The sequence below is a fragment of the Plectrocnemia conspersa genome, unplaced genomic scaffold, assembly GCF_051122295.1.
Source record: "Plectrocnemia conspersa isolate PC_06_02 unplaced genomic scaffold, ASM5112229v1 ptg000007l, whole genome shotgun sequence".
NCBI lineage: Eukaryota > Metazoa > Arthropoda > Insecta > Trichoptera > Polycentropodidae > Plectrocnemia > Plectrocnemia conspersa.
The window spans coordinates 7,959,094-8,213,382 of record NW_028277171.1 but is presented as its reverse complement, the minus strand read 5'-3'; the positions used below and the strand labels follow the sequence as shown (position 1 = coordinate 8,213,382).

Below are 254,289 nucleotides of genomic sequence, written 5' to 3'. Positions count from 1 at the left end.
TAAAAGCTTTTAAAAGTTATATAAAAAACATTTCGTGAACGGTCAATGAAAAACTATGAACATGAAAATCTAGTTAGTTTAACATATTTAGTTTGCAAGCAAAAAGTTTTAATATGTTTAATCTATTCTACATGCATATGAATATAAGATTTTAGTGTAGAAATATTTATTGTTGTATATAAGGCGTTATAAATGAGAGTGGTTTAAGTCTCATTCGTAAATAAAATATTGGTAAAATTTATTTTTAGCTATGTATTTATTTATTTCAGTTAAGATATTTCAATTTACATATGATTTATTGCGTAGCAATCTAGCTGTTAATACTGAAGTTATGTGACTGGTTAGTGGTCAACTAATTGTAATGATGTAATATACAGAACCAAAGATATTAATTTTTGCGTAAACCATAATTTACTTAATAATATTGAGACAGAAAATAAAAAATAAATATATAAGAAGAATTAAAAATACGTATTACAAATATTTTTTTATGATTTTCTGGAATTTAATGAATCATGTTATTTAGATTTATATTTGATGTTAAATAGCAGAACAAGTTTTTACATTTTTTCAATATTATTTTTACCTGGAAATGTATACTGTATGGTCGATTTTATGACTTAGAAGATGAGTTAACGGCAAGATGTTAAGGCCAGACGTATACGTGATCCGTTAGTCAATTCGCAACAGATGCCCCCCGTATTCCATTAATCAAATATCCAAATAAATATTATATAAATAACATTTTACATATACGCATAGATCCAAAAGTATCTGGCCCAAATAGTATATATTGCAGCCCCGACGACTATTAACTGATTAAAAAAATCTGATAGGACGTATACTTTTATATCTACCTAGTGTGTTTGCATATTGAAAAATGCAAATGTGGAGCGAAGCAGGTAATCACATAAAGGCAATGTTGAACATGTGTTGAAGTTGTACGGCCATTAAAATTTTAACGTCGCTTACATTTGGCAAACATTACTTCAATCGTGAAAGCTCACTCCAGAGCTTTTGTACATAGCGAAGTTGAGGAGAGATTTTCGCTAGACAGTCAGTGCTACGGATGCTGTCGAGCGATTCGGACGCGTTGCCTCGTTTCGAGATAAGCTCTCGATAGTGACGTTTTAGGTTTACTTGATAAGATAAATAATTATTGTGAAAGCATATTTAATAAAAATAATCGTTTCGTAATAATAAATAAAATATGTGATTTTTAAAACAGTTTCTGCATCAATAAGGTAATAATTTATTATTATTAATATGTAAAGTACGGGTGTTATATTTACTTATTTAAGATGCTAACAAATTGCTTATATTCTGACTTTGAAGTGTAATTTTTATCCTGTGAGAAAAATGTGAAATTGTGTTTAAATTTAATATAAAAGCAGTGTTTCATATAATAAAATTTTGGTTAAATTAAACTCTGAATTTAAACGCGTTCGTTTCAATTAATTTTGGTGTTAATAAACAGTGTTGGGATATTTTGAATTCATCATAAATTTACATCTTACTTTATTGAAAATTATCTGTAATTAATTTGGTTCATTTTTTTTAAACGTTAGATGTTAGGTATAAAAATAATTATCTTGTAAGAATTTATAAAACATAGGTATCTATTTTTGTATAAATTTACGAATAAATTATATTAAAATATTTTTAGAAATAAATTTAATTTCAATTATATACTAAATCAATAAATATTCTTATGGAATATGATTTTATTTATTATATATAAATTATAGGTGTAAAGTAATTAAATTTTCCGTCATATAGTTGTGTTTCATATTTCGCTCTTATATGGATTATCCCATAATTGTATTTATTATTTTATAAATCCTTACATCTATACGATAAAAACTGTATCTAGCTATTCTTAAATTATCTTTATTTCTCCGCAAATATTTAATTTTTTGACAAGTTTGAGATTCTAAGCTTTACTATAGATCATGAAATATGGTAACACTAAACGGGATTTATTTCACTGCTTTTAAATCGGCTTGTTATTGATTTTATGTGCTAACAAAATTATTTGCATAGCCCAATAATCAAATGTCATTCGGTATCATTTCTTATTTTATCATGCATTTAAATTAATTTATAAATTATGGTTTATATTAAATAAGTTTTAAGGAAAAAAACTATTATATTTATTATTACAAATGTGTTAAAGGTTATCATTAACGACAATAAATGTATCATAATATTAAAAATCTTATTCTATTTAATATAGTTATTTTAACTATTCAAATATCTAATAGTAAAACTAAGAATATCTAAATATTTATTAAACATTAAATAAAACACATAAGCAAATACATTATTTTTTTAGGTAAATAAGCAAAGTTATAATAAACTTTATATATATTTAAATTTTTAGATTACACATTTTATAAATATATAAATAAAAATATCAACGCACTGAATGTTTCGTATTTTAAATTAGTGGTAAACTTTGTCTAGATTGTTCCGACTGTTGAAAACACCAGCTCTGTAGCGGTTAATCTTGATTAATGTTTTAAAGCTGTTTTTTGGAAATTATTTAAATTTATAAAATATTTTTTTTATTATTTATACAAACGAAAGTAATAAAAAATGATAAAATCTTACTTTGTTTGCATATAATTATCAGTTATGTTTTATTTCGCTATTATAAATATTTATCTACCAGTGAAAATGCATTCGGATGTGATTTCACTGAAACGCCAGTCAAAATATAATTTTATTGAAAATACACATAAATTATAATTTATATCTTTGATCACGTTTATCTAAAATACATCATGTTCTTCGATGGTGTGATTGTAATATAATTAAAAAAATAAAAAATAAACCTAGTTCTATTATTTATTCTTCTATCAGTAATTTTCTCGTATAAAGCAACACAATCAAAAACAATTTATCAATTTTAATAATATTATTTTAATGTCTATGTGAGAGCAACAATTTGCCATTTTTCTTAAAATTTTATTAAATTTGCGTACAAGTAACTTTAATTAAGCAAGTTAGTTGTATATGTACATAAAAAATATAAATTGGTATAGATTATCATATATTCTCTAAAATAAGCCATTTTTAATGTGAAAATTATCGCCCACATGTTGTTTTGGGTGTACTTTTATACATTTTTTATTGCTCGACACCATTTGTAATTATTAATAACGCTTTATGTACGTCTATTATCATAATTTAAAATTAATTAGCACGCTAGTATATATTAGTACGTCAATTTAGGAAGAACTGGATTATATTCAGTATACGTATATACTATAGTTTGCATAGAATATAGAATTACCTTCCTTAATGATATGTACTCAATACAATAACTCATAATAGCTTAGTTTTAAAAACATATTTTAAATTCATGCAAATATAATAGAATTAATTATAAATGAATATAAGACATTAAAAAAAAAAATAAACTGATTATTCGCAAGAATGGAAACAATAGAGGTACAACTACAAAGTTGAATTGTTGAAATGTGCATTAGTGTTCAAGTATTCATATTTGATAACAATGCGAATCTCAACTGTGGCTTTCATTGCTATGTTATTTTAAAGCATAGCATCGCTGTAATATCTAATAAGTTGATCCAATTTCCATTTATTTTTTACAGACGTGTGCATCAACTTCATTTATATATTACTTTTTACTAGATGCACTTTTAAAGTTTGAATTTAAGTGTTTTAAGATTCGGATTTAGAACTTCCATTCTTAAGAAAGTATGATACCTAGTTGTTTCATGAGCTTCGACAAAAGTTTGAAAACTTCTGTCGTAGAAAAGTTTCATTGGACTTATAAACAATATTCAACTCATTGTCGCGGATATATTGGGTTAATCTTGGGTATAAATGCAATAATGATGTGGCATTAGAAACTTTTAAGTAAGAGAGTAGTTCGAAAGTATTTGGAATCGGGCTTAGAAAAGGACTGCTGTAATAAATTATATTATCTATTTAAGCACTAATTATTTTAAATTAAGTGCTTATTTTATATATGCTATCTTAATATTTAAAAAAAAAATGATTGTAAAATCAATACATACAATACTTCATATGATCTAATAATAATTACTCTTTAAAGTTATGATTGATGACAATGACTCCTTTATCGTACACAAATGCTATCCTGATATAATGTTTCATAACCCTTATATTTGTAGGATCTATGTCTCTTTTGTAGCTACAAATCAATGCAATAGTTCACATTGAAGTGTTTTAAACATTATATTTTAGATATTTTTTCAAATCATATAATATGGCTCTTTTTTATTAATAAATCATATATTATACCACCTATACAAATAGGGCAGATGTTTGCCTATTTGCCAAGGGCGTTAAAATTTTTAGTACAGCTCTGATCGTAACTCTTTTCAGTTGGCAAGGCATACAAGATTGCGCCAACAATAACGTCTAAAATTTTAAAAGCGCTATATGTATTTTCGAGGATGTTGCTACAATCAATCAGTATATATTATCTCTGATTTTCATGTAATGAAAAAGGCGTGAAAGTGTCAAAGCGTTTGGTGATCTATCAAAATGAATTTTATCATGGAAAGTTGGAACGATTGTTGTTAAAAAATATATTTGTCACCAAAGGAAAACATTTTGATGAACCTTTGAAACCCTCTTCAAGTAGACACTTGACGCTTTGAACAAAAAGGATAATAAAAAATATCGTCTTTAATAACGAACCGGATGAAGTTGTTTGCATACAGAATGTTGACAAATTATACTTTTATATAGCGAAGCGTAGCAATCTTCTTTCTTAAGAATAAATCATACTAAATATTAAACAATATTATACAAAACAACGTCACTATACGTCATAACAGTGTTTGTTAAAAATCACGTAGGGTCGTTTGAAAAGCAATGGCTTATTGTTAAACTTGAACACTATTACAATACAACTAAGTTATTCTTAGCATATTAATTTTCAATCGCAATAAAAATGCGCAAATCAATACATTCGTACTGATAAGATACAAGTTTATTTTTGGGCATTAAGCTCAATATAATGAATTACGTGGAATAAATATATTTATATTAATTTTGACGCATATTTAGTAATTAATATAATTGCAATTAATTAATGAAAAAAGTGATTAATCGTATCTTTGAAACATATGGGTTTAAATGATACGCTTATTACGTATTTTTATATTATTATTACTGTATATTACTTATGTTTTAATAATGAAAAATATATAGAATAATATAAAACGTAAATTAAAAAAAAATATTTGTAAAACTTGTAATTATCGATTTTTTAATGTATATAAAAGCTTTTCATCTCCAAGTTTGTTCTATATACAAATATTCCTTTAATATATATTTTTTAAATTGCGCGTATATTTTACATTATACTTTGATTAACCTATATTAATGCTGTTTTGTGTAATAGAAAGCAATAAATATGATGATCAAAAATAGTAATATATATAATAATATGCTTTTATTGTATTAAATGTAATGAATTGTTTCACATTTATCATTAAATAAATAATGCAATGCTTAAAGCATTTCTGGTCGTCAATTTTAGACTTACATTAATATTATGATATATTTAGGGTCTTTTATGGTTCATGTTGATTAATTTATGATAAAATAAATAATATTTAAGTATTTAATAACATTTACTTTAAAAGTAAATAAAAATATTTATAAATTTAAATGTCTGTATATTATGTTCATATGGGAAAGGGCAATTACTTTAATTTAAATGATTGTCTTGCTTATTACGACGTTTATTTTTTTTAAACAAATAATTAATTATTACGGAAGAGTTATTTCGTAAATTAACAGTTAAATACAAAGGATACAAATGATGACACATTTTTCTATTTAACTAAAACGAAAAACAGCGTGATAAATAAATGGGTCAACGTGTAATAACATATGCAGCAGAATTAAAACCATATCATTAACTCCGATGTACAATAAATCAAGTTACACATTTAATTTTAATATTCTGATCAATTACGGATATATAAACAAATATATAGATCAACATTTACTACTATTAATCTACATTTTTTTATTTAAATAATTCATATTTTATATTTATAAGAAAAACTGTCGTAGACAGCTAGATTTTGCTATAAAAAAGTTTTCACAATCGATTAATTGAAAGCCTTATAGCTTCACGTGATAGATTAAAAAATCTTTGCGATGGTATAAAAAAGTTTTATAGTTAAAAATATATTATAAATTTCTAATACATTTCCATATTTTAAATTAAAATAATATGTTTATTTTTATTTTTGCTGTTTGATGAACTCAAAATGTTAAATGATAATATAAAAAAATAATTAATAATATTATTTTATTATATTTACAGATCTGTGTTTACATATAAATAGTCAATATTGATTTATAAAGCTTTGTCTAGACTTATTTCAAAGATAAGGCAAAGTAAAACAAACAGTATACTATTTTTATTTATTCGTTGATTTCACTGAAAATATTTTGAATTAGAAAAGGATCAAGTACGATTTAATTTTATCAAAGAGCTTTGAATAAGAGACGTGACAAAATTTATATACAGATATAAATATATTATTATTTTTATTTAAACATAAAATTAAAATAAGATTAAAAATATCTGCTGTTATTTATAATACTAATTAATTCGAAGCATAAATAGTTAAAATATTAAACCAATGAAAATGTTTTTTATGTATAATTTGCTATTAAACGGTCTATAGCGACACAAGCTTTAAGGCAGAAGAAGTGTGACTTTGTAGCCAAATAGAAGCCGGAAAAGCTGGTTACAGTTAATTAATATAATATATACAAATTACCACATATATAGAGAAACGTAGATGCCACCTATCAAAGTAAGTCTTGGAACTCATTTTTTTCTACATGGAATGTAATAAATTATTTAATTTAAAATACCAAATATTTTAATTATAATATGTATAAAATATTATCGTTAATAGGTAACAAAAAATATATTTTCATAATGAAAAATTTATTATATTGGATTTTTTTAATGAATAATATCAATTGGTCGTTATAAATATAAATATTTTAATATAAAATTATTTGCTATATATATGTTGGTGTGATTGCTAAGCATTATTAATAATGCAAAATTTCAATTGATGTTTATTTAATTAAATTCTTTATATTTCTATAAAATACATATGCTTTAAATTTTATATACAAAAACTTGACGTTTTTTTCATTTCCTATTTTATCCAACCATTATTTAAATTTAGCTTCGGGTTAAAACGTAATTTTGCATATATCAAGAATTTTTCTTTGTTATTCGTATATATTTAAAAAATAAAATATATCATTCTTATCCGGAATTTAAAAATATATATTAACTTTTGTTATATTGCTTATATATTTTATCCTAACAAGTGAAACTATTTTTTTAATTATTTTTGATTATATATTTACAGTTTTCTAAATATTACAAATTCATTACTATTTAATATTTTGTACCATAAACTAATGTCTAGTTTTATTTGCATTATTTAAAAATTTAATCTTGATACGATATTAATACGATACATTAACGAATTATTTGCGCACACATAGATATATTTAACATAGAGACAGAAAAGTCTAGGAACTGCTAAATATTAATAGATACTATATATAACATTTTTCCTCTTCCTTTATATATTGCTTATATATATGTATACACTAATTATTAATAACAGTGCTCACAAATAGGATCATTGTAGTACTATTTTTACCAAAAGTATTAGCACGTATGTGTATATTATTGGAATATCATGATTATTCATTTTTATTTAAAACTCTTTTTCCATAGAAACAAAAGCAAAAAATATACAAAAGCGCTTATTTAATTCTCTCAATGTTTTTTTTACGTTTTTTATTACAACGTACCTACTTTCAGGTATAGCTGATGAATTGTCTACAGGGATCGGAAAGGGACATCAAAGGCTTTACGGATCTGAAACTGATTAACTCTGGAAGTTGCACGCCCGTTTTGGCTTTATAACAGAGATTCTCAATTTGTTAAATTTGTGTATTACATGGTAAAAATCATGATTTTTATATTCAATATGTATTATTAAATTATCTAACTTTTTAGAAAAAAATATTGTGCGATATATAAGCTTTTTTTTTGTTAAGTTCTACCTATTTTTAATGTCACATGGCATAAGATTAAGAGCACCACTGCCAACTAAGCAAAGAATACTTTGTATTTTTGTTTAGTTCACTCATTGGCTTTTATTACTGAAATATTTACCGAAAATATGCTAAGCATAATATTTTTTTTTTCAACCAATTGGAACTGATGTTGTGTAAATTTTTTACAATCAAATTCTATTCATAAAAAAAGTGTTTACTATTGGCTAAATGAACTATGTAAATTTCACGCTTTATAGTAGCTACTATAACGTATTTATTATTTTTACAATCAGTGTGTTTTTGCTACACTAGAGGAAGCTATCTGTGCAACAAAATATCCAAAATTGTAGAACAGATCTTTCGGAACTGTATTCGTGTATGAGCAGATTTTTTATGACGTATGCTTAATTCAATGTGTAGGTGGTTGTATTTTTGCCGAAAATAACGTTATATTTTGGCGTGTATAGGGATTGAAATAATACTGAAATTTTCAATACCGGTATTATCGAGATACAAAACAGTCAAAACCCAAACATTCGAATACCCCAGCAATTATTGTTTTGATTTGAATTTTCAGAATACGGGTATTTGGAGGACAATCTGACCTGAATCTCAATATGCCAATAATTAATAATTCTAGAAAAAAAATATTTATTTTTGAGGCAAATGACTACAGGATAACACCGCAATAATATAATGTCTTGCATTTAGTAGGATATGAAGAGCATAATTTAATATCAGTTATTGGATTAGAGGCAGACAATTACCACATACACATTATATGCTCAGCTAATTCGTTTGAAGATAGCAGATCGTGAAAAGACTTTACCTTATGAATTAAAGAAGGGTAAGGTTACACAGCGCTTGCCCTAATATTCAAGAAGATGATAAAAAAACAATGGATATTCTAGGGGAAAAATATTTTACAAAAAGAATATAAAAAACGACATTAAAGAAATGTCTAAGAAGTGATCCGATTACCTCGCAAATATTCTTATCTGTGATTCGCAAACTAGCATTATAAAATACACTTGATCACAAAGAGATGCCACGGAGTCACAGCAAGAGAGACTGCACTGATATGAGAGACATCACAGCCGATAAAAATACAACTCGATACACCAGTAAAGACTTCGACTTACAAAAGCCGCATTCGTGATATGTGGTAATTGAAATTTGTCTAAAAAATGCGCCTTTTTAGCTACAAAGTCACACCTCTTTGGCTTCAAACCTGAAATATGTAAAACTACTATATTTAAATGTAATTTATATTATGCCAAGTGGGTAAATGTTACCAGATGTAATAATTTATTGTTTTTAATAATTAAATAATAGTGATATCCTTTAAAAGGATGTTACATTAAGACATTTGTCTTATACATACGTATGACTAATTAAATTTTATTACTATTCTTATGTTGTACGCATACAGACTCATTATACCTACTTAGTTGTTGTGTTATCTACAAGCATTATCATTCAGTTCACGTATCTAGTTGTGTGATTGATTTGGATTGGATCACTAAAATACTCCACTAGCATTTCAATTAAAATGAAAATTTATTCTAGCTTACTGATTTAGATAATATAAAACATTATATTATTTGAGTAACAGAGAAAGATCCCACTTATATAAAACAGTAAAAATACTTTTAAATAAATGTATTTAAAAGCATCAGCGATGTTTTGCGGTTATAAAAAAATACAGTTTTTGTAGATTAAGAAGCATTTTGTAAATCGTGATGAATTCTGAGATTCCAATAATCTTACTTTCTTACATTACAACATCAGGATATGTAATATGTCTGCTTGTAATGTTGTAATGTACGATTTGATTAATTCAATTATCTGATTTCACGTATCGGATTAGTTTGTCACGTATTAATTAATAAACATGTTTACACATGCTCTATATTCTAAGCGAATTTGATCATTCATACTAATATTGTATTGTGGAATGTTATTACTAAAATTCGGACAATTTATTATTAAAACTAATGTGTAATAATATTTTTACCACATAGATAAACCGTAGAATTATACGCAAATTTTAAATTTTCAAACGTTTTTAAATACTATTGTAAAAAATCAATTGTATCACAAATGTGTAAGATGATCTTTTACAGATCAGTTTTATTAATTATCCAAACATATTAAAAATTAAAACATGATATGTTATTTGATTTATTCAAAATGGAGATAATTAAAAAGCTTTTTATTCATGACTTATATACTTCATTTTTCAATTAATGACATAACTTTATTTTTAAACATTATTTCCATAATTTTAAATATTGTAGATAGTCGTATAAAATTATATTGAATGTATCATTTACGTGCCAGGAAAATCATATTGCGTTTTAGGTTTTCTATCTCCGAGCCAAGGAATTTTAAGTGCGGATTGATCTAAACAAATTTTACTTTGCTTTAATTACCAACGGTTGTATTTCGTCACGATCAGGATAAACCACATAAGACTAATGTGTGCGGGAAATTTGTTCTTAATGAGAATGATCCATTGAGGTTTTGTTCATTAATCCATGGTAGGAAAAGCTAGAGACAAGACCCCGGATCTAGTTTTTACTAAAACAACTAAGCAAATCTGTTTCAAATAAACTTACATAAATTTACATATTATACAATGTTGGATATGAAACGATAAAGTTTTGCGTTGTTCAAAGCGGCAAGCAGTTTACTGTTCAATTACTTTCGCAAACTAATTACATGTTCAAGCAAATAAGCAATTAAATTACAATTTGGTTTATTACCCTCAACACTATAGTGGTAGACCATAAACTTTTAAGCTTCCAATTTAATTTTTTGGGTCAATTTATCGAATAAAGAAGAGCAATCTCTTATGTTTGGGCTTTGTTATGGATATTGTGAAGAAAACGAGCTTTGAACCGGATTACATCCTTGTACATGGTAACATGCAAGTTTATGAAAGAAAACATAGCATAACAACGTTCTTTATGAAAAAATTCTCTGACACACTTTACCATTTATGGATGTTTTAAAATCTGCAATATGTGAGGTATAAATAGAACTATATAAGCGTTTATTCAACCTTCGGGATTATTATGGTTTATTACAAATTCCGTTATGTCTTCTTTAATCTGTATACATTGGGATAGAACACGTAATGTTTATTAACTCAAAGTAAATAAGCCTCTTGTTTACTGGTGATACAATTATTTATGAGATCAAACAATTGAGAGAGGCTATCTTTGTGATCTCATAAATTTTTGCTGATAATTAATAATTAAAATGACAGTGCGAAAATTTCAAAATAAAATGGCATAACTTCTAGAGCATTCACTAAATAGATAATATACATACATACTATCATATAATATAAATTACCTCAAAATGTTACAGTTTAAGGTAAGATTGCTTAAGTAGTTTTCCCTAATGGAAATTTGCTATAGCAATATAATTATTATAAAGAAATTTAGTAGGTAAAATAAATTATTATTTTATGTTTGTATGTATAATTTTTTTTAAATACTAAATATTTATTTATATCGATTTTAGTTTATATTTTTATTGAGACGATGAATAATGTCAATTTTTTGGCTTAATGTCACATTTTGGTTACCCTTTTGCAGCTTTATTATTGTAGTACGGAAATATTGTACTATTGCGATTTCACAACCTCCTTTTGAGTCAGCGTATTAAAAATTATGTTACTTAAAACCTTGAGTATTGTTTAGGGTTCTGCAAAAAATATTAATTAATAGGGTGCTTTATTCAAGGCATATGGCATCATGCAAAATAGGGCTTATGATATATGAAATTTAGGGAGTTTTTACCAATACTTTGACGAGTTATATTAGAAAATTAAATTATATAACTTTATATTATAATAGTCGGAATAGCGTATTCCGTAAGGTATTGACTGATAACTTAAGTGAAACGGGTTCGAGCCCCAGCAGCTGACTTAAATTTTTATTTATAAAAATGCGCTATTATTAAAAACTGACCCCAGCTGCAAAGTGACCTTTATTGGTTGTTCACTATACACATATCAATTTTTAAATAATTATACAGATATCACTGATTCCCAGACCTGGGTTATAATTACTTGTATAAATTTAAAAAAGGATACGATCTGTTTTGATTTTAATTAATCGATCCGATTACATAAAAAAATAGTGGTTTTATGTGAGATTAGAACCCACGACTTTTAATTGATAATAAGCAACGGTTTTCACCAATGCTCATATTATAAAAATGTTTTTCAGTCAATCTCATAAAATGCATTTTTGAGCCATGGTGAGGAGAAGAGATGTTTATATTTGTATGCTATGCTATGCTATGCTTTATCAGTTTTTATTTATCAGAAAACAGTAAAACATATATTTATGATAAGAATATCTAATTTTTATTTACATTACAAATTACACAAATTATTTTTGTTTGGCTCAACATCCAAAAAATATTTAGTAAAATTATAAAATAAAGCACATTGTAACGCATTGGGCCAACATCTGTCATGCAGCAATGGAAAATTTAAAAAGTCTCATTTAAATAGATACACAAATAATTAAACACATATATTGTTATTTCAATTAAGCATAACATATTTTGTAAAATAAAATAGACGTACACATAAATTGTTTTAGCTCCTTGTAGCTTTCCTCGAAAACATCAGTTTCTGGGAAGCTCGTAGAGAAGTTGGATGGCCCATGTAAAGGACGTCCTGGTTGTAACAGTGAGGAATAAAGAACGCAATCGAGACTTATGCCTGAACTATAAAATAATTTATCTGGGAGATGGGAGCTAGAAAAAATGTAGTAAAGTGACGCTCGAAAATGACGAAGAGTAACCGATTTTTGATAGATACTTCCATAGTCATTAAAGAGAACGAATCCGCACTTGTGCAAATACTTTTAGATCATCAGTATATAATAAATATTCCAAGTTCTTATTTGGCTGTAAATCATTATTAAAAGAAGAAAAAACAAAGTATGGATTTTATCATATAATTTAAATTTTGAGAAATTTGTTATTACTTAAGTTATTGCTGACCGTAAAACGATGCAAAAACATGTTACTGGTCCACTGAATCCTGTCGACATATTACGTATTAAAATTTATGTGAGAACAGTAAGTTTAGTAGTAGATACAACAACAAAAATTGACTGTAGCGCCATTTTTATGTTCCTTAATTCTGTATAAAATACATGTAAAATGGTTTTGTATATTAATTAAATTGGAAAACGTCAGTTTGTCACAAAATTTAACAATTAAAACAATTTATATAACGCATTGTAGACAGATAACTAACGATACGAACTTTTATAAATTTTCCACCTAACATAATTCGAATATTTTTTACAGGAAAACTTTTTATTAGCAGGTTAATTTATTTTTATTATAATATAACGTTTTTATTAATAAGATATAGCAATAATAATCAAATTATTTCTTCACAATAATATATTACCGCAATAAAGGTAAGAAATGACAATAAATCTAATTATACGTGACACACTCTTATGTCATAATTTAATGTAAATCTGGGCCTTTGTCAATTACAGATGGAAATTAATTGTATTGTTGGGATTTCAATTAAAGCATCAGAGAATTTAATCCAAACCAAGAAGCAGAAAATGGCTTTAAATATTAAGTTAGCAAATATTATAAAGGAATATGTCTTATATATCTAAATATATTAAATATTTTATTACATTTTGCTTAAAAGCTAAAAGTCAAATAAAATATTCGAGAACTATGTAAATTATATCATTCTTTTTGTTTTAATGCAAACTTAATTATTATTCTTAAAACTATATAAAAACATACTTTACATATAAATTCTAACATCAAAGTTTGATTTTATATGTGCAAATGTGTTTATAAAATAATTTACAAATTTTATAAACATCATCCTATTTTTATTATTGAACGAAAGAGATGCAATCATTTTCTGATAGCATATATAATATATACATGACACATAAGCAAATAATACTTTTATACTCGTAAAGCTTGCTAAGAATTGCTGCTATTTTATTATTCGAAATAGAATTTTTATATATATTATATAAGGACGGAATAGCGTAGTCCGTAACATCTCAGACTAATTACTCTGAGGTTGCGGGTTCGAGCCCCGGCAGCGGCACTCGAATTTTTATTTTATAAAAATGCGCTATTATTAAATAAATCGGCCCCAGCTGCAGTGACATCAATTACTTATAAATCGTATAGCACATATTTTATAATTAATAATATAGATGTCACCAATTCCCGGACTGTCATAAATAAAAAAATTACCAGACCTAATTTGTTGGTATAAATGATGAAGTAAATGAAGGTAATGGATCAAGTTTGATAATAATCTAATTTGTGTCGTACATTAATCCCTACATTATGATTAATATTTGAGAATACAATTAACTTAATTTGGCTTTATCAGCTTTGTGTACATTAATTATTATTTATATCAACATTTAAATTTACAAGTTGAATTTAAATCTATTTTTGTCTTTCAAACTCTTAATTTGCACTTTTATAATTTATTATAATAAAATATAAAGTAGTAAATATTTACTAATGCCATCGATTAACAAAAAATCTACACGAGCTGTAAAAAAATAATGTAAAAAAATGTAATATTAAGTAAAAAAATAATAATAAATTTTAAATAAGCATAATATAAACATAACTATTATTAAATATTAGTTAAAAAAATACGAAACATTGTTTTAAATCTAGACGTAAAATATGATAAAACCTACAGCAAAAACTGTATGATAACGGAAATTATATAATCCTTATGTTGTTACAATTAGTATTTTTTCACAAATATCATACCAATTGATTTCTGAAATGTTTTTTTCCGTATTAACCAAAATTCACCAAAAATTCTTTGTTTTTATATAAAAAAATCGTGCATCTCATGTAGATATATACTCGTATGTATATTTATCCTCAGGCAAGTATGAAAGCTTGCTCTATTGATTAGGTATTTTATATCTACATGTTTTGAAAAAATAAGGTATGCAGGATAGCTTACAAAAGCGAATGGTTAATAATGAACCATTCAAGTATCGTTGTAACATGGTATTGCAGAAGTATGAAAATAATATGCATACATTTATTGCGTTTATTAAAGTATAAAACATTAAAGCGAAATTAATTTATTGAAATATATGCAATAAACTAATTCATACAGAAATATCGTGAACTATTATTGGTGTAAAATAAAGTTAATGCTAGGCACAGCTGTAATCTGTATTAAAAATATTATAATATTAGACCTAGACTAAATTTTGTTTTCATTTTCGACTGTGAAATGCAAATATTGATCAATTTTGATGTGCATATTAATACGTATTGTTTGTTATTTGTTTACCTAAATCATAAAATAGCGAAAGGTTCAACGAAAACATTACATAATGCAAGCTTTTATCAAAAACACTTTATTTATACCATGTATTTGTTTGCATTGCAAAGTTTACAACACCCCGACAACCTACATTTATACGAAGCTTGTAAACTTCGCACCGATTGTATGTCACGAGTTCAACAAGGCGAAAGCTAGTAGGTATTAACATTTTAGTAAATTAAACGTAGCAGTTTGGATTAAACAGTAAATAATCAAATAATAAGTGAAGCGAAAAAATATTGCGGTGAAAACAATAAGTTTCGAAGGGTTTCTCCTGGAAGTTGCGATGCTTCAAACTACTTGAAAACGCTTCAATAGAATGCGAGAAGAGAGATAAATAAATATAATATCACTTGTGACATTGCGGGAGATTGCCTTTATTGTATTTTATTGAAGATACATTTTGGTTGCACGAAAAATTCAGAGGTGCTGTAGATTTTAATGTTTCATGACAAAAATAAAAAAAATATTTAAATCGTAAGTAAAATATTTGGAAGATTTATGTTGTTAAAATTTATTATTTAAAAAACATTTTTTTTCATGGAATTGCCTTTATCTGGTCTAAGCCAAAACCGAACTATATATATTGTGGTTCTGAGTTAAATATATCCTAGAATATGAACCTAGCAATAAACAGGCTAGAAATATTTTTGTAATTTAAATTTTAATATACGTATATACATACGAATATATTATACAGTGAAAATATTTTTTTCCACATTTTTCACAATAAATTTGATCGCTTCTCTACATAGATTGAAAAAAAAAGTTGCTGGTGTTGACAAACACTTAAATGCAGCTGGTAGAAAGTATGTCACTAAGACTGGAATAGCAATAAGCATATAGTACGTCAGCAGCACGTTGCAATCTAGAAATAAGCTCCTGTTCATAAAGAAATATTCTTCATGTAAGGCCTTTGCAACGATAGTTGCAGAGCAGGCATGTCAATCTCAGTGGGGTCACATTAAAAAAAAAATATTGACTAAGTGCAAAATATATGTGTATAAGGATAAAAAACAATTTGAAATAACATTGATATATTTTATATTAAAATTAATAACTGATAAAAAACAATTATTATATATAAAATTGTCAAGTTTGATTTTTCGGAAACTATACTTATTTTTTAACAGCTTAATTTACGTATATCTGTTTACGTTTTATTTGATGATGATAGGTGAACATCTATAAAAATATCTGTTGTCTTAAGCGTTAATGAGCCAATTACATCGCCTCTTATACATACGTACGAAATATATTTAAGCCCTGAAGGGGGAAATTTAAGCTGGCCACTTTCGGCGATTGATAACAAGGGGTAAAAAGCACGATAATATTTTTTGCGTATGTATATCTATAAAATATTTTATAATGAATAATAAATTCGGTTGTAAGATAATATTCAATTAATATTCAATCATAACGAATAAATATTTCAAATATTGATATACATTATATCAACAGTTTCTAATTAACATAAAATGGTTTTATTTAATCGATGGTCACCGATTTTGGATTAGTCACATTTTGAATGCCAATTTATTTTCAATAAAACATTTTTTTTATATAATAATATTTTTGCTTATATAAGATACAAAATTGAATATGAAAATATTTTATACGTATCATATATATTACTATAATAGAATAGGACACATGCTTGTACACATTTTCATCTTTTACATTACCAAATTGAAACTCACGTCTGCGTGCTTGGAGACATAAACGAAATATATCTCATAAAAACTATGTGACGTGCAATTTTTTCAATGTTTTTTTTCCTCTTTGCAGGAAGAGGGAGTGCGATATTAACGTGTAAAATATTAAATAAACATCGACTGAACATTTAGTTTCGGCCGAAATAAAATATAGAATCAAAGGCATAAATCTCATATTAACAACATTTTTTATATAATATATGGGGGTTTTTATATTTGTATTTATAATAAAATAGACAAAAATTACGTATCTGCTATACAAACACTATACAGTAATTATATTACTTATAATATATATTATTAGTAGCACTACAACAAGATTATTGCGACAAATGTATTATAGATCGATTTATATTATATGTAAAGTAAACGCTTTGTTTTTTATAATAAAATTGATTATAATAAAAAACCGAAACGTAAATTTCACGTTTAAATTTCATTCAAATGGTTTATTTTTACTGTGTTGTAATGCATTGGGCTATCGCTAAGTAAGTTGGAAAGTGAGATTTACAATAAATAACAAAATACAAATAAAGCGATCTTTAACCAAACATATTCAATAATCATGATATATGTAGCTTCTATACTTTTTTTACCATATTAACATTTCTCGTATATTTCAATCGTAAATTAGATGTGAATAAAATGATGAACGATACACTTTTATATGAAATGTAATTTTATTAATATAATTCTGAATATAAAAGTTAATTTAGTGTATACGAAACGGTATAGATTATTTTATTATACGAGTTCAATGTAAAGGGCGTCTCTTGGGTTATTTTCAGACAGTCATTTATTTTTCCTTTTAGAATAAAGGTTTTCCCACTTAGTCATCGATACATTTCCTACACTACGTTAAAAGCACATAAATATAAATATATCTATGGACAAACAAAAACATATATATTATATATATATAATTAAAAATATCAAATAAATAAATATTTTTACTAAAAAAAAGTATGATTGTCAACTTTATATACCATCGATTCATTATGTTGATTACTTTAGGAATATACGTTGCATAAATGCAAAAACTTTCAAAATAACTTTTTTGGTCCTTTCGATTTTTTTTCGTTCAATCTTCGTAAACTTATTTCATAATCTCACGTATCTTAGTAATCGTTCTGCCAAGTTTGACGTAAATTGACTACATATTCTTCTATGAGTTTTTAATAAAATACAGCCCGAAAATTAATCATAATAAAATGACCCAGTAAACGGAAATTTATTTCGAGAGATTGCGTCTTATCAAAACATCGAGTTGTTGACACGTGCGTAAATGGATGCATTGTTCATATATCACATTTCATTGATTACTTATATTTATTATACATTTAAAAAAAATTAAAAATATATTTTTAATGACTATTTCACTGAATCAGATGAACCCCAAAAGGGCTGGGTCATTGACCGTTATAGGCCGAATTGCATTCGTAATTATTAAATTAGTCATTATATAAGACGTGTATTTTCCTATATTTTCCTAACCTTACGGATGAATGTAATTATAAATAATAATGAACCTGCTTAGCTAATCAAATCATACTGCTTTCATTATTTTAATGAAATAGTAGCTAGTGATTAATACATTTTTTACTGAGCATATAGGAAATATAGAAAATAAAAATCAATGTATTTGTTGTAACGAATATATTATTATTAATAAATTACCTTAATTTTAAGCTACGTAGTTATCATAATAATTATGTTTTTTGAAGAAAGGCTAAAAAATTCAATAACCTGAACACTAAGTGCTGATTACTCGCTTGGAAGAGATAAGACACAAATAGAACCTTAATGGAGCTAAGTAATTAAATGACCACTACATAATAAGGGTGACTTAAATGTGTTTGAAATATAAATATATATATGAATAAATAAGGAAAATAAAATACAAAAATGTATGAAAATACCAAATTAAAAAACCACATAACATAAGGCATATTTTAAAGCTGCATTAATTCCATGCATATAAATAAATTAAATGCAATGACAAAATTCAAGAAAGTCGAATCCAAAGTTGAAGATACAGTAAATTTAGATTCAAGTTTAATCCCAAGTTTGGAGCAAAATAATGCAGACACATTAATAATGTTCTTAGACTTAGAGTGATGTTTTAGCATGCTTTACATAACTGACAGGTAAAACAAATCTTTGTCTATGCAAATGACATAGATATAGTAGAAAAACTAAGCTAGGTACCGAAAAAATTCCTCAATGCTCTTTAGTTATCAATCTATCAAAAAAAAATAATAAAAAAAGTACATTTTAAAGGTGTCAATATTATTAATCTAAACACCAATGATATCATATAAATGGACGAAGGGTGTTAGTGACTAAAAATATTATAAATATGTAAAAAACATTCAGACCATTTTCGGCTAGAAGAGTTGGACGAGCACTTGCTGAACTAATTCCAATAAAATTTTAGTACGTGGCCCGTAAAAGAATAGTAGTGACATGTGTTATATTATATAAATCTATAAATTAGTCAATGGAAAACTATTTAAAAAGAGCAAAATTAATATTTATATTGTATTTGCATTTAACAAATAATACATAATATTTTAAGAAGTCCAGGTGTAAGCCCAGGTATTTAACGCTTGTTCTTTATATTACATTAATATGTAAATACCATATAAGGAGAATTGCTAAAATGTAATTACTGTAAGTGTCAATTATTAAATCGTATCAATGTAAATGTACCTAATAAATTTTAAGAATTATCACAAAGTCATTAAGGAATATAAAATATGCATAAGTTTTTAATTTTCTTTTTGAGCCTCACAAAGTCGGACTCATCAAAAATATTTTTTATGCCGTTTGTAATTGTATTGGCTTTAGTGCTTATATTTCAGTATTAACACAAGTTAAATTAAAAAAGGGGATGAATTTTTACAACCCCTCCGTAACTTTGCGGACCTTTGCTTAAATGTAAATAGCCGGGTATTATTTGTTGCTGACACATTTTCAGGTTAAACTCGGTTTTGAATTGTTGAAAAGCGATATTTAATTATATTCTAAATTAAGTTCCAATGTTGTCTTTCAAGTCAAAAATGTTTTCGGGCTCAGAAAATACTTGAAAATATGTCATAGAAAGTTAGAAAGCTAAAACTAACTATAAGTTCTAGCTGATAGGAATCGCGTGACTTAGTGTGAGGGTAAAACACAGTACACGTGAAGATAGTAAAGTAAAATCTGGGTGATTATTACTATAAAACCTTAAGAGTGATGTATAAAGTAAAAGTTATTGTCGAGAGAATCCATCACTAGATACATACAAAGATACACATGAATTTATATTTAAATAAATAGGTATGCCATGCAAAACGCCAATAATCTAATAGTGTATTGTATTTTATTGCCAGATTACGGTTGAGACGGTTTTATTGATTTCTGAAATCATTTCAAATAAGTCAAAGCAAGTTGAAAATAAAACAAAATAAAGGCCTGACATTTCCAGAGCGAGCTGTGTTAGTATATAATACTTCTAGGTGAAGGTTCTTGTGCCAAAATATTAAATTTTACTATAGTTTAAATCTCATAATATATTAAAAAATCAAAATAACTACGGGGTAATCGTAGTTATCGAAAAAACATCTCTAGAAGTAAAGCTATTTATGTCACTGTTACTATTCAGTATATCAGCTAGAAAACTCTCTAGTCCACTTGTACACTTTCTGCAAAAAAAGACATGCATCACCATACTAAACGCTCAACCACTGATGACTGCTCGAATAAACAGCGATGTATATTTTTAAATTATTTGTTTCATTACTTTCAATTCAAAAGACAATGGAGCAGTGTATTGATTTTGTATTGCATTTTTAGGATTTAATTTTAATTAGCATCAGAGTAATGATCAGTTTATGTTTTCTGTATTAGTACAAAATTAAAATAATCGGCAGACAATTATTGTCTATACTAGTAAATACAAGAGATGCATCACACATAGATATTGTGGAATCGAAATAAATTTGTGAAAGTGTGTTTGAGTCTCACGTTGCTTTAAAAATATAAATAATCTCCTTAGAATTCTATGAAAATAATAAATACATTCTGAAATTTTTATTAAACTTTTCAGCGCTTTTCACAAACTTTGATTATTATATTTTGTATTATTATATAAAGCTGTGAAAAATGTGACGAATACTTTTTAAAAACGTAAAGTAAACTTTTAAAAAGTTTCGCTTTGAAGTTGCAAAGTTTTCTTTTTGTGATTTTATGTATTAAACTAGCTATCTGCGTTTATATTTGCTTGTGCAGCAATAGGTTTGCTTGTGGTTTTATTGCGTTACACACTCATTATCATAAATTGTGCACTCTAAATTTTAGGCTACGCTCTAACAATTGCAATCTGATGGAAAAACAATTTATTCAGATAGTTTTTTGCACTTTTATAATAAATATAATTTTTTTCACTTTTAAGCTGTTATTTCAAGCGAAAATTGTAAAGAAAATAACGTAGAACATAATATCTCACTTGTAGAACAAAAAAAAGAATCTATAACAAAAAGTCTCAAAAGATAACAAAAAATATTTATTGTTTTTGATTTTGAAAAGGCCTTCGACAAGGTTTGTCGTGGGTTATTATTAAAAATACTGCTGATGGTTGCTCAGATATTTTAAATAGGTTATTCTCGAGTTATTTGAGCGAGCGTAAAAAATAATTTACTTTTATAATACATGTTTTAATCCATTTAGCATATAAAAATTTTGTCTTAAATTGTAGATATTGTAATTTTTATAGAATTTGTTTTACTGATTAATATGTGGCATAGTTTACAATTTCCCAAATTTTTCTAATTATTATTGTTAACAGCGAAATGATTAGGAAAGTATTTTAGGTGTTTTACTACTTCGATACTAATGTATGGTCAGATAAACGATTTAGCATGAGTGACTTGCATCATAAATTACATTTCTTGAAATAGAAAATGATTTGATAAAGTGCAGGTATATATACTGTTGGATCGTTATTTATTAGCTTTATCGTTGCTTTTAAATGATCTACAATTTTATTCATGTCATTTTCGTAAGGCAGTTGCCCCCTTTGAATTTAGCTAGTAATTGCATTTAATGAAATGCTATGAATTTAATTAAATCAAAATATTAAAATAATCGACAAAAAACTATTTAACTTTTTCCCTTTGTAAAAAGTTAAAATTACTTTTTTAAACAAAAATTGGGTATGTGCCACAAAACACATAGCAGTGAAGTATGCAGTTTTATAATTTATGCATTATCGCACCATTTTTTTTATAGAAAATAAGCTTTATGGTTATCTTATTTAAGATTTGGAAGTGACAATCGGTTTGAGACTGACCAGCAGTGTCATTCACAGGGCGCAGGAGGGGTAAGTGGCATCGCATGGGGCTGGAGAAAAATCTTATTATGGGAAAAGGTCTCGCATTATCAGATCGGAAATTGGCTAAATTGTATAGCTATATATTTATGCAAGACCACCCGCGCGCAAACATATTAAAAAAGCAGTAAAAATATTTATTTTTTACAAATAAATATAATTAAAATATATACATATTTATATTTTTTTTTAAAAATTGGCTTTTTAAAATGCGAAACGCTACATACTTATGTAGATAAAAATTAATAGCAAAAATGAACACAGTGAGCAAATATATATTTCGATTGAAAACAGAAAAAAAGAAACAACAAATAACGCGATTATCTCTGAAAGGCGTTGTTGGAAAATGGCATTTCTGAATCATTTTCGCCAATATCTAATAAGGAAATTGTTTTTATGTCCCGTGTCTTTTTAAAACCTGTTCAAATGTTATGTAAGAATACTTGGTAGTCGCAAAAATTGAGAAATAAAAGTTATCCAATTTTAGAACAAGCAGTAATGAAAACTATAAGTACTTAAAGGAATGAAAGGAACTCAATGAAAAAATAATGTATATAAGTAATTTATTATTTAATTCAATAATATATCTGTCTTACTCGATATAAATAAGTTTTAGCTACAATAATTTATTTGATTATGTTATTTTCTTTGTACTTGCAAAGTTACAAAACATTTCAAAAGAAAACATTACAACGAATTTTCGGTGTATGTTAGTATTCGGATAAAACTGATTGATCAATATTAACAATTGATCTTACCAGCAATAGATCAAATTGTGACAAATCAGCATTTGTTGAAGAAAACACAACCAATAAGCAATAAATAATGAAATAACCGTACGAAAAACTCCCAAGCGAGAAGTCATTCATAGAATATTATTGTAATAATTAATTTATTTAATCTAAAGAAAGCATTAAGAAATGTTACGCTTAAATAATTTAACCCCTAAGGTTTGTAATATATAAATTAAAAATAGTAAAGTAATAGAATCATAAGCACGGGCAACTTTCATGCGTGTAAGCTCTAAAGATTAAAAGCTATATTTAGAATCTATGTATTATACATTTTTTGTAAAATATAAAATTTGTAAATTAAGGTACCAAACTAGTAAATATGTTCGTTTATCGTCTACTTATGCGTTAATCTTATAAAAAACCTGGCATATTCGATATTTGCGATTCAATTATATGAAAAGCGTTTGCTTTTTGAAATTTTACGCTGGAATCATTTTTGCGAAAATGCGTTGTATCTTTCTTATATATTTTTTATATTAAACCTATTCATACTTTTCACCCACACTTATATTAGAGGTGACAGTGACAGCAATTTTACTGTCACCTCTGTCGCCAGAAACCTTAAATAAACCGATTTATCCTTTAAATATTTTTTATATTATGTTTATTTTTATAATACTTTCTATGGGTATTGTGAGAAAAGCTTTTTTATAGTTCTAAGAAAATTTACTGAGCTGCTTGTTTATCTCAAATTATGAATCGCTTTTATCAGGGGTGTGTAAACCTTTTCGAAAAGCAGGCCCAATTCAAGGCCGGAAGAAAAAGTGAAATAAAATAATTGTATCGAACAAATTGTTGACAAGTCATAATATCATATGGATTTTTTGTTCCTTTGCGTTCAGAAAAACGTTAAGAACATTCGTCCAGTGATGTTTTTCCTTTCCGTTGTAATTAACACTCAGAATTATACAGATAACGAGAGAATGTGTCACTTTTAAGATGACGACCATTTCGGAAATTGCTAAAAAAAAGGCAAGCGAAAAACTGATTCTAATAGCAGATATTGAAACTTAATAAATACCACCATTGCTAGAATAGTACAACACCAGACAAAACATACCTGTCAAGTGTTAGCTCCTATTTTTTCGATCATTTATAAGTCGGACCACTGTCATAAGAGAGTCACGACTGCAGGACATCCACTGTACAAACCCATCGAAGTCCAGAAATAAGCAGTCCCTTCCAATTTGATCCTCACGACTGGTCCAGCCAAGCAGCCACCTTTAATCGTCAAGAGTTAAATTTAATCTTCAAAGTGACTTTAACATTTGACGACGCAAAAACGCGGCATGTACAAATACAAATATTTGTACGGGCGGAATTTTTGCTGACGTAATTACAAAGTAATTTTAAAAGTTTTGTAATTTAATTTAAAAATAAACTTACGTACCGAGCATTGTGAAATATATAAAGATATAATACCCGCGCGTTGTGAAAATTGGGATGTTTTAACCATAAATCGTTATTATATCCCTAGAAATAAAAGAACAATTTTTAATGTACTACGTGAAAATAATAAACTGATATTTTTCTTAAAGGAAATTTGTTACAAAGGCTAACTAACTTTGTTATTATATGCTATTATTTAAAGATCTGCCAAAAATAGATTAAAACTTTACTAATAAATTACAATTTAATATAAATAAAAGTTTGAGATTTTACATTTTTTCTTTTACTATAGGAAAATTTAAAGCTAGTTGACAAACGTAGATTACCTCATTAGATACAAACGTGAATCGCTTTATTACGAGCTCACAACTATAATAACCGTACTATTTAAAATCGTAAAAATTTCCAAGAATAATTCTATTGATTAATCATCATGGCAATATAATAACAGTGTAAATTGTAAAGCAATTAATTGAAATTTTGTTTTTAACTATATATTGTATATATACATAGTATATAATATACATATATGTATGTATATATGGTAATATTTTAAGTAAAATTGTAAGTATCATTAGGGATTGCAATACCGGTATTGGAAAAAAATCGACATTTGATACTATCGGTATTACAAAATGAAATACTGTTAGTGTCGAAATATTTTTTTACTGATTCCATTTTTATAAATCTGTACATTTTATTTTCTAAAACGAGATGTCCGAGGCTTAGAACTGCGAAAATGACAATGCCTATATTGATTGGAAGCAGAAACAGGGAGTAAAATAATGCTCATTGTAGTAAAAAACTATATAAATCTCAAGTGAACGATAAAAAACGATAAATTAAAACGTTAAAAGTACCTGGTAAAATATTTCGGTCAGTCTATGCACTTGTAAAGAGTTGCACGCCATTTTAAGGAGTGGTGTATTTTTAATAAATAAATGAATATAAATAAATGAATAATATCGGTCGGGTGAATGCGATTTAAACTGGTCGGTATTGCGCACGCGCGGCTCCGTCGGCGGCCATGACAGTCGGCACGGTGACAGCGGCCAGCGGCCAGCGGTGTCAAACCGCGGGCATGGATGAGGTCGAAGCTTCGGCCGGTTCGGCGCTCGCGGCCACCTTCCGAGACCTCGGAGCGCTATGCGAGGGCGTAGACTCGGACGGCGACTCGGGCTTGGCTCTCGCGGGCTTCGCCGCTATGCCGAGAACGCCTTCGGCTAGCGGCGGACTCCTTCGGCCGCCGGTCGAGGAGGTTGAGGAGGCCTCGCCGGCGACTGTCAAACTAGAACCGGAGTGCGACTTTAACGTGTGTCGCGTGTGCGGTAACGCCGGCGCTCAGATCGGCATATTCGACGACGAGCGCACCGGCGAGAAGCTCATGACTTGCGCGGCCGTCCAGGTGTCGAGGGGCGACGGCCTACCGGAGCGCATCTGCGCCTCTTGCTCGAGCGAATTGGAAGCGGCTATCGGATTCAAACTGCGCTGCGAGCGTTCGGACGCTCTCTTCAGAGAGAAGCTCGGCATCAGACCCAAGACGGTGGTCAAGACCGAGTTCGTGCTCATCGACTGCGACGAAGAAGACTCCTACGACCGAGCAGGTAGAAAGATCAGACAGCGCAAACCGCTAGACGACGACTTCGTGCACGACGGAGACTTCTCCGACCGCGACTCGGACGCGCACGTCTACGACGAAGGACGCAAACGCAAAACGAAGCGGAGAAAGAAACACGATCACAACGACCGCCTAAAAAGCGAGTCGGACGACGACAAACGCCCGTTACTCAAAAAGAGAAAAGCTAACGATCCCACCGGCCGATACCCTTGCCCCGACTGCGACAAGAGCTTTCCGTACCCAAGCGTCCTCAAACTCCACCTCGTCACGCACACTAAAGAAAAAATACACAAATGCATCATGTGCGCCGAGTCGTTCACGCAATCCAAAAATCTATACGCTCACTACAAAGAATCTCACCCCTTCGAGTCGACCAAGCGCGTCGAAGATCAACCCAAATCGTATCCGTGCGGCACGTGCGACAAAGTCTTCACGCACGGCAAGAGTTTGAAAGTGCACGAAGCTATGCACACGCGCGAGAAGAAGTACAAGTGCGACGGATGCGGCGCCGGATTCACCAATCAGACCATACTGAACATCCATCGGAAGCGAGAGCATCCGCAGTTGATCCCCACCCTGTCCTGCACGTACTGCAACAGAAACTTCAAGCATCAGAGCTCGCTGGAGCGGCACATAGACAATCATAAACACGTCATCGAGAGCAGTTCATCCGAGACTAAGAAACCGCAGTTGATCGTCGATCTGTTCAAAAGCATAGCGCCAGTCACTACCACCTATTGGTCGGACTCTTTCTCCGATTGAACTTTGTTATTTTTTTTGTTGTTACTTTTTAATATAATATAACATGTACGACCTTAAAGAGATTTATTTGCAACGTGCAATACGTTTTTTAGTTTCGTTTATATAACTTTTAAAGTTTTATTTTTTGGTTTGTGTGTTAGTTATCGAACCAAACGAGGGTATTTTGCATTTGTTGACCGAGTCTATGTACAAATGTGTACATATAAAACGATTGTTTTATATAAAGTCATTTAGGTGTATATTTTGGAATTATATATAGTAATATATACATATTGTTTTACAATTTATTTATGAAATAAATTGTTTACCACGCGGATTATAATAATCTGATAATTATGTAATTTTATTTAACATTTCACCCAAAAACATTTTAAGCTTATATGTTGTTGAAAGATAATAATTTATATATTAATATTATAAATAATTTTATAAACATACTAATTATATATAATATATAGTTACAATTTGAAAAAAAATTTAATAACCTTTTACAATTAAAGCGAAATTAAAAGAAAAATATAGGAAACAATAAATTAAATTATAATTTGAGTACATTTTATTGGAGAACTGGAACTACTGATATGTTGTAAGCAATACGTGCTTTGGCATTTTGTGCTTGTTTTTAAATTTAAGATATTTTTTATCATAGTCACCGATACACAAGATTAGTGGGTGAGTGTGGTTTCGCTAGATATTTTCATAATATTTTCTGGTATAAAAATTATTGATTAGTATAAAAATGTGTATTATATGTTATTTTTATAGCTTTATTTTGAATGAATTGTAATTTAGAAAAATTAGTATTACTGGTGTTACCCACACCGGGCAGGCATAAGTTAAAATGAGTAATTAATTGTTTATAAATTAAAAGCTCGCCTTCGCTCTAAAGGTAAGCCCTTTAGAGTGAAGTCCAGGTGTAAGCCCAGGTATTTAACGCTTGTTTTCCCTTTTGCGTTACTGCCCTCTTTATTTAGGAAAGGTGGTGGCAGAGTTTGTCTACGTTTTGTGAAAATAATTACTTCTGTTTTAATTCGGTTGATTTTAATTTTCCACCTCTCAAAATATTTATTTAAGACTTTGGTAATTTATTCGCGATTGGTTTAAGACCGTAAACACTTGTTGAAATAACTGTATCGTCAGCGTATATTTTTTAATAAACGCGTATTTTTTATTTTTGTGATATCGTTCGTATATAAGATAGACGAATTCGAGTGTTCATTATTTAGTGAAACAACATAGCTCTTACTTCTCAGGTATGAGCGTATTAAGCGTAGCAAGGAGTCAGGGGTTTTGTTTTTGTATAGTTTATGAATCAAACCGTCATGCTGTGTCGAAAGCTTTTTCTATATCTAACATTAAAAGACCACTACACTGTTCAATATTTAAATTGACGCGTATGTGGTCCGTCAAACTATTAAGTTGATGTGTTGAGTAATTTTTGCCGATCGTTAATAATTTTATTCCTCAAAGATTCTAGTAATTAAGGATTATTTTTTAAATATTTTAGTGAATGACGGTAATAACTGATTGGGTGATAATTAATCGGGATTGTAGGATATTTATCAGATTTTCCAAACGGTTGAAAAATACCCAAAATATAGGTAGGCGTTAAAGATGTTTGTTAAGTAATGAATGCAAATTCCAGGAAGGCGTTATTTAATCTGTCAATTGCAGGACATTTTTACTTTTCAAGTTTTTAAAGACACTTAAAGTTTTCTGTGAGCTTATTTAGCCAATTAAATTCTTATCTACCGCGGGTACTTCTAGTTTTCTAATCGATCTATTTACTTCGTTTTCAGTTTTTGAGTGTTTAATTTTTTTTGCTAGTTTGTACGATACAGAAAAAGCACCGTTGACATCTCTACTTTACCCCGATTCGTGTCAGCTATGTTATTTCTAGTTTGTAACCGTGGAATTTTTGTTTGTTTTTTTAAAGCGATTTAGTTACTTTCCATAATGAATTGCCTGCCTGCTGGTTTTAACTTTTTAAGTTTAGTTGTTAATTAATTAATATCATCGTAGATAGTTTTAGTGTCCGTTAAGGCACAGTTTTGATGCATAACCACTATACGGGATTCGACAATACTCTTGAAACCTCTCCAATCAGCAATGTTATAATCAAATACAATTTTATGGATAACCTCAACCTCACCCTCCTGGAAAAAATATACAGGAAGATGCTCCGAGAATAGAGCCTGGATGCATTGCATATCTGAGAATTACCCTTATCTAACGCAATATCTAAAATTGACGGCGTCATACGATGGTGGGGTAATACGTTGGTGATTTTGGAAAGTTTAAAATGGTATCAATGTCGTGCAAGTAATAAAAAATAAGGAACAATTAAGCAGTTGAATTCCAAAAATCGAATGACGCGTCTATGCGGGCCCCAAATCTAAAAAGTTAATAATTCATTGTCAAATAAATTTAAAATATTTAGCATTCTTGTAATATATTTTAAATATCGTTATTCAATAGAGTAGGAAGCTTCAAATTAGTTGAAACTAATTATCAGTGAAGCATAGCAGAAACGTATTTCATAACAAGCGCCTTCGAGAAAATATCGGACAAATACAACATTGATAATATCAAAGAGAATACCTTATTTGTTCTGTGCTATAAGATCGATCGACTTATTATAAACAGTGTAATGAACGGAAAAATACATTATTGCTATATTAGTAATAAGAACTCACAAATATGCAATATATATTTATGAGATATAATTATCGAAAGATCATTGCCCTATGGCTTTTGTGCTCCACATATTGTTTTAAATAATAAAAAAATATTGCAAAAAGAAATTGATACACGATTGGATATAAGGATCCTGGTTCTGGTACTAAAAGTTAAATTTGCCACGGTCAATAAAACCAGATAAACTTCGTCTTTATTTATTAAATTGCGAGTGTGCATATGTAAAAAATACACAGAAACGATCATTACCATAGATTTCAACATTGAGAATTCAACAATAAGCAGAATGTACGAGTAAGTATTTATATTAATAAGTGTTGAAAATCAGGTTTGTCGTTGCAGAAAAATATAGATCGTTTTCCGTCAAATTGCCAAAACCGAGTGCAGTTCTTCTCGTCGCCGCTTCGTCAGTCTGTGTTGTCAGTGTAACGCATAGCTCCAGATTTGCCAACTAAATCGTCCTCCACAAATCTTATAATCAGTCTTTTCTTAAGCTAAGGCTAAGATTTTTTCTATAGATTTGGTTTATTATAACGGTAGTTGATCGTCTGTTGTGAGATCTTACATATCACCATATGAAAAATATTAATTTTCACGTATAGAATGAATACGTGTTAAATATCCAAACATACTATATATACAAATTGTTATAATGCATTTTTTGCAATTTCGGCTAGATGATCACAATATGAATATCACATTATCATTAAATATGAGTGTTATGCTATATTCCATTAATTTGATTAAAGTAGCTTTTTAGAATATATAGGAGGTCCGAAAATTCAAGTCTTTTTATATAATATATACCGCTTTTTACGTATTTATATTTCATTGAATTGTTAGGTAAAACTTTAAATATTTTTTTATCCTTAGTGGTAAATCTATATGAAATAATAAGTTCTAACATATATATGAGTTTTTTATGGTTATTCAATTATTTATATTAAATAATAATTGAAGAAAAAGAATATGCGAAGCAGCGTTTCCACAGCATCTCATATTGAAGACATTGCTGCAAAACAAGCTGTATATGTGATACGTAACGTTTTATTAAAACTATATTATTAAGTAAGTGTATTTATTTTTGCTTGGTTTATTATATACATATATGGTTAGGTTTCGCATCTACGCATTTTTGAATCAAATTCGGGTTTTAAAAAATGTAATGAATTAGCCGTTTTTATCGTTTTTCCCATTGAATATTGATTTTATGCAGTAATTAATTTCCACCCATTTACCAATATAAAGATCCACCCATAGATTATGGTCAATTTTTTTTGTTGAATACTCCTGAAGCATTCTATTATGAAAGTTTAGCAAATAATTGTGTGTGAAAGCCTATAAAATATACGAGTTTTTGAGTAGTTAAGTATTATATAATATAATAGGAAGAGCTTTCGTCATTGATCGCCCGAGTTATTTAATTTATAGATTTTTTACATTCATTATTCTTAAATAAAAATAATATGAAATTGCAAATATTGACGGTCAAAAGATTGTAAATTTTCTTAATAAAAATAATTTTCACACAATTATTATTATAAAAGGTTATTTTATTTTATTTATTAAATTAATTATTTTTAATGAATTCATTTCGCTCAAAGACATCATTGACATTATATACGACTATGATTACGAGATGAAAGATTAAGTTTAATTTATAGAATTACATTACGTTGCTATAAACCTATGTATAATTTTCTTACATAATTTAATTATTAGATAAACCATAATATAATATATACCAGAGCCTTAATATTATTTTAATAGAGGTAGAGTAGTTTAAGAATATTTTTTGAAATAAGAGACAGATATTACAATTTAGTAGAGAAGATAACAATAGCCATATTCTTTCTATTTTTATATATTATAGAGCGCCATAAGAAAAAATCTTGAGAAAAAATCTAATTGATTCGGCTTTCCATATTTTTTTTATTTCTCATGCATCTTCTAGAGATTTTTATCAAAGCTTACATAATTTTCCAAAGTTTACATAATTTTCAATACGATAATTTAATATGCTAATTTTATTTTTATGTGGTTAAAATTAGCAAAAGTAAGATCTCTTGAAAATTAAAAGCACATTTTCTATACAAGGGTGTGGTTATTGACAAAACCCTTCTGATTAACTTACCCTTATTTTCCCCTTTATATATTCAAAAATCGATTCATGAGTATTTTATATAATCATCTTTTCACCACAATCGCTTTTGGTTTTTAACCATTAGCCTTCCTTTATGATCAAGCTTTTCATAATAACCCAACTCTTGAAGTAATACAAATAGATTATTGTTTATCCAAAAAGAGTTGAATATTTTTATGTTTAATTTATAATGTATAGAATATATAGCTAGCTATAGATTATATCATATTAATGCAATATGTACATTCCTATATTTAAATAATTATTTAATTGATTGTAAATTTAGGTGTCAAAAGATTGAAGTATGTATAAAAATATTTGTTTTCAGTTATAAGATGTTTGATTTTAAATAAACTTGGAATTGTATTTTAATGCAAATTTAATTACATTTTGATTGTATGCAAATTAAACTTTCATCGCAAAGGTTTTTTTTAATGAAAATCAATTAAGTAATATTGAAAAGATATTTTTTCTATAACATACAGTATCTGCTACTGTGTGGTTAAAATATGTGTTAAAATTACCAATTAACCATTGCTTTACAGACAAGTTATTCTTTCTGAAATATAAAATATTAATTTCATAATAAGTCTTTGCTTAAATATTTTTATCATTATTTTAAAAATATTTTTTTTTCGAAAAATATTAGCGTGTTCAACGTTTAGTCTACTTTTCTTTACTGATTTTTTAAGTATTTTTTAGTAATTTTCAAACAATTACTAATAATTGTATCTAAGTTAATAAAATCATTTTCATATGTTTCTTTATTGTTTTCTAATGTTCATGTAGTATCATAATTATATTTGATTCAAAGGTCGAATTAAAAGAGATATATAGTATATATAACGTAACATTAAATTCATATTTTTTCTAGGACTATTCTGCGATAGCAATACCTCTTTGTTTTTTACTTGCAAATAAATATCAGTCACATTGCCTTATTCAAACGAGCTATTTGTCCAATGAGAAAGCTTGAATAAATTTTAGCATAATTACTTGGAAACAACTCCTATATAATGCTTTTGAAAGATAAAATATAATTTCTGCCCGTCACGAATAAAAGGGATTTTATCAATAGACAAATCGGGTGTTACCATTGTTCAAAATCTGGAAGATCTCTTATCCTACATAAATCTTTTAGATGAGTTACGAACAGTATACACGTGAAAATTCATACATAAGTAGCTTGTGACACCATCAGGTAATTTCACACAAAGTAAAACTAAATAACAAACTAGCGTACATTAAACTGTGACAAGCCTGTCCAAATCTGAACGTATGGTACACCTAGTTAGTTAAGCTTGTTGCATCTGATCAAAGGATTGTTGTTAGCGTTAGTGCCGTATTGTACCAACGTATGAGTACATCACATCTCAGCAACAGAACTGGCTTTTGTGAATTTGCCAAGCAAATAATACAATGAACAATATTATTTAAATACCAGAAAAAGAGAGATTTATGCTTATTGTTATATCTAAGATTGTTTATAGATAGTAACTTTACATTTTATATGAAAAAGCATACTAAGCCATGTGAATGTACACATATTCATTGTTATTAATAATATAAACCTTACATGTGATAACTCTATTGTCAGTTAACTTGGTCCAATTTATTATTAATTCAGTCGGATTAGATACGGCTCAAGTGCGGCATGTTCGAGCGAAGTTAACTATAATAAATAATTGATTAATGTACGTACACAACTAATAAATGTTTTGGTGAGTTATCGCAATAAAATTGTATTTAGAGTTATCGACATAATAATAATATTTTATGGAATGTTAACCCAAAATATTTTATGCACATTTTACTTCACTAATAAAAAGGCGTTGATATAATCTCGGAGCACTTTGTTTTATCGTTTAGATACACAAAGGGTCCTCAGATTGCTTTCGAATCCCTCTGGAGCAGTTCGATCTGCGTGCACTTAGCATGCTCTCTCCTTTCACTTCATTCCCCCAAGGCTTTTGAAGCCGATTCGTTCCGTTTTCCAAATCCACTGTATGCCTCAAATCCACTAAAACTTTTCCAAATCCAAGTTCAAATGTCGACCGTTATTTCGGAGCGTTTACTATCTAAGCCTTTAGAGCCTAGCCAAATCTCTTATTGTTACGATACGAAATTCTATTAAATGTAACTAAATTTTTGAGAGATATTGTGATTTTATAGAATAGCAATATCTTTAATAGGTTAAGAAATTAAAAAAGATAATTTGATACTATTTTCCCTTGAAACAATCTACGCCCTTAAATAAATAATAAAAAGTTATACAAATTATCTTAGACAGGGGCGAATCGGCAACTCATAGCACGGGCGAAAAAATATTTGAGAAATGAAATTAATTAAGAGTAAGATCCAATTATATAATAAAGCATGATTTGTGTTTTAATAAAAATAGTATTTATAAGCAATTTAAAAAAGCTTATTTTTGTTGATGAAGATATTTATTAAATAATAATGAAACATATTTTAGGGGCTGGAAGAGCGATTCTTGGTCACTAAAATATCCATTTAACGTCCCTTCCACAGCATCCTTTGAGATTTGGTAGCATTAGGGATATTAATAAAATTTACAAGACTAGTAAGCAAGAAAATTGTACCACAATTCAGCGAATTTTGACATTGGAAGGGCATTTGAAAAATATTTTTCTTTGTAAAACTTTTTTCAAGCATCTTTTGGTTCAGTTGGCTCAAAAAGTTGGCCTCACTCTCCAATTATAATATTTTAGACTTTTTGGAAAATAACACAAGCTGACATAATTAAACTTTTTTTGTGAGATTTGAATCAAATTAACATATTATATTTCTTAAGCATATTATGTTTTTAAAAGTTTGTTTTTCTCTATCAAGAGTTATTACAGATCGAAAACATAATTTTTTCGAATATATTTTTCCTTGGAAAAATAAAACTATTTTTACAAGTATATAAAAACGAAAATTGAAATACGACTTTATTCTCGTGACTCGGCTCTATCACATGCAATTGTACATGTGTGTTAAAATTGGAAGATGTGACGTTCACTGTAATAGAGCATTAACTCATCGTAAGTTTCGCTATTTATTAAGTGAGGAAAATGCTTCCATATCGGGATTTGATTTTGCGTTTTGATATTTGCTAGCTGAAAAATGTCTGGAACGCTTTTTTGCCACTCAAAAAGAAATACCCATATTTCCTTGAAACAATGTCATGTCTGACACAAGAGAACTTGAAAATCAAATACATGATCTCATTATTTTATCAGATCTTTTATTACTGATATTAGTAATCATTCGAAGGAGTTGAATTTAAAATTTTAAGGCAAGCGACAGAATGTTGTCAATTATTTTGGCCATTTGAATATAATTAAAAATAATTTTAAGCTTCTTAAAATAATGTTGGCTAATGATGTTTTTGCAAAGAACATTTCGGGAAAATGTCCAATCTGATCTTTAGCTGGAATTGTGTAATTTGGAAGTTAATCCCTTTTACTCCGAAAGGAGTAAAAAGGAAGAAGATTTTTAAAGTTATTATCAGCAGAATTTTTTAAAGATTAAGAAACTTTGGATTAAAAATTTTTGCGATAGTACATTTACAAAAATTAATTTGATAAATTCTAGATATAGAGGTTCATTGACGTATATAAACCGAAAATATTGGCAACCGAAAATTTAGAAATAGATAGTCGAACTACCAAAAAAGGTCTCATTAAAACTTTTTTTTTTTATTTTGACGGATGGGTAGTGACGGGTGGCAGATACACACAAACTGAGCCGCTGCAGTAGAATTTGTTTAAATGTTTACAATTTAGTTGCATGTTATATAATTATGTATGTAATTGGCAACCGAGGTGCCGCCGACCGTCAAAATCCCGTCGAAGTCCGCCAAAGAATATGAGTGCCGCCTAGTTTTAGTTATTATAAAATAAATAAATAGGCTCCTTACAGTATATTTTCTCTAATTTTAAAATGTATTTTCAATATGTTTTGAAAGGATTTGCCGACTCTACTAACATTAATATTTGCAAATAAACTTTAAATAGTCACTTATTGTATTACAAATTTCCAATCCAAGGCCCTCGAATTGCTTAAGGCTAGACAGCCTGGTTTATAATAAACTTACCGACGAGGTAAAGAGGTGAAGATCATGGCTTTTCTGATTAAATATACTAGTTATACCAGCGTGCTTTGTTTGTGTGTATGTCATTGATATAATCATACAATAGATTCATATTTTTATATTATAACAGATAAAACTTGGATGTTCACTTCATAGTCCTAATAAAATCAATATATTTTATACAATTGCGGACATAAATTTATGACATACGGACTAAAGTATATCGAAACATTATACGTGACAGGATCTCAAGAGTAAAAGATATGTATGTATGTACAAAAATATCGAATGTATGAACATCGATTTTTAGTTCAGTGTCCACCTAGGTTGTATTATTAACTACTATCCAGAGCACTGGCACCATGTGACGTTTTCATATTCGCGTTAGAAAATATCAAATCATAGTGCTGTTCAGAATTAAGGACGACGTGGAGAATCTTTTTAACGACCATATAACGAAGAACGCGTAAATGTCTAGACAGTGTAAATTTAACATACGCATTTACTTCAGACGCAATAAACATAAACATAACACGTTTTAATTAAATTTTATGTTTATTTTCACTCAATCGCACACCGTTACAATTCATTGATTGCCATCGAATTGTTGGCCCGCATCACCGTTCAATTTGCACGATGTCATCCGTGAACCGTAAACGGCCGCGAAAAATATAAACGTTAAAATTTACCGTTGACCGGTTAAATTTGAACCATTTGGTTTGTCTAACTGCGAGTTTATTCAGCCGATTTATTTTTCGCCCAGTGAGCAGTTTCGCACCGCAACTCATGAAAGTCACAAAGTAATCCCTCAGATAAGGAATAAGGTCGCTTAATGCGTTTCGAGGGCATTCTGCTATAAACCTAATATCGTAATAAAGTGGATGAGCGCAAACTAATATTGTATTTTAACAATATTGTATTTTAACAATGTATTTTCACTAAGGTCTAGTTTATATTTAGATGTTTTAAAATTATATTTTAAATATATCAAGTTGTTCCATAAGTTTTTGCATTTCATTTCTTTTGCAGTGTAACCTATTTATATTATAAGTGTACAGTTAAAAATATTAATATTGTATAAAATATATAAATCTAATTATTTATATTGTATAAAATATATAAATATTGGATCAAGGAGAAGTATCACGAGTTATTAAGTTTTTAATAATTACCGCTATTAAAATACAACAAAAATATGTTACTCAAGATGAGTACTCCACATAATTATATTCTACACCCTTTTGGTAAAACGATTTTCCTCAAAGGATCTCGTCTTTTAAGGTCTGTGAATGTCATAGCTATATCCTTCAATTGATTTGATTTAGTCGTAGCACATTATGTATTACGTTTTAATAAATAGGTGATTTTATATGATAAAATAAAAATTTCTTTAATAGATAATATTTTGTTTAACTAGTATATTCTTGCTGTAAGGACGCACAGCATATTTTTTTTATATAAATAAAAAAATTGTAAGACATTTTAGAAAATTACGAACATTCGCTTATTTTCCCAAAATGTGGACATCAGTTATTTTCGTATTACACACGCGTACGAGCGTAAATCAAAAATATAAAGCATGTGTCGAAGCTGAACATTTTGGAGTGTGTATAAAAATCCCTATATCTGAATATTATATATACAGCGTTAAATATTTATGCGTTAGTAGTAAATAATAGATAATATAACAGTTTACGTTAAACGATGTATATTTAACACATTTTGTTGTATAATTTAAGCTCAAAAAATAAAAGTAAAAAATTCATGGTGAGAAAAAAAAGCTGTGATACATTATTCTCATTACATTTAACAAGTAATATGTCACGAGTAATGGCCCTTAATGCGTTTATTAAGGCCATAATAAATTTAATAATAATATGGAAAAAAAGAAGGTATATATATATATATATAAGAACATATTTTAGTTATACACATACAGGGTAGCTAAAAAAATTAACAAGGAATATTTAGATTTTAAAAATAGAAATTTAGAATTTTTTATATAAATATTTCGGGAACGAATATGTTTCTTTTATAGTATACCGAATATTAATGTAATTGTAAAATATAATATTTGGGTCTTAAATAAAACTAATAATCGAAGCTGCAAACAAGTAATATAACCAACAACTTTAAATTTATGCAAATATGCTAAGCTACATGTGCAAGAAGAGCCTTAACCCTTTGCGGTTAATTTTTTTTACTTTATCGTTCTCAATTTATCGACTGGCTTTGGTACCTACATATATACGCGTGTAAGCGAATGATAAAAACGAAGACGTTTGTCGGATGTAGCATATCATCTAAAAACTTTTACTTTTCAAGTCTAGCATTATTAAAATTGTAATGGATCAAAAAGTCAGAATTTGATAATATTCAGTAAGCAAAAAAAGTATACTTTTAATAAAGTATATATAATACCAATATACTTTAAAGTTTATTAAAGCTCTCTGATAATTTAATATACCGCGTATAATGTATATAAAGTGAGAATGTATAATAGAAAATAAAGTTGCGTGTATAACTGAAAGGATTCTTTCAAAGTAAAGTGTTATTTGAAAAAATGCTGGCAACCATATATCCGAGGATCAAAAGATCATCAGAAATATCAAAGTATCTTCATACTAAAACATTTTTATGTACGCAGTGGTTTATTTATATTGATTAGTATTTTAGCAAAAGTCGCAATATAATGAACTATAATAGTAGTTATAGCCATGAAAAAGAATTACCGAATAAAATTACGTATAGAAATGAAATTTTTGAAAATAAAATATTGAATTATTGGAAATATCTACAATACTTTTTTAAGTATTATGTTAAAATTTGAATTTTTTTATTGAAGTTAAATGTTACAATCTTTATATTAAAGTTATAGCATACAGAAAATTTATTATAATAATAATCGTAATAAATTGTATGTATTTGCATATTTAACTTTTTCACTGGGTTGCGCTTTAGTAGAATCGATTCACTGAAGGGCACAGGCGCGGTGGCGCAGCCCCTCTGGGGGCCTAGCCTTTATGGCGCAACTCTAGTGGTGACAATGAGTGCTCTTCTGCGTAAAGCAAGTTTTTCAATGGCGCTCTAGGTCTCCGGACTTTGGATGAGTTTTTGGAGGCCCGACCAACAAAGACCAGGACTCGTTAGAGATCCGAAGTTGATCTTAAAAGCGACTGTTGTATTGTTATTACTTTTTATTCTAGCAGTACTTTTTTAAAATGTAATTCAGATATTTGAATGAATCGCAATTCCCTTTGATGAGTCATCCCTTATCTTGTGCGCTGGCCATGATATTGATATTCCCTTATATTTTATACATATTACATATTTCGGCCTAAAATTATTCACGAATACACTATTTTGGTAAACATGCATTTTGTAATAGTTCGTAAATAAAATTCACGGTAAATATAATTTTATTGTAATTTGCTATGTAATCATAATTTAAAATAAAAATATGTTCAATAGCACATTGGAATGCTTAAATATTTTATTAATCTAATTTAGTGCTGATTACGGTGGTATTTAATGTATTTATGACAAAAACAAAGAATATGAGCTTTAAAGTAATTTAATATAAAATATATAAAACCTTCGGATTTATAAAACGTCAGATCTATTTTGCATTGTTCTTCAATTATTATTTTAACAGGTTTTATTAAATTGACATTATAAAACCAAATTCTTGTTTATTAATACTAATTAATCTATAGTTGTCTTTAAAATACACATTTTCAACATCTATTTTTAGCAATAATAAAAATTGCGCAAATGAAAATTCCACACAGAAAAAATTTCATTGTCAAATATATTTTACTTTTAATTACAACTGCCTAATATTTTTCTCTATTTTTTAGTAAAAGTTTGTGTATCATACCAATATAAATTACCAATATAACTGTAACATATTTTTAAATTAAAATTATATTCACATATGTTATATAATATAGAGACATAATTTTTTATTTATATTCACGTATTCTTAAATATACATTTTCATTTATTATCAAATTTTTTGTTTGAAATTTTCTCTGTGCGTAAAAATTACCGAACTGAAATCCACCTAGCTTTTGTGTCAACAAAAAGTTCTAACCTTTGGCATATGTAGTTCTTATTGTCGTTCTCTAAATATTTTTACCACATTTCGTATTTTGTTAGTAATTAATATCAGGTAATTTTAGAATTAAATAATGGTATTGGAGTTTTCTATGTGGTATTAATTACTACGTGAGAAATTTAAAAATATTCCAGGATGAATTACTCATCAATAAAAATTCTTGAATAATGTTGTTATCTTAAAATTTACTTATTTTGTGTAAAGGACATTTTTAGTGTTAAACTCCGCGTATCTTAACAAATTGTAGCCCTTGATTCAGGCGTAAATTAAATCATCTTAGCTTGCCTTTTATACAAAATTTTCAGCAGCAGCAAAAATATCTAATATTCTTCTTGTGCAAATGTCAGAACCTTTCAAATAAAAGTATTTTATATTTAAAAATGTATATATATATACATTTTTAAATATCAGAACCTTTCAAATAAAAGTATTTTATATTTAAAAATGTATATATATATATATATATATATATATATATATATATATATATATATAAATATATATATATATATATATATATATATATATATATATTGTATATATATATATATATATATATATATATATATATATATATATATATATATATACACATATATACAATATATATATATATACAATCTTTCTCGCCGAGAAACGGATGGAAGCACTCACATTTAAAAATATCGATTAGATTCTCACGGATGTACAAATAATGAAACGGGTTTTTGCTTATCCTTAACATTATTATATATGTAAATCTGTATTTAAGCCAAAATAGTACATAATATTAATACTCATCTCATATTCACGATTAGGGGTTCTCTTCCGGACCTCGACTTCAGATAAGTCATGGATTCCCAATTTCAAAGCAATCTCAGGAAATTTAATAAATCATTTATTTTTATTAAAGATTTTATTTGTGTGATGCTATTGTGCACATAAATATTTATTGTGATGCTTCTACGAGATTATTGCATCAAATGAGTAAAGACAATATGAATCATTGTTAGTTGACAACTGTCGACGATATATTATTTTATTGTATTTTCCATGATGAAATTTATTAAACTGTGGAATACCAACTAATATTTCAGCTGTAAGTTGTGTCTAATAATTCATTATAGTAAGTTATTAGCTTTGTATATAGTATGTATAATATATTGCAAACTAGAGTCTGAATAAAATTGATATCAGACCCTCGCCATCAATCACATTAAATGTACTGCGGAATATGTTATTTAAGTAATAATACAATCATGTTCGTTAAGAATAACTACTATCAAACAACGGATTTAAATTAGATCGGCCCTCAATAGTAATATAACACCTTCCTTGTTAAGAATAAACATATAACGTTGTGCATCAATTGATTTTTACAAAAAGTAAGTCATATATATCTATAAAATTACACCGCACCAAAATTTATTAGAAGCTTACCGAAAAATGTAGTTAATGAGGTACTTATCGAATAAGAACAAAAACATATTTCTTACACAAGTAGTTTAAATATGAATAGCTAACTATGAGAGATAATTTTAGAGTGGTGACCTCTAAACTACCCATCTCGCGAGATATTTTCATCTGACCCATGACTCTTATGAGATGTTAGCCATACAAATCGATTGCTACTGATAAGCTAGTTTAATAACTAACTAAGATAATAATTTAAAGCTGAAAAACAACATGCGAGAATCAATTTAAATCAGGGGTCTCCAAAGTGGTCGAAATTTTTTTATGTATTTATTAATCAATAGTAATGACTACTACCATATGATAAATATGAACAACCAGCTAAATAGAAGATTGGTATAAATGAATGAAGTAATCTCTCACTAACGGCTAATTTAGTACATATTAAAGGCGATTCATAGAGTACTGATTTATTATTTCATTTATAAGTAAAATTTACAAAAATATTTTTACACCATGTTTTCAAAAATAAAATGGCAGCTAATTAATAAATCAAATACAAAAAAATTACGACAATATTATCCGCATGTTTAAATTTTTTTACCTGCATTTATTTAATTACTGATTTGCTTTGTAGATATTATTATGAATTGTATGATTTAAAGATCAATAGTTCATTTTCTAATAAAAATATGTAATTTCATAATTGAAAGTTTTTCGTATGGCCTTATATACATTTTAAAATTTATTTTCAGGTGACTGAACTGCAAAATTCAGAAATGACATCCAACGCAACATTTCTGGAAATTTTTTTCCAAGGTAACCAGTCGAATCATGAAGATTTCAAAACAGTGGGACCCTTGCTGAACGGCACCGAATTGAACGAGGGTATCCTGAAAACTTACAATGATAGTTTTGATTACTCAATGCTCATGAAAGCCATCGAAACCTTGAAACAAAAATTCAACTCGAACGTGGATCATTGTACATATTGTACTGGAGAGATTAGGGATGTGTCACATTTTTATCATGATATTCACGGATACATAAGTTTGCTGGTGAGTATACATATACTATAATAAAATATGAAGAATTTTTAATATTATTTGTAGCCTATTATACTTTATAACAGTAGCTTTTAAGCAATTTATGTAGCTCATCTTATAAGCCACGCCTTTTTAATTACTGGTTAGTGTTTAATCGCTAAAAGATACATATTCATGAATCGGTTTGGTAAAAATAAAACTTTAATTCACAAATAAGATTTTCAGTTCTTTAGTAAAAAGGTGTATTAAGAATAAAGAGAATACTTTGAAATTATTTTAATGTAATAATTTATAATAAGCTTAAAATTGTATATAAATTATTCAATTTAAATAAAAATTGACTATCAACAATATTAAATTCTTCCTAGAGCAAAAGAGCTAATCTGATCATTATTTTAATATTTAAAAACGAAAAATTGTCTTAAAGGTATATATATATATATAAATATATAGGCACAGAAAAATTAAAAGAATCTATAAAAATGTATCAGTAAAAAAATCACAAAAATGTTGTTATTGGAGGTCAAAACAAGGTGGAATATTATGGTTTTTTAAACGTTTTATTGAGTCGACCACTCTATAACGTAAAGATTGGGACTTTGTTATAAGAGTACCACGTTATAGGAGGGACTAGGCATATACAACATTTGAGGTTAGGTTCTTTCAAATATATTTTGTGAATTAAAAGAAATTAGCAATTCGATATTTTTTTCCCATTTTTGTGTATTAAATAACTTTGTATTTAGTTAGTAAACAAGAGTAAAAGCTGAAATAAAAAATGAACAAACTATTAAATCATTTTTAATATTTAGAAAAAAGCGCAGCTGTATATCTGAAAAAGATGTATTTTATTGACAACAAAATGTATTTTATTTTCAAGATTTAGATTTACGAGACTTTTAAGATGGACCTAACTTTAACAAAAATTTAGTGGAAATGTATAAACAAATTGCTGAATGTAAAGTCGGCATAAATAGTATATAAAAGGATATTTTTTATAAAATAAATATAATCTACACCTTGCAGATATTACATAAATCTACATTTGACGCTTAGACTTTGTGTTATTTTTATATTAAATATTTATATGCCATAATCTATTTTCACTGGCTATTAGATTACTTATATAGGATCCATTAAATAAAGACACAAACTCAATCAATACGTGACAGATTTGGCCAAAATATACTACTGCTTAATTCATACTATGTATATATACATACTATGTATATACTACGGATATTGGATTCAATTAAGCGATAAAACACATGTGGTTCTATGACAATTTATGGTAATTTATTGATTAAAAATCTTGCTTGGTATATTGAGATAAGAGTGAATCTATTGTAATTAAAATAATTTATTAAAAGCATTCATATAATTCAACATGAATTTTATTATTTGTTTTTAATAATAGCATGTTTTTAATTAAATTTCAGTTATTCGTATTTATAAGAGCATTTGCTGATATTGTGTTTGTCAAATATACAATTTATTTGACACCTGTGCTTTAACAAAAAAATAATCAAAATACCTATCTATTATATATATTTATCTATGTATCAGTGACGTTATTATAGTTGTAGGTAAAATATAAGTGATGAACATACCAATAAAATATGTAATTACCATAACTAAAACTTCAAATCGCACATTTGAAAAATAATCAGCTTTTTTATCTTTTCACTCACGCAGTTATAATGGGTATAGTATCAACATATTCTATATTGCTATTAAGCGTTTGGACAAAGGGCAAAGATGTTTATTATATAATTATAAAATAATTTAGGTAACTAATTATTCTATAACGTAATAATTAAATGTTGTTAAATATATCAATTAGAGTATAATTAATAAATTTAAGGTGAGATATTTAAGATTTAATAATATGATTTAATTAATCTATTCTATATGTTTAGATTATTTCAGTGTGTAACAATAAGTAAAATTAATGTACACTTCAATGGATCCACAGGGGTCATTATCAGTATATGCCGTACATACGTCATAATAATAAGGAATAAACTTTTTTATCGATTTTATACCCTGAAAATAAGTCCGCCATCTTTTACGGTTTATGAATTTTTAATTAGCAGTATATTTCGCTTCTGATGTCTGATTATGAATATTTAAACTAAAACGGTGTGTTGTATAATTATAATATTTATGTCGCAAAGGATCATCCAATTTACGTTTTACGACTGGTATGTTTTGAAAATATGCATGTCTGTATTTGCAAATATTTGTTTACTAAGGGCGTTATAGTGCTGCCTAAAATTATTTAATGTCTGTTAATGTTAAAAAAAATTGACCTTTCATTTCGGTTTATGAGCACGGGCTTCTGTTTTGTATGTTCCATGACAGCTCTATAATGTCTAGCTCTAGCTTCAGCACTTGAATCTGAATGATCCCCAGGGCTTATTTAGTCGTTCCTTTAGCTCACTTAAAAAAATATAGTGCTCTAAAATCCGGTAAACGTAAAGGTATATTAAAATATAATTATTTATTTGCTTAGAAAATAAACAAACCAAAGATTTGTTTTAGTTCGGTTGAAATCGAAATTTGGAATATGATGCGAATATATATTCTTATTATAGGTTATGAATAAAACGAGACTTGCATAGCATTTAATTTATATCTTAATATTTACTGACGACTTTTGTCAGTAGTTATACGGTAAAAATACTAAACTACAGCTAATTGCAGTAGAGGTTTGGGTTTTCAATGACAATTATAATATATACTAGCGAGTGTGCGAATACCGGATCCTCAACTTTTTGGGTTTTAAATATTATTTTTGTTTCGTTTTTTTTATAACATATTTTTAAATTAAATGGTTAAAATTTGATGTTAAAACCATTGTGTAGCTATGCGATTTACAGTATAAATGGGAAGAGATTGCACGTGCGCGTTAGAGAGATATGCAGTTGATCCTAATGCATTATTGACTGTTACCGCGTTACTGCGTAAATTTGTGCAGTACAAATACGAATATTTAAGATTTTTAATGATGTTCAAAATAGTTTAATCTATAAAAAAACTATTTAAAATTTACAATTCATTTGAAAATAGGTTAACAACCTATTATAACTAAATATTTTCAGAAGAAAACATTCTATATTATTTAAAGTTAGATTTGAAACTTAGATATTTAGTGATAAAACTAAATATTGTATATCATTTAAGATTATGAAAATAAAAAATATTTTTAGGGTTAAAAAAAATATATTTTGAATAAATCTTGAAATATTATTTTGAAACTGTATAATTTAAAAAATATTTAAATTAGAGTTTTATACTTTTTGTAGGTTACTCTCGAACGCGTCCATAAATGAGATTTATGCAACACTATGTGCTATTAGTAGTTAGTTGTTAATGACAGCACTATACGCGCTGTTATTGTGACTGCGCGAATAGTAAGTACTTATTTTGAGATTTTGCCTCTTTTTGTTAAAAATGTTTTTTTTAACGAAATTTTAAAAACTTTAAGAAACATAACTTTAAATTGTTTTAAATTATTAACGTTCACCAGAATTTAATTACACTTTTTTTCTCTATAGGAAAACTAATACAAATCCACATTTTATTTAAAATCCCTTACAAATTAAATATAATTTTATTTAGTTGAAAAAATATTTGTTTTAGAATTTGATGATTTTTCTACATATTTTGTATTTTACAATTTGAATCGATAAAATCAATTGCGTAGTTCGTTTATAAGAGCTCCAAAAACGGGATTTCCCTTAACTGTCAAATTTGCTTATATATAACAATTTTTCTGTTATCTGTCACACGGACGATGCGCTCCGTTTAGTGCAATTAAATTAACAGTGAAATATGTTATAATCAAAGCATTTTTCTTACAAAGTGTTAATTGAAGATAATTCAAAATGATGTACTACTTGGTATTATAGACAATATAAATACAAATTTGAATTATGACTCTGGCAGTAAGTGTTTGGTTAAATGAATAATATATCATGGTTATTCTATCAAAATTACTATTGACTTTCTAGGATAAAATATTAAAAGACAAACAGCAGTGATTTGGAATTCGAAGATAAACATACCAAAGTTAATTAAACATATTACAATTGTAGTAATAATGAAAAATCTCATATTAGTGTAAACAAAAAGTTACATTTTACTTACTATATAGTATCGTTTCAGTTAATTTTCAGAAGCAATGAAAGATCTAATATAATTTACGTATGGCAAACAATTAAAATATCACGTATTGCAACATCTGTTGGCATCTTTTCTTTAACTGGTAAGTTGAAGAAGAGATGCCAACTCAAAATTATTGTTTTTTAGTCAACAAAAAATTGTTGTTTTTAATTATTTTTTGAAGCAATGATAGAGCAATTTGATGAACTATATGACGACAACGTATAATTGGTATATATACAATACATATTACATAAGTTTGATGTAACTGAATATCATAAATTTGGCTGTTCCGAAAGAGAAATGATTTAATAGAAGAAAAATTGATAAAAAAATCAAGTAGAGACATATTTTGCCACAGATAATAAAAATATTATTACTCTATTCCACAAAAAAACGTAAAAATGAAAAAGTCGAGAGCCCATGATTGACGTTTTAGGACAAATATAAAATTAATTTAAAAGTTCAAATATTAACGTCATATCATTGTCAGTATTGTGTTAAGATTTTAATTATTGCACATAGTTTTTATTGTTTATAATTATTTTCTAAAAGCCATAAGCGAGCAATAAGATTACTATGCAAAAATGGAACCAAACTTCTTCAGTTAAATAACCGACTGCATAACAATCATTGCCACGCGATGTCTCTAAAATATCAATAGGTAAAAATACGTTTGATCGACATTAACTTTCTATCCTCATTCATATAAATTACACGTTCACGTTTAAAACGCACCTCGTTTATTTGCAATACGAGTAATTATATTTTGTCAAATGTAACAAATATGTGCATTAAATCAAAAGCAATAATAATTTTTATGTATTGTAAAAAGAAAAAACTCACTTTTCGGCCTCGGAGCCCGTCGACGGGAATTCAAAATGTGAAGATTGTTTTATGATTGGTTATCTAGTGCAGGGCTCGGCAACCTATGACTCGCGGGTCACCAAGTGATCCGTTTGATGATTTGAAGTGACCCATTTCAGTTCTGCAAATATCATTTTTTAACGTGTTACGATGTCACGACTATACCACACATATAGTTGCTAGGACTAAAAATCTTCACTAACCCGAATAGTCTTTAATCACATTTTAATTATTTTGATCCGCAGCCAAAAAAGGTTGCCGAGACCTGATCTAGTGTAATCAATGTATTTTTTTAATCTTTACACACATTGTGTATATATTTCATTTTCATAGTTATAACATACCTGGTTAATTTGCAATCCGATTATTTATATTCAGTCAAATCGAACAACGCATATGACGAATTAATGAAAATTATTGTCGCGTAAGAAAATTTTATAAATAAATAATAACTGTTGTCACGTTACTGTCGGCCATCTTGTTTTATATTTGAATGTTTATTTTTCATTGGTCGAAACAACAGAATGCATTACCAGTGCCTCGGAAAGCAATAGAGCAAATTCAATTTTTATTTTTTATTATTATAATTAAATATATTTCTTTTGTTTACGTGTATTATTATATACACCGTTCATAAAAATCGATACGATTTACAGAGTAGAAAATTGAGTTTCATTTTAAATCGCACGCGTCCGGAAGCGGAAGCGGAAGCGGGAGCTACGTCTTAGGACAATTATATATAAGATATGTAAAAGGATCGGCTGCTACATTTTGACAAACGACCTAGTAAGAGTTAAGTACCATTTCATTGCATATCATACATTAGAGAGTAACTTTATGTTTATATTATATTTTCATTATTGAATTTAATTTTAATTTTAAATTTCAAATAACCTGCAGTGGACACACTGCTGAATGGTATGTGCCACACAACTCTTAGCAGTGTAGTTAGACATGCGAACTCATAAATTTTGCACCATTGAAATTTGTTTACCTTAACCATTATAAAACCGTGTACTCGCAGATCTAATTCCAAAAAGAAGAAATAAACGTTCAGTAGAAAATATAATACCGATTTACAAAAATCAGGACAGTATAGAGAAAAATTAAAGTAGATCTCAACGCTAGACACGTGCATTGGAATTATTCCGGTGTGAGTCAATCCGTGACGACGCTTTTTAATTACTTGCATGATACTTCTCTTAAATAAAGAAGAAAATAACGGAAAATGAAAAATAAACGTTTAATATATCCAGGAAGTACACCTGAGTCCAAGCTTAAATTTAATAAACGTATTTTGGAACTTTACTCTAAATAGCTTGCCGCCATTGCGGTTCTTAGACCGATATTTTATTAATAGAAAAAGCGCGCTAACTATAAAAAAAAATTAGACTCATCTTAACATATGCCTGTCTGATGTGGGTAGTACCAGTAATACATTTTTTCTAAATTACAAGTCATCCAAAACAAAGCTTTTAAATAATATACAATATAATACATCTTTTTATACTAATCTTGAAAAAATGCTGCATATGCCTTAATACAAAGTTCATTGTCTTTCAAATGTATGAATATCTTATTTACATTTAATATATATTGTGTCTATATTGTAATATACTAATATAAAAAACATATATAATAGAAAATGTAAAATCATAAAGGATTCAATTTATTGTGTAAAGCCTGTTAGCCAATGTTATTTTAATGATTAGAATTTTGCCTTTTCATTTTATTCAACACGGTTTATCAGATAATTTATTATAATTATTCTGTGTCAAAGGGTTGAACGATATGTCACCCGCAGGCAATAGAAATCTGGAAACCCTCGTAACAGTCATGCTATAATAATTGACAATGTCATTGTTATCGTGTCTTTTGTAGGTCTGCATATTCGGTACATTCGCCAACATACTCAACATAGCCGTTCTCACCAGAAAAGATATGGCTGGCGCTCCTATCAACAGGATCCTCAAATGGTTGGCCGTCACTGATATGTTTGTCATGGTCGAATACATACCGTTCGCTTCCTACAAATATTTGGTGAGTATTTGAGTAATTTAAAATTATTTATATTATTTTTAACGCGCGTGTGTCTTTCAGGTGTTTCCAGAAAAAAGAGAGTTTCCGAAATCTTGGGCGGAGTATCTTCTCTTCCATATGAACTTTACGCAAGTTTTGCACACCATTTCAATCTTCCTGACTCTCACGTTGGCTGTTTGGAGATACATAGCAATTAGGTATTTAATATATTATTATTAAAATTTATTATTCCTTTATAATATTTTAGATATGTAATTGAAGTTGATGGTATTAATGCAGTAATCAATTGATTTGATTACTAAATTTTGTTACTAAAAAAATGGAATAAAAAACGATAACTAGAGATAAAACGCGGGCAAAGCCGGATACAATAGCTATAAATAAATTAATTAAAAATTTCAAAATACGAGTTTTCATGGAAAGGTACTACGTAGCTAATTTCCTATTAAATTTTCAATTGTCACTTTAGAATGGAAATATAAAACGACCATTTCATTATATACCAGAAATATGAAGCTTTTTCAATTAGAATTATTTTATTTATTACTCACGCATATTTAGGTATTTCTCTAAATTCTAAAGATTATGTAAGAGGATTTTCTCCATTATTGTTTCTCGTTGTTTCTTGCTATTTATAGTAAAATTTTAAAAGGCACAATTATTTATGGTCACTTAATTTTTTATTATTAAAGTGCTTTTATATGTTTTAGAAAATGATTTATGTATAATACGTTAGTTGTGGAACGCTGGAGGGTGTATGATATGTAATTCCGAAATTACTGACGTTTTTTAATAGATCAAAAAAACATTTTTCGCAATATTTTTTCTAAAAATATGACATTCTCCTACCTCTCGGGCAATTATTTTAATCGCATAAAATGTGTGGGAATGATGCAAAATATTCCAATATAGAGAAGGCGAGGGGGGAGAGGGGACAAATTCCCGGGGCCCAACTCTGTAAAAAATCATATTAAAATATATTTATAAATAAAAATTAAAATCGACCTCAAATACTTAATCTGAACTTAACTACAGTTGCTTGAGACGTATGTACTGATGTATTTCAGGTATATGTTCCTTCAGCTCTTTTTATACATACAATAAATGAAAGGAGCGGAACATTGCTTTCAAAAGCACCCACTTTCTAGGTAGTACTTTTACAATAAACATTATTATTCAAAGGGACAGATTGTAGATTTTTCAGGCTGCTCCGTTTGTGTTAAAATTTTTTTTTTATGCTTTTTGAACGTTTGAAAAATATTAGACTCAACCAATACCAGCAAATATATAATTTAACTGATCTAAAATATCTATGTAACTCAATTTGACAGTTGCGAAACGTCCATTTGCTATTCAAACCGAAACCTAACCTAAATAAAGTTCTAAAACTAATTATAGTTGTAAAACTTTTATTAGGTTTAGTTCAAAATATGAACTAAGCAAACTCATCTCTCAGGAGAAAATAAGAGGAAAAATAATTACAGATAGACATAGCATCTCACATATTGCTCCATTGCTTGTCTGCATTTCGATATTAAAAATATGATAGCTATCCTTACATATATTACTATGGACTTCTAGTATAAGAGGGCTGGTTAAAGTATATTCAAACCAAATTTTGGTCAATAGGAGAGCGCAAAAACAATTATCAGTTCTCAGAAGGCAAAAATTCACGGCAAAAGCAATAAAATCGTGTCGGTGCCGTCGCAGTGGGAACGCTCGGTAACGAGCGTTCCCACTGCAACGGCGACGGCACGATTTTATTGCTTTTGACGTGGATTTTTGACTTCTGAGAACTGATAATTGTTTTTTGCGTTCTCCTATTGGTCAAACTTTGGTTTAGATGTACTTTATTCGATTCTCAAAGGTCTTAATATAAACGCTTGATAATTGAGCGTTTTTACCGCTATAGCACGATTTTATTGTTTTTGACTTGGACTGGAAGTTCATATATAGTAACACTGAGTAGCAAAAAAAAATTCAACTAATTGTCAAATAAATATTATGAGTAGATATTTTTAATAATTTAAAATATTTCGCATAAAATATGATTTCAAAAAATATGCTGCAACAGTAGCTAATTTTATATTTATTTGTAGCCTAGAAAGGGTTAACTCGTACTTATTATTATTTATTTAAGAAATTATATTACGATATTAAAAAATATATAAAATGGCATTTTTGTCATGAGGTCCGGATTCAATGTTTTCCAAGGGCTATTTGGTCCTGCCAATATCCCCTTTTTCCACATCGTCTGCATTTTGATATTTTTTCATCTAAGAAGTGTTGCAACTATCGAAATAAATCGTAGTCGTAAGGAGCAAGTTCTGGAGAATAAGGTCGATAAAATAAAATTTTCTAGTCAAGTTTCTTGATGTTATCAAGAGGCAATTTCAATTTTTGTCGTGTTGTAGAAATATTCGATTTTTGTTGATTTAGTTGAGCTCAACGATTCAGTTCAGCACAACAAAAGCTTTTAGTTATTGTTTGTCCAGAGTTTAAAATTAACAATTATTTAGCAATCCCAGCAAACACAAAAAAAAATTTTGACATATACATGTGTATAAAATATTTTTATCGGTATATTTATTAATATTCATTAAAAATAGGTAATTTATGTTTATTCCGTATCACTTTTTTTCACTATTTATTTTACTATGATTTATTGTACAAATTTTAATTAAATACTGGTTTAATAAAAACAGCATATTCATATAAAACACAGGCAATGGACAAGTATCATTTACAACTTAATTATATTTCTTAAAAAAATATATTCTTTGTCATTATGTTAATTTACAAAGAAAGTTAGTATTTCTTTATTTAAAAAAATAATAAACGTATATTTTAAAACGTTTAATATGGCAAGTTATCTTTAATTTATTAGGCATATAAAACTTTTCATCGATGTTAAGAAGATTGCTATTTTCGTACGTGCGCGAGTATAATTGCTGTAAATCGATACTGTTAATATGAAACAACAATATTCAGTTATCTCTTAAATAAAGGCTCAAATTGAAACGTTATCTATTTAATTGTACCCGTTTGTTCCGTTACGGATTTAGCAAAAGGTAACTGTTGTTGTTTTACGATTATTGATAGCACAATAACGCTTTTATGAACATGGTTATTGTTATTTTTGATCGTCCAGCATACACGATTCACAGTTTAACAGTATTTGAGAAATAAAATTATCGTATAAATGATTCCCTTTCTAAGTATTGTATTATTACTTGCTAGTGCAAACATTAATTTAACGAATACAAATTATTTTAATATAGCAATTTATATTCCATTTTTCGGTGTATTGATCTTTCGGGCAGTTGACGATCGAGGAACGGAACTTTTCGTATTATTATTTATTTTAATACTTGTAAAATAAATTAATAATTTTATTGTAACTGGAATTTAAATTGCATTACATATTTTCTGAACCTTGTGAATAACAAAATTCCAATTAATGTTTGCTTCACTGAGCAGCCCTTATCAAAACGAGATCTTTTGTGTGTTCTACAAATATGCATTACTAGAAATATTAATGAAAATTATTGAGATTCCGCTTAAAAATATATACAATTAGTGATTGATTTATTATATAAACACATTGTGGTATATGCCTAATTAAGTCATTGTGGTATACAAATCTGGCTAATAACTGAGAATTTTGATTGATTAAAATTTCATATAGGACGAAAATAACTTTCAATCTATATTTGTATTACAAGATTGTATTTGTAATTTATATTTGAAATCTACGTGAATCTTAAGAATGTTTTTGGCATTTAATTTTATTTGTATAATATACAAAGGTTACGTTCATACATATCGTATTGGTAGCTTTTATGTCAATTCTTTGTATACAAATACGTAAATATTTTTATACATATTTATAATATATTTTGTTATTAAAAACATATTAATAAAACACCAAAAAATATTATTTAATAATTATATTATATATACTTACATTATATTTTCTTCTAATTGAGCTAAAATAAACTTTCCTTTTAAGTACCAAGAATACGTAATATTAGGTCGTTAGTGCGCATAAGCTAATTAGCTAGTTCATTAAAAATAGTTCAATCATATAATACAATTGATTTATATTAACGACTGACTCTTAATGTGTCGTTATTAGCGTTTTTTTAGTATATTTGCTATGGCTTAAACGTAGCGTGGAATGGATATTGTATTTTTAGAAAAATGTTATTACAATGTTTTTTTGGAACAATGGGTTATTGGATTGCTTTTATGGCATATAGCAAAGACGCTTTGCATTTTTATTATGCAAATACCGTTGTATTTTTATTTAGAAAATTGCATGCTTGTTGTTGCATCGCTCTAATAAACTAACCTAAATTAGGCAACTCGATATTTATCCTTGAGAATATGATAATCAAATCGTAGTAATCGATCGAAATTATAATGATAATTAATATAAATGCAAATATTTTTAAAAACAATTGGAAAAATCTTATTGGTAGCTTTATTATACTACTATAAAATTTTGTAAACTAGAAAAATATTAAACAAAAAACATGGTATATGATATGGTAAAGCTAGAAGTTAATTGTGGGTAAAGAAACGTAGGTTAGCTTGTTTTTATTGTGCACAAATCTTGAAAATTTCAACATTTAAAATTCTACCTTTAAGCGTATCGTTAAGAATTCAGAGAAATGTGCGATGGCAGAGATCTCCTTCGTTAAATCGGATGTTTGATTTTTTCGAATGAACGCATCGATGAGCAGATATCTGATATGTTAATCTATACGTTCTAAAGGTTTAAAAAAGGGCGTAAGTGCTAACAGTAAAATAGCAAAAACGATATCAACGAAATTATATGTATAACATAAATCATAGATAGTCTTTACATTGTTTATTATAAACTTTACGTGTATCAAAAATTATGAAAGGCGCAAAAATTATCCCGCTGAAGAATTGCTCAGCATTTAATTGAAAATACGCGAATATGAAACTTTGCATACAGGACAATGCAACTGCTATTATTTCTAAGCTATGTATAATTTAGTTGGCAAGCGACGCAAACCGTACCCAAGGGAGAAACGAAATGCGAGACTCTTTCAGAAATAGTAACCGTGCTATAATTTCGAGCAAATAAAATTAATTACTTGGTTACAATTATGAGACACTAATTGAACCGCAGGGAACATCTTTATACACAAAATGTCTCATAAATGCGTTCCATCTGTTTTTTTGCTACAACGAACGTGATGCGATTACTAAATGTAATATTTTACTCAAGTGATGGTTTCGATTACAAAATGGAATTCGTTTAGTAGCAAGTTCATTGTGCATTCAACGTTTCTATATACAATGTAATTAAATGTAATACAACTTTATGGAAACTAAAATTGGAGACCAACGAAACTCCCTACTGTGAAATCTAAACTATTCAAGTGTGTTGTAAATATGAATAATATATTCTATTATATTATACATAAACTTTTTAATTAAAATGTTTAATTGCACACTAAAAGTAAATGTTTTACTACATTTTTCCGGTGCAGGTTTGATCGCCCGACTGCATGAATTTATCTAGTTGAATTGAACAATTGTTTATGTTATAGTATGGATAGGAATTCTAATAGGTATAATGAAGATCTGTCCAAATCTGCTCACAAAAAAGTATTTTTCTTCAGGTTATATTAGCTGCTGTAAAGCTATACTTTAGACAAAGTTGAGTCAGCTTTCTAAATAGAGTGGGAAGCTGCAGTTGATACAAAATAATCACTAAAATATAATGCACTTTCTAGCCTATAATCTTAGCGTCAGGGGTCACAGTGTCTCAATCGAATATTTTAATATTCGCTCAAATATATATTGGCGGTGTTTAATGTGACCAAAATTCGCAGAATTTGTTCGTTGAACGAACTCTGAAAATTATATTTGTTCCAATATAATTTCACAGAAAATGTGTTCCAATATGATTTTATTGAAATGCCAGTGAAAATATATTTTCATTGGTATTACACATTCTCTAACATATCTTGTTTGCGTGTGTGGAATCCAGTCATTTCCGAAGATTGGGTTGAACCTTGAACTTTGGTTTGAATCGTTTGTGTCCCAAGTAAGTAATATATTGTGAAAGTTTTTAATGAAGTGCTGACGAAAGTGAATTCCAAATGGAAATTAGGTATTTGCGCTATGTATGCGCTTGACTGGGGGAAGGTTCTTCCTAGCATACTCTTGCCGTACCGGCAATTATGAAAATTGTAATTGAATTTCTTTATTTCTGGCTGTTTTTTTTTATTAAAATATTTGAAATTCAAGAATTTAATACGATCTTCAGCGAGTGGGAGATAATAATGCGGTACAGACAAGGCTACAATGTCGACACATACATATATATATATATATATATATATATATATATATATATATATATATATATATATATATATATATATATATATATATATATATATATATATATATATATATTATATTACACAAATAATATGTGATTGAAATATTAATTTATTCTTAAAAAAAACAAAGATCGTATTGATTTTATTTATAAATATTTGTTTTAATTTCTTGGGCATTCACTAGGTAATTAGTAAAAAAAACGTATGGGTGCTTCTTCTTAGCATACGTGATTTAAATTCATATTAATCTGCAATAATATATAATAAGTTAAAGTAAGTAATAATACGATATATAAGACAATATGTCTAGTCACATTTTATACAAAACTAAATATTGTGCCATACCTTAGCGTCCTAGTTCTGTGTCATGTTTGTTGTGTTGTTTACCAGATGTCTCTATTCTTTAGAGTACAGCGTTTAAAGAAGATCTTTTCATTTCCGGCCAGTCCATCATTTGGTAATCGCCATGTCACCCGTTTCCATTAATACAAACTGATAAAAACAAGTTTCACGAGGCTTTCTTCTATTCTTCTTGTAATGTGTTTTTATTATTAGAGCCGTTTTTATGGCTAGTTATTGAAAGATGTGATTCTTGCAGATGTTAAAACACTGTATGTGACGTTTACATCAGACGCTGCTCTTGAGAAATAGTCATTGGAAAGATGAAGCGAAAATGATTATGTAAAAAAATATTTATTTAAATTTATAATATAAAATTTAGACAGATTTTTGATCGTACAAGAGGTTTAATATAAACATTGACGATCTTATTAAAATTGTAAAATTAAGTTAAAAAAGCATTCAAGATATTAATGTAAGCTTGAAAACGGCACGTGTTCGATAAAATTAAGATTTGTTATTGAGGATTATGCAAGGCTTTTAAATTTTGTAATAAACATCTTTAAGGATCTTCGTTTTTGAGAATTATACATATTCATATTTATAATTATACACGCAAATTAAACATTTGCTTTTAATGCTTATTAATTAGTATGTGATTTTAATTATATCATTAAACTGATATTTTTGATTTGCCTTATTTATTTATTTTGTACAAAGATAAAGCCATCTTCATCTTTTTTTCAGATATATATTTTCGAATAATTTTGTAATTTTGATTATTTGTAATCAGATTACTTCATTTCATATATTATATAAAAAATATATATTTATAAACTGTGCTGATAGTAAAGATGCAATTTAAGCCATTATAAATTTTAACACAAAACAGTTTAATTATTGACATCTTTAGAATTACATTTTATTTTATATATTGCTCACAAAAGCAAAGCATCGGTTAAATCACGGATAAAATAACCGCTAAAACATTATCTATGGCCACAGACTCTTGGCGACGCGCCATTTTGGGGCTCCGAAGTGGCGTAGATTCCTGGCTAACGTTTGCAGAATAAAGGCTGAAATATCATAGGGTTACGCTTTGGAAAATGCTTTAAATGGAGCTGAGGATAAAATCCAAAGTTCGGCGTCGGGCCATCTGCGGTGCAGTCTTCAATGGGGACGGTCAGCCAAGGACGAAAGCTTGGCGAATAGATGACCGGTGCGGTATTAGAACTTTATGAGACAAACTAAGGGTTAAAGAAAGTTAATAATCAAAGGGGCAATAACCAAAACTGAAATGTACGACGTGGCTCAAAACTGTTGATATTCTTAGCATCTGGCAAAAGCGCGTTATAAGCAAATAATTTCTGTATTTTTTTAGAAAAGCTTTTTATTAAGCAAATCTCATAATATATTATCTTGAGCATTCGTTTCAAAGTGATTTTGAAAAATGTTGAAAAACAATTTAAAATTTAGTTTTAAAAAATGTCGTAATCTTTTTTTAGTGAACGGTTTAAAAATCACTACACATTGCTCAATTATCTTTTGAAAAAAAATTTTTTGATATTTCTGTAAAGTTTTTTTACTAACATACGTAGATTTTTTGTTATGAAGATTTAATTTATATGCAAAAAAATATAGAAAGGGGCTATATAAAAAGAGTATATATTGTTATTACATTTTTGTAGCGAGATTATTGTTTCACAGTATTTTGTGTTCCTTATAAAAAATGTTTTTATGTTTTTTATGAGTAATAAACAGTTTCCTATAAAAATGATATTGTTAGTTTTAGGTAAAGACTTCAAAAATATATTATCTAATTTGTAGCTCTTGTGTGCCTAACATAATTGTCTGTAATAGAGCTCACTGCATTTGCAACCATTAATCTTATGATTTTAATATATTTTATGTAATTAATAATTGCTTAAAAATAGTTGATAAGACAATGCATCTTTTAGCGCATATTTAGTTCATGTTTTTTAAATACATCGATACTACAAAGACTTTGATAAACAACGACGATATTGGTAACTTACAAGACCAATGATTAGGATTTATAATACAGTTTTAAGGTTTTTATTTGTTCTCAACCCTCGTAATTTATGGCATAAATTTGAGATTTTAATTAAAAAGGGGCACAGCTATAAAGACAGTCATTTCACGGTTCGCATATATTCTACATAGAATTCTTAATTGAAATGCATAAAACCCGAATAATAACGTACAAATGTATTTTTTGCTAAAAATGTAATATAATATAACTTGGTCAGAATTTAAAATAATAAGCTAATTTTAGCAATAGTTTTTTTATAAACATACTTAAAAAATGCTAATTAATTATAAAATACTTATTCGCATTAATAAATTATATACATTTATTTTATAATAATGCATTACTAAAAATCATTAAGATCAAGGTTTTGATCTCTTTATTATATTTATATTTTTTTAAGTAGAAACTTATTAAAATTAAAATGATTTTTGGGATGAAAAACAATATTTTTTTTAATACAATCATAAATATCCTATAAACAAATATTCTATCGATTCAGCTGAAATCAACGTGTAAATATACATTAAAATATAGCTATTTTATACATGTGTTACATTCAATTTTTTTTCTGTTCCCAGATATCCGCAGATGAGCCACGTGTTGTGCACCGAGAGGAGATGCAGCATAGCCGTCCTGATAAGTTTTATCTTGCCTCCGATACTCTGCGTCCCTACCTACATGGTGTTCAACGTCCACACCATCTGGATCGTGGAGAACGCCACGGCCTTGGTTTTGTACCACGTAGACGCCGATCAAGAGGGAGTTCTATTCCACGTGAACTTCTGGATTCACGCCGTATTTATTAAGCTCCTGCCTTGCCTTATTTTAACCATCATTAGCTTTTGGCTGATAAACGCCCTATATTCGGCAAACAAGCGCAAGCTCATTTTAAGGGGTTATAACTCTTGTCCCACGGCTAATCCTCAGTCGGAAAAGCGGCAGAGCAAATCAGATAAGAGGACAGATCGGACGACCAAGATGCTCGTGGCAGTTCTGCTACTCTTTCTAATCACCGAGATACCCCAAGGCGTTTTAGGTTTAATGAGCGGAATCTTAGGTAGATGCTTCTTTGCGCAGTGTTACAATTTATTCGGAGAGATGATGGACATCTTGGCTCTCTTGAATGGAGCTATAAACTTTATATTGTACTGCTCGATGAGTAGGCAGTTCAGAATGACATTCGGACACTTGTTTAAGCCTAAAATCTTAGCTAAATGGCCAGCGAACGCTTCTCAGACAGAAGTGCACAGTACTTATGTATGATCGAGAATGAAGCTCGACCTGGACAAAATCGCAGTTAGTAAGTTGTAAGTCGTGCCAAAATATCTGAAATTACAATCGCATTTGTCAGCAGGCTAGCTGAGCAGCGACAATTTTTCACTTGAAGGCGTTATTAAGATTAACGATAATGCTGTGAAAACTTTTGCACTAAAGTGTGGGCGTTGAAATTTAATTTGTACAAAATATGGTATTTTCGTATTTTACGAAAACATGTTTATAAATATGAAATGTAGCTGTATATATATATTACTTATAATATAGGTGTGTTGTTAAACATGTAAATATTGTCAATATACTTGCACATTGTACTATAAAAAATACTAAAAAAATTATAATTATAATTTTACTTAAAACGATCATGGTATTAGAACGATTTATAAGTTAATCATTTTTATTTTAAATATATACCGACCGAAATTGACTTTGACGATAAAAATACAGAATAGTCGTAATATATGCAAGCAAAATCTATATAGCAACTAAGGAACAGGCATATACTTATTACTTAAAATTCAAGTCTTATATTGTGCACTAAAAAGTCTGAGCTAAGCAACAGTTCATAACTGTAGCTGACTGTAGAATATTAATAAGCTTATATTTCAGCGACACCTTGCAAACCAGTCGTCAATTTTTTAAATATCATGAGTTTTGACGGTTGATGTTGTTACAAGATAGTCGCAAATTGGTGTTGAAAAATTAATAAAAAAAAATCATGTGTCACACATCCCACAGCAGTTAAATTAACTTGTCGAATTTTACCTAAAGTTGAAAATGTTCGATCGGTCTCTAAGTTTATAGATACCAATAAGTAATAATTTTAAATGTTAATCACGATCAAAAAACCATACAATATAATAATGTTTAAAAATCAGTATGACAAATTAAAATATAATAATTACATATTCTTAAGATAAAATTATTAGATTAATTACGCGAGATACAAATATACTGAGCTTTGTGGTATCGTGCTTTAAAAACATTTAACCTAATTTAGTCGCATGAGATGCGACTTATCATGTTTCATTGTGTCAAAATTTTATCGTGGCTTATCTAAATATGACGTTAAGCTTTTTGTAAATATATATTGTTATTGATATTTTTATATGCATTTGCATCAGCATTGTTGCTAACTTGTTTTTGTAAATATTTTATTTGGAGAACTTACCGCAAATAATTCACCGTCGAGATAATACTTAAAATATACTGAAGCAAAAAAATATTTTTATCGAAGATATGGATTTCTGATTGTAAATTATCTCGGCGATGATTTGTTCGTAAGTAAAAATGTAGACGGCATGTACGAATAATGTTATAAATTGCAGACGGTTAATATTAATATTTAAATATGCAATTCTGTAATATATTATTATATTTTTATATAATATACATTAAATGTCCATAAATCCATATTATATTATATATTTAATTTATAAAAATCAGTAACATTTTAATATTATGATCTAAAAGATTTAAAATTTATTTATATGAATGTTCAATTATTACGCATTAATAAAAACATCTTTAAACGACTGTTTTTTATTTCTGAATAACCCTATTCAATTAATTAAACATGAACGTAATTAAAGATGTTATCTTTTATAAAATCCATTAAGAGTTAAGGGTGGCAAAAGGTGATTTATATGTATGAACATTAAAGTATTTAAAGACTTTCTGGTTAAAGATTAACTGGTTTAAATTTTTTCTTGTACTAATAAATAACGTTTAATTATAAATCAAATAACATAATATAGTTATTGCACAGCTTTATTAGTTTTACAACTAATTACAGAAAGAATATACACATTAGAAGCTTTCTCCCCATTTATATTTTCATATTTCGTATTAGAATATTGATAACATTATTTGTGTTATTTTATTATTATATGACAAAGTGCAGCTGGGGGCACTGTCAAGAGGATGCATTACATGAAGGCGCGATTGCCATTATGTAGTATGCGAGTGGCATATGACAAAAACTTGGGGCGGTCGGCCAAGGACGAAAGTTTGACGAATGGCAGCCTAATGCCGTGCTGACCTGTCAATATCACTTAAATGGGGCAAAATATTAAAAACTGTGCACTTATCTTTCTGGTCGGCAACTCAAGGTTTTAGCGTATGGGTCAAAACCATTGATATCTTTGACGCCTAGGAGAAGAAAAGGGTTTCTCGAAAAAACTCTTGGAAACGCGCGACTCACGATATTTTTTTTTGATTAAACAACGACTTATATATTTTTAAAAAGTCTTAACTACGCTTTTATAATCTTTATCAAAAATGAATTTTAAAGTGGGTCCAAAAAACGTCGTTATATAATATTATTGGGTAGAGCAATGATCGTCAAAATTCTTCATTTTATTTTACATTAAATTCTGCAATATTTTTAATCCTATAATTTTACGCATAAAAAGCGTATTAGTTTTTATAATATCAAAAACTAATAATGAAAAAAAAGGTTCAATTATTTATTTAATTTAATTTATAATATTAAATAAAACATAAAACGAATATAATAGAAAAAAAAAACTAGCAAATACGTTCTTGCGTAATATTTAAATTGATACGTTCTTGTACTAATTTAATAAATAAGAATGCTTAAAAAAAATGTAGTCCGAAATAGCAAGATCTGTAGAATAAGGTGGATAAGATAAAATATTCCAAGTTTCTTGATGTTATCAAGAGTCATTTTCACCATATGGAGTCGTGAATTGTCATTTTGTAGTACTATTCGATTTTTGTTGATAGTGCAGGCTATTTTTTACTTCCTCGTGCACAACGATCCAGCTGGTCAGGATAAAAGCTTTTAGTTATTGTTTGCCCAAGCTTAAGAGGTTATTCAGCCAGAACAACTGTTCTGGCTGAATAACCTGATAAATATATTAAGCCAGTGAAGAACCTGGAATTTGAAGTAGCATGAGTCTTATTAACCGACGAATACATTGCTTCTGGTTGTTTCAAATCAAATACTTACGTCAAAATCAGAGGCAGAACTCATCCGTGGGAGTCGGAGTATCGGTACATAGTAAATCAGCAGATGGATTCATGTAGAAATAAAATTAAATCGATGTAACTATTGTGATATAGCGAAGATCGATAAGCACTGTTGTTCTTTTTCCCAGTATTTTTGATACGCATGTGTGACTGTGGAGCTTGGCCTTTTATATCTATAATACATTGCGTATGACTCTTTGCCAATCAAAAATCGATTTATTTTTGGCCATTTACATTAAAAAAAAGATACGCACTTACATTTGTGTCACTTTTATTGTATAAAAGTCCATTAATGCAAATCGTTTACGATTTACTCGTTAAAACGCTATTTGGAACCCAAAAACCATAGCTGACAAACCGTTTATTTATTTTGTAATTGTTTTTTTTATGTTCCTTAAATAGATTCCTTACCCTATACACAAATGATTGTTTTTCTAATTACAGTTATATTTATTAAGTGCCGGTCGATTTTATGACACGCTTAAATCCTTGAACAATTTTATATTTATTAGGGTCATTGATATTAAATAGTATTATTTATGACTATTTACACAAACACAAAGCGCATAACTTTTGGGTATATTTATTTAATTCAATATTTTTGTTGTATAGTTCATAAGCAAATTTATTAGATATACATAGAATACAACTCGTTTATTTTATCTAGTAAATATTTTGTATTGAGCATGTTCTATGACTAATTAAAATTATATTAATAAGCGCTCCTATTTATTTCATCAATGTTTTTATTTATTTAGGTTTATGGACATATTTTATAGATAATCAATAACCGATGTATATGGTTTAATTCTCTCTCCACATCTCTCTACAGGACATTTCCAATGCAAGCTCCAAAGTTTTAGTCCCTAAAATTGCTACATAATTACAAGTGCGCAATTGCACTACTCCCTCAAATTACTCAAATATGCAAATCCGCAGTGTAATTTTCAACACAACATATCGAAACATCACATATAAATAAAATTAAAATTTTCTGCCTCAATATCTGGTGTTAAAGGTCAGGGTTTCTTCCTGGATAATACCAAAGGTCAATGAATAGGAAGAGATTTACCATAATCTGATAAAGCACTGTTTCAAAATTTATGATATATCCTTTTGTCTTACCTATGCATATGTTATAATGTATATAATCAAATATGTAACAATGTTATATCTCGCACATATATTAACTATATATATTAATTGTACGCCTATCACCTATCTATCATTTTCGGTCGTCTGCACCCATAAACAATCACACACGTGAATCAATGGATTAATCTAAGATTACATACGGGATTAGTATAAGCGTGAACTAGAGGAAGGTCGGGTAAAGTTTATTTTATTATTATTCTAAAAAAGTAATGCATTTCAGTATCAATACTAGAATTATTATTGCTTAATAAAATATTTTGGATTAACGGACTTTCCTATAAAAACATTGTGGTAGTTGTTCATTTAAATATAATAACTAAGCTGCTATTTTAAATGATAACCTAGTCACATTGTTTATATTTTGAATAATCAACGCTCAAAAGTCAGCTTTGTGTATGCAAGCATCTAAGTGTCAAACACAGACAGAATTTATCCTTTAATATGCTAAGGGTCCTTGACTAGAAAGACAGATTATTTAGAAATCCATTGAAGTTAATGAAAGAGCACTGTTTCATAAAATACATATATCATACATAAGCTATTTCATGTAGTAAAATTTGTAATTGAATTAAAAACTGTATAAAAAAACAAAGTTGTACTGCTACTTGACTTAACTATCAGTAGGTTTTTCTTTTGATAAAATACTGACTCGAAACATATGCATCATTTCGTCTTCTATTTTATATATCACTAGCCTTCGTAAACGTGTTTTTGCGAACTGACAAGATATATAAGTATTGAGTATGCTCCGCTCGTGGAAATGTAATATAATTTTCTTCAAGAGAAAAGCAATCATTTCTTATGTAGATATTATTGATTTTAAAGCAAAAAGCAAATCGCTTGGAATAAATGTGAATCTGAAAAAAAATACAGTACTGCCTTAATCACACATGTTGTTTAATGTATTTACTACTAACGGCGTTTTGGTAGTTAATTCTCAAAGTTTGTTTCACTATAAAAAAACTCGTGAATAGAACAATCTAGCGATAAGTTTTACAGAACAATTAGAGGTAAATTTAAATTATAACTATTGTATACAGCATTAATTCAGTAACCAACTATTCAGACGACACTATTTAATTGTTCACCACAGCATAAACTAGTTACCATATTATTCTACTAAACTGGACCAACTAACACTAAACGAATACATTTAAGGGCTTATATATAATAAATATTCTTGCAATGTGGTTTAACTATGCAATACGTACATAGAAAAAATTGCCAAAATTACAAAACTCCATTTTACAACTGGACCTACGATATTAATCGATTACTCAAAGCATACTTTTGTTGAGAACGCCTTTAATATTTTCAAAGCTTTATGTGTATGTAATTAAGGCAGCAATCCTGACTGGCATATTTTTAGCCGATAATGTGTTTATTCCCAGAATCTAATCGATACTTCCATCAGCTTCAATTCTCAATTCACCATGACGATAAATAAGTCGCTAAAAGTGACAGGAAATGACTGAAAGATTAATGTTTTTAATATGGTTAATTTTATTTATTTATATTACCATACTACCTTTTACACATTATTATTTTACAATAACATAAATTATTAAAATATTAAGGCATATTATAGTGACCATAAAAATATGACTACGTTCAAACGGGTCATTGCCTCAAACCCTAAACTCGCGTTAATGACTGTGACCAAAAACAATAATTTATTAACAATGGAGATAAACAACATAATAGCGTCAAGGATTTGCAGGACCACACAGTAAATATTATCCGTCGTTAAGAGAATCCCTTTGTGGCGAAACGGTTACGGATATCATAAATTACCACATCCGTGACATTTCCGAAAATGCAATACGACCTTGGACGAGCGAACGTCGCTTTCTAAAAGCGTAGATTTATTTCGACGACCTGGAACTCCCGAACGACCATCGCCGCAAGAAGAACTACCTCCAGACAGCTACAAGAACCTTGAGGATCATCCACAGGCATCATCACCTGGGTCAGCTTTACCACTGCTTGGATGAAACGTCTCGCACATACGTAAATATTGCAATAAAAAGTCTTACTAGATTCCACATTGAGTCTCATTGGCCACGAGGGCAATCACCCTCAATTTCTAAAATATAATACGTCCGTTTCTAATCTGCTGTAGTAGCTAGCGACAATTATTTCTTAAAAAATCACCACTTTTTGTAATTAATCGGCCTACCGAAAGTTTCCGGACAAGAAAATCTCATATGGAGTAAGCCATGGATATAAATACAGAAATGCAGACAAATAAGAGTAACTTCCAATCAGACAATTCGCTTATGGACTTCCTCTCAGACACTTCATCCGAGAATCCCTCTGAAACTTTCTCAAACATCTACTGGTATTCACACTTAAGTTTGTACTTTTAAACTCAATGAATTTAAATAACCAAGAAAAGGTCTAGCTATCTTCAGGCCATCGAAGATCGCAAAAATCACCGCTTCTCTCTTCGCATCCACTGGTACAGTTCGACGTCCGAAACTCACACTGGAAACGCCTGGGGACTACGAACACACTCACGAAAAGTATCGCTTAATTGCTACGCAACATATTTTATATTTAATAACAGACTTTGTCCTAACAAAAATAAACGCTCTGACTCTAAGGACCGGACAAAACCATATTTTAAAGTTTTGTTAGTTATAAGAGCAAAATGAGTAATAAAGATATTTTTAATCATGAGTCTCTTATCGTTATTGACAGATTCAAGTATTTCTTCATTAATTAATAACTTAATAATATTATTTAATTATATAATAACTAAATTAAATTAAGCTTGAATTGAATCCCAAGCTGAGCAATTTCACCGGTTATATTATTTTACATAAAGACAGTCATTTGGCTCTTTGCTGTATTTTTAAATTGTTAAACATATTCACTGGCCGTATATTATGAGTATCCATAGTGTAGACTTATTTATGTATATGTATCGCGTTTCATATGTTACGGGTGATAAAACGTTTTATGTTGCTGGTTCTGAAAATCATGGAACATAATAAAACATATGGTTTAATGCTAGTGAGCTTAAGATTGGTTAGGGTTTGACTCTATAGCAACTCACAAACTGGAAACTATTATTCAGTAAATTTCCAATCACTGCTACCGACTAACTACATCGAGTTGTAAAACATATTCTCAGAGGCTTTGACAGGTGAATGTATTCAGAAGCAGTATTAATGGTGCTTGAGATTAAAATCGTGTTTAATATTATATAAATTAAATTTTCTAAAAACTTAATTCAAATTATTTATTGAAAAATATCTATCAAATTTCAGAAAATTATCTGCGGACGCTCAGCAATGTTTAATTTTAGAACTCTTGCTATTTGCAATATTTACGAGCAACTTTTAAACACAACAACATATTATATAAACGATATAAAATATATATTCATTATCAACACTGTGATCTTATGCGCATATAAAAATTTTCACCGAGCGATTGATAGACAACAAAATAATTATAAAAAAAGTTCAACAAATAAAAAGAAAACCTACTTAAAGCAGCGCAGTAATATTTTCCGTTATTGCAGCGCAGGTAGAAACAAAAACAACACACAATAGTATTTTCGTGCTACGAATACATTCTTATCGTGAATCGATGTGTAAAAATTGGATGCTGTAGCGTACACTGCTATAAAACTACATAATACGCGACAAAATTATATAGATAAAAGCAGATCATATAAAATTACTGCTAATTTGAATAAATTATTTTATTTATTAATTTTGGAGATTCCCAAATTTTTAAACATAGAACCAAATTGTACCGTCTTTTTCTATCCTTTTTAATCGATTCTGAAACTTCTCTCGCTTTAGTTTTTTGCTGTTAAGGCAAATTTTATTGTTCAATAATTACATATTAAAAAAAATTAGTAGAAAAATAGGTTTATTATCTAGATTAAGAAATATATTAAGTATAAATACAAAAAAAATAATTTACAATAGTATAATATTGCCCCATTTTAATTATTGTGCAACACTATTAAATATGTTAAATAAATTAGACAAACAAATGTTGCAAAAATTACAAAATAGAGCAATGAGAGTAATCTTAAATAAAAATAGATTAACTAATTGTAAAAGTATGATTGATAGATTAGAATGGTTGAATGTTCAAGAAATATTAAGTATGAATGTTTTAGTATTTATATATAAGTTAAAAAATAATATGTTACCAGAATATTTTAATAAGTATTTAATAAGAAATAAAGATGTACATAAATATAATACTAGAAATAGAGAAAATTTAAAGATAATTAAGTATAAGAAAACGAGTACGGCTAGGGGAATTATGTACGGAGGTTTTGATTTATATAATAGTCTTCCAAGAGAAATCCGAAACAGCAAAAATATAACGGGTTTCATAAATGGAATAAAAAAACACCTTCGTACACATAGAAATAAATTATAATATTAAATCTTATTATTTTTATTTTTTCTTTCTGTTATGTATTTTTTATATATTTTTATATATGTTTACTAAATTTGTTAGATGTAAAGATTAGCTATTAAGCTAAATAAATTAATAAAATAAAATAAAATAAAATAAAATAAATAAGGGTTATTCCTATATTAAATATTTATGATAAAAATATATTTATATTATAGGTAAATTATCCATTCATTATACTGATATTACGTTTCAAACTTTTATTTATGGATATTTTTAATAATCTCAAATGGGCATTCAAGTGAAAAGTATTGACATACATATTTATTATTAGCTATTAAGATTAAAAGTTGTGAAGATTATACAAAAAGTTACTTTTCTGGTTTCTTTAGAAAGTTTATGGTTACTTGGAAAACATGATATTTTTACCTCAATAACGATTTAGTTATTAATGTTCATAATAGCTAAACTTAATATCAAAATTCCAACAAACGGTCTTTGCTTTTTTCTCACGGAATAAAAAAATGATTCATTGGATTTAATTTTCAATTCAATTTGGTTTAAAGATTAAACGCGGGCATTGAAAATTAAAATACTTAAATTGCATATCGTATTTTTTTATATAATTTAAAAAATATTTTTTATCCGGAATAATCAGTGTCCGCAAAAAAAATTGTCAGGAACATTCCGTTCCAGGTTACTTCCTGTTCGCAAAAACCCGTTCACCATAATATACATAAACCAATATACACCAAAACTAGAAGGTCCCATAGTTTAGGAACTATGAAACATTATATATCTTAAAATAAATATTTATATTGAACAATTCATATCTTATTTTTGCGACAAATATTTCTATCGATTTTAATCTACTGACTTTGCCCGGTCCTTCCCTATCACAATCCTGCCGAATCTCCGATTCCAAATGACAATGATAATGTCTCGCCGCAATTATACACCTATCTGATTATAATTTTGATTGCGATCGACCTAATTTGTTCATACACTATTATTACACCTCATCTTGTTCCAGTTCGATCGGTTCACCGTCAGCAGCATCCTTCGCCGCCAGAACGGTGCTGTCTATGGCATTTATGGATTCGTATATCGGGTCGTCTTTGGCCACCGAGTTAATACCTTCGTCGCTTTGTTCATTCAGCGCCATTCGCAATCGGGCCATTGCTTCAGTTTGCTGAAACGTGATTTCGAATTACTTAATCAGTGTGTGGTGATGAGAGAAATATCACACAAGCATGGTCAAAATCGGAGATTCTGCATCGGTATTTCTCAATCGAGATTTCTCTATAAATGGTTGATGTTTGTATAAAATAATGTGAGACCATTGTGCTTTAACAGGTAACCTCAAAACAATACACAGTATGTATACAAGATACAAGTAAGATAAAAAATAAGCATTATATATATAAAAATGAAATAATACAAATCGGACCAGCTCTCGTATCTGACATTAAATATGCTAATAGACAAAAAATGCAATGCCAGTATATTAAGGATCCGGATCAGAAGAGAAAGCGATCGTGATTCTCGAAGACGTTCGAGAACCCAAAACTGGAATTTCTTTAGAAAAGTTTGATTGTCAACAAAATCTGTCAGTAGTTGAAGAAATGCAACATACAACTTTATGCGAGAAATGAGCGAATTTTATCCCTAATATCTAATAGAAAAGTGCTAGGATACAAGAACGGATAATAAACAATATTTTCTTATAAAGGTATCTCAAGAACCATTTTTAAAGTTTTTCGATTAAAAGAGAGTATTTGATTATTCCGGGATGTCAAATCATGAACACGAAAAATTAACAAAGCCGAGCATTTTAAAATATTTTTTGCAGACATCGATTACGTGTAGAGAGAATCTGCACTTGCTCTTAAAAAATATTTCAAGATCTCTAGTGAAAGTTTCTCTAGCAAAATCGGCAGTTATAGATTACGATCTGTCTACGATCGCTCAAATAACGCAAGAATAACCGATTTAAACCAATCGAGCAACCGTGGGTAACTTATACTCTTGCATCGAGAGATTTTGTTACTGTCTTGGTGAAGGACAGAAGGTTAGAGATGTGGTGATTAATTCACCTGCGGCTGTGGCTTGCGACAGCTCAGGTAGGAGGTTAGCAGAGGTCTGCGCAGTATCCCAGTATGAAATCTGGTAAGGATCGCGTTCGAAAATGGGTTGAAACTTTCGACCCAAGGCTACAGAGCTCTGACTCAGAAATTATATTTCAACTTACCTGTTTGTTGGAATTAATTAGGTGTGAATACAACGATTCATAAAACCCTTATTGCTCATTACTGGTGACAATTCTGCTAAGAAAAAAAATCTCAAAGAGAAGCTGAATCCTTCAATAAGGATATAATCAATATTATGAAAGTATAGTAATTCAATACTTATTTAAAAATACACTCGCTGCATATTACGAGTGTATTTTTAAATGAGAAAAATGTAAACGATTTAAGAAAGCAACGTATTTGCAATGAAGTTACTAATTTTAATCGAGAATCATAATATAAATGTAATAATAATCTATCTATACATAAAGAACGTTTGTAGTTCTTTATATTATTTATGTTTGTGATAATATTTTTTTTAAATAACACTGCGATATTTCATTTATAAACGTCTTAATGAAAAAACTCGCAGCTTTAGTATTTTTCGTTAAACATTTATTAATCTTGAGTATAAAAAAAGTTGTCGTTGCTGTTTTAATTATTGTAACTATGTATTAACAAAAAACACTAGCAGATATAAATTTGAGAAAGACACTTAATTAAATTTACACGTGGTTAATTTTTAATTTGAGAAAAAAATGTTCTATGTCAAATGTCCGTTTTTCTCTTAAAAAGTGACTTTTGCGATGTGAAAGTTTAAATTAGGGAGGCAAATTTATGATTCAATTTTGCAGCAGATTTTTTTCTATTATTTGTGTTCATTTAAATTCAATAACATTACTATACAATAAAATTACCTCTTGGTCGTATATTTTGCTGGAACAGTCTTCTACTATTGATAAATGATGTTTAGCTTGTGTTTCTTGGTTTTGTGAATACAAGAAAAATGCGTAGTTCAAGCGTATCATTGGATCTTCAGGAGATATTGTCAAAGCCTTGTCGTATGCCTTCACTGCATTTCCATAGTCCTTTAAATTATCTAACGTTACTGAAAAAATAAATGTATGTATGTAACATAATGATATCTATTATATTAGGAAGAAGGAACATTTTTATGTTTTTTTATAGGCACCTGAGGATGATGTGATGCATTATCAACAATAAATTATTTTAAATATTCCTAAATTGTAGGTTATTAAATTTTAAAGTTTTTTACTTCCTGCATAAAATTATAATGAAACCCATCTATAATAATCCCTGCTCTTCAAATAGATCTTTTAAAAATATTCTTTGAGACCCTTAGATTTTCTCTGTGGTTAAAAATTAAAATTAAAAGTCTTTTGATTTTGTGATTCATAGCAGCCTTTTAACTAAGTATTGGTGTTACTCAATATTCAGATAAGTAGGACCGTTTTGGCATTTTAAAATAAATAAAAATAACATCAACGAAAAAATATAATAGGCTGTTTTATATATATGATATATATTTATGTGCAACTAATGTTTTTATTATTTTATATTCTTCACTAACATCGAAGTCTAGGTAATAGGTTTTTGAGTATTTGAAAGAGTAAGTGCCAGTCTATTTAAGGCGGCGTCCATAAATGATTAAAATTTTTTACTCTTCCCCCTATGTCGCAAGATTTAATTGAGCTTGTTTCACACTGTCACAAATCCGCTGACACCTTCCCCCTAAACCTGTGACATAATTTATGGAAGCTGTCTAAGCTTTAATCTCATTTTGAGCTTAAAACTAATATTTGCGGAGGAATTTAAGTGATAGAGATTAAATGATATTGAAAAGTATCTAATTTATAGAATATTATTACTAAATAAATTTACCATGTGAAAAATAAATATAAGAGTAAATATTTTTAAATGGTAAAGTAAATTTAGTCTACCCTCTATGTTGACTCGTCGATATGTGCATATAAAACGGAATTTTAATTATACAATCTACCAGTTGAATAAAACATATATAACATAAATAGAATAAATATTTTAAAGCTAAAATATAAATCAAGTATACCTATACTTTATCAGATATTTTTTTAAAAATATATGGAATTGATCGGTTGTATAAAATTAGCCTTTTTAATAAATTCTCTTAAAATAACTTTTTTAATTCAAAGCTATACATAAAACACCAGCGGTTAAAATATATTTGATATATTCTAACATAATTTTTTTTGACATGAATAATTTTTAAATAATTAATTAAAAATAATAATACTTGGCTATGTAAAATTAACGAGCATTTATATGACTGAAATAGAGTGGAGTTTTCCTTTTTAAATTTATCAAATTAATTCTTTAATTTTGATTGTTTTACACAAAATGCTACGCAATTCTCCCCCAGTACCTGTCAGACTAAATACTTGTTATCTTTCGCTTGCTTGAGTTTCGTCTGCGTAATTTCCATTGTGAACTCTATTTTTTGATATAAAAAATACGTTAAATTAGAGAGATGAAAAATATTCTGACCTGGAAAGTTATCAGACAGGTTTGAAATAATGTCTCGGTAAATATAAACGATTTGGAGAAACTAAGCATTATAAAATTGATCACAAATGTGATACATTTACAAATATGTTAATTTGGCAAAATTAAAATTAAAATTCTCTGTATAAAATAAATACTGAAATATATGAATATGTGTTGATTAGTTCTATATATAATACATACAATTTAAATTGATTGTTAAAACGATGTAAATCTATAGTACCAAAAACACCGAATAGAAAAAAACATATACACGTAATTAATTATAAAAATACTTAGTCGTTTTATTTTTATTCAATACTAAGTCTAGATACAAATTAAATTAATTTACGCTTTGTTATTTACAAGTTATGCTATTTAGAGATTAAAAAATAGTTAACATATCTTATACGTGGACTATAATATAAAAATATGTCTCACTCTTTCAGGATACATTATTTCCACGTTAGTAGGAGTGATAAAGACAGGTCAGAATTTTAATATACAATAAACTGGATTTTACCGGTAGTGTATCGTACATTTTTCTTTGGGGTCATATATAAATAGATTATGTTATTCCGCAGCTTTGAATTATCAAAGATCGATGTAACTAAATTGTATGATTAGAAGCGTAAGGTTAGGTTTTTGTTCTTATATTCTTAATAATAAATAGGATTTTATAAGCATTGTGGAAGAAAGCTCAAACAAAACGCTTTGTAAACCAACCATAGTTTAGTAAATCTCGCGTCTTTTCTACCATAAAGGAAAACAATTAAAATAACAAGCAGGTGTAATACAATACCAAGCGAATTGTAAAAAGCACCGTAACATTGCAGAACAATTTATTTTGTAGATATAAATGAGTCTGCAGGAAATTGCTTTGAAATGTACCTTAATCTAATAAAACTATCAGTTGCATAATCCAGCACACAGCGGAGGACCAATACGATCGATTAACTGTAAAACCTAATTGCGAAGGAATTGGGTTGTAATTCACATCCTTATTTTATTTGCTATCTACGTTTCGTAGATAGTAATAATATTGTTAAGACTTTCTTTTGTATCCTGCAGGTTTATACAAGTGCTCAGACTAGTTGAAAATAATTTTGCACCAATGCAACATTCACAAGGAAGCACTCTCCTCAAATCCTCCACTGAATGTGGAACACTGGGAATTTAAGACAAAGTTCACACAAAGTTAAAAAAAACACTCGTTTTTGTTGCACTCTGGTTGAGAATAAAATACGGTGTTTCTCTCACAACGCAAAATTTATTTTTACAATGCGCTTATCAATTATTTTGAAAACTACTTAGTTTGCAAATACAAAAAAATAATTAGTTTGCATGGATTTAAAGGGGTGCTTAATAATTCTATACGATACCAAAAAATTAAATTCTTAATCGCCAAAACAAAGGAATTAAGAGCGTTAACCCTTCTGCTAGTTTGAAAATGGCTCGTATGGATCTGATACATCGCTTGTTTTGAAGCAAAAAACTATTTTTTTAAATATTTTATTTTGATGAAGGTTTATCTTCTATCTTTTACGTATAATTTAAACCTGCTAAGTTATGAGTGTTTAAGTTTTTCAACATGCCGTCATTTTGCAAAAAATTTACACATTGGATTTTGCTAGCAAATTTATATAGAATGCTTAAGAATTCTACATTGTCACCAAAATTCAACTCTTAGTCGGTATAAATAAGCTAATACTGACCTTCTTATAAGCTTTTATATGGTGGGCCGGTCGACTCATAACACTAAACGTGTTTTGGAAAGAAAAAACTTTTTTTTTAATTTTAATTTTTTTTAAACGGTATCGTAAGTATATTCGAAAGCTCTATTTCATATCAAAAATTCAAGTCTATATCTTTAAAAGGAACCAAATACGAGCGTTAACTATATGCCAAGTCGCATAAAAGCTCGTTCGGGGGCCCGGGCAATATACCGTAATACTCGTTTTTTATTAAAAAAAAAATAATTAAAAATTGTTTTTAAATGCAAATTAAGTTTCTAAACACTTTTTGCATACATTTTCAGTAGGATTTTCAAGTACCTTGTTTCGGAGCAAAAAACTTTTTTTTTTAATATAATATTTTTTTAAACGGTATCATAAGGGTATCCAAAAGCTTTATTTTGTATCAAAAAATTAAGTCTTAATCTTTGAAACGAACGATATAACAGCGTTAACTATATGCCAAGTCGCATAAAAGCTCGTATTTGGGGTCCGACCAATTTACCATAAAACTTGATTTTGAAACATTTTTCAGTATGATTTTATTTCGCAAAGTTTTGACACTTAACATTTTTAAATTGGCCGCCATTTGGTAAAAAAAAATTATATTATTTTTTCATACTGAATATAAAAACCAATTTTAAGCAAAGCTGCGGTAATACGCCAATGGAAAATTTAGCAGCAGAAAACTAAGTCTGTTTTTAATATTAGTGAAAGATTAGTATCCACTACTATTTGTTGACAATATTGTTGAAAACTCATTATTATACTGTTTACGAAAATAAAGTAAATTATGAAATTAATATCTTACAAATGAATGGAATGTAAAAACACGTAAAGTTATCTGTTTGCAGATAATGTTTTTACTAAATAATGTAAATTTTAAAATTGGGTAACCAACAATAAATACGAGTTCTAGGATTGTATGTAATATGTACCATTGCAAAAGATTACAATAAACCGACGTAGAAATTAATGGTAAATTTTTAAAAACAATTTAAGTAAAATTTTAACTAATGGCAGACTTAAATTTGAGTCCTTATTGAAACATTGTTTAATATAAATTCAATTCATATTTTAGGAGTTATTATGAAGTCTATCTACAATTCAATTGTATTCTATTTATATATAACAGAAATGTTATATATTATTTGTTACTTATTTTAATATTGCAATACTCACTAGCCATTAGCAGCAGGGTCGAAGAAGAGCCAGACTTCATATTCAGCGAGGCGCAGAGAAACTGAAAAGCGGAGGCGTACTGCTGAGACACAAGATGTACTAGTCCCAGGTTGTGCAAGATCCTGGTGCTGAGCGGACTCAAAGCCGTGGCTCGTTTCAGGCAGCTGATGGCCTGAAAGAGAATATTTGCTGTGCATACAAATGATATCACTAAAAGCGTAGCTCCGAGACTGACCGCTATGAGTTTCTGCTTTCCGAAGAAACACATGCCAATGTTGTTCCAGAGGGCGGCGCAATCAGGTGTTTGCTGTGCTGCAATCTTGTACTTGGAGAGTGCTACGTCATAGTCGCCGTGACTCTGAAATTTAATTCGATTTATAAGAGACGCGACGATTTATCAATCACGCGCAAGGAACGCCATTCCGATTGAATGGACGCTTTGAAACATAATGCATCGGTAAATATAATGTATAGAATTTTATTTTTGCACCGACTGACTGAACGTAAAGAAATGAGACGCTTTGGGCCTAAGCAACCTTGAGATGCTGGAATGTGTTTGACTTGTTCATATAACGTGATATAATTCAAAGATGGACAACTTTTGTTAACTAAAAAATCTTAAAATACATTATTATATATTGTAAGGTTTCTTTTTGATACTCTCAGTATTCGATCTGAATTTTCAGATCGAATACCTAAGGAAGAAGTATAGAAATAATGAACAATCAACAACAGCACCAGCTGAATTATATAAATTTATTGTTTTTATATATTGTATTATCAGTAATTAGACAACTGGATTTAATGCAGAAAATAAATAAATAATATATTTAGTTTCCTGTGGTTATTTTTAAAAGAAAATCTAGAAAAAACAGTCTCAAATCTATCCCGAAGAGATTTTTTTAAATATGTCATTTCAGTAAAATCATATCGAAATACATTTTCACCAGTAGATATATGCAGATAATTTATATTTTCACTGGAAAATATAAATTTTCCGGCATTTAAACTTTTCTATATATAATAAGTAACTGATAGGTGCTAATATGCTGCTTTAAAATGTATATGAAGCTCAATTTGACAGTTGCGAAACGTCCATTTGCAGCTCAAACCCAAACTTAAACTAATGAAAGATATAGTTTTAGAACTTTTATTAGGTCAAGTCCAAAATACAAACTAAGCCAACTCTCAAGGGATAATAAGCTGAAGAATAAGTACAGACAGACATTGCATCTCACATATTGCTCCATAGTTTGTCTGTATTTCGATATTACAATATGTTTTAAAAATATGATGGCTATTTCTACCGATATTACTATGGACTTTTAATATAAGTGGGCTTATCAAAGTATATTCAAACCAAATTTTGATCAATAGGAGAGCGCAAAAACAATTATCACTTCTCAGAAGTCAAAAATTCACGTCAAAAGCAATAAAATCGTGTCGGCGCCGTCTTAGTGGGAACGCTCGGTAACGAGCGTTCCCATTGTGACGGTGACGGCACGATTTTATTGCTTTTGACGTGGATTTTTGACTTCTGAGAAGTGATAATTGTTTTTTGCGCTCTCTTATTGGATAAAATTTGGTTTAGATGTACTTTATTCGATTCTCACTCGTAATATTGTTATAAAAAGTCTTAATATAAACGCTTTATAATCGAGCGTTTTTACCACGATGACACAATTTTATTGCTTTTGACTTGGATTGAAAATTGATTATAAGGCAACATTGAACAGCAAAGAAGTAAATATGAGTAGATACTTTTAATAATTTTTAATGCCTAATTAATATATTTTACATAAAATATGATTTCAGAAAATATTTTGCACTGGTGGCTAATTTTTATATTTATTTATAGCATAATAAGGGTTAAATCGTGCCTATTAAGAAATTATATTACGACGTTAAAAAATATATAAAATGCCAATTTTGTCATAAGTCCCAGAATCATTATTTTCCCAGAGCCCGGGTTCATTACATAATCAATAAAATTGGTAGAAAAATAGCTATATTATTTAGAATGAGAATTACTTTAAAATAATCTACAATATTGACCCACTTCATTTATTGTGCACAAATATTATACATGCCTAATAAATTATATATGAAAGTAGTTTTAAATAAAAATCTATTTCTAGTTCTAAGAGTATAATTGTAAGATTGGAATGGTTAAATACTCAATAAATATTGAAGATGAACGTTTTAATATTTATATATAAGTTGGAAAATATTCTGTTGTCGGCGTATTTTAATAAGTATCTAATAAGAAGAAAAAAATGTACATAGATTTAATTGTATAAATAAAGAAAACGAGTATGGCCAAGGGAATACTGTACAGAGATGTGAATTTGTATAATACTATTCTTAGGGCAATCTGAAAAATATAAATATAGCGGCTTTCTCTAATGGAATAAAGATATCTTCATGTTTTAAAAAATAAATGACAATATTAAAGTATTTTTTCATTATATACTATATGTATGTTTACTTAAAAATTGTTCATAAAAATAAGCTATATAAGTTAAATACATTACTAAAATAAATAAATAGTGGTTGTTCTTTATAAATCAATTAAATATTAGGCTATTTAATGCCGAAAAAGAGATAAAGTGTAAGTTTCTATGACATTTGAATCGATAAATAATAATATTTATAGACTGTATATTTTTACTTTCAGGATATTTATTTGTATAAAAGAAATATTTTTGCTGCTTTTTTAATAGGTTTATGTTTGCACGCGGGTGTTATATTTTATATATTTATTTTTTAGTGTATAAACAATTAGCTATGTTAGCAAAATAAATAAATGAATAGATAAATATAGATTCATATTAAAATTGTTGTTAAAAATGTTATGTTATGTAAGGTTTATTAAATGGCAAATTTTATACAACCAACCAAATTTATATATTTCCTCACGAATAATATTCAAAAGCAATATCTGATAAAATATATGTATCTCAAATAAAATATAAAATTTTATCTTTAAAATGTTTGTCATAAGTATGCTATATTTTTAATCTTTAACTTGAACACGTATCTGTTTTATATTTACATCATTCGAGTCAATTCGTAATATATTAGATATCTTTGACTTTCGCAAATCGCATAGTCTCACCTTTGTTCTTGCTATTTTATACAGTTCAAAAGTCAATATAAAAAAATAAATAATTATTGCTGCTCGATATTGAAAACGCCTTTGACACGGTTAAATATATACATTATTTTAAAACTTAATCTGGCTTAATCCACCTGCGTTCGTGTGGCATCCGAATCTCGAGATCAATCAACTGAATATTTTTATCTCTCGAGCTCTACCGCAAAAGATATGAAAATATGCTTTAAAATTTAAATGAGGACCTCTGATTTATTCGCTTCAAAATGTTTAACATGACTCTAGAAACGTTTATCTATTGTTCAAATGCAGATTCGATCGCAAAATTTCGCAAAAGTTTTTATTGCTCTAATTTACATTAATAATACATAATAACGTGCATATTAAATTAAAGTCGAAAATATAGTATATATAAAATAGTAAATCTAAAATGAACGTTAGATAAAAGTACCCTTTAACTTTCAGACGCTTTATATATTTTATATGTATGAGAACGATATGTGTGTATATGAAGTTTTAATAACCTCGGGAGACCTATGCAAATGATTTGGGCGCCATATAAAGTGAGTCGTTATGAGGAAATTTCATATACTTCGCTAAATATTGACTGCGCATTCAAATTAACTATCTTAATTCAACGACATCTAGCAGTTTTGTTAAATGTATGTTGATAAACTATAGTTTTTTAAAGCTCTTCAAACAAAGCTATAGTGTAATTTTTATTTTATGAATATAATATGTGATGGTATAAGATATTTTTTATAGCGCTCAGATTTTATTTTATTTCTCGGGTTAAAGTTATTGACGTACGGTGGAAAAAGGGTTTATCTTGTAGATTTACGGCCAATTTTATCAGCCTATTTCGAATAACATTTTTGGCACACTTTGCTCTTTACACTTTCATCATATTCTTTGCCACGTTTTATTTCATTTAAAGCATGTATTTAGTACATTCGTTTTGATGCGCTATCTTGATATTACTATATAAAAGTCACATTGTGTTTGTATATACATACATATGTATGTTCGAAAATAACTTTTGTAGGAGGAAATATGATGTTTCCAATTTCTGATATTTTACAAATGTATTTTTTACGAAAAACTTCATTCGTTTGAACCATTCAGAATTTCACAACACACTTATTTTTTATTTTGTAATATTAATTCACCTAGACTATACAATAAAAGTTGGTATTGAAGCAAAATATTGCTAAAATCGAGCCAACAATTTTATTTGACTGTTAAAAGAAAACATACCGATCACATCGTAACATCTATACAGGATATAGACGGAAAAAGTATTTATAAAAGCATTAAAATTTAATTTATAGCTCCAAGAGGTTTACCTTTGAAAAATCCAAATGAGCCCAGATGTGACCTTTTGAAGTATTTTAAATACATAAATATATTTTAAATATACTTTCTAAACTTTATGTCTTAAAATATAAATATTATAAAATACACAGTAATATTTAATGGTACAATTTTGCAAATGTTTTGGAATTAGTTGTTTTTTATTACTACCATTAGTTTCTGCTAGCACATATACATTTTTTGTATATATACATAATCAAATTAGTGGCGTAACTAAAAAAAATTGGCCCGCATGCAAAAGTTACCCGAGCCATTCCTTAGTATTTTTTTCTACAAAAATTAAATTAATAAACTTATTGGTTTAAATGTCATTTTTTGTCTAGATTGATTAAATTAATTTCCTTTTATAATTTTATTTAATTTTAATTTCCTGAATGTACTTTATACACAATCAACGTTAACTGGCAAAGTGAAACATAATAAAAAGGCTGTATATACTTCAGAGAAGTCCGAAACCTGTTTTTTCAACATCATAGAGTTAAGATCATTTTTTATTGATCTTATTATTCGAATTACTTAAAAATAAACACAAAGATATTTGTATTTTAGCACTGTGCACTGATTTAAAATTTCTGCATCTGACATTTAAACAATTTTATTAGGTTTCAAAAAACTAAACTATTTTTTAATTGTTTGCTTTCCAATAAAACGTGCATTTATTTATATTAAAATCTTATCAATAATTAAATAATAACTTTAAATAACTGCTCTTCGTTTTGAAAATAAAATTTTATAAATCCTCAAATTTTTAGCCTTTTTGATAGATTTTTGAGCTCAAACCCCCAAATATAGGACTCATTTAAAAAATAATATAAGAAAAAAAATCACATGTTTTTATGGTTTGGTAACCATTAAGGGTGTGACTTTACATCCAGAATGATGCATGTGCAAATTGGTAATAATCTATTCGTTAAATTACATATTTTGCGAGTCACTATGATGGGCGAGATCGTTTTCTCCGAGTGGTGGTGGAGAAGCCGGCGGAGGGATGATATCAGCGAAAGATCCTCAGAGGCCTTGTAGGTGAAGCAGCGACAGTGTAGTGGTGGCTGATCCCTTTGCTGCAGTGGTGTCTGGTGGAGCCCCTCTCTGGTATGATCCTCGTCTATGGATCGTATCGTCGAGCCATGTTTGCGTGTCTACACGTCTACTTCGTCTCTTCGTGTTTCAGTGTCTGCTCTCTCCTCATTGGAGACCAGCCTTAAGTATTAAAGGTTGCAAAGCTCGCTGACGAATCACAACAATGCAGCGATCGTTCAGCCAATTGTTGCACTCGTTTCTTATGTATACGCCTTAAGAAAATGACATTTGCTTGATAGACATATTTTCGAGGTCGAATTGTGCAATGGAAATATTGTGAATATGGATTATCGTCAATTTAAATCTATTAAAATATATACAGAAAATAGTATATAACAAAATAAAATTTATTCCTTATTTATCGGTTAATAAAATCGCCTTGTGTTTTAAGTAGCATATTTTTTATTCGACTAATTAATTAATGAGTTTTTAAGGTATTTTTAGTAATTAATTCACATACTTGAATTGTATTGCTACATTTAAATAAACGACTAATGAGCATTTTTACATCTCTGTATATATTAGTAAAATAATGGCCTTTTTAATTATGTCACGACTAAAACCAATTCGTGATTACTTGTGTATTTTTTTCGAAGAATCCAATACCTATTTTTATTACGTATACAAGAGGCAAAAAAATTCTCGGAACATATTATGCAAGAAACTGTACTTTTCCCACGCGACAAGATCTCATTTGCTCCGTCAGAACAGATTACCGTTGTACCTGGCGAATTTCGCGCCTCCCTTATTGTGTTCCCCGTTGACAACGCGCTAACAATATTTCACAATTTATCTGTATGTTCATCAACCTCTTTATGTGTTCTAGAGTAGTTGTTTAAATTTAAATTAATGTGGTTTGTTATAAATTTTAAATAAATTGTATTGCTTTTGAAATGCTTTGCATTAAAAGATTTAGCTATCATTCAAGGTCATGCGACGCACCCAGCTCTCGCAGTGTTTTATACAATATATGCAGTACATAATTGTATTCAAATTTATATAAAAATATTTATATAGATAAACACAGTTTTTTTAACGTAATAGACATTGGTTTTATATAAGGGAACTTATAGCTATAGTCATAATATAATATTTAATGGCATTCGCAGAAGTCATTTAGACGAGATTAACGCTAACAAAAAAACAATAATAATTTTGAAGAAATATGAATAAATAACAATATTACAATTATAATAAGTAAAATTATCTGGTAAGTATATTATTTATTTATTTGTCGTGCAAAGTTCAAATTGAATTTTCCCAAGGTCTCCCATTCTGTTAATGCGTTTGATTAAACACGCCCAAAACCAATTTTGCTCAGTGTGCAAATATTGACAACTTAATTCGGTTCGGATCAAGCGCGAGATTTTGTATCGGTTACCTGTATAATGGCGGCTAAGGGTAGAAGTGCGGACGCTTTCGGGGGAGCGACCGCTAGGGCTGAACCCAGCCTTTCAACAGCCAGCTGCTGTTGACCTAAGCGAGCATGGAGCAAACCGAGAGATGTTAGTAACTCTTCATTGTCTGGAGCACATCTGTAAAAAAAATAATTCATGTAGAAAATTAAGTTTATATAAATATTCAAAATATTTCTTTTATTAATATGAGCTTAAATGATGATTTTTGTTTGGGTACTGTTGAAGAATGCACCGTACAATGGTGGCTCTTAAAACGGCTGTTCGTAATCTTCTTTAGCGAACAATAGAAATTTATTTAAAGAAAACTCGCCATTCTTCTGTAATTTCACCGAAAATGAACGGACAACAAAATCTCTTCATATTTTTTGCGCAACATATTCAACAACTTTGTCTTGACACAAAAACAACATCCACAGATTCGGACAATACACTTGCACAGTCTGGGAGAGGTTTAGTGCTCGCCAACTTTATTTACGAATAGATTTAAGTGGATTTGTCTGATGACCAACAGACTAAAGTCTAGGAATCGGTGACATCTATACTATTAATTATAAATTATTATATGCTTTACAGTTTATAATCAATAGATGTCACTGCAGCTGGGACTGTTTTTTAAATAATAGCGTATTTTTATATATAAAAATTCGAGTGCCGCAGCCGGGGCTTGAATCAGCAACCTTAGAACTACTAATCTGAGAAGTTACGGACTACGCTATTCCTTCCTTTAATATAATATAATATCACTTAATTTAATATAATTTATCTTGTATCTCTAAAGGCATCTCCAATCTGCTGTACTTTGCTGTTAGCTTAATCCCTATAAAATATAAATTATTATGGTTTATCAACGCGTTTGCTGTATAGTAAAAACTGATGGATTTATTTTCGGCGCTTTTAATTCGTAAAAAAAATTTTCTACGATCCATTTCAATAAAAGCTTTAAAGTATGCATTGTTTAGTATTGGTCGATGTACGCTGATGGACCTCACAGATCCATTACGACTGCACAAAAATAAAGCCACGCTTTGCAAAAGCAAAATTACACCAAAATAAAATATTTCGGTGATATTTTCTCGGTATAATTCACTACAATGCTCAATTAATAATGATAATTATAAGCAACCTAATACAAAAATATGATTGTAGAATAAATTAAGTAATAAGCTGATATAGAAATTTGGTATGTATATTTTCTAAGCAAAAGTTTGTTTTTATTTCAAGTACAACAAAAATAAAATAAAAACATCGCTTTTACTATCTTAAATGCAGAATTTTATTACCATAAAATTAATATTTAATATTAAAAACGTTGTTTAAAATAATAACAGTCAAAATTTTTATAAATATGTTACACACATATTTTTAATGTCAATTTTAACCATCAGAAATATATTAATAAGTAGTATTTATTTGGGAAAATAACGCTCTTATCACATGTTTTTCAGTCTTGCAACTAATATAAACTAAGAGGTTTATTATCTTATGCCACCGAGAGGCGAGAGTATCTTTCATAAACTTGTATTCAAAAACTCTTGGTCTCCTTTGCGATGAATGAAATGCAAACCTATTTTGCTATATGCAATTTACATCGAAAGCTTTTCTCGGAATGCAAATATTCCAGATTCTAAGTCTATATTTTACATGGAAAACTACGCAAAGGTTTGCAAAAAAGTAAAGTATATTAATAAAATTAGCTTTTAATGATTTACTTAAATTTTTAAATAAGATATTTGTATTTTAATAATTTATTAATAAACAATTTTTTAGCGATTAACCAATACAAATACAGTAATTTTCTTTAAAACAGCTTACGATTTAGTGGTTTATCTATACAGTTTTTTGATACAATTTAGTTTCACTAGCTGTCGGTACCTCACTATCGTGAGGTACCGATAGCTAGCGAGTGTGCGAATACCGGACCCTCAACTTTTTGGGTTTTAAATATAATTTTTGCTTCGTTCTGATTTTTTAAAATATTTTTTAAAATTTAATGGTTCAAATTGGTCATTACTATTTAAGATTTTCAATGATAGACAAAATAGTTCAATCTATAAAAACTACTTAACATTTTCAATTCATTAAAAAATAGGTTTACAACTTGACTAAATATTTCCAGAAGAAAACATTTTATATTATTTATTAGATTTACAACGTTAGATTTTATCGTTATATTGAAACTTAGATATTTAATGATTAATCTAAATATTGTATATCATTTATGAATAGGTTTAAAACTTGGCTAGATAATAATAAATTAAAAATTGTACTATGAAATTTCAATACAGCGAAGCTCACGAAACCAATGAATAAATTTTGGTGTACTGAAAATTCGTTATATTGAATGTAAGGAAGATGATATATTTTTATTTTATTTTTAATTACTATATTACTACAGCATCAAAATAACCTCTTATAAGGTTGACAGATCGTTTTTGTCCTTGTTTAAGGAAAATGTATGAAACACAATAAAATTTGTGAAAAAATGTTGTATAAAAAAAGTTTGAGGGTCAACGAAACACCTGTAATGTCGCTTTTGAACACATCTGGCACACCCCAAGTCAATGATGAACTGAATTCTTAGAAATATTTTGTCAAGTTATAACGTCATTCTTAAATTCGGAGCAAAATATGTTGTTATGCTGAGATTAGTCTTCATTACAATGAAAACATTTTGCATGAAAGTTTTTCGGGGACAAATTAAAGATTCGTTATACTGGAATTTCATTATTTCGCCTCGCTACCGCTCGCGCCGACCTTCACTATAGAACCAAACAACCTAACCTTTTTTTAATGATATTGTATTGATTTGTTCTCATTTCGGTATATTTTGTAATTGTCCAGAATCATCCAATCTATGACTAACCGATCCCGCGATCGCAGCGACGTATGAAGCGACGCCTGTGAGTATTTGTGGAACTGATTTTGACGCCGGCGTAAAACATCATCGTGACGTCACTATGGCATTCTAACGCGAGTGTTTTGGGAATTCGCGGCCCGTTTTAACGATGCATATAACACAATTTTATCATAAATTAAAATTTTAGTAATAAGAGCGTTTTTTAGTTACACCATAACTTACTTTATAATTAAAAAAAGTTGTTTATATGTTTTATGTGTAAATATAAAAGCCAATTAGAAAGATATAATAAACTGAAAATATCAAGCACCTAATATGTTACTTTAGACCAAAAATGCGTTTTAAAAATATTAATAATTTTGAGACCTTTGTCTATCTTTAATAAAAAATACTTTGACTTATTTTGATTGATATATTTTTTAAAGTAAATGTTTTTTCTGCGCAGTATTATATATTTTAATAATTAATAAATGCAAAAAGTTTTCACATTATTTAAAATTAATAATAAAATAAACATATTTAAAATCCATAATAAATAAAGAATATTTAAAATCCATAATAAAATAAAAAATATTTTTAAAGTTGAAAAAAATATTTTGAATAAATCTTGAAATTTTATTCTGAAACTTTATAATTTAAAAAATATTAAAATTAGTGATATACAATTTTGTGTAGTTTCCTTTCAAAGGTGTCAGTAAGAAGGATTTTTGCAACACTATGTGTTTAGTAGTTGGTTGTTATCGAATAGTACTTATTTTTAAACTTTGCCCCTTTTTGTTGAAAATATTTTTTACTATTACTTTAAATTGGCAACGTTCGCCAAAATGTAAGTACACATTTTTTCTGTTAAGAGAAGCTAATAAAAAATTTACATTATTTATATTATATTTTAAATACCGTATAAACTAAACATATTTAAAAAAAATATTTTTTTTATAATTTGATGATTTTTATACATATATTGATAAGTGTTTTACAATTTAAATCGATAAAATCAATTTCGTAGTTCGTTCTCAAGCGCGCCGGGGAAATACCATAAACGGCATTCCCCGGAATTTCTTATATGTGACAGTTCTTCTGTCATCGGTCAAGCGCGCGCCGGGATACAGCTTAGTGCGATTAAATAAACAGTGAAATATGTTATAATCACAGCATTTTTCTTAAAAAGTTACAATTGTAGATGATTCAAAGTGATTTACCATTGGAATTATAGACTTTATAATCGAAATTATCAATTATGAGTGTGCCAGTAAGTGTTTGGTTATATGAATACTATATCACGGTTATTCTAACAAAATTACTATTGACTTTCTAGGATCTAATATTAAAAGACAAACAGCAGTGATTTGGCAATTGAAGATATACATGCCAAAGTTAATTAAACATATTACAATGGTAGTAATAATGAAAAATCTCATATTAGTGTAAACAAAAAGTTACTTTTTACCCAATTTATAGTATCGTTTACAGTCAATTTTCAGAATCAATGAGAGATCTAATAACATTTACGTATGTATGGCAAACAATTAATGTATGACATATTGCGACTATTTTGAAGAAGATGAAGATATGTCAATCTACGTGTTTAATCCTCAACAGTAATTTCCGTTAATTTTGTTCTTCGTTTGTCGTTCAAATTTAATTTATGGATTATAATAGTAGTAATAATGTGTTCAATGTTTACTCTTATAATTTTTTAATTACTTTTCAGAAGCAATGATGGAACAATTTGATGACCTAAATGGCTACAACGTAGAATTGGTATATATAAACAAAGAGTTAATCTTCTCATGTTGAAGTCACTGTCAGCAAGTATTATCTTTTCATAAAGAACATACTACATAAGTTTGATGTAACTGAATATCTTAAATTTGGCTATTCAGAAAGAGGAATGATGACACAGAACAAAAATTGTACATATTTTGCCACATCGGAATTAAAAATAACCCACTCTTAGATATTTTGGCTATCGATTATTCCAGGTATGCAATCACATATTTATAATCATTGTAAAATGTCGTTTATTAGATAACATCCAAGAAACTACACATTTATAAGCTGTCCGACAGCGCCGATTTGATCGACATTAACTTTCAATCCTCACATACTAAGGATATATTACACGTTCATGTTTAAAACATAACTGGTTAATTTAAAATTCTTAAAATCTAACGTATATATGTATTAAATCGGAAAGCAATGATAATGTTATATGTAATATAAAAGTAAAACTCACTTTTCGGCCTCGGAGCCCGGCGACGGGATTTCAAAATTTGAAGATTTCATTACAAAGATTGTTTTATGATTGTTTATCTAATTTAATCAATGTATTCTTCTTATCCTCAACACATTATGTATATATTTAATTTTCATAGTTATAACACACCTAGTTAATTTGCAATCCGATTATTTATAAAAGCAAAAACTCACTTTTAGGCCTCGGAGCCCGTCGCCGGGAATTCAAAATTTGAAAATTTCATTACGAAGATTATTTTATGATTGTTTATCTAGTTTAATCTATGTATTCTTCTAATCCTCAACACATTATGTATATATTTAATTTTTATTCAGTCAAATGACGAATTAATGAAAATTATTGTCGCGTAGCAAAATTTTATTATTAAATAATAATTATTTAAAAGTGTTGTCACGGTACTATCTATTTGAATTTGAATGCTTATTTTTCATTGGTCGACGCTATTTGAATATTTGAATGCTTATTTTTGATTGGTCGAAACAACAGAACGCATTACCGGCGGCTCGAAAATCAATCGGAACAAATTCAATTTTAATTTTTATTATTATTTATTATTATAATTAAATATAATTCCTTTGTTTACGTGTATTGTTACACACCGTTAATACAAATCGATACGAATTACAGAGTAGATAATTGAACGGAGAATGTTTCGTTTAAAGTTATGCGCGTCCGGAAGCGGAAGCGACGGCGGCGGCTTAGAACAATTATATATAAGATGTTTTTTGTGCAATCACAGGCTAAACTACTTACACTTTCTATCAGACTATAACTTTTAATTTAAAAAAATGTATGCCTTTTAATATTGTAAAATTATAACATTTTGCAGATTTGAAATTTTACAAACTTACAAGCATGTCGATCAAATAATAATTGTCTTAAACTAAGTACTAATAAGGATGAAAGCTTTTTGACAAAACATTTGATCCTAATTCGTCCCCAAAGATATTAACCCAAACTAGCTTAAATCACTGTAATAACGTTAGTTTTATCGATTGCGAAATTGGCAATTAAATTAATGATAAAAATTAAATTAACGACAAAGAGAATAATAGATAAGTTATAAATTAAATCATCGTATTTATGATTATTCTTTAAAATTAAAGTGAGATGAAATCAGATATGAAATAAGTCGCAAGAAAAATACGAAAATATTGCAATAATGGTTTTAAAGTTAATTAAAAGGTTTAAAATTTTATTTTTTTAATATATACATAACTAAGCAAGATTCTATGAAGTTTTGATCAATTATTAGCTTCGTCATCAATATGGCTTAAAAAGGCATCATACGACTTTAAAAAATAAAAATCTTGGCTTAACTAAAGCTAATAAATAATAAAAAATGCCAGTTCAACTTGTGACAAAGCATTTTAACTGGCTAAGAAAAAATATTTGGTAAAATAGGACACCACAATAAGAAGCTGTTTAACAGCTTATAAAATAAAAAAATATTAAAATATTCATCAACTTAAGAAAAGATAACGTGTGCATTCGGATTAACCCTCAAAATGGCCGTTCCTAATCTGCTCTAGCAGCTAACGGAAATTTATTATAAAAAAACTCGCCACTCTTTTGTAATTGCTCGTTCTACTGATAAAAGGGCAAACAATAAAAAACATGGATATAAATTCGGTAGCGCGGAAAAGCAATAATCACTTCCTCTTGACACGTTGTCTAAGAGCTGCTCTAAGACTTCTATAAGCATTCAAGTCCAAAGCATCTGAACCATAATATACCTCCAGCTTAGACTGCAATAAAAAGGCCAACCTAACTACAAGTCATTTACAGAATATTACAGAAGCCACCGCTTCTCTCTTGGCGTCCACTCGTCCGGCTCGACGTCCGGATCCACAGCAAACCCATTTTGTAAACACTTGCAGCCTAAGAATGCCCACACATGTCTTAATCGTTGCACAACGAATTAAACAATAATAATAACAATAAACTTTTCCTTAACAAAATAAACGCCCTGACACAAAGGTCAGGGCTATCTCGTTTAGTATTTCAATACGAAGAATATATATTGTTTATTCATAAACTAATAACTTTTCTCATTACTAATTAATTGCGTCAGTTAATTTCCGTTAATTAGTTTGTTGGCCATACATTGTTATACACACTTGTAATGTTTGGACATTACAGGTGTGTTTAATTATTACGCAAAGGGTAATATAATAGTATTTCTCACTTGATAAACAGTTCCGAAATGCTATATCTTGTGCACAATGTAATTAGAAATTACATTATATACAGATGAGATAAACAAGTATTTAGTTGTAATAAGAAATGTATCATAATTGGAAAATATATAATTATATTTTACTGTAATCTAAAAAAGAGAGTGCTTAAAAACAATTATTGTAAAAATGTTCTAATATATATATATATATACTCATTTTGCTTCCTAGAGTAGAAAATAGCGTTGAAATCATAAAAAATATGACGGACAGGTACTTTATAAGGAAAGGGCTATGTGAAGATGCTAAAGTAAGAAATCCAATATCCGCTTGTCATTCTTACACATCACAGTTTAATAAATAAAAATATTTCATTGATAAATCATTTTAAATACTATGTTTTTACATATGTAGTAAAAAAATGTTATGTATAAATATTTGCTAGCTACATTTTTTTATCATATCTGTCGCCCATTTGCCAATGGCCAAATTGAATGTTGAATAATTTATCATCGTTTAATATAAGTCAACCAGTTAACTTAACTAAGATTGTTACATTATAAATTTAATCATATATTTAAAAATATTTTTTTTTCTGCGTATTTTTTGTCAACGTATTTTATGGCTGTAGATGACTCAATCGAGAAAATATTTGTTAATATAGCATTTTCGCTCGTTATCGCTCGTCATTATCGGACGTCTACTTAGCTCCAGCAATGGACATAATTAATATTATTGTTGAAAAAATGGACGCAAAATTCGCTGCACAAGCGAAGTTGATTGCGGAACAGCAATCACTAATTGCGGATCTAAAAAGTCTGCTGAAAATTCAAGCTGCGACCCAGCAGCAACAGCTCACAAAGAGAAGAAAAAATAAAAAAATAATCGCAAAATCCGTGGACTCTAGGCCAAGCAATGAGGTGGTGAGAGGCTCAATTTCGTCGTCACCAATACAACCCGCTGTCTCACCGACTCGTCGACGACACGCTTCAGCTCCTTCGGTTGCTACCGAGAAGACCCCAACGCCTGTGCCCGATGTCTCGCCATTTGCCTGGACCGAAGTCAGAAAGAATAAGAAGAATAAACAAGCGCGCACTCAGCTTCTTCGCGGGTCGGGACAACAGGATGGATTAATAAGAGCAGCTTTAAAAATGAGACATCTACACGTGCTCTACTTACACCGGGATACAACCGAAGATGCAATTATGGTATATCTAAAAGAAAAACTAAATTCATGTGAAGTGTCGGTATCGAAAATCATAACAAAGGGCACAAGTTATGCATCATTCAAAATTGCAGTTCCTGATGCCAAACTAAATGAGGTTATGTGTCCAGAGTTATGGCCATCTGGATGCTCATTTAAAGAATGGAGATTTCGGAAAGGCGTTAAACCTTCCTAGGAAGCGTTCGATGGATCCCCTTTCGATTTTTTATCAAAACGTAAGGGGATTAAATTCCAAGACCGTCGACTTCCTTTCCGCTATCTACGCACAGGAGCATGACATCATCGCTATAACGGAAACGTGGCTGACGGATTCCGTGCTGAACGCTGAGCTCTTCGACGATCGTTACACCGTGTTTAGAAGAGATCGATGCAGCAGAGGCGGAGGTGTGCTCTTAGCTGTCCGCAGAGATTCAATTCGTTATTCAATTCGGCTTGCGCATCTCGAAGCTGACGGAGAACATCTCTGGATCCTCGTCGAGACGAAACGAGCTTCAATCGTTATATGCGTGTTATATTTTCCGCCAAATCAGTTAAAAGACGTTACTGCTGCATTTTTTCGTAAGATTCAATCGGAATCTGAATATTTTTTGAAGAAAAAATGTATCATCTTAGGTGATTTTAATTTACCTACGAACATTGGTGCCAATATTGACATAAGTTTAATAAGTAATATTTTAAATTTAAATCAAATAAATTGTGTCAATAATAATTTTGGTGACAAATTAGATCTAATTTATACAAATGTAAATAATTGCATAGTAATTAAGAGCGAATTCGTATTGGTGTCGGAAGATAATTATCACCCGGCGCTAATGATAAAATTAAATATAAATAAAAATGGCATAACTACGAATGAGTTGGAATGCGTGAGCGATCGGAATGATTTCGGATGGTCGTTTGGAAATTGTGTAGATTTTGGTTTATTAAATAATTTACTTTTAGGTATGGACTGGAGCCGAGTTGGCGGGTGCGTTGATGTTAAATCTTCCCTGGCGGCCTTCTATGAGGTTCTTTATTGTGCATTCGACCAGCTCTTTATTCGAAAGCGCCCTCGAGTGCTTAACGTGTCATATCCTAGATGGTTTTCTCATGAGATCATCTCATTGCTAAAAAGAAAGCACGCCTTTCATAAGTTATGGAAGAGATCGGGACATCCATCTGCTCTCGAGGAATTTCGTTCATTAAGAGCACGCGTTAAGTGTTTGATAATTTCCTGTCATCGCAATCATTACAAAAATTGCCAAAAACAAATAATTAATGATCCCAAAGCGTTCTGGAAATTCATTAGCACTAAACGCGCTACTCAGTCTACGTTGAAAGTGATGAACTTCGACGATAAAACATTGGACGGTTCACAAAATATTGCTGACGGTTTTGCGCAATATTTTCGTTCTGTTTTCGATGAATATTTTTCGCCTTCTGCTCAGTCGCTTCCTTCTTCATGTTCTTGGTCTTCAGTACTGACCATCAGAGAAACTGAGCACTCAGATATTAAATACGGATTTAATAAATTAAAGACAGGGCGTTCTTCTGGACCTGATTTAATTCCCGATTTTATTTTGAAGGGTTGCGAAGTAAGTCTCGCTGCTCCTCTAAAATGTATTTATGATCTGATTCTCAAAACATCATCATTTCCTGATTTATGGAAATGCACAAAAGTCACCCCTATTCATAAAAAGGGTGACAAATTATATATAAAGAATTATAGACCAGTAACAGTGTTGTCAGCTCCTGCTAAATTATTTGAAATAATTATTCATAAATATCTTTACAATCACTTTCAGCAAGTTTTATTAGACCAACAGCACGGGTTTCGTCCTGCCCGTTCCACTGTTACTAATCTTCTGTCGTTCACCAAAACGGTGACAACTTCTCTCGATGCCGGAATTCAAGTAGACGTCGTGTATACAGATTTTGAGAAAGCCTTTGACAAAGTTTGTCATACGTTATTATTAAAAAAATTGTCGAACCTCGGTTGCTCAGATAGTTTAACTCGGTTATTTTCAAGTTATTTGAGCGATCGTAGACAGTTTGTAACGTATGGTGGCCGATTGTCAAAGGAATATTTTACCCCTTCGGGGGTTCCTCAAGGATCCAATCTGGGACCTCTGCTTTTTGTGTTATTTATTAATGACATAAATACTGCAATTAAACATTCAAGTTTTCTTCTGTACGCAGATGATTTAAAATTATATAAATGCATTCGATCTGTTGCGGACTCCTTCTCTCTACAAAGTGATTTAGACTCTCTGTGGAGATGGGCTTCCGTTAACCGTCTGCCCTTTAGTGTCGGAAAGTGCCATACTGTGTCATTTTCTCGATCCCGTTCGCCATCAGCTTATTTCTACCATCTCGGTGGTAACATTTTGACTAGAGAAACTTCCATTAAAGATCTCGGAATCACTTTCGAGAGCAAATGGAGGTTCTCTCTACACATACACGACGTCTGTGATAAATCTTCTAAGATGCTCGGCTTTGTTATGAGGAATGCCTTTCACTTTGACGATCCGTCAGTTATTCGCATCCTCTATGACACCTTAGTTCGTAGCATTCTTGAATCGGGATCTATAATTTGGAATCCCCGAATAGCCAAATATTCCCTTTTAGTGGAAAAAATTCAAAAAAGGTATTTAAGATACCTTTACAAAAGGACATTTGGTTATTATCCGTACTTATATCCCAGCGCCTTTCTTTTAGGAGCGTTGGGATATGATTCGCTGAGTTCTCGCAGAAAGCTGTATATCGCTAAGCATTTTTTTAAATTACTAAAAGGTGCTGTCGACAATCCAGCTATTCTCGAGGAATTCCAGTTTTGGGTTCCTGAACATTTTCGAGAATCACGATCGAGACCTCTTTTGATGACCGTTAGGGCTAGGACATCCGCACTTGCCGACTCGCCTATGGCTGTGGCCATCCGGCTCCTTAATACGCTGGCATTACATATTGACCTATTTAATGTCAGCTACGAGGAGCTGATCCGGTTTATTTCATTTAATTTTAATATTTTATATTTTTTTTGTTATGTTTAAGTATTTTTATATTTATGTATATATACTTTTTTTTTTATGTTTTATAAATTTAAAATTTGTTTTCGACCATCGTGGCGCATTGGGGTAACCTGTTAGGCCACGATGGTCTTAATTTAATCTAAAATAAAATAAAAAATAAAATTTTAACTCTATTTTTGAAATAGTATTTAATACGTCATTGGTTTGTAAATCGATTACTTTCAGCTGTAAACAATCAAGAACATTAATATTCTAAGGATTTAGAATCTTTCCAATCGAAGTTTATGTCTGCAGCTAAGAACTGGACTGATGGCAAAGATGGTTGACAGTAACGGTGAGTGACAAATAGTACATTTCCTGTAGTTTGAGCAGCGTTGTTTTTACAACAGTATATCAGCTTATATATCGTAAGCACTCTCATATTTTTATCTAATCGACTGCATTAGACATCCATTTTAATCGATTAAAAATGTCTTGTGAATATGTAGTGTATAATACATATATACCATTAGTGTTTGTTCTTATTCCTTGTCGGACTGTGCTTTGGTACTTTATCTTTATTCAAACATTGCGCTTGCGGCTGTCAAAAATAATCCATTTTTCATCACACCTAACAATACGACGTAGAAATGGTTCGCTTTTATGCCATGACAACAAAGAAAGGCAAGCTTCTAGACGAGCTCTTTTGACGCTCGTTTAATTCACGCGGAACCCATCTACCCAGCTCCTTCAGCTTGCCGATTATTTTCAAGTATATAAAAATTGTAACATCAAATCTTGCTGTTTATTCACATGTAATTTACACAAATTATATCTGCTTTTATTAAATCATTATACACCTTTGTCTTAAGTCGCACATATGGCTCACATTCAAGATTAAAATCGCAAGAACGAAACTGCTCCAACCATTGTACTGTGCATTAATTAATCAAATTTATCTTTGCTATTTCAAGCAATCTGCGTTGCAATGGTTCCACGACGTAACTTATAATCAAATTTATCATGAATAAAACGTAAGTTTAAAAGAAGTAAAACCATACCATTGAAATGTTAGAGATTTCGACTATCAAACATAACTAAAGGAAGTCTGGCTTCTTATACACTTAATACAATATAATTTCGCCAATACAATTCTTTTCCATTTTGAAAAAACATTTTTGTAGATATAAACTATTTGAATATACAGTAAACCCCCCTATAGCGTATGCGGCAGTACCTGCTATAGAGCTCCCCCGTATAGCGTTTTTGTTACAGTTTGTCCCTTGACTTCGCTAGACGTATTCTGTGACAAACGAAACGCCGCCGCTATAACATTTCAGGGATATTCATCACAATACAGTGAGAAAATATTTATTTTTGTATAGCTATGGAATAAATTATGATCAAGCAAATCAATGCACACGTTTTTAATGCATTTTGTATACACTTTTCAGGGGGTTTCAAGCATTTAAATTTTTTGTAATAAAATTATGTAACACATATCTAATAAATGTTCTAAACTTAGCTAATTTTTTATTTCAAAATTTAAATGCAAAACACATCTAAATATAATTATTTATTCAATACGATTGTTCCACAAAGCGATCTGCTGAATTAAAAAAACAATTAGAAAAATGTCAAGCACCATATTATAAGATTCGAGAAGAAATGCAGACAGAAAACAATAAGGAAAATTATCCTATTATTATTATCGAGCAATTATCTAAAAGTTCAGTGAATCTCACAAGATTAACGTACACTAATACAAACTGGACATATGGAGGGCATTGTGTGCGCGCAAAGAGATATTTATAAAGAAAAGTTCTCAACTTCCAAATTAAAATTTAATAAAGACAATGATAAATTTCATTCTAATTAAACTTGTCTAAAGAATTTGTTTATTTACGAGTGACACAGTTTTATCATTAGATACGGATAGTGACAAACGCTGTAAATAAATAAATATATATATAACAAAATAAACGGAGACTTATTCGATAACCCGAGTTAAGCTGATTTTAATAATTATTAAATTAAATTTCTGACCGTATGAAAGAAAACAAAACAGATGATTCGACTTATCATAGCGGCTGGATGGTAAGTTGAATTTAGACGACATTATTCTATTGCTTAATTCATCTACATTATTATGAATGATCATCCTTGGTCGCGGTCATAAGGCGAGTTTAAAAAATATGGCCTCATTTCATATTTCTATTTCAGTAAGATTCATAGTATTTTATTAAATGGCATGCCTTTTTTGGCTGAATTCAAGAGGGGGGGGGGGAATGGAAACGACGTCCCTGTTTTTTTATTACTAAAGGACTTCGAACGTAATTAATCCCCAATATGAGGTTTGCCGTTAATACTTGGACCTACGCATACCACCGGTTGGGAGTCACTGAAATAGGTCATTATTATTGATATGATGCACGAAAAACTGGGATTAAAACGTATAACGATTTATTGACATTTTTTCGCTAGCAACAGTATCAAAGTTAAACGGTCGTGTAAATAAAATAAAATATTGTAGAGGTCACAGAGTTTGATATTTGTTGTTTTAAATATAAGTAAAAGTATTTCATCATAATCTGTATCGTTTTTATTTTCAAAATATGTATATTTGGTGATTCTAAACATAAATTATTATTTTTTTCTATTACCACTGTGAATATAATTCATCAATCAAGGAGGAAAATAATTCAATATTACATATTTTTAAGATTAAAATAATTGTCCTTTGAAATTCACAGGAGGGCCTCCCACTATTTTTGGTTACGTTTGAGTGTCCAATAAAAACCAGGTGAATGTAAAACTCTCATGACTGGAATGAAATGGAAAATCTTTATCATCGTAGATCGATGACCAACATCAAAAATATGTCCCTCTGAGTATTTCAATTATTCAAGCAAAAGCTCTTAGTTTGCACAAAGATTAGAAGGATAGATTAAAAAAATATTTTAACACGGTTTTTCAAGCAAGTACCGGTTGGTTTTACAATTTTAAAATGAGGTATTCTTTTCATAGTATTAAATTTACTGGAGAATCGGCTGATGCGGATAAAGATGCTGCAAAAGAATTTATTTCCTAATAATTCAAAATTATTGAAGATGGAGAATATTCCTCTAGCCAAATATTTAATGTAGATGAGACAGGTTTATTTTGGAAAACTCTTTAACAATGAAAAATATGAATGAAGCCTTCATGCACCTTGACAAATTTTTAAATATTATGAAAGATTTTGATCCCAATGGAGAACGCATATCTCAAGTGCGCGGGGCGATCAATAAAAACATAGCATGTTATAAATACTATATGAAGAAAAGAAAAAGAATAGTGGAAAACAGTTAACTCTTGATAACTTTTCAAAGGAAACACCCGCAAACCCCACTTAAACGTGTCTCTTAAACGCTTCTTAAACATCTTATATTTACTTGATAAATAAATATTCTAATATACACACAATTTAAATTATTTTTACTTCCCTCGATTTTCGTACATTCAACATTCGCACACATTTTCAGGAACCAATTATGTGCGAAAGTCGAGGGCCGCCTGTATACTAATAAAACAATTATAGATCATTGTAATTTCAATACCAGAAAATACTATAAAATATGTATCTATTCTGGTATGTGTGTAAAATTGACAAAAAATCCCGGATTCAACTATTCTTCCTAAAAGCGGTAAAGCCTAATTTAATTTTATACTTTGATAATTATTTTCGATAAAAACTCGATTACCGAAATTCTTGGAAAATATGTTTTGGTTTGGAAAGCCCTAGTTGTAACACATACCACTACGCATATTGGAATATTGGGTTTGGGAATTCTAGATGAAGTACCGCACATTGTAACGCGATATTTACGGCGAACCATCTCAAAATAAACAAATTTTCGTGATACTAAAAATAATTCATGTCCTCGATATTATAACACAGTTCCCTTGCGCTCACAGCTAGGCATGGTTTCGATTTTCACATCTATCCGTTTATTTGCAACAGTGCTTTATCAACGAGCTTCGACCCACGCCACGGAAACCCTTTCGGCACACCACCGTATTTCGTCTCGTAAAACGCCCCTATCCAAATAATCAAGCCCGAGAATCTTATCAACTGGCGAAATCCCGCGGGGCAGAAGCGCATAAAAGTCACTCGTTCGATACCCGTTTCAAGCACGAGACGAAAAATTTGTATAACTCGAGCATATTTTTCATTTTTATTCATTCCGGCTGTTCGACTTACTGCAAAGCGAAATTGTACGCCTCGACCGCCGCTGGTAGGTCGCCTTTTTGCAAAAGCAATTTTCCGAGCTGCCTGCAAGCCTCCAGCTGCCTTCCGGATTTAGCCGATCTTTTGGACCATTGCAATGCGGCGTCCAAGCCTCCCAGATGTATAAGGCATTCGGCTGCAACATATATGAATACATAAACGAAATCGCATTAACTTCCGGCACATTGCACCGAGAATGACATAGTAAAAAGCACGACTGCTACAAAAATAAATATCCGACAAAATCCAACGCTTTTCTATTGCCATTACCACTTAAGCGAAACGATACTCGCAATACAAACTAATTTGTAATCATAGCAACACACTATGAATATAGTAATTATTATTAAGGTCGTAGCATAACATGAAAATCATTCTAATTAAGATAGTGTTTAATCAAGTCAAAGATATTTATAAACTATACAATTACCGTCGTTTTCAGAAAAACGAAAATAGACACATGAAATAAATCTCGACCGAGAAATATAAGAATAATTTTATATACTATTTTATGGAGACAAGAAACATTTTCTTTTTACCTTGAATTGATTTTAAGTTTTTATTAATTGAAATCCGCTTACAATCTGACTGAAAGATTAAAAAACAACAAATGATCTCGCCACAGAGAGATATATTAATTTTAAGCTTTCTTAACTGATGATTTAAAAGTGGCGAACTTCTTATTATTTATAAACTGAAACGCGATACGACAAACGCTACAAAAAGTATTATTTTTGGATTTGGCGAAGGTATTATTAGTCAATGAACTTTAAGACGTCGGTTCGAGTAGCATCTTACTTGTGATAATAGTTTAAAAAATGATCACAGTGAAAAACATTTATTTGCTGTTAATGATAATTATTTGAGAAAGTCTTTTCAGCCTAATACAGAAACAAATCCCAGGAAAGCTAAAAAATGGTCATATGAGTACTGCATGAAATGACCAAACAGCAACCTTTCGAAGTTTGTTCTTTGTTAGTAAAAATAAGCTCATAAATATGCTCTGAAACTAAGTTAAACAATAAAAGCATTGTGCTTTTCTGAGAATAATTTTTCATTATAACTCATTTTTCCGAGAAAATAATAAATAAAAACGAAGCTATAACTGAAATATGTTCACATTTAGCTCATTTATTAATTAATAAAGGACAACCCTTTACTGATGGTAAATTAATTAAATCATATTTGATTGTTTCATCTGAAAAAATGGACCTAGGAAAATAGATTTATTTTAATCTATCAGTTTTTTCAAGGGTTGAGTACATTGTGAGTAACATCAATAGGCAATTAAATAGTAAAGCTAGATTGAGAACATTTTGAGTAACATCATTAGCCAAATAAATAGTAACGCAAATGATTATCAGTTTTTTCGGCATCACCCAGTAGCTCTCTATCTTATTCGACTCTCGGCGCCACTAAGCCACTAAGTGAGTTATTGGTTTGCACCGTATTATTCATTTTAATGACTGAATAATTAGCTTCCATGAATAGCCTGCATGGAAAAACTACAGATGAAAATATTTTTGTTGAAGTTGAAAAACCGTTAACAAAGTACATTTTGAAATTTACTAAAATGTCCCACTTTTTTAATTTAAAAAAGTAACTGAAATTTTTTCAGCAAAAAAATCCGCCCTTATAATTAAATAATCAGATACTACCATAGCTAAAAATAAAGATGGAGTATTAAGAAAATCATGTTCTCTATGTTTATGTATATTTATATAAAAATATATTAAATTATATTAATTAAGATGTAACCTTCATACATACATACAATTCCACTACAAAAATAATTAGTAGTTTGAGATCCGATTTTTCAAGCATCAACAAATTACTATTTTCACAAGATTTTTCCGACTCTTTCGAAATTACCAAAAGTGTGTTTATCTAGTAGGGTAGTAAGGCTAAAAATACAAAAGCAGAAAATCGTATCAGATATAGGATTTGGCCCATCAGTTTTCATATACCGCTTGTATTAAATGGGACGTGCTGTGTATTGAACGCATCAGAATTTAATAATTGCCCATGTATTTTGGATACATACATAAACTGCACTGTAATACATTATTCGCACCGACTAAAGCACTCCCGTGGAAATATTTACAGCCAAAAATTCAGATACAAGTAGATATAAGAAGATCGAATAAATGTTGATGGTTTAAGTGGTAACATTTATTATATAATTTCTGTATACGTATGATATTAAAAACAAGCTTTAAATTTACAAATAGTATTTATAAAAAAATAATTTCGTACTACTAGAACTATTTTTAAGCACTTCAACATATGTACATTTCGTGATATTTGTAAATATTCCTTTTATTATCATGAAAGTCTAGACTTTATATTGTATTTAAGATATATTTATAATACGCTTTATGAAAAGGGATTTCTCGGAAAATGTACAATAATAAGATTTACATAATTCATGTCATATGGTTAAGCATATTTTACAAATGTCACGTTCTACGGTGTTGTGACATAAAAAGTTGCAAATTGAGTTAATATTTTGAGAATTATATAATTGAAACATAATGATAAATTTAAACATATGATTAATTTAATTTTGAAAACTTATTTTTAAAAATCATAAAAACTTATTTTTTAAAATCAGAAATTAATATGTGCATCTCTATTTATGTGGTATTAAATTATATATTAAAAACATACACACAGTGGTGATATACAAAATATTCAAACAGTGGTATGTGTTATATACGTAGTATGTATATATACAATAATAATCTATACAAAAAGTGTACATAACATTTTTCTGATTCTTGTCTCAATCAATATTTAAAAAAAATGTATGGATTTATTTTTTAAATTCTATATTTTTTTGTAAAATAAACTATTTTATTAATAATATTATGATTAATTATACAGAATTTACCATCATCTTTGGTAATTAAAAGCAATACTAACAAAGATTAATTCAGTTCTTAAAATACTACAACTCTAAATATCTCTGCCATCAAATAAATTTTTACTGAAACGTATTTTATAGTTTTATTTAACTGATTTAGAATATTTTTCTCCTTTAATCCATTGTGATTTAAAATATATTCAGAAAGCATTATGGATTTAACGGTTGAAACGATTCAGAAAATTTATTACCTTTCTCATTTTTATCGAATAGTTGAAACGAGTGAGATTTTATGTTTTACTAAACAATAAAAATAATTCATAGGTTTTTAAAAATGATGTATTACTCATACAATTTTAACTGTATTTTTGTATAATAATAATTTAAAATAAGACTTATATTCCATTTTTTGTATAATAATAATTTAAAATAAGACTTATATAAAAAGAATAAAAATATTATTGAAGTATGATTTAGGATGGCAAAGTACTTATCCCGTGGCAATTTTGGCGTGAATTCTGACTATTGAATGACTTAAGTATACTAATAATATTTGAATAATAGCAGTACATTATATGGCCCTCCAATGATATTGATTTACAATTCACACGTAAAATATGCAGTGAGATTATAAAGATATATATATATCTAAAAACAGTAAAAGCATAACTTTTACCTTTATATAAGAACGGTCTCAGATTAGTAACTATGTTACGGGCTCAAGCCCTGGCAGTGGCACTCGAATTTTTATTTATAGAAAATGCTGGTGGTTAATATTTACTTGTAGGTATTGATACAGATTTACCCCGTTGTAACGCATTGGGCTTACGCCTGTCAGGTTACAACAGAAGAATTAATAAAAAATAAAAATTAAATATACGTAGCGCATAGTCTAGTGACATTGTTGCGTGTTCATTAGTTAATAAAGCTGCTCGCACCACACATATAAAAGGGTTCACAAGAATTCGTGGTGCGCAGCCAAGTAGTACTTTTGAAATAACACATTTCGTATTAATAAAAAAACAATTTATGCAAAAATATCTAATACTAAATGTTTCGAATTTTAGCTAATTCAGTTCCCATAAAAAACTTGTTAATGCAATATTGAGTCAACGTAGTTAAATCAAAATCTATGAGTAACTAAAAATTGTTTTATTATATCAAAATAGTTGTTAATGCGATCAAGAGGCTTACGTTTCAATTATCTATATAAGAATCAATTCCTTGGCGTCAAAATAGTACACGTTACCCATATTGTTTTTCTAAGAAAAACGCTCGACTGAGAGTTGGGTATAGTCGAAATGGTTTTCAGAGGATATAAATGCTATCCTTAATAAAGGCACATTTGGTACAAATTGCTAATGGAATTCGGTGATTTTCGTTCAATTTCGTTCGCAAATAATACGCATGATATGATTTTCACACCAGACTACATAAAGAAAAGCGAACAATTCGTGATTAGTGATCCGAAACAATCTTTGAACTATGTAAATTAAAAACGTGTTGTTAAAATCAAAACTACAAATGAAAATGAAAAATCAAGATTTATATGATTTTTTTAATAATAATCAAAATAAAGCTCTCTGATAAATTCAAATTACGGCTAGATAACATATATTCTTTGATTCTAAAAATAAAACACAGTTTTATGGAGGCTTTATCATATTTCCTAGTAGAAAGCTACAATCGGACAACGAGCTTTGACAAACTTAGCCACTTAAAAATCATTACCTTTAATTGTTGTAGCTAAAATTACTCAGAGTACCTTTATTTATTTATGATCTTTGAGACACTTTTTGTTTTGCTTATTATTGTTGTGCGTATTATTTAACATCAGTGGTAAGCGACCACAATGGTTTTACCCACAGAAGGTCACCCGGAAGACAAAGAAATGTTATTGTTTCATTAGAGATGTTGTACACAGGTAGGGTTTAACAATACGACAATTGTTCTAAGTAAGCCTTATCTTTCATTTGTTCAAGATTCATCTAAGGAAACGTATAAAAGATTTGATATTTTCCTACATAAGTAACACTCGATTTGATTTCGACTCAAATACTCTGGAAAAGAGCATAAAAAGCGATCAATTAAAATAACACCACTAATACGTCGAGCTAGGAGTATAATTAGACTCTTACTGGACTTTTATGCCCGTTGTGATAGATTTTGAGAATAGTGTGCAACCTGTCTTATGAATAGGTTTAAGTGTGAGATATGGCATTTCAAGACAGGTTTTTTTCAAGTGCCATTATTTGTTTTATGGTATATTTTTAATATTATTTTGTAGACAATTGTGATGCTTTTAGTTTATTACATCTATTGTCACGTACGGTCCACACTGACCAGCGAAAAAATAATAAATGGCAGTTTTATATTAGTGATTATGAACATATTTTGAATTTAATGGTCCGTGAGGTCCGAAGAGTTGGTAACCGCTGGTCTAAAATTCATTGATTTACTAATTGAATTTATACATTTTAAGATGTCATGCCAAATTATGAGCGTGAGAAATGATAAATCGGAAAGCTGTTCGGATAACGTAAAAGCTTCTGTTTAATGTTAATCGAAAGATGAAAGGAATTTTCACAAAGCGAAATAAGGGCGTCATAAAGTTCGACATCTTGATATTTTAACGATTTAAAACGTTTATTACGATTTTTCAAACATGTTTCACAAAATAGATTTGAATTAAAATCTGTAAAGTTATCTAATAATACTTGACACTTTTACGTTAAGACTGAAAATGCTCTCAATGGTCTCTAATCGTGTGCACGCGGTCACATGTACGCTTGCCAATATTTTTTATTTTAAACTTTGTAATGAAACTATTACACGTTAAAGTTTATTTTACATGTGACGCACAAAACATGAAAATATTGAGTTTCCATAAATACAAAGAAGTTTTATTTTCTTTTTTGATCTGATTCTAAGAGTTTTTTAAACATATTACATATATATGAGAGCTTTGTTTACCTATCCAGTAATGAATTTCCCAATCCAATTTCTTAGCCATGTGTTCAGCCTCCGTTAACGCTTCTAGCGCCAACTTGTAGCGCTTCTGTCGAAACCTTTTAAAAAATACACAATCTAAAATAAAATAAAAACTATTCGATACTTTCACACAGATTACACTTACAAACATTTTCCTATTTGCTTTATGTTGTCAATATTACCCGGATTCAATCTGTTACACGCTTGAAACTTTTCTAACGCGTCCTTGTAATTCTCATCGTCCAAGTAAATAGTACCCTGTTTACAATATTTAAAAAAAATATATGATCACTTAAATAAATATCGAGATACTCACCAATAAATAATGCGCATATTCGTTTCTTCCGCCGCTTCTCTCCAATTCTTGCTCTATGATTGTTTTGGCCTTTACTATTTGATTCCTCGTATAATATAAATACATTAACCAATTCTGACTCTCCATCGGAGCTATAGAAACAATTTCTGGAAAAAAGCATTGAATAATATATTTTAAAATCAATAAAATTAAATAAATGTATAGCAAACACCTTTTACTCCCGAAGCTCTTCTCGAAAAAGTAGATTGTTGAAAACCATTGCTGATCGAGTGTTGTACAATTTTAGAAAAATCCATCTGTTATGTAATGTTAAATTATGTAATTTGAATCAATCGTGTGGTTATTTGGATATTTTTTGTTTATAGATCCGTTTCTATAGTGATTTGTAGTTTCAAGATTGTAGCAAAGTTCCAAACCTCGCCTATGTTCCACAGGTTAATAATTGATGTTCGTAAACGCAACGAATAGCGAACAAAAATCTAAAAGAACTTTTATAAAATAAATAATGTGTCTTATTGTTAAAATTTACATATTACAGTTATTTTAATTTTAATAAATTGCTTTTTGCTATTTACATATATGTAGCTGATAATATAAGCTAAAAGCGTTGGGAATAGAAAAAAAATCAGGCTGGGGGTGGGGGGTGAATATAAAAACATTTTCGAATAATAAAAATGATTATATATAACATATTAAATAATATATAATCAGAATTATTATGTATAAGGAGGGCGAGCGACAATAAAATTGTAAATGTGCGGTAAATATCATATATAAGTACTATTAGGTTGTCCCAATAGTTTTTGCGTTCTTTTCTCACGTTTGCAAAAATTATATAACTTTTTATTAAGTAACTATAATTTCACTATTCTTTCGGTGCTTGTTAACAGTAGTCGTATCAATGATGCTGTTTAGTGACGGGATTTTTTTGTTTCGATATTTTCAACTCTATGTGCAGTAGAGATAAAATAATCTAAGTTGAGACACAAATTGAGTCGCTGCAGTAGTAATTTATTGTATTATTTGAAGTTGTTTACATGGTAATTTATACAATTACGGGGCACGGGCTTGTGACGCGCGCGAACGCGCCAAGGATTGCCAGGCGAGAGAGAAAACCGTCCCCCCAGTGCTACCAGAGTGCCGCCAAATTTTGGCCATAATGAAATATCAATAGATATAAATAAAAACAGGCCTCAAAGTTGTTTGTTTTCTACGAATTTACGCGTTAGTGATATTTTAAAACAGAAAATTAACAAAAAGGGATTAAAATGGGTGATGTGAGAATAAATTAAAGTGAAACGGAAAAAATACCGACCCGCCGCTAGAAAGTTGGTATTTTAAAGGAGGTCAATGGCTCATCGAATTCATGTTTTTTGAATTCCTGGATATTTATAAAGGTATGATGTAAAACTTGCCGCAAAACTGTATTTAAATTTTTCTATGAATGGATTATCTTAGGTTATTAATATATACATACATATTTGGCGATCCTCTTTGGACCCCCTGATCTCAAGGTCCTGCATGCTTTGTCCACCTCCGCGGCATAGTAGTTACGCCACTGCTACCACTATAAATTTACCAAAAAGCATTGAAATGTGAATGTAATAAAGATGAAAATAATTTAGTTTTTTATTACTCAGATTTATGATTTCCTGTAAAACTAGGCCAATATCATTCTATATTTTTCTTTGCATAAAATTATACAATCTCATATTCGTACAAAAAATATAAATGTTTTCTTCTTTGAATAATTTTCATCAAAATTTACACAACGATTAAAAACTTATGTTTAATTTAAAACAAATATTTTTAATTCTAAGGTATGGTAATAACAATAAGTTTTAAAGTAATAAATACAAGAAATGTAAATTAAATTTAATTAATTTTTATAATTATTTAAATATATATTATTATATAATATTAAATTATATATATTTGAAATCTTTTATAATAATTTTAAAAGTTGTTTTATTTTGTTGTTGTCGTCGAGCGTTGGATCTGTTCGTAAATTGCATAGTGTTGGAACAAAATGGCTGCTGTCGAGTTTGACGTTTGGTTTGAGTTCCCCGTGCCGTCTACGCAGTGCTTATTTCAGTCATTCGGGCCGACGTATCCCGTTTAAACTGCTCACCGGCGCATTAATGTCATCCGCCGAGTTCCATTCGAGCGCGAACCGTCGATATTCGCGCTTTGCGGTTGTTTACCGAGGGACATTTTAACACATGCTGGTCTCAATCCGTTGCGAAAACAAATCCAATCCGCCCTCCGAAATGCTCAGCGGTACGGCTACGTAAAACCAATCCACACCATCGTGATGAGCGACAGTTCAAAGCAGAAGGACAACAACAACATGCCTAACAAGACGCAACGGTTAATATTAGGATTCTTGATACTGCTCCTCGTCGACATCATATGGGTCGCTTCCTCCGAACTGACCAAAGTAAAATTGCGCAACATTTCACATTCGTTTATTATGTAATTGTGTATTTTAATAATGTTTTTCATTGTTTTTGCTCAGTATATTTATCACAACGAAGAGTATGAAAAGCCGTTCTTTAGCACGTACGTCAAAACGTCTATGTTCACGTTGTATCTGCTAGGATTATGCATATGGCCGCCGTGGAGGGATCAATGTAACAGGCCACCGGCTTATATGGTGTGTATAAAACGTAATTCGATATATGATAGATAAGAATCGATGACAGTTTTAAAATTGATAAGGATTATGTACGTATTTGCATATCTATACATCGTCGGTTCTGAACACGACCATTACAATACATAATTAATAGATTTCAATAATTGTTTGAAAATATAAGCGTGAACTTCTTCATATTATAACACTTATAAATTACAAATAGTAACTCGCTAATAGAAATATATATCTACTGGTGAATATGTATTTGGACTTTACTAGTGAAAATATAACTACCTAAAAATACACATTCACTGTAAAATTTATACATCAGATGTAAATAAATAATGATAAGTATGTAAATATATGTATTACTACATATAGAAAAGTTGAAATCATATAATTTTACTAGCACATGCCAGATAATTTATATTTTCACTGGTAAAAATATATATCTACTGGTGAAAATGTATTCCGATATGATTTTACTGAAATGACATATTTTAAAAAATATTTTCGGGATAGATTCGAGAATGTTTTTTCTAGATTTTCTTTTAGGAATAACCACATGAAACTGAATATACTATTTATTTATTTTGCTGCATTAAATCCAATTCTCAAATTATCGATAATACAATATATAAAAACATTAAAATTATATAATTTAGCTGGTACTGTTGTTGATTTCTCGTTATTTCTTTGCTTCTTTTTAGGTATTCGATCTGAATTTTTAGATCGAATACCTAAATTTACTGCTATTAATTTACTTTCGTTGAATATTTCCTCTCATATTTAATATTTTTTAAAGGTTCAAAAAGTCAACAATAATTTGCAAACAAATTTTAACACAAATGGAGCCGCGTCAAAAAACTACAATTTATTGAATAATAAAGTTTATTGTAAAAGCACCACCTAGAAAGTGGGTGCTTTTGAAGGCAATGTTCCGCTCCTTTTATTTATTGTATGTATAAAAAGGTCTGAAGGAACTTATACTTGAAATACATTAGTACATATATCTCAAACATCTGTAGTTTAGTTCAGATTCATTATTTGAGGTCGGTTTTTACTTTTTTTTATACATATATCCTTGCTATGATTTTTTTCCAGAGTTGGGCCCCGGGAATTTTTTCCCTCTCGTCAGGCCTGGCTGCAGGTGTAAATTTTTTACATCTCAAATAATTTGTTAATAATTTTATTTCCCTTTTTGCTCGATAATCTCGATTCAGATTTCAGGAAAATTAGTTTTTAATTGCCCTATTACCAGCGACCCTTATTGGTCACGCACAGTTAACAGGTAAACGAAGAGTTGATTTGCTATGGGATAATGTCTTAAGAAAATATCACCGATATGATAAATATTTAAACGAATGTCCAAAGTTTTTTCATAATCTTTCTTTATGGCTTAAGATGATTATCTTACTTTTTCGCAACTGAATATTTTTATTTTCACTTCATTTATAAAGGCAATAACTAATATATGACTCTTTTTCAGAATTACGATTATTTAAAAAATATTGACCATTGCTTCATATATAAATATCGATAATGAATATTTTTGAGTTATCTACCGATAACTTAAATAAAAATATTGACCATTGTTTCATACACAAATATAATGACTATTTTTGAGTTGTGACTGTCTTATTTCAAACCTACGATATATTGAAAATATAAGTGAAATTTATGTGACTAGATAAATAAGTACATTGTTCGTATTAGTTTATGATTTATCGAGACCGACGGAACGTTTGGTTTCTGTATTGGCAGAATAAATAAAAATTTCTCTAGTGTTTCTAGTCAAAAAATGTGGAAAATATTGAGATTTTAAATAAAAAGAGACTACACAAAATTCCAGGAATCTAGACCATAATATGTTTACATTACAATGTTTTTGGACTAAAGAAAATATATTTTATTGAATATTCATATGTATGAAGTATATCATAATACAGTAACTATGATTAAGTTCGATGGTAAACTACATTTTTCAAATGACTTTTTCTGAATCATTTTATAATTTTACTTGCTTCATTTAGGGCATTATTGAAGCTGTTTCAAACTCATACTAATCACTTTTCTAAATAAATTGTTCATCACCGCTATCGTCATCATCCTGTCTTTGTCAGTTTGAACTTGTTTCTGGTATAATACGTTTATTATGGTTAGATATTTTATGATTTAAGCAAAGTTAATTTTTAACCAGATCTCGTGTTCAAGTTTTTCTTCATTACACTGTCTTCATCAGTCGATATTCCCATAATGTCTATTTGAAAAACAATTTCAAATTCCTTTAAACCCTTCCATTGAAAACACAAGTGACACTCGTGGTCGTATTTCGTGGACGTATCCGGCAACCACGAGCTACTTTCGTTATAAATTTCAATGTGCATTACTTTTAAAGCCAAAATTTAAAGAAATCCCTGGAATAATTTTTTTAGTTTTGTGTATATTAGGATTTTTTGGTTACCGTGGGTAATTTAAAATAATTTTGTGTCATGCAAAATTATTTTGTTTGAGGTTATATTTTACAAAAGTTGAAAAGGTTTTATCAGAACAATTTATGATTAAATTAAGCCGATGAAACCATTTCCTTTATACTATTATTTTCTGATCGTAAATATTTAAAATCTAGTTTCCATTTATGACTAGCAAATGCTAGTCAGTCTCTTGTATCTGTCATAAATTTTATATAATAATAAAGATATTCTGTATATTGATTAATTTTTACTCAACCATTATTCATTTTGAATGAATAAAATGTAGATATTGAATCACAAGTCAAACTGAAAAATACTAGAATGAGATTGAAAAACTCATTGTAAAATAAACTGAATATAATAATAATATAAATGATCACCAACATAAATATATATGTGTACATCTTTTCAAAGACACGTTATTAAACGATGGAGCATTACAAGGACAAGAAAATAAAAACATAATTAAAATTTAACAGACCAAATACTTTTGTATTTGTTTTCAGATGTTTAATTGTCATTTGTACTACAGTTTTATATATGATTTTTCAATTTTATCTTCTTTATGAAGAGCGGTACTTCCTGCTTTATTATTATTAAACTAGTCTTATTTTTGATATCTGACAAATCAACACTTCATATATAAACATAAACAAAATTTTCTTATCTAATTTTAGTTGGTCGATCCCAATACCGAAGACGAGAATTTTTTCACAGATGCCAATACAAGTTTGGTGAGTATATACTTATTATTATATTTTCAATGTGAATGTGTTTTTATATTTTTTATGAATTTATTTCAGAGCGATCCGACGTTTGTACCGATTCGTACTCCAGAAAGGGAAGCTGCTGAGATTTCTGGCACTGAAAGTGATGAATCCTCTCAAAGATCAGTGCGATTTAGCAAAGTTGCTGAGGTATTATTTTAATAAAATAATATAGTCCTCTTCTAGTTTGTTTGTTAACTTTACCTTTAATTCATTAGGTTCGGCATATGTCAGAGCATTGTGCCGCCGAAGCTCTGCTCGCTCGCCTATCTCACGCTGCTTCATTACGAGTCGGAGAAGCAGCACGCCGCCACGCAGCCAAACTCAGTGCTCGACGTCAAGCTAAAGTGGCTTTGTGTTTTTGCTTGCTTGTAAGTAATAGGTGTACAACTTTTTTTTGTTCTATTGTAGAAATATTTGGTTTTGAAATAAAAGTACAGTAGACACCCCCAACAACACGGTAAATTGTGGACGTGCTATTTATATGTCCGTTACTTTATGTGTAAGCGAGCCAGAGGAATGATATCTCATCACACGTGCCTGATTTGTATGTACCTATTGCAAAAAATTGTATGAGTATTTTCGAGCTCCCCAACTGCACGCACCCAAATAGCACATCACCAATTTGGGGGGTTTACTGTATTCGAAACATAATATTATTATTCTCAAGTTTGTCAAGACATGTCTAGTCCTAATTATTAAGCCAATGCAACTACTTTCTATGTCATACGAAAACGTTATCAAGTAATATTTTACCGAACTGTATTGTCATTGAACATGACATACATGAAGTACAATTATGATATTTTCGATCATTTTTTCTACCAGAAATATTTATTCAGAATATATTCATTTGCAATCTCGACTTCAATTATGTAGTGTATTTATTAAATATTGTTTGCCGGCATGTCAAACATACGAAAAGTAAATGAAACTTTTTAGGATCAGAATTGAATGCTCATAGATAAAAAATATAAATACAAAAAAAAGTTTGCATACATTATAAAGTATGTAGACCATATTGTAATAAAAAATATAAAGAAAATCCTCAAGTCACATTGGAACTTTTTTTGTTATTCATGAATGAAAAATGTTTATGTTTATCTGGTCTTATAGAATTCGTCAAGTTTTTATATGCATTCTCATTATTAGTTATTTTACCTTGTAATTATTTAATACTTTGTTCTTTACTATTTATTTTTGGTAGAGACCTAATTAAAACCAGTCTCACTGCATGAGAAACTGTATCAAGGTTATGATCGAATAATTTTGATAGAGTAGTGCAAACGGTTTTATACTTAACTCAGAAATGTGAACTTTTCCCCTTGAGAAAGTTTATTAGCCATCGGAAAATACTGCCATTCATGGAGAACAATTCAAAATGTCTAATGTATGTAACATACTTAAAATCATTTTAATTTGTATCTTGCCATGAAATCTAAAGACTTCATTTGTACATCTTATACAATATTTGTTCATAAATTGTATTGTTTTCAGTGGTTTGTAGCAAACTACACTTATCAAGCGTCACTAGTAACAACAGAAGCTGGCGTTGTAACCGCATTGTCTTCGACATCGAGCTTATTTACACTTGTCTTAGCAGCGCTTTTTCCGAGTCAACCTGGCGATCGCATAACTCTATCAAAGCTAATCGCAGTTTGTATCACAATCGGTGGTCTTGTAAGTTTTTTAATAATAATAATTTAAAATGCGAGACGTTTATGTTTATTGATTACGAAAATATTTATTTAAGGTACTCGTCAGTATGTCAGATATGAGTGTAGATGCAAAGCGATTGCCCATCGGCATCATACTGTCGTTAGTTAGTGCTTTTTTCTATGCAGCTTATTTAGTGTTCCTCAGAAGGAAGGTGGACCACGAGGACAAGATGGATATTCCGTTATTCTTCGGTATGTGTTATATTTATTGCTATATATCTTTTTAAGTGCTTTTAATATAAATGTATTATCTGATAGGTTTCGTCGGACTGTTTAACCTCTTGTTGCTGTGGCCTCTTTTTCTCGTCTTTCACATCACTTCTTGGGAAGTCTTCGAGTGGCCATCAAAACAACAGTGGGCGTGGTTGCTTCTGAACGGTCTAGTCGGCACTGTTCTCTCCGAGGTCTTATGGCTTTGGTAAGAATATGTTCTACAATGCTTTGCTAATTTGCGTTTTGTAATGCCGTAATTTAAATTATTCATTTTTCAGGGGTTGCTTTTTAACGTCGTCACTAATTGCGACAATATCAATAAGCCTCACGATTCCAATGTCAATGATAGCCGACGTGGTGTTGAAAAAGGTGGCTTATCCGGCTCTTTTTTATGCCGGGACATTCCCCATGTTTATCGCCTTCTTCGGCGTCACGCTCTTAGCTCACTACGAAAACTGGGATCCGGCAATGGTGCTAATGAAGAGGCTATATTCAAACATTTCACACATTCCGATGCGCAGTAGAAATTTGCGGTATGTATTTAATTATTTGAACGTAAGTTTATGATTAAGTTCATCAACACAAGTTTAGGTACAACCTAGAAGGACAGTTTCCATGTCTGGGAAGTGCATGGTTACATTTAGAAAAAAATCAGTCATTCGTGCAGTATGTTGCACCTCTTCATCGGACCCGAATCTCTTTTCTCATTGCCTTTTTTAAATGGTCTGAAAATTTGATCAGTAGTGAATCTCTTTTTGCCTTAAAGCGCTACGTGGGTAACATCAATATGCTATTCTCTCAATTCCGGAGTCAGCTGATTTAGTACTTTGTGGTAGTATAGAACATCATCGACGATGTGTTGTACTATATATTACTCATCTCTAGAATTCACATGTCAATACACAACGTTTGACCTGATTAGAAACTCACATCATTTTGGAAGATCATGGACCACTTGTACACTTGCTGGAGTGATGCACACATGCATCACTATACTGAATTTTAATTTTGTTTTACTACTTAAATAAACAAAAGACAGCGATGCTCGTTTCAAATGCAGCGATTATTTTAAGCTACTACTATATCTTCATGTTGCAAACTTGTCGTCCACTTATCAAATACGTAACATTGCTGTCAATTTATAGTAAAATAGAAGTGTTTTGAATATTTATTGGACCTTTAAAGTTTCTATTTGACATATGTACACATATTTAATCTTGGATATTAATTTCATTTATTCTTATGTTACTTTTACAGTTTATAAAACTAAATAATTTTTATTTAAATAAAATTATTTATTTTATGAATTAATAAATTAATATATTTAATTAAATAATTTAATGATCTTGATATATGAATCATTGATATACGAATTCTACTATTCCACTAAGAATCAGCACTTTTAGTGTCAGTTCCTGGTGGAGTAGTGCACAAACACATAAATTAATTAAGAGCAAAAGATGCGTTGCAAATGATTAATATTAATTGTAATTTTGATTTAATCAGAATACCAGAACTGGATGAACAAACCGAAGCTCTGATAGGAATAACTACTAATGCCGAAGATCACGAAGCCTAAAAATCACACAGCACTTTATAAGTTACCTCACAAGACTAGAAAATGTATATATATGTAACGTGTTTTATATGTATAGTATATTCGTAAATCTAATTCACGGTATATAGTACAACGTATGTACAATCAGTGATGATAGTCAAACTATTTGTAAAATTATAGCTATCAATTGTATGTTTTATGTCATTGACTGGTTTTTGATTGCATAACCAATTTTTATTTGACCGTGAACATCGCTGATGATAACGTGCTCAAAGATTAACATATAAATATTAATTGACCATATAAATGTTTACCAGATTATTTAATTTAATTATATTTGTAGGTTAGTTACTTATGTATATATTAAACGTATTGGAAATAATGTCTACTCGTAATGTACATATGTATTTGTGGAACGTTATTATGTTTATCGTTTTTTAAAGAATTTGATAGTGAAATATGCCTTCCTAAATTTGCCTACATTCACCTAAAGAAAACAAATGTACTATTATGTTCGTCCAATGGTTAGAATGTAAGTTTTTTATGATATATCTAAAAAAATATTTAAATGTTTTAAAATTTATTTTTATATGTATTTAATACTTTGATTTGGGATGGACATATGTTATAATTGCATACACGTACTTAAAATATTTATATTGCTTAATTTATAACAAATATTTATTTTATAATGTCGATTCAATTTTGTAAGAAATGCATTTATTAACACGCTTTCGTGCAAACTAAGGCTGTTTGAATAATTGGCATGCATAACATTATTATTTTGACAATAAATATGTACCGATAAAGTATATAATTATGTTCATTAAATCGTAATAAAAATATATGCTGAATAAAATTATATTAATTATATATACATGTATACTATCCCAATAGTATTAGATCTCCTTACTGAGTTAATGGAAAAAGTCCTTTAGCATTTATTCTTAGTATTATTATCATACTACTAAAATTAAAATTTTCTTGACAATATAAAAAAATGATACATAAATATATTTTTGTCATTTTTTGTATAGCTTAGACTGTTTTATTGTAATCTATATAAATATGTTCTTTCCGTTGTATATAAAAAATATACATAATATAGCTTTTTAAATTGTGAAAATAATATGGAATGTTGCAGCTTGTTATTTGTTATATTTAATATATTTTCTTTTCATTTCTAATGGACCTAGTCATTGACGATTTAAAAAAATATTGACAAGTGACTTGCAAATCATAGGTTATGTTTTATTTTATTATTAACGTTAATTTAAGTAGATGTCTTTCAAATGCGAAACCACTAAATGTCTTATTTATTGAACTAACAAATTTGCTATGAAATCATGTGATAACACACATTCCGCTGTTGTTATTTTTCTTTTATATTTTTAATAATTTTATATATATATTCTGCATTATGTAATAATTTATTTAAAATTAATATATTAAATAACTTAAAAGTGTGAATTAAGAGCACAAATTTATCGTTTAATGGATATGTACGTGTAGATAGAGTGAAATATTCTCAAATTTTAATATATTATTCCGCCCTCCCGTTTTACAACAAAGATGTGATTTGTAGTTATTCATTTTATCATTATTATAATAACTTGTATTTCTTTATTTAAAATATATAAATTTTGCAAACTTAAAACAATTCTTGTGATTAAAACTTGTGTAAATAATATATTTATACGTATAAAAAATAGAGGTCCATTAATTTATATAATAATAAAGTATTCAATCGAATTAACGTGTTTTATTTTAATTTTATTGCTCTCATGCAAAAGCACTATTTTTAAATGATGTTTTGCGTAGAAGCGCTGCTTCATCAATTGTTAAATAAAGGTAGGTATTGTATTGTGCGTGTTCATTACACCTGTATATATAACAGTAACAACCTGTTGGTGTACTACTGTTGTAACAGTGGTAAATGGCAATATTTGCTCACTGATGCCAGTTACAGCACAACCACTTTACTCAATAAATAGGATACCGGAAAAGGAAAAATTCCGGTTATTTATGTGAGTTCCTATACATTTTTAAACAGTTTATAATTATCGCACAAATTATATCTCATGGCTAGTAGTCCTATTAATCTGCTGAGAAATTTGGTTTTTTCAAAACTGCAATGGAATGTTAGTGCTTGTGTATGAATTGAATACATTTGATTCAAACCAGTCTTTCAGGTATTTGTCACCAACTTATACCGGTAGTTAAAAATAATATAACTGACACAAAATATTTTTTTATGCATATAAAATTTTGAAATAATTCACGTGAGCAATCTTCCTGTGATCAGTTTCCATGCGAGCAATGATCACCGTACCCAAAACACACATCTATAATGTTCTTTCTGCTTATTAAAAACAGTAGCGAAAACATAGATAGCAAATAATTTACCATCTGAGAATTCCATATTAATAGTAATTTATTCCTTTAAATTTTGAAAGTATGTTTTTTCATTATGTATGTTTTCTAAATATTAAGTGGTTTAAAGATTTGCTAATATTTTAAATGTAGTTGACTGCCATCTGTTGCCAAAAAATATAAGTAGTGAGCGTAAAGATCAATATTGCTGTCACATTAGCCGACGTCAAAATTGCATCAGAAATACAATGGAGCTCCAAATTATCAATAAAGTTGCCAAGTATTTAGGTGTACCGGCTGACAAAACATATTTGAATAAAAGTCAGGTAAATATATCTCCTGTCTTGTTAAATCACTAAACCTAACCTCAAAATGTTCAATACCATATGAGGGTATATACCTACTATATATTCATTAAAAATGTCTGATTTTATTTTTTCACATAAAATAAAATATGAATTTAAGTAAATACATTATTGTACAGATACCGTCTGCTGTCATCGATGGTAAAGAATACTCAGGTTTAGCGACGCTCGTGTTGAAATTGTTTGCAAATAGTAACAGTTTTCAATTGTCTGATAAAAAGCAAGAATGCTTGGTTTATCAATGGCTAGAATTTATCTCGTTGCATGTCTCTCAATCGAGCAGTCATGATGGAAAGACAATTTTTAAGGTATTTTTTTTCTATATTATTGTTGTAATGTATCCTATAAGAAACATGCTAAATATAAATTCGATTTTCAGGAATTGAACAATTATTTGGAAAACTGTTCTTACATCGCCGGTTACTGTAAATCTCTGGCCGATGTCGTTATATACTATTCAATCTGCGATGTAATCGTAAGTATTTATATTTCACCTGTGTAATGCAAGAAGTCATTAATAATTCTAGAATTGGAATGATTTTTGCATTCCTTATTAAAATAATATTTCAATTAACTCAGTTACACTCTAGATCCATAATAAAATATTGTCACCTTAAAATATCTTATAGATTTATACTTTATCATAAGTACACTTAAATTTACGTTCAATAACTTCACTATACAAATTATATTATCACTCATACAATAAATAAGCAACTGATTAACATAAACTATATTATTTCAGGCATCTTTGAGTGCTTCTGAGAAAGAGTCTTACATTCATCTCTGCAGATGGTTCAATCATATACAGTTTGATGATAAAATACGACAAGATGAAAAGATCGTCAATTTCTCGTCAAATTATACAGCTAGTCGGATCAAAGTAGATTAATAGTTTTAATTCCAATTGCCCGGATACGATAATAATGACATTTTTTGTATTTGTGTACTTCATATTTATTTAATAAATTAAAAGCCAAAAGTAATTGATTGCAAGTGTTATTTATTTATTTTTCAAATTGTTACATGAGCCGAGTCTTTTTTGTGGGGTTGTTCAGTTTTTACTTAAGATTTAGACATAGTATCTTGGGTAATATGGGTAGTAGTATGGGCTGTTGTAGTAGTAGGGATAATACGGACTGAAATAAGTAGCTGCGGCTTCTTTCAGTGTTTCATGGGACATGGCTGGATTTGCAGCAGCAGGTTCCGGTGCAAGTTTGCTGGGGGCGGCGTCCACTTGGCAATTGGCTACGGCAGCCAAAGCCATAAAAGCGATGCAAACCTTAAAACAAAAATGAATCATTTAGTTTAAGATATTTATATAATAGTATAGTATAAGTATTACTTGAACATAATAAAATATATTAAGAAAAAATCATACATAATGCTAAAATAAAGCTGAATGATAAAAATAATTGATTACCAAGCAAACAATGTAAAAGTTGCAGCACCTTCATTTTATTTAATTGATAATATAATATACAAATAAAAATATACTAGTTATCCATTCAAGAATTTAATTTGTTCGTATCCAAATGCATTACTTTAATCCAAGCTGTGTAATGGAACATAGTTGGTTTTTAAGGTATTGTACACATGACCCTGACTAGCATATTCCTAGCGATGCATATTTTCGTCAGTAAGTTTAATTCTAAAATCACAATAGTTTTACCAGGACAATAAATGTTTCAGAAGAATAGTTGCTCAACGTGGCTGGAATTGCGCTGAGAAATGAATGCTTCTCTCATGGTTAATTTTATGTTGCAATATCACGAATAGAACTTCCAAAACATGTATATGTAATAGCAGATAAAAATAATTAAGAAAACCTCATTAACAATGTTTTGAAGGAACGATAATAATAAGATAATTTGAATTCATAATTTGATATTTAGTTCTTTGTCAAACTTTAAAACCATATTTATATATATATATTATCTGTATAAGACAGATACGTAAAATAGATAGTATAATTATTTCCATGAGCAGTAAGTTAGTTAATTAATATTGAGCTAGTCTGCAGGATGTTGAAGCTGAGTGCAGTTAGACTGAGTTACAGCTAGTTTGAATAAATCGCGTTTTGACTATGAGTTAAGATTCATATTATTAATGTAATTTTTTAACTTCTTGCCAACTGTATTGTATAACAAAACATGTACTTAATTTTGATAGATTGTTTCTAGTTTGTCAGATATTAATAATAGTTCTTAGTAAATTGTAGAAAATGTTAAAGACAAATTATATAATGTATAATGAAGTTCATGTCAGATACTATACAAATGGGAAGACGCTAAATATTTGGGTCAGTCAAGCTTCATAAGAAGGAGTTTAGCTTTAAAGATTATCACTGATGATATTAATATTTATAAGGAAATGGTTTAAGCCTGCACAAAAACTATTATTATAAATGTAAGTAAAAAATCTGTATGTAATCATCTTGTAAAAATTAGCAGCAAATAACGGCAAAAATATTTTTGAGGAGCTGGATGGTCCGAATCAAAGATGAATCAACAGTTTATTATAAGATTAATACTAGTTGTTGTGTTTTATTAATTAACGTTTAAAGTGAATAAGATTCTTACCAAGAATTTCATTTTTAGGGCTTCGTACGTTGCTTCTCTGTCTGAGTAGCTCACAAGAAACTTGATGATTAGACCAAGTCACCCTAGGTTTATATAGGACTTGGTATGATCCATATTCATGGATTATGCTCTATTAACAATTTGCAAAAGTTAAAAAATGTACTATTTTAAATACAATTATACAATTTTCTGATCTGTATGTATATATTACCAGTATTACTTCTATGCAAATCGATATCAAACAAAGGATGCTTTACATACATATTAATGTGAATTTATTAATCGCTGTTATAAATATCAACAGTAATTGTCGTTACATAAGAATAATTTAATTTATTAAATACATAATGTAAAAGGCCACTCCCACGATCTATTATGTATTATATGTATCAGACCGGTTTTGATATAATGTTAGAAGCAAATCCGGTAAAGGTCTTGGCCATAGTTAGAAAGATTTGTTTTGTTATGTTTTTATTTAGTTTTATTATTAATTTAGCTGCATTTGAATGCCATATAATTATTAAAAAAAATTAAATTCGAATAATATGTATAATTAATTAAATCAATAAAAATGTTTTCAGTGATTATTATGAGGAGCTGGTTTAGTTTATATGTGATGGTGCTACAATTTTTAATTTAATTTTTGCAGAATTTTTGTGTTTATATTAATGCACACGTGAGTATATGAGAGTGTGTGTGGAAATCTGAAGATACATGTATATATATACATATATTTATGTTTATAGAATATGTGTGTACTGTGTATATATATCATTATGGTAACCTAAAATATATGATTACGAGGAAATTTTGACGTCATTTGAATCAGCAAGTTGTGCTTCTGAGAATCTCCTTTCCTCCGCCAGATGCAAGCAATAACAGATGCGAGTCATATTATTAATGTAATTTTTTAATTTTTTGTCAACTGTATTTAATAACAAAATATGTATTTAATTTTTATAGTTTGTTTCTCGTTTGTCAGATATTAATAATTGTTCTCAGTAAATTGTAGTGAAAGATAAAAAGAAATTATATCATATATAATGAAGTTTATGTCAGATACTATACAAATGTGAAGACGCTAAATATTTGGGCTAGTCAAGCTTCATAAAAAGGAGTTTAGCTTTAAAGATAGTCACCGATGATGTTAATATTTATAAGGAAATGGTTTAAGCCTATCTAAAAACTATTGTGAGTCAAAAATCTGTATGTAGTTATATTGTAAAAATCGGTAGCATCCATCGGCAAAAATATATTTGTTTGATGTTAGATGGCTCGAGTCAAAGATGAATCGACGAGTTTATTATGAGATTAACCGAAATAGTAGTTATTGTTTTTTATTAATTAATGTTTAAAATTAATAAGAGTCAAGCAGTCATAGTCTTAGTCATCTTTGAAGAGGGACGTAGAGACACAGAGAGAACGCTTTTGGCTGTTCAGTACACAGAAGGCACCTCCATGATGAGGCCCTCATCGGCACCCCCAGAAACTACAGCCCCTAGAACTGTATCCACGGAGACTAGACTAACCCAGAGAGCCAGCCTACTACACATCAAGAGCCTGTGCATCTGTAATCACAGTCACAGATGCCGCATCTCTAGAGCCTCTCGAATACAGTGACATGTGTGTCAAATGAACTAAAACCTAAATATTATTGGTATGAGCAGATATGATATTTGCTTTGATATGTTTAATGGCTTCACCAATAACAGCGTTTCGTAGCATAGTTTTGGTGAATCTAAATTAATCAGCAGCACAATAGCTCTACTTACTTTGAAGGAGTTTGTTATATTCCATGTCACTTGTATTCATTTGTATCTGTTTAAGAATGAGAGTACTTATCATTTATTATATTCAAGCTATACACAATATGTCGTATTTTATTTACCAGTTAAATGGATGTTTTAGAGCTCATGATGAATATAACACTATGGAGCAAGACAAAATTACATTGACCAAGAAATTTCATGACGCCAGAGCTCACGGTACAAGAGTTTTTGTTTCTTTAGCGTACATATTTTTTGTTTTACAGTTCAAATATTTTTTTTCCTTCACCAGTGAAGGCTTTATAATATGTGTAGAGCGTATGTGGTATAAACAGGATCTAGGAGAATTTTAATTGTTTTCATCGTAGTTCATGTATAACTTTTATCAATGGAATTGATGACTGAATTTTTATTTGCGGAAAGATTTTAAAATCTAAATATCATTGGCCTTAAATGACCTTAACTTTTTAATACAATTCAATAAATCTCATAGTGAATTCAAGGCGATATCTTAAGTCATCTGAATAATCTCATGGACTCTTTTAATGCCTTATTATTCAAAACTGATTAAATAATGACAAATAGATTCGACACCCTTTCACATTTAATTTAATTTGGTAAAATAATGACCTAATTAAGTGGCAAAACAAAACCTTGTAAAAACAAATTTCTTTAAGCTAAATGGATTCTTTCAAACGCTTATTCTGCTTTAATTAAATTAAAGACATCCTATTTCTATATATGTATATAGGATTTTAATTCATGCTAGGATAAATATCTTGCAAAATATATACAAACATATGTATAAATTCAGCATTAAAGACACATGATTGTTCTTATTATATATTGAAAAGGTGTTAGACTCGGAATGGTATGACCTCTTCATATTCAAATACACATAAATTGTGTCTTATGTGTCTGATGTTTTCGATGCAGGGACGTAATTTCAGCTTTTTCTGGGGGGGGGGGGGGAAGGAAATTTGGCAAATCAGTGGTCGCTTTTTTAATATTTCTTTTAATATAAAGATTCATAGTATTTAAGAACGTGTTTTAGGTGTTTAAGAACGTCAGTAAAATTGTTTTGTCAAAAGTCCATTCAACGGAGTAGGAAGTAAATAAAAAAAAATGTTATCTATATGCAAATATACACTCTTATAAAGATGTGTGATTAATCAATATTTATCTAATGAATTTAATCTGAAATTTGTTTATAGTTCTTAGCACTAATATTTCATTTTATTAACTAGAGCTACCTTTTTACTGATTCAAGAAATAAGCATGAGTTCTGTGATGCATCTATAAAAATTCAAATACTTATTAAATGTCACTTCCACGATACATTGTAGATTATGTACTACAATATATATACCGGTTTTGATGTTGAAGCAAATCTAGTAGAGGTCTTGGCCATGGACGGAAGGATTTGCATTATTGTTTATGTATTGTATAAAGAGATTTTTTTTAATATGAGAGTAGCATATTATTGTGGAAACGAGGAAGATCTAAATATCGATTTGATATAGTCTGCAAATTATAGTGATACATAGATAAATAATTTGACCTTAAAAATCTTGTAAAGTGTATGTATTGACCTCGAATATAACTATATATGGCAAAATATGATTTTGTATTTAGTTATACACTTGAAAGCTTATTTTGCATAATCTTTAATGTCGATATCGAATCTCAAACCGCAGCTATTAGCATTTTAGAGGACAAGTTTTATAGATCATTTGACCACAAAATATTTAGGTCATCTCCTAATATTTAGAATGATAAGATGAAGATTTTCTTATTATAATTTGTTACTCAAAACTTACTCACTGTCAGAATTGAAAATGTATGGAGTTTAGAATATACAATATGTAATATTAAAGCGGTTTACATACCTTTTGATGCTTTGTAAGTACCACTATATTCGATAAGCACTAGTTTCATGTAGTAATTATATTTAAAACATATTGTAATAGTTTTTAAGATAAGGCAATTTTTAATTTTTATATAGCTATTTATATATGTATATTACTCATATAGAAATAACTAGATTTACACGCGAATTAAAGTTAAATTAAACCGTTTTATTAGTTTATTTTTGATTAAGTCTCGTTTTTACAACTAAGTCTGTTACAATTATAAATAAAGAAAATTAAAGGCAATATTTTCTCTAATATGCATATTTTTAATAAATGTACATAAAAATGCATTTTAATGTTACTTGTAAAAAAAAAGTATTTTTACATAATAATTTCCCAATATTTTCTATAAAAAAATTTAATAGGTAAAATTACTTTATTTAGATTTTCAAAAAAACTTTCCATTTCTCATACACTCTTTTTCATTTTAATAATTTATTTTAATATTTTATTGGATTGCTTTTTTTATTTTATTAAATTGTCTTAAAGAGCTACATTTTTAGACCGTTTTTAATATGCATAAAATATTTTAATGTATTATATATAATTTTTACTCAAAAATACCGCAAAACTAAAATTAAAAGGCAATTTTTTATAAAAATTGAATCATAAAAACTAGAACCAATAAACTGAGATTCGTATCTAGCTATTTAACTTTATTCCAGAAACAATTAGCTGCTAATTAATTTATCTTGGTTGTAAGGTTGTGACGCGACTAATTAAAAAAAAAAGAATTGCATTTCTTAATTTATTTATATATACTTACACAATATATTATATATAAGTTTTTTACTGTACACTTTCATTCTTATTTTTATTTATTAAATCTTCCGTTGTAACCTGACAGGCGTAAGCCCAATGCGTTACAATGGAGTAAATCTGTACCAACTGATTTACCCTGTGAGTCAATCAGATATAATGAATACCTACAAGTATTAACCACTAGACTGAAAGTCTGGGAATCGGTGACATCTATATTAATAATTATAAATTATTATGTGTGATATAATTTATAGCTAATAGATTTTTTTATAATAGCGCATTTTTTATAAATACAAATCCGAGCGTCACTGCCGGGCTCGAACCCTCAACCTCAGAGTTACTAGTCTGAGACGTTACGGACTACACTATTCCGTTCTTAATGCATATATGCATATACATTAGGATCAGAACATACACATATACATTAATATCAGTTTTTTATGATATTATCTTTTAATTAACAACATGATGTTACAGTGAGAAAAAAACTATATACCTATTCAATATATTTTATTGAGAATCGATCACAATTTTTTTAATTAACACAATAAATATAAACTATTCTATAACACAACTTCTTGATTGATTTTCGGTAAACTAAACAAATACTTAGGGTATTTTTATTTTTATAATTTAGTTAATAGCTCTTTTCTTTGCTGTTAGCTTCATTTGCTATATTCTTTCTTTTCTTTAACTGTAAATCCATACACCTGTCTAACGCATTAGAATACGTGCATTCGTTTTCTTCCGATTCTGTAAAATATTGTTTATAAATTATTATCATCATTAGATTAAATAAGTTATGTTAATAAATTATTATACCAGAAGCAAGTTCTCTAAAGCAGTCCTGAACCAGTTTTTCAAGGATCAATCTTGTTTGTTGCGATGTTATTGTGTCTTGGATGTATTTCAAAAATATTCCTTCTTTTGGTATCCCTTTATCGTCAACCTTTTAAGATGAATCAATGGTTTTTATGTAAAATTTATACTTTTTCTATGTATATATAATGTATACTTACAATTTGCAAGTTCGAAAATACGCATTGACTTAAGCACTGAAATTGAAATTTTCGACTTAGTAATGAGTAATAATTTCTAAGTCGCTTAATTGGGCTATGTTACATAACATCCGTTGAACGTGAGAGCGGAAATTAATATAAATAAACGCAAGTCTCACGCGTTTTCGTTATCATTTTTAACTTTTAGTTTCACACCTTGGATTGGGACGATTTCCTTCTTAAAATTATTGTTTCATTTAAATAGAAAACTGTGCGACCCAACAGATTGATTGTTCATTGGAATTAAAAAATTGCATTTTCTCAAATTGAAATAATATATTTCATTTAAGCGGTTTACTATTAGGAATATTCTTGTACATTTTTTGCATCATCATTGTTCTGGCAAACTTTATACATTATTATAATAAAGGTCAATCGAATAATAAAAACACATACGCACTAAAATAATTGGTTTAACGTGTGAAAAGTTCGATTCAAGGTTTGAGGAAATGCCTATACAAAGGAACATATTATTATACATATGTTAGGAAAATTTACAGCATATTGGATCAATGCATATGCAAAGTGATCTTAAAAAATACATATTTAGTAGATAATATTTTTTTGAAAATATTACAAACCTATTTATAATTTATTCTTTGTGATATATTATGATTTACTATGATACTATCGAGACCATGCATAATTGTTGCTTTTAATTAGTTGTACAAGACATAGGTCTTGAGAGATAAAAAATATATAAGAGAGACAAAAATTATATAATTATTTTAGTGGCAAAAATAATTATATATTTTTTATCTCTCGTATTTGCAATGTAACAGAACGGGCTTAGTAAAAGAAACCTTGCTAAAACAGGATCTATCGTGCTGACACAAATAAAGAAAGAATTTGCACTCTGATGAAATCGAATGTAAATGGGTCTTTATCCGAGTCTAGATAAGTTTGAAAGAATGTCAAGACAAGCCTTTCTGAAAAATTTAGTAATATTACGGTAAATAAAGACTGCACATTACATACAACATCGGTTAGAAATGTACACCCAATTTTGTGTGAATATAAATTGAATTGAAGTGGTTAATTGAGGAATGCTAAGAAAGATAAAGATCCTCAACGAGATGGCCTGATCAAATAAATCATGTAACTATCTTTAGTATAATGGAGATTTTCTAAGAGATGGTTATGAAAAAAAATGATCCTAACCTCATTTTCAGCCGTTCCTCTCAAAGTTCCGCCGAATCTTTTCTTCCTAATGCCTCTCGTCATGTAAGGATCATACAGATTGGTTGTAAAATTCAACTCTTTCACGCTCTTAAATCCGTTGTCCCTATTCTTGAGACCTCCTCTAGAATCGAAATTATTTTTCCTGTCCGACTTTCCGTTATTTGTTGAGTTCAACTCTTTAGTGAGCTTAGTCAAGTTTCTCCCATTCGGCGAATCTCTACCCATATGTGAATAAACACTGTCCACTTTGAACTTATCGTCCTTTGGATCAGTCCAAGAGCTGCCTTCGTCTCTGCCATAATCGAAATCCCAGTCGTCGCTATCGTTTTCTTCGAAATTTTTAATAAATCCAATTTTGTTTGAAGGACTGCGCTTGATCAAGTGTCTTTGCTTGTTTGTATTTCTGTTGGCTCTCCTATCGAATTCCTCTCTAGCGACTTGCCTTTGATCTTTGTTCTCGCCGCAGCCTTCCAAAGCTTTAGCAATTTCGTCTTTCATTATATGTATATTACCAGGGCCGGCCCAAGGGGCAGGCAGTACAGGCGATCGCCTGGGGCGCTAGATCTTGGGGGGCGCCGTGATACCAAATAAAGGCGCAATATTCACTTAAAATTATCAAACAATATTGTTAAAGAATATAATCTGATATTTTTTGTATACACTACTGTGTACTCTTTAGATTATTTTACGCGTAAAAAATCGCGACAAAAATAAAACTACAAATTCTTAAATATCCACAATCGCAAAAAAGAGTATGGTGTCAAATATATGTAATATTAAATTACTTTAATTTGAATTATATTTTTGCGCTCATGTAATCAGTTATTAACCCTTAGACCGCCGACCGGTAAATTGTTAATTACTCGCTGTACGCCATGCGTTTTTAGCGATATAATTTTTTGGCTACTTACTCTGTTTAACACATCATTACAGCCAAAATACTAAATTTTTATATTTTAAAATTATATATGTATGATTAACATGGTTTAAACATTCTAATTATATCAATAAACAAACATTTTTAGTCGTATTGTTGGAAATATGGAGTGAACAAAACTAAATCTATTCGTCGGTCCGCGAGTTGGCTCGCGTACACACACCTACACACACATGAACGCGCGCGGCACTATACAAGCGAACGACAAGCAGGGTCATGCTCACACTGAGACAATTTTAATATATAAATCTGCAACGCATTTTTTCTTTGTCTGACCTACATCCTGTTATAAAAATTTACAAATCGACAAGATTTCTTTGATGCATACAAAATCACATATATTGTACACAAAAATAACCCTAATAACCAAGCCGTTTGTTTTTGATCAATGGTGTTTGCAATTGGTTGTTATTGAAGGTTGTCATATTTCTTTATATATAAAAATAATAAATAATAAAACTTGATAGCAAGATACGATGTTACATTTAACTATATATAATAAGATGTATAATTTATAATATATACATATTCTTCTTCTTCTTCCACGGCACTACAACCGGTGATCGGTTTTGGCATTTCCACCTAATTTCTTGTAGGGCTTCTAGATATATCTTGAGTTTTAGTATGTCTTCCGATATTGTTTGCATTTTTCCTGGTTGTAATATTGCACATTCCAGCTTCCAAAATTGAAGTCCAATCGTTTATCTAGATTTCGATCGTCTAGGTCATTATGAATCGGGGCGGATTTATTATTTCTTTGTGATTTTTTCATAACTATTTGGATTTATCCACGTTGGTTGGTTTGCTCCATGATAGAAACCCTCCTCCTTTATCCGGGCTTGGGACCGGCAAGAGTGCAACATATCTACACTCCAGGCGGAATATGTAATATATACTACACACACACACACACACACACACACATATATATACAATAAATAATAAACTTTTCGACCATCGTGACGCATTGGGGTAACCTGTTAGGTCACGATGGTATTAATTTAATGTAAATAAATAAACACATTACAAATAAATTATAAAATAATAGAACAAGTAAAATAAAATGATTCTACGACAAGGAATCGTTTTTGTTATTATTATTATTATTTAATATTTACTAAGAGTTAATATTGATATTTTATTAATTATATCTTATTTATATTTATTAATAAGTATTTAATAGTAATTATTATTATTTAATTATTACAAACAATAAAAACCAATCACAAAAACAGTTGACAATATTAAAACAGTCGAAATAACGTATAAATATATTCACAAGTATTTACAAATCACAATTATCATTGAAATATTGATGAGATAATTTAATTTCGATTCATAAATTAAAGTATAAAAAAATGAATTTCCGCGATGCGTTTGTGCTAACCCTAAAAGTGGTCTAAAGAAGCACGATCGAAACCGCGCGCGAAATACAAACGACTAAAATTAAGTCGTGACTTTATAATTATATATACCACTGTTTCATCGCAAATTCTATAAATAAAATCACTGAAATCGTTTACTAGGAACTCAAACTGATTTTTAAAACATATATTGCCAACTTTTAGCTTTCCGTTTCTTTAAAAAACGAAGGTTTTAACGAGCGCATCATATCATGCGCTTGGCGTTAGACAGTAGATTTAGTTGCGCATGATATCATGCGCTTGGCGTTGAAAGGATTAAAGTATTATTAGGGTGGGGGGGGGGGGGCGCAAATTTAGTTTTTGCCTGGGGCGCTAAATAATCTAGGGCCGGCCCTGTATATTACCAATGGATTCAGATTTGGAATAGTACACATATATAGCAAGTAACAAGATGCACTTTAGAGTGCGCATGTTGGATATAAACACATATTTTTTTGCATTACCATTCGTTTTATATATGTTGCAATAATACATGATTGACAAATTGCAACAATTATTGTCTTCAATCTGATGAATCTCATGATGCAAATATAATAGGAAAAAATGTTTTCAACCGCTGCATATTTTAGCTCGAAACACTTGTCACTGGCATTGAAAGTTAAGCGATGAAATTGTATGTATAAGTATAAAAAACGTTCTTATTAAAAATAACATTCGAAGATTGTTACATTTCACGATTTTTTTGAAAGTAGTTTTAATCTAGATTATTAAATTTCACGGAACCGTGACCTATTTTTTAATATTAATATATGTGTCTTTAAAGTATTCAGTCTATTTTTTATACGATTTTACGTTAATTAATTATTTTATTTAATAAGATTTACAGAAAAAATTTGCTTTACATTCAAAAGTAAGATTTTTGTTATTATATTTCTGTATACCGATGTAATATTATTTTTTTTAGCACAAAAATTCATTGATCTGATTTATACAATTAAATATGTAAATATATTAATGATCACTATATATTTTTTTATTGATAATATTTGATCTCTATTTTTTGTTTTTAATACTTATAATTCTTATTTATAGCTTTATTTATTTAGATCCTGATATTAAAAAAAATATTCTTATTCAAAATATGTATCTTTACCTTCTTATGTAAAACCTAAATTTTATGTATTTTAACAAAATTTATATTTAAATATTTATACTAATTTTTCAAGTCTTGTGGCATTAAATTAAATACCAAAACGTTTTTAAAAATCTCTATACCATAAATCAAAGCTTATTTTAAAGACGATCGTACATAGCATCGCGTGAGTAAACATTTTTGAACAACATGTAAACTCCCAGAATTAGAAATCGCCACAGACTTCCGAAAACATAAACAAATTTTTTTACAAAGCACGTCATTATCATCAGTATCAAGTTAAATACTAATACTAATACTGTTTCATGCAGTCACTTACTTTTTGTATGTTTGATATGTCGAAAAACAATATTTAGAGAAAAGTAAAGTACCATATATTTATCACCGAAAGCAATAGTAAGATAATTAAAAATAAACTGTTTTATTACATATGAAGTGGGGGTATTTTAAAAATAGTTTTTCTTATATAAGTATAATAAACCTATTATTATCATAATTTAAATCAAAAATATTTTACTATCTGATATCTCAAAAATATGTATACACACTTTGCATGATTATTATGCAATTTTTATATACATTTTTTTGGGTTTCTAGCATATTGATATTAAATATATATTTCCGTATTGAAAACCTTAATCCTAAAAAGCACCATTCTACTCAAATTATACATAAAATATATGGTGATATATTTTATTAAAAAACGGGATAGCGTAGTCCGTAACGTATCAGACTAATAATTCTAAAGTTGCGGGCTCAAGCCCCGGCAGCTAAACTCAAATTTTTATTTAAAAAAATGCGCTATTAATAAAAAAAACCGGCCCCAGCTGCAGTGACATCTATTTATAATTATTAATATAGATGTCACCTATTCCCAGCCTTCAGTCTGGTGATTAATACTTACTTGTAGGTATTCATTATATCTGATTGACTCACGGGGTAAATCAGTTGGTACAGATTTACCTCGTTGTAACGCATTGGGCTTACGCCTGTTAGGTTACCATGGAATATTTAATAATAAAAAAATATATTATATTAGTATGCATACATTTATTTTAGGATGTAAGTCACTTATCAACAGTTATATTTTAATTATTGTTTTTGTTTTTGATATATTTTTTGTCAGTTTTGGGTGACATTGTCTAATGTCTAGGCTGATCAAAAGGGCTGTAGCAAAGTTGATTGCAAAATATAGTAGTCATTGATGCAGCACATACTATGTAGTGAAAGTTACAGTCTTTGAAGAACTGACGTTGATGTCGAAGTGATCTGTTTGTCTCTGCATCTTTGCTCCCATAATTGTCAACTTTTTTAATACGCTTTTTAAAATAAGTTTGTATGAATGGGAGAAAAGCTTATATAGACTAATTAGACTGTATAGTGTATAAGAATGAATCCCGGGTAATCCTTTATAAACGAAACCATTATGGTTGCTTCCCGATGACCACACAAAAACATGGAAAAGGTTATCTGAAAGCATTGACAAGAACAATATATTCTTCAGTGGTATAAAATAAGTTTTGATTATGTTGATTAATGTTTATGGTCTTCGAAAGTCTGTTGTGCTAATTGATTACGTTTAATGTGCCAATTTATCTAGAGAGTTAGTTGCTATAGTTCCATTGTTTAAGATGATACTTTCTTATGAGGAAATTATGTATTATTCTTAAGCACAATTTAGTATAACTGATTTAATAAATAAAATAATATTCATCGTTAATTTTCGAAAATTTCTATTCAAGTTTATTCCTACCCATTTTTTAATGTTTTAAACAAATTATTTCGCAACAAAAAATACTCTTCCATCAAATTCCGGTATTATTTCTTTTTCAGTTTTTCTACTCTGATAAAAAAGGATGTGTCAATCAAGAATGAAGCGGCGCATTATCGAATCACCAACGCTGACATTCGACTACATTCACGATAATTTAGATCATGGGAATGAAATTTAGTAATTATATCGATTAGCGTTATGAAATTTGCAATAAATACATTTTTCGGTGTATCATCTACCACAAGGTGAACTAGCGTATAAGACCGAGTGATTCATAAAATTGTTTCTTGTACCAGTTTACTGCGTATATATTATATTTAATTCTACAACTTTGTATTGTGTTAATCTGTATAATATTCGATTGTAAAATCACATCAATATAATGTGATAAGTGGAATGATAATTGTGACAGCAATAACAATATGTAATTAGTATTAGCAATTGACACATATGTTAAAAGTTGTATCAAGTTGTATCAAGTTGCTCCAAGTCTGCGTTTTTTAAGATGCGGGTTAAATAAGTTAAAATTAAAACATGTGATACTTATACTAAATTATGTATTCTCCATATTTTTTTTAAATTATTTTGTATCTGATTCGAAAAATAATTTATTTTTGGAAGCAATAAATTATTTTATGTCGTTTTTATATCCGTTTTTGTAAAATATTTTTTTCCACCTAAAAACTATTGCAGGGGTCTGAATATATGATAAACATTTGGATCAATGTTTGAAGAATACGTTGGATGAGAAAGAAATTCCCAATAAAATCCATTGATTTTTTCTATCGTATTCTTAGATACATAAGAGCGAGCGCTATGTTGGTGTAAAGTGACCCTTCTTTAATTTATAACAGATGGTTATTTTTTAGTTGCTTTTAAACAAAACAGCTGAGCACAGTCTGTCGTAGTTGTCTGTCTATAATTAAATAACTCATAATGAATTTTGCCATCCATATTCTACCTAATGCATAACATTATCTTATTGGGGGTTGATTGCCACCCAAACACTGTTTTTTACGTCGAATGTTAAAGTAAATGATCCACTTCTCATCTTCAGTAACAATTTAACTCAAAAATATGTTTTTCTGTTCTAGAATTATTAATTATTCTGAAATTTTATGAGATACTTATTTCCTAACTATTTAAATGTCTGTGAATTGACGTAGGCGATACGTTGAGCTCTTGTGTTGTTTATCTCGAATCTGCTTTGATGACAGCCCTAATATCCTCCCTAATAACCCATAAAGACTACCCGCCCTTACGTATATATTCAATGTCAAAATTCCTGAAACAATTTTTTTAGTACCACATTTGACACTATAAATTTAATAGCATCTCTGCCTAATACATTATATATGTTTTCAACTGCTATTGTCCCATTATCACTGAGTTGAAACTCATGCCTAACTGAATTTTTTTTTATATAATATTCACTGCCATTATTAATTTAAGGTTGACTTATGTGTATAAGCACCAAAAGAACAGTGAAATTGTCGTTAATTTATAAAAAGTTATACATTTTTGCGAATGTAAGAAAAATATGAGACATGTGTTTTATTAAATATTTATTAATTAAGAATCTAACTATTAGTATGTAACAGCATTAAGAATAATAATACGCAGGTGCACCAGGAATGTTTTTAAATATTCTCCTTACTTTAATTAGCCTGGTTTAATAGTTGCTTTTACAATACTAGAAATTACTTTTAGATTACGTAAGTTTTAAGGTTGAAGGTAATTTGAGATTATTTATTTTTTTGTCCTCAATATAGGAAATGTTAATGGTCTTAAAATTGTCACTTTTTTGATACAAGGTGGTCATCAAAGGCCAATGTCATACAATCATTCCATGTAAAGAGAGAATTAAAAAATATTATAAATGATTTATCATACACAAATTAAATATAAAATTAAAGAATATAACAAGTAAATAAAGTATTATGATAATATATTTATTTTTAAATATTTACAAGGACTACTAGGAAAAAAATCTTGAGGCAATACATATGGTTAAAACAATAAACAGAGTTTTTCTGAGAATTTCCTTATCAATGGTAAAAAATAAAATAAAAAAAAAACAAATTTTCAATATTTTACTTCTCTTTAAAAAATACAGAAATTATTTTAATATAATATATACAAACATCAAGTTAAAAAAGCTTGTTATTCTATTGGTTTTTCATGACTTATTATATAATATTATTTTATATTATTAATCGTTTTTAATATTACGCGTGAAAGCCGTTTTTGCAATTGCAATTTAATTAAAAAATATTTAAATATTAAACAGATTATCGAGTAAGATACACTAAAATTTAGTAGATCTTGGCCTTTTTAAATTATGGAAAAATTATTAATTGACTAAATAATTTTCCATAAATATTTAAAAAATGATATTTAAATTCATAAGCTTCTAAATATGTCAGTTGGAAACAAGTATTTTTTTTTAATTTATACATATATGTAAATTATATTTATATGGGGGGCAAAAATTAAACCTTAAACAGAACTTGTGAAAATCTAATCAAGGCATTGTATTACAGGTTAATCCAATGCGTCTTAATGACCTTAATTAATACATATTCCATACACATAAACATATTAGCAATTTCTTACATCGTATATTTTTTTTGCTATAATCGAATTTATCATTTACTGCGATTAATGTGACACGCAGTTCGTTGTCTCAGAAGAAAAATATTGTACAGTATTTAGGCTCATTGTACCATTTACAAAATTATATATATTTGTTTCTCTTGGGCGATGACTAATTAATACGAAAATTAATTTTAATTCAAAATACAAAAAAATATAAATTATTCATACGTTAAAAAAGTTGATAATCTAGCTATAGGAACATGTGCAATTAATTTATATTTACATAAAGATACGCATACTTGATGAATCGTTCGTATTGAGTTAAATCCTGGCCGTTCAATATGACGATAGAAGTGAGAAGACAGCCTTTCTCCGTAATTCACTTAAAGGACGCTGGCCTATAGATCTATTACTAGTACTGGTTCGTTTGTGTTGATTTGGTGTGAGCTCCACTGGTGGCGAGTATAGGGCTGAATTTTAGACTCATTTGCATACGGCAGCATTCCATCTTATATATTGTAAACTTAATGAGAGGAGAGTTAAATGTATCAAGCAAATGATTTATAATTTCACGGACATATCAGGAAAGTTGTATTTATTATGTATGTTTTTATATATGTTTTTAACATTTTGGCCTTAACAGATAATGTGTCTCCCTTTAACTATGTTTTCAAAATTTAATATAAGAGGGCTGATCAACGTATATTTAAACCGAATTTTGGGCAATAGGAGAGCGCAAAAACGATTATCAGTTCTTAGAAGGCAAAAATTCACGTCAAAAGCAATAAAATCGTGTTGGAGCCGTCGCAGTGGGAACGCTCGGTAACGAGCGTTCCCACTGCGACGGCGACGGCATGATTTTATTGCTTTTGACGTGGATTTTTGACTTCTGAGAAGTGATAATTGTTTTTACGCTCTTCTATTGGTCAAAATTCGATTTCGATGTGCCTTATTTGATTCTCACTCGTAATATTGATATAAAAAGTCCTGATATAAACGCTTGATAATCTAGCGTTGTCACTGGGATGATACGATTTTATTGCTAAATATTATGAATATATTAAAAAAAAAAAAAAAAAAATATTTCGCATAAAATATGATTTAAGAAAATGTATCGCAACGGCAGCAAATTTTCACGTTTATTTGTAGCATATAAAGGGCTAAGTCCTACCTATTATTATTTAATAAAATATATATAAAATGCATTTTTTGTCATGAGGCCCGGAATCATTGTTTTTCCAGGGCCCTGGTTCGCTCTCGGCGGTCCTGATTATATATTCATATTCGTCAGATTCATTATGGATGTATGATTCGACAATAAATCACACAAGACGTTTCAGTATATGCGAAATTGTATTTTTTTCGGACATCCAGCCTTAATTATGATAATTGAACAAAAAGCGACCGGTCCAAACGAGTTATCGCGTTCTTTGACTTATTTTTTTTGCACCTATACATTGCTGTGTTTAAACTCCTCTTAAAAGCTTTTTGATTTAAGATTTGTCTAGACAAAATTTTTATGAACATTTGATTTTATTTTTTATGTTTTTATGGGTTATTTCTAGTTTAATATTGGGTGGAAAATTTTGTTTATATATTTTAATAAAAACAATGATATTCACAATCAATATATTTATTATACATTTAGAAAATCTTGCTAATTAATAAAGTATATATTTATGTTTGATTTAGCTAATTTTAATTACCATTTATAGTGTCTTTGGATCTCTCTTATTCTTTATTATTTATTTGGTCAGTAACCATATATATTATTTATAATAATTTTGACATAATTTAATTGTCCCATATAAAGATTAGTTAATATATTATTTAATTATAAATATATTTTAAAGATTAAGAATTCGTTTATTATACTGTATACCTTCAAACTTTTTTTGTTAACATAAATCGTCCCCAACATTTTTTCGAATCAATTAAATTTTTATTTAGTGTATATGATTTTTAGATACACAATAAAACTTTTACTGTAAATAATTATAAGGTAAAATATAATATATATATATATATATATATATATATATATATATATATATATATATATATATATATATATATATAAATATGTATATATATATATATATATATATATATATATATATATATATATATATATATATATATATATATATATATATAATACATTTTAAATGAAAATTAAAAGCTAGGCGTATTCACTTTACATTTTAATGACGCACACAATTGTTGTTTGCGGATATTTTTGAATGTCAAGGATCAAGTCGAGAAGATCAATTTCGATTGCTAGAAACGTGATTTTATCGGTTATTGACATTTATAATATGATTTAAAGAAATAAAACAGGAATTGCTTACTTCATAATAAGCACAAATTAATAAAAAAAATATTGTGTTTGTATATTAAAATTAATAATGTAAATTATTGACATGCGAAATCAGACTACTATCCATTAAGCAATACCATGATAGATCTTATATATGTTTTATGAACGTATTTTAAATTTAATAAAAAAATATATTATTTGGACGCAACAATAACAACAACATGAAAAGCGTTGTAAACAAAACGCAAGATAAATACTATAAAAAAATCAATAAACACATATTTGAGACGTCGCAAATGCGTGTTTTCTAGATCCGCTTTTGTATATTATTCATACATAATTTATAAATAAAAAAATACAAAAATGCATAATGCGTATTTAAATATATGTATATACATATTGTATAACAGCTTTTTAAATTAGCATCCATACTCGCCATATAATTTAAAAAATATTATTTAACAATTTTACTTTCATAAAAAAAATCATAATATAATTAGATGAACGATTTTGATACAAAGTATATATTTAATTAATTTTAAGCTAAGTTTTAGACCCCAAATTATAATGTAAAATGTATTTGTGTATTGCTATAAAATCAATTTTGTATATTTATATTTTTTTCTATTGCCATTTGTCATTGACAGCAATTATATGCAATTTATCATTCAGGTGACAATTATTTTTCTATATATAAGGTTATTGTCCTACAAAATAAAAAAAACTAACTGTTAATTAAAAAAATAATTAATAAAAGCTAAATGATTTTTTCAGCGCAAAACATTTAGGTATATTAAACTTTAATAGAAATACCTTCAATTTCAAAGTCGGAACCCAAAATGGATTATCAAAACCTCAAACAATAATATGAGAAGCAACGACACAATATAGCTAGAAACTCTTTGTGTATTTTATAATATGATTTAAGAGTAAAACTGCAAAAAGAACAAAGTAAACGTAGATAAAACTTAATTTTCATTAATTAATACATTACGATAGCATGCAATATTTAATCGGTTTTAATCTTATGTAATAAGATATTATACTAATTATTTTAAAAAAAGAAAGCGAAATGTTAAAATAGAGAAAGAGAAAGAGAAAGTAATATTTCACGGTGTATCACAGGGGTCTAAATTGGGACCATTACTGTTTATATTTAATGATGTAATTATTATTATAAAAATATGTTATATACATCTGATCATGGACGACACGTTTGTGCATAGGTGATAATGTTAAAGAATTTGTAGATAATTTAAATAATGAATTAAGTAGAATAAAAACACGGTAAAAAACGGTATGTTTATTAATTATAAAAATATTTTAAATAATATTATAAAAATATTTACAAAATAACTCTACTATAGAAATAGTTGATATTATAAATATTTAGTAGTAATTGTACATAAAAATTAAGGAACATTGTAATTAAATATTAAACAAAATAGTAGAAAAATAGGTATATTATTCAGGATAAAAAATATGTTAAGTATAAAAACAAAAAAAAAATTTACAATACATAGTATTATATTGCTTCATTTTATTTATTGTGCAAAAATATTTGATATGTAATAAACTATGTAGGTAAAATGAAGAAATGGTTAAAAATTCAAGAAATAGTGAAGATCAATGTCTTAGTATTTATATATAAGTTAGAAAATATTATGTTACCAGAGTATTTTAATAAGTTTTTAATAATATAAATAAAAACAATTTTAGGATAGTTAGGTATAAGAAAACGAGTACGACCAGGGCAATAATGTAGAGAGGTGTGAATTTGTATAATAATATTCCTAGAACAATCGGCTAAAATAAAAATGTAGTGAGTTTCCTAAATGAAATAAAGAGACACATTCGTTCGTTAGGAAATAAATTATATTATTAAGTACTAAAAAAGTTAATAAAATAAAATAATAAATAATAATAAAATTGGTTATATAATCAGTTAATTATGCTCATATACAAAGCTTTGGCAAACAATGCGCTTGAATTATGTTGACGGATAAAGCCATTAATATAATATTTTTAGGACCATTGAGGCAACTTATTTACATATCATATGCTTATCTGAAGCCAACAACTACTTGTAATAAATAGTTGACTATTACGACTGCTGGCAAATTAACTTTTTTCCGCTCGCATGTTTTCCCTCAAATAAAAAATAATCTCATCAACCCGAAATGTTATAAAAGTAGATCTTATAATAACTTATATATTAATCCTAATCCCACAATTAACGCATTATTATTAACATTGCTGTTTCTATTGTTCATTAATGACATAGAATCCATTTTTTTATTATATGCAGATGACTTGTAAATTTTCAAGAAAGTGCAGTCGATTTCGGATTCCCTTGATCTACAGGAGAATCTCAATTCTTTATAAAAGTAGGCTTGCTATAATCGATTGCCTTTCAGTGTAAAAAAATGTCACACAATTTCATTTTCAACGTCATCGATGCTGAAAATATATTCCTAACATCTCTGCGGATATATTCTAGACAGGTCTTCCTTTACTAAGGATTTAGATGCGAGTTTCGAAGAACGTTGGAAATAAGTAAAGAATTTTTATGTTGCGTAGTAGAATAAAATACATTTCCTATTAGAAAAGCAGTTTGCAAAATTTGCGACGAACAGCTTATTGCGCCTCGACTTTTTGTCAAATTAAAAAATCAACAGAATATCCATTACAACATAGTTCCTCTCTAGCTTAACTTAAATAACAATTTTCTTTTTCATACTAGCAAAGTAAAGCACATTGTCTGTAAAAATTCAACATTAAAAATTCGGTTATTCAACCAAATAAATCAGGGAAAAATATCAAATAATAGTTGTTTTTGTAAAAATATCAAATAATATTATAACGACCTTGTTTGATGCCATCTAAATTTCTAATTTATTCAATATCGTACCAAGGTGGTGATGCTTTATCGTTTTGTTGGAAATTCCTCTAGTAAATTTTAACCGAATGGTCCATCGCATATAAAAGAAATTGGTAAGCAAAAATATATTTAGTAAAAAAACAGCTACGCCTTGCTTTGGTGCTATCGAGAGCTTAGAACACTGCATGGGAAAATGGTTATGGTGAATTAAAATATGTAGTAAATAGTTTATGATGCATTAGATATTTTTATGTGGTTCTTGTTTTACTACTTAATAAGTTATGGGAGGAACTTGGTTTTTTCTGTCTTGCAGAATGCAGTCGCGTTCTATCTAAACTTTTATTTTTTCAGACTTATTAAAAGTTAACCGCTTTGCAGGCTTCGAGTCTTTCGTGAGGGTCACTGTTTCCCTTTTAATAAAAATAATATAATTTACTGTTATTTTACTGCACCAAATATCATCTCCGCAATTCGGTTCAAAAATCTCTCTCGGTCCATTCGCAGCAAATCCTGCAGCCGCCGAGCTTCGCCGATGATGTGTCCACATCTCGCACCCGTTTTAACCAAAACCGGTCTTAATTGTTTTAGTTTTTTATGAATATACGTGTGGTTTTAAGATGTGGACATTAGAATCACCTGTTAGTGGAGAGCAAACTATTCATAAACAATTTACCCTCTATTATTAATGAAAAATTTTAAGATATTTTAAATGTCCTTTTTATAATTAATGTCACTTATGTACTAATTTCTTATATTTCAGTTCTCAGGACTATTTTTCTTCTTACTGATCACAACCTTAGCATTGATTCAAATTACAAGAGGAGATTCCAGCGGAGGTAAGCTTTTTATTTAATGTCATTATTTTATGTAAAAATTGTTCACCTTGACCTTATTATTGTATTATTTCTCACTTTAGAATCGAGAGAATACGGTGGATATAGCGGTGAACACTACGGTAGATATGGTGGAGACAGTGGTGAATATCGTGGTAGATATGGTGGATACCGGGGCCACCATGGACGATTTGGATTTGGAATAGGAGCAGGCTTCGGATTTGGAAAATAAATTCTATAAAAATCTCAGCGAATTGAATAAACTACCAAAGTATTAAGCAATACTAAATGACGTATTGTATGTATAGTATTATATTATAAATAGTTGTAGTTTTATGTATATTACTAATAAATACGTGGTGAAAAATAACAGGGTATTGTGTCATTTAGAAAAAAGTGAAAAGTAGAAAAAATGTCTTTGCATATTGGAATTATATAATAAAGTTTGTTCTATTTGTACAACTTCGTTGTACAAATAGAGAACAATCAAAGAATCGTCTTCATTCCTGCACCACCTCGCGCCTCAAAGCAGAATAACTATATTGTAAAATTATAAAAAGCATTTCATAAAGACGTAATAAAAATAAATTTTTGAATACATATATAAAAAGTAATCGTAATAAAAAACATATTTTCAGCAAATTCAAAAATAATACTAAACAAACATCAACCAAATTAAATTAATACAAATACATAGAGAAAACAAGTACATGATTATTATATTGTTATCGATATAATAAAACAGAAAAATATGTGTTTGTCTGTTTGTTTGCCTACCTGTTACAATAACTCCTCCTAAGCGGTAAAAGCAGCGACGTAACGTTTACACGTGTCATTATGGCTACCATTTCTAGGTCAACTTGAAAGTTGAACAGCGACGAGCTGACTACCGATTACGTGCTACTGCAATATGTTAAGGTAAGAGACTAAATATATTGTATATACATAACTATGTAATAAAATAAATTTGTAATAACATGATATTTTATAAAGCATTTAATAATCTACTATATATAATAGATCAAAAGAAACATATCAAATTTAGTTAAATACAAAATTAGTTGAATGGTTTGTTCAAATATATTTTGTTGTATTATCAGGTTGAATTTTTAGGTATGTTAATTATTATTGTCACTAATTAGTTGGAAATTTAGGAGTTTTTATGTTTTTAAAATATCAGCCGTATTGTATATATATATATTATTTGCGATTGGAAAAAAACTTAAATCTTTCTACATATATTTTGCATTTTTTTTAAAAGCACTATAAATTTGCCAGAAAATTTTCACAAATATGTTAAATTATTTTAGATAACTGTATGAGAAAATTAATAAAAAAATAGTCAACAAATTAAATATGCATAATATTTTCTCAAATTTCCTATTTCAGTTTCTTCCGATGCAACATTTTTTCTTAGGGTATTATGATTTCAGTTTACGTAAATTCTGTGGTAAAAACCGTTTATATGTTACACACAAACATTAACAAAAAGGTGGAAATGCAGTTTTGCTTAACCTATTAATTGCCCAAATAATATGAAAAATATTTTTTTACAGACATATCTTTTTTTTATTGTCGGATTACTGCATATTACATGTGATTATTATATCAATATTTAAAGCATACCGTTAGACCATCAGCAAGTATAAATAATTTGTTTTTGCATGTGAGAAAAAACTTGTTTTAAGCGCTAAAAGCGCCACAAACCAAATCATTTTATTATTTAGGAAAAGGCAATAGGATATTAGGTTTTTAATATGCAAACTGTACATAACAAAATAAATTAGCTAAAACCAAAACTAAATTAATCATAACGGCCGTTATACAAAGTTTATTTACAAATTGGGAGATCGATAACATGTTCAAATTGAAATGGTCACGCTCATAAAAAAACAGACGGGCATTAATAAATCCAATTACATTCCTTGCCGGCACCGAAAAGCGGGACTCACGAAACAACTCTTAGGTGGGCCAAACGTATATAAGGTCACATAGAGCTTCATTTGAAACATGCTTCTACCAAAACTTTATTTCAATAAAAACAAAATTTTTCCAAACTTGCATTTAAGTGGAGCATCATCGACCATCGACACTAAAATGAACGAAAAAGCAGCCGCTTCCCACTTCACTTCGACCATGATCCATCTACGACGTCCGAAATTTAAAGTTTCTAATGAACGGATCCTTTAAATGCAGACCAAGTTATGAAGACTTTATATATAAAAATTATTATACAAGTTCTACATTTATAATTATACAATAGACATGTACAATATAACAATAGTGATACAAACTGTACATGGAATGGCTATAAAATGTTGCACAACAATTATTTATAATATAAATAACTTTGTCCTCCATAAAAATAAACATCCAGACATTAAGGTCAGAACAATTGTTATAAAATACTTCAATATATTCACATCATAATCCCAAAAAGACTCTATAACAAAAGGGTTAAAGAATAAATTAAATCCATTTGCTGCGCAAACGTTTTTGATATTTTACTTTTCACTGACATTTTAAATCACAATTAAATAAGCTATTTTTTGAAAAAAAAAATATTTTACCAATTAAGAAAATAATAGTTAGGGTAATTGTATCTCGACCTGTTCTTTACAAAAAAATATTAGAAAAATACCCAAAAATTCGAGCATTGTATCGTTTTTTTTCACAGTTGTACATAAATATATTTCGCTCTCACTCTTGATTTGCGGTTATTTTATTTAACATATTATATTTTTATAGCTATAACTGACATACGGTTGAGTTAATTTTAAACATTACTCTAAACTTAACGTAGATTAAATACGCCGTATCATTATTTCGTTTTTTTACAGATGTCTTACTCTGATAAAACAGGACGTGTCAATCAAAAGTGAAGCGATTCATTATGGAATCAAAAACACTGACGTTCGACTACATTTGCAATACTTTGTAACATCCAAAGTTTAATTATTACGTAAATATGTATATTGATTAATGTTGTTTAATTTAATTGTAAAAGTTAATTATCACTAACGATTATTGGTTTATGAAACATATGTTTGTATTTTTGTGTTTAAATGATTCGTTAATGTATCTTATTTAATATATTTTACTATATTGAAATTTTATATTTGAAGAAAGCATATATTAAATATAAATTGCTTTAATATCTAAAAAATCTATGTAGAAAAAACATATCTAAGGAAAAGGCTCTTCGCATATATTTTGCATCAAGCCCCACAATTATCCAAGCCGGCACTTTAACAAACCCCATAAAACCATGCATATTTTTTTGGCTTATTGATCGAAGAAGGTTAAATACGCCCACAATTATCGTTTGCAAATAGTTTTAAAAATAAAAAAAGGCAAGATCAAGTATCAAACCAAAAGATTAATATCGATTATTTAATATATTTTAGTTATCGTATCGTATCTTATAACGATAATTCGTTCTTGTATTTTTATTTAAATAATTTATGTTGATTATTGACATGCTAAATCATACACTGTACGATTCCTCAACGCATTACAATGATGAAGGAAGAACTGTGATGATATCATCAAATTGATGCTCATCTTAATAATGTATTTTTTTTAATAAAAAAATCATTATAAATAAATAACGATTTTTTTTATTGGTATATGGTTATTAATATGCTTTGAAAATGTTTCAAACTTACCAGTATATAAAAAATATAAAAAATAATAATAAGGGACCACAACAACAACAACATCACGAAAGCCATCATAAACCTAAGATGAGTTGATGCAAAAAACACAAATATAACAAATCATGGTGCGTGATTTCTAGATCCGCTTTTGCATAGTCTACAATGTATACTACACATATTTTTTACATTTATGAATATAAAAAAACTCTTAAGAATTATATATGTACTATATATATACAGATACAAAAATATTCAATTTCTGCTGTAAACATTTTTTTAATCGAGAGGATAAAATTAATTAAATTACAAGCTTATTTTTTTGTATAATGAATGCTTTGCATAGTTAATTTTTATTATCAGACATTATTTTTATTTATTAAAATTATACAATACATAACAGAAAAAAACATAGATTAACCAAGAATTTAATCTTTGTAGCTACTAATTTAATCTAGTTTATCTAAGCGACATAATACGAATTAACTAAGCATTATATGTAGTTAAAAAAACGATGTCAAAAAAAAAATACTTTATTTCACATATTTATTTATGTATATCGTAAGCACAAATAAACAAAAATAAAAAATAGCACATTAAGATACTAGACAAAACTTGCCAACTGTAAAACGATTGATAGAATTACATAAGAACTTTGGAATAAAATCATGAATGTAAATAGCACCAAATAAAAATAAATGATAAACATAATTGGAAAATAAAAGTGGACGTAAAGATGAAACTAGAAATATATTAACAAAAACATTGTATATAGGGCGTTCAAGATGCTCGGCTTCGTTGTGCGGAGCGCGTGTCATTTTTATTAACGATTCACAATCTGTATGATACTTAATTTTCGGTAAATTTCGGTGTTAATTTTCGGTAAAATAAAATAATCGTTGTTCTACTGAAAAATCATAGAAAAATGGCTACAAGAGATGTTGTCTTTAGCTTCTAAAGCAATATGTACTTTAGCATTTTGTGCTTGTATTTAAATTTAATGTTGCTTTTATCGTAGTCATCAATACACGAGATGCTTCTCAAAGGTTCTATATAACATATTGAAAATGCAGTGAAGATTCGCTATAGATCATTTATACCTTATTAGATAACGTTTGTTTCTGTGAGAGTTTAAACAAAACGAAGCGCTTGTATTTATGGGAGTTTAAACAATGACATTTATAGATCTCCAAAATGGCAATTGCTTTTCTAACGAAATATTTTAATTCGGAAGAACAGACAGATTTGCACAATAGACAAGCAGACTCGAGTGCCATTCGAAAATATTTGCTATTTATTTTTAATATTCTGTTGTGACATGACAGGCGTTAGAATAATGTGTTTCAATTGGTTACCCCCATCTGTACTGTTTTTAAGTAAATCAGACATAATGAATAGCTAAGTACTAACGCACGGATCTGTCTGCCGGACACCCGGACAGATCTGTCCGAGCTTCGCCACACACGAAATACGTACACATAAATATTCACCATATACATATATAATTATAACATATTTTGTGTATTTTAATTTATAATCTAATATGCAGTTTTTAGGAAAAACATATTTTTATAAATAATAATTCGAGTCTTCTCCAATGGAACGAACTCACGGCCTCTGTATTACTAGTCTAGATCTTACGTACTACGATATTCCGATCCTATTAAAAAAATATTTATATGAAAATTCAGTAAAAAATATTTGGACCTATATGACAAATATAAAAATGATCAAAATCAGTTAATGAATAAACCATCGCTAGTTCCTGTATATATTTTTTTTTTGTTAAGCTATGTATCTCTAAAGAATGGGTAGACGAAATGGGTCTTTATAATGGAACGGGCAAAATAAAAAAACGAAGAGGCTACGTCACAGAAGACTGGTTTAGTATGAAACGAGATGGGATAAGATTGGATATACATGTATTATAATATATTATAAAAATGCGATCTTAGAATTTTGTCAAAGACACTACACTAATGAATATGTAATTAACCGTGCATTTTACATATTAATATATTTTAATATTTATAGGCAAAAAAACATGTTTTATATCTACTAATAATCATGCTTTTGTAATAAAATAATATTTAATTTATCCTTTAAAACTTTTATTATTTTTAAAATAATCAGTGATGGTAATTGTGTTGTTTTGCGAATTGTTTCTAGCATGATATGAGTCACTAAATTGATAATTTTTCAAGGTATTTATCATATGTGTCTTCCTACGTCAACGGAATACACTCGTAGTAATTATGTTTATTACACACAGGTTTAAAACCGTAGCTACGTTGTTAAAATGTGTATACATGATTATTTTATATTAATGCAATAATATATGACTTAATATATTTACTTTGTAAACAACTCGATAAGTGTTCAATTATCAACTTATACGCAAATTATTTTCTTTTTTTAGATTTGTGACATAATAAATTATGGTATTCAGAATCATAGTGGCTGAGGTAATAGCTAAACGTAAAAGGGGATTTTTTTATGATTTCATTATAATATCATTTGCAGATTTAAACTACCGTGGGTATTATCCGTTTTTAATTTATATTCTGGCCAGGAACACCTCCGCGAAGTTTTGTGATAGAATTCTGAATCTGCATACAAATGCTTGGACTAGCATACAGGGCGTGCGAAAATAATTAAAGAATAAAAACAACAAAACTTATTTAGGACAAGGGTGACAGCTTTGCACAGGTAAGAGTAAATGACCGGTCGAAAACATCCTTGGCCTTGGATGAGTTGAAAAGTGAAATTCTTATGAGCAGTGCGATCTGGAAATATACAACAGCAATTCACAGTCGCTCTTATTATTTTCTAAATTTCATTTTCATTTTTTCCCAGAATTGTTTTTGTTGCAATTTATTTGTGTGATATTTTTGATAAATAACACGTTTTAAATACATTAACAAAGCCTGTAAAATAAATAAAAAATAAGGGATTTTGCCAGGTAGTAAAAACATATTAGCAGAGGTATTTTCAATATTTATATGCGTTTATTGATGAAGCCATGGTATATATAAAAAAAGTTACCAACCACGATCAGTATCTATATACTTAAACTAATAATATTTGTATTAATTATTTTTTGTACATCTGTATATGAATAAAATACAACTTCAATTCCATTGAAGCCACAACCGACATGTTTTAACAACCCACTGAAAGCTGTTATATTAAATACAGGATTCCAACAGTCTTGTTATTTGCTTTGAATACATGAATATGGTCGATAGATGAAAAGAAAACATAACTTTATTTTTTTTATCAATATAGCACGAATTATGGATTAAAAATATGTTTTTAATTATACTAATATTTTTTATTTATTTTGAATTTACTCAGGTTTTTAATTTTCATAATATTGTAAAAGTAACATATTTGTGTATTTAAAAAAAAAATTCTACGTAAAGTGATAAAATATAAATGAATTTGTCTAAAAGATGCAATAATCTGATCTGTACAAAAATATATAGCCGTACTCAATGCTTGAATTTTGATGAAAAAACGTGAGTGCCTTGTGAATATTATTTCTCTGGTTTTACTTAAAAATGGTTTTTCCAATTTTTTTGCAACACGCCATCCAACTGTCAAAGTTCATCAAATTTTCCGTCATAATTTAACCTTCCGTGTCCGGTTATTCAACTGGACGTATCAAGCAATACTATTATATTATAATAATGGTTGTTTTTGATTCTTGTACCGACCTTGGTTGACTCCATCTAAGCGTCTGATTCATTACATCTCGTATCCAAGTGGCGTAAAAGTTATCGTTGCGCTGGGAATTCCTCCAGTCGATTTTGGTCGAATGCTCCATGGCATATAAAAGGAAATGGCAAGCAAAATTATTATCAGTTAAAAAACTACATCGGCATAACAGACACACACCTTGTCTTCGTGTCTTCTAGAGTGCAGTCACACCGCAGTTAAAAAATGGCTAAGGTAATCATCTCGTCAGCGCCTTTTACTTTCGTTAACCGATGAAAGAAAATCAATATAAAATTATTGACAATGTCACAATAAATGATAAGCAGTGTGTGTATTAGTGTATTACATAAGTATCTAATTGTGTCGGGTTAGATATGTAAAAAGAAATTAATTAATAAATTTAAAAGTTGAAAGTTCAGGACTAATGATCTCTTAACTTTAAACGCTTGAAATATATTCAAAGTATGTATTTTTTATAATTAATTGCTTTATTTTACGGATAAATTTAATATATGGTTATAGGATAAGTATGAATATGGATATTTGTATTGACAATACTTAATCAATTATATATCAAGCTTTCATTTAGAAATGTCTGTTTAAATCATTAAAAAAGTCTTATGTCATAAAATTGACGTTATTAAAAGAATATGTTTTGAAACATGTTTATAATAGATTAAGATCTAAATGATATATTCAATTTCTAAGGGATAAGTTAGTATAATATTTTCATTTATTTAACATACATGTAACTAACCTAACCTAACTTTTTATATTTTAAAACTTGACTTTTATCATATACTATTATTAATTTAGAGCTTACATTATGATTTAAATTTTATTAGATAAAGGTGAAAAAAAATGTATAAAAAAGGTTCTTATATTAAGTGATCGAAGCCTTGTTTTTCAATATAAATCTAGATATTTCTTGTATTTAACTTAGTATATAGATTCATTTTAATTATATTATCTTCAGTTGCAAGTCATTGATTATTTGTTTAAAGTGACGTATAAATATAACAACGAGAAGAATTAATGTTATGAAAAGTTTTAGAAGCACTGTAATAAAACCGATATTTGATTTAAAAAAAGTCGCTTTCATAAATAAGTTAATTTACAAAGTATTTGTATTAATTGTGTTATTTTATTTATTTCAGTTCTTCAGTTTATCGTTCTTGTTATTAGCAACATTAGCTGCAACCTATGGAGCAGTAATCCCAGTTGCTATTGTAGAAGATACACATTCCAGTGATGGTGAGCTATTTTGTAATTAAATATATAAAAAATTACCTTCACCATATTATGGAATGACATTGCACTTTCTTTATAGTATTCGTAGTCTCAGAATCCTTCAACGTGCCTTAAAACATTATTTATTATTTCAGTTGTCAATTCCAATGATAACGACTTAGAAGTAGCAGAATCTAGACACGGATATGGTGGATATGGCGGTGGATACGGCGGTGGATACGGCGGAGGATACGGCGGTGGATACGGCGGAGGATACGGCGGTGGATACGGCGGCGGATATGGCGGTGGATATGGCGGTGGATATGGCGGTGGATACGGCGGTGGATATGGTGGTGGATATGGCCACCACCATGGACATGGAGGTTATGGTCATCATGGCCATGGCGGTTATGGTCACCACGGACACGGAGGTTACCGACACGGAGGTGGATTCGGCGGAATCGGAATCGGATTTGGACTCGGAATTGGAGGATTCAAGGGTATCGGATTTGGAAGATAAATTCCGATACAATCTTCTGAACTAATAGTTGAAAATGTTATAATTTTTATCACTATATTGAAAAAACCACCAAAGTATTGACACTGTGTGTTTTCTTTGTATGTAAAATATTATCTAGTATATAATAATATTTTTAGTATTATCTATGCGTATTCCTAATAAATATATGTAATTAAAAAAAATATGTATTTTTAATTTTATCCTATTGTATTATTGAAATATTAAAGAAGACGTAGATAAACAAAGAAGTGGTGACAATAAGATATTTGAAGTAATTGTAATTATTGACTACTTAACATAATAATCCAAAAATTGAAAAAATATTTTTATAAAATTGAAAATGTAATTATTTTATAAATAATTCAACTAGTGTCAAAAAGAGTTTAAAAATATTTTTGACAGTTGTCTTTCATAACATTAAAGTTATAAGTCAGTAAATCGTCGTTGCAATACTTTTATTGGTAGGTTACTGGACCGTAAAAATAAACATTAATTTTGTATTATAATTTGTATGAAATCCAATTTTAAAAGAACGATACGGAAAATATGAGATCAGTCTACATCTTTTCATTGATTCATTAAAAATCATTGATTTGATAAAGTGCATTGACTTCTCTTTTTAGAATTTTATTTATTTTATCAATTTATTTAGCTACACTACTAAACAAATATATTAAAAACAGAAATAAAAAATATTTTAATAATATAATTTATTTCTTAATGCATGAAAATGTTTCTTTATTCCACTAAGAAAATCTGCTACATTTTTATTTTTGCGGATTGTCCTATTATTATACAAATTCACACCTCCGTACAATATTGCTTTCTTATACCTACATATTCATAGCTTATCTCTATTTATAGTTGATAATTACATTAACACCACGCCAGAAATGGTCGATAAAATCCATAGAATGATAATCGACGATCAACGAGTGACTAAGCGCAAGATAGCTGAGGCTATTTCAACCGAACCACACTCAACATTTTGCATAATGCGGCACCCATCTCTCTGCCAGATGGGTGCCGCATTTGCTCCCTGTAGACAACAAACGCAATCGTCTGGCTATTTCGAAGGAGCGTTTGGTCATGTTAAAGCGCAATAAGAAGGACTTTTTGTGCCGTTGCATAATCGTAGACAAAACATGGATACATCACAACACACTAGAGACCAAGGAGCAGTCGAAACAGTTGACAGCTCCTAACGAATCGAAGCCGAAGAAAGTCAAGGTGTGTTTGTTGGCCAACTAGATCATGGCCACAGTTTTTTTGGGATGCGAACGGTAAAATTCATATCGATTACCTTGAAAAGGGAAAAACGATCACGGGAGTATATTATGCAAAGCTGTTGGATGGATTTGATGCAGATTTGAAGAAAATGGACCGCAATTGTCAAATAAAAATGTGCTTTTTCACCAGGACAACGCACCGGCGCAGAAATCGAAAGTAAAAATGTTAAAGTTCCACGAATTGGTTCTTTATCCGCTCTTTTCTCCTGATTTGACTCCATTGGACTATTATTTATTCGCAAACTTGGAGAAATGACTTGGTGGTAAGAGATTTTGAATGAGGAGGACATCGTTGAAACAGAGGCGTATTTAGGGGGCATACAGAACTCGTATTATTTGGATGGCATCGAAAATTGGAGAATCGTATAGAACTAAAAGGATATTATGCTGAGAAATAAAACTAGTTTTGACGAAGAAAGTTGGGTTTTCTTAAAAAAATGTTAGGTTTTATTTTAAGAATTTGCAAACAGTATTAATTATTTTGAAATAGACGATTCTTACGAATTATTAATGTGTCAATGTGTATTATTGTTATTTATAAAAAACAATTTTTTTATGAAAATCTTTTATAATTATAAGTAATTTTTAAAAATAATTATCAAACTAAAGTTGATCTTTTTTGCAAGTAAGTTTATGGTTAAATTAGCTTTAATAATAACCGTTTTTATTATTATAAAATATAATCACTAATTTAAATAATAATTTATTATAATTATAATTTTTCAAAAAATATTGGTTAACTTTATCGACAATTCCACAATCAAAATATCATGATCCAAAATATTGATTTTTATTTTATATATTTTTTTATAGATCGTGTTAGTTATTATTAAGGACAACTAAAAAAAGTGTGATAAGAATGTTCTAAAAAAATTTATTGCTTTCTCTATCTTTACCAGGCGCAGGGATAATGACATTTTGTGAGCCGATGCAATTGATTTTAGGTCGCCAATCAGAATGAACAGAGCGCACTTGTATTTGACTATACCATTTTCTTTCTAAGAAAATAGTTCACTAGCAAGCATTTGATAATATGTGAAATGATTTTATACTCTAATTAAAAAGTTCTCTGATATTTAATTATTTGTATCTGAAGTTATACTGTTTTTACAACATTTAATAAATAAAACAGTAGATCACACTGTAACAAAAAAAATGCAATGAAAACATATTGTAAATTAGCAAACGATACTGAAATAGTGAAAGCTCTAAATGACGATTTTATTTATAATTTCGCTAAAAGTTAGTTAGCGGCTAACTTGAACAATATAATATTATAAAAATATTAATAGTCCGAAATACATTTTTATTTATGGTTTAGGTAATAAAAGCATTACATTGACGTGAAAAAATCTAATATTATGATTAAAAAATGTTGGTAATTTTTAGATAAGCTAACATGTATGTAAACAAATATTTTTTATCGTCAACTTTAATAAAAAATACCCATACGCTACCGATGACCATCTACAAGTTCGAAGAATTTAAAATTCAAAATTCTTAGTAATGTTATAATAATTGTTGTTTTCGATTTTTTATAACAACCTTGCTTGATCTCTCACCAAAGTGACGTACATGTTATCATTGTGCTGGGAATTCCTTCAGTCGATTTTGGTCAACTGATCCATGGTATATAAAAGGAAATGGCAAACAAAATTATCATCAGTTAAAAAACAACATCGGCCTAACGGACACACTTCTTGTCTTCGTGCCTTATCGAGTGCTGTCAAACCACAGTTAGAAAAATGGCTAAGGTAATCTTCTTGTCAACGCTTTTAATTTCGGGTTAGATATGTAAAAGTTTTTTATTAAATAATTTTGGATTGTTAATAGATTTAAAACTATTTATTTTCAAACATTCAATGCTTCAAATATATTCTTAGTATGTATGTATTAGCAATTTAATTGATTTTAATAATTTAATAAATATAATATATGATTAAAATATGGTTATTTATATTGGCAATACTTTTATATATTCGTTGCATTAAAATCAGAATTTTATAAGCATAGTAGGTAGTTAAAATGTGTACAGTATATAAGACTTAATTTTATTTATTAAAGAGGGCTAGTAAAGTTAAAGTAAAGTTTAGCTCCACATTTAAATATTAGGCTTTTATTTAAGAATGTCCATTAAATTATTAAAAAGTCATATAATATAAAATTGTTGTTATTAAATAAATATTCTTTAAACCATGTTTGTATTAAATAAAAATCAAAATAATATATTTAATAGCCTAGAAATAAATTATTTTTTTAAATTTTATACACATTTTAGGTTAATAAAATAATATTAGTATCATATAATACATGTTTAATTTAAAATAAACTTTCTTAGTGTTAGTTAGGAAGGCTAACCTGTCTGACAATAAGAAATGTAATATGACTTGACCCAACTAACTATATTTTAATATAAAACCGTATATGCTCTTCTTATGTACTATGATTAGTTTAGCTTTGATAGTATTCTTGACATTTATTAAATAGAATCGAGAAAAAATGTACAATAAAGTTCACAAAGTATTACAAAGACATTTATAAATTTCACTTATAATGTTTAATTGAAATTATATATTTTTTTTACAAGACATTATTAATTTGTATGCTAAAAACATACTGCTAACACCTGTTATGTTACATATGCCTGATTGATATTATTTGAATATTATGACTAAGAAAAACATGTTCTAGAATTTTTTAGAAGCAAGTGTTGAAATTATCATATAATCATAAAATGTCTTCTTTATGATAGTTTTTTTAATAGTGTTGCGTTAATTTATTTCAGTTCTTCAGTTTATCATTCTTGTTGCTAGCATCTTTGGCTGCAACCTACGCAGCAGTGATCCCAGTTGCACTTGTAGAAAATACATTTTCTAGTGATGGTAAGCATTTTATTTTATAAAATATAAGAAATAATTCCTTCATTTTATTATCAAATAATTTTGAATTTATGACTTAATGGTCACTTCGTGACTTCAGAATCCTTGAACGTGTATAAAAACATTAATTTTTATTTCAGTTGTAACATCTAACGATAACGACCTAGAAGGAGCAGAGTCTAGACACGGATATGGTGGTGGATATGGCGGTGGATATGGCGGTGGATATGGCGGCGGATATGGTGGCGGATATGGTGGCGGATATGGCCACCATGGACACGGAGGATATGGACATCATGGCCATGGCGGCTATGGCGGCTATGGTCACCACGGATACGGAGGTTACGGACACGGAGGCTACGGACATGGAGGGTACGGACACGGTGGATACGGAGGTGGAGGATTCGGCGGAATCGGATTAGGATTAGGACTCGGAATCGGAGGATTCAATGGTATCGGATTTGGAAGATAAATTCCAATACAAACCTCTGTACTACTAGTTGAAAATGTTTTAATTTTGAACGCTGCAGTGAACAAAACACCAAAGTATTGACACCATGTGTTTTCTTTGTATGTAAAGTACTATGTATAAAATGATTATTATCTATTTATATTCGTAATAAATATATGTATTTTCAAAAAAATATTAGTTTTATTAAAATAAAAAATGGTAACACCAATAAACGAAGAGCAAAAAGAAGGTTTTACATATATAAGTAAATATACATAAAATAATATTTTATTTAAAAACTCTATAATTTTTTCTGATGAAATTAAGATTATTTAATTTATTAATAGCGTATATGTTGGCTTGTTTTGACAAAAAAAAATAGGGAAGATTACTTAACATAAATAGTCCCAATGTCAAAGTTAGCCCCAATCTTATACAATTTAAAATTAAACAATTATTTTATAAATGATATTATCTTAAAATCAGCTAGAAATATAAAGTTTTAATATAGTGTCTTTCATATTATTTTGATTATTTCAGTGTTTTTACCTAATAAAAATCGGTTCATTGCAAGTTTTGAAATTTTTATTTTCTATATTACTGGGCTAAATAAATTGATTTTTAATTTGTGTATCACACATCGTAAAATTAAAAAAAATATAATTAAATAGGGTAATAAGGAAAATATTGCTCATTATTGGCTTATTTGCATTTAGTCTGCAATTTCAAAAATGACGTTTATCTGGTAGAGCCACTTTGTTGATTGAATTATATGTTTTTTTTTATATACTATAGTGGTTAGTAAACGTAAAGATTTAGTTTACACAGACTTCAGAAAGGCTTTTAAATTTAAAATGATTATTATAATTGATAATTTGCGGTGAATTTGCTTGAGATATATTCTAGATGAGACTGCAACATATAATTTAAAAACGTTAACTGTGTTATAAAATACAACCCTTTAATCGTTACTGACAAAATTATATACCCAATAAATACAGTCCTTGAATAAATTGGTATATACTGGATTCTAAAGAATGTGCGATAATTTCAACGTTTTTAATTTTTACATAAGTATATCATCTGTATTTTTTTATTATATTTTATAAAGCATTATTATTTTTAAATTATTTAAAAATAAATTATGTGAAATTTTAAGTATGATCGATTTCTATACATTTAAAGCTGATTTTTGTGTTTTTTTTTAATTATAAGTATAACCTTTTTAATTGAAAAACTAATTTTTGGTAAAAAAAATGCTTAACAATTATTTCACAATTTTTTTATGGCGTTTTAATAATAATCATACCATAATCATTTTTTAGCAGAAGAGATTTTAACTAAAAATAATAAAATATATATAATATTAAGGAAGTAGTCATATCTTTGAGATGAGAATCTATTTATATAATATAGCATTATAACAATAAGAGGCAAATTTTCATAATTCGGATTATTAAAATAAATATTTATCAATTAATCATAATATTTATTTATTAATTAAAATATATTCATATACATATGTTTTAAAAGATATTTACATTTTCATTGCTATTGAAAACTGCTAATATACGTTTATATAAAATAAACTCTTTCTACCCATACTGTATAAATAAAATAACCCGATATAATTTTGTTGTTGTTGTTGATTTTGTTGGACGGGTGCTATTTTTTATAGTTAATTTATTTTCAACCATGATGCTAGATGTAATACAAAAAATGAATATTCGAATGTGAGCAACTTTATGCCAAACAATTATTATTATTGTCCGTTGGAAGCTTGTATAAAAAGGATTTGCATTAGTATTTTTCATTAGTTAAATTTCAACATTTGGCAAACGAGGATCTTCTTTGAACCAATCATGGCCAAGGTAATCATTAACCATTCTGTATACAACTATTTATGTGTATATGTATATATAATATATGCATTAAAGTTTTTCTAATCAAGACACTAATCGATTAGAAATTAACATTTTGTCATTAAAAGTCCACTATTAACTAGTTTTACAAGTATGTTTTAGATATTTATATTTAATTTTCCTTATAAATATGAGCATATCTGTGGTTAAGATACAAACGTAGTGGTTTCTCAATATATTTTGTGAAATATATAATTTAGTTTTAAATATTTTTTTTATTATTACATTGATTAATTCTCTGTAATTTTTAATCGTAGCTCAAATAGCAATTTATTTATTTAATGGTTATTTTTTCAGTTCGGAATTTATCTATTTTTGGTGATCGCTTTGATACATGTCATATATGGAGCCGTAATTCCAGGACATGATCGTGAGTTTACTCTTTGGCTTATATTTATTATATTATGAAGGTACACATTGTTGATTGATTTATATGTATATATTAATTCTTAATTTAGTTTTGGAATCGAGTGACTTTGGATCCTTTCAACCAAAAGTGGCCGTAGCTCAATTTGGTGGACATCATGGGCGCGGTGGTTTTGGTGGATTCGGAGGTGGCTATGGAGGATACGGAGGTGGATATGGAGGTGGATATGGAGGATATGGAGGACACGGACACCACGGTGGACATCACGGTGGACACCATGGTGGACATCATGGTGGACACAGAGGACATTTCGGATGAACATTTAATTACAATTATTAAGCAATAATTTATATATTTTTACTACACCTATTATGAAAAAATATTACTTTATATAATTTATGTATATGTATATAAATAAAATAAAATACAACTATACAGCCGTTTGTTTTGTTTTTATACATCCATATATTTTAAGCAAAATCTGACATTGACATATAGTATTGTTTTTGGGTTATTGGAATATTTATAAAGCGTGATAATATTAGAGGCCAAATCAGCAATTGCATGTGTTTAAAAATATTCTACTTTAAGTGTATCAAGTGTTTAAGAATATAAATCAAGAGCTAAATAACTTTAATTTATGTCTGTCAATAAAAATGCAATGCAAGTTTATTTAATTATTTTTAGGCATTTAAAAATTCATACTGAAATATTTTTTTACTGTTACTTTTCAAAGTTTCAGACACAATATTGGTGAATTAATATGATACATGGGTTTCGCTGTGTTTTTTTATAACATTAAAGATAAATCACTGATTTAACTAATTGTCAAAAAAAATCAGTAAAATGTTTCTACAGACATGTTTGTTTGTTAAATTGCTTCTGAGTAGTCTGAACTCATTACTGCATAAAAACAACTCAATGCTTGATCATCAATTAGGTTTTTGGCAGTAACATGCCATCGTTAGACGAATTCTCAGAATTGTTATGATAATTAGTAAAAATTTATATAAAAAAGAGTATTGCGCTTGAAAGTGTTTGATAGAGTAGAAATAATGATTTAACTATATACATATAAAAAAAAAAATAAGATCTAAAAAAAATTACAATAGTAAAGAGAGCAAAAAATAAATATCTAAATATTATAAATTATCATGCCACGATCTAAAATCAAGCTAAACAAAGAAAAAATCAACCTTTATAGATGCCCTATCAAATGGATATTTCTATCAAAAAAATATGATTAATGAAGTATTATAAATTATTAATACAAATACAAATACCATTAAATCTGTGACATATTTACTAAAAAAGTTGTATAAGAATTTTAATAAAATATGTACGGTTTATTACAATAATTTTGAGCGCTCTACTTAAAATATAATATTTTGCAAAAATTCTAAACCTCTAATTGCGTAAAAAATGTTAATTTCTGGCAGCAAAACCGCATCGTTAATTAAATTATGAGAATTGTTTTAATAATAATAATATAAATGAAAAAATTAGTACATACGTAATTGTTTCATGGTGTGGTATTATGGTTTACTCAATGAATTGAACTACTTGCTCTTGAAGAATATCACTTCATCTAAAAAAAATCTTGATCTAAAGCAGCATCATGAAACCAATATACACTGCTGATATTTGCACTATAAAGAGCACCACAAAGATCACCGTAGCTACGTTTAAAATATACAGGAGAGTCTAAGTAAGAGCAGGCAATAATACCAATCCGTTTAAATATCTGCTAACATTTAAAGTTAATATGGAAAATCTTCTACAAAAAAATATTATAAATAAGTAAACATCTGGACAGATTATTTACTCATTACTACACAAATTAAAATTATATTCTAGGGTAAAAAAACGACATCAAATTAATCGAACAATTTTAATAAAAAACACTGAGATGTATAAAGCCGCTTAATAATCAAATAAAACGATCCTTAATATTCTATATAAAGATATTCAATACTTTCGCGATGGTTTATCCGATCCTGGTTGTCACTCGCGACAGCCCAGGTAGGAGATCCAACCTAGTTTTAGTCAGCGTAGTTTATTGAAGTAAAAGCCTGACTAAGTAAGGGTATATGCCATTTTTATAAAAACTGTGTTTAAATTTAAGGAGACGATGTTCTCACGGGTGGTCGCCTTAATGCAGTGCCGTAGCTTGAGTAGTTTGCGTCGGGGGGCCATTCTCTCATATTTTTTTTCAATACATTCATTATATAAAAAATCTAAAATGTTATTGTTAAAAACTAACATGTGTTTTTTTCATATTAAAATTGATGAAACATTTTTAAGTTTGTCCCTAATATTCCCAATACCACATATTTTTCCTATGTATGAGCTTAAAAAAATATAATTATTTAAATATTAATATACACATTTTTATTTTTTATTATTAAAATATACGTATAGGTATAAAATTAGTCTCAATCATACGTTATTATTCATTTATGTAGATCTCAAATTGTTTTGGGTTTTAGAGCCTAAGGGGTATGACTTTGCAGTCAAATAGACGTCACAAAAGCTGGTAACAGTTTATTTTATGAACATATGTAAATTACCACATATATAGAGAAAATGTGGTAATTTACATATGTTATAAAATTAAGACCAAATTATAATATAATAATATGTATATTGATATAAAAAATATATGAAGCGCAAAATATTTGATAAACAATTACCTACTGTATATTTCTGCAAACGATGAGAGTAAGACACAAAATTTCCAATCGTTAAATGAAATATTTTCAAGCCGATAAGATGATATATTTTTCTTAATTATTACTTTCCATTTTGGTATTATTTTTAGTCGTCCGAAATAAAGAAAGAAAATATTGTTTTTTTTTTATATTTATTAAGTGCCTACTAGCATTCTAGTAAGTGTTACATAACCTTTAGAAGTCCAAAGACATGTATGTCATACCCAAAAAAAGTCTTACCATTACAGTCCAAAGGCATTTTTTGAAGCCATCTAGAATAACTTGTTGATAACATTTCTAATATTTTATTTTATTAGTTACTCAGAGATACTTCTAATAATATATTACGGTAAAAAAATTTAGTATTTCATAATCATTTTACCTAGAATTGTCAAATTACTAAGTTTTGGAAACAATTTTTTATCTGGTTTGTGCCAGCCGCTCAAAACCTAGACGTGTGATTTGTTATCTATGGTTCTCAATTTTCAAAGTTTTATTTTTACATTTAGATACATATTTTCTTCAAGTAAATTAAATCCAATATTTTTGTAAATTTTTCAACTTATTAAATTAATTTTAAAAAGCTCAATTTAATTTCATAAATAATTAATGTCAAGGCAATTTCATAAATAGTTAATGTAAGTTTTTTATATGGTTTTTCATTAGAGGTGCTGCAAATAATTTCTTGTCGTAAAAGAAAAAATCGTTTCAGATATTTTTCTCTACCTAATTATCGCACCGAATTTGTGGTAAAATAGCATTGTTTTAATTACTGTCCATTTCTTCCAATAAACTTTTTTCTGGATCAGTTATTTTGCTCGAATTCAATTCACCATATTTTAAACGATTTTAATCACACCATTTACTTCGCCGGTGGAATTACGTGCTAGAAAATCTTATTGTTGTAATATGCAGAGAAATGATTAGACATCTGTTAAATTGTATTTCTTATTTAATAGCTAAATAAATTTCTTTTCAGATCCAATAATAGAAGGACATCCATCGATGCATATTATTATTTTCCAAAAAAGTATTAAGCATATTAAAAAGATTTGTGCCTTTCGTTTGATTCTTTATTAAATAAGTAATTTAAAAATAAATCATAAATTAAATTTTGTACAGTACAATATTGCTAAAATGTCGGTACTTTAATCTAAAGCCAAACTAAAATATTTACAATGCTGCAAATCTTCTACGGTCCGATCAAAAATGTTATTGCTAAATTATTCATAAAATATTTTGAACGCATTAATAAAACATTCTCTGTATCATCACAATCTCTGTGTTAGTAAATGACATCAAGTGTTTAACGAGTATATAATATTATCACCGCTACATTTTGTGATATCGCAACTGACATAATATTTTTTTGTAGTTGCAATGACTTCTTAAAGATAGGTCCTTTTTTAAATCGAGGATAAATGTCAATAAATTATTTGCGTTTCGTGATATGGTAAAAAAAAAAAAAATTTTTGTAAAAAAAACAAATTTTTTTAATTTAACATTTTCATAGATTATCATGCAAGTTGCCGAATCATGTTTATTTGAAACAACAAAATATTATTATTAAGTGATTCATGATTGCCAGGGTCTCAAAATTTATCCTATCCCCTCCAAATGAGCGAAAAACCCTGTGATTCGCCGATTTTCGGTAGAATAACCAACGAGAGAAGGGTGGTGAATTTCCAAGAATATAAATTTCCGTTAGCCGATAAGGCATATTTGGAACGGCAACGAATGTTACTCAGTCTATAATATTTTTTTACAATTATATTTTTTTCTGGTATAGTTTACCATAATTTTTTTCTTAACTTTGTTTTGAAACGTTCTCGAGCATTGTTATCGTAGATATTTAAAAGATGTATAAAATTACAAGTATGCTAATGCATTTACGACTAAGAAATAGTGGCCATACTCCTCATTGATCAACAAGAGATTAAATATGAAAAGATGGAAAAAACTTGGTGATAATTGTATAATATTATAAATAAGTATTTAAATAGATATGCTTCATGAAAAATTATATTTTTCTCTCTGCACTGATCTTTATTATTGTATAACGATGTACTAATTTTTCATTATGGCCTCTAGACCTGTTTCTTAATTACCAAAAACCAATAATTAAAATCACATTATTGACACCTCACAAAGCGATAAGAGAATATTTGATTTGTATAAAAGCTTGACATATTTTATTCTATTTTCATTATTTTGTTTGTGGTGACGGAGAAAATTAGAACAATGAAGGTAAGTTTAGTTAAACTATCAGTAAGAGCATTAAGACACTATTAATTTGTCTATTACATTACAGTTCTTGATCGCTTTTGCCTTTGTTGCTGTCTCCATCGCCGTCGTCTGCGGTAACTCTATAATAAACTTTTGTGATCTTACATATTTAAAAAATATTCTAATAATTTTATTTTGTTTTAGCTGATGATCACCATGCAATTGTGCATCCAGTGCCAATTCCGATTGTCAAGGTAATTCCAGTTCCAATTCCAGTTCCGAGCCCCCCTCGTGGACATAACGGTCATCATGAAGGGCACCATGGCCATCACGGCGGCCATCACGGCGGCCATCATGGCGGCCACCACGGTGGCCACCACGAAGCCCACCACCATCATGGCGGTGGTCATCATCATCACTGAAGAAATGTACAATTTTCTGTGACAGCTATTAAAGTAAATTTGTAGTATTTGCATAACATCAAAATTGTTTATTTTTGCGACATATCTAGAATCCCTAAAATATAAGATAACTATAATATTATTAAATTAAAAGAGAACAACAAATAACACGAATAATAAAAGTATGATGAACTAAATAACTTTCGGGTTTTAAGTAGAGCTAGTATAATCTGTCAAAATGAGTTGAGTGTCAAGTTGATAGTAAGTATTCAGTAAGTAACAGCGAGTCGTAGCAGTTTGTTGAATGAGAAGTTCGAATTATGGTCTAAAATGTGAGCTCTGGAGCAATAAAAATGTTGCTATGGAGTCAAAAATTCTGAGTTGGTCTTTGGAATATTGAATCTTCAATAGCTTTAAACCTCATTTGGCACGCTCCTGGCGCTATAAAGTCATTTTAAAATAGCGTTTTCTATAGCCATTGTAATATATTATTTTCTATTTAACATTTTTATGGTTTGACTGCTGTTTATTATTTTTAAGCGTCCACGACTGTGTATATCATAATGTATTTAATTTTTTAATTTCATATGCATTTTAATTAAGTATGCTGTGGGGGAGTCACACTCGTGCAGTAATGCCAATGTAACATGATAATTGTGCAATATAAACTATTGGAAACCCGCAAGAAAGATATGATAGACTGACACTGAACAGACAATCACGGTAAGCCCTCGTAATATCCAGAGGGAAAAACATATTTTTTGACATAATGGAACTTATAAACAATGTGTCAAAGCGTCATTATTACTCTTGTAAATACAGAGCAAAACCAACACGATTGCTTTATTTTGTACTGTGAGCAAACGTGGCACTCATCTTGCAGATATCTTTTTCATACTCAATTTTTAGTGCAAAATTGAAACAACTAAGCCATGTGATATGTCTGTGACCTTAACAAATTCGCGCACTTTGACTTGTCGATATCATGGATTTTGTCGATCATTTCTGGCGTAGTTACCGCAAGTACACGTCTCAAACGATGTTCATCACTTGTTGATGTATGAACTCGTTCAAAACTATTCACCCAATTTTAAACGCTGGTGCAGATGTGTCACAAACTTCATCCAATTAAATTTTTCTTACGGTATTTTGCCTTTCAAATGAATGTGTTTCATCACTACACGAAACTTGTTTTTTCCATTGTTCGAAAATAACAAAGGTTGTTTGCTTTAATCGATTGTAAAAATAAAAGGATGCTATAAAAACGACTGAAAATTTGACAGCAGTGAATTTAAAGCTTTCAGAAACAATCTTTTTCGATACTACTAGCCCAAACTCTTGGATTTTTTAAGGATTTAATGCCATAACTTTGTATATTACTTGCATTCGAATTTTTGAGTTAACATACATTATTATTATAAAAAATGTGATTTTTAGAAATTGAAGCTTAAGACAAAATTAGCTTTTATGTTAAATATATTTTTCTAAAAACTTTGAGTTAAAAGATTACAAAAAAATGTTTTGTAATAATACAATAAAAATAAATGGTAGAATAAAATCTTTATTCTACCATTTATTTTCGCTTTAAATCATTTACTATTTATTTCCTGTCTGTATATGGAATTGCGTCTCAATTTTTTTTAATAAAACGCTAAAATATATTACACAAATTTTAATAATGAATATTTGACATAAAAAATTGTGGTTGAAAATCGCTAATAAATGTGCAAATCAAGACAACCTATAAAATGTTGTTTATTTTATTATATGGATGCTATTTTTATAGTTAATATATTTTCAACCATAATGCCAAATGAGGATAAAAATAAATATTTAAATGTGAAAAGCTTAATGCCAAATAATTATTTCTATTTTTTGTTAGAAGCTTGTATAAAAAGGATTTGTATTAATATTTTTCCTTAGTAAAATTTCAACATTTGGCAAACGAGGATCTTTTCTAAACCAATCATGGGGCAGGTAATCAATAACCATTCTGTATACAATTATATACTAACCGATCTTTTTTTAGATGTCTCTCAATATTTCGCTGAAGATTTTCTCAGCATCATCAGGAGGTTTTTCACATTATTTTTATAGAGCGAATTAAAAATCCTAATATGTGTGATGTAAAAAAAGTGTACTCCATAAAAATAATGTGAAAAGCCTCCTGATGATGCTGAAAAAATCTTTGGCAAAATATTGAGGGACATCCAAAAAAAGATAACGCGAGAAAACACGTAAATTCAATTTTTTAAAAAAATAGAAAACCGTGTAAAAAATATAAACAATTTAATAATATATATATATATATATATATATATATATATATATATATATATATATATATATATATATATACATATATATATATATATATATATATATATATATATATATATATATATATATATATATATATATATATATATATATCTATTAGAGGTATATGGATTTATAGAGGTTCGCGACTAATAATATTATTAAAATCGCGATTTTCCACTTACTTTCTTTCTATATTTCTACTGCGATGCTCCAGCCATGATCACGAATTAGCTGTAACTGCCGCTCTGGTCCTTGATCTTGTCATATATACACGTTTCAGGGGGGCAGTATTAATTATATTAATTAATTGTCCTTTTTTTCGTACAAACGTTTGTACAAAATTCACAAAAATATCGCTACGAACATACGAGATGATAGTAGCATATTATCAAAGTCTTGTGTTTCGGTTTTGGAGTCTTGAAGCGAAAAATCACATAAAATTGTCACCGAAAACACTACCACAGAGACAAATGACGCGTCCCGGGCGCATCATAAGATTCCCTATCGAGCTCGACGGTTTACCGTTACATTCTAATTATAATCCACTACTATTTGCCTCTCAGCCATACACCGTGGGGGTGTTACCCTGCGCTTCTAAAGAAATATTTACCATTTGATTTTTATTATATAATAATGCTCTATTCTTATAATAAATATAAATAATTTATTGCTTTTGGAAACAAAAATAGTAGGAATACATTTAATAATGACTATAATAATTAAATTTATTTAAAATATCGTTAAAATTCTACACAAAATTAAAAAAATTCAGATACATAAGTAGTAAAATTATAAAATGAAGTTAGTGGTATTGTAGGTTAATCAAATTTATTCATTTAACAATCCAGAACTGACGCCGATCCCCTAGAAATAAAAGTGAGAGTGGTGTCGCATGCAACGAAGAAAGAGATAAAGCATGCTCTTTCGTGTAACGGTACTTCGTCCAGATGACATGAGAATCTTATGAAGCGTCCCGGGCAAATGTACAATTAATTATATTTAATATAATAAATTAATCCATTTAATTTTTTCAATATTAAAAGGACTAATTTTCTATTAGCATTTTTTTTCATTTTACTAAAAGCTCAAATAGCACTTTATTTCTAAAATGTTTTTTTTTTTTCATTTCGGATATTATCTATTTTTGGTGATCGCTTTGATACATGTCATATATGGAGCCATAATTCCAGGACATCATCGTAAGTGTAATCTTTAGCTTGTTTTTATCATAAAGGTATACATTCATAATTGTTTTATATGTATGTAATAATTCTTAATTTAGTTTTAGAATCAGGTGACTTAAGACCCATTGAACCACAATTGGCCTTATATACGGATATATATTGGATACGGAGGTGGCTATGGAGGACACCAAGTTGCATATAGTGGTGGATATAGTTCAGCAAGAAGTGCTAGTTACAAAGGATACTATGGTGGACACAGAGGATATGGCGGATATTATGGAAAATGAATATCTTATTTATAACCTATATACAGCCTTACCCATAATAATCAGGCACCCCAATTAATGTATTATATCTTAAAAAAATCTTGAAAATATAAATAAAAAACCGCTTGAAGTATTGTAAGTGTTATTTTTAATAACAAGTAATTTTGAATAAATTCAGTTTCTAATATTTTTTTTATATTAACCAATTTAATTTTAAAAGTATCATCAAGTTGGATATATCTGACCGAATGCTCTTTGCCTAATCTTCAGATGGCCAATCTTTGTGTTTTCGGGTCCACTCTAACCTTCGAGTTTTATTTATATTTATGTCAACAAATTAGTGACAGTAAAAATAATATAATTTTAATTTGTGTTTTTAATTAACCGGAAAGTGGTTTTGTAAAATAATTTCTGATAAATCAGCTTATGCTGACCATAAAGCCATGAGTCTGCAGTTCATAAAAAAAAATTAAAAATAATTTACAAATAAAATGTAAAGGCTCAATAATGTTTCTCTGGTCCTTTTTGTTACTATTATATTTAAAATATGTATCATATGATTTTGCTGGTTTTTACTAAGTCTGAATTTCCTATTGTTCGATTTTCAATAATCGACAGTGTGGTTCAAATTCATATTTAAAGTAGTCTGAAAATTCCTTGAAAATATTTTTAGTATCATCATAGGAAATAGAATTATTATACACTGTGTGAAAAGTTTAAAACATAGTAAACTATTATTTTATACAAGAAATTATTTTTCCATGGTTTTGATTTGCCACCTCAATACATAATTATAAAGAGTAGTATGTTTATGTTTATTTTGGTAAAAATTAGGAGTCATTATATTTTTTACATATTATTTATTATCTACGGATTATTCCTGGAAAATATTTAATTATATTGTGTACGTATATTTTATTTTATACGGAAATTCAATATAAAAAAATGTTGTTGTTGTTATTGTTGTGAACATATTTTGTTGATAATAAAGCATAAAAAATATTTTTGATTTACAAGCAAATGTTTGTCCATGGGTATTGCTTCAAGTAAAATACAAATTTATTTACTACTTGAAATAACTAAAAGATTTTATGGTACACTGATGTAATTTATATAAAACATAAAACACAAAACAAATACCCTTCTAAAATATTTATTACGTGCATTTAAAAGTAAATAATATTATTGTACGTATAAACAACCTTGACGTACCCAATAACCAGTTTTGGGGAAACCCCGGTGTGTGTACGTTTCAACTATTGTAATTAACATAGGTTAAATTAGTTCTTTGATCTGACCTTAATATCGATCTTGAAAGAAAATACGCAAGTTTAGCAATAAATAGGCATTTCCGATTAGAGCGTATGAATATTATTATGCTGTTGAAAGTCGAATGATTCATCGGTAATTCGAACAACGCGATAAAACAGGTTTTTAACCTTGTTGACATTGTTTTTTAGGACGTATTTGTAAATAAAATACTGCGTCAAACCAAAGATTTACTAAACTAATTTCGCACATCAAAAAAGACGATGTGCATAAAAAATATTCTGTAAAAACCTCAGGTGAACGTTTCGGAATGCCCGCATGTCTGATTCCTCATTTTTTATATCGCAATAACGACCGTAAAATAGAACAAGAAAACCATTATATGTGTGTGTATGTATATATGTGTATATATATGTATGGTACATACATGTTTTTTCAAATGGTATTTTAGTTCCGCCGAAAAGAATGTCTGATGTGCCTTTAGTATTTGAGATAATCGATTCGAAGATGTTGCATCATTGAACCTGAACTTCTGGAAGGTCATTCCCACTACAAGGTGGTTATAATGTGTTTTTTTAAATATTGAATATGATTATTTTATAATAAAAAAGTATACGTTATGTTTATTAAGTGATGGCGTATTTTTATAGTTGCTTAGTTATTTCTTTTTAAAAGTGAAGGTTCCGAAGTAGTTGAAACATTAATATTAGATCTTATTTAATTAATATATACAAATATTTTTAATAGGCTTTACCTTCACTTTTATAAATACAATTATTAACTTTATCCCAAATAGAATTAAATATTTATAAAAAAAAACCTTAATACTAATCATTATTCAATTTAATTTAATCAGACATCTCTTTACGCATACATGACTCCTAGATTGAAAGCGAATGGATGTATGAATTTTAGGTTATTATATAATATTATAGTGCTGTGTGATAATATCCTAGGTCCTTTAACCTTTTTATATCAGTTTGATATCCTACTATTGAATAAAAAAAATCGCGTTTTCTATTTATTTTTCAAAACACAGCAAACTGTCTACAAACATATGTTTTTATAAATGGACATTAAAAGCCTAATCTTAATACGGTTTCGCGCAGCTGTTTACTGTTTATGGCAAACACTAAATGTAGTCATAATTGCAATAAATGAATTTCTGTCTTGGTATGTACATATATATCAAAACAAATATAGACTTATAAAATTGACGTAATATAATATAAATTAAATAAGCTAATCAAAGTTTGTAGCAAAGAATTGCTCACGATATTTCCATTTTACACAGAAAATATAATATATTATTTATATAAAAATACTGTTGTATACATTTAGTATAAAATTTCAAGTCATACAATCGTCAAGTATTTGCGCATTAACATTTATAAAGTAAGAAACTTTTAAAACAAAATTATACTATGAATAATTATGTTTCAACTACTTAATAATGTATATTTTAATTTACAGTACGTATTCATTCTATGGTAAGGAAAATACTTGCTATTTTGCTATTTTTAATAATATATTAATTAAGGAAGCTCGTGCCTTTTATCTGTGTTTACTTCAGTTTGTTTTTCGCAGAGACAGAGAAAAACGGAAGATATGTGCATAGATATGAATTATATTCGGAAAATAAAGATTAGACATATTATGATAGATTTTTACTCGGTTGGTAACGCTTCCGTTTTCACCTGGCTCCGGGTGACGTGTCAATGTTTATAAGGTTTTAATTGCACAACATTACGATAATTTTATTTTTTAATACAGCTTTCTTGAATAATCATATAATATATTATAATCTATAGGTATGCACCACTGTTACAGATAAAACCCAAGATATGTTCTTATATTTGATTTGTAATCATAAAGTAAAATTTACCGATTTATACTCAATTACCATCACGGTTTTCCTAGGTTAATTATGCATCAGTTTGTTTTTTTAATATGTGTTTTAAACGACCGTGGTAATTTTAAATTTATTTTAATGGCAATACAAATAAAGTGTCTAATCTTTCAGTACAAATGAAAAATCTGGTGCTGAAACTTTTTTTATGTATGAATGACGATGAAGTTATAAGCATATTCAACCATTGTCTCAGATGATGCAATCCAAAAAATCATGTTTAAAGTCGTTTAACGAGAAATGAAATATATATCAAATTTAAATAAGTATCTGGAACTGTTATTTATAAAACGTCTACTGATTGATACACTGAACATAAATTACGCGCGTTGGGTGTTGAAAAAGAGCTAGCAGTATATTTTCATGATATTAGAGATTCGCTAAATATATTGTATTTAATTTTATGTTAATAAATACATAAAAGAGTGTTCTTAAGATTGTAAGGTAATTATAAAAAAATAGCTTTACGAGTATTACTAACTTAATATTAATAATATTCAAACTAATCTGAATATTCAATTGCATAACTGATTAAGTAGCAAATACAGGTAATGGTTCAAATTGCTCAAATACGCAGCACAATTTTTAGCATATTGAATAAAAATATAGATGTTAACATTATAAATTAGTAAATATTTATAAAATAAATTTTAAGAAAATTACTATTTAAGAATTTATAAAAATTATCAGAAGATTAATAAAAGTGATATTAAAAAAAAAACACAATATTTTAAATATATGTGCAATGAACTAGGTATATAATGAATATATAAATTGAAAAGATGAGCACTACGGAAAAAAAATTAGGTTAGTATCAAATAAATGCAAAGAAAACTTATACTTATTTTCGTGTATTTTAAATTATAATCTATTTAAAAATACAGCTAATTATATATAAAAAGTATGTATTAAAAATTAAAAACCTAATGCATTTCTAGCAATCCTATAACTAAAACATTATGTACTTACCTATAAAACCAGATATTCAATTCAACTCCAGATACTTTTTTAGTTCTTTCACAACGTTCAGTTTAGGAGGTGCTCTTAAGTTTGCTATAAACAGTTTAATTAAATACAATAACGCAACAATGACTGCTGTGAGTTAATAATTGCTTTGTTATTATTTTATTTTTAAATAAGTTTAATTTCTTAATATTTTTATTTTATCAAAGTTACTTCTAATAATGTCCATTATTGCACTGGCATCATCTCTGTTCGCTCTGCCACTGAACATGGACGATTTGGAATCTCAATCCGGTGAATTCGTTAATCCTGTAAAAATGCCCTTTCACGTGGTAAATCTGGCACCAGTCCAAAAGACGATTGATTCGTCAGAGGTTATGGATACAGCGGAAACTCTGTGGGGTTTGGGTAGATACGGTAATAATTATGGAGGAGGCGGAGGCTGGGGAACAGGAAACTGGGGACATTATGGCAGTGGCAATTTTGGACAATTTGGTAATAACGGAGGATACGGAGGCTATGGAGGATATGGTCCTGGAGTGGGTGCTTTTAGCGGATGGGGTCAAAACGGTGGCTATGGAGGAGTATATGGTCAAAGCGGTTGGCCACCATATGGACGTTGAAGCACGATTTAATGCTTTTATATTCAATATTTATTTAAAATATTTTATTATTTAATTGTGTATTCAAGAAAATAAATTTATTCTGTTCTATTATTTTGGGTTTTATTTTGATAATTTTATTAAACAAATTTTATCTTATTTTATTTAGCAAGCGGCTAATGAACATCAAAAATATACATACAATATGTTAAAAAGTTGTTAAATGTAAAATAAAGAGAGTTTGTAAATGGAAAAGAAAATATTTTAATTAAAACACAATCAAGAGATAGCTGGAAAATAACCATTGGGTAAGAAAATCAACATAGGAATTATAAGTGTCTTTGAAACGATAGATAAAACTACTTGAATAAAACCTTGAATTAAATAACAAATATCGATTAAATTAACCTTAAGTTAGGCTATTCAGACTATTAAAAAGTAATTAACGTATACAAATTAATTTTAAAACATAAAAATGTAATATGAAAACGTTAATTTAAATAAAAAACATATTTATAAAATATTTTAAGTTAGGAATAATATCATTAATAATTTTTCAATAGCAAAACTCTAAAACATGTCTTTTACTTATGAACTAATTTTAATAAAATTGATTATAACGTATTTTTTCTAAATATTTATTATGATGTCTATAACCAATTGTTCTTCAACATATTTTATATTTCGATATTATTTTTCTATTGCTTTATTCTGTATGACTGTATGATAACAAAAAAATTACGAGCTTCAATGAAAAATTGTATAAAAATACCCATAAATTCATACTGTATAAAAAAATCATACTTGCTAATTTGAAACATTTCGTATAAAATCAGTATTTTTTTGTGCCAATGTCAAATATTATCAGTCTCTTAAAGGATCAAGTACTCTTTGTGTCTGCCTTACCAAGATGAAAATTATATATCAAGTAAGTAAATGATTAGAAAATTTGATTTATGAATATTATATCTCTATTTACTATATAGTATATATATTTATTAAATTGATTTTATATATTTCATTTTCTTTTACGATGTTTTTTTATTATATATTTTAATCAGTGGCGTAGATGTTTAAATTATATATTGTTTTAGATTTGCCTGATCTCTTTTGTACTGGGAGCTGTCTTGTCAGCACCAGCTCCTGGACCTGGTCACGGTCACGGTCACGGTCACGGTCATGGTCATGGTCATGGTCATGGATATGGACATGGACATGGATATGGGGGTGGCTATGGATACCGAGGTGGCTATGGATTTGGATCTAGATTAGGATTCGGATCTGGATTAGGATATGGATCTGGATATTATGGTAATAGGCCATATGGATACCAACAATATGGAGGTTTTTATGGATCACCTGGACTTTCTATTGGACTAGGAATTCCTAGTGGCATTGGTATTTTTGGATAGCTTAAACTTGTGCTATGTTAAGATAAGATACTTGTAAAATACCTATTTATTTTATTGATAAAAAATAAAAATTATTAATTGTTAATATTGATATTTTATTTTTACTGTAATCAAATATTACTGGTTTTTATTACACGATTTTTACTACAAACTTAAATACTCATATAGAACGCATTTATATATACTGTAGCATTATATTGTTTTTACTTTATATATGACAATAATATTTAAAATAAAATATTATTAAAAATAAAGTTCATTTTTTGTATACCAATAGCTACAAAATTGTGTTTGTTATACTAATGCATAAAAAAACAAGCCCTCGAGAGAAATCATCGTATTAAAGACCCAATCGCCAGACATAAATAATTATCACTACAGACTTTTTACTCTTTTGCATTCAAGTCTTGTACTCTTTTGCATTCAACAACGCCACCCGACACTGACACTTGATATACATCAGTATACATATGTATTCATTTAAATAATAATTTGTCTTATAAAAACAAATTTCAAGATGTGCAATAGTCACATCATTTTGCATCAAAACCAGAAATTAGTATTGTATGTACCTAATTTGTTTCTTAAGTTTTTTTTACAAATAGGCTTTAACTAAATTTATTTTATTCATACAAATCATAAACGGTAAACTAAATATGAAGATCTATTTCATTATTATAAACTATGATAAGTAATGTATATTATAGTAGAAACCGGATATTTTAATCATGGATAATTTTATTATTCGGTTATTTCTATCATAATTAATCGGTGCCAAGACTCTCATAATAATCTTAATTTAAAATAATCCGTTTATTATATTTCGGCTATTATTATTGTCGGTTTATCAACTAAAACAGTCCCTATTTATAATTGGAAGGACTAAAGCACATTATAATCATAAAAAGGGTGAGTTTGACAAGCAATAAAAACGTTATAAACGTTAAAGAAAAAAATTAGTTTCTTCATTTAAAATAAAACACCACGGGAGATCACTTAACGGATTAAGGTACGCGCTATAAATAATATAGAATTAAATTTGTTTTGCCTTGAGAACAAATAATACGCGTAACCGTTTCTAATATTTATTATCAACTAACAGAAATTTATTTCCAAGAAATTCGCCACCTTTATATTTTATAATTGATCGTCTCACCGAAAAGAGGCGGATTACAAAATCCACTAGGATCCACTCCATATATGTACTGGAACCCTGGAGTTCAAGGCAACCGAATTTCAAAAGATCTTAAACTTGGACTGCAACCGAGAGGAGGCCGATTCTATTTCGGACCAGAAAAAGATCGCAGAAGCAGCCGTTTCTCTCTTCTTATTCACTGGTCCTGTTCGAAATACAGAGCGACCCACTCAACTGTTACAAAACAAACAATTTATATTTTTCTTAATCAAATAAAGACTTTAGACTCATAACCCAGACATGAGCAATAATGTAATTATACATGGATATAAAATATGGCAATTTTTGGAAAATACCTAGAAAATGATCCTTATTTATTTATGAAATTAATGTATAATTTCTTAATTAATTCGTGGCGTTGATTTTTTGTGTGAAAAAAATAGTAAGACTAAGTAAAAGAACGCATATAATTTGTAGCTAGGGGGTCACAAAGATATACGAACTGAGATATTTTTATAACGATTTTTATATAAAAAATTGTATTTTATCTGATATGTTTTTTTTAAATAAAGCATAAAACTTACGCATAGTACTACGATTTGTAAAATACTTTTATTAATTATGAAAATGTAAATAAAAACCGTTTTCGAGATTTTTTTATGGACAAATATGTTTAAAACTGATATTTTTGGTACAAAATAATTTAAAATATTTAGAGATTGCAATTAGCATTTTCAACGATAAATTATAAAGTAAAATTGCAATACAACCTAAATCGGATTAAGATGGATTTATTTTGTGCATTTATTATAAAAATATGGTTCTAGGTTACACAAAAGTGTAACAATATTTTTTATATCTTATTAATCTTAATTATTTAAAAAATGTAAACCAAATACTATCTTTATATAAAAAATAAAATGGAGTTAGATTAACATTTATATTTATATCGAAATAATCATATTTTTATGGCAAAAGTGCAGTGATTAATTAGCAATAAAAAATTTCTATTCGATGAATGAAACCATCTTGCATAGTATTAATATTTCTACAGTCATAATACAGTAATTTTTACTATAAATATGAAAATCAACAATTTCCCTATATTACACCGGTTTTATGACATTCGAATGACGTCTTGGTAATCAAAATCAAATATGCAAACATTCACCCATTGGCCATTTTGTAGGTATATAAACAAAATACTTCTTAGCGATATGTTCACTTTTGTGTCAAGTCGTGACTGACCATACATTTGGATTTGTTTACACTAAAACTTTAACCATGACGCTTTTGTACCGGGTGAGTCTTCCGTTAGCAATAAATTGATAGTCATATAACAGATAAATATTATTCGTTAATATTTCAGATCTTTTGTCTACTCCTATTATGTGGGTCGATAATATCAGTACCAGTGGCTAATCCACAAATATTTTCATTATTTGGAGGTGGGTTTGGTCATTATGACAACTACCACGATCACCACCACGATTATGACCATCACCATCACCATCACGATTACCACGATTATGACCATCATCACCATCATCACCACGATCCACACCATTATCATGATTATCATTATCACTATTGAAAAAATGGTAATCTATAATAAATATTACTGCCATCTGCTAAAATTAATTTATAGCATTACTTTATAAATTATATGTATTTGTATATTTTTAAAAATGTGTTTAATTTTATCCTGAATACAACTGATTCTAAAAATACATTTTAGAACGTATTGTATTCTATTTAAAATTGTATATATAATTTACAATATTTTAGATATAATCTTATTCGAGGCTTATTTATAACAACGATAATATATTATGTACGGAAAGAATTTATATTTTTTAGATGTATGTATAAATATTATTTGGATGTACATAAATATATTAAAAACGTAATTATATATTCTTTTATTTGGATAAAAATATAACTCCCGAACTATGGTAGCGATCTATGGTAGTACGAAAAAGCAAAAAACCTTAAGATTTCAGGAATCCTTTCAATAGTATTTGGAAGTGTCATACACGTATTCCACATTTCTCATTAAAAAGTCATTGCACAATTAAACCTCCGAGAGAAATATTTATTTTTTAAACACTCATATAGATAATGCTTAACGGATACCAAATAAGAAAGTAAATGTATAAAAATCGATTAAAAAGGTAATAATAAAACTATAATAATAAACAAAATATTTAATTATTAAATCACTGCATGTAGGTACATAGTATGTATAGCATTTTACAATTTTTTATCAATTATATTCTTATTACCAAGCTCAGTATAAAAATAGTAAAAAAACAAACAGAATTAAAAAATGTAATTAATTATTTTGAGATATTGTTAAGGAAATTATTTCTTTTAATTTGGATTAAACTAAGAATTTATAAATGATCTTTTATTTGTCAAATTGTAATACATTTTCGTAGTTCAATTCAAGAAATAAATAATTTTTGTATCAACTACATTTTATGCAATTCATATTTTTTTCTTTTGCATAAAATTCCAAAAGGCCACAAAAAAGGTCTCCAATATTCACTTTTATGAACTATATTATTTATTTTATTTAAATATGAAGTTTGATATTTACGACGGCAAAAATTTAAACATGGTCGTTTTGATATGTATGGTGGACTGGTTTTTGTTGTTGGAGTATTTGTTGTTGTAGTTGGGGTTGTTGTAATATCGGTGGTTGTTTCAGTTGTGGTAGTTGTTGGTGTTGTAGTAGTTGGTGTTGTAGTAGTTGTTGGTGTTGTAGTAGTTGATGTTGTAGTAGTTGTTGGTGTTGTAGTAGTTGTTGGTGTGGTAGTTGTTGGCGTTGTGGTAGTTGTTGGTATTGTGGTAGTTGTTGACGTTGTGGTAGTTGTTGGTGTGGTAGTTGTTGGTGTGGTAGTTGTTGGTGTGGTAGTTGTTGGCGTGGTAGTTGTTGGCGTGGTAGTTGTTGGTGTGGTAGTTGTTTGCGTGGTAGTTGTTGGTGTGGTAGTTGTTGGTGTGGTAGTTGTTGGTGTGGTAGTCGTTGGTGTGGTAGTTGTTGGTGTGGTAGTTGTTGGCGTGGTAGTTGTTGGTGTGGTAGTTGTTGGTGTGGTAGTTGTTGGTGTGGTAGTTGTTGGTGTTGTAGTAGTAGTTGTTGGTGTGGTAGTTGTTGGTGTGGTAGTTGTTGGTGTGGTAGTTGTTGGTGTGGTAGTTGTTGGTGTGGTAGTTGTTGGCGTTGTGGTAGTTGTTGGTGTTGTAGTAGTTGTTGGTGTCGTAGTTGTTTTTTTATCGGTTGTTGTTTCTGTTGTTGTGGAGGTTGTTGGTGTTGTTGTTGTAGTATCTTCCGTTCGTTCAGTTCTAGTGGTTCTAGTAGTTGTTGTGGTAGTTGTTGGTGTTGTGGTAGTTGTTGGGGTTGTGGTAGTTGTTGGTGTTGTGGTAGTTGTTGGCGTTGTGGTAGTTGTTGGCGTTGTGGTAGTGGTTGGCGTTGTGGTAGTTGTTGGTGTCGTAGTTGATTTTTTTGGAGTTGTTGTTTCTGTTGTTGTGGTGGTTGTCGATGTTGTTGATGTAGTAGCTTCTGTACTAGTAGTTGTTGTTCTGGTGGAATCTGAATATAAGAAACAATATCGTCTATATATTTTATTTATATTATATTGTAGGTATTTAAAAATTTATATTAACTAGCACAAAATGTTTTTATTATTTTATATATATACAATTATAATAAAGATACAGTATGTTATCAATTACAAAATAAATCCTTAAAGTGATTACTGATTAGACTCATAAATTTACCCAACAATACCTTACACACACTTAAATTACTTGTAAGTCAATATCTTCCAAAACATACGGATATGGGTTTAGATATGTTGTGCCCTATGAGGCATCCAAAATATTCGTAAACGTAACAAGGATTAACTTTTAGATTATTTCATATATATATATATATATATATATATATATATATATATATATATATATATATATATATATATATATATATATATATATATATATATATTAAAAAAAAAAATTATAACGCAGTAAATAGTCAAGCATACTATTCGGAATAAACGTGAAACAATGACGATTTATAAAAAGTCAATTTCTATAGAAAATCATGAATTTTGACCTTTTTATAAATAGGGTATACCCTAACTACTTAATAACTTAATTTGCGGATGGTACATATAAACTAATAAACATTTATTCTAAAACCCTAGAATACCCTAATTTATGTTTCTTAAAAATCAATTTATATTCTTAACGTTTCGTATGTTGATCATTTTTTAAAAATAATTGTGAGCACAACAATATTACTTTTTGGGCTGCAAAATTAAAAATGATTTCTACAGTTATGACAATGGAAACTTTGTGGGGCATAATCATTGATACTGGTTTTAAAATTTAAATAAAAATTTATGCGTTTAAGTTGCGTATGTTTGATATTACTCCTGTATTTATTTTCATATAGGATTTAGTTTTGATTGTTATAAAATGGTACAATATAATATCATTTAAATAATATTTACTTCCTTGTCTTTTCACAACGTGTTTTCCTTCCACACTTATGAACATCGCAAATCCAATGAACAGCAGCATAACAAAACTCTGTAAATACATAAGTTTGATATGCTTAAAATAAATTTGTTTGTTATAAAATAAAATAAGGACTGATCAAATTTAAATATTACTCACATTCACATTAGTTCTCATATTTACCAATATTATAACTATTTTATAATGTATCGGCGATATTTATTATGAATCTACTTTAATTCCTTTATCAAATGATTGGTTCATTTTTAATTTTTGTAATAGAAATATATGAATCTCACACAATTGATGTGTTACTAGTTAAGCGTTAAAAGTAAAACTATTTGCATTTTAATGCATATGTAACTGTTCTAACTATTTAAATAATGTAAACCAGTTCGTTTTTAAGACATGCTTTACGTGAATTATGAGTTATATCACCTCATTTAAATGTTGTTTTGATAAACGTGTATTTTATTACCAATATTATCAAACTTTAAAATAACCTTTTTTTTATATTTTCTTTAAAATAAATTAATTGGAATACAAAGATACCAAATATATTTATATTATTAATATTAGACATTGCAAAGTAGTTTTGCGATTATTTTCTTTATTCAAAGCACTTTTTAGTTAAAAAATATAAAATAGTTTGAGCAAAAGTTTATTTGGTATCAAAAAATAGATTACAGTTATATATACTAGTTTTTTTTAGGCACGTGTTATATGTATTATGTGCTACATATTAATGTAATATACATATGTGTGTCGCGTGTGATTAAAATTATATACTTCTGGTTTAAATTACCATTTTTATTTTAAAACATTATTTCGTCATATACAACTTATAGTAAACGATAGATAACTAACTGAATTTAAACATAATAATAGCGTAAAATAACTTTTATAATAAATATTTTTTTGTATAATAAAAAACGATTAGTGTTAATAAATTGCATAAAATTTTATCTTTAGTCCGTCGAACATTTGTCGAATATAATATATTGTACTGATTTTTTAATAATCCCATTTATTATTTGCCTGTCCTAAAGGAAATACGTATATATCTAAATAATTTTAGAATTGCTTAATATCTAGTTTTAGAAGAGCAGTTCGTTTATATTATATGGATCAGAATTTGTATTAAATAACATATAAATGCATTCAATGACTCAAATAAAACTATGCGACTGTAGTTAATTTAAATATAATTTAGGAATTAGTCGTCTGCCATAATTACACTGGTTTATGAATAATAATACATAAGGCCGTTTGCATAATCAATATAGCATTAACACCCTTTGGCAATTATGCATTTGTATATAACCAAATTTCAATCTTAAAAATTATTTAATTGTTGTGTTAAATTATAAGAGATAAGTTTCGATTCATAAACAAATACGTTGATTAAATATGAAGATTTTTTGTAAAGTAAGTTTTTATCTATGTTTTTTCATTAATGTGTAAACAATTATAAAAAAATAAAAATAAAATTGAAAAAACATTGGTTTATTAAACCATGAAATTAAAATTAAATTATTTTAACTAAGTTGATTGAGAGTGAATTTAAGTATATTTGTTACTATTTAAACATAAAAATCGAATAGATTTATTAAGTAAAACGTTTTTTGAACACTCAATAAAAATGTATTCTAGTAGCATTTTATGGTTTTAAGAAACTTTTTTATTTAAGGGCATATATATATATAAATTGTTTTTTATTTTTATTTTATACTTTAATTGTTAATTTTTTTAATATGTATATTTTTGAATAATTATATACCTAATTTGGTATTTTTCAGATACTTACACTTCTTATCATATTCGGAATTATTTTTGGAACTCCAGTGCCTGTTCCTTTTAAAATATTTAAGAAAATTAATTTGGCAAAGCCTCACATTCATCACGTTGTTCACCATCACCATCATCATAGTTTTCCAAATCAACATCACCATTATCACCATTGGTGATTTATATTATATAAAATAAAATAAAATATATGACATCTATTGATAATATTTATTTATCAAATATAATTTAAGTATAATACAATATTATATACAATATTGTGTAATTAATTTCAATTCACCTTAATAGATGTCGTTATATTGAATGAATAAATAATTACTAAGAATTCTTTTGATTTTTCATAAGCATGCTCAGGAAGTTTAAGTATCCTTCACTATACATAGACGGGAACGATGGATAATTTGGCTTCATCGGAAATTGTGGGTTTAAAAAACCAGGGTAATAACCAGGCTGATACGGTTGTAGACTTGGTGGATTCTGCGGATTCTGCGGATTTTGAGGAATCTGTGGATTTATACCCAAACTAGCTTGATACTGTAAAAAGCGATTTTTATAGTCGTTTTCTTTAGTTTTAAACTGTGATCGCCTTTCGCCAAAGTCGTTCGAACCATAAGGCACTGTTTCGGGAATATTAACTTTTGGTTCAAATCCTGAACCAGTTAATTCTTTCTGACACAGAACCGACAGACAATTTAATATGCATATCAAAAACATTATATTCTGCAAATAAACAATAAAAATATAATACAATACACCTATATAAAAATTCTCACAGAATAATTTATTTATTAACCTGCATTTTGACTTGTAGCGAAACTACTGGCTTCAGAATTAAACTGAACTATTTAAAAACGTTCGTTATTTATTTAAATAGTTTAAAAATAATGCTATCATAAATATCGGCTGGAAAATTATATATATCATATAGTTAAAGTTATAATTATGTAGTCGTTTAATTATTTTCCGTTTACGTTCCAGTTATTATGTAGAATCATAGAATCATTTTAAAAACTATGTCATTCTTCATTATGTTATTTTAACCGCATAGCAATCGAATTTATTACTATTGTTATAATTTGTATGAATGATTTAAACCACAATTATGCGTAATAAAAATTTGTTAATAAAAATGATTACTTAAGAATGTTAATATTAATATTTAATAGTTGTGTATCGCTTCGAAACGTAAATATAATGCAAAATAGATTTCCAAATTACTTAATAACAGTCGAATACGTATATATATTATTTGTTATAAAAATTTCACATCTAATCAAGATACAACTAAAAAAATTATTTGTTCAGTAAATGAATTAATGAAAAAAAGATCTTATTAGTACTTCTTTATAATTCATTTAAATAAACTACGCAGTTATTTGTCCTTCCTATAAGTTGACAATTATGGACATTTTACACTGACGACTATATGTAGAATATACTATGTATAAATCTATCACTACTCAAAACAATAATATCTGAGAAGATTTATATTAAGATGAGCGCATATTTTATATTAAATCTGAATGCCCATATAATATATAATTTATGCGAGGATCTAATTAATACTTATATATTAAACAAAGGGTAATATTTAAATATTATCGGTAATTTTATATAAATCAGTACATATTTTCTGTAGCAAAATCGATTTTGCGACCTTGACTGTCATCGTGACCACATCGCGGTTTAAGGTTGATTCACTTATCCATTGCAATGGCGTATTTACACGAAGGTTGATTACGAACTCTTCCTATCTATGAATCACTTTGTAATCATAAACGACACTAATTGAATGAGTAATTTCTTGTCTATAATAAAGCCCTAAAGACGTTTTGATTTTTTTGAACATTTTATTATAAAACAATACATTTACATAAAAATGCCTTATAACATATTTTATCACACTTTTTTTTATAATACTGTTTACATTACTTAACTTACTTTAATACAATTACATTATATTGGACGGAATTCGTTAAGGTTTTTTCAAATATATACATACACCTATTATTATATATAACTATGAGATTGTATTTATTTTTTAGTTATTATCAATCATCATTTTCCTTCTGTTAAAACGTCCTTTTACACCTTTAACAAATTTAGACTCTTCAACAATGTCAGGCTTTTTTGGCGTCTCTTTCATGACAATCAATGAATCATCAATCAAAGGTGGCATTAAATCTGTACTCAAAGTAACTACTTCTTCTTCTACTGGTTTTTTATCGTCATTTTTATTTTCTTCGTTTATGGTTGAAATAGAGTGTTCTTCCAAGTATTTATCTGCTTCGGTTACGGATGTTTCTAAAATAAATAATACATACACGTATTAATATTTATCCTTAACTGTAAATTATAATTTATTAAAATGAATCATATTTATAGTATTTAAGAATATAAATTTACAAATTAATTACAATTTAATAACTCGTAATATATCTATAAGTTTTTTCCTGAATATAATATATTAAATAATTATTATTATATCTACATTTTTATAAATTGTATTTTTACTTATGATTATTTTTTAAGTTATTAATTGTGTTGTAATTTATTAAACTACTACAATAAATTTATTTTTTAATTCTCGACAATGATAGTTTCAACTTATTTTTAGATCAATCAATATATATTTTATCTATAATTATTTCTACTTTCTATACTTAAAAATAGCTTAAAAATTACTTTATTATTAAAACTTTCTTAAGCTTATACAGCATTTTTAATTTTTTTTTTAATTCTAGTAAATCGGGATGTTTTTTATATGAAATCTATATTTTTACATATTGCTTTTTCACTTATGATCACTAAACAAATTCATTATTGTGTTATAAGTCACTAGATTTTTTCGAATCCAATTCTTTGATTCTCAACATTTAATAGTTTTTTAATTTTTTTTCTGTTTAATATAATTTATGTTTTATTTAATATTATATTACTTAAAATTACAATAATATTAACTTATGAACTATTTTTATGAATTCTAAAGATTTTTTCCTCCCAAATATAATTTATTGAACTATTATTATTATTATATCTTTATTTTTATTTATGACTCCTGCATAAATTAATAATTGTGCTACAATTTATTTTAAAGGTTTTCGTCAGAATCTCTAATTTTCAATAATCCACAGTTCCAAAGTTTTTTCTGCCTAATCAATATATATTTTATTTATTTATATGTCTACTTTTTATACTATAGAATGTCTTAAGCATTTAAATAATTTTACAATATCGACTATTCCAAACAATCTGTTTTTTCTTTACAATATAATATATTAAGCAATTACAATTATAACCTCAATTTTATATATTGACTTTTACTAATTAATAATTCTGTAACAATTTAATAAATTTCATCGATTTTCAACAATCGATAGTTTCAAAGTTTTTTTGCCTAAGCCAATTTATGCTTTATTAATTAATATATCTACTTTAGAATGGCTTAATAACATTACAATTTTATAAAATAAATATATTGCTTTTTATGATTGTGTAATTTAATAAGCTCCTTAATTAAATCATCTATCACCTAATTTTTTTCTGCCTAATAAATATATTTTATTTATTAGAATATCTACCTTTTATGCGTTAGAGTAGCTTAAGAATAACAATGATTTTAAAATTTACTATAGCATATTAACTATTTTAAATATAAAGTTATATTATGAAGTAAAAGAAAAAAAAATAAGCGCTAGAATAAACTATAAATTAAAAAAATAAATATAAATATTAATATTTATTTATAGTTAACTTTAAATGTAAAGAAAAATTTATAACCTATGGATAAATCATACCCTAGAGAATATTGATGGAAAATTTTCTAAAGGGGCAAAATATATATTAAAAGGTACCTTGTTCTTCACCAATTGTATACTGATCATCTTCCATTTTATCTTGATCTTGATTACTATCATCGTTTGTAATTACTTTCTCATCATCTGTATGTTGTTCGTTTATGGTTACTTTCTCATCACTTGATTGTTGTTCATCCACTATTACTTTATCATCGTCTGTATGCTGTTCATCCATAGTTACTTTCTCATCATCCGTATGTTGTTCATTCACAACTACTTTTTCATCATCCGTAGTTACTTTTTCATCAATTGTTGGTTGAAGAGCGTTACATTTATTACTTTGATCAATCGTTGCATATCCCTCTTCAGACGGTGGCATTAAATCAGGCATGCATTCTAATTTCGGTTCTTCTGGAGTTTCCGTATCTTTTGTGTAGTCAGGAATGATTGCTTCTTCGGTCGTAGGCTCTGTGGGTTTTTTATGTACCCTTCTTCCTTTGACAAAACCACCATAAGGTGCGAAAGGTGCCGCCAGAGCCACCGAAAATAGGGCAATCTAAAAATTAAAATGAAATTAAAAATATTTTCTTCTACTTATTATATAGTTATAGATTAATAGTGTTTACCAGAATTATAGCGTGCTTCATTGTTGATTGATTTTTTATACACTTGTGCAGAACACCTCTGTCTTTCGATCGCCGCGAAAGACCAAGTGCCTGTGTGTTGCCATTCAAAATCAACTCCTTTATATATATAATGAGGATGTGTTGAGGAAAAAATAAACAGTCTAGTTTACATTCTACGCATAAAGAACCATTGCGGTCGGGTTTACCATATACGAGGTGATGAAGAATTATTGTATGACTTCCACGCGTGAGCTAGCGGTCGATGAAGGATGAAGAAGTACTTAAAAAGCGGTATAATAACTTCCCAAATAATTATAATAAATTTTTGGTATACTCAAACCGAGGGCAATCTCTTCAAGGGTAAAGCCATCCGATGATTATGTTTATTCAAATCGTGATATTATAGTTTTCCGCTTTAAAATTCTATATATTTACGATTAATAAATCATGGGAATTTATGGGTTTGTATTAGATTATTTTATTTTATTTCATTTTTAATAATATAAGTTGCTTACACTATATATAGATAAGAATGAGATTCGGAATTTATAAACAGATACGCTCTTATCTAATTGGTAATCAATCGTGAATGTAAATATAATGTAACTAAATGTATTTATAATATATTTAGCGATTAAAAATTCCAGAATATATTTTTATTTATTAGTTGATTTTCAATTCTGGTACAAATATAAGTTGCCGATACTATTTTAGTATAACTGATTTTTGAGACTTGTTACAATTTAGTATATTTATGCATGTTTTAATTCTCCTTAATATAATTGCAATAAACAGAAACAAGCACGACGTTACTGTGACTTAAAACTGGTAAAAAATTGTTTATATTTTAATAGACTTTTTGATTATTTCCCAAAGTTTAAAAAACACTGACGATGATTCTACTTGTAATTTATATCCATAACATTCGTATAGGCATTTTAAAATATTGTTATTTACATTGCTACGTTTCCAAAATTACTGTTCTAATATAAATAATTATTCAAGTACTTCGTGAGTAGAATAAGTTGTCTCATAAACTATAAATATCTATACATACGATAAAAAAGTCAACAAAATAATTTTTTGATGTTAGAAATTATATCAGTTGCAGCACGTTTAATATAATGAACGATGAATAATCTACCAGTTATTCAGTGCAATTCTTAAATTTCCTATATCCGTGAGGTTTATCATTGCACAATTTAACTATAAAGTTTGTAATTCTATAAGGAAACTTTAGAATTTGTATTCACAAAAAATATGCAATGGAACGCGGATGGAAGATATGTCATTGCACACATGTGATTGAGGCAACGATCCAGAATGACGCATTTTTAGGCGTGAATATGTTAATTCTCAAAATATTTTTGATTCATAATGATTTGTATTTTTGCTTTCAGTGGATTTAACAATAAATACGTTAAAAGAACAATCGGCTAATATGCCAGGAATTGGTTTGAGAGATGAATGCTTTTCTCTTAGTTAATTTTATGTCGCGATGCAGCAAAAAACTCCGAGATTGTAGATTTTATGTTAATATCAAAGGAGTATACACAATATTGCATTGTTAAAAAATATATTAAAAGATCTCACTTTAGTACATAATGCTACTGAAGCACTAAATCACAGATATTTTACGATAAGTCTGAATAAAATATATTATAAAAATAAATACTAAACACAAAGTAAAGATTATAAAAATTGAAATTTTATATTTTTTTTTTTCAATTTAGATTTTGACACAGTTGATATCTTTTTTATGTTATACTTATTATAACCATAATTCATATATTACTGAAAAATCTTTATGATGATATAATGACTGCATAGGAGCTACATAAAATTCTGAGACTGATTGATACTACCTTAAAAGAGGAAACATTTGAGTTTAAATATATTTACAATTATTAGTAAAAATTGCAACACCAAAACAATGCATATGTATGAAAAGTTGTGTCTTTTTACAGCAGAGATATTCATAAAAAATAAATATTTTTAGATTCGTTAATACATGAATATTTGTTAGAAAAATATATTAAGTAGAAAACTCAAGTATGTAACTGTGTTATTTGTTCTTTGTGAATACTCTTTACATTTTCAAGCTATTATATTTTTTCTAAAAAAATTATCGAAGGCATAAATTTTAGTAATTTACACACATAATAAAAAATAAATAAAAAATCTATTACCACTAAAATCATATAAAATTAGATCCATATATAAAAATCTAAATACATGGGAATTTACAAACTTGACTCTGCAAAACAATGTGAAACTCTTTACGTCTAAAAATATGAATGAAATTGTTTTTTAAATAAAGTATATCCTTCGAATATTTGCGGTAAAATCATGAATTGAATATAAATATCTTTTCCTTAATTAGTCAATATTTTTTATAGAGAGTAATTGTATTAAAAGGAAAAAGTCCTAGAATAAAAAAAAAGTTGAGTTGGAACGTTAGAACCAGCGCACTTCTGTGCAATAAAATAAATCCTTTTAGACTTCAACTTTTCACCTTCTGCGTGCTAATGCATGACTATATAGGAAACAGTTTATTTCTTCTTTATTAGAAATATCACTAGAGTATCGCGCAAAGATTTACTGCATCATTAAAAGATTAGCCATTAAATTACTTGTTAAAACCTAGTTGTAAGTATGACAGTTAAGGCCAAGATAAGAGGTCAAAAAGCGCGCGGTCGGGATCAGCACTAACCTTCTTTGACCGCTTAATAAATACTTTACCGACGCTCTTGACTTTTATTTTACTGCCTTCTCTTTAAATACTACAGGTATTTGATCAATATGTCCATAAGAAAACAAATTTAACGTTTTTAAGGGCACAAGCTTCAATTATAGTTGAATTATTTTTATTATATGCGGACTGAACTGAGCTAGTTTCAGCTAGTTCCAAAACCCAACTTTAATTAGTATTATTTTTATTAAAATATTTTTATTATTATTTAGCATTTATAGTGACTTTAGAACTGCTGGTGGGTATATTTGCGAAATATTTTTGAGAAATTTTACACATAAAAATTATACTAATTGAAAGATTATATTGGAAAAGTAATTTGAAGAGGCGTTATCTACATATTTACAACTTCTGTTTTTTAAGAATGTTTGCTATGAATTATGTTTTTAATTTAGAACATATTTGTAAATTAGCAATGTAAATTAGAATCAAAAGATTCCAATTATAAGATATAATATACATAAAATTCAACATTGTTTTAAAAATTATTATATTCAATCTAAATAATGTAATACGTGATATGTATCTTTATTTATCATAATCTATAGTAAATAAGCAATCGAAGTATGTTGAAAATATGTCGATTTTCAATAATATTATTGGCATTATCTAAATTTTAAGATATGATTGCCAAATATTAATTTATTACAGAAGAATAGAAAGTAGTCGAGAAATCAAACATTATATTATATAAATTATTAAAAAATATGAGCAAGTTTTAATATTTTACAAAGAACTTTGCCGGCGGACAAAGAGATTTTAATTCCTTATTTTGTATACGAAACAGAAAAACGATAACCAGGTCAAATTTTAATTCTTTCTTATCGTTTTTGTATCTTAAACATGAAATACCGTTGAGGTCATAGTTTAACATAAAACTTTTTGATATATTTGAAAGTGATTATATATAATTGTAATAACATACTGTTTAACTTTATAAAATACAACAATATTATTCACTAGCTTTATAATCTATTAGGTGGATTCTAAATTATATTGCAACACTATTTTTGAATTATCATATGCTTTATAATTAAATAATAATGCATAGGTAATTTTAGAATAAATCTATAAACTATTGATACATATTTTCTGTAGCTTTTTTTAATGGGCCATTTTATATAAATAATTTCTAAATTTTGCTTTCTTCGACATATTTTACCGCTGCAATTTTACCACAGGTCTTTAATTATTTAATTACTGAAAAATTGTATAAATTAAACTTATTCTTTTTAAAATGTTTTATATATAACTGGCTTAAAACGCAAATAAAATGTAATGCAGCATTTCCCCATGATGTGTTTAATTTATATAATTAAAAAACAGTTATTTTATTTTACAATTTTATTTGAGTGAGGGTATAATTACTAATGGATATTAAACAGTGGACTTTGGTAATGATTTACATTTTAATGATGGCCTAATTTGCCGTGTTGTTGTCCATGACCATGTCCTTGCTGTCCATGTCCCTGCTGTCCATGTCCCTGCTGTCCATGTCCCTGCTGTCCATGTCCCTGCTGTCCATGACCACCTTGTCCAAATCCTTGTTGTCCATGTCCTCCTTGTCCGAATCCTTGCTGTCCATGGCCTTGATTTAGTCCTGGTTTCACTTGACCATGGCCGACGTTTCCGTGTCCTTGTTTGTCGAAGGTTCCATGTCCTAAAGAATTAGCAATTAAAGCATTCAGTGAGAAAACCATATAATAATATTATAATATTGATTATTAAGAATACATACACATTTTGAATAGAAAACACAATTTAAACATATACAACTTTTATAGCGTTTTAAATTATTTTTAGAACAATGGTAAATTCTCAAATATTCAGTGTTTGATATTTAATTTACTTGTAAGTCTATAAAATTATTAAAAAATTATAAATACAATTTTAAAATGTCTATTATTTCAGTTTATAAAAATATTTTATATTTATATTTTAGCAAAAATGTGCAATAATTTTAGAACACTAATTAATTATAAATTATTTATTGCAATATGAATACATTTAATTTACTTGTAAGTCTGTTAGTCTATGAATATATTTTATATTTATATTTTAGCGAAAATGTTCAGGAATATCGGCAAACCTGATTTGATTTTTTTATAATTCATAAATTTATTTTAATATTTTTTGTAAATATAACTATTTTACATATTTATATATAAAAAAATTTTAAAAAACTAAATACTATTTTCAATATATGCTATATATCCTAAATAAATATATTATATTTATTAATAAAAAATGCAATTAAAATTTTTTTAGCTAGGCAAAAATTTAATTAACGATGTTATAAAAATAAAGTATCAATTATATTAAAATATATGTACCTCCTTGTTTGTTAGCTTCAACCGATAGGAAGAAGAACACGAAGAAGAAGAAGAAGAAAGTGGTCTACAAGAAATAGTATAAAGTCATACATTAATTCTGATTATATAATATATAGAATAATTTATATTTTAAAAATCAATCGGAATACTTACAAGGAACTTCATATTGGAGAGCTGTTTTGTGTCGGGTGGCAAACAGATTATGAATATTGTATTACAATTTCTCACTTTATATATGAAAGGGTAAACGATAACAAGGTCAAATTCTTCGTTATCGTATTATCATATTATATCTTGAGCATAAAATACCACGAAGATGGGTCATAGTTTAACAACGTTGATTTAATTTTTTTTTAATATATTCGCAAAAGATTATATTTAATTATAGAGCTATGATGTTTCAAACTATAAAATACAACAATATTATTTTCTTAATTAAATATTCATTGAGCGAATTTAAAGCTCTTTCAACACTATTTCGATAAAAATCATAAGACTCAAATACAAATAAATTACTATGTTATGAACAAATTAATATACAGGAAATCTCTGAAATATAGATATTTGTTAAAGAAGCTTTATTTTTATTTATTTACTACAAGTATATATAAAAATACCTAGGAGGTAAATGTCATCTTAAAGTGTAATAAAGTAGATAAATCTTAGCATGATATAGTCATTAAATGATCTGCATTAATGTACACTGAAAGCATAAATAGTAATAAACTTAAAAACATAGCTTCAACATTTTTTAATAATGTATGTGATAAGCATTAAAATACAAATCAAAGGGGTACGGAATTTTACTAAAGTAAAAGAAATTTGTAAAACATTAGATATGTATAAAATATTTATAAGGTGTAGCTCATAAATCAATCTAACCAATCATCAATCACAGGAAAAATACAAAGTCAATAAATATTATAATACAGGAAAAAATCACGAGAGATTCATAATTTATCAGCAACAGGCATATAAACACACCAGATGTATTAATGATGACAACATCTGAGAAGATTGGAAAGAGTATCAGACGGTGCCTTTGTGAACAAGATTCTTTATTGACCATTCGTGGAATAAATACAACATTTATCATATTACTAAGACTTGTAGTCATAATTGTGACATTTTTATTTTGTAATTAACGTTTATAAACAAAAAAAATAGACGGAATATTGACGTTGTTATACATCAAATTTAACACAAATTAGACATCTAATCTGACTAACAAGATACTTGTTCACTTTTATTTATTTATAAACGTTTTATTTAAATCCTTATTTTTACAATAAATATATTTTTAAATACTAAATGTGGTTGATTTTTATATTTAATTCTTAAAAGATTGTTATTATTGTTATATGTTCTTTAAACCAGTACCTAAAGACAAGTAGCTTATTTCGTCAGCACAGTTTGGCTTCTGGAGAGAGCACTTAACCAAAGAACAAGTTTTTTGTATCAAAAAAGTTATTGGTGAGACACTTAGTAAGACACATATTATTTAAAATAATATTTTTTTACTTAAACCACGTAGTTGTTTGAAACAGATATATGTTCGACTTAAACGATAAGACATTCATAAGAATTTTCAATATCTCAAAGAAATTTGGTGTGAATTTTTTATATTCTTGATTCTAGACAGCTCTGTTGAATCGCAGATGAAGATGTTGGTGGGCAATTGCATCGCTTTTTTCTCTCAACAACAAAATATGTTTTCACATTAAAGTAAAACTGCAACTGGTAGCCAGTATTGATATCTTCACCAGAATCTTCTTTATTTGAGACAGAGAAATCATTGAGCATTTGTACCAATATGATTATAATAACTTTAACAATCGTTAAATACAGTTCATGATTATAGCAAGCATTTTTATATTTCACAACAGTTTCATATTTTACGATAACTGCAACACATTATGTGGCAAAGTGATTAAAAAATATAAAGTTAGAATTTGGCATTGATGCAAAATTCTAACATTTTATTTTTATAATATCCACAGCTTATTCAAAATTGCAGCTTCCTATAATCGGAATTTATACCAGAACATATTTTGTCTTACATGAATGATCAGTGACGTTCCTATATCTTCGTAAATTAATATCATACCATTCATCCACTGTATTGCTGAGTCTTTTCCCATTTTCAACTAAATCAGGTATTTATATTTTTTCATTACATGTATATTTTTAATTTTTATTATCATTATATTTTTGCTAAATTGTTAACATGTGTATATATCTGGCCATTTGAACCGTTTTTTTCTTATTTTATTCTCGAAATCTTCTTATCCGAACGATAAAAGAAACTACCAATAAATTTTAATACGCTATTGACAAAGTCAAAAGATTGACCAAAATGTAGCGTGTCATATAATATAGAGCTAAATCCTAGCCTTTTCATAATGATAAGAATGAATAAAGTGAAAGAATAAATCAGGAAGCATGTGCGTGGATATAAGCTGCGTCTGATTTTACTCAGAAATGTTGAGGCAGCAATATTACTAAACGTTGCTGTAAACATGAGAAAATTTCATAGGACTGAACAATCTGGTCTAGTGAGATAATACTCTTTTAATCTGCATGAGACTAGCGGTTATCTATGAAATGACATTTTAATTAACTGCCATTTATGAGAAAAGTGTGATAATCGCTACAGATTTATTTTAAAGTTCAGTAAAGAAATTTTTATCGAAAAAAACACAGATAACCTGTGTAATAATATTTAGTTGACACACTTAAAATATATTTTTATGCATTAAAAATAAATAATACATAAATTTAAGATACAGAAAAGTAAAATCACTTACATATTAATTCTAGAGAACCTATAGTTTTATATGTATTACGCACCATTGTTATTGTCATTGAAATATAATATATACCAAGATCTATTTAAAGACATGGATTACATTTCAATGTTGCTTTGCCACGCAATTTCCCACGGTATATTAATTCAAGAAAACGATATAAAAATACAATTGTTATTTCATAATTTTATTTAAGTGTAGTAATAATGACTTCAATAATAAACAGTGGTTTTAGGTAATTTAGGTAGTTATTTTAATTTTAATGATGGCCGAATTTTCCATGTCCTCCGTGTTGTTGACCATGTTGATTATGTCCACCATGTCCTTGTTGTCCATGACCACCACCACCATGTCCGAATCCTTGTTGTCCATGACCACCTCCATGTCCGAATCCTTGTTGGCCATGACCACCTCCATGTCCAAATCCTTGTTGTCCATGTCCATGACCATGGTTCACTTGACCATGACCACCTCCATGTCCTTGTTTATCGAAGGTTCCATGTCCTGGAGAAATATAAATGTAAATTATGAACATGAAATAATATTACCAATAAATTATATTTTTATGTTTAAAACTTAGAATCGCTATATTTATAGCATTTTAAATTATTACTAAAAATTCTAAAATAACTCGTTTAAAGCAAATTAAAAATCAATATATTCTAGTGAACTATATAAGGAGTTATTGTGTGATTGATCATTTAAACTACGTATGTAACATTTTTATAATCGTGTGGATTATTTCACATTTGACTAAAAAATTGATCATATGTAAAACAACTGATATAGTTTATTTTATGCATATATCATGCAAGCAAAAATATTTTTTCATTATTTTAATTACGTGAAAATAAATTTATGAGAAATAAAAAACAATTTATTGACTTATTTTAAATCCGCATTGTATAAATATTTATTTTGCAGCAAAAAAATAAGTTACACAGTGCTATTTTAATCAGTAAATACTGTATTTAAAATCATATTTACCTCCTTGTTGGTTTGCTTCAACCGAAAGGAAGAAGAATGCGAAGAAGAAGAAGAAGAAAGTGGTCTATAAATAAAAATGAACAATACATTAACCATGGTAAAAAAATTTAAAAGAAAATAATAATTAAAACTACTTACAAGGAACTTCATCTTAACGAGCTGTTTTGTGCTGGCTGACAAACAGATTCTGATTTTTCTATCATAGTTCCTCACTTTATATACAAAAGGGTAAACGATAACGAGGCTCAATTGCGACATTATAATTCTTACTTATCGTTTTTTGAATATAAAACACCATAGAGGTCATAGTTTAACGATGTTAATGTAATTGAGAAGTCGTATTATTACTATTGGCAAAATAGTTTTTTTATGTATTTGAAAGTGATAAACTTAGATTAGAGTTGTTTATTTACGTTGTAATATATCATATAAACAAAATATATCTTGTAGCTATGTTAATAATGGTATAAAGTAAAATAAAACATATCATTTCTCAAATATTTTGTAGCTCACTTTATCATATAAAATAGACTCAAACTTAACAAGAAGAGTAATAGAAATAAATTTAATGTAACAAACTTTAATAAATCTTGAACGAAATTCATGTTGATATTTCATAAACTAAGTCTATAATATATTTTTTTTTAAATATGACAATGCTGGTTTTTATATAGATTACAATGTAATGATACTAAACTACCAAACCAAACAAAAACTAACACATCCATGTAATGAATAAATTTGTACTATAAAATAGTATATGTTGGTATTTAAAATGACTATGATTATTTTGCTGTGAAATAATATTAATGAAAATATTTCGTAGTATTAAAACGCATTATTTATAAAACATAATTATTAAATAACTGTGCATTACAGTTATATTTAGTTTATTTCTTAGCTGTAAATCATTTTTATAACTATGTTTTTATTACTCATCTATTAATTATTGTTAATAATTCTATTACGTATAAGTAACGATGAATATCTCTTAAGCATTTCACTGATTTTTTTATAAGTAAAAATATACATACATAAATGTTATTTTAAGTTCATAAAAATAGCTCATATATGTGATAATAATAATTTTTAAATAGTATTTTTTTCAATATTTTAATATAATAATTTGATTTAATAATAGTCTTCATAACTTTCACTGCTAGACGAATGCTTCTTAAACATATCACGTTTTTTTCTGTCTGCAGGATGAAATTTCGTTTTCTCTATATCCAAAATATCTTCAGCCTGAAGTGATGAAGCTAGTTTAATAAATTGGTAGGTAGGTTTAACTGAAATGAAAATTTATAATAAGTACGTATTTAATATAAGGTTTAATATTCATTTTTGTACTAACTTTCCCTTTTTCTTCTTTGGGTTCCTTCAACGTTTAAAAACGCCGAAGCAACGAGGAAAATGCACAAATACACGTATATCTTTGAAAAATAAATAGCATACAAATAAAATGTAACATATATTAGGTTTACCTATATACTTTAATTTTGACAAAATAATATATTTATTTTTTTAACTTACGATGAAGTTCATTATTGTTGCTTATAGACGTTAATCTATTCGACTTTTGATAATAAATATTACATTTTCAAAATATATAGGTATTAAATAGTTTTTTCCAAGGTCGAGAGTGTATTTTTCTAACCGGTTATTCTTCCAAAAACAAGGTTTGTATGAATAATATATTTATTGTATAAAAATCATGATTTCTCAATTATAAGTCAAATTCAATAAAGTATTTCAGTATTACATTTCACTTAATGATGTTTTTTATGTTGAGTGGTTGAGTGATGATCACTGACTTTTCCCGATTTATGGGCTGCAGCTTGTTCATGGTGAGTTTCATGTCCTGTGTGAACTAATTTTGGAGCAGTTTTGTGTTGATCTACTTGATGGCCTATGTATTATATAATTAAATATTAATATTATACAATTATCTGATATATTTTTTTTATGTTATATTAGGCAAACCATCAGCTTTCTTGTGATCGGCTTGGATAGCTACCACCAATAAAACCATGAAGAAAAATACAGCCTGAAATATTAATATATTTGATTACATATTGAATTTATAACATTGTAAAATCATACGCTTGTGTATATGATTTTGTATTGAACCACAATATTTTACTAGATTTTTACTAACCCAGAACTTCATTTTGGCGCAGTCCAGAAAAACTTAAATTAAATTAATATTTTTCGTTGCTTATATACGAAAATATGGAAAAGGTGAAGTGCAGGGTATCTTTTTTCCGATTAAATTGTTTATCTTTGTTGTTTTCACCATGTTTTGTTATTAAATTGATTCCAATAACACGTTACAAATTTAGTTGATGCAATAAACATTGCAAATCAACGGAGAGTATTTAAAAATAATATTAATTAATATGAAAGTTTTCTATATTATTGCAAATAGTATTATATTTATTTTTGTATTTATTGTAAATAGTAATAGTCTGTTTCTAAATAGCATATTAGTGAACTGCTATCATGTTGGCTTATTTTATAAAATATTGATATAAAAACATTCCCATTTTTCCACCATCATCTCGACTGCTGTAGTACAATTAATCATGATATTTAATTTAATCTATATTAAATTACATATACCGAGTTTGTGATGCAAAAATAATATTTTATATAATGCTCTTATGCATTATATAAAATGTTATTTTATAGTATTCTTTATTTATTACTTATTAAAAATATAATTTAATCGTAATACATCTACATATATAATAAAAAAAAATGTTAAACTAAAATACTTTAATACTGTTGTATTTTATAAAATCAGATAACATTGAAAATGTATATATATATATATATTAGTAGAAAGATCTATAATCAAAATAAAATTATTTTATTTTTACATACTTAAGCCATCGGGACTATCCATAATAGTTGCGTCGAAACTGTAAGAGTTCCATCAATGTTCTTCTAGAAAGCTCAAGAAACAACAAAACATAATAAATCTGACGATTTATTGTAAGAACTAAGCTATGCAGAATTTGCTTATAGTTGCCACGCAGCGTTTCAAAACACATATATTACAGAAAAATATCAAAACCCTATTAGCTTCGAGACACACGTCTAGAAATAATATTCATGGCCATTTGTGGCACGGCAGTTTTATTTAGTCAAAGGTTGTAATGAAAGCGAAGGTAAATAATAATGCCACTTGGTCCTAAATTGGCATTATTTGTCATTCGTTTTGTCCCAAAACGACTACTCCTGGACTCTTCAGACTCATCAACTCGACTCAGTTAACCGTGAGGAACCGGAGACCAGAGAGAATCACTATTTTAACAACTGCAAAGCACGACGACTCTTCACTCGATATTAGCACCTACAATTTTATAGAAAGTCGGTACACATTATATATTTATGTGAAAAAAACTGTATATCAAACAACTTTTCTGGCATGTAACTGTCTGAATATCTACTCGGCTACAAATCCAGAAAATACTAATAGATAATCCCTTGAGTGAATCAAAGTTTTCATCGTAATATATGTATAACCGCATGGATGTCCATTAACGGGTTTAAATTAATAGTTCTGATGACCGTTGGACCGTACTTGAACAAAAAAGTTGGACCGTAACAATTTTGAATCTACATCTATGCTGTTACATACGCCACAAAATCTAACAAATTATGTATTATGCCGTAGGATCAACCCGTTATTGTTATTAAAGGTTCGTACATAAGATTATAGAACAAATAGATTTGCATTCTTCAGATTCAATATCAAAGTAAAAAACAAATATGGTAATGTATTACCGAGCGGAATCCAAAAGCTCGGAAGAAATTGCACTCATACCTTATTTTAAAAAAAATAAAGTCAAGCATCCTCGAATTGCACATTTTAAGGAGTAAAGCCGTCGCAAAATGTATGCCAATAATCTGATAAGATTTGTATTAAATAAAAAGAATGAGTCTCGTTTCAAGGATTGAGAATCGGAAGAGATGTTGAACCTCCGTAATTCACTAAAAACAAAACCGTACAAAATCACTTCCATCAAAACTACCACTTTGCTTTTGATTTGGAATATCATGAATTCAGCTGAATTCGTACGGACCAAATAAAAAAACGATTGCTTTTACTTTGATAATCTGATTTAGTCAACCCGAGCAGCCACACCAAATGTTCAAGAGTTCGACTTAGTATTCGATACGACTTGAAGATGACAACGACGCAGTTCTACGGCGAGAACAGATACCTATATATATATATCATATCACAAATTACAGCCAAGTTAAAAACTGTTGTATTTTAAATGTAATTTATTAAAAAATCTTTGCAATTATAAAAAATACTATTTATATTTGTATATTAAAAAAAACAGTACAAAGAAAAAAATAATAAATTAATTTAGCCAAGTTTAAAACTAGAAATTGGATATTAAGCCACCGACTTTATGAATTAAGCACTGATGTTATATATTAACAAAATTAAATCATGTATATTTTACCCTAAAATATCGTTAAAAAATGTTTAGGGTTTACCGGTTATATATTGTATTTACATATTTTTACATTGAAGTTATGTGGCAGTTGCATTATCAGTTAATCAAAAAAAATGTTGTATGCCTCTGAAATCAAATAGAGACAATTATTATAAAATGAAGAGCACTTAAGACATACACAATACAAACAAAACAAAATGTTTATTCATATAGCTAAGTTTTGAACCAGCAATTATATATATATTTAGCGATAAGCTTCATGCGTTACGCGCGGATCAAAATGTTTTTATAAAAATAAATAATGAAAATTTATTTCTAAAATTATTATATAAAATTTATAAATTACCATTTATATATTAAATTGAAATTTATTCATATATAAATTTTTACAAAATAAACTAATAAGTTTAAAGAGACACAATACATAATACATCATAAACATATTTAATTATTTTTCATTACAAAAACAAATAAAAAAGATAAATTAATGAAAGTTCTAATCAAATATATATGTGTTATTTTACTTACAATTTTATGAGATGCACCAGATCTGAGTGTTTATTTTTATGTAATATATATGTAGTAATAAAATTACATAAGTTATATCACTAATTGGATATTATTAATGTTAAAAACATGGTAATTGTAATATATTACATATAAAGAAGTAATTATAGAAGGTACTACATAATTTAAAAAATGTTGAACTGCTCAAATATGTTATTATTATTTGTACTACATAAAATTAGAAATAAAAAATGTATAATACAATCAAGAAATGGTTTAGAACCACGATTTAGATATTTAATATTTTATTTGCGATTAATTTCATGTTTTTCACGCGTATCTGGGTTTTTCCATTTAAATATTATATGTAATAACAATTCTCAAAGATTGCAAGTTTAATATTGTGTTATGTTTATTTTTTATATTAAAGTAATGATACAGTTAAATTATCATTACAATATAATAAAATATAATTAAAATATGTTATTCTATATTAATATTTTACATGATAGCTTATTCGATTGATCATTGTTATTTAATATGAAATAAATATTTACAATAATATATAAATATCCAAGGTTTTATAAACATATTTATAGTACACCTAAATTGTTTATTACAATTTTTAATGAAATACTAAAAATATTAATAATATAAAGTAATTAATTCCTTAAACATAGTTAATTTATTTATATTGCATAACTTTTTGTATATTATTATATTTTTGAGAAGGTTATCGATGGACGTATTTGACATTGGCTCATTTTTGGCATCCATTTTAATCACAATAAATGGCGTAACCTGTCGTTTTGAGATAAATTTTAATGTATTTTTTTATCAAAACGAGTTGTCACGTATATCAAAAAAAAATTATGAACATTACGTAATTGTTATTGTGAATATTATAACATAATACATATTTTAGCTTAAAATATTTATTCACAAAAAATAAATACATAATAACAATTATTTATGTTTGTATCAAAAATTTGCATCGTTGTTTATTACACTGTCCATTGCTCTCATATTATCAGCATCTACTCCAAAACCACATTTTTCTATAAAAATAATAAATCAAAGTATCTGTTAATATTTATATAAAATATCTAAAATACTTACCATGATTTTCATGCTCTCCAAGTTTTGTTTTGATTTTAGTCTCAATTTGTTGAATGCCATTTGGCATAGATTGAACTAGCATTATAAAACACGAGATTGTCATGAGAATCTAAAGTATATGATACAGTAAATAAAACGTAGTTCACCTAGTTTTTGTATCTATAAAAATAACTCACACAAAAATGTATATTCATTTTGAAAAATAGGGAACTACAATATCGGTCGTGTATCATTGGCGTAACAATAAATTAGAAGTGATGATAGCGTATTTATATACTATGCATTTTTTTAAAAATTCCATTCCAAACAAACAACTTGCAGCGGTATAAATGTTTGTTCTTATCGTTACGCTAAGTTTATTTGTTAATAAAATAATAATTTAATTAACAAGCGTCGAGGCCGCTGCGTGTTAAAAAATGGTATGTGCAATACATGAAATATTCACAGTTTAACCGTGAACTTGTATGCCATATTTATAGTGATGTTTGACTAAAATATTTTTGAGAAGATATTTCTGGAGAATACTTATATAATGTACTCTTTTTTATAGTTTTATACAGCATTTAAAAATATTTTCTGAATTCTTCGGAATATTTTAACAAATATTGTTATGCGTGATAAATTTATATTGTAGATACGTATATAAGCTCAGTTCAATTATATTATAAAAAAACTATTTTCTACACTTATTTTGCAACCAACCTATTTATAATAAGACTATCAATCATTTAATTCCCTTTAAGGATAACTACAAACACAAGTTCATTTATTTATCGGTTCGTAGAATTTTATTAAAAATATTTTCTTGTAGATGATTTCCAAGAAATATTCAAAATTCTATACAATATTTTTATATATTATAATTATATTGATCCTTATATAACTTATGAATTAAAATCTATTACAATAATATATATTTAATTAGAATAAATTACTTTAAAATATATTAGGATATCCCGAAAAAATTGTGTTTTTTTTTTGTAATTTAAGTTTCAACAGTCAGTCTGTTTTGACCGTTGATACATGCGTACTTTATTAAATAAATATGTGTTGGTGCACTCATGATTCCACATTCCGATATTGGGCTCCAAAAGTTATGATGGCAGAATTTTTACCATGTAAACAATTATTACGATATGGCATGTTATATAAATGTATCAAAAAAATCTCTTACTAGCAAAATACTTCTACAACATGTGGCCAAATTGACTGGATAAAATCAAGGAACTTGATTTAAAAGTTTTATCTCATCCTCCTTATTCCCCAGACCATGCTCCTTCCGACTACTATTTATTTCAAGCGATGAAATACTTCTTAGATAGAAAATAACCAAATACAGACGATGTAAAAAGAGTGCTATCGAAATATTTTAAATCAAAGCCTTTAACATTTTATGCTAATGTGATCAAAAAGCAATTGCGAGGTAAAAATAATTAAATTAAAAGTAAATTATATATTGAATCATTAAAATAAAACAAATAACATTTAAAAGTGTTTTTTTAGTTTCATTCAAAAATATAAATAGTCTAAAACATAATAACACATGAGTTGAAGAAAAATCTACTCTGTTGTATAGCAAATATTTGTATTTCATTATGATGGAAACCGGTATTGTAATTTCTAATGCACACAAATTATGTCATCTAAAACTACATGCCACTAGTTTGTGATCGCTGTATTGGCATTGCTTCCATACCAAACATATGATACCCTATGAACTTGATTACTGCGAAATCAATAGTTTCATAACAAGGAAAATTATATTACAACAACTATAAATCTTAAACCGTCTCGTGGTCTGACATTAATGCATTTTTTATCATTATATTGATTCATTTTTTTTTATTAATTTAATTTAAACATTATTTAAAAATATAAATAAACACATTATTGATATATTTGCAATTCCTAATAATTGCGGAGAGAATATAATAATAAATATAAAAGCTTAGTCATGTTTCTTTACATCTGACTACTAAACTGCTGTTCTTTTTCATTAACGCAAGGAACAAACGTCCTTGTTTTTTTTATTGATCCTTTAAAGGAATCTTATAAAAACTAATTACAAAGCGATTATAGTATTCCACAAAAATTTAATTTTACTAATTTTTAATTTCTAAAAAATAAAATAATTATTTTTCATTAGTTACATTCAATTTTGTACAGCATTTTTGTAAATTTCGTGTTTATATTATTTATATACTTAAAAATTAGTATTACACACTTCATAAAAAAATATATTATATATTTAATATATCTATAAAGCCCTATTCTAAAAATAATTTATTTTAAGTGAAATTGTCTATTTAATACTATTTTTAAATAATACAATACTTTTAGGTATTTAATAATACCACTAGCTGTCGGTACCTCACTATCGTGAGGTACCGATAGCTAGCGAGTGTGCGAATACCGGACCCTCAACTTTTTGGGTTTTAAATATAATTTTTGCTTCGTTCTGATTTTTTTAAATATTTTTTAAAATTTAATGGTTCAAATTGGTCATTACTATTTAAGATTTTCAATGATAGACAAAATAGTTCAATCTATAAAAACTACTTAACATTTTTAATTCATTTAAAAATAGGTTTACAACTTGACTAAATATTTCCAGAAGAAAACATTTTATATCATTTATTAGATTTACAACGTTAGATTTTATCGTTATATTGAAACTTAGATATTTAATGATTAATCTAAATATTGTATATCATTTATGAATAGGTTTAAAACTTGGCTAGATAATTATAAATTAAAAATTGTACTATGAAATTTCAATACAGCGAAGCTCACGAAACCAATGAATAAATTTTGGTGTACTGAAAATTCGTTATATTGAATGTAAGGAAGATGATATATTTTTATTTTATTTTTAATTACTATATTACTACAGCATCAAAATAACCTCTTATAAGGTTGACAGATCGTTTTTGTCCTTGTTTAAGGAAAATGTATGAAACACAATAAAATTTGTGAAAAAATGTTGTATAAAAAAAGTTTGAGGGTCAACGAAACACCTGTAATGTCGCTTTTGAACACATCTGGCACACCCCAAGTCAATGATGAACTGAATTCTTAGAAATATTTTGTCAAGTTATAACGTCATTCTTAAATTCGGAGCAAAATATTTTGTTATGCTGAGATTAGTCTTCATTACAATGAAAACATTTTGCATGAAAGTTTTTCGGGGACAAATTAAAGATTCGTTATACTGGAATTTCAATATTTCGCCTCGCTACCGCTCGCGCCGACCTTCACTATAGAACCAAACAACCTAACCTTTTTTTAATGATATTGTATTGATTTCTTCTCATTTCGGTATATTTTGTAATTGTCCAGAATCATCCAATCTATGACTAACCGATCCCGCGATCGCAGCGACGTATGAAGCGACGCCTGTGAGTATTTGTGGAACTGATTTTGACGCCGGCGTAAAACATCATCGTGACGTCACTATGGCGTTCTAACGCGAGTGTTTTGGGAATTCGCGGCCCGTTTTAACGATGCATATAACACAATTTTATCATAAATTAAAATTTTAGTAATAAGAGCGTTTTTTAGTTACACCATAAGTTACTTTATAATTAAAAAAAGTTGTTTATATGTTTTATGTGTAAATATAAAAGCCAATTAGAAAGATATAATAAACTGAAAATATCAAGCACCTAATATGTTACTTTAGACCAAAAATGCGTTTTAAAAATATTAATAATTTTGAGACCTTTGTCTATCTTTAATAAAAAATACTTTGACTTATTTTGATTGATATATTTTTTAAAGTAAATGTTTTTTCTGCGCAGTATTATATATTTTAATAATTAATAAATGCAAAAAGTTTTCACATTATTTAAAATTAATAATAAAATAAACATATTTAAAATCCATAATAAATAAAGAATATTTAAAATCCATAATAAAATAAAAAATATTTTTAAAGTTGAAAAAAATATTTTGAATAAATCTTGAAATTTTATTCTGAAACTTTATAATTTAAAAAATATTAAAATTAGTGATATACAATTTTGTGTAGTTTACTTTCAAAGGTGTCAGTAAGAAGGATTTTTGCAACACTATGTGTTTAGTAGTTGGTTGTTATCGAATAGTACTTATTTTTAAACTTTGCCCCTTTTTGTTGAAAATATTTTTTCAAAGGAAATTTTAAAAATTCTCTAAAAACTATTACTTTAAATTGGCAACGTTCGTCAAAATGTAAGTACACATTTTTTCTGTTAAGAGAAGCTAATAAAAAAATTACATTATTTATATTATATTTTAAATACCGTATAAACTAAACATATTTAAAAAAAATATTTTTTTTATAATTTGATGATTTTTATACATATATTGATAAGTGTTTTACAATTTAAATCGATAAAATCAATTTCGTAGTTCGTTCTCAAGCGCGCCGGGGAAATACCATAAGCGGTATTCCCCGGAATTTCTTATATGTGACAGTTCTTCTGTCATCGGTCAAGCGCGCGCCGGGATACAGCTTAGTGCGATTAAATAAACAGTGAAATATGTTATAATCACAGCATTTTTCTTAAAAAGTTACAATTGTAGATGATTCAAAGTGATTTACCATTGGAATTATAGACTTTATAATCGAAATTATCAATTATGAGTGTGCCAGTAAGTGTTTGGTTATATGAATACTATATCACGGTTATTCTAACAAAATTACTATTGACTTTCTAGGATCTAATATTAAAAGACAAACAGCAGTGATTTGGCAATTGAAGATATACATGCCAAAGTTAATTAAACATATTACAATGGTAGTAATAATGAAAAATCTCATATTAGTGTAAACAAAAAGTTACTTTTTACCCAATATATAGTATCGTTTGCAGTCAATTTTCAGAATCAATGAGAGATCTAATAACATTTACGTATGGCAAACAATTAATGTATGACATATTGCGACTATTTTGAAGAAGATGAAGATATGTCAATCTACGTGTTTAATCCTCTACAGTAATTTCCGTTAATTTTGTTCTTCGTTTGTCGTTCAAATTTAATTTATGGATTATAATAGTAGTAATAATGTGTTCAATGTTTACTCTTATAATTTTTTAATTACTTTTCAGAAGCAATGATGGAACAATTTGATGACCTAAATGGCTACAACGTAGAATTGGTATATATAAACAAAGAGTTAATCTACTCATGTTGAAGTCACTGTCAGCAAGTATTATCTTTTCATAAAGAACATACTACATAAGTTTGATGTAACTGAATATCTTAAATTTGGCTATTCAGAAAGAGGAATGATGGCACAGAACAAAAATTGTACATATTTTGCCACATCGGAATTAAAAATAACCCACTCTTAGATATTTTGGCTATCGATTATTCCAGGTATGCAATCACATATTTATAATCATTGTAAAATGTCGTTTATTAGATAACATCCAAGAAACTACACATTTATAAGCTGTCCGACAGCGCCGATTTGATCGACATTAACTTTCAATCCTCACATACTAAGGATATATTACACGTTCATGTTTAAAACATAACTGGTTAATTTAAAATTCTTAAAATCTAACGTATATGTGTATTAAATCGGAAAGCAATGATAATGTTTATGTAATATAAAAGAAAAACTCACTTTCGGGCCTCGGAGCCCGGCGACGGGATTTCAAAATTTGAAAATTTCATTACAAAGATTGTTTTATGATTGTTTATCTAATTTAATCGATGTATTCTTCTTATCCTAAACACATTATGTATATATTTAATTTTCATAGTTATAACACACCTAGTTAATTTGCAATCCGATTATTTATAAAAGCAAAAACTCACTTTTAGGCCTCGGAGCCCGTCGCCGGGAATTCAAAATTTGAAAATTTCATTACGATGATTATTTTATGATTGTTTATCTAGTTTAATCAATGTATTCTTCTAATCCTCAACACATTATGTATATATTTCATTTTTATTCAGTCAAATGATGAATTAATGAAAATTATTGTCGCGTAGCAAAATTTTATTATTAAATAATAATTATTTAAAAGTGTTGTCACGGTACTGTCTATTTGAATTTGAATGCTTATTTTTCATTGGTCGAAGCTATTTGAATATTTGAATGCTTATTTTTGATTGGTCGAAACAACAGAACGCATTACCGGCGGCTCGAAAATCAATCGGAACAAATTCAATTTTAATTTTTAATATTATTTATTATTATAATTAAATATATTTCCTTTGTTTACGTGTATTGTTACACACCGTTAATACAAAGCGATACGATTTACAGAGTAGATAATTGAACGGAGAATGTTTCGTTTAAAGTTATGCGCGTCCGGAAGCGGAAGCGGCTTAGAACAATTATATATAAGATATTCTTAACTATTAGGAAACATTTTATTTTCAATGTATTACCAGTAATTATTTGATTGTAATAAATATCTATAAATTTAAAATTATGACAAAAAATAACTTACACCATATTAATATTATTTCGGTATTTTCCGTTATTGCTATAACATATTTTAATTAAATTGATAAACTAGTTACTTACATTGATCTTATGGTAAGTATTAAAATTGTATCTAAATATTCAATAACAATAGTAAATCTTTCGGTGCAAAATTTAGTTTTCTTCAAATAAAGTAGTGAACCATATGGTTTATGATAATGAATTTTCATAATATAAGTTATTTTTAATATTACTACTTTAAATTATTTTAAAAGAATAAAATAACTAAATTGCAATTGCATTAATATGTATTTATCTATATATTTTCATTATACTTTTTTTAATTGCGAATAATATATATTTGATATATTGATATTCTCTATACATTTTCACGTTTTTCATTGATAAAACAATCGTTTATATTCATATATTTTATTTTTCGTATAATATTAACAAAATAATTTATTTAACTACAAATTCAATAATAATAAAACAATAATAATAAATCTATTGCTTTCCCGGGTATGGTCCGGTTGGTGGTGGGTAGTTTATCGTTGGAAGCTCAGGTGGTGGACCATATGTGGGCTTTGGTGGATACACGGTATGTACGATTGGATGAATCACAGGGTGAACGATCGGCTGCTGCACGATTGGGAAGTACTTGACTTTGTTATAATGGGTGAATCCGAGAGAAGGGCTGAATCTGGTAAATTCAATGAGTCAATTAGATAAAATGCATTAAAACACTAGCAACATCGTATTGAAACTTACTTGTATTCTGGTACTTCTGGTTCTGATTTGAAATCGTCGACGATGGAAATCAGATGAGAGGGATTGAAATGAACTTGCTGTGGTTCATGTTTTACTTCAACCTGATAAAGAGAGATATTGTTAATATTGTGACATGTTAGTGATTAGATATGATATTAGTTACACTTACTGGAGCACCATATACGTGAGCAGGTGCCTCGTAAACTGGAGGTGGCGCTTCGTAAACATGTTTATAGACAGGTTGAATTGAATGAACTATTGGTTGAACATGTTGGACTGCGTGGATAGGTTGAATTTTATGTGGGATAGGTAAAATAGGCTTGATGCCAAAAGGTATTATGTTAGGTATTTTGAATAGATTTTTTGCTAATTTAGCTTTGATTCCCCAAGGAATGAGTTTTGCCGCAATCTTTTTCTTTATAAAAAAACTGTCTCCTGGAGTGGCCAAAGCCAATGCAATCTGTTAAAAATATAAGTTATTTTTCACAAATTACATTGATGTTTTATGGGGTTTTTTGAATTAATACTCACCAATAAAATTAGGGTGATCTTTGACACCATTTTTGCTGTTGTGATTAATGCACCACTGTATCTGAACGATCAATCGATGTATACTAATTTAATTTGGTGAAATTCTGGTATTTATACAGACAATTCAATGAACTACATCCTTAACGACGATCAATCTTGTGTAATGGAATTTCATAGTTGCTTCGGCGCCTAGGGCGAAAGTGTGTGATCGTGTAATGAAAATACAGTCTTAATTTCTTAAATGCTTTTTTGATGTAGTATAGTTTATGTTATTATATTTTTTTTTTAAAAATATATTGTCAAAAATATAGAATTAATAAAAAAAATGTATATTTTTATAGCACATTTTGTTACTGTTTTAGTAGTTACAACAAAAAAATTAAATCTCAGTAACTAGTATTCTAAATTAAAAAAATAATAACTAAACCTTAATATAGTGATATAAGTAGTTGTATCCAGAACATAATTCATATCCATTTATAAGCTGCACATGTTAAAAAATAATATTTTTAATGGATATTTATTCATAGTTGTTTTCCAATTAACATTTACACTTCTTCTTATATACTGTGACTAAAACATTATTTTTCTATGAATAGTGGTATTATTATGATATAATATATATGAAAAAATAATAGTATATTTGACGTTTTATTTTATATTTAAAAAATATAATGTCACAAAAATATATAATTACAAAAATGGTAAATTTTTGTGTTTTAGTTGTTCCAACAAAAATTTGGAATAGTTCATATTAAAAAAAAAATAATAACTAAATTTTATAATAGCTTAAGTAATTGTGGCTAGAACATAATTTATATCCAAATCTTCGCTGCATAAATAAAAAAATTATATTATAAATTAAAAAAATATTATTTTTTAATTTATAATATTAAAAATATTATTTTTTAATTTATGCATCAAAGATTTGGATATAAATTAAATATAATATGAATATAGAATATGTTCTAGACACATTTACTAAGCTCTTATAGGGTTAAGGTATTATTTTTTTAATATAAAATACAGACTATTTAAAATATTATATTGTAAAAACAATTTAAGTTGTTACATCAAAAATTTAAAATAGCTTATCTTTTCAATTAAAAAAATATAACTAACCCACATTACAGTTAAGTAATTGTGCCTAGAACATAATTCATATCCAACACTCTGCAGCATTATGTTGGTAAATAAAAAAAAATGCATGATATAAAAACTGAGATTTAGTTAAGTTACCTCAAGCAATAATGCTGTGCATTTATATTTAATCACAACAAGAAGAATTTTTCATATATACTTGTGTTATATTTAACTATTTTATTAAAAATGTTTTATTAAATCATCAGTCCTTCAGAAATGTGCAAAATGAAACGTCATATAAAAACCATTTAGCTTAAATTTAAATGTATTATGCTATATCAAAAATAAATGCGCTAATCTTAAAACTGGCGCGTGCTCAAGAAACTATAAATATATTAAATTAATTGTTTTCCATCACAAGAATGATTCAGTTTTTAATAATTGGATCTCTAATTAAGAAGAAAAATGACTCACTTATTACCAAATAATCTATACGTGGTTTTTTAAATAAAGTAATAAGTATCATATTTTTTTGTATATAATAATAAATAACAAGTGTTTATTAAAATAATAACATTCGAGCAAAACAATTTAATTTTGATTGCATATCTTAAATATCATAAGGTTAAAATTGTTTTTTTTAAGATAAAATTTTACTATGGGTCAATTTTTTTTATCAAATGCGACTTTTTCGTTTAATAACATAGATTATAAAATTCTTTAAAAAGTTAAGTGCCAAATAATCTCGGCACGGGAAACGAGCTATCGCTTGTGGTTAAATTTGTCGACAAGTAACAGGATTTCGTTTATTAAAAGTACAGATAATAATATTATGTAATCAAACCGTAATGAGCAATGTTCAATGATTGGTTAATATTTAAATACTGAATTACTTTTTATTAGCAAATGTAAAATAGTTTTAACATTCTAGAAATATACACAAAATATATCACGCATTTAATGCATGAAAAGTTATATGGTATTGACCTCATTATAGTAAATGTACATATATATATATATGTAGATCGTCGTGACTATTCTCGTGACGGTTTAACTTTTCTTTAGAACATAATGAAACTGTCATGATTTATTATAAACAAAAATATATGATAATTTAATAATATTTATTTTTATAGTACACAACTCATGAGCAATTTTCATTTTGCTAAAAAAAAACATAGTAAATTTATATCACCTGATAAATGCAATATGTATGATTTAAAAGTATAATAAATTATTTATTTGTTGTATGAATATATTGTTTTTATACCCAGCTGATTAATTTTAAAGGTGGTAAAATCTATGCATAACAACATTTTTTTAATATTGCTTAAAAAAAATACAATTTATAGCAGAAATTTCAATAATTAAATACCTATTGATATCTGATTATTTTATATATTTATTTATTAAATCTGACAGGTTGCCCTAATATGTAATGTTTAAAAATCTACATATATACACATTTAATTAAAAACATGAAAAAAGGTCAGACACAGATCACATCAAATTAAATGCATTGTCCCACACGAATTGAACCAAATATGTGCACCAAAAAATATCAAAATGCACAGTTTTGAGCAGTCATACGATCATTGCCAATGAAGAGTTGGCAAGTGCTCCAGTCCTATCCTTTACAGGCAAGAATAATGGACGAGACCGAGAATTATGATCGCTCCTCGAGAGGCACATTTGGAGCTGCTGAATTAATTTTAAAATGATTTATTTGTAAGCTAGCCTAGTCATTGTTTACTTTATCGAAATAAAATAAATCCCCTAATAATGAATTTTACTTTTTTTTAATATTTAGTCTCATCTCTTTTTCGTCATATTACACGTATCATACGCTCTCATCTCACATTGATTCGTCACAAAATTAACATGTCGATCCATAAACGTGGTATGATTTTACTCTGATTCACCAGTAGGGAAGCTGAACCTTTATGTCATCAGATGCAAGATCTCGTGTTGTCAAACAAGAGAAAACATTGTGTTTAAACCATAAAATCAAACTTAATTCGAGAAAACTCGTAAGAAAAAATACGCTATTTTTCAGTTTAAAAGCTAGAAAACACACCTGAAATAAATATTTTTTATTAACAGTATATTGAAATATTCTACACGTTGATTTACCACCCCGGACATGATTAACGAAGTGTTTATTAAGTTTTTTGTTTCGGCAAATGTGTTAACGCTTCATATATATATATGGTTGCAGTTATTGATAATACTTAGTCGATTATTTCGAGTAAACTGATCCGAACTTTAGATAGTTGAAAAAAAAGTATAAGAAATGAAGAAGTTAATCAATGCGTATATTGTTGTGAGTATCGATTTGTGTTCATGGTGTTTTTGCAAATTATCAGTTTATTTTGTGTTTATGGTGCTTGTGCTATGATATCTAAAAACCGTCTGAAATGGTGAGAAGTGTATTAAAAAGTTTTTTTAATCATATACATATATCTATATAGTGTAATGTTTTTCGGTACTTATCTGTGTATATTTTTATTAGCAAAGTATGTATTTTATAGGTTTTTAAATTCATTTAATAATAAATATAATACATATATATTAGATAAGTAATATCGTATTTTATATATTATTAAAATAAATTGTTTTATTAAAGTAGCAGTATATAAAATTGTGATAAAATTGATAATATTTTACGTTAAATTTATACATTTTTTTAATAAATTTAATTTTTATATTTATAAGCAAATATAACTTTATTTCACATTTTATCTAAATTATTTTGTACGTTTGTGAAGTCTTAAGCACACATTTATTTAAAATACTGATACTCTTGAGTATCTCTTTTTAAATAATTTAAAAAATATTTGATTTTAGAAAATATTACCATTTTTTAGGATACATTAAAAATTTTGGTAAAAATAATAAAAAATAAATTTAACCTTATTTGATTGAAGCCTCAACTGCATCTTATATATTTTCATAATTAAATAATAGTTTCGAGGTTACTGAAAATAAATTGACTACTTTTAATCCATATTACTATGGCAGAGCTATTTTATTTTTGTATTTAATGTCATATATTAATTTATGAATAAAGGGCCAAATGGACTAATATATTTTTTAAATGCGTATATCACATACATAGTTATTGATATTTACAATAAGTGTAATTTACCAGGAAATTATTTTAAGAGATATGTGCATTTAAATAAATATTTTGTTCCACAAAATTAATTGTTTGTACATTTGTGTAAATCTTCGGAAAATGATTCGTTGCAGTGAATTATTTACCAATACTCTCGCACTACTTTATGACCAATACTTTATGACCAATACTCTCGCATCTAATCTGTTCAATATTAATCCACAAACAGTTATTCTTATGTTACAATTATTTTATATAGTACTGCTCATTTAAATTGTCCTCTATATAAAATATATAGTACATTGACTTTCTTTTGAAGAAATTTCCATTAAACGTTATTATGAAATAAACTATTTTTTCTTATTAAAAAGGCATATCACAAATTATAAGAAAGTTTAAATAATTATATTTATTCTCAAGCATTTTTTAATTACGTAATTATTTTATGAACCACCTGTCTGTATTATATATACTTATATATTATATATATACGATTTTTGTAATCGGATAAGTCTTTCTGTAGAAAGCCAAATTTTGTTGTATAAAAATACCCTACATACAATTTTAATATTATTTCATTACCCTAATATGTTGATAGTATATATTTAACTAAATTATAATTTGATTTCGTCTAAACTTATGACATGTAAATAGCACCTTTCATTTATGTTGTTATAAAATAAACGTACATACCTATGTGCAAATAACACTAAGACTTTCTTATTTCATATGTGTACATTAAAATTATTTAAGAGAAATTTTAAATAGTTTTTAACATTTTTAATTTTATTTCAGATCTCTTTACTATTACAATTATGCTCGGCGATGCCACTTGAACCAATAAGTATCTTAAAACCTTCGGTTCAAAACTTCGACAACACAATAAAAAAACAAGATAATTTCAACCTGAACGGTAAATTGATGGACAATGTTGAGAATACAATTGACAGTGGATCATCTCTCGATGAAGACAAAGATAAAGCAGTAGCTGCAGATGACGATATGTTGGAAACAGCTGAAAATATAGTATTCAGACCCCTGTTTCGTTATAAAAAGCAAAGGGTGACTAAAAAGAAGATATATAGACAACATTACAGAACAACAACTCAGGCACCTAATAATTATTATGATAATTATGACCAGTATTATCGCAGTACAACACAGAAGCCGTATAACTATTACGATAATTATGACCAGTATTATCGCAGTACAACTCAGAAACCCTTTAATTATTACGATAATTATAACCAGTATTATCGCAGTACAACTCAAAAACCATATAATTATGAACAAAATTATCAAAATGGTCCTCCTAAATTTTTAGTGTATGATTACAAAACTCATTCCTACTATCCAATTACAGGATATTATGGTTATTGATTATTATAGTATAATATTTTATTTTTATTAATTTAAAATTAACTAATAAATAATCTTGCCACGAATGTGATTTTAAAATGACTTTTATATATTAATTTATTTTACTTAAATAACTTAAATTAGAAAGATGTATTTGTAGTATGCATTACATTTTCAATTTCACTATTTATTTATTTACGTATTATATTTATTTGTACACGAATATATAATATGTCACAAACCTAATGTTTCTTTATTACTAAATTCCATATTTAAATTATTATTGATTTTATATTATGTCTTAATTTTACAGAATTATATGTATTGTAATAAATTGATTTGAAATACTTGTTTTTTTTCAATTTATTGAATATTCTGCTAAGCAAATAAAGATTATTTTGTTGACGATATGTAATATCATGATCAGGAAAATATCTTTTTACAATATTATAAGACGATATTTTCTTGATCGTGCCCCTTTTCCACATACAAAACCAGCTTGTTCCTCAAAGACATCTGATTTATTATCTCATCGATAATCTTGATAAAACGTAAACATAATTTTATGCACTAGGTGATGTATCTTTTTTCCAAGCTTTGTAACGATGTGTATTTTATAATTCGAATGACATCTTCAACGAGATATTTTAAGAGTCGTTGCGTACTGCTATATTTGTTATCTTAATAAAAAAAGAGTTTAGATCTTCATTTAAAATGTCAAAACATAATCATGATTCGTTATTGTCATACTAGTATTTTTTTATGCAGAGGCAAAGAGTAAAAATAACTGCAAGTTTAATTATTGATACGTTTAAGAAGGACATTCGTCTGAGCCTGATATTGTAACCGATTTTATTTTTAAAGGTTGTAATTCAGGCAAGATTTTTTGAACTAACAGCGTAGGTTACTTTCGGGGTTAGTAATTCTTAGGAGGGGTGTGACGCAGGTGGAAGCTAGTCAGAATTTTATTAGATTATATTACATATTGCGACAAATGATATATGGAGATATATTTTCACCAAACAGTGGTGGAGAAGCTGGCGCAGGGATGTTGTTGGTGGAAGACCCTCAGGGGTCTTGTAGGTGGCATGACAGCGGTCGTATAGCGGAATTTGATCTCTCTCTGCTACGGTGCTTGTATAATGGAGTCCCTCTCAGGATGTGAGCGCTCATGACAGAATGATTTTAGTGTTGGAAAACGCCATACCGTGTCATTTACTCGACCCGTTCACCATCAGTTTATTCCTACGATCTCGGTGGGAACATTTTGGCTAGAGAAACTTCCACAGAATATATCGGAATTACCTTTGATTTTTTTGTAATATTTAAATTATTAATTTCTGGATAAAAAAAATTTGAAGAAAAATCATTTAAGTTTATAAAAAGATAAAGTGTTATAATTATTTTAATATTTCATCACAATGCACGCATCAAACGTTATGTTCTAACGTTAATTAGTCACTGAATTAACAAGTCGGTCCATAAACGAGGTATGGTTTTACTCTGATTCACCAGTTCAGGAAGCTGAACGCTGATCTCATCAGATGCATCAATTCATATTGCCGAATAATGGAAAAGTTTGTGTTTAATGTGAAATTTCGCACTTGTTCCGAGAAAATTCAGAAGGAAACGCGCGTTTTTTTCTGCTTACAAAGCAAAAGACGCATCTGAAAATAATAAATTCCTTTTAACACTAATGTGTTGAGTATTCTGCGCTGTGTTTTACCACACCGGACATGATTAACGAAGTGTTTATTATGTTTTTTTTGGCATATAAACACTCCATATATATATAGTTGCAGTGATTGACAAGGCTTAGTCCATTTGTTGCATACACCAGGTTAAGCTTATCTGAACTATTTGAGTAGATAAGAATGGGAAAATTAATCATTACGTATTTTGCTGTAAGTACTGTTTTCTATTCATGTTATCAGTAAATTCAGTTTTTATACAAAATATCAAAACAGCGTTGGAAATATAAACACATGTATAAAAAATATTTTAGACATTTCTTATGATTTTAAATATTTGTATAGTAATATGTTTTTCTGTGTTTAGTTGTGTAAATATATCACATTATTAAACGCGTTACATAACTTAGTACAGTATATTTATCTTAAAATGTACAGCTCCGATATTTGTATTTATAATAAACATTTTTTTAATGCATAGGTTGTCGATTCAATAATTTTATTATTGATATATAAAATACAATGACAATATATTTTTTATAAATATAAATTGATAAAAATAATTTTAATATTTTTATTGGCTAATTATTAGAGTAGTTTATTTTACATATTAATTTAAAAACAATTATCTATTTCTAGTTAGTTAAGAGAACGTTCTGCAGATTTATAAATAATCAAAAAAAATCAGGATATAACTATTTATTTTTATAATATACTACAATTAAGGTTTCGTTTAGTCTTAAGCAAAAATTATCATTAAAACCAATAATTACATTAATTACATTTTATATTTAATGTTACTTTGCTTATGTCATATTATATTAATTTCATATTATACATGCAGTAGTATAACTAAAAAGTCAATATTTTTTCATTTACATCGTAATATTTACATATACATATGAATGTATGTATACATTGTAATACTTTCTTAATTTTCGCATGTGTATTTTATTTATTCAACACCATTTTTAAGTGCTGTTTTTAAAAGCTTGTGTATTTTTTTATTTAATTTTCAGCTCGCAACACTTATGCACTTATCCTCAACGGCTCCACCTGAACCAATAAGTAAATTGAAACATTCGGTTCAAAATTTTGACAATACTGTAAAAAAGCAAGACCATTTCAATCCAAACGGTAATTTAATGGATAAAGTCGAAAATGTAATTGACGAAAATGGAGATAAGCCCGCAGATGATGATATGATGGAAACTGCTGAAACGATGGTATTCAGACCGTTGTTTCGTTATAAACAGCAAAAGGTGACACAGAATAAGGTTTATAGAGAAAATAATGCTCCAACTATAACTCAAAAACCCAATAACAATGGACAGAATTATCATAAAAATCCTCCTAAATATTTAGTGTACGATCCGAAAACGCGTGGTTACTATCCAACTAACAATTAATATGTTTTTTTCTCCATATAGCATATCTTTTTATATTATATACATGTGAACTACTCTTGCCATAAATGTGATTTAAAAATGACATATTTATAAACGAATATTTTTTATTAAATTTAATTGAAAATATTCCTAATTTATATATTTTTTATAACTAAATATTACAATATATAATATATATCTATGTTGTATATGAATTAAAATTGGTATTTTTATGCTAAAATAAAATTTATCTCTAAGCTGGTGTTTTTTTTATTTCCTAATTCGATATCGAACTGGGTCATTGTGAATATTCACAATTGTTGATTATGACTTGTAATTAGTTTCATTTGTATATGATTTCGTAAATTTCTGTATAGCAACGGACCTAAATTATGTAAGCTATAAATATTTATGTTGAGAAAGTGCTGGAATTTGGCTAGAAAGTGTGAAATTTTAACTATTACTCCAATGCACTGGTAAAATTTTATATTTAATTTAATTAAAATAAATATTTTTATTCGTAAAAATAAACTTAGTAAAAAATGTTATTTATAAATAATATTTTATTTATTTTAAAATATTTAAAGTTAACATTGCTGGTTTTAAAAAGAATGATTAAATATAAATCGTGTTAAGAGTAAACTAAAATAATATTTATTATGCAATCAATTTAGATGTATTATATCGACAGAAAATCAGTTATGTAAACGCAAGAAATATGCTCTACATTACATATTTTTTTATTATAAAACATATATTATATACAAGCAGATTGTTTTCATTGAGTCGAAAAAAGAGTGTTCTTTAAAGAAGTAATGAAAAAAATTATGTTATTTTCATAGCAAATGTTTCATTTAACAACGGCATATTTAAAACTGTGGATTTAACATACATATAATATTTTTAAAAAATCGGCCTCCATGTTATTAATGTATATGTAGAATTACAGGTGCTCAAAAACTAAAAAAATGTTACAAAATAAATAAGTACAAATAAATTTACATATATGTTTGCAAAAAAATAAAAAGTAAAAAACAGTCGATTTTTTATATACCAATAATTTTTCGTTGCGGTTAATACTTCAGAAAGTTTAATTTATATTCGTAATTTAGTGACAAAAACATTTTTTTTATCGTGAATTTTTATCATAACTGGGAAATTTATAGTAATAGTTATTTTTATAATTACAATTTTGATCGATATTCTATAATTAGGTTTACGTAGTTTTTCTTATTTTTAAGGACTAATTTAAGCTGAGCTTCAACACAGCATTAAGTGTAAAGCAACAATTTTGTTAAATAAAAATACAAACAATATTTGCATAATAAAGATTCATAACATTATCGATAGATGGCATTTATTTAAAATCCAAAGGCAAATATGGTCTAATGTTTCAATTAAAACTTTATTCCAAAATTCTATAAAAAAAATATTTTCTAATACTATCCGTATAAATGGCAAATAAAGTCAATCATCCTTTTTAAAACCAGCAATGTCTGCTTTAAATATTTTTTATTTTATTTTTTCAATCGATAACTCTAAACCTATTCTACTGCTGACTTCCATCAAATGTAAAAAAATTTACATCCAAAAAAAATGTCGTTCGAATAAAACTGTACAATGAAAACCAGACTCGTCCAGAACATGTCACGTAAGCGGCAAGAATAAGCTACATATCTGTTGTAAACAAAACTTAATCTGGTTATTGAATTATGTGTTAATTAGATATTGAAATATTCCGAAAATAAAATAACAGTGCTCTTTAATACTATTAATGCTAGTTTTGACAAGTAGTGAGCGGGTTTAACATGGCCAATTAGCACGTCGAAAATCATAAAAACCATAAATAATTCATGTGCTGTTTTTAATGAGAACACAATTATATTATTTGGACGTAACAATAGCAAAAAAATCTTGTTTGCTATATACTGCAAAGAACTCCTCTTCACTCATTGAAAAATTTTTTTGGTTCAAAAGAAACCTTTGTCGCTGTCTATATTTGCTAAATAAATCACAGTCAGTAAATCGCTTTCTCTTTTGTCAATATTCATAAGTATGAAAGACATCGTAATATTTGAGTTACATCCCTGTTACTTAACTCGAAAGTCAAGACACGTACATACAATCGATAAGACCGACATCATTTTTTTTATTAAAAATAAATATTACGATAATGATATGGTAACACAGTGAAAGGTATTAAGTATTTATTATTGTATATATTTTCGAAGGTCTGTGACGATTTCTACTTCTGGGTGTTCTAATCCCATGTTTTTGGTAAAATAAAATTTTTAAATTTGCTTTCAGATGTATTGTGATTACTTTTATTTGTAAAGCTATATTAACAATATTATTTTTATATAGTGATATTATTTTAAAAATGATCTTTTCTGATTTTAAAATATATAATTACAACCTAGAGTTTTAAATTTTGGTTTAAGTTATTGTATATAAAATTGATTCAACGTATTTTTTTAATATTTTGTAAAGAAAAAAATATTACAGATTTTTTTTAAATTGTCTTGACCAACACGAATATATGTATTATATTTACATAGACAAATTACAAATTCTTTTTAGCTATTAGCTATGTTCAATACATCATACGCAGTTTGCAATTATCTTGAAACGTGACAATTTTCCAGAAAGAGTACAAATTAGCAATTCAAAGCAAGTACTTTATTATATTTAATTGCAATAATTTAATGGCAATTGAGAATAGCTAAACTTTTCTTCTTATTATATGAATTATTATAAAATAAATTTTAATGTATTTATTTAATTAAAATATATTTTATTTGGTTAAGAATTTATAATAGAATTTATAAAACCTTACTAAAAAACACCCTTATATGGTTTTTGTATAATATTGTATTTTATATTATTAAACATATCTAATTAAAATAAATAGTTTTATGATTATTATATATTAAACAATATTGATAAAACTGATTTATAAATTATTTTTGTAATAAGAAAAGTATACATTTTTTGTACTTTATCTAAAAACAATAATATATTTTCACTATAAATATAAATCTCTCAATAATAGTATTTTCATATTACCTTTACTAACTTTCATGTTCGAAGGCTCTATACGCCGACTTACCTTGAATGTTATTCTAAGTTTTGCATCAATAATATGTTTAATAATGTTAATGTTCTTCATGGCTACAAAAATAATACATAAATATCGGATTAAATTGTATTTACACTCGGATGAATATTCAGATTTATTATTTAAATTAAACGAAAGAATAAGATTCATTTTCATACGAATTTTATTAATGTAATTATTTTACATTCACATATTTAATAGTAATAGTGTTTAACCCAAAAACGCGGGCAATACCTTTATCCTCCTTTCGCCAGCTGCGAATTCAGGTTCAAAGGCATACACGGTTTCACCCTCGGGTGAAGACAATACGTACGCATAGTTAACATCCCTGGTTTTGATGTTGTGGTTTGATGCTGCTAAGACTGCAGGTTTTGGAACTGGAGCCTTTTGGTTGTTCGCCGATGGATTGATGGGAGCTTTCTGGTTGTTCACAGATTGTGGGAGAGCAGCGATTTTTGGAGGCGAGTTCTTCTGTTCGTTTCTCACCGTCTTTGGGGTGGTTGAGGTATCTCTAGACTTCACGTTGTGCTCTAGGGGAGCTTTTTGTACCTTTGGTCCTTCTTTGGGATCGTTAACCTTGACTGGTGGAATGGCTGTTACTGGTTTTTGTGCGTTAGTGTCTCTCGCTTTGATGCTATGTTGCAGAGGAGCCTTTGGTAAAGTGCTTGTAGCAGCTGGGGTATGTTTTTGATCTTGTACTTTAATTGATTTTTGTGTTGTGGAAGTATCTCTAGACTTGATGTTGTGTTCTAAAGGAGTTTTCTGTACTTTTGGTCCATCTTTGGGATCGTTGATCTTGAATGGTGGGATGGCTGTCACTGGTTTTTGTCCATTGGTGTCTCTTGCTTTGATGTTGTGTTGAAGAGGAGCTTTTGGTTGAGTGCTTATCACAGCTGGTGTCTGCTTAAGAGGAGCTTTTGGTTGAGAGTATTTGTTCTCGTTTGTCTTGATCGTTGCTGAACCTGCTGCAGCTTGTGGAGTTTTAACGTTCTTGTGTTCTTCTACTTTAACTGATCTTTGAGTGGTAGATTGCCCTTGGGTATCTCTCGCTTTGATGCTGTGTTGCAAAGGCGTTCTTGATGGGTTATTTTCTGGTGTCTTTTCATTGATCTTAAGTGGCGGAATGGCAGTTACTATCGGTCCAGATTGGTGAGAGTTTTCTGCATTTCTTACTTTGACATCATGTTGTGACGGTGCTTGGAATTGTCCGGGGTGGTGGTTGTTTGAGTAAGATAATTTCGGATCAAAATTGGCTGGTACTGCTTTTGGAGACGTTGTTTCAGGTTGTACGTTTCTGTAATGAACGTTATGGTGCGCAAGAGGATCGACTTGTGGGGCGTTGAATTTGTGGTCTGCAGTTACAGCAGTACCGACTGATGTATGGTGTGCTGCTGATTGGCTTCCGCTTTGGCTTTCACGGATCAAAGGGATTGTTTTTGGTGGATCAACAGCAGATATGCGGTCTCTTGAAGATGCTCCCGAAGGTAAAGCAATGGACGCCGAACTGCTTTGACCGCTGTGCACGTTAGAATCAAGACTAATCGGATGCTGGGTATCCTTAATGTCGAATGTTCCAGCATGGACAGCTCCAGCGTTTTGTTCGGTCTTCAAAGGAACATTGTTCGTTGGAAATTGGTGACTTCCAGCAACCAGGACCACGACAAAGAAGAGGACAGTCGAACGCATCTCGACAGTTTCTCTCAATCTCAGTATGTTATTCCTTCAATTCACTCACGTACTAGACACAGGTAACTCCGCAAACTGATTATTTATTTTTTGCGAGGTACATTTATACGCAAAGTTTGATTGCTGAAGAAATTAACTTCTGTTTTGAAATGTAGGCAAATGTAAAGCGCCTCGTGATCAGAGTTTCCAATGCCAAATTAAATTAACACATTTTTTTTGTATACACATGTAGCAGCGAATTTCAAAGAAGTCATCTACATAGGAGGTAAATACATTATATTTTTTGCGCATATATTGTACCAGTACACAATAATGATATAAACGATGACACATCTTAAATGCACATACATGGAGTTTGAGTAACCGTTAACCAACGTAATGAAATCGCCTTATTGATATAAATCGTATATTTTTGCATAATATATTTTAGCACGTACACTAGCATATATATATAAATTATATTGGAAAAATATTTTTATATATTATTATATAAAATCCATAAAATTCCTAATAATATCCAATATTTATATTTTTAATCCTAAAATATTTTTAAAATAAATATTTATTACATTGACGATATTCATTGTTTGTATTCAAGTATCACCGTCATAACTTCACCAACTATCTAATTTTCTTAATTATCACGTACGATAATGTGAAACTATTTATAACAAAAAATATGTATTAGGTGTTAACAACAAATGGTAACTTTGAAACGTAAAGGACAATTTTTTATACGCATTAATATTTAAAGTAGTAAAGCTTTCTTATATTCATGATTTTCTTTATAGTAAATACTACTAATACATACAATACATAAATTTATTTTAATAAGATGTTTTAAAAATTTGCATAATATTGTCTAAAGCATATTAATTATTTACATATACGCAATGTAAATAAACATAGATGTAATATTAATGAGCTTTGGAATTCCCAGAGGTTCTTAAAGGTTGTTTGCAGCATTTTGAATTTAACTATATATTTAATATTATTATATAATAAAAACACAGTGTGAAAGGACTTTATAAAAGCCATTGTAATTAAGCAATACATATTAATTTTATGCTTTATAAAGAACAAATGTATTCAAAACCTTGACTTATTTTTATCTAGAATGAATAATTTAATATAAATATATTCAATATAAACATGTATTTTAAGATAATAATATCAAAACTATTTGTTACACAATTAAAACTAGTCTGAAAAAAATATAGGTATTTGGATATTTTTAGAACACCAAAAATTAAAAAAGTAGAAGTAAAATACATAAAAATACAAATCTTTACTAAAAAATCTTTATATTTTCAATGTTTTATATAACTTAATTTATTTTTATTAATTATATTATTATCCGAATAATATAATCAAGTTTAGTATATAAAATTCATAAAAATTCGATTCATCGACTTGAAATTAAAAAAAAACACAAATCCTTTAATTTCATTAAAAAAATGTACTTTCTTCTTAAATTTATACTCTCTCGACAAATTACTAATAACTCATTCACCCAGAGAATTAATGCAAATCCAAAGACTCGATCGCCTTGATCTCATGTTGTGAGATCAAGGTAAATCTTCATTTCTAGAAATTTCAATATAAATTATATAAAAGGTACAGGATCATTGTTGTTTCAAAATCCTTCAGCGATTTTATACATAAATTATTTAGATTAAAATTAAAGATCATCTTCTGTATATAATATTATCTTGTTCAAAGGTCAAATGTTTTGCTAAATAATGGACCCTCAATATTATATTAAGTTTCAGTTTAATTTCTAACTAATGAAAATCCTATAAAGACAACTTTTTTAATTAAATAATACCAATTTAAATTAATTAATAAACAGATGTTTAGAATCTAAATATGATTAAAATTAATACAATTGTCACTTTTAATATATATAACAAGAAATCACAAAAAGTGAGCAAGTGTGAAATACATCTTCGCCCCAAATTTAAATTACAAAACTCAGGTCTAAAGGGCTTGCAGCTATCGCGGCCCTCTGACCAATTCTTTTTTAAAAATTTCAAATAAATATGGTAATTTATAAATAGCTAAATAAACACGTAAAGTAACGTTATTTAAACTAACACACCTTTAAAAATGTCATAGTATATATTGAAAAAAATTACACAAACATACTAAGTTCTTAAATTGACAAAACTAAACATTTAAATATATCATGCCTAAGCTAAACTATAGTTAGCAAATATTAATGAATAGTTATTTTCAAATATTCAGATATTAAAATATTGAATTGTAAACTATAAAATATTCGAATATTTTCATGTTATAAAGTTATAAAAAATAGAAAAATATAGTTTAAACAAAAAATACAGGTTCATATTTATGCTAACAATAAAAAGTATTGACATTAATTATTTTTATTAATAAAATAATAAAATATAAAATTTTCCATACTTTAAATAAACACGTAGTATGATTTTAATTATTTCTGCTGCCAAAATGACTCATTTAGTTGCTAGCAATATGGATTTAATTGTCAAAAATATTTCGCAACAAGTACAACTCATTATGCTAAAAAAATCATCATAACTTATAATAAAAAATATTATCATGGTAACAATAAAAATTATTACGACTAATTGTTTTTAATAAAAAAATAATAGAGTGAAAAATTTTACAAACGAAATATTTTAGTCGCATATATTTAATTTAGACAAAAAATTCAATGATGGCCATTTAAAAGGTGTCCACAGCAGCATCATTTGGAATATGAGTCATTTCTGGAATTTCGGCAATTACATAGTGTTCGTTTTTCATTTATTTTTATGCGACTGCTATTATTTGGCTTTTAGTTTATGCCTGTTATTAATAACAATGATAAGAAAAAAAATATTTATAACAAAAAAACGGAAAAAAATAGTTGTAAATACTCGGTACAGAAAGCGGTACTTTTTCTTATTATTTTTCATTTCAGACTTTTGGCTGCTTGCTCTTGCTCAGATTAAAAATTACTACCTGCGTTGTTTTAAACACACAATACTATTTTAAAGTACAATAGCAATTTTCACTGAGAGTGTATTAAAAATTGTTTTTTTCGCTTATAAACTATTTTGAAGATATGGGATGTGTTTTTATTCTCTTCTATTCATGCCCTTATAAAAATTAAACGATTTGTTACTGTCTATTTTTGTCTGTTACCTTTCTTAAAGAATGATATTTTTCGTAACGATTATAATTTGAACAGAAACGCTGTTTGGAGTTTCACCGACTTGTCGGCACTGGTATTGCTTTCTATATATTTATATACACCGACAGCTTTTTCTTTTAATCAATTTTCAAGTGACTCTCTTCCATCCTCATCTAATTGCTGCATGCGCATGTATAATGTCGGCGTGACGAATAAACTTGTTTTGCAAGTCGCATGAAATGAATCGAAGGGGAGCAAGGATTTTAACTTGATTGCTCTCGGTATTATATTTTTTTATTGTAAAGTTTAAGATTACAATAATCAATAACAACGAGAACTTTCCATCTTTATCAAATATCTTGTTGCATTTTCAAGAAATGTTTTAGCACTCATTGTATATTATACTCTATTATAAAAGTTTGGAATAAAAAAATAACGTTATATATTGAATGGACATCTATGATAAATTATATTTATTTATTTATTTCAGTAAACGAAAAAGACTCACACGCACTGTTTATGTTTGGTTTAAAATTACACTATAATACGTTTATATAACCTTCACTAAATTTATTAAAATAGTTTTACGTTTTTCACTGACATCTAGCGGCGATTTCCCAAATAAATTGAAAGTCATTTTATACCAATATCACATTTGAATAGTATAAATCCATTTATTAACACATTGACACTATTTTTTATTAGATAAAAATTTCACTTCACTTACACATGTTCATATCAACTGCCGAAAAGGACTGAAACTTTTTCGCAAAATTTTCTCGTATTATACATTAAAATTATTATATAACAAGCCAAATCCGAACGGTCTCGTTCAAGGCCCGGTTCTATTTGCATTTTGGTCGTTAATTTTGGACACAAACCAAGGAAGGCATTATACATAGTGGGAGATTTGTACGGTTCTAATGTGTTCCGTAAACCGGCACGAACGAAAACCGGGTGTGCTCAAATAATTTGTCTAAATCGGATGTTTTCGTTCCGAAAATACCAGATATTAACGACTGCTAAAGAGCATAAATTAGTTGATTTTTTCACGAGCTTATATATTTGGGCGGAGGTTTAACAATCGATTATTCACGATTGAGAACTCACTGAGAAAAGTGCTTAAATTTGAAGAATTCGAAGATCGACTTGCATTGGTTGAACAAGTTTGTAAATATATTGATGAATAATTTGCAAAACAATTAACATTTAACTTAACTCTTGATATTATTAGTTAACTGAAAAAATATTACTTGCTTACATTAATATAAATAAAAAAACTAAAACCTAAATTTATAAATATACACTATAGATTTATATATATTTATACAAATTAAATATTTTATTTATATGACGTACAGTAATACTTATATAATATTTTAACCTTAAATAATCAACTTTAAATAAAATAATTAAAATAATTTACAAAAAAAATCCAAATACTGTTTAATTTTTAATCGGAACAATTTGTACCATTTTCTAAAATACTTGATCATTTTATATAATCATTTAAAAATCTATTCTATGGTAACAAATTAGGTGTATTAGATTCTTGTGACCTTCTTCTGTGTATTTTATTGATAAGATACGTTATAAGCGAATTCTTTACATGTACATGCTATTTCTTTTATTTAGAGCTATTTCTTATACATAACAATTTTATTTAGTAGAAGTTCATCATACGTGTAAAATGATAGAAATAATTTGTTCACAAAGATAAAATAACTCGATTTATATGTAAAAATACATGTTGATATATTATTATTTTTAGATATCATTAATTTTATTTATGTTTAACCTTTTTGCTTTGACAAAATTTCGAAAAATAAATATTTGCTGAATTTTAATATATTATTATAGAAACAACTACATTATAAAATGTACTATTTAAAATAATTTTATGAATACTGCAACAATATATTTTTTTTCAGAATTCCAAGATGCGTCGTTTGTCTATTGTGGGCGTTATAGCCCTTCTGGGCTCATCAATCCAGATGCCAATTCAAGATTCTGGTGTTAAGGTCCACGTGATTGATGCTGATGACAGCTTTGATCCGAATAAATTCATGGGAGGATTTCCATTGACTGGAAGACGCGAAAGCAACGACGGGCTCGAATATCAGACCTACGTTTTTGAAAACGTGCAGGGGCATCCAGATTTTCACCAACTCTTGACCAGCGCTAGAAGACAAAACGTGGGAATTTTCAGTGACATTGATGCGATTGAAGAAATAGTACCGATAGAAGCCGAAAGACAAAACCGCAAAAGGAGCTTGGACTATTCAGATTATGAAGCCTTGGGTCCAAATCTTGTTTACGGAACGGAAGCTGAAATTAAACCGATATTCTTAACAGCTTTCCGCAGAAAGAGATTCAGAGCGACTAATCCGTATTTGGGTTGAGTGATTTATTTATGATATAAGTATAATTTAATGCTAGTTTTATATTCGTTTATTATTTCTGTGAAATATTTTTATATTTAGGTAATAACATAATGTGTGTATATATATTAGATTAACGTAGATTTATATTTTTAATATTTTCTAAAGAAATGTAAACGATACACGTGAAATATGTTTTAATATAATTGAATATTATGCAATAAAACTTTGACTTTTATTCACAAAAAAAAAGTTTTACCAAATTAATGAAACTTAATTTGTTTAATACAATAGATTTAAAGAATGTTATTGCTGAATAAAAAGTATAAATCATCTCAATCTATTACACTGCAAAACTTATTTGCTATATCAGCAAAACAAATATTATTATAGGTTATGAGTATTAGAGTATATAATACATTATTTAGTGCTTTATATCTTAAATTACAGTAATAAGGTATTCAATCATCTATGTAATAAATAAATATTTTTAGGGTTTCCTTTAATTATATCAGATTCTATAATATTTTGAAGATGAAAATAAATAAAATAAAATTGTATATTCTCATAAGTTCAATTTTTATTTAAGGAAAGTATTTTTGTTTAATACATATAATATTTATTATTTATTTATTACATTTAGATTAAAACTATTGTTACCTAACAGTTTATTTCAATGAATCATGATGATGATAATGAGAGTATATTGGATAAATAAGAGTGTGTCACATGCATTAGTTAAATATATAATGTAGTTCAACACTGCGTAATTTTATTATATCAGTGCAACTTTTTTGTTGAATATGTGATATTTATTCGGTATATTCTTGCATATTATTTAACGGAACTTAATTTATTGCATATAAGCAAAGTAACGGTCTAAAAGTTAACGTTATATTGAATCGATTTAATAAATTACTTTTTAAATATATCCATTGAACTTTTCCGCTATATTTATATGATATGTATAATATATTAATTCATCTTGCCTCATTTTTTTCATTTTAAAATATAGATTTTGTGCCAATTTACATAGTGTGAATGTTGCGAATGAATAGAAAAAATCTATTATGTGAAATGTTTCTTCTTTGAAAAAGGAGAAACATTGTGGCAAAATAGTGTTATTAATTTAAAGTAGAGTACGCTCGGGATAAGGATTCCGGTTTGTTATTGTGTGCGTGAACTGTGTGGCTCAAAACAATTTCGCTCAGAATATTTTATTTTTTTATTTTAAAAGAAAATATATATTTATTTAACATACATAGATCTGAGCTAAGTTGGAAATTTCAACGAACAATTAAAATATATTATATAAACGAAGAAATCAGACATTGATGTCATTAATTAAATATTTGCAAAATTCAAAATTTTTCACTAGTCAAAAAAATAATAAAGTCTGTAGCTATTCTTCAAAAGCAAAAAGATATAAAATGAGGAAAGAAATTATTCGCAGATTGCTTAACAGCTCCACAACTCTATTAAATCATTAGAATCCATTGAATAAATTAAAAAATTATCATTGGCGCAACGATAATGCTTCCACTTCACTCTCCGAAAGTAGGCGACAGTTGGCCAAGGACGGGAAATATAATGTGAAAATTCGGGCTTACTTCGGTCGAGCTCGGTTGTCCCCGCGCTAAAATCTCTCGCAAGTTCTCCGAGGTCACCGCGAACGGGAGGTAAACTGGGGGTAATTTTGGTCGAGGCGGCCGACTTCGTCGCCTCCGAAAATTCCCTCGCTTTCCGAAAGTAATACCCGAAGACGCTTCGAGCGCGAGCGGCGAGATACTTCCCCTTTCGCTCTCTCGCGTGACGAGAGAGAGAGATAGAGATGGTTTATCGCAAACTGAGATAGAACGATTCAATTTTAATATGGGCGTCTTCACGATCGCGCCACTGTTTGGTATTTTTGCCCGATCTGGACGGCCAAAATTATTTCACCACTTTAGTTGATTCCATAAGTGCTCTTAGTCAAATATATAATATTATAAGTGCTAAAAAATACAATTATTTAAAGTATTTCTTTAATTGTAGGCCCGAGGAATAGGAATTCCGTGTTGAACGGTCGTGCGAATTTCGCCGCGTAGCGTAAAAAAAAAAATTGTATATGTCACAAATTTGCTGTTTTTTATTAAGAAAAAGTATTTGACTAGCATTTTATCATACTCGGTATCGTTTTTTTAAATATGTATATATTTAGTCATTCCAAACAAATTATTATTTTATTTCATTAGTACGCGATCCACAATTTGACGTTTACTGATTTTACCACGGTAACCATATTATTAAAAAATTACAATCATTACAAAACTGTATTTTAAATTTGACGTTAACATTTCTTTAATTGTAGGCCCGAGGAAGAGGAATTCCGTGTTTAACGGCCGTGCGTAGCGTAATAAAAAAATTTAGCCGCGTAGCGTAAAAAAAAAATTGTATATGTCACAAATTTGCTGTTTTATATTAAGAAAAAGTATTTGACTAGCATTTTATCATACCCGGTATCGTTTTTTTTTAAATATGTGTATATTTGGTGATTCTGAACAAATTTTTAGGTCGTAACTTTCGCGACTAAGCCCCGTCCCATTTTTAAGAATAATACATTTTTAAGGTATGCAATGTGTTAAAAACCGCAAAAATCCGCAGTCAATTTTGCATGTATCATAAAGAGAAAGACCTAAGCTATATATTGTATATAAAATCTCAATTCAGCAAATTGACTTTCCATACTTTTCCTTAAAAAATAATAGAAATTATTCATTAGTTGCACACTTGAACGTTTCCTGTTTATTATTTATTAGTGACAGTGAAGCCTCGATTCAACATAAAATGTCTTATTTACTAACATTGATCTATTCCGGTGCATTGCAATCATCCACCATCTCCTTTTTCTCCATTTGGCTTTAATTTTTTTTGTGTTTAAAACACGCACGTAGTTATAATACGCGAGGTTGAGAAGCGTGCACGCGTATGAAATTCCCGGCTGTGCGAACGCTATTCGAAAAACTGCGACCTTGACCGACTTCGGTCGAACTTCCACTAGGACAACTTTCGGAGAGTGAAGTGCGGGTATAAGAATAATAACTTTTTTAAGCCTTACAGAGAATAGTGTAAAAAAACCAAAAACGTACGGATTAATGGAAAAATAATTAAAATATTTTGATCCACGGGTAAGAGAATAAATAACTTACAGTGTATATTTAAAGCCTTTATATCAATTAACTCAGATATGCCCAAGAAATTTTGTTCTCTTAAAATTTCATTTATAAATAAAAAACAGTGGCACGAGCTTAGTGACCTACCTATGAGACAGTGGGCATATCTGGGTTAAACCAATATCAACACAAAAGTATTTAAAATAAATCACTAGAGAAGATCGAATTTCTGTGCCACACTGCACTTTAATGACGAATACCAGCGTTGACGAATCAGCGACTGCCCTTAAAAGAAAAAGCGAGACAACGAAATACACGCTACATCGCTTCTCCCTCTCATATACATGTACACGCACACAATAACAAACCGGCATCCTTATCCCGAGCGTACTCTAGAATATAAATAGTAACGGTCATGGAAAGGAGTGAAAGAAATTCCGTATATCTAGTTATATTTAATCAAAAAATTTAATAAATAAGTATTTAGCAATTAATAAACTCAAAAAGTAGTAATAACTAAGAGAATTCACTAAAGAGAAATCTGCGCTTGTTGGGTGCCAAAAAAGAGAACAAGCGCAAGATGTATATATATTTTTAATTAATTTTGATTACATATCAGATTATTATGACTTGAGTGGTTTTCATTATGACAAAAAAATATTTATACAATTGAACATTTAAAAAAATAAAATATAAACATATTTAAAAAAAATTATTTATTTTTTATTTTTTCCAACTCATGAAGAAGAAAACATTATTGTGTTTAGCAAGCTCGTTGAGAAACTGGATGGCTCGTGCAAGATGAGCGTTCCTAAGTGCTGACGTCCTGGCTTAAAGGGTAAGAATAAAATACAATCGCGACTCTTTAGGGCACTCTAAAACTCGCAGCCGAAAACTGTCAAGCATTGACGGATTGTCGACATCGCCCCTTAGAAACTTTTAAATGTGCTTAATTGTGTGCTTTACGCACGATCCATAACCAAATGTGCACAGGGTAGAATATATTTTTTAGCGTCCTTTCCAAACAAAGAGTAGTTTTTCGGCGGTGCTTATAAGTTATTAACGTCTCAGGCCAGGTGTGCTATTAAGTAGTCAGTGCAATATTTCTAAATAATAACGCAACTATTTGGTCATAAGATCTCTTCTCCATTGCTGCGTGAATATACGGGGTTTGGCCAGACTTTTTGAAGGTGGTTGAAAACCCGAATACATACATTTCAATATAGAAAAAATAATTGATTACAATAATTCATAATACGGTTTTCCAAGCGAATATAAGATAAGTAATGTAGCGTTGACAATACGCTGTCAATAATTATTAGCATAACTTCAAATAAAGTACGCTGATAACAATATTGTATAAAATACAGACTTGCTAATTGCTTAGACACTATAAATTTTAAATAAAAGCATTCAAATTATTAATTTACACAAATAGTGAAGACACCCACAAAAAGTCATAAAAATGAACAAGCTAAACAGACTTTTTGAGAGGAACGTTTGCGCATTTCATATGTGTAATAGATAATATGTAATATGACGGAATAGCGTAGTCCGTAACGTCATAGACTAGTAATTCTGAGGTTGCGGGGTCGAGCCCCAGCAACGGTACTCGGTACTAAAATGCGCTATTATTAAAAAACCAGCCCCAGCTGCAATGACATCTATTGGTTGTAAATTATATTACACAAAATAATTTATAATTATTTATATACAATAGATGTCACCGATTTCCATACTTTCAGCCTAATGGTTAATACTTATTTGTAGCCATTTATTATATCTGATGAACTTACTCAGTTTGTACAAAATTACTCCGTTGTAACGCATTGGGCGTATGCCTGTCAGGTTACAACGGAAGATTTATTAAAAAAATAAAAAAATAACCAAAATAAATACATAAATTTACGCATTTTACAATTAAAAACGGCAGCAAAACATAAGTAATTCGGTAAAAGCTAACCTTATCTTCGACAAAAACTACCACCCTACACATTGAATTAAACACGTCATAAAAAATCCTGTTCTAGAGCTTTATATAAATTCTTCAGGCACAGGTAGCAAATGCATCTCTCTAGTGCATACTGTATGTAGCAAAAAAATACATTTAAGCTGCTACAAAAACATGCAATTTACACAGTTTATTTAGCCGACAGTAAACATTTTTAATAAATAAAATTTATCAGCGTCAGCTCTATTTGGTTAAAAAAAATATCGATTATGAATAGCAGAGGTTTCCTTTTTAAAGATTATGCTAATAAAAGCCAATACACCGCTTTGGAGTGAACATTCGGATTTGTACTTTGGCAAGCGATGATCATTTTCAGCTTCAATATTCATATTCGACTAAGAGCCAAGCAATACACAAAAGCAATCAAGGGCTTAAATTAAGATTTGAGATGACCAGCGACTATAAGGCTATGACATCCCTTTGAAATATGTTTACGCCTTAAGAGATACGGTACAGATGACCACCTTGGCGATCAGTAACCAAAGAGTCGAAAAAAAATGGTAATGTGCGCAAGGTAGAATTTATTGTCTAGCGTGCGTCCTCTCCAAATAATGAGTAGTTTTTTGTCATGTGCTATTAGGAAGTCTATGCATTATTTCCAATTATTTACGCAATTATTGGTAAGGAGGCTCTCTCTTAGTTTGTTCGAATAGTCGTAAGAGTGACCTCTAAATTATAAAAAAAATATGCAGATGGTTGAAACACATACAAAACACCTACAAAAAAAGTTTGACAGACATTGAGGAAAGAGAATATCGTTTTTATATCTATACTGTAAATACATAAAAGTAAAATATTGAAGACAAGTAATTTAGTATTACAACAATAAGAAACATGCTGCTATTTAATAATTACCCTTAAACTTCTGCTACGAAAAACCAGTTGTTTATTTTTAAGACTCATTTTCCTTCCAGGAAACCCCTGAAAATTGCTATGTATTATTCTTAGAACAATCTCAAAATAGAAGTAAATCGAATCTATGTTATATAATTAACACTTTTGATCTATCATTTCTCAGAATCTCGATGAGTCTTTTCATCAAATTTATCACCAGAGGTCGGAAGCACTTATAATATCATCATACGACGCAATTGCAACGTGATAATTGACGAGCAGTTTCACATTTTCACGAATTACCATTTGGTGTTTTTCGCACGTTTTCCGAGACAGCACACACGGAAAACCGAATTTCGCAAATTGGAGGGAAAATGTTAATCTGAACGTGAAACATCCACTTAATTATCACATTGTTTTTTTGGACGATTCGATCGAAATCTTTATAAACGGCCTCTTGTCCATTCGGAGTAACAAAGTGATCTCGTCGATTGACGCTGAAACAATTGGATTTACACAGAAATATTTTTATACATATAATAAATAATAATTAAAACGTAAGTATCTTCATTGTGTTTGGAATTGGAAAAAAATAACAGTCGATATAAATTGTCTCTCAAATATTTGAGTTCAACAAAAATATTTGTACGCTTAAAACGCATAATTGACCAATATATTTGCGGTAATGATTTATGATAAAAATACAGCTCGAAATAACTTAAGCGGACAGTATAAATAAGATGTGTAAACGTTTTGAAACGTTAGTGCTTCTTTGCGTGCTTTGAAAATGAATATCATTTACAGAATAATTACAATTATATTTATAATAATAAATCTATTTTTAATCAATATTCAATCAAAAGAAATGGATGAAATATTAATCACCGAAGAATGTGGAATTTTCAGACCTAGATTTGCTTATAGAAAAGCTAAAGAGAGACAAGAAAAACAATACAAAAATAATTAAAATGTATTTATGTAGTACATTTAATTTAATTTAACGTTTTTTTAATGTGTTTTTTATTTGTTACAGATTATGAAGTTGACTAAATTCTTCCTAAGTTGCTACATGTTCAATTCAATTCTGGTTAGATCTTCACCTATATCTAAAGAATCAACATTATTATCTATGAATAATAATAACAAATCTGAAGACTTCCTTAATGGGTCTGATTTATTGAATGGAGGTGATCTTTTGGAAGCAAAGGATGACATAGAAGGTGAAATGTTAAATACGGCCGAAAACAATATTGTCTTCAGGCCTCTATTTGCTTATAGAAAGTTGCAGAAAAAGAAGAAGTTGGTCAATCAAAAGATCAAATACATAAAAATAGACTCAGTACCATATCTTATCGTGCAACTTTAGTCTTAGTAATATAATTGGTATTTTTTAATCTACTTTATTTACATGTATAAGTATTTATAAGGTTTTATATGATTTTTATATGAAAAATAAATTTATTTTTTTATTATATGTTTGTTTATATTACACGAAGAGTTTAGAATTAAAATCGGCTAAGATTTTATTTCAATAATATTTTTAAAGATTTTATTTGCTATAAATATTGTACTATTTCACACATTCAAAATTCTTTACGATAAAAAATATGGCAAAATTACTTATGTAATATATCACATGAAATATGTGTGGGTTAAAGTTTTTAATGATATATAGGTTATATATATTAAATAAAAATACTAGAATATCCTTATTGAACTCTTAAAAATATAATAATTAGTTCATGTCTTACAAAAGACCTTTTTTATAAAAAATAGTGTATTTAAAGTATTATTCATAATGATAAAATAATTTTGATAATTAATAAAAGTATATAAGTACTTTTATTTGTATATTTGTACATTATGTAAATTTAAATTACAAATAATACCATAATGTGTGAAAAAAAGTTAGAAAAAACGCAATTTTTTTTGACAATAATTGCACTAAAAAATTCTTATGTACAGATATTTTTTAATTAAACTGTGGATATAAATTTTAAATATTTTCTAGGATCTGATTTTATCTATAAATATACAATTATATTTTTAAAGTAGCGACTTATTATTTTATTATTAAAAAATAACGAATTTCTCAGAAACTAGCTTATACTATAAGATTAATTTATCTGCAAAAGATTATTTGAAAAACTATTGGTTATAAACCGTATATAGAGAATTTTAATTTCGGTAATAATAAATCAATATATTATCTGATTTTTTTCTAATTAACTTCCAGGAATAATAAAAAAAACATTGTTGGACCAAGACTTAAACCTTTTACGTTTTAAAATTAATAGTCTATCATTCATAAAAGTATTTGTGTTGAAACGATTGCTCTCATTAGACAATATTTTATTTATACGGCCGAAAATGTTCTTGCAGGCAAATTTTTATAGTGAAACGTCATCATAAATATACTCTTGCAACTAATTCCCGAAAATCTATAAAAAATGATTTACAGTGAAGGTTTGAAGGCTATGTAACGCCTTTATAGTTATGATTAAAGTGGTTAACTATCAAAAAGTTATGCTTTTTTGGATTTTAAAGAGTAATTATAAAAAAGATTTTATTTTTACTGGAAATTACTTGCTAGCCATTTTTCATAAATTATTCCGTAAGGTTTGAGTGTTTCATTTATATGGTAGTTTTATCAAAATACTTTAATGAACTCAACATACTGAACAAAATGTTTTTATCTTGGTAAAACCAGAATGATAGAGAGGTGGTAAAATCGGTTGGTACTATATACCAGTTGACAACAACCTAAATTTTCAACCTAAACGATTGAAGTAAATTATTTCTATAGAAAATAATACCAATAAATTAAAGAATAAGAATATATTTTATATTATTTTATTGAAAGTATCAAGAGCTTCTGAATTGATATTAAAAAATCACAAAAGTCAACAAAAATAAGTGTCCAGAGCTGCAAAGCTTGCTGACCAATTATACAGCGATCATCCATCCAATCGTTGCAGTCGCTTCTTAGAACGGCGAAATAGGTACCTTTAGAAAGCGACATTAGCTTGATGGGTATTGTCCAAGGTCGTATTGCATTGCAATAGGAATCATATAGATCTGATAATTTATTATTTAAGTGACAAAAATATTCTCTTAATGACTGAAAATATTTACAGTAAGAACAAAAGTCGTGTTATTTATGTGATTTTCTGGCCGTAACGAAGGCTTTGTGTGTGATTCCATCCTTTCGCTATTGTCATGTTTCTTTGTTGATGAACGATCATTTTGGTCACATTAAATTAACGCAGGCTTTTAAAAAAAAACTTTCAAACCTAGGTATATGTGTGTGGTCGCCACATATTTAATTATAAGTCCGATCGATCATCACAAATTAGGTTTTCCTAGATTTTTAGTGATGAATAATTAAAATAAAATCTAAATCGGTTCGACATAGCGACATATAGTTATTAAGCAGTAATAATTATATGTATATCACTAAATTTAGGACATTGGGCTAACGCTCTTTATGTTACATTGGAAAATATACCATAATAAGTGAATAATATGTTTATCCACAAATATTTTTAAATCTTTGCCAATCTCTGGATCTGGAAACGAATTTTCTATTTAAACTGTTTTTTCATTCAAAACATGTTTTGCCTAACGCCTGTCGTCGTCGTGCGACAACTAAAATTATTTTAAATACTAATAACGGTATGCACAAAAATTAACCTTATTTAATATTTTTTAAATAATTTTTTTTCTAAAATTATATAAAATATACAAAATGTTAGCCAAACGATTATTTAACATAAATTGGTTTAAGTTAAAAAGTAATGCGAAACATAAAAATTAACGTGCATACTAAACTTTGATATTTATCGAATAGTTGTATTCCTTTTATATTGTATATTTTAATTTATTAAAAAATACATATATAACTATTATATAAAATAGTATTAAAATAGCATAAATTTAAATATTTATATGCAAAGAGCTGTTATTTTCGTCCTTTTTATATCATTTAAATTTTTCCGCCATAAATTAACGGCAAATAGTAAAATATAACGTTAAAATCAAAGAACACGGTTCATTCATAAATCGATTTTTTATTAAGGTAAGCGTTTTTAGGTTGTTTGACAGACTATATTTAAAATAAATTTTAAATGGTCATTTTGTCTGGCACATATTTACATATCTGGCCGTACAGGTATTCGAAAGTCTACCTTGCCACAATGAATGATACTTTGCAAACACATTGAATTTCGTCACTGGCTTTTAAGCATGTTAAAGTTTCGAAAAAGTCAACGTTTGCTTTTACAATTATTATTATTTGCTATAATAGCGTAACAATTGCCTTAAGGGCCGGACTAGTCAATGTACCAAGGTCGCTCGTTGTCAAAAATTGATTTCGCACACACAAAATTTACACGTACGAGTGTTAGATTTTAAATTTTAAGAGGATAACGTATTATGGCAACTATGTGAATTAGATAACCGATTAAATACTTTAAAATTACGGTAATTAGATTAATAAAATTTTCATATTCATAGAGTAATATCAAGGTTTTTAATAAAAATAAATCAACTGAGTTGTAATGCATGATAATAAGTTTTCTATAATTTGCTAATTAATGGCATTTCAATACCTTACATTCTGCTGAGGTTGAAGTATTTATAAAAGGTAATCATCTATGACTTTATCTTTCATAAACATCAACTGTTCCTTAGATCATTAAGGCAGCTGATTTAAATTGATAGGGTCATGATAACTAAAAAATAACTACATGTGATTAGAAGTTTTTTTATTATTTAATAAAGTAAAGATTACTTATGTAACATATGTATGTATGTATATGCTTATATGAATTCTATTTTATACCCTCTACTACGAATAATGACGTAGATGGTTTTTTTACAAATTTATTTTTAATTTACAGTATTTTAAGTATATAAATTTATAAAATACCCTATCGAATAGCAACAAGCTATCAAACAAGTATTAAATTATAAAGCAAAAAAATAAATATGTATTCTAATTGTTATAATTTGTTAAATCAATGTAGTAAAATGTTTACGATTGACTTAATCAATTAAGACATTAAATAACTGGAATTAGGTGCTATATTTGATAAAAGTATTATTTTAGTAGCTACTGCGTGAGATGGTGCATGTCTCCCGCCCTATTTTTATTTATGAAAAATATAATTTATTTATCTATTCCTCTTTTTTGTATCTTTACAAAATTAAAAATGTATAAATTATAATATAATATATTATTTTGTATATAAAAAAATATTTACGATTAATTGTATATTCCTTAATATATAATTGCATATATATTCGTAATAAATATTTGTTTGTCTTTTTTTACCAAGTTTATATTTATTTGCGCAAATTATCACATATATCTCTATGTTCCTTGAACACATTTTTATAAATATTGTGTGAATACCAAATTGTGATTCAATCTTTACACAGTCGTTGAACGTCAATAAAATTTGCGGTAAGATACATTGTCATCATACAATATAAATTATTTATAATTTTCATAATTTTGCTAACATTTATTTAGATGAATACCAAAATATTGCTTCTCATTTACTATCAAGTTTTGCTCGGTGCAGCGTTACCTTTAAATAAATCTGAAGGATTTAAAGAATATATTGAAGAAATTCCAATCGTGGAAGTTGAAGAAGTTAAAAATTTAATCGCATTGGATGATTTAAAAATTGTTGTTTCGGAAGCAGCTTTAACCATTGAGAATGATATCGTATTAGAAGATAACGAAGTTTTGGAATTAGCTGAAGATAATATTGTATTTAGACCTTTATTTACATACAGAAAAATGCAGATGAGACAGAACATACAAAGAAATAAAAGAATACAAAAATTACAAAACAAACTGCAAATTAAAAATTCCATAAAAGAAGATGAACCTAAAAAATATATTTTATATAGAGTTTACGCACCCTTTATAGAATATTATTAATGTATTTGTAAACACTTCTTCGGTAAAATACATACATTGTTACATCAGAGTTTTTGTTATTATTTTTGAAACATGACACACAATACTATACAATATGTGTTAACAAGTACTCGTACAAATGTGATAATAGAATGCATATTAAAAAAATAGACACAACCACCTCTCGGAACTGTCACCTTCCAAAGAAGCTCTATTAAAAAATTATCACCATTACGGTGCATAAGGTCGCCTTATTACATATAAATATCATATTTGAAATCATTTAAGAAAATAACTAACATCAAACGCATCTCTGGTGAAGTGAGTAAAAATTATATTAAATGTTTGGTAAATGTTTATAGAGTCTAAATAAACATTATTTTTTTAGTCGCGTTAAAATGAAGGCTGTTGCAATTTACGCACTGTCTTTTTTAATGGTTTGGGTTCAAAGTTTGCCGTTAATTCAAAAATCTAACAACGCAGTAGTTTTGAAGCTGTTGAAAGTGTCTTTGAATGATACAGAAGTGTTCTATATTCAAGATTTAGACACTAGGGAGTATTATGACGAGAGATTATATAATTATTATGATGGCCCGAAGAGTGACGATAATGAACTTTTAAATACGGCTGCTGAAGACGTATTCAGACCTTTGTTTGCATACAGAGAAGAACAGAAGATTGAACACGAGCGCGAAAAAGAGTTGAAACAAGAACATGATACAGAAAAAGAAAACGAAGAAGATGGAAAAGAAAATGCTGTTCGTGAACCCGAGGAAAAAGAAACTGGACGTGAACACGTAGAAGACGAAAATGAAACAGGAAATCATCATGAAGAGGGAAATATTGAGTATGAAAATAATTATGAAAATATTGAACAGGAACAAGATGAAGATGATTTAGGACAAGATAATGATATTAGCGACGAACAATATGTAGCAGATTTAGGACAAAATAATGAAAATAAAGAGGAAAACGTTGAGCAAGAATATGATGACGCAGAGAAAGGACAAAAACAAGAACAAGAGAATATAGAAGGGAACATTGGACAAGAATACGAAGAAGCAGGCCTAGAAAAAGAACGCGAAAATCAACAGAAAAATGTTGAACAACAACATTATGAATCAGAGATTGGACAAGAGCCTGCAGACAATATTGAACATGAAAATGAAAAGGCAAAGACATCACAACAATATGAAAATGAAAAGGAAAACCTTGAACAAGAACAAAAAGAATCTGAGATTGAACATAAAGGCGAAGGAGGTAACATAGGACATGAAAATACAGAACAAATTGGTAATCAAGAACACGAAGAAGTTGAGATTAGACAAGAACATGGAAATAAACAGGAAAACGTCGAAGAAGAACAGAAAGAGTCAGAAATTGGTCAAACAGATGAACATGAAAATGAAGAAAAAAACGTTGAACAAAAACATGAGGAATCAGATATTAGTCATGAATATGAAAATATTAAATACAAACAAAAACATTTAGAGATTGAACATAAGGATGAAGAAGGAAAAATTGAGCATGAAAATGAACAAGAGCACGAAGAAGCAGAGTTTGTAGAAGAAAATCATGGATTAGAAATTGGACAAGAAAATAAGGAAGAATACATTGAGAATGGTAGACATGAACACAAAGAAGAGCAGATAGGACAGGAACGTGAAAATAATAAGGAACACGAAGAATTAGAAATTGGTCAAAAACGTGAAGAAAGCATTGAACATGAAAATAAGGAAGGAACTGTCAAACAGCTACAGGAAGAATTAGAGATAGGAAATGAGCATAAAGAAGTTCAAATTGAACAGGAAAATAAGGAAGAAATCGTTCAATCGGAATACAAAGATGCGGAGATTGGACATGATCACGAAGAAGGAACCATTGATCATAAATAAAAAATAAGATAAGTTGAGCAAGAAGACGAAGAAGATTGTAAAAAAATATATATATAAAAACCTAATTAATGTAAAACATTAACAAGAAGTAAATAAAGATGGCAATGTTATTTATTTAGAAGCAAGAAAGTAAAAAAAAAGTATAATGTATTTATTAATAAGTGATTTCTACACACCTGTTAAATTATTATAATATTTATTATATCTAATGCTGTTAATATTAAATATAAATTAAAATAATATAAATTATTATAAAAAAGTGTAAAATACTTTTATATTAAAACTTTTAGAAAATGTCCCTGGTGTTAATTAAGTTTATCATATATGTACATATTTTTTTAGTTATTTGCTTTTAAAGATAAGTTTAATACTCGCATATAAATAAGTTATTGTACCCTATCCTTGGTTCGATTAATATAAAACAGTTTTTCTAATTAGAATATTAGTTGCCTTAAAAATATTATTAAAAATCATTAAAAGATTCTATAAGATCTCAATAATCTTTTATAAAATTTATGTATATTTTTAACTTATTTGATGTAAAAGGAAATAGGAAATATCTACAATATACTTTCATAATAAATCTCTTAGCTATTTAAAACATCACTAATGAAGTATATTTTTTGATGAATATTAAAATCTAAGTTATTATCACACTAATGCATTATTAAAACGAGTAAGGTCAACGTATAATACAAAATAACAAACGTTTTACACCTTTGACAAGGTGACAATTGGATAATGCGATTCAGATGATAATTGATGCGGAAAAACATCTACAATAAATTTACTACAAATACTTGCTTTACTATGAGTAGGTGACGTGGCCTGAATATTATTTATTTTTATGGGTAGACTTTCTTTAGAATGTGTTACAAAAAAAGAAAGAAAACATAAACAACTTTGTACATATATGGAGATACTATTATTAGGTTTGTTGTAAAAGCCAGGTGTTTATAAAGTGACTTTTATAATTAAATATATACTGCCAGAATGTTTTATAAGAAAACATGCAAATTTTGAAAGGTTCACATTACATTTAAACCCCTTTTAAAACGTACAATGGCAGATATTAGACAGGAACGAATTTTGATAGTAATATTTAGGGAAAATAATAAAGAATAATGAAAGTCAACTTTGTGAGAAAGTAGCACAAAACAGGTACTATTTACATTTATATAGCTATTCGTGAATACTGTGTCTCACAAAATATATATTTACTTTAAAAACATGCTGTATTGTATAAACATAATCCAAATATATAAATAGAAAGTACATAAATTAATTTGGATAAAATGAATAAAATTATAATCTTACTATATATTATAGTATAGTTAAAACCGCTAATAAAGTCGCTCTCTTTATTCGAAAAATAAATATTATTCCAAATATTTTTACAATATTATGGGTAATTCGTATACTATTTTATAGGGTGTTTTCTAATATTTCAATATAAAAATAATACTGCTTATTAAGAAAATCTTATTTACAAAGCTCTAATTTGTATGCAATACATATATACAAGGGCAATCAAAAATATTAAAGACAATCAAATTTCAGTCACGTTTTTAGGATGCAACTTAAATCACGTAGTGAATATGAGTCCTGAAATTCTAAAAAAAAAGTACAATAAAAAGGTGTGAATTGAAGATATGATATCCAGTAAAATCTAGATGGTGTATAAATTAAGTTCGTCCGATTTCGATCTTAGCATCCATATGTGACATGTCATATAATATTATGTTCTAGAATACTCACAATAAAAATTGGCGTTAAGTATATAAATTAGAATTTATAATATCTAAAATAAGCACATAATCTATAAGTAATGCACGATAAAAATACTTTTTTAATGAAATAAATATTCACATCAAATATATATTACATCTAAAATACCTAAATTGTTAACTCTAATTAAATGAGAAAAATTAACAAAAACAATCAATAGTAAGATACTATAGATTTATTTCTGAAGTTAAAATTACACAATATTTATTTTATAAATTTATATAAATTCATATTATATACGCAAAAAATATGTTTTTTAATCAATAAGATTGATTGAAATTGCTTTATAACAATAATAATTTATAAATGATATTTAGCACATAATTGTGTATATTATTGTAAATGTATATTTAATCTAATATGTGAACCAAATACATGCATTTTCTAGTGAAATAAAATAAAATGTTTTAAAATACTATAGACTATTTATTTGACTATGTACAATTTTTCTTTATATTTTCTGTAGTCATTGGTAGATGTCAGTGTTTAAGAAAGAATAAAAATATTTATTCGGTAATTAAAATAATGATTTCAAGAGATTGAATTTCAATTTAAATTTAAAGCAGGTAAATATTTTTTTTATTGCAACCTAGATATTATAAATCGCTGCTTAGATTTTATAAAAGAAAAATCAGTCCCAAAATACCAAGATCAAGAAAATTAATCTTAGCTTTTTTTTACTAAATAATAAATAATTATCTATAATAGTTAGAAAAAAAAAATATATATAATATTGTACGTTACTTAAATAATATATTACACTTATTAGGTAATTCATTTAAATAAGTATACTATTTTGGATCAAATTAATGGTCATATTTGTAAATTGGCTCACTACAAAAATACTAACGTCACTAGTACTACAAAAAACGTAAGTAATATATAGATTTTATAAATTTTGGCTGAATCATACAATCTATTGCTTTACAGGCAAAACTTTATAAAATAAGTTCATCCATTTACATTTTATACTTAAAAAGTAAAGTTATTTTTAATAATGTGTGACTTTTAATTATATTATTACTTGCTAATTTAAATATGTGAGATTTTCATAGCATTGTAGCGACCATCGACGATCTTTGATTAAACAATTAAAATATCTTGCAGCCTCACGTTCCGCTGAGGCGTATTTTTATGCCGACCGGTGTATACCGTACGTGACAATAGTTGAATTAAACTAAAAAAATTACAATAGCCATACGAGACCTTCTGAAAGTGTTATTTTTTATATAACAAATAACAGATTTTTGGGATCCTAAACAATAGGTCGCAGTGTTGCCAAAATCTCACATTATTCAGAATATTCAATAAATAATATATTAAATACCTATTGTATACTATTACTTTTTTTATAATATATTTATGCAAGGTTAAACTATTTTTACTTAAATTTGCAGTAGTATTACATATAGTTGGAAGAATGCTCGACAGATGGAAATAATAATATACTGAAATGTATATTATTATATGCTTTTTTATTCTGTTTAGAAATATATACACATGTATATATATAAAGCATGTTTAAATATGAATATAAAATAATAATAATAATAATGAATATAATAATAAATTATAATCAAACTGATATGTATAATACATTTTTCATGTGTTCAAACATAGCTATGTAATTAAATATTTTAATAATATAGAACGTTGTATCACAACTAGGTCCATGTTCTGATTTAAATTTTGTATGCATACAATATGTCAATTGCTATAATTATTTTTGTCTACCGAACAGATAACCAAAACCTTTCAAAGAAATATAAAATCTAAAAATATATTATTTAGACCAGTTATAGATATGAATGTATAGTTGATATTTAAAATTTATATTGAATACGATATCTGTTATATTTAATACTGAAAATATACATATAGGTACTAATATTCATAGGTTAAATCCTATGCACTATTAAAGTTATAAAAAACCCTTAATTCAATCTCTTTTTATAAATATAATATGAAGTTTTATGGATATCAGTTTCTTTAAAACAGTGTTTTAAGAATTGTTAAATATCTTTAAAAAAATTATAAGCTTCGATCATTGATGTGTATTCAATACTTTTTTCATTATTTTTATATTAATAATGCTGTTATAAAAAGAAGTGCTTTCCAAAATTTTGTATAATACAATAGATTCGCGCATTTAAAAATCAGGTTTATTTTATATTGCAGCAAATATTTATGATATTTCGATAGTGTTGATAACTTTTTGTATAAGGATAATAGTAATGTAGTAAATATTAAAACATTTTTTAATAAAAAATATTATATTTAAGTATAAAAATATAGTACAAAGAAGTGAGAAAGATTTACAAATTTACAAAAATTTCGTTTAGAACGCATCAAGCATAGAAAAGAAGAACAAAGATTGACATTATTAAACATAGTAAAAAAATATATTTAGAAGGTGTGTTTTTTTTTCACTTCTTTCAGCATCAATTAACCTTAATTCAAAATACGTTTTCGATGTCGTTTAGCGCCAGTAGTGACTGCGGTAGGTTGGCCATCCGTAGCCATATCCGTAATATCTGGGATAGGCGTAGTAGCTGTTCCAGCCACCGGAATACCTGTTTTTGACAAATTTTTATTTTACGGATTTAAAAAAAATATGATTGTGTAAAATAAGTAATAAAAAATACCATGGCCTGCTGTAATATGGGCGATAGTATCCGCCACCCCAGAATGAGGCATCAGTTTTTAGGTCATCGTCAGGATTTTCTGGTTGTGGCTCGACATTTTTGGATTCCTCCAAATCTTTTGGTTCTTCCGGGACTGGAGATGCAATCGCCAATCCGATCAATACGAAAATTGTAAATATAGCGAATTTCATCTGAAAAATTTATAAATTATTTATTGAATAAATAAAAACGTATTGGTTTATATTGTACCATTGATTAGATAGTATTTAACAATATTCAGCATTTAGTACATTTCTTTGAAAAAATAGATACAAACTAATTTTATTAAAAATATTTCAAATCACTGTATACTGTATTTTTAATGACTTATGATTTAATATTTGAAAATAAATTGTTTTTATAAACATTTTTTAAATTTTTATTAATATTTTTTTGTAAAAATTCCTCTAAGATAAAAATACTTTTAGGTATTGTAATATATTCTACCTGTTTGTTTTTTTAATATTAAATTGTATAGTATGTCTGAAAAGGGCAACTCAATATTTTACGCAAACAATATTTAAAAATTGTGATTTTATAAAATGCTTTGGGTGTATTTTTATATATTTAAATATAAAAATACACCCAAAGATTTATTTTAAATACTCTTAAAAATATTAATAATGTTGATATTGATTAAAACACACTTAAGTTTTGAAAATAATACAGTTTTAAAAATCAATAGCAATATATAATTTTTTAGGATTTTAATATAATATTATTTATTTTTTAGATCAGCTATTAAAAAATATATTAATATAATAAATTAAAAAAATAAGATATACATTTTTTATTATATTTTTTCAGACAGTTTTGTGATTTATTATTATATATCAAAATATAAAATATCTTAACCCATTATTTGCAGTTAAATTTGTATTCGAAAAATTTTTTTCTTAGAAATTTAAATTTTTAAAAATTCATTTAATTTAATATTAAATAATAAATATGTAGTATACAAATTAAATAAAAATAACACTCTCACTAATATTTCTAATTAATTTACAATAATTACCACACTTAAAAAATATATGCCTAATTATATATAATGTATTTTCAGATACATTGTTATTTTATAGTATTTTTTATATTTATATTATTAATATCCACCACCCAAAGTGTATAGAGTATATTATTATACTATATATCGCACCTTGTCTGTAATTGGTAGTAATCTATTGTAGATTAGCGTCTCACTCCGATGTCTACGAAGCTATGGTTTATAATGGTCCATCGTCTGTTCCTATATATATACCTACTCCTCCATCTAAGACTAAAACGCCTACAGGTGAGGGAGGGATTTTCCAAGCATTTTTTTACCTTGATTTTGATTTAACGCGTTAACGCGATTTACGCAGGTTTCTTCAGCATACTCATAGGCGGCTCGTTAGATAATAATTTTAATAAAATACATTTAAAAAATTTAGTGTTCGAGTTTTACAATTTTAAAATTTTTAGATATTTAATATCTATTTTGACATATTTCATAATATTATAAAATAAAATCACTAACTTGATTTTATTTTTTTGTGTATCAAATTTTTGTAGATCTAATATTAAATAAATTTATATTTCATTAATATTTAAAAGATAATATTTAAAGCATCGCTATCGATTTTTTTAAGATATATACAAAAAAATATGTGAAATTATCAATATAAATAATATTAAAATAAAAAATATTATATCTTGCAGCGCAGCGTAAATTTTTCGTTTTAGCGTCATTTCACATAAAAAAAATCTCGCAGGACCATATTTTGGAATATTTTAACTACTATTTTACTTAATTAAAATATAGAGGTACAAGTGGGCACGTCGTGAAAAATGTATTTCTTTGAATAAAATTCAATGGCCTCATTAGCTACACAAATCATAAAAAATTTTGACGTAAAGTTTACCTTTTTTCATATATAGTTGTTGCGAAGATTTTTCTAATTTTTATCATTAATTAGTCAAATTTAGTTTTCTAATATTTATGCGAATAATATATCTATAGCTCATTATTTACCATTTTATTAAAAAAACTTTAGCTGTAATATCAACAAGAAAATAATACAATTAAGGATAAATTGCACAAAATAATTAACTAGTAATAAATTCTTAAAATTTCATTAAGATACTCAAAAAGTCTGGTTTTCAGACTATTTAACTATGTCCTAGATATTTTATTTTAAATCATTAAAACGGCTGAAAAATCCAGAACCATAAAATTAATGAATTTTTTATAACCTTTGAAATGCAACAGAACAATGAAAAAGCCTTTATTGTTAATCAAAAATTTTGATAATCAAAACAAATCAATTTGAAACCTTTGTGCAACTAGAATTTATATTTTTACCATTTTTTTGAGTGGAGAACTTTCAACAAACCACCATCCATTTTTTTTAAGCATATGAAACGTCAAATGTCAAAACCTCAAGTTAAAGATCGCTACTATTTGTACATCCATTTAGTAATCAAATTCTATAGGTTCATGAAACAAAGGATGTTCTCCTATAGGTGAAGTTATTTTACATATATAATGCCACCGTCTATAACAATCAGTAAGAAAAATCAAGGTTAAATTATGAATTGAGCATACTGCGTTGATTATATAAATATAATCGTTATTATATATGCAGAAAAGTCTGTAACTTTGGGAACACGTTAATTTTAAATGAAGTAAATATTTAATTAAAGATCGAAGGTTTCAAAAATGTCTTTTTCAAAATCTACAAAAACAAAGGCATAGCTAAATAAATGATAATTAAAATTATAAATAAATAAAAAGATAATTAAAATTAACGTTTCATTTTAAAGTGCTTCTGAAAAACATTAGAAAGTAGTTTGTCCCAAAAAATGTTTGTTTGGCGAACGGTCGCCACATATTTCTTACAATCATTTTATACCGAAATATATTTTTGCAATAAATTTTCAAATTCGTTTATTTCTTATTAAATATTTATTAAAATAATGCATAGATTTTTTTAACTATTAAAACTTATTTGACAGTTTTACTTCCGCGGGCTATATTAAATAGATATCGCACTGATCGTCTTGCTCTTGGCTATCCCTGATATACACTATATATTGAAAATTGATGTATCAATACCACACTTTTATCTTGTTTGTCATTTTAATTTATTTTCATAAGTAACACATCACGAGTCGGCCCTGGTTTACCTTCTTACTTCAAGTCTGATTTTATTCTTAGCACATTTATCTATTTTTCATAGCTGAACAATCGACATCCTCATCATGACCTCTAAACATATGCGTAATTAAAGGAAATCGAACATATTTATTGTGCAAATGAAAGAATGCAAAAAAAAATAAAAATATGTGTATGACCAAAAATTTTAAGACAGTAATGAATATTATACTTTTAAATATAAATAATAAATACTAGATAATGATGCATTTTTTTAATCATTAAAGTATTTTATTACATTAAATAAATTGATTGAGATGCCAAAAAAATAATCATGTGAATAAATCTAAAATGACAACTAAAACAGTGGATCATTAACATGAATTACTATTGAAATTTAACCGTATATTAGCGGTCAAGAGGTGAGGACTTAAGACAATAGTGTGAAGGTCAGTGATTTCATAAAATAGTGCGTGATTTTCTTAAACCATATACATTAAAAATTAATTAGTTCAACAAGGTCGTCAAAATCGGAAATCGAATAGTTTTTATTTGGGTGTTTGTATAAATCTGAATCTAAGTCATCGTTGAGTTTTACATGAGAGACGAAACACGTTTTACGTGTTTTTACAAACACTTCAAAAAAATCAAGGATTTTTTCTTAATATTGCTTAAATATTATAAGCACAAAGATTTATAATTAAAAAATATATACATATATGATGATACTTAACAACTACAAAACTCAAAATAAAATTTAATATGTCATGAACCTATAAGCTACAGCAAATATTTTTAACAAAATGTGAATAGATCATTTACTAGATCGGACATACATTATAATAAATTGGGGTAAAATAAGATGGACATACATATATATTTTAATGTGTCCATTACAATAACTTGTGATTTAGATTATTATTAGGTGATTTATAAGTCTCATATATGTGCATATTCAATATAACTCAGTCATTTACGATAATTGCATATTACTAGAATTACCACCATTTTCAGTATAGTCATTTTATGACGTTCAGTCTTTCAACTTTATAATTATAATATGCACTATGAAACGACGATATTATTGTGCTCTTGTAGACTTATTCGTTTTAGTTTTATTTCATGGGTAATTTTCCTTGTTGTATTATTCATAGTCAAAATATTTATCCTAAAAGTTAACATATCAATAATATTGATGATGATTAATACAAATACAATAAGTATCTTGCAATAATAACTAATGTTCAGAATATAACTTTTTAATGATTTAATTGGGAACGTGATATAATTATATTAAATAAAATAAGCTTCCTACTTGTTTCATAGTAACAAGTTGGAAGCTTGTATAAAATTAACAAAAAAAATCCTCACGTGTATCAATTAAAAGTAAAAATATGTGCGAGCCTATATCTAATTGTATAAATTATTTGTTGAATCGGAAACAATAAGAACAGGCCAGTATCTAGGCAAAAATCAAATTATAATTAATATCGCATAATTTATTGTGAGAATTTATTTAAAATATATTTTTTGTATGTTAAAAATATATTCCATTTGGAAATATTGAAATTGTAGTTTACTACATCTTAAAAGAGCAATCGTATTTTTATCTTTAAAATTATATTTAATTATATTAGAACATATGCAAGTAGATACATTTTGTATATACTTACATGTGATAATCAAATAAATTGTATTGATTTAACCCACTACCTCCGTTCAAATATCATCAACTCAAAATTGGTAAAAAAAGTATAGAAATAAAAAGAATGGTTGTATAGATTATCGATTTTAGAAATATTGACGTGTCTAGTCCCATTTCTTAGTAATCTCCCTTTTATCTCCCTTGATATAATTAAATATTGTAGCAATATCCAGTTTTGCCACAACACATTACCCATTGCTTGAATGCAAAACCGTTTTATTTTTATAAATTATTTGAGATAATGATGGCCATAATACCGAATCATTTTTTCATCGATACTAATATTTTTGGAAAAACTCACAACTCACAAATTTAATAAGCTGTAGATTGTCACTGAAGTGTAAATTTATTTGTATCTCCAAATATCCTCGTCCTCGCACCATTACATTTGTTAATGGAGCAGAGAATGATTTCTAGATAGTTATAAAACCTCTAAAAAAATGTTTAGAAAGTCCTGCAAAATATTTAAGTCATGACGGTTATTTTGTGAAGCATATAATTTGTCAAATAATGTCTCAAATACTTCCACATGTGATTTTACTGTAGAAACTGTAGTATATTTTTCTTATTATTTAAAATTTCATTATCTTCCCCCAATTTATTCGAAAATTCTAGTCTTAAATTTCTGGTCTTATAATAAATCACAATATGTATAAAATATTTTACAAGGCATCAGCAATGATCCCCAAATTCATTGCAATTACTTTAACACTTTGAGCGGTATCGCCGTACATGTACGGCGATCGATCGTTTACCGTTTTGAGTACCCCAGATAGTTTTTTTACATATATAACTGAAAAAATAAGAAATAAAAAACATTACATTTATATAAAAAAAATATATTTATTGTAAATGATTTTTATATAAAAAATCAACAAAAATATGTAAAATAAATTAACGGTATTTCATTGAAATATAATAATATAAAAAAGTAGTAAAATAAATCAAAGCAATATAATTTACTATAAATGCAATATAAAAAAATAATAAATAACAACAGAAATAAGTATAGAAAAATACGTAAAATTAACTCACTCCCAGGTTTATACTAACAAATTAACAAATGTGTATAATTTTCACTATTAAAAGGGTTAATTGTAAATAGCACAAATACTATATTTATATTTAATGAAATGCGGGCTACTTTTAAATGTGCTAGTAGTACAACAAAAATAGCATTCAAATGTACGTCGAATAGCAATATAGTTGTCTATTACAAAATATTTTTTTTAATAATACAGTTATATTTTTTAGTTTACTTATGAAAAACTCAACATCCGTTACTATGTTTCAAAAGTTTAAATAAAAATACGTAAATAATGTGTTCATATTTACAAATATTACATTTGAGCAAATTAAACAAAAACTTAACTATTAGATGTGTTGCTGTTTAATTTATTTTATTGTTGAATTATTAAATAAATAATTATAATTTATATTTATGCTATACAAAATGCTAATAATTAAACATAAAATCATAAATCCAGTTAAATCAAACAAATAAAGTTGTAATTGTGTGTTTATTAGAAGTAAATATATAAATATATTGATCTTAATTCTTAATTTAAAATTAATAGTTTTTATTTATTGAAAAGTTGAATAAATAAATTATTTATCCCTGTCTGTTGTTTATTTTGAATTGAAATTTATACCTCTGAGAAATACTTTGTCTTTTTTCTTTCGAAACACTCGAAAATAATGTAGACAAAATATGAGTAAGCATGAATCATATTCGAGAATGTGACTTTCAATTTGCTACTCAAAAAAAAAATGCAAATGTTCGCACTTATTTTTGTTGACGAAAAATACTTAATTTACGCCAATAACAATAAAAAATAGTAATACTTAAATATAGTATGAGTGGAAGTCGAAAATTCTGCCACAAAGATTAAGTTAATAATAGACAAAAAATATTTATAGCAGTAGACTCTATACATCATTACAAAATTTTATTAAGATTAATATAAATATAACTTAAATTTAATTATTTTAATATCTTTTATATAGTATAATTTATCCTAAAAATATATTGTGCTAAAAATCTGAGAATTTAAAATAATAAAATATAAGTTATATAAAATTATATCATTTAGGATAGTTGTAATGTGACAAAAATTTGGACTTACATTGTTATATCTATGGAGGAATATGATATATTTTTATTGTGGTATCTTAAAATACATTAAAGACGAGTTAAAAAAAATATAAACATAACTTGACAGGTATTCCCAATGCATCATAAAAATATCCTTGTGTTTGAGAAGCTCGTTAAAAAGTTAAAGAGCGCGTTCTTAAGCGCTTACGTTCTGGCCGCAATGGTGAAGAATAAGGGTCACAATCGCGACTCTCTAGATCACCGTCACTGAGTCATTGTCGGGTTGTCGACACTGCTCCTTATCAGCTTTAAAAGTACTTCATTGAGTAGACTCTACGCCGTGAATGAATCTAATTGTATCGCAACGCTCTTAGCAATAATGAATTAGGATACTAATACAGATACGACCTGCACTCCCTCTTGTAAAAATATTAGAAGCCTCAGATTCTAGACAATGGAGATTTAATCGAGGACGCTACGAACTAGCCAATAAATTATTAAAGTAACCGCGCTTCGCATAACAAAGCCGAGCAATCTCGGGGCCTTATCGCAAATAAAAAATCTCACTCCCAAGTTTTTAACGGATTTCTACTTAAAACACTTACGCCTGTGAGATATTTCCTTCATGATAGGAAATCTTGAAAATGTCACGTGACACTTCCCAATAGTCGATAGTCGATCGACTCCAGGTCTTTCTGTAAAATTTGTGCGAATACTCGGAAACACTTCAAGGTCATCAGCATATAATAACTATTCGGAGTTATGTATTGCCGCATGTATGTCGTTAATAAAGAAAAAAAAGAGCAGAGGATCCAGATTAAATCTCTGTGGTTCTCGAGAATGAACAAAATACTTATCAAAGCGACGATTTCCATAACTTTATTAAGCATTAACCTATGGTTCAATATATAATTAAATATTATTATTATGGTTCTCCATATAAATATTAAAATTATGTAATTACATGTTACTAATTTTGCAATAATATTTATTACGGTTTAAAATATGTTTATTAATATATTTATAAATTCGTATTTCTTAATATTTTAATTAACTTAGTATTTTAATGTTTCAATAAACTTACATGCCATGTGATTATTTGTAAAACGTTATTTAATATAAAATAACTCTTGTAGTATTTGCTTTTAAATCAAGAACCACTTTCTTTAGCCGACTTTTTATATAAACTAGGGCAGTTCTTCACATCTATCATATGCCAACCCGAGTTTATGTTGACGTTCGATGAAAAATATCAATAAAAAACCAAAGTGGTATCTACAAGGGCCATTAGTATGCGAATTTAAAATCAACTGGTGCTCTGTAAGGACAGAGTCTCGGAGCGTTGTAAGTCGACAATTGTGCAATTATTGTTACTAAGGAATTCCGCAAACATTGCATCAATTTAGATTTTTGAATAACGTAAGTGTAAGAAGTGACTCAAACCCATTGAATAAATAGTATTTGAGGATTATCCTGTCTTAGAAATAAATCATATTTATCATGACATGCACGAGAAAATATTCAACAAAAAAAAATATGCGTTTTATTAACTATATTTAATAAAAATATATTAGGCCAAAATCTCTTATTGTTTTAGTTCGACAATTGTGCAATCGTTGTCGCTAAGCAATTCTGTAAATATTGTACCCACTTACATAGATTTTTCATAAAAAAATGACTGGTTCTTTTAAATGTCTAATATTTTTGACGCGTCCTTGCCTCTCAGACATTCCCATGAATCGGTCGAAAACAATTGGAAATTGCAACAAAGAAAACAATTGTGATCTCAACCAATCCAAGTTTGTTGTATAATGTATAGTAACGCTTTCAGGTCAAAAAGGCGGACTTCAAATTATCGAAACAAATCGCTCGCTTGACCTTCTTTCAACATTGTAAAAATTTGTTAAAATAAGCTAAAACATATGTACGTATATTTGTATGTATGATTATTATAATTATTTAGTTTAATAATACTATAAGTTTGTTGTGCTTAGTTTGAATATGTCATGGTCGTTTATAGAGGCGTCTTGTCGTCGATAAGTTATACACTAACGGTGCGTGTTACATACAAGTGAAAACAGGGTCTCATTTTTGCGAAATAGATGCAAAAATTCAATATCATGGCGTAACGATTGAGTGCAAGGCAAGGTAAATTAATAGAATAAAGTATAATATTAAAAAAAATATATTTTGAATATATTGAATAAACAATACATAATAATGTGAAGGATCTAAAAGATCTAGTTTTGCCATATTTTCATTAAAATATGGCAAAACTTCATAATTTAATTAATTTAATTTGCTAATTGCAATTCGATAATTGTATAATGGAGGCTAAATTTTAAACGGATATCATACGTTTATTTGTAAACTTTCAAACTGATTTTTGAGAGAGATAATAAAGCGTGTTAAGACCTTTGTTTAAAAATCATAATCTGAGTGCCTCTGAAAATTCCTTTCTTAATGTCAGGAGTCAAGGATAGCAACAATAAGTTACATCAGACAGTTGATATTAGGTCGTTGATAAGATCAAAGAACTCTTGTCCTTGGCCGGCGCCCCCTTTTTATGCCATCCATATATATGAGACCTAAACGGTGATTCCTACTAAGATGACAGTCTTCAAAGTTGTCTTCTTAGAAGAAATATCTCAATAGAAAAAATCGTAAAAATATCAACAATTGTCAAGAATCTCGATGACTGAATTTTTAAAAGGTGTGGAAAACAAATATTATTCTTGCAGCTAAGGTCATGTCACAATGCTACATCTTATGTAATAGTTAAAAAACGAAATACGGTTGCACTCTGAGAACAAATATATCATTCTTAAGAATTTAATAACTAGATTAATGTACGATATTTGAGATTCTGTATTAATATTTGTCTATGTTAAAATGTGTTAAACAATTTATTTACAATCTCGTTGGGCAATATCAATGAAACTGTATTTATTTACATACGTTTAGAACATTTTAGACTTACCAGGTGATGTGTCGCCCTAGAACTATTTTTTAAAACATATTTACTGGTTATGTAGAGGATTTAACTAGTGCCAGTTGAAGATCACTAATTTTTTATACTGTAAAAAAATTTTAAACTTTAAAATAGTATATATATTATATATTACTACCGGTGCACCTACATATTTTTTTTTTTAATTTTAATATTAGTAGGTTTACGTTGTTGTTTTCAAAACAACCTATGAGGAAAATAATAAATCTAAAAATCCAAACGGGTTACATTGTGTCTTTTATTTTTTTCTTTCATAACTTATATATGTATATATGATTTTCTTCACAAACACGAGACGCTAATCGGTCATCTCGTTCTTTTGACAGTGACTAAGTCATTGACCGGACAAAAACATTTTTGTCATTTTCTTTATCCTCAAGTATTTTAACATCGAAATTTTTACAGACAAATCTAAATCTTTTTTATGACTAAAATGAATATAGTAACATTTTTTATTTTCAAGTAGAGACTGATATTAAAAAACGTAATAAACAATAGTTCAACAATGCTGGTAAAAATAAGGCAAGTTAATAAATAATTTATTAGCTTATTGATATTTATTATATATTATACGTTTTGGCAAATAATGGGATATTTGCATTTAAATTGCCTTGCATCAAAGCAGCATCTTCTCATAGCTATTTTAAAGAAAAAAATATAACGATCCATTCATTGTTTTTATAAAAAATTAAAAATGCAACTTTGCTATATTTTTTGTGGAAATAAATAGGTAAAGTAAAATATAATTTTATCTTAAATATAGTTTTAAGTAAATTTTAATATGGTAATAATAGCAACATACAAATTAAATATATACATACAAAATTTACCAATAAACTTTAAATGATTCGCACATTTTTTTATAATGACTACATGTCAATGACAGACAGTACGTAATAATTTTAAAATATAGATAACACTAAGATAAAACATTGTTTAAAATAAACATATTTTTTTAATGAATTCCATTAACGATTTTTTCATTCAACACAAAATCAATTTCCACTAAAAAAAGCTTTGAATTTGTAAAATCATTCTGTTAAGAATTATACGATTAGACACGTTTTTTTATGTTATTGAAGTAATATGAGAAGCGAAAATCGGTTTTATAACATTTGTTAAGAGTTTTATGCTACAAAAAATCAATTGAAATCG

General features: G+C 28.0%; 19 protein-coding genes and 8 long non-coding RNA genes across 36 annotated transcripts; 16 read left to right on the top strand and 11 right to left on the bottom strand.

Annotated features, from left to right (window-relative positions):
* Nucleotides 1-1,059: 1,059 nt before the first annotated feature.
* Nucleotides 1,060-61,116, top strand: LOC148233828 (G protein-coupled receptor dmsr-1). The gene is made up of 5 exons (XM_088188612.1): nucleotides 1,060-1,244; nucleotides 42,370-42,672; nucleotides 49,576-49,734; nucleotides 49,795-49,931; nucleotides 59,094-61,116. The coding sequence occupies exons 2-5, from the start codon at nucleotides 42,394-42,396 to the stop codon at nucleotides 59,776-59,778; spliced, it is 1,260 nt and encodes a 419-aa protein (XP_088044738.1). The 5' UTR covers nucleotides 1,060-1,244; nucleotides 42,370-42,393; the 3' UTR covers nucleotides 59,779-61,116.
* On the top strand, nucleotides 25,791-27,496 carry LOC148233829 (uncharacterized). Its single transcript, XM_088188611.1, has one exon. It carries the CDS (start codon nucleotides 25,811-25,813, stop codon nucleotides 27,161-27,163), a length of 1,353 nt encoding a protein of 450 aa, XP_088044737.1. The 5' UTR covers nucleotides 25,791-25,810; the 3' UTR covers nucleotides 27,164-27,496.
* Nucleotides 61,117-69,343: 8,227 nt separating the features above from the next.
* Nucleotides 69,344-105,085, bottom strand: BBS4 (Bardet-Biedl syndrome 4). The gene is made up of 10 exons (XM_088188965.1): nucleotides 105,001-105,085; nucleotides 104,790-104,935; nucleotides 104,619-104,731; nucleotides 104,456-104,550; nucleotides 98,590-98,752; nucleotides 82,807-82,960; nucleotides 76,092-76,214; nucleotides 75,857-76,028; nucleotides 71,318-71,508; nucleotides 69,344-69,523 (listed from the first exon to the last, which is right to left on the bottom strand). The coding sequence occupies exons 1-10, from the start codon at nucleotides 105,083-105,085 to the stop codon at nucleotides 69,344-69,346; spliced, it is 1,422 nt and encodes a 473-aa protein (XP_088045091.1).
* LOC148233827 (uncharacterized) lies at nucleotides 86,756-88,644 on the top strand. Of its 3 annotated transcripts, none has more exons than XR_015810227.1 (3): nucleotides 86,756-86,949; nucleotides 87,016-87,095; nucleotides 87,412-88,644. It is a non-coding gene; the product is annotated as an uncharacterized LOC148233827 (long non-coding RNA). The 3 variants fall into 3 exon arrangements; XR_015810226.1 differs by having other exon boundaries at nucleotides 86,756-87,095; nucleotides 87,412-87,512; nucleotides 87,584-88,644; XR_015810228.1 differs by lacking the exon at nucleotides 87,412-88,644 and adding an exon at nucleotides 87,171-87,210.
* Nucleotides 105,086-106,788: 1,703 nt separating the features above from the next.
* On the top strand, nucleotides 106,789-115,814 carry LOC148233825 (solute carrier family 35 member F5). The gene is made up of 10 exons (XM_088188733.1): nucleotides 106,789-107,229; nucleotides 107,308-107,445; nucleotides 110,579-110,635; nucleotides 110,705-110,818; nucleotides 110,887-111,039; nucleotides 112,166-112,348; nucleotides 112,422-112,578; nucleotides 112,645-112,804; nucleotides 112,878-113,132; nucleotides 114,106-115,814. The coding sequence occupies exons 1-10, from the start codon at nucleotides 107,104-107,106 to the stop codon at nucleotides 114,176-114,178; spliced, it is 1,416 nt and encodes a 471-aa protein (XP_088044859.1). The 5' UTR covers nucleotides 106,789-107,103; the 3' UTR covers nucleotides 114,179-115,814.
* An 888-nt stretch (nucleotides 115,815-116,702) lies between these two features.
* Nucleotides 116,703-117,881, top strand: AIMP3 (aaRS-interacting multifunctional protein 3). The gene is made up of 4 exons (XM_088188736.1): nucleotides 116,703-116,856; nucleotides 117,015-117,203; nucleotides 117,275-117,370; nucleotides 117,641-117,881. The coding sequence occupies exons 1-4, from the start codon at nucleotides 116,779-116,781 to the stop codon at nucleotides 117,785-117,787; spliced, it is 510 nt and encodes a 169-aa protein (XP_088044862.1). The 5' UTR covers nucleotides 116,703-116,778; the 3' UTR covers nucleotides 117,788-117,881.
* On the bottom strand, nucleotides 116,716-164,694 carry LOC148233818 (uncharacterized). 2 transcript variants are annotated; one of them, XR_015810232.1, is made up of 3 exons: nucleotides 119,689-119,827; nucleotides 119,478-119,607; nucleotides 116,716-118,177 (listed from the first exon to the last, which is right to left on the bottom strand). It is a non-coding gene; the product is annotated as an uncharacterized LOC148233818 (long non-coding RNA). The 2 variants fall into 2 exon arrangements; XR_015810233.1 differs by lacking the exons at nucleotides 119,478-119,607; nucleotides 119,689-119,827 and adding an exon at nucleotides 163,895-164,694.
* Nucleotides 124,277-126,980, bottom strand: Obp59a (Odorant-binding protein 59a). Its single transcript, XM_088188734.1, has 4 exons — nucleotides 126,138-126,980; nucleotides 124,938-124,973; nucleotides 124,741-124,867; nucleotides 124,277-124,671 (listed from the first exon to the last, which is right to left on the bottom strand). The coding sequence occupies exons 1-4, from the start codon at nucleotides 126,654-126,656 to the stop codon at nucleotides 124,556-124,558; spliced, it is 798 nt and encodes a 265-aa protein (XP_088044860.1). The 5' UTR covers nucleotides 126,657-126,980; the 3' UTR covers nucleotides 124,277-124,555.
* LOC148233822 (uncharacterized) lies at nucleotides 139,306-140,388 on the top strand. Its single transcript, XR_015810252.1, has 3 exons — nucleotides 139,306-139,387; nucleotides 139,946-140,021; nucleotides 140,102-140,388. It is a non-coding gene; the product is annotated as an uncharacterized LOC148233822 (long non-coding RNA).
* On the top strand, nucleotides 147,490-149,326 carry LOC148233821 (uncharacterized). Its single transcript, XM_088188676.1, has 3 exons — nucleotides 147,490-147,628; nucleotides 148,552-148,648; nucleotides 148,780-149,326. The coding sequence occupies exons 1-3, from the start codon at nucleotides 147,620-147,622 to the stop codon at nucleotides 149,142-149,144; spliced, it is 471 nt and encodes a 156-aa protein (XP_088044802.1). The 5' UTR covers nucleotides 147,490-147,619; the 3' UTR covers nucleotides 149,145-149,326.
* On the top strand, nucleotides 152,071-153,956 carry LOC148233820 (uncharacterized). Its single transcript, XM_088188674.1, has 3 exons — nucleotides 152,071-152,187; nucleotides 153,219-153,315; nucleotides 153,453-153,956. The coding sequence occupies exons 1-3, from the start codon at nucleotides 152,179-152,181 to the stop codon at nucleotides 153,782-153,784; spliced, it is 438 nt and encodes a 145-aa protein (XP_088044800.1). The 5' UTR covers nucleotides 152,071-152,178; the 3' UTR covers nucleotides 153,785-153,956.
* Nucleotides 155,552-156,487, top strand: LOC148233819 (uncharacterized). The gene is made up of 3 exons (XM_088188716.1): nucleotides 155,552-155,634; nucleotides 155,983-156,055; nucleotides 156,144-156,487. Exons 1-3 carry the CDS (start codon nucleotides 155,626-155,628, stop codon nucleotides 156,368-156,370), a joined length of 309 nt encoding a protein of 102 aa, XP_088044842.1. The 5' UTR covers nucleotides 155,552-155,625; the 3' UTR covers nucleotides 156,371-156,487.
* LOC148233817 (uncharacterized) lies at nucleotides 163,322-165,060 on the top strand. The gene is made up of 3 exons (XR_015810234.1): nucleotides 163,322-163,367; nucleotides 164,891-164,911; nucleotides 164,995-165,060. It is a non-coding gene; the product is annotated as an uncharacterized LOC148233817 (long non-coding RNA).
* A 4,155-nt stretch (nucleotides 165,061-169,215) lies between these two features.
* On the top strand, nucleotides 169,216-169,996 carry LOC148233816 (uncharacterized). Its single transcript, XM_088188925.1, has 2 exons — nucleotides 169,216-169,437; nucleotides 169,513-169,996. Exons 1-2 carry the CDS (start codon nucleotides 169,300-169,302, stop codon nucleotides 169,924-169,926), a joined length of 552 nt encoding a protein of 183 aa, XP_088045051.1. The 5' UTR covers nucleotides 169,216-169,299; the 3' UTR covers nucleotides 169,927-169,996.
* Nucleotides 169,997-170,721: 725 nt separating this feature from the next.
* Nucleotides 170,722-171,402, top strand: LOC148233815 (uncharacterized). Its single transcript, XM_088188924.1, has 2 exons — nucleotides 170,722-170,833; nucleotides 171,000-171,402. The coding sequence occupies exons 1-2, from the start codon at nucleotides 170,816-170,818 to the stop codon at nucleotides 171,315-171,317; spliced, it is 336 nt and encodes a 111-aa protein (XP_088045050.1). The 5' UTR covers nucleotides 170,722-170,815; the 3' UTR covers nucleotides 171,318-171,402.
* Nucleotides 171,403-173,677: 2,275 nt separating this feature from the next.
* Nucleotides 173,678-174,335, top strand: LOC148233814 (uncharacterized). Its single transcript, XM_088188920.1, has 2 exons — nucleotides 173,678-173,754; nucleotides 173,822-174,335. The coding sequence occupies exons 1-2, from the start codon at nucleotides 173,737-173,739 to the stop codon at nucleotides 174,044-174,046; spliced, it is 243 nt and encodes an 80-aa protein (XP_088045046.1). The 5' UTR covers nucleotides 173,678-173,736; the 3' UTR covers nucleotides 174,047-174,335.
* Nucleotides 174,336-174,835: 500 nt separating this feature from the next.
* Nucleotides 174,836-179,581, bottom strand: LOC148233813 (uncharacterized). The gene is made up of 5 exons (XM_088188964.1): nucleotides 179,576-179,581; nucleotides 179,301-179,451; nucleotides 179,189-179,259; nucleotides 175,073-176,018; nucleotides 174,836-174,840 (listed from the first exon to the last, which is right to left on the bottom strand). The coding sequence occupies exons 1-5, from the start codon at nucleotides 179,579-179,581 to the stop codon at nucleotides 174,836-174,838; spliced, it is 1,179 nt and encodes a 392-aa protein (XP_088045090.1).
* Nucleotides 179,582-180,112: 531 nt separating this feature from the next.
* LOC148233812 (uncharacterized) lies at nucleotides 180,113-183,299 on the bottom strand. The gene is made up of 3 exons (XM_088188618.1): nucleotides 183,206-183,299; nucleotides 182,637-183,135; nucleotides 180,113-181,086 (listed from the first exon to the last, which is right to left on the bottom strand). The coding sequence occupies exons 1-3, from the start codon at nucleotides 183,224-183,226 to the stop codon at nucleotides 180,824-180,826; spliced, it is 783 nt and encodes a 260-aa protein (XP_088044744.1). The 5' UTR covers nucleotides 183,227-183,299; the 3' UTR covers nucleotides 180,113-180,823.
* Nucleotides 183,300-187,283: 3,984 nt separating this feature from the next.
* Nucleotides 187,284-192,281, bottom strand: LOC148233811 (uncharacterized). Of its 3 annotated transcripts, none has more exons than XM_088188904.1 (3): nucleotides 192,223-192,281; nucleotides 188,291-188,354; nucleotides 187,284-187,617 (listed from the first exon to the last, which is right to left on the bottom strand). In XM_088188904.1, exons 1-3 carry the CDS (start codon nucleotides 192,232-192,234, stop codon nucleotides 187,367-187,369), a joined length of 327 nt encoding a protein of 108 aa, XP_088045030.1. In that variant the 5' UTR covers nucleotides 192,235-192,281; the 3' UTR covers nucleotides 187,284-187,366. The 3 variants fall into 3 exon arrangements, with proteins under 3 accessions (XP_088045030.1, XP_088045032.1, XP_088045031.1); XM_088188906.1 differs by lacking the exon at nucleotides 192,223-192,281 and adding an exon at nucleotides 188,444-188,498; XM_088188905.1 differs by lacking the exons at nucleotides 187,284-187,617; nucleotides 188,291-188,354 and adding exons at nucleotides 191,264-191,601; nucleotides 192,085-192,148 and having other exon boundaries at nucleotides 192,223-192,268.
* Nucleotides 192,282-192,928: 647 nt separating this feature from the next.
* LOC148233810 (uncharacterized) lies at nucleotides 192,929-193,750 on the bottom strand. The gene is made up of 3 exons (XR_015810273.1): nucleotides 193,618-193,750; nucleotides 193,439-193,517; nucleotides 192,929-193,373 (listed from the first exon to the last, which is right to left on the bottom strand). It is a non-coding gene; the product is annotated as an uncharacterized LOC148233810 (long non-coding RNA).
* Nucleotides 193,751-193,764: 14 nt separating this feature from the next.
* LOC148233809 (uncharacterized) lies at nucleotides 193,765-194,326 on the bottom strand. The gene is made up of 3 exons (XR_015810274.1): nucleotides 194,243-194,326; nucleotides 194,068-194,131; nucleotides 193,765-193,993 (listed from the first exon to the last, which is right to left on the bottom strand). It is a non-coding gene; the product is annotated as an uncharacterized LOC148233809 (long non-coding RNA).
* Nucleotides 194,327-197,092: 2,766 nt separating this feature from the next.
* On the bottom strand, nucleotides 197,093-198,561 carry LOC148233808 (uncharacterized). Its single transcript, XR_015810256.1, has 3 exons — nucleotides 198,365-198,561; nucleotides 198,189-198,297; nucleotides 197,093-198,127 (listed from the first exon to the last, which is right to left on the bottom strand). It is a non-coding gene; the product is annotated as an uncharacterized LOC148233808 (long non-coding RNA).
* Nucleotides 198,562-202,525: 3,964 nt separating this feature from the next.
* LOC148233807 (uncharacterized) lies at nucleotides 202,526-204,631 on the top strand. 3 transcript variants are annotated; one of them, XR_015810219.1, is made up of 4 exons: nucleotides 202,526-202,684; nucleotides 202,752-202,820; nucleotides 202,887-202,966; nucleotides 203,042-204,631. It is a non-coding gene; the product is annotated as an uncharacterized LOC148233807 (long non-coding RNA). The 3 variants fall into 3 exon arrangements; XR_015810218.1 differs by having other exon boundaries at nucleotides 202,526-202,820; XR_015810216.1 differs by having other exon boundaries at nucleotides 202,526-202,966; nucleotides 203,042-203,165; nucleotides 203,279-204,631.
* A 281-nt stretch (nucleotides 204,632-204,912) lies between these two features.
* LOC148233806 (uncharacterized) lies at nucleotides 204,913-206,368 on the bottom strand. The gene is made up of 4 exons (XM_088188845.1): nucleotides 205,915-206,368; nucleotides 205,553-205,843; nucleotides 205,384-205,484; nucleotides 204,913-205,315 (listed from the first exon to the last, which is right to left on the bottom strand). The coding sequence occupies exons 1-4, from the start codon at nucleotides 205,942-205,944 to the stop codon at nucleotides 205,120-205,122; spliced, it is 618 nt and encodes a 205-aa protein (XP_088044971.1). The 5' UTR covers nucleotides 205,945-206,368; the 3' UTR covers nucleotides 204,913-205,119.
* A 6,881-nt stretch (nucleotides 206,369-213,249) lies between these two features.
* Nucleotides 213,250-214,811, top strand: LOC148233805 (uncharacterized). The gene is made up of 2 exons (XM_088188680.1): nucleotides 213,250-213,378; nucleotides 214,185-214,811. Exons 1-2 carry the CDS (start codon nucleotides 213,349-213,351, stop codon nucleotides 214,572-214,574), a joined length of 420 nt encoding a protein of 139 aa, XP_088044806.1. The 5' UTR covers nucleotides 213,250-213,348; the 3' UTR covers nucleotides 214,575-214,811.
* Nucleotides 214,812-223,530: 8,719 nt separating this feature from the next.
* LOC148233804 (uncharacterized) lies at nucleotides 223,531-225,124 on the top strand. Of its 3 annotated transcripts, none has more exons than XM_088188892.1 (2): nucleotides 223,531-223,683; nucleotides 224,449-225,124. In XM_088188892.1, exon 2 carries the CDS (start codon nucleotides 224,458-224,460, stop codon nucleotides 224,917-224,919), a length of 462 nt encoding a protein of 153 aa, XP_088045018.1. In that variant the 5' UTR covers nucleotides 223,531-223,683; nucleotides 224,449-224,457; the 3' UTR covers nucleotides 224,920-225,124. The 3 variants fall into 3 exon arrangements, with proteins under 3 accessions (XP_088045018.1, XP_088045021.1, XP_088045019.1); XM_088188895.1 differs by having other exon boundaries at nucleotides 223,537-223,674; XM_088188893.1 differs by having other exon boundaries at nucleotides 223,537-223,687.
* Nucleotides 225,125-242,777: 17,653 nt separating this feature from the next.
* On the bottom strand, nucleotides 242,778-244,414 carry LOC148233803 (uncharacterized). The gene is made up of 3 exons (XM_088188848.1): nucleotides 244,348-244,414; nucleotides 243,156-243,346; nucleotides 242,778-243,083 (listed from the first exon to the last, which is right to left on the bottom strand). Exons 2-3 carry the CDS (start codon nucleotides 243,344-243,346, stop codon nucleotides 242,990-242,992), a joined length of 285 nt encoding a protein of 94 aa, XP_088044974.1. The 5' UTR covers nucleotides 244,348-244,414; the 3' UTR covers nucleotides 242,778-242,989.
* Nucleotides 244,415-254,289: the final 9,875 nt, after the last annotated feature.

Excerpts from the sequence above, each read along its gene's own strand:
- LOC148233829 (XM_088188611.1), top strand. The coding sequence starts at position 25,811 with ATGACAGTCGGCACGGTGACAGCGGCCAGCGGCCAGCGGTGTCAAACC.
- LOC148233828 (XM_088188612.1), top strand. The coding sequence starts at position 42,394 with ATGACATCCAACGCAACATTTCTGGAAATTTTTTTCCAAGGTAACCAG. Across the intron at positions 49,735-49,794 it reads TCGCTTCCTACAAATATTTG|GTGTTTCCAGAAAAAAGAGA; the intron begins GTGAGTATTTGA and ends TGTGTCTTTCAG. Across the intron at positions 49,932-59,093 it reads TGGAGATACATAGCAATTAG|ATATCCGCAGATGAGCCACG; the intron begins GTATTTAATATA and ends TTCTGTTCCCAG.
- BBS4 (XM_088188965.1), bottom strand. The coding sequence starts at position 105,085 with ATGGATTTTTCTAAAATTGTACAACACTCGATCAGCAATGGTTTTCAA. Across the intron at positions 104,551-104,618 it reads AAGCAAATAGGAAAATGTTT|GTTTCGACAGAAGCGCTACA; the intron begins GTAAGTGTAATC and ends ATTTTTTAAAAG. Across the intron at positions 71,509-75,856 it reads GACCCTGCTGCTAATGGCTA|TAACGTTAGATAATTTAAAG; the intron begins GTGAGTATTGCA and ends TTATTTTTTCAG.
- LOC148233825 (XM_088188733.1), top strand. The coding sequence starts at position 107,104 with ATGAGCGACAGTTCAAAGCAGAAGGACAACAACAACATGCCTAACAAG. Across the intron at positions 110,636-110,704 it reads CAGATGCCAATACAAGTTTG|AGCGATCCGACGTTTGTACC; the intron begins GTGAGTATATAC and ends AATTTATTTCAG. Across the intron at positions 113,133-114,105 it reads ATGCGCAGTAGAAATTTGCG|AATACCAGAACTGGATGAAC; the intron begins GTATGTATTTAA and ends TGATTTAATCAG.
- AIMP3 (XM_088188736.1), top strand. The coding sequence starts at position 116,779 with ATGGAGCTCCAAATTATCAATAAAGTTGCCAAGTATTTAGGTGTACCG. Across the intron at positions 116,857-117,014 it reads CATATTTGAATAAAAGTCAG|ATACCGTCTGCTGTCATCGA; the intron begins GTAAATATATCT and ends ATTATTGTACAG. Across the intron at positions 117,371-117,640 it reads ATTCAATCTGCGATGTAATC|GCATCTTTGAGTGCTTCTGA; the intron begins GTAAGTATTTAT and ends ATATTATTTCAG.
- Obp59a (XM_088188734.1), bottom strand. The coding sequence starts at position 126,656 with ATGAAAGACGAAATTGCTAAAGCTTTGGAAGGCTGCGGCGAGAACAAA. Across the intron at positions 124,974-126,137 it reads GAGGAACGGCTGAAAATGAG|TGCTTAAGTCAATGCGTATT; the intron begins GTTAGGATCATT and ends TTTCAATTTCAG. Across the intron at positions 124,672-124,740 it reads CTTTAGAGAACTTGCTTCTG|AATCGGAAGAAAACGAATGC; the intron begins GTATAATAATTT and ends AATATTTTACAG.
- LOC148233821 (XM_088188676.1), top strand. Across the intron at positions 148,649-148,779 it reads AGATACACATTCCAGTGATG|TTGTCAATTCCAATGATAAC; the intron begins GTGAGCTATTTT and ends TTATTATTTCAG.
- LOC148233820 (XM_088188674.1), top strand. Across the intron at positions 153,316-153,452 it reads AAATACATTTTCTAGTGATG|TTGTAACATCTAACGATAAC; the intron begins GTAAGCATTTTA and ends TTTTTATTTCAG.
- LOC148233819 (XM_088188716.1), top strand. Across the intron at positions 156,056-156,143 it reads CGTAATTCCAGGACATGATC|TTTTGGAATCGAGTGACTTT; the intron begins GTGAGTTTACTC and ends TTCTTAATTTAG.
- LOC148233816 (XM_088188925.1), top strand. The coding sequence starts at position 169,300 with ATGTACTTACCTATAAAACCAGATATTCAATTCAACTCCAGATACTTT. Across the intron at positions 169,438-169,512 it reads ATAACGCAACAATGACTGCT|TTACTTCTAATAATGTCCAT; the intron begins GTGAGTTAATAA and ends ATTTTATCAAAG.
- LOC148233813 (XM_088188964.1), bottom strand. Across the intron at positions 179,260-179,300 it reads ACAGTATCAAGCTAGTTTGG|AATCCACCAAGTCTACAACC; the intron begins GTATAAATCCAC and ends CAGAATCCGCAG. Across the intron at positions 176,019-179,188 it reads AACCCACAATTTCCGATGAA|AGTACAGAAGCTACTACATC; the intron begins GCCAAATTATCC and ends ACAACAACTACT.
- LOC148233812 (XM_088188618.1), bottom strand. The coding sequence starts at position 183,226 with ATGAAGCACGCTATAATTCTG. Across the intron at positions 183,136-183,205 it reads TGAAGCACGCTATAATTCTG|ATTGCCCTATTTTCGGTGGC; the intron begins GTAAACACTATT and ends TTTAATTTTTAG. Across the intron at positions 181,087-182,636 it reads TACAATTGGTGAAGAACAAG|AAACATCCGTAACCGAAGCA; the intron begins GTACCTTTTAAT and ends TATTTATTTTAG.
- LOC148233811 (XM_088188904.1), bottom strand. Across the intron at positions 187,618-188,290 it reads TGAAGCTAACAAACAAGGAG|GACATGGAACCTTCGACAAA; the intron begins GTACATATATTT and ends CTAATTCTTTAG.
- LOC148233806 (XM_088188845.1), bottom strand. The coding sequence starts at position 205,944 with ATGGTGTCAAAGATCACCCTAATTTTATTG. Across the intron at positions 205,844-205,914 it reads AGATCACCCTAATTTTATTG|ATTGCATTGGCTTTGGCCAC; the intron begins GTGAGTATTAAT and ends TATTTTTAACAG. Across the intron at positions 205,485-205,552 it reads CTCACGTATATGGTGCTCCA|GTTGAAGTAAAACATGAACC; the intron begins GTAAGTGTAACT and ends TCTCTTTATCAG.
- LOC148233805 (XM_088188680.1), top strand. The coding sequence starts at position 213,349 with ATGGGAAAATTAATCATTACGTATTTTGCT. Across the intron at positions 213,379-214,184 it reads TAATCATTACGTATTTTGCT|CTCGCAACACTTATGCACTT; the intron begins GTAAGTACTGTT and ends TTTAATTTTCAG.
- LOC148233804 (XM_088188892.1), top strand. The coding sequence starts at position 224,458 with ATGCGTCGTTTGTCTATTGTGGGCGTTATAGCCCTTCTGGGCTCATCA.
- LOC148233803 (XM_088188848.1), bottom strand. The coding sequence starts at position 243,346 with ATGAAATTCGCTATATTTACAATTTTCGTATTGATCGGATTGGCGATT. Across the intron at positions 243,084-243,155 it reads CCATATTACAGCAGGCCATG|GTATTCCGGTGGCTGGAACA; the intron begins GTATTTTTTATT and ends TGTCAAAAACAG.